This window comes from Mytilus galloprovincialis, chromosome 13, assembly GCF_965363235.1.
Source record: "Mytilus galloprovincialis chromosome 13, xbMytGall1.hap1.1, whole genome shotgun sequence".
NCBI lineage: Eukaryota > Metazoa > Mollusca > Bivalvia > Mytilida > Mytilidae > Mytilus > Mytilus galloprovincialis.
The window spans coordinates 48,888,815-49,177,172 of NC_134850.1; the positions used below are offsets into that span (position 1 = coordinate 48,888,815).

At 31.9% G+C, this 288,358-nt stretch overlaps 4 protein-coding genes and 2 long non-coding RNA genes across 11 annotated transcripts; 3 read left to right on the plus strand and 3 right to left on the minus strand.

Moving 5' to 3' along the window:
- Positions 1-61,117: 61,117 nt before the first annotated feature.
- Positions 61,118-70,701, minus strand: LOC143056138 (steroid 17-alpha-hydroxylase/17,20 lyase-like). The gene is given in 5 exon segments (XM_076229223.1): positions 61,118-61,674; positions 63,558-63,685; positions 64,772-64,951; positions 64,954-65,019; positions 70,579-70,701. Coding segments are annotated over 5 exon segments (708 nt in total). The 3' UTR covers positions 61,118-61,463.
- A 13,009-nt stretch (positions 70,702-83,710) lies between these two features.
- On the plus strand, positions 83,711-84,951 carry LOC143057583 (uncharacterized). Its single transcript, XR_012972741.1, has 2 exons — positions 83,711-84,010; positions 84,653-84,951. It is a non-coding gene; the product is annotated as an uncharacterized LOC143057583 (long non-coding RNA).
- Positions 84,952-87,042: 2,091 nt separating this feature from the next.
- Positions 87,043-93,651, minus strand: LOC143057582 (TAR DNA-binding protein 43-like). The gene is made up of 4 exons (XM_076230902.1): positions 93,293-93,651; positions 91,004-91,200; positions 90,347-90,487; positions 87,043-88,352 (listed from the first exon to the last, which is right to left on the minus strand). Exons 1-4 carry the CDS (start codon positions 93,528-93,530, stop codon positions 87,582-87,584), a joined length of 1,347 nt encoding a protein of 448 aa, XP_076087017.1. The 5' UTR covers positions 93,531-93,651; the 3' UTR covers positions 87,043-87,581.
- Positions 93,652-106,708: 13,057 nt separating this feature from the next.
- On the plus strand, positions 106,709-207,839 carry LOC143057584 (uncharacterized). 5 transcript variants are annotated; one of them, XM_076230905.1, is made up of 4 exons: positions 181,828-181,879; positions 187,394-187,526; positions 203,855-204,196; positions 204,789-207,839. In XM_076230905.1, exons 3-4 carry the CDS (start codon positions 203,879-203,881, stop codon positions 205,488-205,490), a joined length of 1,020 nt encoding a protein of 339 aa, XP_076087020.1. In that variant the 5' UTR covers positions 181,828-181,879; positions 187,394-187,526; positions 203,855-203,878; the 3' UTR covers positions 205,491-207,839. The 5 variants fall into 5 exon arrangements, with proteins under 5 accessions (XP_076087021.1, XP_076087022.1, XP_076087020.1 ...); XM_076230906.1 differs by lacking the exons at positions 181,828-181,879; positions 187,394-187,526 and adding an exon at positions 106,709-106,826; XM_076230907.1 differs by lacking the exon at positions 187,394-187,526 and having other exon boundaries at positions 181,801-181,879.
- LOC143057585 (uncharacterized) lies at positions 121,010-127,462 on the minus strand. The gene is made up of 2 exons (XR_012972742.1): positions 127,241-127,462; positions 121,010-126,540 (listed from the first exon to the last, which is right to left on the minus strand). It is a non-coding gene; the product is annotated as an uncharacterized LOC143057585 (long non-coding RNA).
- Positions 207,840-226,713: 18,874 nt separating the features above from the next.
- LOC143057399 (lysophospholipid acyltransferase 5-like) lies at positions 226,714-251,591 on the plus strand. 2 transcript variants are annotated; one of them, XM_076230703.1, is made up of 13 exons: positions 226,714-226,870; positions 228,958-229,065; positions 231,631-231,737; positions 233,276-233,401; positions 235,248-235,355; positions 236,120-236,193; positions 242,262-242,370; positions 243,029-243,115; positions 243,568-243,734; positions 244,217-244,364; positions 245,002-245,160; positions 246,111-246,226; positions 248,784-251,591. In XM_076230703.1, the coding sequence occupies exons 1-13, from the start codon at positions 226,780-226,782 to the stop codon at positions 248,812-248,814; spliced, it is 1,431 nt and encodes a 476-aa protein (XP_076086818.1). In that variant the 5' UTR covers positions 226,714-226,779; the 3' UTR covers positions 248,815-251,591. The 2 variants fall into 2 exon arrangements, with proteins under 2 accessions (XP_076086818.1, XP_076086820.1); XM_076230705.1 differs by having other exon boundaries at positions 248,787-251,591.
- The last annotated feature ends 36,767 nt before the right edge of the window (positions 251,592-288,358 follow it).

Below are 288,358 nucleotides of genomic sequence, written 5' to 3' on the forward strand. Positions count from 1 at the left end.
TTTCCGAATTAAGTAGTATATTTTTATTGAGAGTAATGACTTATTGCTCCGGATTCACAATAATATGTCCGAGTAGGACGTCATGTCTAATTACATAAAATTGAGATCGAAATAGGGAATATATGTAAAAGAGACAACACTCCAGCCAGAGAGCAGACAACAGACTGACACTTTGTGAACTAGCAAGACTTGAATCCTGGTCAACATTTAAGACTAGTAAAAAGCCGGGTTGATATGGTATTATCGTGATTTGTCGTAAGGAAGCTGTTTTTCTCCAATTTAAGTTTAGACGAGTAAATTCATATAAGATATATGACGTCCCATTGAATTGCTTTAAACTAATACAATAATATATTACATATATGAATGTTACTTCCTATTAAGTTTACAAAAATGTCGCGCTTACAAAATACTAAAACAATATAACCACTCTCTGTGAAAGATGGGCGACAGATTCCAGAGGGACAGTCAAACTTATAGATCGAAAATAAACTGACAAGGCTATGGCTAAAAAAGAAAAGACAAACATTCAAATAATAGAACCCAATACACAACACAGAAAGGTAAAAACTGAGCAACACGAACCCCAACGAAAACTGTGGATGATAGCAGGTGCTCCGGAAGGGTATACTGATCCTGATCCACATGTGGCATCCGTCGTGTTGCTCATGTTATTACAAACCCGGTAAATACTTTAATTCGGTATGTCATATACGTGAAAAGGAAAGGAGATTTTAGTTATGAAATAAGGAACATATCCGATATCATCTGTAAAACGGTTAATCCATAACTATCATTTATCATCTACAAAATACCTCATTTAATAAACATACTCTATCGACACCATTCAAACTCTCGTTAATGGTCATCTTTGAAAAACTAAAGCTAATGGTTGAAGAGTTTTGAAGAAGGCTTATTTTCTTTGGTAAAGTGCTAGTTACATTACACCATAACGAATATTATGGTACACCATAATTTAAGATATATTATGAAAATCAATAATATTATAAGATAGCATAATGTGCGGATTAATATTATGAAATCAAATAATTTTGGAAATGCTTATAATGCATCAAGATATTAAAAAATCGATCATATCGTGATAACGATTTTATTGGAATATGTTTTTGTTTCGGTAGACATGTCTAACATTTGGTGCTTTCATAAGATAAACACTGGCAATGTTTTGAATTTGACATAGGTAACAATTTATTTTAAAATAAACCATTTATCCGCTATTTCTTTTACTTTAAAAAAATCATAACTAAAAAACAGGCAAAGGATACCCAGAGGACATAAAAACCCACAAGTCGAAAATAAACTGACTAAGCCATGGCTAAAAAAGAAAACAAAAAAACACTCTGAAAACAGTAAACATTACAGAAGAATAAAAAAACGTAGACAATTTCATCTAACCTTTACAACATACCCAATTTAATAACCATACTCTATCGATGTACTCTTCGATTCTATTATATAAGTGCATTAATTTTAAAGCAATGTACTGATACTGATTCGTTCATTCAAATAAAGCAGTCAATATAAAAGTTTCGACACCATTCAAACTCTGGTTCATGGACAATTTTATAAAACTTAAGCTTATGATCGAAGAGATTTGCAGAAGGCTTATTCTCTTTGGTAAAGTGCTACCCAAAGTATTTTTTCGTGAAAGCAGCATACCATCCGTATATACATTGGACATCCGTCCTGTCCGGACATCTTTTTTTTCATCCGTTAGGCGTCCGTTCGTGCTATCCGGTAAGGTGTGACCGAAGCACGAACGGACGTCTAACGAATGAAAATAAAAGTTGTCCGTTGACAGAATTGTTATCCATTGGGAGTCCGTTGATGTACTGACCGAATACAGCGGACGTGTAACAGATGCCTTACGGACACATACCGGATATGCAAAGTACGAGAAACGGAAACGTACCGGACAGAACGGATGTCGAACGTACATCCAACGGAAGAGTACCGCATAAAACGCACACCTAACGGAAGCGTACCGGATAAAACGGATGAACAATATATACGGAAAAATAAAAGGCAACAATAATAATACATGTACATCGCATAAATATTCAAAATGTTTAGGTGTAACTGTTTTTGGTTTATTCTTCAAAATACCGCATAAGGTCAGCGTCTGAAATAAGAGCTGCTTGATTGTGAAGAATCGCCCTTACTTTAAGGTTGATTATGAATAATAAGAATTCATGAACCTTAAGAAATCTGACATACCAATAATTGGCATTTCTGACGAAAAATTTCAATTGGCATATATCCGTTTCAGATCCGTTGATCATCCGTTTTATCCGTTATACGTCCGGTAGAAGTCCGATCTCATTCGTTCAACATCCGTTTTATCCGTTATACGTCCGGTAGAAGTCCGTTGGTGAGTTTATCATCCAGACCACCAACAGATGTATAACGGACACGTAACGTATACAAAATGGAAACGAAACGGACGAGTACCGTGACGGCGTGCACAAAGCTGAGTCCACAAACGTAACGTCTTCAAATTACTAAAACCCTTTACGACGTCGGCATTTTCTCCCAGAAAACAAGCGCGTCACAAAAACACTGGACACCTAGTTTATCACATAGCTTTAAATATTTTCGTTCAACACATTTCTTTTTTCTTTCGAACAAAAAAGTGAAGCAAATGCACATTCTGGAAATATAAATAAATATATGCTAAGAGCAGTGAAATGGAAATAATTAGCGACTATGTCGTGGACCCTTTTCAGAAAACAGCGTTAAAACGTCATTTCTTTAGATTGTAACATAACAGCTGGACATTAAGAAAATTCTGGTGTTCAGTCTGGACTATCGAATCTTTCATATTTTGCAGATTATTTTGAACCTCTTGTTATGCACATTTGGAATACCAAGTTATTTTGAAAATAAAAAGATTGCAATTACATATTTTTTCTTGCCGATTCTTCCACTTCGATTATTAGTCCTTCCAAATTACTACTTCTTACACATAACGAATATTATTCCAAACTTATCTACCATGATCGTTTTTGATATTTTTTGCGATGATTTTCGTGATATGTCCGAGTCCGAATCCTAACAATTCTATTATACGAAAATGCAGGAAAATATGTTGAATTTGTAAAAGTTTTAGGTCAAAAAACTCTAACTTATGCTTTTTTAATGTTACAAGTTACAACGTATTTTTGCCGTTTTCCATATGTCCGTTTCATGCTTTATAGATTAAATTTTAATTTACCTTACTAGTAATGTGGATTTTAATGGCATGTATTCATCATTTTATCATAATAAAATTCTTATTCTTATTCTTATCCAAAAATATTTTAAACACGGTTGTATAAAACTATTTTAAAAGCGCATTTTACACTTGCCGTCAACTTTGTGCACGCCGTCCGTACAAAATGGACGCCTAACGGACGTTCAACGGACGTTCAACGGACATTTTATCCGTTGGACGTCCGTTCAACGTTTTGAATATGCTCAAAATTTTCCACCGGACAGAACGGACGTCGACGGATAAAACGTACGCTTAACGGACATGCAATGGATATGGACGGACGTCTTACGAATAAGAACGGACGTCTAACGGACATGAACGGATTGACAAAGGTTTTCCGTTAGGCGTGCGTTCGAGATATCCGGTAAGATGTGACCGAGGCTTTTCTTGCATCCTTATTTGCAACACACTATAAAATATGATTTTACATTTCTAGCGATAGTCTTTACATCTACAGCGCTTGAATTCACTTCTTCAGTGCTACACTTTATACGGATTTGGCTATACTTTTGGACCTTTTGTATTATAGCTCTTCATCTTTTTTTTATAAGCTTTGGATTTCAAATATTTTGGCCACGAGCATCACTGAAGAGACATGTATTGTCGAATTGCGCATCTGGTGCAAGAAAATTGATACCGTTAATTTTATTACTACCACTGGGTCGATGCCTCTGGTGATGGACTATTAGTCCCCGAGGGTATCACTAGCCCAATAGCCAGTACTTCGGTACTGGCATGAAAATACGGATTTTTTATGTGTTATTAAAATTTGCTATTACAAAATGATAGAAATTGTTATAAATTAAGGAATGTATCTCCCTCATGCAAAGCTCTGATTCCTTTCACAGATTTGGCTATAATTTTTGGACCTTTTGGGTTATAGCTCTTCGTCTTTTTTATAAGCTTTGGATTTCAAATATTTTGGCCACGAGCATCACTGAAGAGACATGTATTGTCGAAATGCGCATCTGGTGCAAGAAAATTGATACCGTTAATTTTATTATATCTTCAGCGCTAGACTTTACATTTTCAGCGCTGGACTTTACATTTCCAGCGCTTGACTTTACATCTCAAGCGCTAGACTTTATATCTCCAACGCTTGACTTTACATCTAGATCTCCAGCGCTTAACTTTACATCTCCAGCGCTTGATTTTACATCTTCACCGCCAGACTTTACATCTCCAGCGCTTGATTTTACATTTCCAGCGCTTAACTTTACATCTTGAGCGCTAGACTTTGCATATCTCTAGCGCTAGATATTACACATCTCCAGCGCTAGACTTTACATCCCCAACGCTAGACTTTACATCTACAGCGCTTGACTTTACATATCCAGCTCTAGACTTTAGATCTCCAGCGCTGGACTTTACATCTCCAGCGCTGGAGTCTACATTTCCAGCGCTTGACTTTACATCTCCAGCGCTATACTTTATATCTCCAGCGCTTGACTTTACATCTAGATCTCCAGCGCTTAACTTTACATCTCAAGCGCTTGATAGTACATCTTCAGCGCTAGACTTTACATCTCCAGCGCTTGGTTTTACATCTGCAGCGCTTGACTTTCCATCTCCAGCGCTAGACTTTGCATATCTCCAGCGCTAGATTTTACACATCTCCAGTGCTAGACTTTACATTCCCAGCGCTAGACTTTACATCTTCAGCGCTTGACTTTACATATTCAGCGCTAGACTTTAGATCTCCAGCGCTGGACTTTACATCTCCAGCGCTAGACATTACATCTTCAGCGCTGAACTTTACATATCCAGCGCTAGACTTTACATCTCTAGCGCTAGACTCTATATCTCCAGCGCTAGACTTTACACATCATCAGCGCAGGACTTTAAAAGACACTTTATAATCTGTGTGAGACCAACAGGGCTTCGTACTTTAGAGCCTCTAGTTATTTATTATAAAGAAATCGCATGTATAGCCTGTATTCTGGTTGATATTCGCATGTGTTACGGAGAATATATCTCCCAATTGAAACTATATTCCGCGCTTGTATGACAGTTATGAATTATTTTTTTTTCTCATAGTATTTGTTATATGATATATTTTATAACAATTGCATTAGGATTTTTTGTAATTTCACATTTAAATTTGCAAAAGTATCATCTCCTCTAAAGCAGTGACATCGAATGTTTTCTTATAACTAATTTTTTTATCCAATATTTACAACATTTATTATAATTTCACAACATTGTTTTCGCTGTAATAAAAGCAAACTGTTTACGTCTGCAACATTAGACAGAATATTTCACACTAAGTTAACCTGATTCCCAGAGATGATAAAAACAATGTAATTAAATATCCACCAGCTGCATTTGCAGACGACTATTATTTGAACTCTTAATGACTAGACTGACCTACTGAAGGTGTCATAACATTTAGGAATCCCGTAAAGATTAACGTTCAACTTTCTACACTGTAATAAACTATTTAAAAAAAACTGTTATTTTTAAAAGAAATTGTAACTTTGTTTCAACATAATTCATATTGTACTGAAAAATAACGATTAGATTAATTTAACTTGCAAAATTATAAGTAAAACTATAAAAACGAGTTCTATTCTACTTAAATTCAATCATACTCCTTAAAACTATTTAAAACTATTAACTATTGTTTTTCAATAATTTAAAACTATTTAAGTTCAGATATCTAATCGGGTCCTACTAAAAAGCGTCGGGAGCGCCCGGATGAAGAAAAAGCGCCCGTGGAAAAAAAATTAGCGCCCGGGGAAAATATATAGAGATGAATGTTTCAATTTTAACAATAATATATGAATACTATTTCGAAAAGCTAATAATGGATCACAGTTTATGCTGAAGATTTATAAATCGTTAAACACCGACAGATACGTTTCTCAAATTTCCCAGATAAATATTAATTTTATAAAATTAAAAGAGTTGCACATTATTTAAGAACGGTAAAAGTAATTGAACAAGTGTTCACCATGCAGTTGCGAATATTAGACCTCGGGAACTGAATTTTTTTAAACTAACTATATATACGTTTTGATCGAGGACAATATCGTTCATGATTCTTCTATATACTTATATTTCCCAACTTATATACAATTTTTAAATCTAAAATGTAAAAGTGCAACAACACTATCTAAACACTTTAGATTTAGCATCGTTAATATCCCCATTTATACGGATGAAACACGCAATGTTTTTTTTTTCATTCAGGAAATCACTTATTCTCCCGGGCCTTTTTTTCTTCCTCGGGCGCTTTTTCTTTTCTCGGGCGCTCTCGGGCGTTCCCAAGCGCTTTTTAGTAGGACAGATCTTATCGTATTATTTATTTATCGTATAGGACATGTAGAAAAAAATCCGTCCTTTCGGATAAGTAGTTTTATACATATCACCCCAAGGTTATCCTAGTAACGTGTCGAGTAACGAGTAGCAGCATGAAAACAAATAAATGGTGGTGTCAAACTGTCAAATCCAATGTATCTGTGTTTTCCCCCCAAAATGTTTTTATACGGAGCACTCAGGGGAGGACAAGATAACTTCTTTAACACCGAAAAATATATTAGAAAAAAAAATATGAATAAATGATATGTTTTAGAAATTGTAATCACAATGACTGACATGCTTGAAATCCTAAATTGGATGCGCAGTTGCTTATTATTTTCTTTTCTTCAATTTTACCCCACCCCCCTTTTTTTTAAGAAATGAATATATTTCATAGATTAGACTACATCCATTTTTTTGGGGTAAAATATGGTTCTTTAACTCCCAACATTGGTAGAGCCTTCAAACACCAAACCCTGGATCAGTGCATTTAGTCTGTTATGATTATGGCAGAAGACATGCAAAGAAATGACTAATGACCAGTGCATTATAGGATTTACATTTTTCCTTTTGGTCAATCATCTTGCAGGGTCCAAACGAGTTCACCTGTATGTGTGCCATTTGTTTTCTTAATTTCTTTATCAGCTATTGAAATGGTATCTTCTTATCAAATAATGTGTGTGAAATTTAAATCTCATTTAGATATACATGTTAGTTTCTTACCCTTTTTACTTAAAAAAAAGCCATTTGCCAATGTAATAAAAAGAATAACGAATCAAAGAATTCAAATAGGCTGCGCGCATTAGCAAATTCATGTGTTGTTCGGTCACTCGTTGAATATTTTTCTTTTTGGATTCTTCGATAATTTATTCTATAAATCTCATTTTAATTTCAATTGTACATACACGTACTTATGTATATATGTTTGTTAACTGGAAAATATTTCTCGGTCTTAAAATCAATTATACGTCGTATACTTTTCTATGTTAAACTTATATAGTTAGGCACTTTTGTTGTATGTTTATATCATTCGGTTTTTTTAGACATTTATTTCTTCCATTAGTTCACTGTTGTAGCCTAAACATATATTCAAAAGGCTAAGTCTAAGAAATCAAGTTGAACCCCATCATGAGTTGAAACATCAATATATATAGTCTTAGGTCTCTACTTTTTATATTTTGTTGTAAGAGATGTATAAATACTCTGTCGCGTCCGGTCTATGTTTTAGTTAGTTTTTTTCTGTTTGTATCGATCTGATGAGACAAGCCATTTTCAACTGGCTTCTATAGTTTGTTCATATGTTAGAAGGTTGAGCGCTCACAAACATGTTTAAACCCGCCACATTATGTATGCGCCTGTCTTTTGTATAGAACCTGCAATTTAGTGGTTGTAATGGTTCATGTCATTAATTTTTGTTTTTCCCAATTGATTTGTGAATTATGCCGTTATTTTTCTCAATTTATTTGTTTCACTTTTTATTTATGTTTTGGCCTTTCATAATCGACTTTAAGGTATCGGCTTTTGTCATTGTTGAAGGTCGTACCGTTACCTCTTATTGCTAACATCTACTTAATATGAACTTTGGTGGAAAGTTGTCTCATTGGCAATCATACAACATCGCCTTATATTTATAATCTTAGGAAAGGTATAGGAAATAGTAAGGAAATTGGAAATATATATGCACGCCATTTAATAAAATTCATGCTAGTGCTTTATTACAGAAAATAACATGCAAAACATTAAACGTTTGAAGTTGTAAATTGTGTTAAAGCTTGCGGAAGAATATCTCAAAAACGTTTTACGACACTCGCGATAAGGACCGGTAACTCTGTATTTTTTTGCGGGAAAATATGAACGGCTTCTCATATCTAATCTTTCAGAAAAATCGATTTCTTACAAAAGAGTGTCCACCATGCACTTACACTGCACTATTAAAAGCATAGTAGAATATATTGATATACAAATGGATGAAATATAAAAAAAGAAGATGTGCATGGTATGATTGCCAATGAGACAACTATCCACAAAAGACCAAAATGACACAAACATTAACAACTATAGGTCACCGTAAGGCCTTCAACAATGAGCAAAGCCCATACCGCGTAGTCAGCTATAAAAGGCCCCGATAAGACAATGCAAAACAATTCAAACGAGAAAACTAACGGCCTTATTTATGTTTAAAAAATGAACGAAAAACAAATTTGTAACACTTGAACAAACGACAACTACTGGATTACAGGCTCCTGACTTGGGACGGGCATATACATAAATAATGTGGAAATTATATATACAGCCCTTGGATGGTGTTAACTTTCCAAAAAATTGTATAGTGTACTGGTGTAATGATGTAATGGTCTAAGGTGTATGGTGCTGTGGTGTATGGTGTAAGGGGAATGGTGTAATGGTGTTTGAGGAATGGTGTGATTGTGTAACTAGCGATCGGGAATGGTGTGAATGATGGTGTACGACATCTCATTGGTTGAAACGAATTTCTTTTTATTTTATTTTTTCGAGTTGTAAACATACTCAATAATAATAATCTTAATATTTGAAATTTAATTGCATTATGGGTAATTTCGGATCGTGTAGATAGAATGGGGAATGGTGCATGGTGTAATGTGTAAGGTGTATGGTGCAAAGGTGTAACGTGTATGGTGTAATGGTACAAGGTGTATGGTGTAATGCTGTAAGGTGTATGGTGTAATGGTGTATGGTGTTAGTGGGAAGTTTACACCATCCAAGGACTGTACATGTAACTGTTATATTAATAATAAAATAACAACAAACCAGTACATACTCTGTGACGTTTATTATAATATGAGGCAGGCATTACCTGTAAATGGGGACGAAGTCTATGAATTATTATTTTGTAACTTAAATATTTGTTCAAAAAAAAAGAAACGGAAATACCGTAACGTTTCCGATTTTGGTTCTGTTGTTAGGGATTTTAGTTATGACGTTATTTAAATTATGACGTCATATACAATGTAAACAAAGAAACGCTATCATCAGGTAACGTTTTTTCATATCAAGGAATTATGTAAAATGAAATTGGTATTGCGCGTTCCTTCCTATTTTTATACTAGACTGATAAATATATATTTTACTCAAAGATTCATGCAAACGAGACCGGAAAAGGAAGTACATAGTACATTTCTGCGCAGGTCCGGGATTTCAAAACACGACAAAAAAAAATTTGAACGATTTTGAGTTCATTAGTACAATGAAAAATTCGGGAAATTTTCCCGTATTTTTTTTTTTATTGAATTTTCTACTGTTATTGGGGACTACGTCCCCATATTAGTATAATAGTCCCAAGTAAACTGATTTGTATCTCAACAATATCATAGTTAATATGAGGCAGGCATAACCTGTGAATGGGGACGAAGTCTGTATGTATTATATTTTTAATTCAAAATGTTGATAAAAGAGAAGGAAATACCGTGCGTAACGTTCCCGAATTTGGTTCTGTTGTTAGGGAATTAGCTGTGACGTTCTTTAAGTTATGACGTCATATTCGATGTAAACAAAAGAAACGCTTTCATCAGGAAACGTAACGTTTTTTTCATATCAAACAATTATTAAAATTGAATTTGTATTGAGATCCAATCTTATGTTTTACTAGACTGGTAAATATAAAAAAAAAATCAAAGTCTCATGCAAACAAGACAGATTTCTGCGCAAATGCGGGAAAACCGGAACAGGAACTAGATCTGAAAAAAAAAGTTAACGATTTTGAGTTCATTAGTACAATGAAAAATTCGGGAAATTTTCCCGATTTTTTTTTTTTTTTTTAATTTTTGAATTTTCTACCGTAATTGGGGACTTCGTCCCCATATTACGGTGCGGTTGAATTTCCTGTCATTTATTCATCATCCACGCAAGAACTTGTCTCAGAAAAAAATATACTCTGTACATTAAACTCAGTTTCAGGTATAGCAAATGTACAGAGGTGTGATCTTTTTCTGTGACATCTGCTTTTGACCATCCACAAGAACTTGAGTCATCCGATGTTCAGCACTTCAGTACTTTGATTAAGTTGGAAGTTTTCAGTTCAAAATCGATTCATGAATTTTTTTGGTGAAAATAAGATTTTTGAAATATCAATTATTGCAACAACAGAAATCGCGTATTTGTCTTCAATAGTTTTAATAAGATCATAACACTTTGTAAATATAGGACCAATTGGCCTATTATTTTCCTTATTACAGTGTATTCAATTTAATGATATACATTGCCTTGTATTGTTTCTTGTGTTCGTCCGGAACCATTCATGAACTATTTGCCACTGGAGTCCAATCAAATCGTTTCCTTTGTTGACTAGTATATATAAATCGATTGAAGCTTGTTTATATCAAGTGACTAATTACATGTAATATTTTTTTTATAAACTGTAGTATCAAAGCTCCTCTATGCACACAAGACGTAATTAATTATTAATCATGGACTTCTTCCAGTAGTTATTTTATATCTATGTTAATCTTTGGTACACCATTCTTACATGTCAGTCCTCTCCCACCATAACATCACTCGATTTTGGTTAATAAGTTGAAAAGTTAAATTTCGTTTATTGTAAGTGTAATGTATCAAGAAAACAAAGACGGGTTCAAACAGAAAGGTTTTGAAATCAAAGATAACTGTGCACCTTAAGATCAGCATGGGTTTATTAGTCGTCAATACGTGTACGTAAAGTCCAGTCTAAAAATAAGAATACTAGGTACTTTGATTCAAGGACGAAACCACGATGTCTAGTCTTACTAAAAAATATAATCAATATTCAAACTCTACTTATGAAGATTAGAACAGATTATACCCATGTCATATCTTTTACCAATTCAATTCAAATATTTATTGTCATATAAACTCTGAACAATAAGTTTGTGACAAATAATATAAACATACACAAAATACATTTAACAAACAAAACCATGAAAACAAAAAAAGCAAAAAAGCAAAACAATCTATCTATATGATATATAAATATATATTTTATAAATAAATCAAGAGTCCCCTGTCCTCAGTTCTAATGCCTGTTTAAAATAGGACCCTAAGCTTTCTACTTCTTTTGAGGTTGATGGACAAAGAAGATATGTATTTTTTTCATTTTCTTGCCAGGACATAAAATCTGGCATATGTTTAATTACATTTCCTATAAAGTTCTCTCTTAGTTTAGCAATTTTTTTGCAGTATAAAATAAAATGGGCTTCATCCTCCATTGTATTACAGGATGTGCATAGTCTTTTTTCTCTAGGTATTTTTAAATGTCTGCCTTTTTCTATCATTAAATTATGATCGCTAATTCTCATTTTTGTTATGTTACTTCTCTTTTCAAAAGATTTACAGTTTAAGTAGTTTTCCATTTCTAAATTTTGCTTTAAACTTTTATATAAATACAATTTACTTTTTTTATTTATTTTTTTCAAATTTTTGTTCAAATATATTTGTGTAGAAATTTAAGAATTGATGTTTTAAGGTTTTTTTTAACAACTTTACCACTTAATCATAAAAGAATCGCGTCTTGTCATTGCCAGTGGCGATCTATGATAGGGCGTGTGCAAGATGTTCACCCCTCCTTTCATCGAAATAGACAGAAAATAGTATGGTTCTCACAGTTATATGTATCTAAAGGATAAAGTAGTCCTTCACCTAGCTCCTCTCGCCAGTATGAATTGCCTTTTTGGGATTTACACTCCCTTTTCACATTTCATGGATTCTCCCTGATTGTACTAACTATTGTACAGAAATGAGTTAAATCAGTCTAGAAAATACTTAAGGTGGTATGGGAGTCTAAATAGAAATGATAGAATTTGTTCGTTACTTTGCCAAAACGTAGTATCTATTGATACATGTCGAAAAATATAATAAAAATGATAAGTCAACGCGCATTTTCTCAAGCTACAGGACGGGACAAACTGGGATTATACAGGAAAAAACACCATTTTGTGATTAGAAACTAAACAAAATGATAGAATTATTAAATACTTCAGGAACATATAGATTTCAGACACTGCTTTGAGAATATCAAAAGAAAAGATAGGGTCACCGTACTTTTTCCCGTCTAAAATACAAAATAGGAAAATTCCATGAATCCTTCAGAAAATGCACTGTTTTAGAGATACCTCCCCCTAAAATGCCAATTAAAAAAACCTAAAAACAAGCCAAAATAGTTAACATTTGCAATAATATTAATATTTATAAGTTCTATTCTTATAAATTGGCTCTTATAAGGGACGACATCAAAAGATCGATGTAGAATAAAAAAACTTAAATCAAATAGTTTGGGGGTGGGGGGGTCAACATTGCTGCAAGTTTTGTTAATCTAAAATCGATTTTATATATATCCCTATTGGTCAATCAATTTTTCCCAAATTAAGTTAAGAGGGGGGGGGGGGTGTGGGGGTCAGTGAAAAAACTATGTGAATTAAGTTTTTTATCCTTCATTGAACTTTTGATGTCGTCCCTAAATGAAAATTCACATTAAATATCTGCATTCCTGCATCAAATTTTGCTATCTTGATGGAAATTCTAGATCTTTGGTTCTCTGTTTTTTACAATCCAAGATGGAGGAAGACACTAATACCACCTTAAGACTAGATCATCTTTTATTTAAATTTTCTCAACTTGTAATTTTTTTAAGAAAAATATGTATTAGGTTTTCAATCAAATTAGTATTATCACAACTGCATGTGACCATGATGACTTTGTGTACTTTTGAAAATATTACAATTACTGTTACACAGTAGCATATCAGATTCCTAACCATTTATATAATTATCTATAGATGAAGGCTATTCATTGGGGAACCGTCGTGTAATGCATTAAATTTTTGCTCGCGTAATTAACATAATTTAAAGAAAGATGTGATATTGTAATCAATGAGTCAATTTTTCACAACAGACCAAGTGACACAAAAATTAACAACTTAAGGTCACCTTCACTAATAAAAAAAAATACCAAACTGCAAAATCAGTTACAAAGACTCGAAATGATAGGTAAAACAATACAAACAAGTTAACAAACAGCCTGACTTATGGTTTAATTGGTGAACGACAAAAAATGAATTATACTTCATATGAAAATGCAATATTTTGATGGCTGATACGAGGGTGTTAATTTACTCTATCACATGGCCGAGAGAGTGACAATTTTTTTTTAATGTTACCTTTTCGTCTAGAAAATCGATAGTTTAAAGGACAATGGGTTGACTATACATCAAGCAAATAAAAACACGGCTAAAGTTCCGCTACGTTTTGACTCAGATTTTATCATTTGACTGTCAATCCCCCCCCACCCACCCCCAAAAAAACAAACAAGACCGTTCCTGTTTGTATATGGTTTAACACTAGTAATTTTTAAGACACTTTATAGCTTGTTGTCCGGTGTTAGCTAAGGCTCCGTGTTGAAGGTCGTACCTTGACCTATAATGGTTTACTTTTATAAATTGATACTTGGATAGAGAGTTGTCTCATTGGCACTAGCACATGCCACATCTTCCTATATATATGTATACTATATAAATAGAAAAACTGATTACCAAAAACAAGATGAATAAAAAATATCAAACAAGAATTACAAATACATCATTTAGTGAAATATTCCATGTGGAACACCTAATAAAATTATTATTAAGCGAAACAATATTGGGAGGAACATATATAAATTTGCATATAGGAAAACACATCAACTTAACATTTGAATACAATGTTTCTTTGAGGATTTTATATTAAATGGTCTTCAAGTGAAATATGCCAATTTTCACCATTGAAGTGTTCTGTTAGGGGAACATAGAAATATTACACTAAGAACACATTTACATTGTACAAGTTACAGTTTGGTAAATAATTATCTAGGGAACCCACACACCTTTTAAAAGACACATATTTATGGTAAACACATACATGTATCACTTAAAAATGAAGCGATCCCACATAACCCGTTATTTCCTGAGAGACGGACAGAGATAAAGGAACATGGGAAGGGAAGCGGGGGTTAGCGGGCGGGCAGTTGGGGTCAAGGGATTAGGAACTGGATGAAGAGAAGAGGTAAAAGATGTGATATTCTTGTGAAAATGATTTGACGGATTTTCGTATAGGGGTTAAGAAAATTGAAAGTAGGAATCATCCCTCTTTTCTGTAACGCCAAACGTATTTTTTATAAATAATTTAACGACCGAAAATAGCAGATTTTATATAAACATGTACATACATGTATGTTATAAACATAAACATGGCCTTTGTTAGTCTTGTATTATTTTTAATTTTAGTTTCTTGTGTACAATTTGGAGTTTAGTATGGTGTTCATTATCAATGAACTAGTATATATTTATTTAATAGGGACCAGGACCAGGTGCGGGAATTTCTCGCTACTGCTGTTGTCTTTTCTATGGTCGGGTAGTTGTCTCTTTGACAAATTCCCCATTTCCTTTCTCAATTTTATGACTTCCTCAAGTTTTATAAACAAAACGGAAAACAATTTTCATGCAAGTAACTTTTGTAGATTTGTAAATTAAAATTTTACTACAGTTTGGGGATTCCGGAGTGGAGGTGGGTGAGGTTCTACGGGTTGAACCCCCCTTTTTTTTCTTAACTATTATTGCATTTGAATTGGGACATATGTTGGATCCGCCTCTCAAGTATACGTTATGTTAGGTTTCATTGCAAATTTATTGTGTAGCATTTTAAAACAACATATTTTATACAACCTTGAAAATATATATCAAAGTTCACCAATATTTACCGCAGATAGAAAAAGGCGCGTTGTTGAAACAATCAAATGTGATTATCAAACAAGATAGGAATGTTAAAGTTAGGCTTGTTGCTAATTAGAATAAACAGGCTGGGAGTTCCGATAATAAATCTCAGACAAACGCTCCAACTAAACTGTCAACAATTGAGATTTCCTGTCGAAATAATTATCCGCTATATAAAGAAGAAATGCATGTGTTGGACGTTATAAAATGCGAGTTTCATTTTAGTATTATAATACTAGTGTACCAGGTGTAGGGTGAGGCTGTATAAAGAACTAGCTTTATACATTTTTTTTCTAAAACATTATAATATTACTACATATTACTTTTAACTGATTCGCTGTAATTGATTGTTATTTTCTTTACGTCCAGTCACAAATATTTCGAACATGTTCAAGACAAGAACAGATAAATCATAAGTACAACATGTAGGTCCTTTATGCAACTGTATGGAGTTTAAACATCACGATTTTAATTGTTGTGAAATATTTCTGACTCTGACCATTTAGATATTGACAAATATAATGTATATCAATATTAGAATAGTATAAAGCATGACATTATTCTCATTGGAAACTTTAGAACTTAAAATTGGGAATGAAAATTGGGAATGTGTCAAAGAGACAGTAACCCGTCCAAAGAGCAGAAAAAAGCACAGGGCCACCAATTGTTCGACACAGTGAGGAAATCCCACAAGTGAGGTTTTGCTTGCATCTAAACAGTATGTTTGTATCCAAGTTCAGCAAATATGAAATTTAATAAAAAAAAAAATCTCCGAAACATATAAAGGAACCAAAATAAGTAGTAAAAAAAACCCATACTAAACTAACATAGGCCAGAGAATCCCGACTTAGAATAGCCGCACAAATGCGGCATGTATATATATAATGGCAGTCAGCAGGGTTAAAGAACATCAGTTGTTCGACCTGTTAGTCAAATGCGTTTTGTTTAAATATACTTTTTCACTATTTTGGTCTTTTGGAAAATGTTGTTTGTGCTGTTTTTAGACCCTTCTACAACGAAATTTGGTTTACATGCACGAGTATAATAATTGCGGTTTTTATCCAACGCAATCATAGGTTTGAACGTAGTTTTCAATTTAGACTCGTATAAATATATATAATTATATATATAAAACTCGTCTTAACATCAACCCAACAATGTTAGATCTGTAAACTTGCTTTCGCAAATTTTTTGTTCTTCCCTCGCCGGGACACCCAATCGCCTGCACTGTTGCCGTCCTGCTAAACCTCAATTTATATATAACTTGTTTAGTGAAATCTTAAACCCCCCCCCCCCCCACCCCCCCATGTATACATCTATCCTATGTGGAATCAACAAACACACAGCAATATGCAAAGTAAAAAGAAGTCCGGAACCGATCTTAGAATAGGTAACACAAGAATATTTTCAGACACGTTCGAAAGGCGGCTATTGTGATTGTGTCAGCTCGACAGGGACACATTCAAATGTCTGAATGTTGCAAAACTGCACGAAAAACGTATCGCATGTAACACACCCACGAAGAGGCTGCCCAACGGAAATAAACCCTAGTACTGAAATGTTGCAAAACTACAAAAAGACAAAGAGTACACAAAACAACATTAAATACTGAGTAACAAAACACCTACAAAACAAACAACAGAAAAGTAAACAGATGAATGCATCTCTTACAAAAAATTTATTGTTTAGCTCAACCATGATTTATTCTGAAAGTTATAGATTTTTTGGGGGGAAAAAGATCGTGGATTAAGACTTGTGCCTGATCAAACATATAAATTTAAAATCAGTATTTGCTGCTTGACAGGTGTAAAAGAAAATCTTGTCTGCCAGGAGTCAGAATAATGTATTCGAGTAGAAACTCTGCAATTTCGAACTTTATTCGATCGTCACTGATGAGCCTTTTGTAGACGAAACGCGCGTCTGGCTCAAATACAAAATTTAAATCCTTGTATCTACGATGAGTTTATTAGGCTTACTGTAAGTACTCTCATATTTGTACTTAGTGTCTATTTGGTTTTGTTTGGGATGTACAAGTACCAGGACACGTCCACGTGTAATTTCATGTAGTATTTGTATCTTTAATCATCTGTCGAGTTAAGACTTTCAACTGATTTTTATAGATCGTTCTTATGTTGTACTATTACACCACTGTTTCATGTAAGGGAATGGGTTGCGATCACGCAAACATGTTTGACCCCGCCACAGCCAGTATGTATGTGTCTCTCCCAAATCTGGAGCCTGTAATTCAGTGGCTGTCGTTTGTTTCTGTTACATATTTGTTTTTCGTTCATTTTTTGGTACATAAATTAGGCCGTTATTTTTCTCGTTTAAATTGTTTTATATTATCATTTTGGGGTCTTTTATAGCTGACTTTGCGGTATGTTGACCTATAGTTATTAATTTCTGTGCCATTTTTGGTCGTTTGTGAAGAGTTGATGCATTGGCAATCATACCATTTCTTCTTTTTTCTATATTTGCCTTGTGAACTAGCACGCTTAATAAACTGACCCAGTGCGTCATTGTAGTACAAAGTTTTGAAATTTTTCAAACCTCATATATCAATTTCCGTCATAAGACGGCATGCTGGACTCAGTCGTATCTTGGACTGTTCGCATTCGGGATGCAATCTGGACTCAATCGGCAAAAAAACAGCAATGGTAAATTTTTTCTAGATCATGCCCGTTCCACATGACACTGTCCAGAAAATAGTTATCAAAGACACAAGGATTATAGTTTTTTAAGGCAGACGCGCGTTTCGTCTACATAAGACTGATCAGTGACGTTAAGTTCCAAAATAGTTATTAAGCCAAACAAGTACAAAAAAGAAGAGCATTGAGGACCAACAATTCCAAAAAGTTGTGCCAAATACGGCTAAGGTGATCAATTCCTGGGATAATGAAATTCTTAGTCACATATCAATGTTACGATTTTGATCATCGCGATACTAGAGAATTTGTCACGACATAATAACGATTGTAATTCGACTAGACAAAATTGATTGAGACTTCCCGAATGTTAAGGGACGCACTTTACTGTCGGGGTGCTTGTCCAAACTCTCCGATCCGTAGGAGTCCGAGTGTTACGAACGTATACTACAGCGTTCAGGCAATAACAGGACATTCCATATCATTGAGGATAGTAATCCGACTTTTTAACTTTTCGAGTCTAAGCGCAGTCTGATCTCAAATGGGAGCAATAATCGCCCTGTGTAAACCCCGCTTTAAAGATCATAGAACGATTCTAGCACGCTCATGCCGTCCTAATCACGCACGCCTTGCGACCTTACTACGTTCATATTACGACCATTTTTACTTATAGCCATGCTCGGGCTCATTCTCATTGTCAAATAAAGCATGTAAAAGCTCTCCAGGTTTTATTCGTCTGTATATAATTTGGACCTAATGTCGCTAGTCTCCAACAGCTCAGCCATGCTTGACACATTTGTATCATCCCACTATTAATTGTTCAATAAAATATCTTCATTTGATCTTGATAGATCAGCAATATACGTTGTGATAGGTTAATCCGACATCTCATCTGGATCAGGATTCGTATCAGAGGCCCCACTGACTCTACCTCTATCCATATCATGCACAAATACAAAATATTGTAGATTTTGGTGGCCTGTCTGTGTTGTTATCGAGAATTTTACGTATAAATGAAAATAAGGAGGAATGAAACAGTATTTATATTGACTCCGACAACATGATATTGACGTTATTATATTACCGAGAGCGTAGTAAAATCGCCATATGAACATGGTAAGATCGTAGAATGATCGTGATAAAATCGTTCTTTAATCGCAGAAGAAACGTGCTAAGATCGTTTTTTAATCGGATAAAGTGTGATATAATCGTAGTAAGAACGTGATGAGCGTAGCAAGATCGTGATTATCGTAGTGAGGTCGCAGAACAAGCGTGGTGAAAACGGGGTATACTCTTGGCGGAATCGTTGTAGAAAAGTAATGAGGTCGTAGTAGCATCGTGAACTCATCCAAAATTTACATTTTCATGCCGCCCATACCGCGACCTCAACACGATCTGAATACTTTTTAGATCGTGCTGAGCGTGGTGCGATCGTGGTCTAGTGTGACTTGTTCATAAAATAACAGCGGGCAAGCTGAAGAGATGCCGTGCATTTGGGGCAATATGCGCAATTGGTAACGGGCGGTAATGGTAACGTTTTCTTCTGTTGCTCAGCCCATATCATAAACTTGTATATGTATGATGGCTTGTTTCGAAGCTGAGACATTTTTACACATATGGTTAAATTTTCGGGGTACGAAGTGTGATTCATTTTTCCGTAAATTAGCAAACCCCGAGTATCCTTTTGCGATGTGGCTCCTCATGGTAAAAAATCCCATTTTTGACACAATAAGTTCTTTAAAAATTTAATACTTTGAACACATTTAATGGCTTCATAGTTTTTACACATTTATTCTGTGTTCCCTTACTTTCTAAATTAACACAAATGGTTCAGCTCAGTCATTTGTTTATCATAGAAATGTGTCAAATATCACTACACAGAGATTTTTTGTTTACACGTGACTTTTGAGTTCCTCATTTCAAGGCGCATTAGGGATATTGTCCCATTTACATTGGTACATGTATACATTGTATATTTAGTATTGACCATATACTGAAATAACTATCTATTCTGTCTTTTTGGAACATTACCATTGAACTTTCATTGTAATTCTTTTGCACTATTGAGGAAGTTATATAATATAAAACATCGTAAAGCTTAACTTATAGCTGTTTTGATTTTAGCCAGTGGCTTTATCTCCGAAATCTAAAAATAACAGGAAAGACGAAAACACCTGTTATATTTACCTGAATGTGTGATCTTGGATTGGGTTTTAAATAAAAAGACACTTTTCTATTATTACTGTTACTATTACAAAATAGAAAAGAAATGAATTTCATCTTCAAATTGGTTGCAGTTAATCTTTCTTCTATATACATTTATATTGGCATTCTACATTTCTAAGCTATCTTCCTTTTTCTATTAATAAATTATGATCTCTTATTCTAGTTTTGTTATTAGTTTTCTAAATCAAAATTTTGAGTAAGTTAAATATTTTTCATTTGTATTATTTAGTCTTACAAGATTATAAATAGTGAGTTTGCTGTTATCCTTCATATCTTATCATTTACTCTCTTTTCATAAAAATCCTTCAATTTTAATTAGGGCCCCGCTGACGGCGGGTCGCCCTATAGTGATCAGTCTGTCCGTCCGTCCGTCCGTCCGTCCGTAACACTTTCGTGTCCGCTCCATATCTAGAGAACCGTTATGATTTCATACTTAATACTTAACATGATTATTAACCAACACCAGAGGGTGTGTCATGTTGTATGTACAACTTCCTAGGTCAAAGGTCAAGGTCAAAAACTTTGGTTTCAGTTGACAACCCCGTGTCCTGTGGTGAAGATCGTGTCCGCTCCATATCTAGATAACCATTATGATTTCAAAGTTTATACTTGACATCCATTTTAACAACCACCAGAGGGTGTGTCATGATGTATGTACAACTTCCTAGGTCAAAGGTCAAGGTCAAAAACTTTGGTTTCGAGTTGACAATCCTGTGTCCTGTGGTGAAGATCGTGTCCGCTCCATATCTAGATAATCGTTATGATTTCAAAGTATATACTTGTCATACATTTTAACCACCACCAGAGGGCGTGTCATGATGTATGTACAACTTCCTAGGTCAAAGGTCAACGTCAAAAAAACTTTGGTTTCAGTTGACAACCCTGTGTCCTGTGGTGAAGATTGTGTCCGCTCTATATCTTGAAAACCGTTATGATTTCAAATATTATACTTGACATCTATTTTAACCAACACCAGAGGGTGTGTCATGATATATGTACCACTTCCTAGGTCAAAGGTCTGTCTGTCTGTTGGTCTGTCCATCGCTAACAAATTTGATCCACATTATATTTTGAGAGGACAGCTGTTATTATTTCATACTTTATACCTGACAAACATTTTCAACTTAACATATATATTAACCAACACAAGAGAATGTGTCATAATGTATGCATCCTAGGTCTAAGATCAGTCTGTCGGTCTGTCCATCTGTTCGTTGTTCTTAACAAATTGTGTCCGCTCTACCTCTCGAGAACCATTAATATTTCATACTTTATACTTGGTGGGTCATAATATATTGAAGGCATAATTCTAAAAATATGTGACAAATATCAATTGGGCAGCACCTTTAAACATATTGTTCAAACATCAATCCATATATCCAGAAGTCACCTTAGAGTAGTAATCAATGAGTTCACATCATGCAGTCATATCACTATTATACTATGAAAGTAAGATGAGAATATTTATCAGTTTTAACTTAAAATCTTTGATCAAAATCACACATGAGACTATGTAATAACTTCAAATAATGCTTCATATCAGATTATCCATACAACTTATTTACCCCACGTTATTGACAGCGGGGCCCACAGAGATGGCTCCCATCTCAATGATATCTAGTTTTATTTGTTCTCTAATAGTTTTATTTATCTTATGAGAGGAATATTTCTTGAAAGTGTCTAAATCCATACCAGTTTCTTCTGATACATGTTTTACAAATGAGAACCAACTGAAGAATAAATTCGCACAGAGTCTAAGCTTTGAGACAAAAAAATAATTCCTTTACAAGAGGATAAATGGCATGAGAATATAAACGTATACCATACAATATAGATTGAAATTTAATATGTAGTTCCAGGGGAAGTCTCTCAAGACCAGCTCTTAGATATAGGAAGATGTGGTGTGCAGTGCCAATGAGACAACTCTCCATCCAAATAACAATTTAAAAAAAAGTAAACCATTATAGGTCAATGTACGGCCTTCAACACGGAGCCTTGGCTCACACCGATCAACAAGCTATAAAGAGCTCCAAAATTACTAGTGTAAAACAATTCAAACGGGAAAACCAACGGTATAAATTTGATGAAACTATGCTTAAGCCACGTGTATATTTACAAAATTGTAAGTGTGACTTTTTAAAAGGTGGTTTGACATGAAGTGAATCAAATTATCAAAGGGTATCAAATAGTTGCAGGGGCGGATCCAGCCATTTTAAAAAAGGGGGAGGGGGTTCTAACCCAGGACAAAGGGGGGGGGGTCCAATTACATGTCCCCATTCAAATGCATTGTTCGTCCAACAAACCCCCGGACCCCCTCCCCCCTCTGGATCCGCACCTGAGTTGCCACTGACACATTGAGTCTTTTTAGTTTCATGCTCTCTTAATCAACTCAAGATCCAGAAAACTAGTAAATGGTACATATAAGACTGTACTTTGACCTTCAATGGTTTATCTTTAAAAATTATGACTTTAATCGAGAGTTGTCTCATTGGCAATCATATGTTATCTCCTTATATCTATAAAGGTCATGATACGACTTTCAACTATGAGTAAAATTCGTGCAGCATAGTCTGCTATATGAAAGGCCCCGAAATTACAAATGATAAAACAATTCAAACGAGATGCATTATGATTAGTTTTTTTTTTTTTCAATCCAAGAAAATATGTATAACTGTGTATATAAAATTTACAAATTGCCAATATCTCCTTTTAAGCTCACCAGGCCAAAAGTGACAAAGTGCGATTATTTATTAAACTTTTCTCATCAATTGTCGTCCTTCGTCCGTCGTTGTCGTCTGATAGCTTTTACAAAGATATTCCACTCTGAATCTGCTGGGCCAAATAAAACCAATTTCGGCCTAAATCATTATTAGGGTATGTACATGTAGATAAAAAATTCATTCCGATGCATATGACCACGCTTGTGCACCGAGATGGCAGTCATCGCTAAAACAGAACATCGGGGTAAAATGCAGTTTTTGGCGTATAAATCTCTGAAACTAAAGCATTTATAGCAAATCTTATGTTCGTTCAGTCAAAAGTTATCTGCCAATGCAGTAGACAACCCGTTGTTGTGTTGTTTCCCCTTGAACTGTTAGTTGAAAGAAAATTTTGCAGTTTTTGGCTATCATCCTGAATATTACCATGCATGAAGAAAAACTGTTGACAGCAAACTTTTTCAGCAAAACAAGGTCTACAAAAAGTAGTTATTGCCTTTTACAGTTAATTTCCCACAATTTGTCTTACATTTCGGTAATCCTTTGCCAAAAAATTCTCCTCTGAAACTACTTGTCCAAATTAAAACAAACTTTGCATAAACAATCCCTAGGGTATCTAGTTCAAAAAAATGTATCCATTAACCAAACATCAACCAAGATGGCAGAATGGCTAAATAGTAAATAAGCGGGGATGCAGTGTTTGATTAATATCTCTGAAACTTAAGCATTTAGTCCTAAATAAGATATAAATGAGAGAAACTGAACAGACTTAAATGACCGCCAATATAAGATAAAAAAAAAAACATATCTGTTTTTGTCATTTAATAATACTTTTCTCGTCTACAATATTGAAGTGTGTCTTTGTCTAATATGATATAGACCAAGATGAGCAACACAGGCTATTTTGAGCCTCCTGTTATTATTAAACTGGCGTTTTTTTGTGTTGTTTTAACTCGCACAATATTCCGGGACAGTAGTGAAAATAGAGGTAATTCGAATCTTTCATTACAGTGCAGACAATGAATGAATAAATAAAATTGAAAGACTTTGTCTAGCTGCAATTGAAAGACTTTGTCTAGCTGCAATATTCCTTTTTTCCTCTTTCAGTATGCAATGCTAAAAACTCGACATGAAATATTAGTTAGGACTTCGATATGGGGAAAATATCACTCACCTCAAGTTCAAGAAAAACAATTTTCACTGTGTAAGTGATTCTTGATGTTGAAAGATTTCAGAAATCATGAACTAAACTTTATCTTATAAAAAGTATGTTGTATGATTGCCAATGAGACAACTCTCCACAAGAGACCAAATGACATAGAAACTAACAATTATAGGTCACCGTACGGTCTTCAACAATGAGCAAAACCCATACCACATAGTCAGCTATAATAGGTTCCGAAATGACAAATATAAAACAATGCAAACCTAAATTACGTACAAAAATGAACGAAAAACAAATATGTAATACATCAACAAACGACAACCACTGAATTACATGATCCTGACTTGGGACAGCTTGTTTGTAGTTCTTTTGTGTGATGAATGCAATAATATTGAAGGTCGACTTGTTACTCATTTTTTTCCTGCAGGAAATATTAATTCTTTACCGTATTATTAGAATGAAATTAAGCAAAAACTCCTAGAAAAGTTTAATAAATTAATTGAACATATGAACAATACTGCTTATGTTAAAAGAAAGATTACAATATATGTATTGCAATATAATTAAATGTGTCATGTCATGTTCAAACCGACCCGTCAGTTTCGTGCTGGCATAGACATCTTTCGTATGAGTGATATTTTTCGAGGCAATTAATAAGAACTATTACATTAGCGGATCCAGGGGGAGTGGGTCCGAGTGTTTGAACCCTCCTCTTTTTGGCCGATCAATGCATTTGAATGGGAACATATAGTTGGACCCCCCCCCTTTTGTCCTGAGTTGAGACCCCCCTTAAAGCTTTTAATATGGCTAGATCCGCCCCTGTATTATATGTCAGAGGAAAGACTGTGGTGCTCGCGGAGTCATATTAAGTTTTGTTGACTATTTAAATCTACATGTACATTAGCACGTAAACAAAATACAGCGCTGCTTCCCAGTTTAGTTGAATATTAGCATTGATTATAAATTTAATTTAAATTCCAGCAACCTTTCACGTTGAAGTCCGTGAAAGTTAGAACATACGAGAAAAAAAAATCAAACGAATTTAACATTCAAACAAACTCATAAATTTGTTGCGAGTGTTTTTCTATTATATAGACTTTTTCAAATGATTAATTTAGTTTTATTTTATTTTGTGCCGTCGATTAGTTTGTTTTCCTTCAGAAGCATATTAACAATTAAAGTTAAAACAAAAATAATAATTTATAACTAATATCTACGCTGCGTTGTCTGTTTTCAAAGTTGGCGATTATAAATCTCTAAACTTTTATCACAAAATATTATATATTAAAGTGGCAAGTGCAATTTGAGGGATCAGCGTACCAATGTGACCTCTAGCTTAAGAGAAATGTCTAATCGTTGAACTATCATTAGTTATAATGAGGTTTCCTGATGCACTTGAGCCATTAAAAATCAAATGCCTTGTTACTGTAGCTTACAGTACACAGATGTATTAGTATCGTATTTCACTTCATTGATAAAACACAATATTTTGTAGCTTAGACGATTTATAATTACACAGTTTATATATCTCTGCAGATTGTAATGTATTTATAGCACACATATGGAAACAGATACGCATACGTCAATGTGATTGCATCAACAATTTGTCAATAGTTGTATTTATGTCCTGCAATTATACTATCTAATATTTTTCGATAATTAAAATACGAATCGAATATTTCCGCTTAGCTCTCATTTAAAATTCTCCCAAACAGAGGTATGCCATGAACAAGATCATTTTTCAAAATCTTACACTTTAAGCTAATCTAAGTCATTCCCTCTCCATTTATACCGTCAGAGCATATATTTTCATCAGCAGGACTGTTAGTTACAAATAAAGTTGAGAATTAGCCTCATCCCAGGCACAGTTGTCAAGATACTACTTTTAGATCAGACAAATTCAATGCACCTTATGTCGATCCTCAGAAAATTATTAAAGTCATCAGTGATCATCAGTTAGTTCAAACATCACCCCTTTGTTGATTATTTTAAAAATGTGTTTTTTACGGTCCCTTAATACTGTTGTTTGAGTAATAATTTTTCCATAGATATCACTTTATTACTGGATTAGATAATTGTCAGTTTACATAATAAAATAAGAACATGTATGTCATGTATTAAATAAGCTTTTAATTATGATTTATATGGTATATAATTCATATTATCTAGTCCATTGTTATAATGTTGAGGGTTTTACGTTTATAAGTCCTTAAATTCTTTATTGAAAAGCACTTTACGCCCATATGACACAAAAAATGTATGAGCCCTCAGTATGAGCTTAAAACATTATACATAATATACAGTTTACATATATATAAAACAATGAAAAGACAACGACCCACAATACATGTACATAAAATGGATATAATTTTGTGTTTCCATTTTGTAAATGTTTTACCGAGCGAGTACTCTTCACCGAGGTAACATCCCTTCATGTTATTATATATTTTTTTCCATTGTAGTTAAGAAAACAATAAATAGATTTCATTTGTCTCCCTTGTTTTTTTTTAGAGAATCAGTTTCAAAATATAGTTATCTCCCATCTTAAATTTAGCCTGTTAGTCAAAGGGAGACAACTTTAATTTTCCACAAAAATTACGGAATTCCATAATATTATGGAGTTCGCTAAGTGCCCCGACTGTTCTATCGAATGGTAAAAAAACAAAGATTCCGAATATCTAACACAAATTCCAAACCTCACCTAAGTACATCCTTAAAATACAAAAGATGATAGATAACGCATTTAACGTTACCAAATTTTACTGCAACACATGATGATTATCAAAACCAATGTCTTCTTAATAATGATCAAGGCAACGTTATGGTTAATCCTAAATATGATACAAACGTTAATAAGCTGTAAGAACCGAATAGGATTAAAAGTATAGTTAAACAAGAAACAAATGTTTCCAGCTGTTTATAAACGTCTACATTCCTTTAGAACAAATATAAATAAATTATCTGTTTGGTATTGTAACATTCAATGCTGTAAACATATCCATTGCATTATATTTAGACTTATCTCCTTTAACAGTGTGTTATGTGAGTAACATATTAGTTACTTGACTTTGATACAAATAATTCATGAGAAAGAAGTCAAATTCTAACTTACCTTTCAAAATATAATTGAGATCAATACATAATTGAAATTAAAGTATTCAAGTTAGAGGTGGCGTGAATCAGATGTAGGTACTAAAAAAATTCAAAGATCTTCTAGAGTACATATTATCTCTTTAATTTTGCAATAGTATTAAGGCATTTCACTTTTCTACACAAGTATTCCCCATTCTAAACTAATAGACAAATTTAAAAAGTGTAGCATGCTATATTTCATAAAAAAAGAACGTACATACAAGATTCTTGTCTAAGGGAGGGATATATCGTATTTTGTAAAAATTAAATTTAATTAAAAAAAAACCCAATTCTCTGAAACTGAAATTATCAAGATGCTTTATTTCTTGATTGACAACATATTTGTTACGTGAGGAGGATTTTTTTTCAACGAAAACTCGGCATGCCATGGGAATCAATTGTTCTCATCTTCTTGCCGTCTTGTTCCTCTTTTTTTTATGAGGCTGGCTTTATACAGGGACTTCTTAGAAGGAAAATAAGTCAGTAGTATCCCTCAATGACACTTTCCGCTATAAAGATTATGTTCTTTCACTAAATAATTCGAAATAAAGTGAATATGTTCAACGCATCAGTCCCATCAAACTTGACATAAATAAACTCATCATAGATACCAGGACTAAATTTTATATATACGCCAGACGCGCGTTTCGTCTTCAAAAGACTCATCAGTGACGCTCGAATCCAACAAAGTTAAAAAGGCCAAATAAAGTACGAAGTTGAAGACCATTGAGGACCAAAATTCCTAAAAGTTTTGCCAAATACAGCTAAGGTAATATATGCCTGAGGTAGAAAAGCCTTAGTATTTCAAAAAATTCAAAAATTTGTCAACAGTTAATTTATAAATATAACAATATCAATGATAATTCATGTCAGCACAAACAGTGCTGACTACTGGGCTTGTAATACCGTCGGGGAAATAAATCTCCACTAGCGATGGCATCGACCCAGTGGTTGTAAATAAGCTCATCATAAATACCAGGGCTAAATTTTATATATACGCCAGACGCGCGTTTCGTCTACAAAAGACTCATCAGTGACGCTCGAATCCAAAAAAGTTAAAAAGGCCAAATAAAGTACGAAGTTGAAGAGCATTGAGGACCAAAATTCCTAAAAGTTTTGCCAAATACAGCTAAGGTAATCTATGCCTGAGGTAGAAAAGCCTTAGTATTTCAAAAAATTCAAATTTTGTAAACAGTTAATTTATAAATATAACAATATCAATGATAATTCATGTCAGCACAAACAGTGCTGACTATTGGGCTTGTGATACCCTCGGGGAAATAAATCTTCACCAGCAGTGGCATCGACCCAGTGGTTGTAAATAAACTCATCATAGATACCAGGACTAAATTTAATATATACGCCAGACGCGCGTTTCGTCTACAAAAGACTCATCAAGGATACAACAGATACAGTTAAGGCTGCCTCCTATCTTGAGTTACATCTTGAAATTGACAATGATGGTTGGTTTAATACAAAACTTTACAACAAAAGAGATGATTTCTGCTTCCATATTGTTAACTTTCCATTTCTGTGTAGAAACATTAAAGCAGAACCTGCATCCGAAGTTCTTATCTCACATTTGATACAATAATCCTGGGCTCGTAATTCCCATCATGATTTCCTTGATAGCGGGTCACTGCTCACAAGCAAGTTATTAAACCAAAAATTCCATGTTTGAATTTAAAATCGTCCCTTCTTAAATTGTACGGACGCAATTACGAGTTTGTTGACTGCTATGAATGTCCGTTTCACAGATGACAAAGGATATGTTTCAATCGTCGTAACTACAATCCCGTCCCCTTTCCCCAGAATGTGACCTACCAAATAAGACTTATCACCCGGTTTGAACTAACAAGAGTAAAACGACGGGTGCCACATGTGGGGCAGGATCAGCTTAACCTTCCGGAGCAACTAGTCTTTAATGTTTTATGTTGCGTTTTTGTACTGTTGTTGGTCTATTTGTCTTATATTGCTGTCTGATGTTTCAAACAAACTCATTCCAAATCAGTAAAATCTTTTTATCTTACACTTCTATACAAACAGTCAACTGTCCATACCAGTTACAGTCATATTACGATATTTGTCAAAGTTGTAACAGTTGTTAAATTTCACTATCGCAGTTATTTTGTAACTGTTTCAACTCTAAAAGTGTTTGTCTCTAACCTAAGTTGACTGCAACAATGCGCAAATAGTTGTCACAGTAGCAGAGATGGGTATGCTTAATTTCAATCTAATTGATTAGATTACAATTATGTTGTCAATTGTACGATTAAGTTAAAGTAATGATTACATCATTTCACAAAGAAGCTGATTAGACTAATGATTACATTGACAAGTTATGATGATTACACCTGATTACAATGAATGATGTAAATGAATAAAGGTTTAATATAACTGTAGCACTTTTTTAGAAAGGATTTTATTTGATATGTTATTAAATAATAACATCGAACTTCATCATTTCAATAAACCACATAGATTTACAACATATATACATGAACATTGTGACACCCATTACATTTTATCATCATTAATCTCATAATTATTTTGACTTCAATTGAATAAAGGTTTGTAAAGAGGTTTGGTTTTTGTCTTTCTGGAATCTTCCAGACTTTATATGTATTTCAGGGTTCGGTCCAAGTTAAAATATGGATTAAATAAAGTTAGTAGTAAAAACATTTCTAACATTGTAATAGAATTGTTTAAAAAATCCTAAACAAAATAAAAGAAAAAAATCATTGCATGTTACATGTCCATATACATAGCAACATTTGTTTTTTAAACAACATATTTGTCTGTGCTATAAATTAGATAAATTTTTACATGTCTGATTTATCTCTTATCATTTATATTTTGTATGTTATAAAGAACAATAGAATGATATAGTTATTTCATTTGCTCAAGATGTCGTATGCAAATTGAACAGTTTATAAACAGGGATACCAGTTATCCAATTGTGGTAATAGATTGTTATACATGAAACATATTCGATATTTGAAATTCCATTGCTTTCTAATGTTACAAAAAAAAATCAGTTAAACAAGCAAATTCAAAATTCTTTTCCATATTCTGTGATACTTACACCGTCTGCAACTCTTTGTTGTTTTTAAACGCATCATCAGAAATGTTGGTTAACATATTCCATGGCAGTCACCTAAAATAAACAAAACACCTACACGAATATAATCTACATGTTTCTTACAAAAGGTCTTTCCACATAAGATATCTTAATAATTGCTAAAAAGATACCTACGGTTTACACAAAATGACTTTTGGTGTCCAATATTACAAAAAATGTAAGTTTTTATATACAGATAAAACAAAATATGTCTATATGCTTTTGTTTGAAATAAGGGAGATAATTTGCTACTTCCGGTTTTCAAAATGCCAATCCCAGTCTCATTTAGCTTTAGTCACACTAATTTCAAAAATATATGGTGGTTTCTATATACTTTTGCTTGCAATAAGGAATATAAATTACAACTACTGGTTTAAAAAAAAATCACTTCCTGTGCAATCACTTCACACTGATTAAAAAAAATATATGGTTCTAGGTGCTTTTTAATGAAATTAGTGCAGGGAATGACTAATTTCGGTTTTCAAATGGCATCCCGCTGACCTTTTCAACGTCATCTGTCTACCAGTCTAATGCAAAATACCCTATCCATTTATCAGGTATAAATATGAATTTAAACCAAAGGTCAATATCTAGAACGTCAAATTAACTTTTGACCTTGAGTCCTACATTTCAAGGTCATAAAGCAAGGACCTAAAATCAAAAGACCCTAGGTCTCTCCTCTATATGGTTTAAGAGTTAATATCACCATACAGCTCATTTTAAATTTAGAGGGGAGAAAAATCCTTTTAAATGTCAACGTACCCTTTCAACCAACATTTATGTGTTACGACATGTCGCATCTAACAATTCCTTAAAATATTTTGTCGATATCTTATAAGGTTTTTGAGAAGAAACCCAAATAATCTAAAAACTTGAACTTTGACCTTGACCTCATTTTCATTTTAGTGGACCAAGTACCTCATATTAAAAGACATTAGGTTCCTTACACTTACGGTTCATGAGTTACATTTACCTATCACTCATGTCAAATCCCAAAGGGGAAATAACTCTCATGTGGAGTCTTAGTATCGGTTCGGTTAAAATTGACCGAAGCATCCTAAAGATTCAACAAGGCAATCGGAAAAATAAATTTGAGGATTTCTTTTACGGTTGCGAAGGAGATTTGTACACAAGAAAAACAGTGTTTGGGGAGATAACTCTTATAATAAAAAGTGTCCGGTAAAACAGGATGAGATTCCAAAGTGCAATAACTGTTTGATATCATATGTAAAAAATTTAAGCGACATTTTGCGAAACCACTATAAACCGCAAGGAAACGGTTTGGCGGAAGAAAAAAAATAATAATCAGAACAAAAACAAAGTTAACAAGTTGACATATTAATAATCATTTGGAGAAAATATTGAGGTAGTTATATAGCCACACAATTCAATTCTTAAAGAATGCAGATGTTGGAAGTGTAAAAGAATATGTGTATTTTTATTACATTAATGGTGCCAGTTGTACAGCATGTGATAGGCATTTCGACTATAGATGTTTCATCAACGGAGTTTATAGTCAAATCATTCATAAAAACACAACCATTGATCTGTTACTATTGTCGAAACCACATTTCCGTCCTCTTGTTCCCGAATCTGACATCACCGTAAAGACTTATCGCCGGATTAGTACTTGCATTAGTAACACAGTGTGTGTCACATGTGGGTCTATAATCGATTACGCTTCCGGGGCACCTAAGTGCATACCTGTTTCTTGCGGGATTGTAGTTGATCAATTTTCAGTTTTTACGATTATATTATTTAAAGGACTTCTTTTTTCTAACGACTTTTCCGTTTTTTCCATGCCTTAGTTGATTCGTTTCGACTAATTATGAGTTGTTATTGTTAAAATCATAAGATAACACATAGATTATGTAAATAACTCTTAAAATTAAACATAAAAGTGATGCAATTATAACATTAACCCTTAATGAATGGCTCATAAATTGAAGCATAACTTTAAGGTATTTTAGAACTAAAAAAAAAAATGGTATACTTAATTCTAACTACAATAAAAGTTCATATAATTTATGGAGTTCACGAGAATGATTATTACTACGATAACATGGTTCTGATACTAAGTATTTCAATATTTCTCGGTATAAAAATTTTTGACTAACAGTCGTTGGTTTAATATGCAATCATTTTCTTCTATAAAGCGTTTCGCAGTCAAAAAAAGGGTAAGTCACGCCATATTTAAAAAATACGAAACATATACACAAACGGATAAGAAAATATCCACAGGAGATTCAAAATCTTTGAACCAAGACGAGTAAAACTACGGCAGCAATAACTACACGACACACATCAGGTCTATAAGATAAATAAACATTTCTTATAAAGTCATTTAAACAACTTTAACTTCAAATGCCTTATTAATTGTAGTTGTTGCATTTTATAACGTAAAAAGCTACAAAAAGAAATATGACAAAATCATAAATTCTTGTTGTTAAACAATTGTAATTTCTTATCAATTTCTAGATTTGACACTCATAAACCATGTTGATTTCCATAAAATGTATGTGAAGTAGATATATTTCTTTGGAAAATTGTAAGGTTATACTATTAACAAACATGAAATAAATATCGAAAAGTAAAATAAACAGCTTTGGCATTAAGTATTTTCCATCAAAAGATTTTAAAAGTAGACAAATAGACAACATCTGTTGAAGTGACACTAATGACATTGCATAGGTTTGTCACACGTTAGCAACTTTTACTGCTAGAAAAACTATAGGTGTAACTTTAAGAATAAAAAATATAATGTCATATTTAGACCTTAAACTTTATAGCTATCAACATTAATAAATTCTAAAATAAACACTGTTTAAATATCAAACCATACAACATGCTGAACTAAACAACTATCAACTTGCACGTCAATCGGCAGTTCAAACATTATAAAATAGTGAACTCAACCAATTTAGAATGCAAAATGTTGACTCTAATTGATAAATAGATTTAAAAAAAATACTCATCTGTAGTTTCCTAAGATTGCAACACATACTAAAAATCGAAAGGCGAAATACAATATTTCTCGACAGTGCCATGCTATATTGTCTATAAAATTACAAAATGCCACTCGCCGTCTAAATTGATAATATCACCTTTCTTTTAAAGCAAAGTTACTAAATGATTTCATCAGTTGTCATCTTATCAATGAATAACACCAGTTGAAAATTTATTGAATAAACTTGAAAATACTATTTTTATTAGCTAACGATAAAAACTAATATAGGAAAAGTCGATATATTCATTAGGCGTGGCCTGGTACTGATGCATCCCGCAAAAGCAGGAAGGTTAATGCACATTAAACAAATTAGGCATTGATTTTCGATGATTGTATCGGAATATAAATCTGACGTCATTTTCTAAACTATGCAACACATGTTTGGCTAGACCGTTTCGTCGACGTCAAGTTTGAGCTTGTCACAAACAGCTGATCGGGCACTCTGTTATGATAGAAGTCAGTGTCAACCGTCCAACAAAAAAAAACACGTTAATATAGAAGAATATTGCCTATTTTTTTTAGGTAAGTTTGATTTAAACTATTGTTGCCGAGGTTCGTCCATATTCATTTCATTGATGATTGAGTCTCGATGGAATGTAAAAAAGGGTGAAAATAATGTATGTCCAATATGGTCATTTTATGTGGCATATACATATATATTTTACGTAAAACAATAACTTTCAAAAACAATCAGCTCGTATACGTGGCTTATACGGGCGAATGTCTTCTACATGAAACTGCTCAGTGGGTGAAAAAAACACTCGAGAAATGTACCTCCTTCGAAAAATTGCCTGGGTTAACATCAGATTTTTTTTCAAATATTTTGCTATAAATTCGTAAAATGAATGAATTATTATAATCAGACGCAAGGATGTAAGCCAAAAAAAAAATACATGTATATCACTAAGGATGACTTTTACTTCTGAACATGATGGTGATATTGTTTTATATAATGCATATGTATATTCCATTTCAAAAGGAAAAACAGTGGCCTAACAATACCTTATGCAATATCTCTTATGTAATAACAGTTAATGTCTCTGAAATAAGATAAACAAACTTATACAGTCCATTATGATCATTTTGGGTGACATATATGAAGCGCTCCAAGACACATCCATTTAATCAGGAATCACAGCCAGGCTTCAAAGTTATTGTGAAACTACATAATCTAGAGGTGGCGTGAACCAGATGTGGATACTTACAAATTTCGAATATTTGTTTGAGTACATACAATCTAAGACTTTTTCAACTTGCAAAAGTGTGAACACACTTGACTTTTTTTCCCTTTACAAATGTATTCCCAATTTAAATCAAAAAGATTAATTGCTAGAATTTGTTCTCTTTTGTGTCATAAAAAATATGAACAACGTAGATACAAGTATCTTGTCTAAGATGGGAATACATCTTCCTTTGTAACAATATCACGCTGTTTCAAAACAACAAAACCTCTGACATTATCAAGATGCTTTTTTTCTCGATTGAAAACATACTATTACATTTGAAGGATGTGTTTTTCAACAAACAATCGGCATTCCCATGAGAACCAACTGTTCTCCTCTTCTTGCTGGTTTACTCATTAATTCATATGAGACGGACTTCATACAGGAGCATATTGGGAAAAAGGAAAAGAAGCTAGCATTAATATCTTAACTTCATTTACAGCTATATAGATCATGTACTCTTATGAAACAATTAAATTATGGGGACAATGTTCATCGCATCTATCCCATCGAACTTGAGAAAAGGATAAACGCATACAGTTAAGTCTGCCTCATATTTTGACGAACATCTAAAAATTGAAGGTCGATTGAGATCGAAAAATTATGACAAAAGATATGATTTCCACTTTCCAAGTGCGAACTTTCTATTTTCTATAGCAACATTTCAGAAGCATTTGCAAATGAAATATATTGACACGTTATTCCAAGGCTTGCATTAGCTATCGCGATTTCCTTGATAGAGGATTGCTGATTTAAACAGAGAGGTCAAAGTGGTGAAAACGAAAAATCTCATCGAAACTTTAAACGACGCCATTACGAGTTGGTGTATTCTTATGCAAACTTATATGTTCCGATTATCATAACCAAAATCACGTCGTCTTTTCCCCGAATGTGACTCACCGATTTAGACTGATCATCGGGTTTGTACTTATATGAGCAACATGTCATTGCTGTGTTGTGTTTTGTGAACTTGCGTTGTTAGTTTATTTTCGACTTATGAGTTTGAATGTCCATATCGTATCTTTCCCCTCTTTTTTATTATACTTGGGACTCTGATGTTCGTTCAGCTATTAAAATTTTAAAAAGGTTCTAGACAACGTAATCTATCGTTATTTGTCTGCAACAATGAGGACCAAAACATTTGGGGGAAGAACTACAGATAAATTTATTTAATGATTAATTTGACAAATTTGAAACCTTGTTGGAAGGAATGTCCTGTCTAGCCTACGCACGAAAAAACATCCAACTTGTTTGGGACAAGCACGGGAAACTAACCAATGTAAAGTAAAAGCTAATGTTTCAAGGATCATCGATACAAATATGTATCATAAATGCATTTTTTTTACTCAAAAGTTTGAAAAAATGAAACATTCAGGAGACGAAAAAATATCTATAGACACAGAAATTAAAAAAATAATTCATTAACTTGTTGTTCTAAAAAGTAAATACACATGTATTATTGTGCCCGAATACGTTGTTAGAAATACTTACAGATGTTGTAAAATCAAGTTGTTAGCGAAAATATTCCTTGGTAAACTATCTATATTGTTGAATCCGAGTTCTCTATAAAACGGAAAGTATAACAAGTTTTAGATATCTGTGCTCAGTTGTACATGAAAATGTACAAAAAAAGATAATGTCAAAGTACAAATGAATGTTGTTATTGCACATCTAATACACAAACCAAGGATCAAAGGAGTTCAACGAATAATCAGACAACACTGTCTTTAAATCAGTACAATGACACAGAAAACAAATAATTCTGTTTTTGATCACGATTGGCAAATTTTGTGTTATATTTCAATTTTAGGATGTGCTACTCCTTTTATGACATTGGACGTAAACGTAAATAAATCAGAAAAAGCTACAAATAATATGGTCACCCACGAGTTCTTATTTCATTATAATGCACCTCCTTCATTATATCTTGACAAAACATACCACTGTATGAGGTAAGGGTAGTATAATTAAATGATTTTTCAAATGTAAAATGTTTAAGTTTCAATTCACTGTATTTATGAGCAACCGTTGTAATCATTGTGTTATCCTTCCAACATTTACTTTTTAATAGAACCTTAAGATAGGAAGGTCAGCCAAAATATGAAGTATAGAGAAAGTGCATACAATAACATTATTATTGTGTTTTTGTTTTAAATAACATAATTATGAAAGACCCCAAAAAAGGAAATGCACTGGTGCCAAAATTGATGGAATGGGTCAAGCGGTTCAAAAGTTCAAAACATTTAGATTTCCAAAATTTGGTCGTTATTCTTATTATATATAAGACAAAAAACAATGCAGTCCTTAATTCTATCTGAACAGTTTTGGAAACATGCATTTGTATACATGTTTTAAATGATAATTAAACCATTCATCATTTGATTAAATTTGTTTAATGTTCTAAAGCTTCCATTTTCAGGTCGGAGCGGTTTCTTTATCAGCATTTGCCATATCTACAAAAGAGAATATTCATGTTAGACAAAATAAATATTTTGTATTTGTTCCATTAACTTGGAGGTTCCGCAGTTTCTTACAATTCATATGATATCTGGTTTACATGCAATCTGAAAAAAGGACTACTTTATGTCATATCGGCTGCTCACAAAGTGGTTTTCTGGATTAACCGTCATCTGACACGCTTGATGATGAGATAAGCATGGCCAAATTTTAAAATAAAACTCATCTCGAGTGCTTCCTGAGGTTGCTGGCGAATATCTGCTAAACTCTCTACATACATCTGGCATTGTTCCCTGGCAATGCGGAGAACCTTGAGTTAATCAAAACAATCCTACACTGTTAAAAGCAAGTTTTTTTTAAATGAATTATTTTTTTAAAACTCATATACATGTGTGCTAGTGATAACCTTTTTTTAAGAGATAGTGTTGCTCATTTTTACACTGTATCTGTTTCATATGTTTTCTGTATTATACTGTATTTCAGATTTGATTTGCTATGTTTTGTCTTTATTTGTTGTATAATGCAGTTTGGAAGTAGCTTTTACTATGATTAGGGAACACTTGATTTAACTTCAATTAACTGCTTCAAGTTGTGGTATTATAGTATTAACTTTTGTATAATTTTTTTTTTATAAAAATACAGTGCAGAGGAATTTCATTTAGTTGAGCTGTAGTATTTTATAATATTAAAATATAAATCATATATACACACCTGTTCACGATGTGCTTTATCCAAACTTCCTAACCAGTTCGCTGTATGGTTCTGTGCCTACATGGTAATCCCCTCCATGGCATGACCAACCTGTGGCAATTGTGTAAGGTTTCAAAAATATTGGTCAATCCTTTAGTGAACAGACACAATCCAGACAGACAAATGAATGCAATAGATGTCACGGAGAAACAAACATATTGATGGACAGACAGGGTGATTCCTATATACAGCAGCTTCCGTGTACCAACATATAAATTCCAAGGCAACATCAATAACGCAGGTTTATGACATCATGCACATTCCCTTTTTTCTTCTTGTTTTCGGTGTATTTTTCTCTTCTTTTTTTTCGGTGCATTTTGTCTAGTAAACTTTATTGATTATTTCAATCTATGGAAATTAGCAACTGAAAGAACAGAAAAACTGTGAGCAGTTTTAAAAGAATAATGAGCAAATATTAGGAAATTGGAGAAAGATACAAAGTCATATAATAAAACAATTGTAGACTTTTGATTTCAGTTGATACTATGATTTATCAACCCCAGAAAAAGGACGTGCACCCACGGCCGTTGGCCTCGTTGAATATCATAACTCTTGGGTTGATAAATCATTGTATCAACCTCATCAAAAATCTCTATTTGTATAATAATGTTATTTAAACACCATATTGTAAAAAAATGAAAATATAAATATAATATGTGCAAATTCTCCCAAACTATCGTATACATTTTTGAAAGTAAGCATCTTTGAAGATAAAATCTAATGTTTATTATGCCTGATCCACAAGTTTAGAAAAAGGTTTGGTACAATATTATCCTGTGGCTAAAACAACATGTATCCGTCTTGAAAGATAAATAATAATTTACTGTGTTTAAAGTCTTCCAACTATCATAGAAAGCAATGTAAATCACCAAAAAATCCGAGAGATATCCCGAATGTATAGCATACAGACGTTAGGAATATTTACCTCATTACATCTTCATAGTTTAATAAAAAGGCCATAGGGAGTGTTTTAAAAAAATGCTTATAGAATGTCCCTTTCATTTTATAACTTAAAGGTAAATAAAACAAACAAGGAAAAAAGCATCTTGCAATCTTGCAAACACGTTAAAGTTAATTTTGCAGACTTTAATCGACAAAGTTTCGAACAAGAAATCCCCCTACTGAAATCGTACGAATTTGCGCTTATATAAGATATAATATAGGTACTTACCATATGTGATTTACCTCCGCGGACTATTTCTAAAGTTGTATTCACCCTCAGTCAGCAGTCCGTACAAAAAAGAGTCGGTTAAAGACATTTAGTTTCAAAGTTAACACTTCATGTCAGACACTATGGCGGATAAGTGATTTCCGGTAGGCATGAACGATAACTTTTCTCGCAGATGTTTTGGTGTAAACCACGTCCTGGTCATACAAATATCCAATCGATTCCGCAAGCATGGATACGGGTGGCAGGAGAAAGGCCATTTTGTTTTGAAATCCGAGTGTCAGTGATGTTTGGGAAGGTTGAAACGATTTTGTTTTCACATCTTTTTCAAGGATTGTTATATCTACATTGAAAATCGGACCATATGTGTACCTGACAACTGGATCTTAAAACTTGAAGATATTTCAAAAATACTAAGCCATCAACGAAGAGCATCGAATGAGTAACCGTTTGCGGAATGATTTTCAAAACCAGTATTACCTTTAGTTTTTCTGGCGTTCATTTTTTCAAAACAGCTCCACTTCAAACTTTTTTTTATCGTACCAAATCACCCTAATACCCATAAAACTTATATATTTAGAAAGATAAATGTATTGACTTTTATTTCTTTTAAACTAGTAGACAAATTGAAAGAGTTGGTCATGCTTTTTTTCATTAAACATGTTAAAATGAATGGCTTACGTACATACAATTTTCGTGTCTTATGAATGGATAAATCGTACTTTGTAAAAAATCACTCTGATTCAAGCTAAAATTTCTCTGAGACTGACATTATAAAGATGCTTTATTTCTTGATTGCCAACATATTTGTTACGTTGGGAGGACGTGTTTTTCAATATAAAAAAAATAGCATTAAATTGGGAATCAAATGTTCTCATCTTCTTGCCGACTTGTTTCTTTATTTTTTAAGAGGCTGATTTCATAGAAGAACTTCTGAGGAGGAAAGAAAACAGTATCCTTTAAATTTTAATTCCGCTATATAGATGATGTTCTTTCTCCAGATAAATAAAAATTTAGTGACTATGTTCAACGCATCTACCCCATCAAACATCACATAAGATATACAACAGATACAGTTAAGTCTGCCTTATATCTGACTTACATCTAGAAATTGACAATGAGGGTCGGTTTAAAACAAAACTTTACGACAAAAGAGATGAATTCCGATTCCCAGTTGTAAACCTGCCATGTCTATGTAGAAACATTCCAGCCGTGCATGCATACGGAATAGTTATCTTCCAGTTGATACGATATATAGGGCTTGCAAAATTGTGTTTCCATAATGATTTTCTTGATAGAGGGTTGCTGCTCACAATGTAGCTATAAAACTAAGAGTCCCAAGTAGTGAAATTGAAGTCATCCCTTCGTAATGCTAAAAGGACACCATCACGACTTGATTGGCCGTTATGGAGTATATGTTTCACAGAAGACGAGGGGTATGTTCCAATTGTCGTAACTGCAATGTCGTCCCGTTCCCCAGAATATTACCTACCAAATAAGACATATGACCGGGTTTGTATTTTTATGAGCAACACGACGGGTGCCATGTGTGAGGTAGCAATAAACAGTTAGGAAAAAATATTTAAATTTGCCCTTATAAATTTTACCATCCCCTTTTCATTGCTTTCTTGCAATATCAAGCTTACTGTTTGTGTCATATATGGGCATATGTATGTAATCAGAATCTTCCATAGATTTTATATCCAGTATATAAAATGGTAAAATATAATTTCTTTTGGGTGTATCCATGGCAACAATCTGCATTTATTTGTTATAAAATATTGAAAAAAGGGGGGGAAAGATGTCACATATTTTCCCAAAATTTGGCTAAAAGTAGAATTTCAATTGCTTGAAGTAATACCTTTTCTGAAACTATGTACATATATCATTCAGCAAATCCAATGAAAATCATATGTCTTTCATCTCATTTTTTTGTAAAATTGCGTCAAAAACTTCGTGTAGAAAAAAATTGTTTGTAAACATTACATTAATTTCTGGACGGATGCCCGGTCTTGCTATGAAAATACGGATTGTCAAACAGAAAACAGCCCATAAAACATGTAAAAAATAATCTTGATGCTCTTATAAACCATCTTTGAAGGCTAAATTAGCACTCAGCTGTCTAAAAATGAATTTTATTACACAATAACTTTCCTATTTGAAAAATCCACAGGGGCCAAAATGCGAAACTAAACTCCTAACTGTGATTTGCTACCTTAGGCAGGATCTGACTACCATTCCGGAGCACCTTAGATCAACCCCGGTTTTTAGTGATTTGATGATGCTCAGTCTTTGGTTTTTTATATTGTTTTGTGTACTCGTGATTGCTTGTCTTTTTCTTTCCAAGTCATGGCGTTGTTACAAGTATAGTTCCACACAGAGAAAAAATGATTACATATTTTAAATTGTTAACTGGATACATTTAAATTATACAAGTACACACCCGTGATATCGCGGGTCCGTGACTGACTTAAAGTATATAACTACGCCTAAGCCTTATTTTAGTAATTGGTATTGTCATCTGATAAAGTCATGTCGATTATAAGATACACATTTTTTTTTGCTTTCAAATCTTTCTGTTTGAACCCGTCGACCTGGAACTTATCAATTATTGGTAATATTAATTATTTGGAAAATAAAAGGTCCTGGCTATCCAGGAATGGAGTATTTTTTAATCAACAGCATTGTCCTATATTAGTTATCTTAGAAAGTCTTGCTGATTGCTGAATAAAACTACAATAGGGAACAATTTGACAATGATAGAATTTAGTAGTGTCAGCCCTTTAATTTTGACCCGTGTATATAGCAAAATCCTAAATACACCGTTTGGTGGTGCGCCTGTCAAATGCGGAACGTACAGATAAGGTAATAGCTAACAGGTGAATATACTATTGGTATCGGTATCGGATTCGACCTGGAACTTGTTAATTATTGGCAATATTAATTATGTGGAAAACAAAAGGGTCTGGAGTGGTGTAACTTTTAATCTACACCATTGTCCTATATTACTTCTATATAGAGTTGAATTCTTTGATTTGTCGTTTTTACCCGATGACGGCTGACAAATTGGACCTCGTAATTTTAGTATTATAGATACCAAACTTTACAATAAACTACATCATCCTTTTTGTTGGCGTCTTTGGTTAACTTATGTGTAGGTTTGTTTGAATGTTTTAGTCAGTTGTGTAGTATGTGATGTATAATATTATAGTTCTTGGCTGCTGAATCCAAATTAAAATCACATTGAGCTATTATGTTTGTTTGAGTCGCATTTAAAATGTATACCTTATTCATCTTGGTTATATTGTGATCTGTCAGTGAATTTGAGAGGAGGCATACATGAGGTTGTTCATTCAGTAAAACTATCGATTTATTTGTGTTAAGAATTGCTTATTATCCAAATTGGAAATAATGTTTTTACAAATAGGATAATTAATAAAATGGTAAAAAAGTTTACAATAGCCTCAGTTTAGCTGCATATATTTCCTTTGGTAAAGATACGTCGCCATATATTTAGTTTACTTGTTTTGCACATAATACCAATTGCATTTAAGAAAAATATAAAAAAGTAAAATAAAAACATACAACAAAACGGAAAGTCCATCAATCAAATGGCAAAATCAAAACCTCAAATAAACAAAACAAAACGGAAAACATCTGTCAAATCCCTGACTTGGTACAAACTAGTATTTTATTGCATTCCTCTACTTAAATCAGACCGATTCAACTGCAACGATAAGAAGTCTGGTGGTTCTTATCATTCTTTTTTTTTCATTTCAGACATTCGGTTTTACTATAATAAGCCTTTCTCGCAGTAGGACATGCTCTGTATTATAAACCACAGATTATATGAAAAAAAATATAAATAATGTATACCCAAACAACCCTGATAATGTTATAGCTGTTCAAAAGCTTTGCGGGTGTTCGTGTTATTTTTCACATATGTAAAGTGTTGTTCTATTAGTTGATTAAAAAAAACCAGCTATGCTCTGCGTTATCATGTCATGAACAATTTGAAACGTATGTGGTATCTTTTTCTACAAAGATCATTTGTTCGGCTGAATTATTTGTCTACACGATTTTGTAGCATCATGTTCGATTATTACGATTTTGTATCAGTAACGTTGCACAAATTTTTAGACTTTTGCAATTGTTTTCCTAATCTGCGCAGTACCGTCTATTTTAGACGTTCCGGTACATATGAACGTTGCTGGTTGGTCCTTTGTATAGACATCTATATGTATATAATACATTTGCGTTTGCAAATTTTTTTATTCCCTCAGTGGAATTCAAACCCTTGCTTCTGTGACATCGTAGCAACACCGCCTGCACCGTGTCTAGCGCCCTAGACCACTCAACCACTTAGGCTACATAAAAATATAGCTTTTGGCGGTAATGTCTAAAATTCATGAGAGATGTCCGTTGTTGTGCTGCGTTTACATGTTGTAATGTAATTTTATATAATTCAATTATGTGTTTCTCTTGGCTGAGTGTTCTTGTGTTTGTTTGTACTGCATTTCTGTCACATAGTGATGATATTTTAGCGGTATTGTTAACATTACCATATCAACGGGAAATTTGGTAAGCCAAAATACCAGGGTCAACCCACATTTTTTTTCTTAAAATGTCCTGTACCAAGTCAGAACTATGGAAGTTGTTATTAAATAGTCTGTTTCTATGAATGTTGGCGTTTGTTTTTTGTGGTAGTCCAGTGTTTCCATTGTTCTGTTGTTTTCCTTTTAATTTTGATGTGTTTCCCTCAGTTTTAGTTTGTAACCCGGGTTTGTTTTTGCTTTATTGCTTTATGACTATTGAACAGCGGTATACTACTGTTGTCTTTATACTAATGTTAATTACCATGCCGCTAGATCAGATTTGATTTTGATCTGGAGTGAATTGAAATATTATGACACATATATTACAGAATTTGTTTTAGAAATAAACAGTAGTATTAAAGATAAGATTGTCGTAATTATGGTTAACGCATAAATAATATTATAAGGTCGGTCGACAAAAGTATATCATGAATCATAATTGAACTGTGCATTAAATATTTCCTCGCAAAAATTGAAGCTTTTAACTAGCATGGCATTTGATAGTTTTTGGTAGTAGTTATTGATAATCGATACTTACAGGTATTGCAAAGCAACGTTAGAGGACAACATATCACGTGGCAAAATCGTCAAAGTATTCTTTTCAATGCTTCTTTAAAAAAAGAATAAAGAATTATTTGTTTAAGACATAATCAAAAGTAAATACAAAAATGAAAAGATAAAAGTTAACGTCTTATTGACGCCAAAACCAGAGAGAGTATTTATGCATACATGGGATCCCGCTAACATGTTTAACCCCGCCACATTATTTATGTATGTGCCTGTCCCAAGTCAGGAGCCTGTAATTCAGTGGTTGTCGTTTGTTTATGTGTTACATATTTGTTTTTCGTTATTTTTGATATAAATAAGGCCGTTAGTTTTCTCCTTTGAATTGTTTTACATTGTCATATCTGGGCCTTTTATAGCTGACTATGCGGTATGGGCTTTGCTAATTTTTGAAGGCGAGCGAACAACCAACATCAACAGTCAATTCACCAGATATTTCTACTAACAAACCACCAATATCAACAGTCAATTCACCAGATATTTCATCTAGCGAACTACCAATATCAGCTGTTCCTTAACCAGATATTTCTACAAGCAAACAACCAACATCAACCGTCAATTCACCGAATATTTCTAAAACAGATCAATTAACATCAACACCCAATTCACCCGATATGTCTTAAAGCGAACAACCAACATCAAAAGCCAATTCACCAGATATGTCTAGAAGTGAACAACCTACATCAACAGCTAATTCACCAGATGTTCTTACAAGTGAAAAACCAAAATCCACACCTAAGCAAATATAATGACACCTGTAGAATCTACAACAGAATAATCACAGAAAAACAACAGTACACAACACACAATAGAATATTAAAGACTGAGCAACAATTTTGTTTGCTTCGTTATGACTGTTAGTTTGTTTACAATAGGTATCAAAAGTACCAGGATTATAATTTAGTACGCCAGACAAAATGAAGCCAGTGGAAAACTGACAATCTTGGTTAATTAATTTTAAAACCACAAATTGATACATAAATTGTCATTTTAATTATGTCAATTGATTACATGGTTACCTTTTATGTTGCAGTTGTATTAACTAGTATGCTGCACAAATGATATTTATGATAATAACCACTTAATGACGTGCATTCATTTCAACTTGTGAAATGTGCAATTTTGTCTCAAAATTTTGTGATTCGAGATTCACTGATGAGTCTTTTGTAGACGAAACGCAAGTCTGGCGTAAATATTGAATTTAAATCCTGGTATCTATGATGAGTTTATTTACTGTGACAAGGAAGCCAGACACAATATCATTAAATTATGTTATTGAATATATCGATTGAATGTATGTATCAATAGCATATATTTCATTCACGACAAGTCTGTGAATTATAAATTGGTGATTTGATGATTTAGTAAAAAAAAAGAAAGCTTTAAAGTGTTATTCAACGGTTGTATGTGTTCTCTAGACACACGATTACCGTTTTTTAAAGAATTAAATCAATAATAAAAAAAAGAAAACATTATTTGTTCGTTTTAGGGTTCTACCATATTACACAGGTTTTTGCTCAACACTGGTGATCTCTTAAGCGGATTACTGTTTGCTGAAACAGTACGTCACATTGTAACACATTATACCTGTATCTATTGTAGCTGACACAAGTCATTATTATTTACTTAAAGCTTGTATGGCTTGTCCGAATTTTGCATCAATATCACTGATGAAACATTGAATGTCAAAAACGTCTGGCTCATCAAAATTAATACCAGTTATGTGATTATATATAATGGTTAACATGGAACAATGTTGAATTTGACTTTATATTTTATGAGGGTGTGAATAGGATTAACTGAATGAAGGATGATCAATAAAATGTGCAGCAGCAAGAGGAAAACAAAGACAAAAGACTAAGACATAACAATAGAGAATAATAATGTGCAAAGCAGATAAAAAATTGAGAAAAATTGGCTTATAAGGTTAACATAAAGAAATGGCGGTTCCCAATCCATAACCTCTTGTATTTGAATGCAGGGACAAATATAAAGAAAAAAAAACAACAAAACAATCAGATCCGGCAGTATGCGTCCTTTAATTGGTAAAATTCAAATGTTGAAGATAGACTACAAGGTTAAGAAAATATAAATTTCAAATTACGGACGAAATCACACAAATTAATTTTGATTTTACTTTACATTTAACATTTAACAAGTGTGACCTTGTTAGTAGTTTTGTAACTTAATAGTACCTGTAAATTCAGTTATACAACATTCGTTTTCAATGAAACAAACTAAGAGTCGGTTACCATGACGATAAATTCGACAAAAATTAAAACGCTATAAAAATATGATAAGAAAAACACCCAAAGACAACCAGCAGAATGAAAAATCATAATAGAAACATACAGCCGCAGGAACATAACGAGTTATGGAAGAACAAACTAGGTTATGAGTCTAAATCAGTGTTGTCACATTTGAGAAAAGAGGACAAAATCGTTGTTTTGACAATTGAAACATATCTGTTGTCATCATTTATATACTAGATATCATGTAATGTTCAACCTACTCCTGATGTCGTCCGAAAAATGTTCGAACCTAAAACCTATGAAAAAAGAGGGACAGCAAATGTTGTTTCTTTTAATTTTATTCACGAAAAGGTATTTTTCAGTGCGAAACAAAACATATTCATGTTATATATATGTTAGTTAAAATGTTTGTCACACAAATGATCACATTAGGTAATAAAACATAACCTAAAGTAGTTTTGAATAAATCATTAACACGTATCTGATTTTCTGTTGTACACTATTAGCTACAGGTTATTGAATCCATCAGTTAAAGCATAAATAAGATTTTGTACCAATAATGCTTAGTAAATCACGTCTTAAGTAAAGCATTTCTAGGCTAAGAAGAAAATTACAAGCAATTAACACCAAGTTGCACAACAATAATCGAGTAAACTAGGATTTTAAATACTTTATCACTTATTGTTCTTTTACTAAGGAATGAATTAACTCATGATTGAATTAAGTAACTTATCCTTGTACGTATATACTGTAGTTATATTTTATTATGTGTCAACTATTAACTTATTATTGAGGCTTCTAGATGTTATCAATTTTATTCAGTAATACAAATCTGTTGGTAAAGTAACTCAGTTTAATTTACATTAAAGAGAATTGTAGTACATGTAGTAAGGCCTATTTTTCATTTCAAACAGCGGTATACTACTGTTGGATTTATTTATGGTTTGGACTGACAAACTTGCCATATTTCAGTGATACATTATTCATTATAATACACACATAAATTAATTTCTACAGGTTATATTTGACGTGCGGCTTGACTAGTTTGTATTCATTATATCAACATTAAAACATATGTGACAATTTATTTGCAAATCCTGCGAAATGCTTGCAACTCGATACTCTGCAAATTTGTACTTTATTTGGTCTTTTTAACGTTTTTCATTCGAGTGGCACGGATGAGTAATTTGAAGATAGGCTACGGGTTCGACCCACACATTTTTAGTCTGGTATTAAGAGGAACCTCAACCATAAACCTGAACAATTGTATTGTCATTCGAAAACACATGATTACACGTAATGTCACTATGAACATGATAAACATCGCATCACAATATTAGAGTGTTTGCGTTATTCACGTACCAAATTGTACTTGCATGGATCGACATACAAGTATCGGGAATATTTGTATAAAATATTATTTTAGCCCCGACCTCAATTATAACTAAATTAAATTTAAATGCTTTATGAAAATTCTACACCAGGACCAACTTTATATAATTCATGCTTTCCACATAAACTGACGTGTTATACGATTCGTCGATACGAATATGTCAGCAAATACTTGACTATTGCATGCTCTAATATTTGCTATTTCAATTAAGAAATATATACTTATATTCATATGTTTGAAATCGAAGTTCTTATTCCACTTCACCTTATACAATTAAAACAATTTTTTAGACACAAATAGTAAAACCCTTTTAAAATGCGTATGTCACAATAATTATCCAAGTGCGATATGTTCTTGCACAATCATGTATATTATTGCAAATATAATTATTGAAATGGAAAATTTTGTTGTACAAAGGAATGCCTAAAATACTGATGAAATTATGTTCATTACGCATAGTAGCGTACCATACAAACAATAAAAGTTTATAATATGAGATGTCAAAATAAAAAAAAAACGGGATTTGATTGCCAATAGAAAACTCTGCATCAGGGACCAACTGGCATAGAAGTTAACATATTTTCATCACCATGCGGTCTTCAAAAATTAGCAAATTCCATTATCTACAGTACACACATTACGCGAAAAACGGCTCGAAATTATAAATGTTAGCAAAAAATAACGGCTTTATGACTTGATGAAATGTATATGTTTTGTTAAAAAAAAAATATTAAACGAAAAACAAATATGACAAACAGCAACACATGACAATGTGTCTACTAACAAATGATTTTAGCATATGCAGTCAGCGGAAATTACAATACATGAAGGATAAACAGAGAGCAAAAATCGCAAAATAAAATAAAATTGAAATCAGTATGGAATAAATGTAATAAAATGGATGAATCAAAATCTCAAACACAATGAACGAATGGATAACAACTGTCATATTCCTGAATAGGTACAGGAATTTTCTTTATTTCGAAACAAGTGATTTTAACCGGATTTTATAGCTAGTAAAACGTCTCACTTGTATGACTGTCGTATAAAATTACATTATATTGACAACTATGTGTAAATAAGACAAACATATATAATAGGTATAAAGGTCAGAAATAAGGTCACAGTGGTACAACCTTACACTTATGCATGTGACATTTATAGCAGAGCATTAATTGTGGATTCCTTGGGATAGCCGGTATAGGGAAACCCCGAATTCCAATGTGTAACGAACTACAAAATTACTATAGATTTGTATGCAGATTATATCAAAACAACGACATCAAGTATTAACAAAACTACATTTTTCCACAATTAACGGAAATTGGTATCCACGAAATTAAATGAATCCACAGTTATTGATATCATTTTGTAAACAATCTATCTCGCAGAATGTGCACCCTTGGCTTCTTTCTCATGTCTAAATAGATACTTATACAAATATTATAAAACTATTGTTTAATTTAAATGAGAAAAAATAGTAAATGTTGTTAATCATGTTAATGACAGAGAACATTGTGAGGCTTTATTTGAGTACAATACTAAGACACATTCATCCTTTCATCTTTTATTCAACTTGATGACACGGTTGAAGTTGTTGAAATAAGTTCTCCAAAAAATACGATTGATAGTAATATCAAAATGTAAATTAATTTTTCTTATACCTTTTTCTGAAATTGAAATATGTAAGTTTAAGTATATTTCTTTAAAATCACAAAGGTCAGTTAATATTGAAAACATATATATTTTTCTTCAATATTCTTATTTAAAATTTGTAATGTTTTAAATGTGTCCATTTTATTATAACATGTGGAACATTACGTTTGCATATTTTAAGATATGATTCAAACAAAGAATAGCTTTAGAAGTATAGTAGGACTAGCATAATTTATTGATATGCATTTTTCCGTTTAGAATTTGAGGTTCATGTCAAACATGTCATAGATGTTTCAAGTTCTTACTGCTTCATTCAAAATTTTATGTTTTATTCAAAAGTATTCAACAAAAAATACCGAACTCTAATAAATATACTGAAAAAGCAGCGAGAAATCCTTAAACTCTGAAGGAATGAAAACATTAAACTATACATATCAGCCAAAGGAACCATTCTTGTGTGTTGTTTTCCATTGAAGTAGAGTTACCAAAACTTACTCTTTTAGTACTCGCATTTACTAAACAATTGAAAAGGGTTTTGGTTTCAAATAATTACGAAAGATTGCAATCGGATGTGTCATACTGACTAAAATAAAAACTATACTATACTAGTCAACAATAAAAACGATAACATGCACTAATTTTACCCTGTACAATGAAATTGGTTACACTGTTTCAATATAATTAATTTCCAAATTTGTATAATGATTACATATTGTTTTTTTTCCAATTGTTGTCGTGTAAAAAATCGCAATTTTAACCAAAAATTCAAAACTCGATATTTCAACAATAGTTGTATACCCGCTGTTTGGAATTTCTAAATCGATAAAGAAAAATACCCAATCCGGGTTACAAACTAAAACTGAAGGAAACGCATCAAATATAAGAGGAAAACTACGACACAACAGAAACGCAACATTAAAATGTAACACACATAGAAACAAACTTTAATATAACAATGGCAATTTTCCTGACTTGGTACAGGACATTTTGAACCTGGTTTTGTGGCATGCCAAACCTCCTGCTTTAATGGCAATGTTAAATATGATATTAAAATGACAACATTACATGACAGCATTACACTACAAATAAATGGGAGAAAATATAGGACAGAGAAACACACGATTAATAGCTGACAAAACATTAAAGTGAAACATGGTCTGCTCAACATTTTGAATGCCTTTGAAGATATTTGAATACTTTATTCTCAACTTCGTAATTCAGTGACGATTTTGTCATCATTTTCCGAAAAATTATTTGACCCTTATGTTCAATAACACGGAAATGTCTCATTTTCCAATTTTGTCATATTCTTTCAATCATATGCATTTGCTTTGCTCATGAATGTTTTGCTTGGATATTTTAGCATTTTTCCTATTCAGCATATTTTGTAATAAAATGGAATTCAAACCTAATTTCTGCCGGTGCTTAATCTATCATAGTAGGTTTGTGTACTATTTAGGTTTTTTTCTTTCTAGTTAGCAAGATATTTTTAAACATTGCTGTCGTCAGGTGTAAGTCGATTTTATATCGGACGCTTATTGTTGAAGAATTTCCTTTTTATAACTTTCAAACGAATGCAAACGTTGTTTAATGTAAAAAAAATTGTAACCCGGATTTGGTAAATGAAATAAATTCTAAAAAAGTAACGTTATATATAGACTGAAAATGACATCATTTATAAATTGTCATCGCACTTACAATTGATCTCTGTCGAACGAATCTACAATGACCGTATGAATCAATTAAAAGAAAATAATGCAGCTTTTATAAAAAAAAAAAAATGATTTAAAAATGCAAAATTTGTCTTCCCTCAGATATTATATCGCTTTCAACGCTAAAACGACTGTTACTTTGTTTTACCAATGATGATGATGATGATGATGATGACGAGGAGGAGGAGGAGGAGGAGGTAGAGCAGGAGAAGTATACTTACTTCATGACCATGTAAAGTATAATCATCCCAATGAATTGTATCATTTGCTTGAATTCCTTAAAATAAACAGATTTAGGAATTGTTTCAAGCGTATTCTATAATATCCACAATTTCGTAGTTACTGGTATTTAATGAAGTAAAATGGAAAAAGTATACAGTCAATTAATTTGACGTGTATTGCTCATTGTATTTAAATGTTTTGCAGGACTGAACGCTACATTTCTAATCAGTTTCACCGTTCACACTCCAAACCGTTCTAAACTGAAGGATCAACTGTGTAACTTTCAATACCTGACATCTAGTGTATGAAGTTGACAGTAGTTAAAATCAAATCGTAATTCGATTGAAAAGAAAGAAACAAGGTGAGACACTTCTACATAAGCTTACATTAGCTAATAAAACAGAAAAGTCCAACATTTTGCACTACCAGATACCTCTCGTTCCTGTTAATTGCTATCCTGCTAAAAGAAAATTCTAACGTGCTATGCTTGTAAACAATTGTTATACTAAACACTATATTTTATTTAACTTTATCGAAAACAAATTGAATGAAAAGTCCTATACAATCCTTTCTCATTTATCATGAATTTTCAATAAGCGAAGGGAACTGTTTTAGCCTTTGATTCTTGAAGGATAACAAACAGACGAAGCAACCACAGAAAAGAAGCATTACAAACTTTTTTTTTTTTTTTGGAACAATTATATTTTTCTAGCATAAAAGGCAAAAAAACAATATACATACAATAGAAACATTATATATGAATACACACTTTACAATACATACCAACAACTTTGAAGTATTCATAAATTTTCAATGTTTCACCAGAGAAAATCACTAGGATACCCTTATGCATCGATATGCCTAATTTTTTGACGATTCCATAATTTCAAATCGATTATTCTTTGAAAAGGTATTATGTCTATCTGTCGCACTTTTCTACTCTCAATATGCCTCATCCATACTAATTTCGGCATATGTCTTTCAACTAAAAATAAGGCAAAATATTGCAAAAATTTTGTTATGACATACAAATTCAAATTGTTTGTTTAATTGAATGGTTAGGATGGTATGATATATCCAATATATAAATAGCATGCATCTACGGTTTTGGAACTAATGTTGAGATTATGATTTGTGATACGACTTCCCTTTATGTACTGTAGAGTTCATCAATGGATCAACTATGTTGATATTGTATATCAAATTGCCCGTTGATATCAGTCTTTGTTTATAATCTTTCTACATGTTGTTTATATCACTTTTGTTGTAAGTACCTACGTTTTATTATATTTTATAATATAAGTTACCAATGACGACGTAGTAAACTCCATATCAATGAATATCAAGGGAACTGGTAGAAAATAATGGAAACAATTTAATATCATAATAGATAAATGCAAAATGTGGGTATTTATATTGGATATAGATAATAAGTGCATTTTCAGCCTTACTATGTTTCATGTTTTGTACACAGCATAGAAAATTTTTATAACTTTTCAATACATATTTTTTTTGGCTCTTTGATTGGATTTGTGTCTCTTTGGCAAATTCCCGTTTCTATTCTCCATTATATAATTAGATATCGATGAATATAGATATATTTATAAGATTTCATCTGGACATACCTTGTCTTGCTTCGTTACCACTTTCTACACTGATACCTCCATAAATATTGTATTGAAGCCTATATTGAAGTCTAGAACTCCAACTGAATGTGTAATGCAGCTTGTAAATAAAGGCAACAGTAGTATACCGATGTTCAAAACTCATAAATCGATAGAAAAAAACCAAATCAAGGTCACAAACCAAAACCGAGGGAAACGCATTAAATATAACATTAAAATATAACACACACAGACAAACATTTGTATTTAAAGCAACAGACTTTTCATTCACGGGTTAACACTATCCAAAATTATTGGATTAGCAATGGAAACAAATACTGCCCCACTAATTGTTTTTTTAAGATATGAGAACATTAAATTCTCAATTCATCTCTTTCAAACTCTCTTGTTTTCTATCCATCGGAGATATTGAAATGAAGTGAGATAATACCGAGGAAGAACTAAATGTGTTCTTTCAATATACCAACAACTCCTATCCCGCAATAAGATTGATTTGGGAAATCTCTGCCACATAGATCGCATTTTTTACTCTGCTACTCAAGTGAAGGAATGAATGGAAGTGTAATTGGTCATAACCAGTGATGAAATGTTAACATCATTCAAAACAAATTATTTGAAAAGGCATTTTAATCAGATACAATCATGAATCCTTGGCAATGTAAGCATTAATTTGATTAGTAACTTTGATAATTGATATAATCTAAATTTTATTTAATCGTACAATAGAATAATGATTCTTATTGAATCAACTACATTGAAATGATCGCGATAATATCTTATGAATTAATATACAATACACATATCGTATATGTTTATTGTCTGAAAATATAAAATGTATTGCAAGGGCTTTAGAAACAGGACAAAAAGCGAAACACTGTACATATACTGTGTTTATCCTGCGATTTTCATTCGGTACTTGAAGCTTCCTTGTTTAGTTCCGAATCAAGGTCTCTGGCATTTTTTTAAAGAAATTAAACACGGATAATGAATTTAACCATCTGCTTGAACGCTTGCTTGGAATTGAAGCGATTTAACATGAATCACATGAGTAACAATTATAAATCATCCAAATGTTTGTGTACCTATATAGTGTTAAGGTGGGCTGATTTCAAGATGAAATTATTAGTATTGAAGAACGTTAACACCAACAACACTTTTTGATATAATTGCTTTTTTTAAGAAACATCATTTTATACTGTTGTTAAGAATTTATCGTTGCCTGAAATTTATCCACTTTATGAATCTATTAATAATTTAAATGCCAACGATGGCATGGTTCATCGAATTAATTATAGGTAGCACAAATTCGATAACGAACAGCCCGAAGTATTATCGTTTACTTGGTAAAGGGTAACTTCATTTAAGGTAATAAAACACTAGTGAAAAATTCTTTGGAAAATAGAATATCATAAAGATTATGTAAATACGCAACCGTGTAACATTTTTTTCAACAGCATTAACATAAATTACAAATGATAAAAATAATTTACAACTCTCAATCAATAAACGACTCTGCTATATCAAAGTAAAATGCTGCAAGTTTTGAAAGTATTTTTATGATTATTGCAAAGTAGAAATAATCGAACAAATTCAAGCGAAAAAAATATAAAAAAAAACGGAAACGAAAAAAGTTAAATAATGTAAAATAGAATAATAAAAAGAAAATGTTTAGTTATGATAGAACAAATAATCTCTTTTCTTGGATTTATAAACTTAACATGATCATGATGAATATATTTACGCTTTTTAGTAGCTGTTCCTAAATTGCTATTCAGTATTAGTTGAGTTTGAAGGCAATGTGTATTTATTATCACCATTTAATTCCTCCTTGAATTCATATCATGGTACACCAATTTTAAAAAGCATGTGACAAAATCTAATTATTAGAAATATGCCTCTAACTATTACAATGTATTAACGCTGAAACAAACAATTCTTCTCTTTCTTCTTCTTTTTATCTAATCTAACCAACCGTTCGACAATTTTGATAATAATAAACTTCTAAAGGTTAAAATTAGGTTTCTCTCTTTTTTGCGCTATTTTCACATTGCTTGATTAGTGTAAGAAAAATATTTCTCCTCAATTATGAAATATCTGTTCACGGCAAATGATTGGTCGAAACTCAATATGTTTAATTATGTCGTCAAATTTTATTGGTTTTATCTGAATTTCATTTTGTGACGTCAAGAAAAAAAAGGCGACAATGTCTATCATCTTTAAAGAACATATTTTTCTGCAAACTTTTGAAAAGGAAGGATATTTCTCCACTCTGACCTGTTAAATCTTAACTTTTTCAAAAGCTCGGCAAGGCTCGCGCTTTAAAATGTAACTATCTCGAGTTCAGAAATATCGTAATACACTTCTTGCAGTGTTGGAATCTATAATTCCATAACTTTGACATGCATGAACTACTTTTAGCAATTGGTATGAATAATCGAGAGCTTCAATAATTGTAAACTTTTGACGTTTTTCAATGGTAGTATGATGAGCGCATATGTTATTAAAATTTGTAGGCAAATCATATTAAGAATACTGAGATGTACAATTATTTTTGATAGAAATATATTTATAACGAATGGCAGTAATTTATTTTTAATTTATTGAACCATAAAATTAATTTTTGACTCTCCACATTTTACATAATCTGCTTCGCGGATTATTCAATGTGAACATTAAAAAATAATTTTATGGTTCAATAAATTCAAAATTAATAATAACCATTCATTAAATGTTCATTTTGTGTTACATTTTCGATTATTAATAATGTCATGTTGTACAATTTTGAACATACTGGATTGAATATTTTATTAACTGTAACGACGGAACAATTGAATGGATCAATGCATATTTCATTTAGTGTTTTCATAAATTTCCTTTTTTTGTTTAATAAATGATTCAAATTTCTTGTCGGTTTTTTTCATGACAGTTTGAAGCAACGCCATGTAACATGTTTACCAACAATATAACAAATATTGTATAGTTTAATATATTTCCGCACGGAGAGATATTTCTTGCAACAAACTCAATGGAATGTTATATGGATAATTGATTTTTTTAAATGCGTTCATTTGGTTGGCATATGCTAAAATATGAAACAAATATTTTTGTTTTTTAAGGGCAAAGGAAACATGCCGCTCCCATTGTGATTTGTTGACGACTATTTTTGCACCTGATCAATTCAAATTCAAAATTAATGAAATCCTTCATACGCTAAATGCTGATATAAATAAGGTTCAAATTTGAGATATTTCCCCAAATTACAGTTTCAATCCTATTGATTGGCGATAAAAACAAATCTATGTTTAAAACATTCAAGTGCACATTTTGAAAAAAAAATTGGAATATCTTCCTGTGAAAAGTATGTCCGTAATATGTGTATCTTTTTGTTGGAAATGACTCATTTTCATTAAATTTTCAAGATTTTAGAAAAGAAACGGAATTTGGAGCTGTATACATGTAAATATATATATATTTACAATGACTTTTAACGGATATTAACAAGGTACTTGAATAAATGATGATTAATTCCCTACATACTTTAATATACTACACATTTAGTAATTGACACTGTAAATATTTACTTGACTGTGTTAATAAGAAACCTGAAATTCCCATCATATTATATTAAATAGAGTTGTTAATATTTGATTTATACCTTGTAATTGAAATATAGAGAGAGCTGTGATAGGCTGTGCTCAATCTTTTTCATATATTAATCAATAAAATATATATTTAAAATGAGAATACAATTCCATTTTTATGTATTGACAATAAGGTGTAAGCAAAACAGACAGACATATTATGAAACACTGTTTAACATGTCCAGATTGTGTTAAAATATTAATCACTATAAAAAAATAACGGTGTCAACAAGGAAAACAGAATGGCACGAAGACACTCTATCATGACAAAGTACGCAAACTTATATGAAAGACAAGAGTACAAACAATTGACCATAGCATCAATATCACACATGATGGGATGTAAAAATACCGGTAACGGTTTTCCCTTCGCTATTGCTCTGTACAATTGGCAAATTTCTAGCAAATGGTATCATGGTTAAGTTCACTGCATACGAGAAAGCTTTCGCTGAATAAGATTTAAGGAAGACAATAATTCAAAAGCAGTTTATTTCTATGGTTTTGCTAAGATATAGGACTTTATTTGGGCTAACACCGAACAGCAAGCTATAACGGGTACCAACATTAACTAGTGTTAAACCATTTAAACAAGAAAACCAACAGTCTAATCTATATCAAAAACGAGAAACGAGAAACAATCATGAAATCACATCAACATAAGACAATCACAGAAGGTCTCTGACTTAGGACAGGTTCAAACAAATGTAGCGGCTTCAAACGTGTTAAAAGGTGCCAAACTTTACTCGAGTCTGAAACAATAGTATGACATTACAAGATAGAAAGACACATTATAAAATAACAATCGATATGACTAACTCGGTCAACAAGAAATATTAACAAAACAAATAAACATACACTGAATGAATGAATTTGATCTATGCCACACTATAAATACAACATGTAATACATTGTCAAACTTGAACCAAAGACAAAATGGCGTTAAATAAAATAACGTACAGGTGGCCCGGTAGTATATCCTGACCCATAGGGATATTGATAGCCTTTTTTAGAATTTTCACCGCTTTCCAAAATTCTAGATACTCTGATCTTTACAAATGACTGTATCTAAAAAAAAAATTATCGATATTTCATAAAGTATACTTTGATAAAGGGCGATGAAAACATTGCTATTTTATTGAACTCCTCAATTTCTTCTCGTAATGAATGAGCCGTTTTACACGCATTATCTCTATACCTTTCGTTAAAAACATCTCATCTTCTTCCTTGCAAGGATTTCATTGACTACTTTGAATGTTTTAATATCCCATATATTCTTGGCGGCATTTATGTCCTATACTTGCGCCTATTATTTGTGCAAAGTGACTGGAATTAAAATAATTGTTCTTCAACACTGTGGCTACTAAAGATTTAATTGTTTCACTTTTATGTAATTGTATCGGATAATCACCTTTTACTTGGTATACATACTGGTGCAGTCAAATGAGATTAAAAAGAAATACCGCTCAAACATTATAAGTTATCATGCTTTGACCCAACTAACATGGTTATTTAGAAAAATTGTTGAATGATGAGGGCGAAAGACCGAACCGTTCAACAATTTTCGACTCCGTCTAAATAATCATGCTAGTTCACTACGCAATATTAACATGTGAACTCCGCCCACTGACCTCACTCTTAATGTGTATCTTGTAACCTGATGATCTATTGATTTTCCATGTAGTGCATAGTTCATGTGTTTTTTTGCCAACTAAAGATGGAGTCTGGTAAAAGACGATTTGTTGATACTAGTGATGAAGAAATTGAACAAAAACGTTTTAAAATAAGTGCTGACAAAACAATAAAGCAGAATATAGCAGCAGCCACTATTTTCAGGGAGTATTTAAAAGTAAAGAAAATGGATCCTGGATTTGAACAGTATGACACCTTAAAACTAGATGAAGTGTTGGGTCATTTTTATATAGATGTGCGTAAAGCTGATGGAAATCGTTATAAAACAAATTCACTGCAATGCTTGAGATACTCATTGAATAGATATTTAAAGGCTACACCGTACAATAAAAAAATTGACATTGTGAATGATGAAAGTTTTAGCGCTTCCAGAGAAAATTTTAAAGCGGCAATGGCAGAACTTAAACGCATGGGATTAGGAGACGTCGAGCATTATCCGTCTATTGACGAAGCTGACAGAAGAAAAATGTATACCTCAATATTTATCACCAAATACTCCATTTGAACTTCAAAATAAAGTTCAGTTTGATATTCGCCTGTATTTTTGTCGACGGGGAATGGAAAATATGCCACAAATGACAAAATCCACGTTTTCTGTAAAAAAAATTAAAGATCCGAAGACGGGCTTAAATATGTTGTTAAAACTTTAGATGAGTTGACAAAAAACCATCGCAGCAGTGACAAAGAAAAAACTTTAGGGATAATGCCAGAAAATTCCGGATCTGAATATTGCCCCGTGTCCTACTTTGAAAAGTATGTAAATAAATTAAATCCAGAGTGTGACAAACTATGGCAGAGACCAAAAGATCAGTTTTGGGAAAAGGACCCTTCATGGTATAATAACATTCCTGTGGGCGAAAAAACGCTTGGCAATTTCATGTCATACCTTAGCAAGAAGTGCAACTTGTCTAAAATTTACACTAACCATTGAATCCGTGATACCGGGGCTACTGTTCTAGCTAAAAACTCATATTGCAATGCACAGATCATGGCCGTAACTGGACATAAGTCAGTAGCATCCCTTTCTTTGTATCAGTGGGTTGATAATGATGATAAAAGAGGGACGAAAGATACCAAAGGGACAGTCAAACTCATAAATCTAAAACAAACTGACAACGCCATGGCTAAAAATGAAAAAGACAAACAGAAAAACAATAGTACACACGACACAACATAGAAAACTAAAGAATAAACAACACGAACCCCACCAAAAACTAGGGGTGATCTCAGGTGCTCCGGAAGGGTAAGCAGATCCTGCTCCACATGTGGCACCCGTAGTGTTGCTTATGTGATTACAAATCCGGTAAATAGTCTAATTCGGTAGGTCATGTTCATGAAAGGGAAGAGGATTGTAGTTACGATGTAAGGAACATATCCGATATCATTTGTGAAACGGTTTATGATAAGATACGTATGGGACAGACGTTAACGGAAAGCCTCACTGAACCTTCTAAAGCATTAGCTTTAACTGCTGGTGAAACATCATCAAATATTCGTGCTTTACCAAGCTTAAGTTGTACAGTGCCTCCTAAAACTTTAGCAATTGGTCCTTCTTCTACATTTCTTCCTCTACCGAATATTACACAAGCCAGCTCCACACTTATGAGCACAGAACGTAGTTCCGTTACTTATAACGTTGGACAAAAGACTCTGTATAATCTGCTAAGGAACACAAAGCGCCGCCGTTGCCATTTAGTGGACCTTTGCCATGCTTACAACTGCATAACCGCACAATATTGTTTATAAAAAAGAATGACTTCATTTTTAGAAGAAGAACAGATCTGATAGTTTATGAACATATTTTTATTTACCGTTTGGTTTAATGTCCACAAGCGGACAGGATAACAGGTCAACTGGCCTTATGTAGGGCAATACACGAAGATTATCACAAGACAGCGTGTACCTTACTTTGTTCTTTTTTAGCACACATGATTTCAGGTCAATAGTTTAAGCACATTGGTTAAAGGTCAACATATTACAACGCGATTTCTGATAGGCTACAGGCACATGTTTTGTAAAAAGGTTTCTTCTATTGGGACAATTTGATTGGGTTGTGTACGGCGAACATGGTTATTTAGCAGATGGCAAGGCAACCAGTAGAATTCAAGTTTACAACTGCATAACCGCACAATAAATTTTAGTTCAGAAGAAACCAAATATTCATTCAAATTCATTAGTCAAAAAATATAGACAACGCAACGGAACAAAAAAGAAGAAGAAAAAGACAAACAGGCAAACACCAGGACGTAAAATGGGTAAACATCATCATTAACGGGGTAAGTCATCAATTTAGTTGATCTGACTTAATTTTAGTATTGAGAATGAAGTTGTTAATTGTTGCCGTTAATAGTTTTCACTTCTCTCTTTTTTTTTTGAATTACAACGAAATTACAAAAATGAATAAAAACATGATCGATGAACAATAACTCCTATGATGCTGCAATTACAATTTCGCCCTTTATGCTGTTAAACGTAAGGGAAATATTTATTTTTTTTTTACCTTCAATTGCAAAATACATGTATCTTACAAGGATTCGATTGAAAAGTTCGGCTAATCGGCATATTCAAGATCTTGTCAAAGCGGTTTCTTGCAATAGTTTTAGTTCAGTTTTCATGGCAAATGGGATTCAAGTTTTTATGTATTCATTTTGTTTTATTGATGAAGGCAAAGAACACCAAATATTTCAAAACAGAACGAAATCCGATTGTAAAGTGATATTTGTGTTGCTTACCATGTCATTCTTTTATTTATGTAAAACCCCAAGGACATTGCTTCCATTTCAGAAGTATTCACCCTTTTGTCGTATTTGGACAGTTAAAATATCTTCTAAATTTATTTGTACAATACATTTATTATTTCAGAATACATTACGCTTTGATGTTTAAATGAATGTCCAATAATAAGATTAATTAAAAGGTAAATACTTTAAACTATTACTTTTTGGTCAATACAAAAATGGGACAGGCATATCATAATAAACATGATTACTAAGTTTTAACTTAAATTGAACATGACTTCACAAGGAATACCTTAAATTGAAACTTTACCACGAATATATATAAAAAAAAATGTATCGTATACGTGGTGACCAGACACATCATTATGTCCTACATGCCAAATATTCTCCGGTATTATGATTACTTTTGCTTCAATTTAGCTGTAGTGTTATTGTTTTGTAATCACTGTCGCATAACGAATTTGACCTTATAGGGCTTCAGTTGCATCACCAGACCGGGATTCAGGTCATCTAACCCAAACTCAGCAATAATTTCATTATCTGGTTTTTCGATTGAAGCCGTTTGCAACAAAGTTGCAAGAAAGAGGAACATTCTTGATCGTGCAAATACCTCACCAATACAGGATCTTTTCCCCACACCAAACGGCATCAAACTACAAAACATAAACAATTGTCTAAAGGTTTTCTAACCAAGATTGAATATAACAGAAGGAACGAATTCGTTACTTTTAATGCGTGTCTCTGTAAGGAATGTTCGTGCATGTGTTTGTGCTGTATTTCTGTCACGTAGTGGTGTCATTTTAGTAATAATTGTTTTACATTGTGAAAAAGCGGGAGATTTGGCTAGTCATTAAATAACGTTCAAAACACTATTTTTCTTAAAATGTCCTGTACCAAATTAGGAATATGGCAGATGTTATCAAATATGTCGTGTATATGTATGTTGGCGTTTGTTTTTGTTTCACTTCAGTGTTCCTATTGTTCCTTTGTTTCCTCTTATAGTTTTCCCTATGTTTTAGTTTGTAACCCGGATGTGTTTTCTCTCAATTGATTTATAAATAAATTTGGTGTATTTACTGTCTTCTGATTGGCTAAAAGAATTGGCTTTATTTTCAATGTTATCAATTTTTATGGTGACACGCCCACTCTAACGTTGTGTATTCATACGCAAACATCTGTGTACGTTGTTATTGGTATTAATATATATCTTTGAGCATTATTTTTGATAGAAATTTATTTATAATGAATGGCAATAATTTATTTTGAATTTATTGAGCCATAAAATTAATTTTTGACTGTTCACATTTAACATAATCCGCTTGGCGGATTATTCAATGTGAAGAGTCAAAAATTAATTTTATGGTTCAATAAATTCAAAATAAATAAAAGCCATTCATTAAATGACTTTTGAACACCGGTATACTACTGTTGCCTTATTTAACATTCAAAGAATAGTTTGGTAAGAAATGTTCCATGTCTGTAATTATTTAAAATTGCGAAGAATTGTTTAAAAAATGCAAAACATTTTCTTCAAACTTCTCGTAAAATTCTTGCAGCGATTCAATCTTACCATTAGAATGAATTACGTATAATAGATTGCACTCTATCTAAAACTAATTCAATATTATCGTTAAAAAGCTGTTTTGCATATCAGACGAATACCAATGTATATATTTTACTTTAGGTGTACGGTTGTATTTTGCACTTTAACCACGTTTAAAAAACAAGTTTTATCCGCCATTGTCTACATAAGTAATGCCTGTAATAAGTCAGGAATATGACAGTTGGTTTTTTATTCATTTAATGTGTTTGAGCTTCGTATGTAGGACTTTCCATTTTGAGTGTTTCCTGGAGTTTGGTATTTTAAGTTTTTATTGTTTGCATTTAGAACGGTGATATTCTCATTTCTTTCAAATAGAATTGTTGAAATCAATAAAAAAAAATCAAACTAAGTTATTGAGGAAAATCGTTATTAAATATTAAAAAAGTATATTTGTGCCGCTTTTGACGTATATTCTTTACAGTAGCAGACACGTTTTTGTACATTCTTAATTGATTGTCTGTCTGGCAGTTTAAATGCTTCACATTTAAAAACATGCAAACTTAATTCAAATATTTCCCAAATTAAGTATACTTTGCCTTTCGTTGTAATCTTAATATACATCTTTTATGAGCTGTCAAAATAATAATTATTATTCTATACATGATAAAGCAAAGTTTAGTTGGAAAAAACGTTACTAAGTTGTAAACCATTTGTCTTTTTGAATAATAAAATATGATAACACTAAAATTTATTTTTACAAAATACTGATGATGAATTCATGGTCACCCAGTTGCGAATATCAGTAACAGACGATATTCAGAAGAGCATCAGAACTCATTGTACATTGTGTCATTCTTCATATGTTCAATTTGCTTGTTCGTTGATTTTTACGGTATTTCAATACTTTCTGTTTTTATTTCCCAAACACGTCTATTAACATATTTGATTTTAAAAGATCTTGAAATAATGTGTACGTTTGATTACAAACTTTACCTTTTCCGGAGCGGGTCTGTTGCTGGAACCAAGTTACCAGATTTGGCTAGAAATCGATCAGGAATAAACGTATATGGATGTTCAAAATCTTTTTCATTACGATGGGCATTCCAAAGGTTTGGGATTATCTGATTATAGATATAAAACAACAAAATTTATGGATGAACACTCTGCAAACTGAAAAAATGTCTATTAAATAGTTTTTAAATTTGTTTTCATACAATATATCTTTATTTTGATTACAGGTGTCGTACCTATACAATGACTTGTTGTTCATCCTATATAATCAGATTATACAGGTTATACAGACGTTTGGGTTTTGTTTGGAATATGATTACCGAACTTATGAGTCGATTATAAGCAAGAGTACATTATAACATATGTTTTTATCTGCATGGTGTACATAAATGCCCCATAATTTTTAAACGCAAATAACATTTTATAAAAATTTGTACGTTTAAATGTTAAAAACCGAAAATGTCAACACAATAGTAAAACTTTCTGTGGTAAATTTTGGCTGATGCAGTTGTTTCAAAATAAAAACGTTTGGTTTGTCAACGCAGAGTTTAAGGGAAGCATTTTATGAATAAATTCAGTACATATACTTTGAATAATAGTGCATTAGAAGTGGCATCGACAAAATTATAAATAGTGATAAATTATCTTCTAAAAACTTTTTCAGACTTCTTATGTTGTATGAGAGATAAGACAACCTCCTTAGTTAGACGTAAATAGGTAGAGCCCAATTTCCTTAATTTTATTATGGACTGTGACCTTTTTTAAAATTAGTTTTATCGTTGCTATAATCTTAGTATCACTGCTTCACAATGTGTCATTTCAGGTTGAAACAACATTTTGTCACATTTCTAAATATCAAACCAAATTTTAAGTATCCAAAATATTAATAATGGACATTCTTTACCAAAACCAAAACCAAAACCAAAATGTCATCATTTTGCAGTTAAGTTATGTATGGTCTAGTTCATGTTTAAATTCAACAACAACATGTTTATTGTGCAAGCTTCTATTACAAAGAGCAATGAGTAGCGTTGAATAACATCTTGATTTTATGGATGTATTTATTTTTTTATTAATCTTTTAAATATATATAATGGATATTCTTAAGCATTCAAATCCTATTTTGTTTTACTTGAATTTTTAACACCGTTAGTATATCAAATTAAAGGGAAATAACTCTTTACAATTTTGCTAACAGTTGTTCCTTTCTGTATATTGTAACCATTTATTTCACAATCATCTGCAGTAAAATGAAATACTGATAATGGAACGTGTGATATATATCGCAAGGTTTCCAATAGAACAGACTCGATTAACGGACAATTTTCTCTGTCACGAAGAGTTAGTTTTCTGTCAGATCCTATGACATTGTCAATTTGTCAATTTCTGTCTGTAGTAACTTTTGAAGTTCCGGTCGTGTTACAAAGAATAAGTGTATATCAATCTAGAATATATTTGTTTTTAAATAAAACGAGTTATTTGAGATATATGGTTAAAATAAAACACTTGTCATTCGCTTGCATCCATTTCCGGTGTCAATTTTGACCCAGGATCTACAAATGTTTTCGTTCAGATTCACGAACGGCGTCTAGCACCCCTTTAGGTCCGACGAGTGCAACACATGGATAATTTTATTCACACTAATGATACCAAATTTTATTTAGATAAGTAATGTATTGTCAGAGAAAATTATCATAATTTTGATTTCAAGTGGAGTTCAGTTTGAACATATGTATGAGACACCATTGTCGTTATTGACACCATCTAACCAAAACAAATATTGAAAAGGATCACCAAAACATCATACTACAAAAATCAAAAAGGTTTACTCATAAGTGCTGGGGAAAAGTTACAATGGCCAGTCACTTCAATTTTGGGTACGGCTTTTGTTCTGTAAGAACAAAAAAGAAGATTTGAAACACGAGAGAAATCAAATCAAACAGAAGAGCATGAATTCTTGTCCATTTTTGTTCAGATCAAACATGCTTTATCAGATATGATGATGAAAATAGTATTTTCAATAACTTTCACTTGTCTTATGCATGATTTGCCATCCGATTTACATTATGCAAATCCTACATAGACATTTACTTTAGAAAGTTTCAAAACCACTGTTACAAACCCTCATTCAAACCAATACAAACTTACAGCTATCATTTCGGATATTGCAAGTCACAGACTTATCAAACCAGTTCGCATTGAAAAAGAGGAAAAGAGGAAAGATCTTTTCTTAAACTTATCTTTGACAACAAAGGTATCGATGGCGTCAACTAAGGCAATATCCTTCATCATAAATTAGTTCATTCGAAAATACCTCCTTGTTTTTTAAGATCAGTCTGTACCAATAATTTCTTATACCTATACCAAACCAATTGCAACTAAAATTTTCAATTACAAACACGTTTTGCAGGATCTCATTTTGACGACTTTAAGTCTAAACCTCCGGATTGCACCTGTGCTAGTTCCCAATTCACATATAATCTGGTTGGCCACGTTATTACCCAAGACCTCAACATTGTTGATAACACTTCCCTGCGAAATTTGTTATCCAAAAGTCCGAAATCTTCAGCCTAAATCCATCAATTGGAAATACAACTTCTAATTACTGATGGATTCAGTCGCGGATTATGACAGGCCATAGGCTAATCGCGAGAAAGAGGACGTAGATACTCTTTCCGAATGGATTAAGGCTGTGAGGTCGTTGATACAAATCCGAAAAAAGAAACTGAATGGGTGTATCAATACCCACGCTACGTCAATTTTAACAGACCCAAATGTTGCAAAACACTTATCCTACCTCCATGACAATTATGTTGTTGTCCCCGCAGATAAAGCCTCAAACAACATCGTTTTTGTGTGTAAATATCATTACATAAACTGCTTGAGAAATGAATTAGGGATGAATCCTACTTTGTAAATAATCACTCCGATTCAAATAAAACATTCTCTGAAACTGACATTATCAAGATGCTTGATTTCATGATTGACAACATATTTATTACGTTTGGAAGACGTGTTTTCAACAGACTGTCGGAATTCCAATGGGCCCCATTGTGCCCCTCTTCTTGCCGACTTGTTTCTTTATTATTATGAGGCTGACTTCATATGGAACTTCTTAGGAAGAAAGATAAGCAGTGAGCAATATCCTTTAGCTTTGCGTTCTGCTATATAGATGATGTTCTCTCAATAAATAATACGAAATTTGGTGACTATGTTAAAGAAATCTATCCCATCGAACTGGAGATTAAGGATACTACATATACAGTTAAGTCTGTCTCATATCGTGACTAACATCTAACAATTGACAATGAGGGTCGGTTGAAAACAAAACTTTACGACAAAAGAGATGATTTCAGCTTCCCAATTGTGAACTTTCTGTTTCTATGAAGCAACATTTCAGCAGCGCTTGCATACGAATTTTATATCTTCCAATTGATACGATATTCCCGTGCTTGTATTTCCTATCATGATTTCCTTGACCGTTACGCAAAAACCTCACAGATGATATCGGATATGTTCCTTATGTCGTAACTACAATACCCTCTCCTTTTCATGAATGTGACCTACCGAATTAGACTATTTATCGGATTTGTAATAACATAAGCTACACAGGATCTGCTTACCCTTCCGGAGCACCTGAGATCACCCTCTGTTTTTGGTGGGGTTCGTGCTGCTTAGTCTTTAGTTTTCTATGTTGTGTCTTCTGTACTATTGTTTGTCTGTTTGTCTTTTTATTTTTAGCCATGGCGTTAGATCTATGAGTTTGACTGTCCCTCTGGTATCTTTCTTCCCTCTGTGAATAGTTATCACGAAGTTTATACCTTAATACTTGGTTCGTCTACTTAAGACTTATCAGTGACTCAGATCAAAATAGTTATAAAGCTGAACAATTACAAAGTTGGAAAGTATTGAGGACCATATTTTCCATTTGTAGTGTTAGTGAAGTAAATATGAAAACTAAACGTTATAAATGTCAGGCGTCTGACGAAATTTTTAAATAGACAAATCAGAATCAACACGGGCTTCTTGTGGTCATGCAAATGTCTATCGTTCATTTAAATGAAATTTTATCTCTTGTATTTTTATATGAGTTGACGATAAGAAGTGTAAATTGACGTTGTACGGAGTGCATAAATATGTTAAAAAAGGCAATGAAAATTATATTATCTAATAATTATCACAAAACTAAACAACAATAATAACATTTCATGTATGTTTTATTAGAATTCATAATTTGTATTTGCTGACAACAATCTTCATGCAATGCAGTGTCATATTCTATTCCGGCATAAATAGAGCAGATATAATTGTACTTGCTATCTGTGACAATGTTAAAATAATGCACTGAGAGAAAAACGAAGTTGGTAATATAACTCTTAGTGTCATGGTTGAAGGATAGAAATTTTATTTTAAGAATTGAATGCTTCTTTTTATAGTTGTTATAGGGTTGATAAATCGTTGATCGTGCACATATTTCATATATGAAGTGCTTCTGAAGATACAAAGGTATTTCTGTCAATGCTTTTATATCCTAATAAAATCATAAAAAGAAGCATTCAATTCTTAAATAGATATGACTATATGAATAATCAATGAAGTTGTTAATTTGCCTGATATAGACAAGTAAAATGATTTCAGTTGGAAAGCAAGTCCTTTGAAACGTCCGTTGTCGTCAAGTTCTACCAGCAGCAATAGCAAGGGGAATTAACTAGGTGGCGCTACAGTCGTCCGTAACGTCAAAAAATCAATCGGTTAAAGGATTGAAGTTTAAAGTATGTTTTGCAACTTGTCCTGCTATTATTACAATTGAATTTTAAAATGTAAAGGTTTTTCTACCAATTTGTAAAATTCATGCCTGTGTTTTCCCTAATCTACAGATGGCTTGTTTTGGTGGGAAAATATAATTCAATAAATACCTGCTGATACTACATTCAACATAGTTGCTTTTACATTCACTACTTTCAGTCGTGGCCTTCCTTCTTTATCTGTCTTTGTAACTTCCTCCATCATGTTCTGATACACCCCCTTATGTTCTGGATTTTCTTTCTAAAGGTAAAACGTTCTTAGCATAAATATTACTTCATTTTTATAAGATGAAGGTATATGTTTGATCAACTTCTATTATTATATTTTTAGTTGTGACACTAATATATACGAATAACTTCTATGCAAATGCTTGTGTCAAATTCGCATGTTTACAAACCTGACAACGGATAGTTTTCTTGCTTATTTGTACATGCTTTGTGAGAACTGAACGCAATGTTATACAGTGCTATAATCACCACAGAGTCGTCTGTGTCGATGTTAAGTGAGCTATCAATCCAAGAAGGTACCAAAATCTCAGAAAGAAAACAATTGGTAGCGATTATTCAAATGATAATGATTTGTAGATTTCATTTTCCATGAATCGTGTTATTGTCCTTAATTGAATGTGAATTTATAAGAGTTTGATAGTTGTGTTTATTTTTTGTTCCTTTCATATTTGTAAAACAAAGGGTACTTGTGTATTAATTTGATCAAAGACATCACATGCACAGACAAAACCAATATTTTGTTAAGCTTTTACCTGTTGCAATGCAATGATGTATAGATTATGGAAAAGCTTAAATAACTATAAAGAATAAAGTAAGATCACAAAAATACTGAACTCCGCGGAAAACTCAAGACGGAAAACTTCTAATCTAATGGAAAAATCAACACATCAAACGAATTGATAACAACTGTCTTTTCCTGATATGGTTCAGGTTCTGGTTTTATAGCTAGCCAAACCTCTCACTTGTATGACAGTTGCACCAAATTTGATTTTATATTTAATATATTTACCGCTATCTTTGCAAGTAAATTCATCATCTCGTTCTTCTGATCTTCGAATTCTTTTAACATTTTTGAATGCTTCAACGGAAAAAATCGAAGGAATGGAAACAATCCAAACAATAAATCCATGCCTAAATTACTGAGCATATTGAAATTGTAGTCCACCTCTCGTAGGATTTTCTTCAGTTTACTGTTTTATTATTGTTTTCATATAAGCTGTACATAAACTAAATAATTGTGAAATTTAAGCGATTTCTGTAATTAGGTTATTTATTTCGATATTACCTCTATTTCTCCTATTAGTTCAACAGAAAAAAAGGACATTAACAAAAATGTATGCTTCTTCCGGAGGCAGATTGTGAGCTTAAATTGACGGTGACCCCATTTTTTTATATCATTTTTCTTTTAAGTATATGATAAATTTCATTTATAAAAAAATATAGCGAAATCCTATATTAGAAAAAAAAATTGATTTATACCCAGGAGCCCCCTTAAAACCAGAAGATTCCGAAAATCTTACCAAAATTCCAAAACATGACAAGCGAGCTTCCTTAAAATACATATCGTTTTATGTTGAGGAGATCCAAAATTCAGCTTCCCAGCTTTAAATGTGGAACTAATTGATTAATGTATTAGTATTTGTTCAGATATAATATTTTATAACTATTTCAACTGGACTGAATCATTATTGTCCTCAAAATCATAACAACAAAAATCAAAAGGCCTGACATAATAGAATAATAAACTTTAGATTTGGACCTCAAAAAAATTATAGATTGCAATACATTGCTTTTTGAATGCCCTTTTATGTAATTAAAATTATATTTGAACACCCATTTGATGTATCTGATTAGTGATAATTATTCGAAAGCATACAAAAAAAACCTAATGTACTAGTATTGAATCATTGCTTTAAAATCCATTAGAACCACTGTTTATCATTACCAACGGATGTACAAACCCTTGACCTAGTTCTCTGTTCATTGTCTAAGACAAACTACATTACTGTATATATTCCAACATATTGGTATACAGGTATTTGTACAGTAATTGTACAATAATGCATGCATTATTTCTAAATCTATTTAAAACTTTAGACAAAATGTCATTGAAATTACGGAATTGATATTTCTTTTATTATATTCGATTTTAAAGGTGCCTCATTATTTAATCTGCTAATATGACTTACCAACTGTTCCACTGTGCCCATTATGAATTCTTCAATAATAATAGCCGGGTCCACAGACTTCCCAGCTTCTTCAGATAGTTTCAATTTCATATCTTCCAAGCTATTTTTGATCTGACTTTCCATATTAGCAATGCCCTCACCATATGTATGCATCAATTTATAAACTAGTTTTCTACGATTTGTCCAGTCTTTACTTGGGGAAGCGAAAGCTGTGTCAGAAAAATTATCCAAGGCATACTTTCCGAAAAAGGTTGGAGGTCTTGCAGAAGTTGCAGTACCAGCAGGTTCATGCAAAAATGCATTTCGAATTGCCTCGGAGGTATTGGGGCTTACTAACTTTTGTCCAAGAATATTTATCTCCAAGACATCTCCATAAATCTTGCTCCATTTGTTTATTGTACGATGCATATTTTCGTAATCCATTTGGAAAAGTATACCAACTAAAACATGACCTTTAACAAGTGGAGGATTCCTTTTCGTCCTTTTCTTTGATTTCAATATCATAACAAGGATCAGAAGAAAGGCAAAAACAGAGAATATTATTTCCAAGATCATTTTGAAAATAATATTTTCCACCAAAATCTAGTCTAACCGCAGGTGAACTGTTCCTGTGAGGTTACACTTTGTAGGTGATAGGATAAATATCCAGGTCAAATAAATGCTTGTTTTTGGAATGCATTCATAAAAAAACTATTTTCGTATTGAGTCACAGTTTCTTGACATTTGGTATCAAGTTTGTCATCTAGTTTTTGTGCTTCCCATTATTCTACTATGTTTATTTATATGTTTGTTTACCGGTTTGCTATATATACAGTCACGGTTATACAAATCAAAACAGTCTCGATTTTATATAATTTGGTTGACTATCTCATGTTTTGTCATTTACATGCATTTAACTTAGTTTGACATTCAAAACCCATATCATCAAAGGCTGTTATCACAGTTTTCGTAATATTAATAGCAAATTAATTCGAATTATGTGTTATTACACTAAAGTACACTATTAATGTCAAATTAATTCGCATTATGTGTTATTACACTAAAGTACACAGATGTCTGTAAACTGTAAAACCTGCATTTTTAAACTATTTTTTAAGAAGAAATATTTAAAATTTCGTGAGAAAACGAAGATTTATGTAATCAAATACAGTTGCATTTCATCCTTGATGATACATTTATTATCTGTATAGATTATTGTATGCATACCAATCAAATAGTTATCAAAGGTACCAGGATTATGATTTAGTACGCCAGACGCTCGTTTCGTCTACATAAGACTCATCAGTGACGCTCATATCAAAATAGTTATAAACCAAACAAATACAAAGTTGAAGAGCATTGAGGGTCCAAAATTCCAAAAAGTTGTGCCAAATACGGCTAAGGTTATCAATGCCTGGGATAAGAAAATCCTTAGTTTTTTGAAAAATTCAGTTTTGTAAACAGAAAATTTATAAAAATGACCACATAATTGATATTCATGTCAACACCGAAGTGCTGACTACTGGGCTGGTGATACCCTCGGGGACGAAACGTCCACCAGCAGAGGCATCGACCCAGTGGTGTAAACACACGATGTTTCTTCAACTTCTTATTTTGTTCAATGGTTACCAGTTAATTTATTAATACAAGCGGATTTTCTTTGAACTTTGACATTATGCACATTGATCATGTTGATACATATAGAATAATAGGTAGTTTCGTTTTTGATACTGACTATATCATGTGGAATATCTAGACGAGCCCGTTAGGGGGAGTTGAGATATTCCAATTGATATAGTCAGTATCAAAAACGAAACTACCTATTATTCTGTTTATCGATAATTATGACGTCACACAATGTATTGCCTAATATTTTCAATGATATAGCCAGTAAAATCAAAGGGAAAATATTACCGATAAATATGTGTTTTATACATCAGGTAGCGATACGATGGCAATTATTTTTTCAATATCAGCTTATCAATTTTTTTTATTAAAACAAAAAAAAGATACTGTCATAAATGTGTAAAAAAAAACACTCGTCATAGATACCAGGCTTAAAATTTTGTACCGCTGACTTATAAAAATTAAAAAAAAAAGTTAATGTAAAAATAAGGAGATATGGTATGAGTGCCAATGAAACTATCTACGAGTGTGCAAAGTCAAACTAAGCAATTATAAGCAGTCGTACGGCTTTCAACTACGAAAAATACAACCGTATAGTCGGCTTTCAAATGTCCCGACAAGAAATTTTTCTAACAATTCAAGCGAGAAAAAAAACTAACGAACTTATTTATAACTAAACAGTTTAAAAAAAAACAAATATAACAGATATGAACTAACGACAACCAAGTACATAAAGAGTAATTTCAGTCGTTATAATTAAGAAGCTTGTGGAGGTGTCAAACATAAACTGATGCATATTTAGAGATCGAATATTTTTCGTTTTTCCTCTTGATATTTCCTAACAAGAGGCTGGGAAGTATTTTACGAATTTTAGAATTAATTAGAATGGCTACTAGGAGTGAATATACTGATATAGAGGTTGTCTTTGTATGGCGTGAACGTATTTCCTTATTCAAAATATCGCGTTATTGTTAAGGTGTTTTAATGAAACATTTCAAGTTCGTATATACCATTTCAACTGTGAACGTCTGTCTTTGTGGGACAATGCACATTTCGTATTGATTATTTGATGTGGTCATTTGCGATTATTCTTGATTACTCGTTGGATGGTTTTGTTAATCCTGAGTTGAACGGCAGGAAGACGTTTATTTATTGTTACCCATATGACATGCCACGTTATTTACAGGTTTTAATGATGTTTTCATGTCTATATTATAGCGTGTTGATTTGCGGACGGATGCTAAAAAGATTATCTTTAGAGTAGTTGTGGTATTATATCTTTTTTCTGTCTTCCAAAAGAGGATTGTTATCTCATGGTATATTGGCAGAGTTATAGAGTCTATTCTTGAATTTCTTCTTTAAACACTAGGTGAAGCTTTTCTTTTGGAGCCATTTTATTTTCTTACTAGTAGGACAAGATTACAAATAATTCCGCATGGATGAATTTGTATTACTACCACTTATAGGGGTTATTGATTTTCAATGACAATTTATGGTAACAGTTGTCATTTAGTATGAACATATCTTATTAAATTACAACAAATAGATAAGAAATATATCAAAGTTATTTAATAATTAGGATAAGGAAACCAGAGCAGATATGTTAACTGAATCCGTCTCGTATAGTAGTCAATTAAAGTAAAACGCCTATGTGGAGTCAAAAGCCACTTTTGGCCGTGTTGGTTTAAAAGTTTAGTTGGTAATTGTCCTATTACAATGTAACTCGTCCATCTATACAAAATAATTTTCAATACAAATAACTTTGAATTGCTATGTTACTTTCTATTCATTTATTGAAGTTCAAGATTAAAACCAAACAAGTAAAACATAAAAGAGGGGCGAAAGATACCAGCGGGACATGTAAATAAAGTGACAGCGCCATGGCTAAAAAAGAAAAAGACAAACAGACAAATAATAGTTCACAAGACACAACATAGAAAACTAAAGACTAAGCAACATGAACCCCACCAAAGACTGGCTCAAAGGAAGCTGTGTTATGATTGAACAGGTACTTTTACGTACAATTGATACAATAAAATTGGAGTAATATGTCAAGCAAAAATACAAACTATCTTATCATCGTTCTGTCGTGTTCCCTTTTTCATATTATAGTATATTTATGTTGCTTCAAATGTTATTTATCTATATATCATTAGAAAGTTCTATTTTGGTAGTAAGCCACACATTTCAAAGGACAATAGTTTAGCAAACGCTCACAGATGGACGATAACCGATAAGAAAAGTTCAATGTGCTATGTAGGCCAGGCTATGCTAGCAAAAAAAGTAGATATCGTCTTTAAAAGAGGGTCGAAAGATACCAAAGGGACAGTTAAACTCATAAGTCGAAAATAAACTGACAACGCCATGCCTAAAAATGAAAAAGACAAACAGACAAACAATAGGACACATGACACAACATATAAAACTAAAGAATCAGCAACACGAACCCCACCAAAAACTATGGGTTATCTCAGGTGCCCCGGAAGGGTAAGCAAGTATATATTGTAGATAAGCTATGTGCCTTTTACAATGTTTGACAATTTTATCTATCATGTCTGTTTGTTTTGTTCACACCTTGTTGATCATATACTAACGTATATATTGTAAATAAACTATGTGCCTTTTACAATGTTTGACAATTTTACCTATTATGTCTGTTTGTTTTGTTCACACTTCGTTTATAATATACCAACGTGTATATTGTAACTAAGCTATGTACCTTTTACAATTGTGACTGTTTTGCTGAGAGTGAATACGCATTACCATAAGACGTGTTACGGTACTTATCTATCCCAAATTCATGTATTTAGTTTAAATGTTTAATGTTATATTTGTAATTCTCATCGGATTTTGTCTAATGTGTTTACGGATTTTCTATTATATTCATGTGTTATGGTAAAGAAAATTAATCACCGCCTTCATTTATTAGATTTGATTTTGTTCAACGTAATCTGTACAATGTTTTACTTACGTTTGAAGTTAGATTCAAAACAAACGGGACATTGCTATATAATACAGTTAATTGCTACCTTAGTTTGCTATTAATAAGTACTGAAATATGCATTGTTGTTAAATGTAATATCAGTATTTAGTTCAAATATAATCTTAAATCAATCCTAATTCTATCTTATTCATTCAAATGTGCCGTCATTTTTCATTTTTTGATGATCCGTTTTCTAATTCAAATGTGACTTCATTTTTTACAATTTCATATATGACGTCACTTGGCGTTGAGGTTTAAAGTTATTTGGATGTGTTGCATTTTGTCGGGTTATGTACTGTATTTCGGTTGTTTCCTGTAAATAGCTATTACTTCAGTGTTATCATTTACATCTTTTGTATAGGCATTTTATAAAATTTACTGTTTGCAAAAGTATAAATTGTTCTAAATGATACGGATGTTCTGGTACCTAACAGAAAACCCTGGCCGTTTTTTGGCACGGCTTTTTTTAACTTTTGGTCCTCGATGCTGTTCAACTTTGTACTTGTTTCGGCTTTCAAACTTTTGTTTCTGGGCGTCACTGGTGACTCTTGTGTGGACTAAATGCACTTCTGACGTATTAAAAAGTTTAAACTTGTTGCCTTTTGTTAGCTATTATTCGTGTGTTTCTTTGTCAATTGTGTTCTCCTATTTATTTATATTGTAGTCCTGTAATGTTGTGTTGTCATTTTAATGTTATATTTCACATAGCCATAAAACAGGGAGGTTTGGCATGCCACAAAACCAGGTTCAACCCACCATTTTTTCCTTTAAAAATGTCCTGTACCAAGTCAGGAATATGGCCATTGTTATATTATAGTTTGTTTCTGTGTTTGTTACATTTTAACGTTGTGTTTCCGTTGTGTCGTTTGTTTTCTCTTATTTTTGAGTGTGAATTCACATTACTATAAGACGTGTCACGGTACTTATCTATCCCAAATTCATGTATCTGGTTTTGATGTTATATTTGTTATTCTCAAAGGATTTTGTCTAATGCTTAGTCCGGTTCTGTGTTTGTATGTGTGTGTGTTACATTTTAATGTTTTGTCGTTCTCTTATATTTAATGCGTTTCCCTCAGTTTTAGTTTGGTACCCCGATTTTGTTTTTTTGTCCATGGATTTATGAGTTTTGAACAGCGGTATACTACTATTGCCTTTATTTGACAATTTTACCTATTATGTCTGTTTGTTTTGTTCACACTTCGTTGATAATATACCAACGTATATATTGTAAATAAGCTATGTGCCTTTTACAATGTTTGACATTTTACCTATTATGTCTGTTTGTTTTGTTCACTTTCGTTGGTGATATAATGGAAATGCGTGCGACTGTCATATAGGCGAGAGGTTAAGCTAGCTATAAAAACCAGGTTTAAGCCACCATTTTCTACATAAGTAAATGTATGTACCAAGTCAAGAATATGGCAGTTGTTATCTATGCGTTTGATGTGTTTGAGTGTTTGATTTTGCCATTTGATTAGGAACTTTCCGTTTTGAATTTTCCTTGGCGTTCTGCTCTTTTTTGTGATTTTTTTCTTTGTACAGGGCTAGGTATCTCTGTGATTTCCTTTTTGTATTTAGGATTGCAATGTTTCCAAAGAGAAGAATGGATTCCTATTTTGTTGTTTATTTCGTTAATTTGGTGATTTATGATGTCAATTTGATTATAAAGTATGTTGGGAAACCCAATAGAAAGTGTGTAATTTCTTGAAACTCCTAATTGTTAATGTTTGAAGTTTACCTTATATAAAAAGTATCTATATATTTGGTTGTCAAGTCACGAGTACTAAGTCAGTTGCATATCTAAACATTACATAAATGCCTAAATGCTTTATAGGGAGAGACATTTAAGGCAATCTGCTGTAGTACCACCATTGAATTTTCTTCCGTGCTACTTCATTTGTATACTGGATTTGTTATCACATAAGCAACACGACGGGTGCCACGTGTGGAGCAGGATCTGCTGACCCTTCCAGAACACCTGGGATCACCACTAGTTTTGGTGAGGTTCGTGTTGCTTATTCTTTAGTTTTCTATGTTGTGTGATGTGAACTATTGTTTGTCTTTTTCATTTTTAGCCATGGCGTTGTCAGTTTATTTTCGATTTATGAGTTTGACTGTCCCTCTGGTATCTCTCGTCCCTCTTTTATACATTACTAGATCACACCCGCGAAATCGCGGGCATACACACTTGTAAACTGTTGTAGGATGAATTTTTGTAAAAGATATTATGTCTGGAGAATTTCATAAAGGTGTTGCTTGTTCTTTAGTTTTCTATGTTGTGTGATGTGAACTATTGTTTGTCTTTTTCATTTTTAGCCATGACGTTGTCAGTTTATTTTCGATTTATGAGTTTGGCTGTCCTTCTGGTATCTCTCGTCCCTCTTTTATACATTACTAGATCACACCCGCGAAATCGCGGGCATACACACTTGTAAACTGTTGTAGGATGAATTTTTGTAAAAGATATTATGTCTGGAGAATTTCATAAAAGGTATCAAAAGCCCCCTCACTTTTGTTCCTAAGTCCGCTATCTGTTTCCTTTCTGTTAAATTCAATTATGTTCAGGTCTCTGGCCTCAAACCACAATTATTCTACCCCTTTGCTACAATGCATTTTCTTTGTAAAAGTCAAATCAAATTATCAAATTAAAAATTTGCACCGCTTCAAACATAAAATAAATGTAACTGCTTATAGACCATTATTATTCTAACAAAAATAAATATGCTTCTAGGACAATCCATCAGTGCTTTTTCTTTTGAGAGCCCTATTAACATGCCAATGGTAGGTTATTTGAATCTTGTATAAATGACGAAAGCTAATTTGAGGGGTCACGGGTCGAAGGGGTCCTCATCCCGAAATCCCGAGGTGCCGAATTTAAAGACATTCATATCCCGACATCTCGAAATTCGAAAAAAAATGTTCCTGGATCACGAAAGGATCAATCCCGAAATCCCGAGCTTAAAAACACCCGATTCTGACGTCCCGAAAAGTCCTGCCTCCCTCAAGTCTCCACCATACTTTCATTTTGGCCAAATCACTACTTTCACTTTTAACAATAATTTTTTATGCTCCATTTAAGGGCATTATGTTTCCTAGTCTGTGCGACCGTTCGTTCGTTCGTTCGTACCGCCCGTCCGTCTGTCCGGATTAGGTTTAACTTTTTGGTCGAGGTAGTTTTTGATGAGGTTGAAGTTCAATCAACTCGAAACTTAGTAAATAATTATGTTCCCTATGATATAATCTTTCTAATTTTGAATGACAAATAAGAGATGTTACTCAATTTCACGGTCCACTGAACATAGAAAATGATAGTGCCGATGTGGCATCTGTGTGCTATGGACACATTCTTTTTTCCACATGTTTTACTTATTTCAATATATATGCAACTGGTATGATCCCTTAAATAGTCATTTCAAAGAAAACAGTAGACAGAATTATACAGAAAGTCTCTATATATCATAGTATTGTAATCGTAGCTTACATGTAGATATACGCGAAAAATAATTGTCCTCTATAAGGAGGTATAATAGTTGTGGTTCTTGCGATCCAAAAAACATAATATGGAGAACGCTCTGATTGGCTAATTTATTTTTCATTTTTGTTATCCATCATACGATTGTTCCATAAACCATAATATTGAGAACGCTCTGATTAGCTTGTTTATTTCTTATTTTTGTTATCCATCATACGATTGGTTGTAGTTGTGCATGTTTAAAGCCGGAAAACCTATCTATGACCAAAAGTCAGTCTGCTGACGGAATCAATATCCGGACACCCTTTTTGTCGTTTTTCTCCCAAAATAACTCAATCTGAATAATCATAAGAATGGATGACAAATGCGACTATGCATGTTACCTATAGGACACAGAGGCATGATGATTAATTTATTGAGGAAGGAAGAGAAGCGACACACAAAATGAGGTCTTCTCGTTTAATAGTATAGATATTGGAGTGTATTTTCTCAATATACAAATGTACTATTTAAAGTTTGGCGAGTGATTTGTGAATAATTCTCAACATAATACTGCAGGGCACTAACTTTAATGATTTTGGACAATGGACTTCAGTGTTTAGAATTAAACCAAGAATGTGTTCAGCATTCACAAGCCTATTGGAAATTTATTTTAAAACAATTTGGTTAAAAATTTTGGTCTTGAGCCTACCTTTTGAGTAATTTCATTACGATGCAAAGTGGCATATGACATAATATTTGATTGCAGCAGTAATTATTGTATGATTATTCAGGTCAATAATATCTTACTGTGTAAAGAAACATCATCCTCAGTATTACCAATGTTATTTCAACTGATCGGGCGGAGCTTACGTTCTTATTTGCATAAGAACAGTCTATTTGAAGATGTGTGCAACAAGGATGATTGCCGTTATAAATGTTATAGATTTCTTATCATCTATCAGTGTTACCAAACGGCTATAGAAAAGAACTGAGTGTATCTATGGGACGAATAACTGGACAATTCATTTATGAGTTTGTCCAAAACTCCTTGTCTATAGATGGACTGGTCTTTAATAATGATCTGGTTAAAATCCGTTCAGTCAAGTGAATTAAATCAAGTAATACCTAACCACATACTGATCCCAATTTAAAATATAGCCAGTTTAAAGGTAAAATTCTGAACAACCTGTCATCCTACATTGACACACTAGTCTACCACTGAACCATACTGTCTTTGTTTGCGATCTTTAATGCTAAATTATTGACATACAAGTAGCAAAGTCAATTTAAGTCTTTAACTGGGTCTAAAACTAAAACCACAAACTCCTCCTCTAGAGCAGGCAATTTCAACATAATTGAAACTTGGCGCATGTACTGAAATCTGTACAAAAGGATGACTGTCTCAGCATCACCATCGATTGTACAAATCAGGCATGTAAAAAGCATAGAAACCTTACAAAGTGTAAGGAATTTTACCAAGATCTGTCAGAAGGCATAGTAAATATTAAATAAGACAAACAGATAGCACAAGCTTCATTTATTTTGTTGTTTAAATTAACATAGCTGCTTTCTGACAACACACTTCACACAGATGTAAATAAAAACAAATGTATCATTTAACATGGTGGTCAAATTCTACCCAATCATACACTGGACAGGGTTTTTTTCTGTGATAAAAAATTTAATTCAAATTTAAATTCATGTAAACTACAAATATTTCAAATGCTATCTTTCCCCCTTTGTTAATTTTTTTTTTGAAAAAAAAACACTAATAGAAATTTCTTTTCCTCTTCTTCTCTTTATACATTAAATATGTAAATAAAAAAATTATAATGAACCTAAAAAAGGTAAACAGTCAAATCAACTACACATCAAATTAGCCAAATGTGTCTCTTTTCTTACATTTTTTTACTTGACATTGGAAATTGACAGTTATAATTTAAACAGCTGCTGAATAACAGTTTGATCATGATTTGATCATTTCAAATACCAAATATAGTTACATGATTAATTTATTAAACCAAATACATCTGAAAATTCTTAACTGAATACAAATTGAAAATTTATAATAAAGTTTCTTTTGCAAATATATAGGTCAAATATCAACATTATTTTCCATCTTAATTTCATGATTACAGTATTTTAAGGAAAAAATATAACATAATCACTTTTTTTTAAAAACAAACTGTTGGTAACTGTAATATTTTGTAAGATAACATAAAATATCTGTTTTATTTAAGAGGAGAAAATATAAAAAATAAATCAATGATAAAAATGTTCAGTATTCGGGGCAAAACCAGAGATTTTTTTCCAGATTTAAACCCTTCACATGTACCTTTTAAAAAAGTTAATAATAACAAACTCATTCAAAACAAACAAAACCATACTATTTATAGCATTGTTAACAAGTAGTCACATACATAACACACTTCTTTATGTCCATCCAGCAGCTATGTTTTTATCTATAAAAACCATTTTAATTATGTAAAAAACAAAGAAGACGTACAATTATAAATAATCTGAATCTATGATACATAAAGTTAACAATTCATTCACTCCGTTAAAAGCATACACACAAATAACAACAATTTAACAATTTCTCCGTTCATTATTCTTAAGTTAAGTTTAACAATTTTAAAAATCTAATGTTCTTAAATTTTTTTTATTTTATTTTCAGTTCTGTTGCATATCTTCATAAAGAATTAATGACTTGTAAACTTTCTGCATTCAAATTCATATATTTTCCAAATTTCACTTCAACCAAAATATTTTGGGATTGTTCAAATATACATTTCCCTTTATGAAAACACTACTTTATGTTTATTTGCATTTAAGTATGCTGAATTACATGAAATGCTTATGTGGCTGGTACTTCTCAACATGTGTAAAAATTAAACAGAAAATGAGGTCATGGCAATATAATTGCAGTTCTTCAAATGACAGCAAAATACCAGAATATTTTCTCATATGTTGGGCCCCTTCTAATTTCCTTCTTGAACCTTAATGGAACAATATAGCTTGTTAAAATTGCAACATATGCATGTCCATTTTTTTTTTATTAATGTGGACATATTACACATACAGAAACAGAAGTTTACAGTTTATCAAATAAGCCATGCATATCTAGGAAGATAAACAAAATTAAGTTTTTCAACTCATTAATTTCACATTTTAAGATTCATATCATAAACAGTTTGACCACTGGTTAGTTACTTTCAAAATTCAACACTCAGCAGATTTTAATAACAAACAATGTTGAATAAACCTGGAGTTCAAACTTTAACATTCTTTCTAAACTTTAGACTAAAGCCTGTTGCTTACATTTTTATGAATTTTATGAATTATGGTCTATTTTTAGCGCAATATTTAACTAACCTGATATTCCTGATATTCAACTAAGTATTAATTGTATCCTGTTGTCATTTCCTTAACAATATACCAGTAGAACTTTGCTAACTAAGGAGTGCTGTACAAAAACACAGTTGTTATATAGGAAGTGCTTGTGCTTTGTGCATGAAAAAAAAACCTGAAAAATTTTGATAAGTTAACTAACACTTTTTATGGTCTAAATTTGTTTCGACTTGTCAAAATACTTCCATATAATGTAAAATCTCTGAAAGTTTTTTCAATCACCTTAATAATAAATAAGTTTATTCCTCTGGATTCATTTTAAAAGATATTCTTAAATTAAGAAAGGCCACATACAGTATTTACATATTTTTTTACAAAATTCATTAAAACTCAGTTATTTATGAATATTCGAAAAAATGTAACAGTTCATTTATATCCCTTCACATTTAAAGCTCAAATTCACCTTTAATTTTCATTGCATGATGAAATTATATTATTCCTTATACCAACATTTAGCTTATACCTTTTCAGTTAATACATTTAATTTTAGATTCACTATGCAATCATTCTTATGAAAGCTTTAACAAATGTGCAGACACACTAAAAACAACAGCCCTATGTTTCCATATAAAATATACTCTCAATGACTTTAAATGACGGAGGTAAATTGCTCAATGATTTATATTACAATTCTCAGGTTTGTTTGTGTGATCATGATATTAATGGTCACAACATATGAACAAAACATTCTTGAACACATTCCCTAAGGACCTGCTTTCATTCGGTATAAATAATCATCAGACATAACTGCCCATTCAATATGTGCATGTATTCCTGTTCATTTATTATGTTGGTTATCAATGTACAAACTTTTATAAACCTTTTAACTGTTATCTATTTTGCCCTTGTCTAAATTTATCTCAGACATTTTATCCACAATGCAAACCACACTTAAAACAAATTACATGTTTGATTGCAATTTTCTGGCCATTTTAGGTCTTTTGTTATGATATTCATTTAACTTGCTTACATATTTTTTTCCTATAAATTTCTTTTTCAAAGTTACAATTGCCTCTCACATAGATTCATAGAATTTCCTACTATAAACATCATCATTAGGAAAAAGGTTAAGAAAAGTACCTCAACCAAACTTTGTGTATATAGTTACCAACTCTTATAAAATGTGCTTCCCATAATATGTATTTAAGTCTTTTTCAGTTTAAAAATCTTGAAAAATAAAAATGTTAACAGCTTGAAATATACAAGAATTATTATATAGATGTTTCTACCAATTAAATATTCTCCTTTAATAAATTACATTTATATATTATTGATCCTAACATACAAATCTTTCAATAAATATTGAGAACTCACTTCACTTCTCCTCTTCTAAAATCCTGCATTCTATTCAATAGTGCTATCAGTTTAAATATATAACATGTTCGATTTTAAACACTTTTTCATACCTAATTTAATATTAAGGCTACTTTTTAAATTCAAAGTAAATAGATACTGTCAATTTACATATACACACTATTAAAGTTGCTAATATTTTTTGATATTTTGCTTACATATTTGATTTTAAATGTTTTGAAAAATTTCAAAATTGAGAATTTAATTATTTTTCTTTGTAACATATCACTGTTTAAAACATTTTATTCTTCAAGCAATTATTGATAAATTATAATTAGAACGTATAATTGAACAGAAAAGGTGAATTGTGTCAAAGAAGGGGAGATAAAAAAAAATCCATTATTTCTGCAAACAATCTTGTTTTTTAGAATTTCTAAAACTTAAAAAGACACATATAAAGTTATTCCCACAATACCTTTTTTCAAGAAAATAATATTAAATGTTAGAAAATCACCCCAAAAAGAATTTTTATACATAAAATGCATATTTATTCACCAAAGAATTAATTTCTAGAATCTTAGTATTAAATGGGACACGTTAAAGATCTACCACTTAATTAATACCAATATCATATCCTTCGAGCTAATTTATGTTATCTTAATAAGATTAACTTTAGAGGAATAAAGGTTTTCTGGGTTATCCCTCGAGCTAAGGAGTAGGGGCATTAAGGCCTGATTTTGGCCCAAGAAAATAAAATGTTTGATAACTTTTTCAAATTGGCACATAATCTTTAGAAATGGATTGGGCCAAGAAATATAAATGAAAAACATTAAGATCCTTATGTGATGACGTCACAATTACGTCATAAAAGGTACTGTTTTCACTAAAACGACGAAAATTCAGAATTTATGCAGTTTTCTATCTTTATTTCTGTTGTGGAAACATCGTGCGCAGCCAAGAAACAACAAAATAATTTAACTGAAGCTTTATTATTACTATTGACAAAATCTTACCAAATATAAAGTTGTTTCTTGGGTGCGCACATACATTTCCAATCGAAAATATACTTAAAAATTTGATGAAAAACAAGGAAAATCACAAAATTTTACAAAATATGCAAATAAAGGCATGATTTGTTGCCATGGTAACTTGTTCAATGTCCGAAATTATTTTGTTTTTCTGAATACCTTTTACCTGAGATACTTTTCAGTAATTTTAAAATATGTATGATAACTTTTAAATTTGCAGTAATTTTTGGGCCAAATAAGGGCCTTATTGCCCCTACTCCTTTATGTCATCTTAATAAGATTAACTTTAGATGAATAAAGGTTTTCTGGGAGGAATGACTAACTTTTTATAATATTGAGGTATGCATAATGTTAGTTGCTTTCTGTTTCAGTGGATATTTGTAAAAAAAACTTAGACATCATGCAACTTTATATTCCAAATTCAATTTTTGCCTTTTAAAAACAAAGATCATCTATTTTACATGCAAAGTTTTCAGGGTAACATGTTGAGTTTTGTAGGCATTGTTCAATTTTGAAAAATATACAAATGTAATTCATTCAAACTTCTTAATCAAGGCTCTTCTATGCTAACTGATATCTAATCACTTTCTGTTACTCCATTTCTACACAAAAATACCTTACTACTAATAACATGTGATATAATGATAGAATGATAAATAATTAAAATGACTATTTAAGTCTGGTGGTTACATCTTTTTTAACAATTAAAACATCTATCACAATTCCATGAATTTGAAATTTTTACATAATGAACATGAACAAACATTCTATTCTAGATATATTCCTCAATAATTTTTTTTCTAATTGCAAACACCACATCTATATAGTTTTATTTTACAAATATTCAATAATACACATCTAAATAGTTTTATTCAACACCAAAAATATATATATATGTATAAGTTAGACAAAAATGGTACAGGGATATTCCAGGATTAATAGTATTGAGGATTCAACAGGCACTTCTTACGTAACAAAATATCAAAATAATTTAATAAAAAACTGAAGTGCATTTTTACAGAATTTCCTTTCCTTATTTCTTAAGCAAACTATCATTATTTCTAAAGTTACCTTACCACTAAATAAAATGTTCCTGAAATAAACCTCAGCCCTTTACTTAAGTATGAATCTGACATGTCTGAAGTCAAATTTACAATTCTAATTTCAAAACGAATAAAATCAAATAATCAGCAAAGAAATCGTAAAAAAATAAAAACATTAATTTTGCAAAGTGTATACCTTATTTTTCAAAGATAGAATTTTCTGTCCAATCTTTATTTCTTGCATTAAAGAAAAAGTCAAAACTTTAAATGACAGACTTCTAAAAAAATATTATGATTTAAAGGTATAATTTCAGCTTCTTTTGTATTGTTCCCTTCATTTTCTACATTTTCTCTGTGCTATTCATACATTCAGCTAATATTCTAGTTAACTTACCGATTTATTCTAAAAACATACAATTGTTTTAAATTTAACTGCAAACTAAAAATAAATTTAATGTTTAATGAATTTTGGGCAAAAAAAATTTAACATTGTACATGTAGTTACATTTGTGGATGCATATATATATCCATATATCTGTTATTTCCCTCATGAAAAAAACATGTAGTTCTAAACACATTTGTAAATCTTAAAATGCTGTATATTACATAATTGCATTAGTTATTTGTTTTCCCAATAAGCAATGAAATCATATAAACTCAATAAAATCACCACCTAGGCATACCAGATGTTTATTTTTGAATAAATTTAATGCTGACCAAACTGTATGAAGCAATGTTCAGTTATGAAAGTTATATATAAATAAGTATGTTTATTCAGTGTAAGCTTACAAAAACAAAAATAAAACAAATAAATCCACTTTCAAACAATCAGACAGCAAACCAATCAATACTTGTTAATATATACCTCTGAATATAAATCATCTAAATGTCTCATGTATATCATTCTGACATGGATGTATTTAATTGACATCTGTGAGTTCATTATTATTCTTTGGAAACCAATTTTCGTGGGTTTTGTCAGTACAGGTGCACCAAAAATTCAAATGTTCTACAAATGGCATACTTTCCGAGGGATTGTACACAGACCTCGGCAAAAACCACGAAATTAAAGATCCGTGGACATTGACATTTTCCTTTATCCACGAAAATTGGTAACCACGAAATTAAATGAATTTAAAGTACATAATACTTCAATGATTTTACTAACAGCAACATAATATTCCCTGTTAGCCTAAATCAATATTTGAGTCCCCAGGGTAAAAATAAGATGGTCTTCTTTTTTTGCATAAATTTAAAAATCCTTTAATTTAAATTCTTGATCAGTTGGTTAACAGTCAAAATGTCTATCAATTCAATTTGCTTTTTATTACCTATATCTGCTATTTGTTATCTCGTATACACAAACATGGTATATACAATGTATGTCATCTCTAACATTAATAACATGTATTCTACCTTCTTGAATTTTCTTTAACAAAAAAAACCATTTTTTACTGACACTTTATGAAATTACTACATCATAGCAAGATTTCAATAGTCATGAATACAGAGAAGAGCAGAAAAATCATTATTACAGACGATCCATGTATTAATGAATACTACTTCCCAGACATTTAGATGACTTATTTTCAAAGGGGGATAACTCAATTTACAATAAACAATGATTAAAAAGCACTATTTTTGTGAAAAGCAGAAGTCATACTGTCGTGACTTAAAATCAGACAAAAATCATCCAGTACCTAGATCCAGGGCTAACAATCGTACTTAAAAAATATACATAATTCATAATAAAATCCTTGTATCCAACATACTAACCACATATAAATTGACAAACATTTACCCTACCATTTATTTTTATGACAAATTTAATTTTTTCACTAGTTAATGAACTGTACACATGTTTCTATTTATACTTGATTATCAGAATATATAAGTTTTGAATTTTTCAAGTCTAGATGTTTTATCCTAACAACAACTGACTGTCTTGAATCTTTTAGTTATTTTTTTTCTCTAAAATCAAACATTACAGAATTGATGGCACCGTTACTTAAACCATAGAGGCAAAGCAAAAGATAAGAAAAATAAGAAATGATATAAGGGATGATTTGGTCAGTTTTGGCAGTGTTCTTCAGCAGGGTTAATGTATTTGTCAATAGATTTTGGTTATCTAAATTAACTTTCATGATAAAAATTTTCTCAATCACACCACATATCTGTACATACAATCAGTTCCATGCGCCTCCTGGCTTACTTTGGGGTGTGCCCCACCCTCCCACACCTGGACTGCTGCCTGGTTCACTCCCCTGAGAGCTGCCCCAACCAAGAAAGCTGTTTGCACTAACAGGAACACCGGTTGCTGCTGTACCTTGACTGTTACTTCCTATACTCCCAAAGCTCTGTACACTGGTCTGACTGGAAGAATCACCACCACCTGGTTGTGTTGTGCCGATTGGTGTTCCTCCCACAGCAGGCGTGGCACCAGTTTGACTGACAAGTCCTACCGGTCCCCATCCACCTTGCCCACTTAACATGGCCTGGGCAGCTGCTAGCATTGCAGGGTTCAATTGGAAAGCTCCTAAACTGAGGTTACTTAGTCCTAGATTGTTTGGTATATTCCCTGCAGGTATGGGACTAGGCTGAGTGGCAATAGCCTGGGTTGCTCCCCGTCCTCCTTGACTCCAGTGATTTGGGTTGTATCCATGGCTGTAAGCTGGCTGGTTGATTACTTTCTTGTCATTTTGACGATCATAGTTCTTCGGTGCAGCGCTACTTATGTGTACACTTGCCCCTTTTATGATGTGATCTTCTCCACAAAGGCTTTGTGAGACTTCAGGGTCAGCAAATGTTACAAAGGCAAATGCTCTGAATGGCTTAGGTATAAATACGTCAACTACTTCTCCATATTTAGAAAAATAGTGACGTAAATCTTCGGCTGTCATATCGTCTGTACATCTTCCCACAAAAACCTTTCTGTTCATCATTTGTTGGGCATTTTCCTGCAATTACATAAAAAAACGTTAAAAGTTTGTTGTCATATCCAGTTTATTGTTTCATCTATATTTCAATCAACTCCTTATACATACAGAAGAAAGATCATAAGTTATGTGGCCCCAAAAATAGTAAAGTGTGTTTTAAATTGCCTGTTCCCAAAATTTAGGACTTTTCTTTTTCTTCAATAGTTCTCATCATGATGTTCTTAGAACTGTTGTTTTGAATGTAAAACTGATCATTAGCTTTTTGTAGCAGGTTTATGGTTGTATGTCATCAGCAAATTTGCAAACACAAAAGTTTTAACAAGTCATAGCTGTTTTTTCTATCATCATCCATGGTCACAAAAACACTTTATATAAATAGTGCACATTAGACTTCTTACTTTAGAAATAAAACACAACAACTTTCACAAAGTGAACAGCAAACAGACAAATCAAAATTGTATCATAACAACAACAGTTTGCCCTATATGAACCCTTAAAAAAATCATCTACATTTTAAATACCAATATTTAAAAAAAAAATATGACCTCCCCTTCCGAGAAGATTTGTTGCATTTTATTGTCATTATATTATAAATTGATTTAAAATCACTAGCTTGAAAACAACATTTTTCATTAAATTTTAAATGTAGCTATCCCAGTTCAGCAACTGTCATATACATGTAAAAGATGAATCCTGTGTTATTTGCATGCTACTATATAGCTAGTGTTGGCCATTCTTTCTTAATAATATCATGAATATCAATTTATCTAATCAGGCTTATATGTATGCATTTAATTATCAGAGTACTCTGCAATAAAATATTTTTCACAAAACCTATCAGGAATCAGATTCTCTAATTGTTTTGGTTCTACATTGTACCTTGGACTTTAAAATTCATAAAAAAGTGCTCAAAATTTGCTGTCTGCCAAATAGTATTTGCAGATGAAATAAGTAAGATAACTTTTCGCAAGAAGACTTCTGATGTGCAATGTAAGCACAGTCCTTTAATTTTTCAAATTTCAGATGAAAATCTACATTGAATAAATTTTATCTGATAGTAGCATTTTTTTCTAACATGTTGTTGAAGGGAGATAATAAAGATTTTCCAAATTAATACAAAGTAGGAAATTTCTTAACGCATTTTTTTTCCTTTTTTCATATGAACAGGCCTATGCTCAACCATTGTTCTTTTTCAAATGAAGCAAAAATCTAATTTCTTTCATATTGATTGCATTTATCATACGTGTATGGCAGAGAAAAATGGCTTTTAAGGTTACAACAGTTAAAAATCAAATTTTTTTTTTTTTCAGTTTTTGGTGATTGTCAAAATCACAAGTAAACCAATGAAATTCTAAATGCTTTATTTATACATCATTTATTTTGAATTCTTAGTTTGGATTTTGTTACAGATGGTTACTTAGACATAGTTATCAAGTGATCAAACAAAACCAATTCAAATAGACTTGACCAATTTCAATAGATTTCAACTTGCATGTATATCTGTTGATGAAATATATCTTGATTAAAACACCAGTATTTAGATATATTTTCACATATCTAACTCACAGCCATTATTATACTTTATCATTCCTAGAAATAAGCACAGGACCAACAGGACATGTCCTGTAAAAATATATTCTTTCCTGTCAATTTTTGTGAATTTTGTAATACATGTACACGTACCTTTCTAAGAAAAATTTGAATGATCTGAATTTGTATGACTGCTTTAGGGAGCTACCATTTGATTTTTATGGGGGGGGCTAGGATGAAAAATTTTGTCCTGCATTTTTTTTAGTTGTAATCTCTGTCCTGCCTTTTTATTTTTCACTCTATTCGGTCCTACCTTTTTTTTTATTAGTTTATCCTGACTTTTTTTACCTAAATTGTCATCCTGCCTTTTTTTTTTTGCAAAGTGTCTCATCCTGCCTATTTTTTTCAAATTTCATCCTAGCCCCCCCATAAAAATCAATTGGTAGCTCCCTTATTTATACAGTGTCAGTGTATGTATGTGTTACCTTAGAGTTGGGAATTCTAACATCACACCATCTTCCATCAATCATGTGTCTCTGTGTCATACATTTAACTTGTGATTCATAGTCGCCAAACCGAATGAAACCAAAACCTTTAGATAGTCCACTTTTAGGATCTTTCTTCACCTGAAATAAAAAAAAAATATAGATAGATTTATACACTAAAATGTAAAATTTATAATGAATTTATATTTCTGTTTTGGGGGGAAGCTTACACATTATTTGCATTTGTTGTGTTCTACATGTATATATATATGTCTATATTTGGAAAGTTTAGTAAATTCAACATTTGTGTACATGTTTTTTTGCTGTCTGCAGCCTGAAGCGGAATATAGATGTAGATTTCTAATGTCTTTCAAAACACATAAAAATCAAGAGTTATCTCCCTTTAGTTGTTCCAAGACGCTTTATCAATGTGCAAATGAACTCAACTGCATCAAATATTTATATCTGTATATCATGTATATAATATTATCCGCTACGGCAGGAGCATAAAAATTCTTTCATCACATCATCCATTCACATGCCAGATACAGAAAGCTGTTGTCATACATGTACATGTAAAATACATTAAGATAATTGTTTGTAATTGACAGGAAAACCTAACTAATATTCTGTTCTGAACATAAGTTTTAAACAAACCTGGACCATTAACAGTTCCCCAAAATTTGAAAAATATTTTCTCAGGTCTTCTTCTGTACTTTTCCATGGTAATCCCAGGACAATAAGGTCACTGCATCTCTTTTTGTCATACATTTTCTTCCTGTTAATGACTGCATTGTCTGCATTGATTGGTTCCTGGTCTATAGCTGTTGCATGAGGTTTCTTTTTGTTTTCAGCTGAAAATACATGAAAATATTTACTTGCAATTTTTCCTTGAAACATTACCCCTGCAGACAATGACAGATATTTATGAAAAGTGTTGCAGTTACTATTTCCATACATTGTACATAGAGCATAATAATCCCATGTCACAGGGAATTAACATCCCAGAAACATACAGTAACCTCTAAGTCCCTGCATTGATCTCAGTCATGTCAAACACTACAAAATTTCAATTTTTTTAAAGCTTTATACATGTTATATGTCGTTTCAGTTGGCCTGTAGTCAGAGATCATTTCTAAAGACCCAAATACAACTTAACATGCCTAGGCTGCTGGGCCAGTAGTTAGTAGTAAAGACTGTGGAGACATCTTAGTTTTTCAGGAAAATGCAAAATTTGAACAGTGATTAGATTTTAAACAACAGGACTTTTGTATAATAATAAAACGAGGATCAATGCTTTATCACCTTACACATGTTAAAATATGACAAAACTATAAGCTACATTGTTTTTGTAACATATTTGAAACATACATGTGTATACACTTAAATGTTGTTTATATTAATCATGTTACGGTAATATACATGTGTATCATATTCTTTAAATCTTTTTCTACTACAGTCTTCATGCTGAGTGGCAGCCCTGGCAGCCCAGGCTTGTAAAATTGCTCTCGGGCCTGTAAATATCATATCTACAGGCCAACAGAATCTAACTAAAAAATTTCAAAAATTGAGCTCCGGGCCTGTAGATTTAACAGTTCATCGTGAAGACTGCTACTATAATCATCTCTAATTATCTGGTAATAACATGTATATAGGTACTTCGAGATTCCGCCAGTGTAGACGCACCCCTTGATTGACTACATGGGTACAGCAGATCCATGTACATTCCCTAAGGATTTATGGAGATGTGTCCTTAACATTATTAACCCACCACCAGAACAATCCCCACCCCAACACCACCCAAGGGAGCTTGTAGGTCACCTGAAAGTCTGTTATTATGGTGGAGGAAGCTGAAGTACTTGGAGAGAACCACCGGGCTTCTCGGAGGGAACAGACAACCTGAAGAGATTTCAGAAGATTGATCTCCAGGTCAAGCTGGGAACAACTTTGACCTACCGAGGCCCCCAGAAGTATCCAATCTAGTTTAAACTCCAGTCTGGATACCAGAGATGTGTGTGGGAGGGTGAAAATCACCCTTCTGATGTACTGAAAATTCGACATCTCGAACCCACACAACATTATTAAAATTTATTATACATTTGTTATGTACATGTAGTTTATAATAATATTTAAATTTTATAAAATATAATCTATAATAACTAGTGGCAGTCAACATGGTCAAGACACATTTCTGATATAATAATCTGCAGTCTAATATCCACCTTCATACTTGAATATAAATTATTAAAATGTAAATGTATATACGGTATGCACCAGTGATCTTGTGTGTATTGAAAGCAAGTTTTGCAGTGTTCAAATAATGATGAATAAACTGTCAAGAAATTATGATGTAAAACTGTACACTTTTAAGAAGCAGCTACATGTACATGTTAACACTAAAATATCTGCCTTTAACCTAAATTAAATACAGATATTTTAACATTTACATGAATGTGTAACTTTTTATTTCTTAAATTACTTTTTTAAGTGTCTTCAATATTTTCATGATGTTATGGGTGTCATGTTATGATTTTAAAGCTTAAGTAAAATAAGGGATTCTGGAGTCACCTTTATACTAAGTTAGATCAGGAAGTATTCATATCAAAATATTGAATAAATAAATGGACCAGAAACAAAAATCCGACAGAGATATAGACTGAAATATTTAAAAGCAAAACGTCAACAATACAGTTATCTCCCTTAGCTGTCAAACAGAAAGTTTTCAACGACCTTCAATATTTCATTAAAAGTAGCATATCAATTGATACTGTAGCAAAAACTACCTATGCAGTTATGTGCAATAATGATTACTGCATCATACTGCATAATTAATTAATCAAAATTCTGTTAAAAATTCGAAAAATTAAATGATTTTGTCGAAGCGTCTGCTTGATGTTCGGAGGCCAACTGGGTTCCAGTTTGTAAACAATATTTGAAAACACTTACATTTTGGAAACACAGCAACATAAATCCTGTTCGCCCATTCCGTATCAGGTGGATATAATCTCCCGTCTGAAAGTCTTATGCCTCGCATAGCACCGGTATCGGGATTTCTGTATTTCAAACCACAGGCACCAGGAAACTGAGCTGACAGGGTAGACAGCAAGAGAGTTCCGTCGTCTTCGCTCGGGACTTCCATAGGCTCTTCGCCCTCCTCCTCTGCGACTTGAATATACTGACTCATTTCCCTTATAAATTAGACACACTTTCGGGGCATTGAGAATCAAAAATGTCTCTAATTTTGGGGTAACCCACTGTGGTCCCGAACTGAAGGTGCGCGGCGTACCAAGATGGCGTCTTCTGTTGACAATTTAAGCGATACTAGCGCCATCTTTTAGTGACCTAAAAAATTTAATTTTCATTTTAGAGTTGTCGTTCTTTTATTTGTATCGGTTATCGCTGGAATCTTTTAGAAAATTATCTATACTTTCAGATCTTTTAATGAATACTTGATTAGTGAAGATGTTAACAATTTGTGGTTAACATTTCGAATAACAAAAAAGATATTGACAGTAATGATTGTTCTTGCAAATCGGTGAAAAGGGGGAGGGTTTTACAGAAACATGCACATATCCAATACAAATTCTTTTGTGTTGCGTCCAGTTTTGATTTCTTATTAGTCGATTTTAATTTTTTTGCATATAAGTCTTTTATTGAGATATAAGTTATTTGCTATTTTAATAGTACTTAATTGATTTTATTGATTTAAATGTAAAACATCATTGAACTCTTAATTGACACAATATAAGATCACAGTAGGGTACTTAAATTGCACCTTATTTTGACATTTTTGCACCTACATTTTATAGTCCACACAAAAGTTTCTAATCTGATTTTTTTTTACCGGTAGACATAATTTTAATAACTTTACAGTTACTCCAACCATCACTTTAATTTTGAATCTGTATATGATATATCGATGAACTCGAGATATTGAATCGTAGTAAAACTGGTTTGAATCGACCTATAAGCAATCAATGATTCTGTGACGAAGAGTACCTTAATCGCATCCATGCTTAAATTCACCTCATTTAAAATCGAATCATAAAGATATTTTGTCATTTTTCTTCAAATACTTAGAACAATTTGACAATTTCGTTAACAAAACCTTTAAATGAGGCCCCTCATGGGGGGGTCCTAGTAATCACATAATCACCATTTTTTTGCCAATATAATCACATAATCATTAAATATTTGCTTATCTTTAGTAATCAAATAATCATAAACTAAAAATACAGTCCTAGGTAATCAAATAATCATGAAATATTTGGCTTAATAATCAAATAATCATTAAAAAAACGGCCAAGTAATCACATAATCAAAAACCCCATGAGGGCCCTCTTAAATAGACTTATAAGAAGAGATATAGTTACGATACTGTTGTCAGGTCATTAAAAAGTTATCAAAGGTACCAGGATTATAATTTAGTACGCCAGACGCGCGTTTTGTCTACATAAGACTCATCAGTGACGCTCATATCAAAATATTTATAAAGCCAGGCAAGTACAAAGTTGAAGAGCATTGAGGATCCAAAATTCCAAAAAGTTGTGCCAAATACGACTAAGGTAATCTATGCCTGGGATAAGAAAATCCTAAGTTTTTCGAAAAATTCAAAGTTTTGTTAACAGGAAATTTATAAAAATGACCACATTATTGATATTCATGTCAACACCGACTGTGTTGACTACTGGGCTGGTCATTAAAGATTGCATATTTTGGCGTTAATATTGATTAACTGATAGGGTCTTTGCATCGGAACTAAACACATTTATTCAAAAACCAGTTGTTGGAATGACACGGGTTATGTTCTTCTCATATATGTTATGATGGTATGATACTAAACCCCTAACGGGAAGGATTGTGCCTGATATTCATATGTTGAAATCATAATCTTTCAATCAGTTTTATAAATTGAAATCTGTAGCTGGCATGTCAGTTAACAGCTGCTAGTAGTCTGTTGTTATTTATGTATTATTGTCATTTTGTTTATTTTCTTTGGTTACATCTTCTGACATCAGACTCGGACTTTGAATTTTAAATGTGCGTATTGTTATGCGTTTACTTTTCTACATTGGCTAGAGGTATAGGGGAAGGGTTGAGATCTCATAAACATGTTTAACCCCGCCGCATTTTTGCGCCTGTCCCAAGTCAGGAGCCTCTGGTCTTTGTTAGTCTTGTATTATTTTAATGTTAGTTTCTTGTGTACAATTTGGAAATTAGTATGGCGTTCATTATCACTGAAATAGTATATATTTGTTTAGGGGCCAGCTGAAGGACGCCTCCAGGTGCTGGAATTTCTCGCTGCATTGAAGACCTGTTGGTAACCTTCTGCTGTTGTTTTTTCTATGGATGGGTTGTTGTCTCTTTGACACCGTGATTCCCCGTTTCCATTCTCAATTTTATTAATATTCATTTTACTAGAAATAAATGCTTACTTGATACTGTAGTGTACATGTATACTGTGAACATTTTGTGTATATTTACATATATTTACCTTTGGTGAAAGACGTGTACATGCATAATGTCAAATCATAAAAAATAAAAACTGTTTCTCTCAAAGAAACTTGTTAGACAAATGTTAGATTTCCCCAGCTATTATTTGTTGAATAGGTGCAATTAGTGTACTCGATGCACTTGGGTAATTTGACGTTAGTCCGGTAATGTCATATAGATATACATTTGTAAATATAAAAAAAGAAGATGTGGTATGCGGATTGCCAATGAGACAACTCTCCACAAGAGACTAAAATGACACAGAAATTAACAACTATATATAAAGGTCACCGTACGGCCTTCAACAATGAACAAAGCCCATACCGCATAGTTAGCTATAAAATACCCCGAAATGACAATGTAAAACAATTCAAACGAGAAAACTAACGGCCTTATTTATATATAAAAAAAAAATGACAAACAAATTTGTACACATAAACAAACGACAACCACTGAATTTCAGGCTCCTGAAAAGTCCATTTGTGCCGGTCCTCTATAGATGTGTAATGAAAATTGTTGAGGTAGTCTATTGTACTAGTCTGTTGTTTGACATATTTAAATTAATGTATTTATAGAAAGTCCTATTGTGGGTGAGAGTGCTGCCTTGTGGCGGCATTAGCTTATACCCTTTTTCGAAATCTACAAGGGTTTCTTTTACGTGCAAGAGATATTCAAAATAAGCTATTTCTAAATGTTAACGCGTATTTTGATATTTAAGTCCACTCTTGATAAGCTTTCGAATGAGGTAGAAGGTATATCTGTAATTAGGGACTGAAACGTCCTAGAAGTCCATTCCATTATTCAAAATATCCATTTCATTATTCAAAATTGGCTATTTCTTATAATTTTCACGCGTATTTTGGCATTCAGGACCTCTGTAACCCCTCTAATGGTCATTGCGGCTCATTTTGTTTAAACTCAGTTTATTCCTCTACCAATAAGCTTTGATTTGGTGTATATTTTTTTCCTTAATTAGGAGCTGACGGGTAGCAGCGGTCCATTCAGCTATTTCTCAATGTTTACGCGTATTTCGATATTTAAGTCCTTCGTTACTCCTCTAATATGCGTTCGGAACATATTGACTATATACCTTTTTTCCTCTCTTGATAAGCTTTCGAATAAGGTATAAGGTAAATCTGTAGTTAGGGGCTGAAGGGTCCTAGCAGTCCATTCCATTATTCAAAATATCCATTTCATTATTCAAAATTGGCTATTTCTTAATTTTCTCGCGTATTTAGGCATTTAGGTCCTCCGTAACCCCTCTAATGGTCACTGCGGCTCATTTTGTTTAAACTCAGTTTATTCCTCTATCAATAAGCTTTGATTTGGTGTATAGTTTTTCCTTAATTAGGAGCTGAAGGGTTGCAGCAGTCCATTCCATTATTCAAAATATCCATTTCATAATTCAAAATTGGCTATTTCTTCATTTTTACGCGTATTTTTGGCATTTAGGTCATCCGTAGCCCATCTAATGGTCATTGCGGCTCATATTGTTAATACTCAGTTTATTCCTCTATCAATAAGCTTTAATTTGGTGTATGAATTTTTCCTTAATTAGGAGCTGACGGGTTGTAGAAGTCCATTCCATTATTGAAAATAAGGTATTTCTCAATGTTAACGCGTATTTCGATATGTTTAAAGTCCTTCGTTATTCCTCTAATATCCGTTGCGGAACAAATAAGATTTAAGGTAAATCTGTAAATAGGGCCTGAAGGGTCCTGGCAGTCCATTCCATTATTCAAAATATCCATTTCATTATTCAAAATTGGCTATTTCTTCATTTTTACGCGTATTTTGGTATTTAGGTCATCCGTAACCCATCTAATGGTCATTGCGGATCATATTGCTTATACTCAGTTTATTCCTCTATCAATGAGCTTTAGTTCGGTGTATGCATTGCCTTGATTGAGGGCTGTCGGCTTGCAGCAGTCCATTCAATTATTCAAAATTAGCTTATTTCTTAATGTTCACGCGTATTTCGATGTTTAGGTCCTTCGTTACTCCTCTAATGTTCGTTGTGGAACATATCGACTATATATCTTTTGTTCCTCTCTTAATGAGCTTTCGAATGATGTTTAAGTTATACTAGAACACACCCTCGAAATCGCGGGCATATACAGCTTGTGAACTGTTGTAGGATGATGTTTGTAAAAGATAATTATGTATCATGGAGAATTTCAAAAAAGGTATCAAAAGCCCTCTCCCTTTTTCCAAAGTTCGATATTTGTTTCCTTTCTGTTAAATTCAACTATTTTCGTGGTTCTGGCCTCAGACCACAATTATTCTTCTCCTTTGCTACAATGCATCTTTTGGTAAAAGTCAAAAATTAAAAATTTGCACCGCCTCAAACATGAAATAAATGTAACTACTTATATATAGGTCTTAAAAACATGAAATCCCGAGATGCAGAATTTAAAGAAATTCATATCCCGAAATACCAAAATCGAAAAATATATTCCCGGATCCCGTATTGATCAATCTCCAGATCCCGAGCTTAAAAACACCCGATCCCGAAGTCCCGAAAAAGAAAAAGGTCTTGTCTCCTTCTAGTCTCTACTCTACTTTCATTTTTGCCAAATCACTACTTTCACTTTCAACAATAAATTTTTATGCCCCATTTATGTGCATTATGTTTTCTAGTCTGTTTACATGTAGATAAAACGCGTTAAATAATTGTCCTCTCTAAGGAGGTATAATAGTTGTGGTTCTTGCGATCTAAACACCATGATATGGAGACCGGTCTAATTGGCTTAGGGGACGACCATTTGATATTCTGGGTGGGGGGGGGGGCAGGAGGATTTGTTTTTGATCGGTTATTTATTTTTGTAAACTAAGAGGACAGATTATTCATTTTCTGCACTATTGAAGCAAGATTTTTCATTTTCATTAAAGCAAGGGACTGATTATTCATTTTCACAACCATATTTTTGATATTCGAAAACATACAATTTTTTAAATGATTTGTTTATTATAAACAAGTGTGGACACATATGAATGTGGATAGTATGTTTGGATGTTTGACAGTGTCTTATGACAAAAGGAGTTCTATGTTTTTCCTATATGGTGTTATTAGTTGTGTTGCACGATGACAAACAATCTGAGCATTAGGAGTGTTGTTTATTTATTATTTAGTTTTTATGTTCAAGACGGGCATGGAAGAGACATTAATTGCATTAGTTACCAAATGATTATGATAGAATATGTTCCACATCTTTGATTTTGGATACATTTTGTAGCTAGGAGAGCAACACACAATACATTTTTCTAGGTTCATTTTTTCATGTGCTTTTTTTTTTCTAAATGGGAATATCTAGATTTGAGAACATGATATAAGGAGCCTGCAATTCAGTGGTTGTCGTTTGTTTATGTGTTACATATTCGTTTTCATTTATTTTTTGTACATAAATAAGGCCGTTAGTCTTCCCGTTTAAATTGTTTTACATTGTCATTTCAGGGCCTTTTATAGATGATTATGCGGAATTGGCTTTGCTCATTGTTGATGGCCTTACGGTGACCTGTAGTTGTTAATTTTTGTGTCATATTGGTCTCTTGTGGAGAATTATCTCATTGGCAATCATACCACATCTTTTTTTATATGTATTTGCTTACTATTTGTATGGTTCTATTTATATTACTTTGTGGAGGATCATCAGTATCATTAGTAAAAAAATTGTTAGAAGGTCGAATTGTTCCTCAGATTAGAATACATTTATTGGTTTTTAGTAATGACAATGCCTGACAAGATGCTAGGGGCTAGATGAGCTAGGAAGTAAACTTCTGTGCTGATTTTTATCAATTCTTTGATAATATTTCCTCCGAAGCTGGTCGAAGCAAAAAAACAATTGACAAATATGAAAATGATTTCACCAAAAGAACTTTTTTGAGCATGCTTCAAAGACTCAAAACTGCTCCAAAAGTAATCTAATAGAATTTTTTATTATAAATAATACATATAGTATAGTCAAGTCATTATGTACCATTTAATTAGATTAACCATCCCCCTCTGCAGAAATGAATCTTTTAAATTCCCAACTGCATATACATGTATTGCATACATACATAGTATTGAAGTTTAGTTATAAGTAGGAACTTTTAAATGTATTGGCAAACATACTACGCCGAGCGGAGCGAGGCAAAATTTTTTTTGAAGGGTTTTGGAGCCACTGAAGGCCCAAGAAGCTATAGAACAAATGATGCAAAATCATGCTTTCTGGGTGTTCCGAAGACCCTTTCATAATCTGAAAATGAAGTTTTGTTTTAATAATTTTTTGACAATATTTTAGTCTCAAAGCAAAATGTATAAATTCAGTGCAAGACTGAAGTTTCTAGGGACAACATCAAAAGATCAATGTGCATGATAAAGCAAAAATGGAATTCACATAGTTAGGCCTGTGGCTGCTGTTTTTTTTTTTTTTTAAAGTCATGATCAAGTTCATAACAAAATTACTAGATTACAAAAGGAATGCAACACTAACAGAATACAGAAGGGCAATCAATGAACAAAAGACAAATAAATAAGAAACATTGATCCCGAAAAATCAGGGCTATAAGTCTGAGGGAAAACAGAACTTTCTTCTTGCAAGGCCGTGAACACAATTTGATATAGAGACAAGCGTTTGGTTTTAAAATTTCCTACATGTAGTTACGGCCCTGTTAAAATAAAGGTGAGGTAAGGTTTCCTGAGACAATATACCTCAAGTTAAATGAAACCAATTTTCAGACATTTCAAGTATATTTAAATAATATTTATACTTTTGTTATTAAAAAATTTGGGATGTGTTTCCCGATTTTTTTTGGGGAAAAAGATGAATTTATGAAGAATCTGGTGCCATCTCATACTTTCGATTAGACCTGCTGAGTTATTTATTTTCTATACAATTCAAGTCAGGTAATTTATTTTCAAACTACCACAGAACAAACCATTTATTTTTGTGATTATCAAGGCGGATTATTCAATGTGAAGAGTCAAAAATTAATTTTATGGTTCAATAAATTCAAAATAAATAATAGCCATTCATTAAATGAACACATTAGCCTAGAGGAACTTATTCGAGCTATCCGTTCTCTTAAAAACAACAAAGCTTCAGGAATCGACGAAATACCTGGAGAAGTATTGAAAAATCCCAAATTGGTGAAGTTTTTATTAACTCTATTCAATGAATGTTTTGAGACTGGGATGGTTCCAGACATATGGAGTAAAACTATTATTAACCAAATTCCAAAGTCTTCTACGGCTGACAGCCGCGATCCATCGAATTACCGTGGAATAGCCTTGGTACCAGTTATATACAAAATTTACTGCAACATTCTAAATAATCGACTTGTATTTTGGGAAGAAGAACATAGCGTTTTGAATGACGAACAGAACGGTTTTCGTAAGGGCCGAAGCACGAGTGACCATATTTCAACACTGACTTCAACCATCGAGTGCAGAAAATTAAAACGAATGTCTACGTACGCCGCGTTTATAGACTTTAAGAAAGCGTATGATTCTATCAACAGGCAACTTTTATTCACTAAATTAAAAGACCTTGGTATAAACGGGACTATCTTAAACGCTCTACGATGTTTATACAGTGATGTTAGAAGCTGTGTGCGTGTAAATGGATTTTCTACAGACTGGTTTTCAGTAAATTGCGGATTAAAACAAGGATGTTTATTATCTCCCTTGATGTTCAATTTCTATATTAACGATTTCGTAATTTAGTCAAAACTCTTGATGTTGGTATCACTATAGATGGAGAAACAATTGGAATTCTGTTATATGCAGATGATATGGTTCTTCTAGCTAGTTCCCCTGAGGACCTTCAGCTACTCTTACACATTCTTTCTTCTTGGTGTGCTAATAATCATATGATTGTAAACGCTGAAAAGTCTAAAGTCATACATTTCAGGCCGTTATCCACTGAAAGAACTGAGTTTTGTTTTAAATGTGGTGAACTTTCAATTTCAACAGTAGAAACATATACGTATCTAGGATTAGTTTTTACGGAACATTTAGATTACAACCGCATGGCCAGTAATGTTGCGAAATCTGCGAGTAGAGCACTTGGACTAGTAATAGCAAAGTTTAAAACGTTTGGTGAACTCCCGTATAACTGTTACACAAAACTATATGATACAATGGTTTGGAGTGTTATTAACTATGGTGTTTCAATCTGGGGTACAAAACATTTCCCGTGTATTGCTGCCGTACAAAATCGAGCAGCTCGTTTCTTTATGTGTGTAGTACGATATACGCCCAATACAGCCGTACATGGGGATATTGGTTGGACTCCGGTTATTGTAAAACAATGGAAATCTGTGCTAAATCAGTGGAATAGACTTCGAAATTTTGATTGTGGACGGTTGAATAAAAGGGTCTTTGTATGGGCTAGCTGACAATCAAGCCTTTTCAAACTCCAAAAACTGGAATTTTAAAATAAGAGACAAATTTAAAACGTGTGGAATTTTAGAACGTTATAATATTTATGATGAAAACCTACAATTTTGCGAAATAAAAGACACTATTTGTCATTCTGTTTTAAATGAACATATTTCCAAATGGCATGAAGATTTAAACAGAATTGGCGCGGTTAGAGGAAACGGACAAAACAAGCAACGAATCTACAGACAGTTTAAAAACACTTTTGAGACTGAGTCATACCTTAAAGTGAACATGTCAACTTCGTACAGAAGTGCTTACGCCAAGTTTAGGTGTGGAGTAGCACCAATCCGCGTCGATACCGGGAGATACGAGAATCTACGATGGCTAGAACGAACTTGCTTTTGCTGTCCTGACTCCATTGAAAACGAAGAACATGTACTTTTATTTTGCCCACTGTATGATGATATTAGGGACAGTTGTTTTAATACTTTAAATATTAATGGTTTTGATAATTTTTCTAGTCAAGATAAGCTATCTGTGATTCTAGGTGGTGTAAACAATATACGTTTGTGTGCCAAAACCTGCAGAGACATTTTAGATAGGAGACGTAGATTTTTATATACATGTAGATAGTTTTGTGCTTGTTTTTCTTTTTTTTTTTTTTAATATATATATATTTTAATGTTTTAAGCGATGTGAAATTTGTTTCTAATGTGTAAATAATCGTCTCTCATAATTCTATATGAATGGCTTTTACATATGTGTAATTTGTTTTAATCTATGTGTTATGTATTGCTTTGTAAAAGGTGAGACGTTAATAAAATATTGTATTGTAATTGTATTTATATTTTTGCAATCAAGAAAGAATCCACATTTCAATAAGATAAGTTTTTTAATTGGTTTAGGTTGAAAAAGTACATTTTCAATGCAATTTCAGCCATAGTGCTTTATAAATGTTCATTTTCCCCCACCATACCTTAATATGAAATAATTCAAACTACTCTTCTAATCTTTCCATGAGTGATTTCCATCACTTTGATTTGATTATTTCACTATTCACCGCTTCAAGTTGAATAATGAAACATAAACTATTTCATATTCATTATTAATTTTTTTAACATTGAATAGTGAATAGTGAACTATTTCATTATTCATTATCGAATTTTGAATAATGAACTATGAATAATGGACGTACTCCAGGACGCGTTTTTGGCTCAAACGGATCTCTCCAATTATTGTGTAAGAGATGTTACCTTCAATAATCTGGAGTATCGTTCATGCGTTCATCGTATGGCAATATTGGCTAATTTATATATTATTTATAGATAAAGCTACACGATCTTTCACGATAAAAAAATCAGTCTTTTAAAATAATTCCATTGTTTGCAAAATTTCTTATTATATAAACAAAAATAATTGTATGATCCGATTTGAATGAATCATTGAAATAAAATGACATTTTTCAAAGAAAATTTGTTTCGTCATTCGAATTATGATAAAAAAAAATCGTGTGACTTACGCGCGATGTTCGTACCTCATTGGAAAATCGATGTAGTTGGCAAGATGCAAGTCCAAAATATAAAATTTTCTGGTATCATATTCATTGCTATTTTACGTATTTTAAAAAATAATGTTTTTTAAAATAAAAACGAAAAAAAAAATAATTGTTAAAACTATGTTTTATGCTGCATGCGACAAGCTTCATTTAAAAAAAACGGCCATTTTTAGGCCGTCCCGCGTAACATATTTCATTTATTGTAACCACTAAACTATGATTTTCGTCTAAACTATTTAATATTTTGAAATACATTTTTTTTTCATTATTTAACAGGAACGTTCCTTCAGTCTTTAATGCATATTTTTATGTCGTTATAATGACATCATAGAAATAAAAGCGTTCCATACTACAAAGACAAATCTGTCCCACGGGAAAAAAAATTGGGATTTCAGATTTAAAAATAAAAAAAACATGTATCTAAAATGGAAATAGGTCAGTATTTGTATTTACTACATCAATGTTAATTTGCTTAATTTTATGAATTTAAAGACAAATATCCTGGAAAATGATATATGGTAATTTATGGACGATTTTTCTAAGGCTTACAGGGTTGTCGCACCGCCATTTTTTGACGTAAAAACGAACTCAACTCAAATTTACGCCAATTGTTTGCTTATCAGTGCTCTTATAATGATAGAGTTTTACGATTTTTTAAAATGTTAATTTTCTTAATTTTTCAAAAATCTAAAATACATCAATTTTTAATAAGTAGTTAAAACGCATCGTCGATTTTGTGGAGTCTTACAAGAATGTCGTACTTGCTTAAAAACAACGTTTCAGTCGAAGTTTTGGTTTGAACGTTACGAAATATTCCGTAATATTCGCGACGTTGTGTTACGCTTATATGTATGAACATCGCGCGTAACGTCTGTCAACATGTATTTACATCATATTTTATGACATTGATCAGTGGCGGATCCAGAGGGGGCGTAGAGGGCGTACGCCCCCCCCCCTTTTGCTTGGACTTTTTTTTATTATTTTTTTTGTAAAAGTTATTAATCAGACTAAGACTTCGTGAAATTTTCCATTTCCGTTTATTTTGTTTTTATGCGACATTTCTTTACTTATAACGATAATTTTTGCTCGTATTTACTGTAATATATTATTGGTTATGGCAACGTCATGTGATTCGCTACGTATTAATCAGTGCGTCGAAAAAAAACCGTCATTCAGTCATTTTGAAATTCAGATTACGGTAACACTTGCTTATGATGAAGGTGACAAGCATGACACCTTCAAAGCAACAAAGGATTGAGCAAGAACGTACTGAATTCTGTTTCATAATTCCACCAAACAGAAAGAAATACTCTATTTTTACACTCTCGTGAAAGTTCCATAGCAATATTATGTATCTCCAAAAACATGTTTAATCCGAAAGGCCCCAGCCTATTAATAACATAGCTGAATAATGATCCCCTGTCAGTAAGCTCTAGATAGATTTTATGTCTTTTAAAGGTATGGACTATTTGATTTGAGGGTGCAATGATCTGAGAAGTTTGAGAGAAAAAATCTTACCCTGATTTTTGTCTTAATCAAAAATTCTGGTCGTATATATTTGGATTGAAAACAATAATTTTATCCACTTATTTGCTATTTTGAAAACAAAAATTTCAAAAACATAATTATTTAGCATAAAATGAACATGATGAATAATAAACGGGTGTTATTTTTTGTTGCCTTGGTTTGCATGTAAATCCTATATCTGACCGGAATATTTGTTTCGCCGAACTAATATATTGAATACTTTTTTCAAGGACCGACTGCAACCTGTCTGCTTGGTGTGGCCATTATGTCTCCATTTGTCGACCGTCATTCATAAATTCGATGTCCTTTCAGACTCATTCGTAGACTTTGGTTAATTTGGAACCCTAACTTTCCTTGTTGGCTGAAAGTTACATTTCAACCAAACATTTGGACAAAAATTATTTGTTTGTTTCTTATCTCGTGCCAGTCTATTGTAAATTTCATCGATAGCCCGGCGTCTATCTTGTTTACAACAAATAAATTGTGAGGTTTTACTAAATAAACAAACGAGAAATTTCCATGTCCATTTTTACTGCCAACTCCCACATTAATTGTATTAGTACATAGCTTTCGATCTATCCAATCATTTTATAATGGGAGAATACGGCATCATAAATGTCAGACCCTTACACTTTACAGCCACTATAAAATATGCATGCCCAACTTCAGGAACCGTGTAAAAAGTTCATTGTACACTTATTAAATATGTTTTTAGCCTAAAAAGGTCAAAAAAAAATTTTGCCTTGCTCCGCTCGCCGAAATTCAATTTACTTCGCCCACCCTTTCCAAAATACTGGATCCGCCCTTGTTGATATGTCGAGGAGCAACCTGCCTTTTGAAGTTTTGCAAGAACGGTTTTATTTTAAACCTTGATTTTTCTCAGATACTGATTATATTATGTTGAACCATTTTGACAGACAATTTTATTTTTTTGTAAATTTGTCCTCATTGTTCATTATATTAGATTATTAATTGACCTTGCATATATGTTTTCTCGATTAGATTGAATTCACGATCCAATACAAGAGATTTCACGTTGTAATCGTAATACCTGACTACCGCAAGGTATTTTCTTTCAGGATATTTTTCCCGACAAACCGAACTTCATCTTATTGTTATGGTTTTGCCTGTATGATTTGTATGCTTATACATGTACTACAAATGATGATGTACCTAGTAATCAGTTTATATCAGATACGGTCGTCTCATTATGTTACATGTATTGGAGTTTTACCTGTATTTGCATGAAACGTGCTAATTATGAATTGACCAATACTTTTAGATAGATAAATAGATATGACGACACAATTTTGTCATGGAAACTGAAGGTGTGATTTCGAATTTTTATTAATGCTAACAATGAAGTGTTGAAGCAGATGTTACTTAACCAATGATAGTTGTCTATTGTAAATGATTTAAACTATATGTAACCAATATCCGTTGAGATTTGTTACTGATGTTACTATATCAACCAATGACCTTTCTATGAAATAATTGATGTAACTATATTAACCACTGGTCGCTACATCACGTGTGAGGTAAGCATAGTATTTTTATATTATTTGCGAATTGCTATAGTTGCTTCTAGTAGCTTTATTGTGTTCTTTAGTATCTTTTTACGTATCTCTATCCGGTGTTGTAGGATGTTACTGACTGTCAAAATGTAAATACCTTTTAATCATTCATTCGTAAATTTTACGGACACCATCACGAGTTAGTTGACCGGATTATCCGTTTCACAGATGATATCAGATATGTTCATAATGCCGTAAATACAATCCCATTTCCTTTTCACTAATATGACCTACCGAATTAGACAATTTACCGGCTTTTTAATAACATGAGCAACACGACGGATGTCACATGGGGAGTAGGATCTGTTTACCCTTTCGGAGCACCTGAGATCAGTCATCCCCAGTTTTAGTTGGGGTTTGTGTTGCTTAGTCTTAAAATTTTCTATGTTGTGTCTTGTGTACTCTCTTTTTCTGTTTGTCTTTTTCTATTTTAGCCATGGCGTTGTCTCTTTATTGTTCATCTTTGAATTTGTATGTATCTTTCGTCTCTAGTTTTTAATATAAAACAGTTTGCATTTCATTTTCAGACACAAAGACAACATTAAGCTGTCTCGGTGTCCTTCAATGCATATATGTATCATTCCGATTGTTCAAAAGATACATATAGTCTCTGTGTTCTACATCATCGGCCTGCTTTGTGATACATAAATGATAGTAAGCTTTCAAAAATTCTGCATGTGAATGTATTAGCCTGTTAAGCTACTTAAATGATAGTAATTTAGTTATTTATTTATTCCAAAAAAATGTTTGTTCATAGTTTCATTGGGTTATCTTTCTTGTACTTCAGAACGTCATTCAGCTGTTCTTTCAGTATCCACCAAAACATAGTAGATAAATTCGTTTTACACATTTCTAGTAGATCGAAACGAAAAATATAATCACACAATCTGCAAGACTGTATTGTATATCCCCCCCCCCTTTTTGCCGATATCATTAATTATAATCTATTCATTCATATTAACATATGTACATCTATTGGTAAAGGATTAAAACAATTCTGATGTTGCATTACATACAGATTTCATAGGAATCGTCACAGCATTACTTAACATACTTATAGCATGTATTTGCGATCTCAGTATCTGTTACGCATATAATAAGAGAGATCGACTCCTACTTACCGTTGTTCATATCACGTAGATCGATAAGAAGAGACAAAATCATTGCAATAGATAACAAACAGCTGCGCTACGAGCGCATGATACACCCGTCGTCATGTGTTTTATGCAATAATTATAGTTTCTGAGATACGGCGCGACATGTGACCCCCCCCTTTTTTACAGTCTAACAAAAGAACATTTTGAACCATCAACAAAAGTATACAGATCTTCAGATTAATATAACTAAGAAATGTGTAAAGTTTTTAGCAATAATCATAAACTGTTTTTGAGATACCGCGCGACATGTGACCCCCCTCCCCCCAACCCCCGTTTTTACAAAAAACTCACCAAATTCAAAATAAAATTTTGAATCATCTATAAAAAGTATACAGATCTTTAGCTTAATATAACTAAGAAGTGAGTAAAGTTTTAAGCAATCATCATAAACAGTTTTTGAGATACGGCGCGACATGTGACCCCCCTTTTTTTTTACAAAAAATCTCAAAAACTCTAAAGTAAAATTTTGAATCAACACCAAAAATATACAGATCTTTTAAAATAAATAAGAAGTGTGTGATGTCTTAAGCAATAAGCATTAATCATTTGTGAGATACGGCGCAACATGTGACACCTCCTTTTTTTTTTAAACAAAAAACTCCATAATACTAAAATAATATTTTGAATCATCATCAAAAAGTATACAGATCTTTTAATATAACTAAAAAGTCTGTAAAGTTTTAAGCAATACTCATAAATCGTTTTTGAGATATGGCGCGGTTCCGTAACTCAAAACGTTTTAAGCTTGTTCTCACAAAAAAGTATACAGATCGTTTGACCATCATAAGAAACAACTATGTTAAGTTTCATAAAATTTAGATAAGTTGTTCTCAAGTCACGGTGCGACATGTTTACACCGGACAGACGGACGCCTGACATTTGTGTATACAATAATACGTCCCGTCAAAATTTCGACATATGTATACAAATTGAGGGATTCCGAATGACATGACCTCCGAATGGAACGAGCCAATTGGGTAATCATATCCTGCTATATACACATTTTAGTGGAAAACCGTTGCCTTTTGTTGATGTGGTTCATAAGTGTTTTTCGTTTCTCGTTTTTTGCATAGATCAGACTGTTGTTTTTCCTATTTGCATTGGTCATTTTTGGAAACTTTTATAGCTTGCTGTTTGGTGTGAGCCAAGGCTTCATGTTGAACACCGTACTGTGACCTATAATGGTTTACTTTTACAAAATGTAACTTGGATTCCATTGGCAAGCATACCTCATTGTCTTATATCTTGTAATATATAATTGTATTGAAATATAGCTAATTATCTCTATACCTTTGCAATTTAGTTTGTGAGAATAAAGAAATATATAATGATATTATCATCCACTTATTAATTATTGAAGAAGACAAAAAATCGAATAAAACCAACATCACGAGACAGAGATGCACCTTGCGAACGTTTGTCTCGAATGGTTGGCTGTATTAATTATATTTTCATACTTATGATAATGATAGTGTGTACTGTGTAACCAAAATCAAACCATGATGGTTAGAATAATGATATTGTGTACTGTGTCACCAAAACATGGTTAGAATAATGATATTGTGTACTGTGTCATCAAAACATGGTTAGAATAATGATATTGACTGTGTACTGTGTCACCGAAACATGGTTAGAATAATGATATTGACTGTGTACTGTGTCACCGAATCATGGTTAGAATAATGATATTGTGTACTGTGTCACCAAAACATGGCCATACAACGAACACTGAAATAATAGAATATGTGTGCGTGTTTTCTTCTAGCTCTTATTAAGGGGGAAATTTATATATAAAAAAGATGTGGTATTATTGCTACTAATGAGACAATTATCCACAAAATATAAATGAAGTGGATGTAAGCAATTAAAAGCAACCGTACGGCTTTGATCATTGGAACTCTCTTTCTTTTGTATTAAATGACATGATCGTCATATTTATTTGCCCATGTGATCTTCTTCAATATATTGATCAAACTTCATTATGCCTATAAATATTACATATATAAAGCTTTTTTGTATTAAATTGTATTACTATAAGCATGGAAGTAATATTTACTTCCACGATAGAAGAAAGTCTAGCTTACTGTGTCAAGTGGAATTTGACTGTTAATCTTATAAAAACAAAACTACTATATAATATTTTTTTCAATAAATCAATAAATCAGTTAGGATTCTAAAAAGAATACAACTTTCAATTCTATGATGACTCAGTTGATTGGTGTGTTCACGTTTCCCAAAATATTTGATATTTTTGTATGCGGATTATAATTAATTCTTGAAGAAATGTGATTTTTATGCAATACGATTTAGTGAAATTGAGTTGTAACTTTAATAATATTAACATCGAATCAGCTAATTGACGGATTGATAGTTGAGAAAAAAAGTCACAGTTAGAAGAAGAAACAACCTTCATCAAGTAGACAATAACAATCAAAACCAAAGGACATTAACATCAACAGTTATAATTAATAATTAAGAAACAACACGAACTCAACTAAAAACCGGGAGTGAAAGCAGGTGCTCCGGAAGAGTTTAGCATTTCCTGCACTGTATACGGCACCCGTCGTGTTATATCAGTTCGGTTATTATGAGCATTTCCTGCACTGAGGAAGAATATCAGATATGATTTCTGACACACTTTTGTCATAATGGCCAATCAGTTCATGATGGCGACCGTAAAATTTCTTGAGTGGTGACCTTAATTTGATTGATTCATAGCCCTGTCTTAAGTAGCTACGATTTAAAACGAAGCAATTTTTGCATTATTTTAGAATTATATAAAAAGTCAAACTTGTTAGACAAAAACACTACATTACCTTGAAATAATGCACAGAAACAGGCTTTGGGGTCATTCACAAGTATCATATTATAATAAATTCTGCATAGAATCTTTGAAGTGAAGTATAAATTGTATAATACAAATAAACGACAAGCATTGAACTGACCAAACAAATATGCACAGGACCAACAGACACTTTTATTATATGATAAAACACATTCAGCACTTAGTAATCTAAAAAAGCAAACACATCGATCATAATTCTTAAAATGACAAGTAATGCTATGAATTTTTATCAGAAAAATATTAAAAGCAATACATGACAAATACCCACTACAGTCGAATTTGCATTTGGAGGAGGAAGGTAGCTTTGGTCGGTACGTTCACCTTAAAGTTTCATTCCTTCGATTTTGACTGTCGCTTTTTTTTATTTATGGATGTTGATCGTTGTGTTCATCCGGCTGCTTCTGGTGTCCAGTTGATTTCTGTGATGGATTGAGTAAGATTTCTACAGGTCGTAGCTGTTTGGTTGCGCATGCATGGGTAACGTGCTTCTTAAATTTGATGTGCCATCTCTCTACGTGATTGTCGATATGTTGCTCAAGTTGGTCTATTGCTGACAGCTGTTTCCTTCTATCCAGTATTCGGTGATATTGTCGTCGAATTTCGAAGATGTCGTGTCGATGGTAAGCTCTATGGCGTCTTCAAGTGAATAAATTACACTAGGTCAGGTATGGCAAGGGGGAGAAGAGTCCCCAATTTCTATTTATTTCTACAAATGCATTGAGATCATACTAATACACAAGCAGCCTCTCAATATGATATTGGCGAATGCTTGTTGTGCGTAATTGCGGGTTCAAAAGTAGGTGAGGGATAGTTGCGGTTCTGGTTAAGTTCATGTCATAGACAACTAGGAAATTGAATAAACGGTTTCAAAAAGGATCTGCAATTTAATAAACTATTTCATGAATAATGTGAATTTATAAATTTGTATTAAAATAGTATTGATCAAGCGACACGCTTTGTCATCATTATTAATCAAAATCTTCATCATCATCATATACTTTAATTCTTCCAGTGGGAGATCGACAAAAGACAGCATGCATATATCATGTACAATTATAAAGTTTTAAAATAATAAAATTAGAAATGTAACTTAATATTATGGATGGAGAAGTATTCGAACTTTACAGTATTTCAGATAAAAAAATTCTTCGTTTAAGACTTTCAAATAATTTGCTGGTTTGAAATGTCCCAGAGGTATTTCTAATTGCCAAGCAAAAAGCCAGACATGCTCTCGTCTGATTTTCAAACCAGTGTGTTTACGAAATTGTCATTTTTCAATTATGTTAATCTTTCATAAAGCAAAGGCTCTGTGTTTGATGTTCTGTGTAGACTTTATGAATAGTTCGGTGGATCTTGAACAAATTTTCAACTCAACTTGCAGTTTCCGCTAGTCGGGAAGTAGCCCAAAGTTTGGCTAAATGATTTGCCGTTTAAAATCTGTCAGTAACTTTAACATATTTGCCACATGAAATCAGGACCATTTTTCACAGACAATCTTGGGAATCTTTTAAAATCGTTGTCCTTACGCATTCACTCTTCTTTTTGAAGTTTGTCATTCATGTTAATATAGCACTATTGACACTGTTTTCCAATGACATTTGGTTAGGAATCTGCCCATCAACATGAGGTTATTCAAAAAATCAAAAGTGAATATTTTGATAAAATGTTAATTATATGTGTTATGAAACCATAGTGTTATATCTACAGGTATCTCTAAAAAAAAAATGGTAAAGTGTATGAATGAATTGTTTTCGGTTAGTGACTCGGCCTTCATTTCGCAAATTTTTATAGGAACAAAATCCTTTGCGTAAGTTTAACGCCATCTTGTCGGCGCCGTCGACGGCGATGTCAGTGTCGAAGGCGGCCACAGACACATTTGATAATAACTTAAGTTTAAGTAAATGGATCTCTATAACATTTCACCAGGTTTAATACCCCAAAAGGAAGGTTGCGATTGATTTTGGAGGTTATGGTACCAATAGGTTAGGTATAAGGGGGCAAAAAAAACATGCATTTTTGTAGTTTCTGGACAATAACTTGTGAATTAGTGTATAGATCTCTCTGAAATTGTACCACAAGGTTCCATATCACAAAGGGACGGCTGCTATTGAGTTTTGGGGTAACTACTCAAGAAGAGCAAGACATCTTCAATTGAACAGTATTACGCATAAGCACAGTATAGCGTTATAGATAAAGAAAATACTAGTATACCGGTGTTCAAATGGTATAAATAGATTGAGAGAAAACAAATCCGGAATACAAACCAAAAACAAGGTAAACACATCAGACATTGTCAAATGCACAATTTTATAAAACTAATATCATACATATGTTTTTAATAGCACAGTATTGCGCAATAACAAGTAATATTCAATTGAAAATGAATACAAATCTTTTATCAATTTCAATGGGATTAATTTAGAGTATTTTATTTTGGGGGGTTCTTACCTTGTATTACTATTTTGGATACTGCATGGGCCCCAATTTGAAATTGTTCTACAATGAGGTCAAAAGGGTCCAACATTAAACTTTCTTTGATTTCAAAAAAAATTAGATTAATACGACTTATGTTATTGTGCGTTTAGATATTTTCATTTTGGTCCCGTTTTCAATTTTGTTGTTAGATTTCGGATATCAGATCGTTCTAGGTAAATTAAAATGTCTAATTACAAATTTCAAGGTCTTTGACCACATTTATTTTGTGTCAAAAAGCTGCTTTATGTCATAAATTTGACCCCATTCCAAATTCAGACAGTATCAAGCTTAAATATTGTGTACAAACTTGTCCCTACTGTTCAGTGTTCGACCTCTACGGTCGTATAAAGGTCATTATATCTATGGTTTAGGGAAGCTTTTAATATATTTGACAATAAATTCTGAAAGTTTCAAGACACCTTATGTCTTTTGGTGTTATCCTAATCCAAAGCCCACATCTGTAAAATACAATTAATCTTAGAATTTTTCTATTGTCATTCTATATAAGAATCATAGAAAACTTATATTATACATCATATGCATGTTCCATTATACGGTTCCTAGTACATGCAACACGTACTATGTGAACATCTTTTGTTTAGAACTTTTATTGACTGTCTGAGGAAATTGATATTGCAGTAAAATATGGGCGCTTTGTATGATAAGTCAGACAATTTCAGTGCTGAATTATATTGTTTTTTAATCACTACCGGTTAAGTTCAATATTAAATTACAAATCATCTTGTTTCTGTAAAAAAAAAAGCTACAGATAACTCTCCAGTTTTAGTAGGAAAAGGAATGTTTCTTATTACTATTCATGCTTTAAAAGCTACAGTTGGATTTTGGTGGTATATGTAAAATTATTTTGTTTTTCTGTGTTTATATACATTTTAGATTATTTTTAAAAGTGATTAGGATTATAACGCAATACTGACTGCTGTTGTTTTATTCGTTTGATGTGTTTGAGCTAATGATTTTGCCATTTGATAAGGGTTTTCCGAATTGAATTTTTCCTTGAAGTTTTTTTTACATTTTTCTTGTACTACAAAACCTATCATATATCAATGATTATACAGCTGTACTTTCAGTATCCACTTTTGAAAGAATTGTTCAACAAATTCCTGGTGGATTCAAAAGTACACAAGAACATCTTTAGGTATAATTGTTTGTTTAATATTCATAGATTATCGTTGATTATCTCAACGAGATTGATTTTTCTCGCTTGAGCCGGTACGGCGAAAGCGAGAAAAGCAACCGAGTTGAGATGACCAATGATAATCTGTTTATCGCTATTTTACCTATGATGACGTTGACAATTTCATGTCAATTTCATACGCAGCGCAACGTGCCTTCTTAGTTTCCAGCGATAATTTTCATCTCAAGCGAGTAGCATGATATGAAAAATTGTCACAACAAAAAACAAAAGGTCAAAGAAAAAAATGCACAAAATAGCGATAATACAAGTTATAAAAATATCCTATACTATTTTATGGTGTGCTCATAAGGCACCTGCTATTGAGAGGATACAATTAGATAAAATCATCACAGATACCAGGATTACCAGCGTTTTGTAAATACAAATTTTAATCTTGGTATCTGTGATGAGTTAATTTACAACCACTGGGTCGATGCCTCTGCTGGTGGAGTTTTAATTCTCCGAGGGTATCACCAGCCCAGTAGTCAGCACTTATGCACTGACATGAATTATCATTGATATGGCCATATTTATAAGTTAAATGTTTACAAAACTTTTTAATTTTTGAAATACCAAGGCTTTCTTCTCAGGAATAGATTACCTTAGCGTATTTGGCAAAACTTTTCGTCTTGATATTTGTCTTATTTTATCATTGTGAAACATGTGCGATGTATATTATAATATCTGTATAAAAACCTGTAGACAAGTATGTGAAATTTTAATAAAATAAATTATTTTTATATAAAAGATAAAAATGATGATATACAAACTGATTTCCTTCCTTATATACGTACAATTTGTATTCACCCACTTAATAAGTACAGAAAGTACACACTTATTTCGCATTAATATAATAGATTTCTTACTGCGATGTGTGCACAATCAAAGTCGACTAAAATAAAACGGGAGAACATTAGAAGATTCTATAAAGGTAAAATAACTTTTGATAATCATATTTTGAACTTGTGCATCTGTAGTGCATCATTTCTATCCACAAACTAATCTAACAGACTTTCTGAGTTTACAAAATGTTCAGGTGTATGAATAAATACTTTTAAATAAAGTGTTTAAAAATTCAGTAAAAATTTATAAAAAAATCGTTATAAAACTAGTATATATGTTCCGGACCATATAAGTATTTGGACCATACGCGTATGGTCATGACCATATGAGTATATACTCAAATGGTCCTACCATACGCTTATGGTCCGATCGTACGCGTATGGTCGGGGTAATTAACACTCTGTTACAGTTTACTTTTAATACTTCTAAACTCTTCATATGGTATGACCGTTCATTAAAAAGACGCTATCATATAGGTAATTTTATTTTTTATTATATTATAATAAAAATATTAGCTAAATAAAAATTAGAAGTTTCACATAGTTAATTTTACTTACTTGTCAAAACTATAATAAACACATTTAATACCGATTGTCATTACCGATTTGTTATTACGAGTGAATGGCAATATGTCGACTTAAAAAAATAAATTTCAAAAATTTCATACTGAATTGTTACACAAAAAGTCACTCGAAAGTAACATAGTTATATATGGCCACGAGCATCACTGAAGAGACATGTATTGTCGAAATGCGCATCTGGTGCAAGAAAATTGGTACCGTTAATTTTATTACTTCCACTGGGTCGATGCCTCTGCTGGTGGACTATTAGTCCCCGAGGGTATCACCAGCCCAGTAGCCAGTACTTCGGTACTGGCATGAAAATACGGATTTTTTGTGTTATTAAAATTTGCTGTTACAAAATATTAGAAATTATTTTAAAGTAAGGAATGTATCTCCCTCATGCAAAGCTCTGATTCCTTTCACGGATTTGGCTATACTTTTTGGACCTTTTGGATTATAGCTCTTCATCTTTTATATAAGTTTTGGATTTCAAATATTTTGGCCACGAGCATCACTGAAGAGACATGTATTGTCGAAAGGCGCATCTGGTGCAAGAAAATTGGTACCGTTAATTTTATTATTCAAGGTGAATTTGGTGTATTGCAGTCATGTTACGATTTTTGAGATCTAGAGCTTCTTAAAAACACCGTTCACATATGATCACATATCGGAATGGCCCAAGACCTCGGTATCACTGTACACAGCTACAAAAAGGCTAGCTTTTCACTCGCAAAAAAAAGGTGTAAATGAAAAGGATCGTGCACAACCAAGACTTGCAAATGCAAAAAATCTATGATACCGTGTAGAAGTAAATGTCACCCCAAGGCTACATGTAAGAATGTAATTAGAAATGAAAACTAATATGGCATCAATATTCAATTTTAACGTAGTATTTGAAATATACAAATAATACATTGTCATGTAACCAACATTGTTTTTTTAGATTATTTATTATTGAAACTTTTATAATGTAATTTAAAAAAATACCTATATGGTCCAAATACTCATATGGTCCGGCACGTTAATAACCTAACGATTATTACGGTCTGACCATACGCGTATGGTAGGACCATATGAGTATACGCATATGGTCATGACCATACGCGTATCGTCCAAATACTCCTTTTAACAAAGAGAAAACCCATAATGCATATTCAGCTATAAAAAGACACAAAAAACAGTTCAAACTAGAATACTTACGGCCTAATAAATGTACATTAAAGGAACGAAAAACAAATATTGAACATAGCAACAAACGAAAACCACTCAATTACAGGCTCTTGACTTGGGACAGGCACATACATACAGAATGTGGCGGGATTAAACATGTTAGTGGGACCCCACCCTCCCCAAACATAGGACAGTGGTACTCATCCACTAAAAAGTAGTACCTTAACCTATTAATATTAACAAATTTCAAAAGAAATAAACAAAGTGGTATAACACTTCAATAATGATCATAATATTTTAAGTGATTGAAGACTTCGTGTTTTTGAAGCTTCTCCTATGCTTTACAAAGAAGCTTTTATATTTTATTCCACGGACAAACTAAGTTTAAAGGAGGAAATTAAGAGACCATGATGGGAAATGTGAAAATAAGAACAGAAATCGAAACAGCTTAGTTTGATTAAAATGTTTTGTGCAACACCATCGGATAAAACTGAGAGAAAATATTATAACAGAAAACGAGTTTGATAATAAAGTTTTTTTTAAATCTATTTTACAGGACAAAAAAGTTTAATCATGAAGAATTAAAAAAAACATAAATGTATATACTTTAAAACCCAACAGATATATTGATCAAGAATTTTTCGAATACTTTAAAAACTATAAATTCTTATTTATTAAATCTTTGACCAATCTAGCTCTAATAAAGTTCATAATAACAAAACATATGAGGATCTGTTAAGTACCAAAGGTGCTAATAGTGTTACAAATCTATGTTCATTTATAGCAATGCATTTAAACTTGTTTAACCAAAATTTATCGAAATACACTTTTTGTTCGCAAACTATGTTTTATAAAACAATTCGCGGCTCATTTCATCACGTTCCAAAACGTATATAGAGGTCTCTTTTATTTGGAATTAAACAAAGGGCTAACAGAATCGGGTTGCAGTAAAACATGTTATGCCATTTCTTGTTATATCAGTATATACATAAGGCCGTTAGTTTTCTCGTTTCAATTGTTTTGCATTGTCATTTCGGGGCCTTTTATAGCTGACTATGCGGTATGGGCTTTGCTCATTGTTGAAGGCCGTAAGGTGACCTATAGTTGTTAATATCTGTGTCATTTTGGTCTCTTGTGAAGAGTTGTCTCATTGGCAATCATACTACATCTTCTTTTTTATATATTAGTAATCATATCAATTTTGGTAGCTCATGTGATGCTTCTAACCTCAATGACAAACATATATCATATGCCAACTATATATTCAGATGGCTTATGATAATACATATATGGCTCAGTGTGTAAAATGAAATTTGACTTTTATTCTACACAAAAATACTGTAAGTCGGGAATGATTTTAAAAAATAAAAACATTAATTCAATAAATAGATTGTTAATTTGACGAAAGAAAATAAGCATTTTGGAACTTAATTTAAGTCTCAGAGAATTTTTTTCTAACAGTTAATCATCTGTGTAGAAAGTATTAAAGTCGATGTTTTGCGTTAGAATATCTTTAATTATTCTGCGATAAACAGAAAGGGTATCCACATTTGGGACTGTTTAAAAGTGGTCAAACCTGGTACTTGCTATGATGAGGTTGAGAAACAATTTAAATCTTGTATATTGATTGCTAATGTCAAGTTCCAAATTTGAAATTGTGCCAATTGTCGTGTTATGTTATAAAAGCTACATTTTACATTGCAGTTTTAGAAAATTTGAAACTGATATGTTTCCAATGGCTATATGTACTCAGTCAGATTTTTTTTTAATCTGTATTCTAATATTTAACATTTATACATAAAATATATACATACTACACATAATATATATACATACTACATATAATTATTTAACTATTTAATTTTATACATGCAACACGTACTATGTGAACATCTTTTGTTTAGAACTTGTTGAATAAACTAAATTTTTTTAAATGTAGAAAAAACTTTGAAACAATTGATTTACATGTTTGGAAATTGTTTCAGTATACGGGTATTTATTTACAAAGTTAATCATCTGCGTATAAAGGCAATATTTTACATTAGAAAACTTTTATTGACTGTCTGAGGAAATTGATATTGCAGTAAAATATGGGCGCTTTGTATGATAAGTCAGACAATTTCAGTGCTGATTTATATGGTTTTTTTATCACTACCGGCTAAGTTCAATATTAAATTACAAATCATCTTGTATCTGTAAAGAAAAAAAGCTACAGATAACTCTCCAGTTTTAGTAGGAAAAGGAATGTTTCCTATTACTATTCATGCTTTAAAAGCTACAGTTGGATTTTGGTGGTATATGTAAAATTATTTTGTTTTTCTGTGTTTATATACATTTTAGATTATTTTTAAAAGTTATTAAGATTATAACGCAATACTGACTGCTGTTGCTTTATTCGTTTGATGTGTTTGAGCTAATGATTTTGCCATTTGATAAGGGTTTTCCGAATTGAATTTTTCCTTGAAGTTTTTTTTACATTTTTCTTGTACTACAAAACCTATCATATTATCAATGATTATACAGCTGTACATTCAGTATCCACTTTTGAAAGAATTGTTCAACAAATTCCTGGTGGATTCAAAAGTACACAAGAACATCTTTAGGTATAATTGTTTGTTTAATATTCATAGATTATCGTTGATTATCTCAACGAGAAAAGCAACCGAGTTGAGATGACCAATGATAATCTGTTTATCGCTATTTTACCTATGATGACGTTGACAATTTCATGTCAATTTCATACGCAGCGCAACGTGCCTCCTTAGTTTCTAGCGATAATTTTCATCTCAAGCGAGTAGCATGATATGAAAAATTATCACAACAAAAAACAAAAGGTCAAAGGAAAAAATGCACAAAATAGCGATAATACAAGTTATGAAAATATCCTATACTATCTTATGGTGTGCCCATAAGGCACCTGCTATTGAGAGGATACAATTAGATAAAATCATCACAGATACCAGTATTACCAGCGTTTTGTAAATACAAATTTTAATCCTGGTATCTGTGATGAGTTAATTTACAGCCACTGGGTCGATGCCTCTGCTGGTGGAGTTTTAATTCTCCGAGGGTATCACCAGCCCAGTAGTCAGCACTTATGCACTGACATGAATTATCATTGAAATGGCCATATTTATAAGTTAAATGTTTACAAAACTTTTTAATTTTTGAAATACCAAGGCTTTCTACTTAGGAATAGATTATCTTAGCGAATTTTGCAAAACTTTTCGTCTTGATATTTGTCTTATTTTATCATTGTGAAACATGTGCAATGTATATTTTAACATTTGTATAAAAACCTGTAGACAAGTTTGTGAAATTTTAATAAAATAAATTATTTTTATATCTAAGATAAAAATGATGATATACAAACTGATGTCCTTCCTTATATACGTACAATATGTATTCAGTCACTTAATAAGTACAGAAAGTACACACGCATTAATATAATAGATTTCTTACTGCGATGTGTGCACAATCAAAGTCGACCAAAATAAAACGGGAGAACATTAGAAGCTTCTATAAAGGTAAAATAACTTTTGATAATCATATTTTGAACTTATGCATCTGTAGTGCACCATTTCTACCCACAAACTAATTTAACAGACTTTTTGAGTTTACAAAATGTTCAGGTGTATGAATAAATACTTTTAAATAAAGTGTTTAAAAATTCAGTAAAAATTTATAAAAAATCGTTACAAAACTAGTATAAATGTTCCGGCCCATAAAATAATTTGGACCATACGCGTATGGTCATGACCATATGAGTGTATACTCAAATGGTCCTACCATACGCTTATGGTCCGACCGTACGCGTATGGTCGGGGTAATTAACACTCTGTTACAGTTTACTTTTAATACTTATTATCCTCGAGGCCCAAAACATAACAAATAGATAATAAGGTTTTGGCAGTATTTGGCCACAGCTTTATCTTGAATAAAATATAACATATATGATATATAATATGTATTTAAATTGGCAATCTTGCTCTGAAATATATTTATCAATGTCTGTATTTAATATATATGTAAATTATAATGTGGCTACCGCAAATTATGGCAAACCACTAATATAAATATATTTAAGTAATATGTCTGGTACGAGAAGTTGACTGATGAGCCCTGGTAATCAGAGGCTATCATTACTGTTCACTGAATATATGAATGTTAAATCCAGCGCAGCGAAATGTGCCAAATGTGCTCTGCCAATGTCCACTTTTACATCTACATTGTGTTCACTAGTTGTCTCCTACTCTCCCATCTCAGTACCATTAGCAGAATTAAGCTGAAATATAAACTTAAAAGCAGTATCTGGTTTCTTACTTCCATTCAGAACAAATACACATGTAACACAAAATTAATTTACATTGGGAGGGTGGTGGGTTTTTTAAGAAGATTATTTTCTCGTCCAATTTTCGTCTGCTGCAATCTTGCCGACGTATTTCGAAAAGACCAAAGCGAGGTTGCGATCAAACTAATAAACACAAATGTTAAATACCCAACAGTGAACCACCACCTGCCCAAATTAAAATCTTCGAGTTTGTACCCAATGGATAACGGGCTTTAAAATTGTAGATTTTAAATCCTTTTATCCTCGAGGCCCAAAACATAACAAATAGATAATAAGGTTTTGGCAGTATTTGGCCACAGCTTTATCTTGAATAAAATATAACATATATGATATATAATATGTATTTAAATTGGCAATCTTGCTCTGAAATATATTTATCAATGTCTGTATTTAATATATATGTAAATTATAATGTGGCTACCGCAAATTATGGCAAACCACTAATATAAATATATTTAAGTAATATGTCTGGTACGAGAAGTTGACTGATGAGCCCTGGTAATCAGAGGCTATCATTACTGTTCACTGAATATATGAATGTTAAATCCAGCGCAGCGAAATGTGCCAAATTGTCCGATAAGATCAGGGTATCAACTTGATCTGATTGGACAACCGCCACTGAAAAGAGGGGGTGTAGCTGCGCGAAGCTGTGCCAAATACAATTTAATATATTAACTTTCAAGTTACTTCCTAGTAACTTACTTGAAACGTCAGATATAAAATGTTAACATAACAGTTGTATCTATTTACAGTCGGGGAAGGTTAAATTAATGCCAAGATTCCTGATGATCATTTCTAATCCTCCCTGGAGGGTATTCAAAAAAATGTTATTTCCCAAAGACGTCAAATGCACTCCATCTTTCATTAAGAATAATTCATTAGCCTTTATATCAGGGTAACGGAGGTAACAACCATCTGTTTTGGTTAAAAATGATGCTATAGAGGTATTAACCCTCATTCTACATTTTTCCATGGCATTAATATTGTCAGAGTAACGCCAACTTGATCTCGGAATAATTTGAGACCAGACAAAAACTGTGTCCAACATCAGTTGACGCATCCAACTGAACTGTTTCCTTATTAGTTCACAAAGAGTTTTTGAACTTTTTTCCCCTATATCATTGCCTCCAATATGTAAAACTAATATAGTTGGCGGATCTTCATATTTTAACATGGTTCTTATTTGTTTTTTCATGTCCAGCACTTTACCTCCACATTTTCCCTGCCACCAAATATTTACTCCCATCCTCTGCAGCCCCAAGTTTACCCCTCCCGGTCTTCCTCTGGCTTCCCCAAAGGCATGCTTAATAATCGAGGATCCAACGATCCAAACTGTAGCATGTCCTGCAATTCTTAGAAAGCAATTATTACTTGCTTATATTGATGCAGGACATACCATTTATTTACATAATACAATATTATTTAAATGCCAGCTCAAGACTGCATTACAAAATAAGCAAATATAGAAACATATTTACACAAATAAATGTACATATATGATGTTCAGGCATTTAAATCCTAATGTAACGCAAAAAGGCCTGTGACTTCCAACGTCCCATTTCTTTAATTTGTTCATCAGAAATACCTTCTAATGCACATGTAGTTGCCATGCCAATTCTAAAGGAATGGGACTTAAATCCATTGTTTTCTATACCAATTACTGACAGAGACCTTTTTAATAATGCTGAAAACTGGTATCTTGTAAGGGGGGATCCATCAAAATGACAAAATAAAGGTCCCAGATAAGGTGGGCGAACTTTAATAAAATTAGCCATTATTTGTACTGGACATACATTTTTGTTTTTCTGCTTAGAAATAACGATTGTTGTTCCAGAACCAAACTGATCAGTTTTAGATGACGTCAATAAAACCTCTAATCTTGCATCACAAAGCTTTATATTTTCAAATTTTACAGTATTCATCTGCTTATTTTTACAATCAACTGTTATTTCACCTACTCTCATAAAACCATGAAAGGCTAGTGAAAATGAAGCCATAAACAGTTTTGTCTCATACCCGTTTTGCAAATCACCGCCAGTGACCTCAATAATTTTTCCAATATATCTCTCGTTATGGGTAATCTAGTGTCCTTTTGATTTGGGCCCCCCAACCTTTTTATTCCTTCAATCAATTTTCTGACAACAAATTTCTGTGTATTGTCTTCTAAATTGTTGATTCTATTAAAGTAACTTAAGCCTGAAATATAGCCAGATACTGTTGAGTGGGACAATTTCTTTCTAAACATATAAACAATGAATGATGTCAAGTCATCAAGCGGAATAGGCCAGACATCAGAAAAACCATGATTTTCTCTGAATTTAACAAATATGTCCATGCTATGCAAATATGCTTTCTGTGTACTGGGTGCTAATGAATTTATAAGTAAATGATTCATTTCAGTTCTGAAATCATCGACAGGAATTCTTGTGGGATTGCTGCTGGAGAACTGTCTGCATTCGGGACCAAGTCCATAAAACGTTGTTCCTGAAATCGAGAAAGAGCATCTGCGATTGCATTATGCTCACCCTCAATATGTTGTGCCCTAAATTGTATGTTATTGTTCATAGTGAGAAAAACTAGTTGTCTTATCAATATCATAACTCTCTTTGATTTTGATGTTCTTTTGTTCACAATGCTTACTAATGCCTGATTATCTATTCTCAACAGAATCTTTTTATTTCTAAATGAACGACCCCATATCATGAACGACAGCACGATGGGAATAAGCTCCAAACATGTTATATCCAATAAAATGCTAGTATCAGCCCAACTACTTGGCCACTGGTATTGTACCCAGTGACCTTGAAAATAAGCTCCACAACCTAATAAAACATTACCTGCACTATCAGTGAATAATTCCAGACTTTCATTAGTCGACCAAAATCTATCAGGAAAATAACACTGACCATTGAATTGATCTAGAAAATTTAGCCAAACTCTAGCATCTGCTTTGACCTCTGAATTCAATCTGACAGTATAATAAGGCTTTCCATTCTTAACTGAAGCTATCAAATCGTAAAAACGACGAATAAAAGCACGGGCTGATATAATAGCCCTTGAACAAAATGCCATTAAACCAGTAATTGATTCAAGTTCCTTCAGTGCCATTTTCTTTTTCGACAAGACCTGATCAAGCATAAATTTAAGTTTATCCAGTTTTTCAGGGGGGATTCTAACCAACATAAGTACTGTGTCAATTTCAAGGCCTAAAAATGTGATACATGTTGTAGGACCTACTGTTTTATTCTCTGCTAGTGGAACACCTAGCTGCCTACATACTTCATTAAAAGTGTCCATCAAAATGGTACAATTATCCGTTGAACTTTCACCAGCAAAGAAAAAGTCATCCAAATAGTGGTCTAAAGTCTCAATGCCAGCTTTCAATGCAACTGTTTTATGCAAAAAAGTGGCAAATTTTTCAAAGAGGGCACATGATATAGAACAGCCTTCAGGCAGACATTTATTAATATAATATTTCCCATCAAAGAAAATTCCCAGAAGGTCAAAATCAGCTGGGTGAACCAATAAAATTCTAAAGGCCTGACTAATGTCCATTTTTGCGCAAAGCACGTTATTTCCTAATTCAGAGATCATCCCAACCACTTTATCAAAAGAAGAATACTTTACTTTACAAATTTCTGGATCAATGAAATCATTCACACTCCAGTTTAGAGGATATGACAAGTGAGTTATAAGACGCCATCCACCGTCATTTTTTGAAACTACCCCAATAGGAGATATTCTTAAAGTTGAAATTGGTATTTTTGAAAAGGGGCCCAACATTCTACCAAGATGCACTTCTTTTTGTAATTTTAAATTCGTTTCAGTTTTATGAACTTCTGCCGAAATGAGATTGCTTGCAAAACTCGAGATCCTTGGACCAGTATAGTTTAATCTAAACCCCTCTATAAATCCCAATAATAACATTGCTGCATCAGTTTTGTTTTTATAATTTGACAGTAATTCTCTTAAAGATTTAATTTTGACTGGGGTTTTGCCTTTGTCCCATAAATGCTCCAGGAGAACGGAATCTTGTGTTATTTTGCATTTGCCTAGGTGCAAAGGGTTGAAAATTAGATGCTGTTTTTGTGGTGCTTGAGGCCGGGCTGATCTGAATCTCTGAACAATCCCAGGTGACTGAGGATTATTAGAGTTAGTCACTTTGCTATTAGTGCAATATATAACCGGATGTACCCCACTGCATTTTAAACAAGCATGTTTGTATGTGCAATATTGTTGGGTGCACGTCCCATTATAATTATATGCATAGCATTTAAGAAAATTGTTTGTTGGTTTTTGTGCAATATTGAACTCTGGCCCATTAATTGGACCTGCTGGTTGCATATACAATAACCATAGCTCAGTGTCTATGACAGACCAGGATCCAGCAGGCTCCTGTGATCTACGTAGTCTAAACTGTTCATCATACAATTTCCATCCTAAACCTGCATAGCGTTTAGCCCCTAACCTGACAGTTTGCATATACTTCAACAGTTCTTGGAACTGAGATGTATGTATAGTACAATAAATACTGATATATATTAAAAAGGCATCCGTCCATATACCTATTGTGTTAATTCTTGTATCCTGTTGCTTAGGTTGTAATATAATCTGTCCCTGATTAAATGTAAGTGTTTGATTCACTCCTGTTATGTTTTGTGAATTATTTAACAAACTGCCCATATCTACATATTCCCCATTTATTACTTTTTGTTTGACATTTTGCGATACGTTTCGCGCTATGTCATCTGACGCCTTAACCGTTTCAATGGGTAAGGCATAACCTGTGTTAATTAGGGGTTGGTGTAATGTTGTATTACCTGGAGCAGGGTAAATTGTTTCTGCTGGCAGTGTTGCTGGGATCATTATTGGACTGTGTGGTAGTACATTAGTTGTCACTGTGTTTGAGCCGAGCTGTACAGGTGGTGTTCCACTTGTTCTAGGTAATCTATCTGCAATATTAGCAGTCGCCTCTTCCTGTTGCTGTTTCGACTTCTTTGCAGCAGCCGCTGCGCCTCCATTATTTGCCCTGCTTGTCGGCACCCTTTTTCTGCCGGACCTCCTATACATGATCTGAAACTTAAAGTGTATGTGTTATCTTCATTCAAATACATGTGCTTTACCTTATATATATATATATAAAATATTAAAAGTGAATATCCAAAAACATACGTATTTCACAAATCTCTCTCCGATTATATGCCTATAGTTTGCTCTTTCGTGTTATTCTCAGGATATATAAACTAAGAATCAATTACTACTTACTAAAATGATTGTTTTGCCATTTGTGCAAATCCGAAACATACGAGTTTATCAAAGCCGGTTCCGGTTTTTATGCCCACCGTTAACCGGAAGTTTGTCATTACAAGTTTGTCAATAAATAGAGTCGAAACACTCAACTTTTTGCTCATTTTTGTCCTGTATTTAGATGAACTAAGTTATCGACTGCATCAATTTATATGCTGACAATAAGCTATTTCAAAATTTCATTGTGAAAATATTTGGTTGATTTGAAAACCCCTTATATCACTAAAGTACGGCAATAACAGTTATAAATTCCTTCACATTTTCAAATTGCATAAAAATATAATGTCTAACACAATCTTGTTTGATTTATTTTGGCTGTGACCGTTTACTTAAATTCGACATTCATTTGCACATTAAATTTTTGTATGTTTTTAAATGTCGTTTTTAACTAAAATTTCAAGACATCGGGATTAAATCGATATCAATCCGTCTTTATCGTATATCAAAATAAACTTATAGCCCTTTATCAAACCTATTTCAGGTGTTATTTCAACTTTTTTAAGAAGATTATTTTCTCGTCCAATTTTCGTCTGCTGCAATCTTGCCGACGTATTTCGAAAAGACCAAAGCGAGGTTGCGATCAAACTAATAAACACAAATGTTAAATACCCAACAGTGAACCACCACCTGCCCAAATTAAAATCTTCGAGTTTGTACCCAATGGATAACGGGCTTTAAAATTGTAGATTTTAAATCCTTTAGTATGACCGTTCATTAAAAAGACGCTATCATATAGGTAATTTTATTATTATATTATAATAAAAATATTAGCTAAATAAAAATTAGAAGTTGTTCAGGTGTATGAATAAATACTTTTAAATAAAGTGTTTAAAAATTCAGTAAAAATTTATAAAAAATCGTTACAAAACTAGTATAAATGTTCCGGCCCATAAAATAATTTGGACCATACGCGTATGGTCATGACCATATGAGTGTATACTCAAATGGTCCTACCATACGCTTATGGTCCGACCGTACGCGTATGGTCGGGGTAATTAACACTCTGTTACAGTTTACTTTTAATACTTATAGTATGACCGTTCATTAAAAAGACGCTATCATATAGGTAATTTTATTATTATATTATAATAAAAATATTAGCTAAATAAAAATTAGAAGTTTCACATACTAGTAGTTAATTTTACTTACTTGTCAAAACTATAATAAACACATTTTATACCGATTGTCATTACCAATTTGTTATTACGAGTGAATGGCAATATGTCGACTTAAAAAAATAAATTCCAAAAATTTCATACTGAATTGTTACACAAGAAGTCACTCGAAAATAACATAGTTTATTCAAGGTTAATTTGGTGTATTGCAGTCATGTTACGATTTTTGAGATCTAGAGCTTCTTGAAAACACCGTTGACATATCGGAATGGCCCAAGACCTCGGTATCACTGCACACAGCTACAAAAAGGCTAGCTTTTCACTCGCAAACAAAAGGTGTAAATGAAAAGGATCGTGCACAACCAACACTTGCAAATGCAAAAAGCTATGATACCGTGTAGAAGTAAATGTCACCCCAAGGCTACATGTAAGAATGTAATTAGAAATGAAAACTAATATGGCATCAATATTCAATTTTTACGTAGTATTTGAAATATAACCAACATTTTGTTTTAGATAAAGTTTTTGTATTATTGAAACTTTTATAATGTAATTAAAAAAAATACCTATATGGTCCAAATACTCATATGGTCCGGCACTTTAATAAACTAACGATTATTACGGTCTGACCATACGCGTATGGTCGGACCATATGAATATACGCATATGGTCATGACCATACGCGTATCGTCCAAATACTCATATGGTCCGGAACATATAAAAATATATAAAAAAAAAGAGGATGGGAAATTATCGCAAATTAGACAACTCTCCAAAAGAGACTAAACGACACAGAAATTAACAACTGTACGCTTTTAACAATGACAAAACCCATAATGCATATTCAGCTATAAAAAGACACAAACAACAGTTCAAACTAGAATACTTACGGCCTAAGAAATGTACATTAAAGGAACGAAAAACAAATATTGAACATAGCAACAAACGAAAACCACTGAATTACAGACTCCTGACTTGGGACAGGCACATACATACAGAATGTGGCGGGATTAAACATGTTAGCGGGACCCCACCCTCCCCAAACATAGGACAATGGTACTCATCCACTAAAACGTAGTACCTTAACCTATTTATATTAACAAATTTCAAAAGAAATAAACAAAGTGGTATAACACTTCAATTATGATCATAATATTTTAAGTGATTGAAGACTTCGTGTTTTTGAAACTTCTCCTATGCTTTACAAAGAAGCTTTTATATTTTATTCCACGGACAAACTAAGTTTAAAGGAGGAAATTAAGAAACCATGATTGAAATGTGAAAATAAGAACAGAAATCGAAACAGCTTAGTTTGATTAAAATGTTTTGTGCAACACCTTCGGATCAAACTGAGAGAAAATATAACAGAAAACGAGTTTGATAATAAAGTTTTTTTTAAAATCTATTTTACAGGGCAAAAAAAGTTAAATCATGAAGAATTAAAAAAAAAACATAAATGTATATACTTTAAAACCCAACAGATATATTGATCAAGAACTTTTCGAATAGTTTCAACACTATAAATTATTATTTATTAAATCTTTGACCAATCTAACTCTAATTAAGTTCATAATAACAAAACATCTGAGGATCTGTTAAGTACCAAAGGTGCTAATGGTGTTACAAATCTATGTTCATTTATAGCAATGCATTTAAACTTGTTTAACCAAAATTTATCGAAAAACACTTTTTGTTCGCAAACTATGTTTTATAAAACAATTCACGGCTCATTTCCTCACGTTCCAAAACGTATATAGAGGTCTCTTTTATGTTGAATTAAGCCAAGGGCTAACAGAATCGGGTTGCAGTAAAACATGTTATGCCATTTCTTGTTATATCAGTATATACATAAGGCCGTTAGTTTTCTCGTTGTCAATTGTTTTACATTGTCATTTTGGGGCCTTTTATAGCTGACTATGCGGTATGGGCTTTGCTCATTGTTGAAGGCCGTACGGTGACCTATAGTTGTTAAAATCTGTGTCATTTTGGTCTCTTGTGAAGAGTTGTCTCATTGGCAATCATACTACATCTTCTTTTTTATATATTAGTAATCATATTAATTTTGGTAGCTAATGTGATGCTTCTAACCTCAATGACAAACATATCATATGCCAACTATATATTCAGATGGCTTATGATAATACATATATGGCTCAGTGTGTTAAATGGATTTGACTTTTATTCTACACAAAAATACTGTCGGGAAGGATTTCAAAAAATAAAAACATTAATTCAATAAATAGATTGTTAATTTGACGAAAGAAAATAAACATTTTGGAACTTAATTTAAGTTTCAGAGAATTTTTTTCTAACAGTTAATCATCTGTGTAGAAAGTATTAAAGTCGATGTTTTGCGTTAGAATATCTTTAATTATTCTGCGATAAACAGAAAGGCTATCCACATTTGGAACTGTTTAAAAGTTGTCAAACCTGGTACTTGTTATGATAAGGTTGAGAAACAATTCGAATCTTGTATTTGATTGCTAATGTCAAGTTCCAAATTTAAAATTGTGTCAATTGTCGTGCTGTGTTATTAAAGCTACAGTTTACATTGCAGTTTTAGAAAATTTGAAACTGATATGTTTCCAATGGCTATTGGTTCTCAGTTTGCCCGTATATTATCTGTATTCTAATATTTAACATTTATACATAATATATATATTACATACTACACAAGAAATATCATAAAACAATGGTAGAATAATGTATTATGTTATATATCGTCTACACAATATTTAAATATTGAATGCAATGACACGTTGAGTCTCTTGCGCAAGTAAATAGTCCTTTTAAATAGTGTTTTTTCAAAAACATTTATATTTATCTAAGATAACACACATTAAATAGTTCTACAGGTAAGTTATATACTGTTTTAAAGAAATAAGTTTGATAATATTATCAATTTTACTAACTGTTCATATGTTTTAGTTAATTACTTCTTCTGAGGGGTCTTCTGTAGTTACAATGTCTTGCTTTAGGTCAAATAAAATTAATAAAACTAACATTTCCACCTTTGAATGATCTAATTGAACCAAACATAAATATCACTTCATTCATTTTATCAAAATCAACAATATCAAATAAAATCAATAACTTCTGCTACACAGACGTATCAAATTGATTCAAATAAACTTAAAAAGAGGCTCTTGATTTACTTATCTAATGATAATACTTCCGTAAAAAATATAGCTTATTGGATTTACACAATATAAATATCCAATAGATAATATTTTATTTAATACACAAATTATACAAATCAATGAAAGAATTAAGCGGAGTATACATATGAACATAAAAATAAAAACAGAAAGCATTTGAATAATTAATCATTACGTGCTTTTTCTGCAGAAAATAAATAATTTCCCAGGTTGTTTAGCTCTTTGACATTTCTTACAGATAATAGTTGCAAGTAACAGTAAATGAACGCCGTCTAGCGGATTCAGCGAAATATTGCGACGTTTTGTACGAATTACGTCCCTTTGACCAGATTTTGCAATGTTAAAATTTCAATCGGCGACTTTTCAATGGGACAACGGTAAACCTGACGGAAAGTATGTATCTTCTAGGAGAATGAACTTGTTTGCTAAAATTGAAGAAATGCTACAGGATTTTGAAAATGAATATGAAAACAGTCATGAAGACGACCTTCAAAACGAAAATCAGGTGTTTGAGTTTGGATATCTGCCGACCAGTTAAAACAAGTGTGAAAACTGTTGATCACTGTTGCTCACCACTATTTTTACATAATTGTGATGAGTAAAAACAGTGCGGTCTCGACAGTATATTGAACTCTGAATCAAAATAGTACTTTTGATGTCATTGTTTACTTAAACTAACCAACAAATATGCAGAAATGAAACTTCTGGTGAAAGGGAAATATATTTAGACCATTTTGAGTCAAAATTCACTTGTCTATGAGTTTGCGTTAAAAATTCAGGATAAATGCGCTACATAGTACACTAATTTAAGATTTCCAGAAAACAGAGAGCTATTTTGGTAGTACCTGTGATTTCAAGATCAGAAATTTCATATAAGACTTTAAACATTGGTTGAAAATTGGCATGTAGAAAGGTGATACATGTACAATTCAGGATATACCTGGTTTCCTTGAAGTTAAAATATTTAGATAGCTGTGAAAATTGCAAGATTCGGTTGAACAGATAGGGATTTTTAATTGGTGGTCTGACACCTTTATTTTCGTTTTCCTCCCAAAATAACACAAACTGAATAATCTCAAGAAAAGATGACAAATGCGACTATACCTATATACATGTAGAACACAGAGGCATGATGATTAATTCATTGTAGAAGGAAGAGAAGCGACACATAAAATTAGGTCTTCTCGTTTATTAGTATAGATACTCTAACTTTTCTTTTACAGTACTTTGTATATCCGCATCCCTGTTTCACTTGAATTATTGTCAGCTTATTCGAATATGAGCATGTTTTCTCGCACGTTTGAAATAAATGCAATTCATCTAATGTTTGAATGTAAATTTACACAATCATGTAATTATAAACATTTAGCATGTTTTAAAAACAGGAAGAAATGTTTATAAGTGCAACACACGGTATTTTTGGACAAGAAATCAATTTTGTTTACACTTTTAAAATTCAAATGAAGTAAAACAAGAAATCAATCTAGTTGACGTCACAATGACAATCTGTTACACAGAATAATAGTGGTGCATTTCTTTCCAGTAGGTCTCAATCAACACTGATTTACAGAAATCTTGGTAAGAATTTAGTCTTAGATGCTTGATTTTTTTATTAGTTGTTATTGGCTTTGAACAAGCTGTCAGTAACTGCGTGTAGTGGCGGATACAGAGGGGGGCATGAGGGCGTACGCCCCCCTTTTTTGCTTGGACTTAGACTAAAACTTTGCCATTTCCCGTGTATTTAATTTTTATGAGACAATTCTTTTCATATACAGATTTTTTTTCGCCAGTATTTACTGATTAATTCAAAAGTAAAACTACAAAATACTGAACTCCGAGGAAAGTTCAAAACGGAAAGTCCCTAATCAAATGGCAAATTCAAATGATAAAACACATCAAACGAATGGACAACAACTGTCATATTCCTGACTTGGTACAGGCATTTTCAAATGTAGAAAATGATGGATTAAACCTGGTTTTATAGCGCTAAACCTCTCACATATATGGCAGTCGCATCACAGTAGAGTGGTTCGGTATGGTTGAGTTGACCAGTTCGTCGAAAAAACGTCACTCAGTCATTTTGAAATTCAAATTACAGGAACACATTTGCAATTCTGAGCATGAAAAATCATGACACCTTCAAAGTGACAAAGGAGTGAGCAAGAACGTATTGACTTCTATTTCATAATTCAACCAAAAAAGTTATACTCTATTATAATCTCATGAAAAAAGTTCCACATTAATATCATTTACCTACGAAATTATGTTTAACCCCAAACGCCCGCGCCTATCTTAAAATAACATAGCTGAATAATTATCCCAAGTCAGTATAAGCTCTGGATAGATTTAAAGTGCAAGGTTCGAGCCATTGTTTGAGGAGGCAGTCTGAGATCTGAGAGTCTGGCCGTATTTAGATTGAAAACAATAACCTTGTCCACTTTTTGGCTAATAAAAACGAAAATTTCCAACAGAATAATATAGCATTAAATGAACATAATGAAAAAACGGGCGTATTTTTTTTTTCGGGACGGGGGTTTGCATGAACTGATATATCGAATATTTTTATTAAGATCAGACTGCAACCTGCCTGCTGGTGTGGCCTTTATGTCTCCATTTGTCGACCGTCATTCATAAATTCGTTGTCATTTCAGACTCATTCGTAGCCTTTGGTTAATTTTCAATTGTGTTGGGTAAAACATATCAACCAAACATTTGTATAAAAATTGCTTGTTTGTCTTTTTTAACTCGTGTCGCTCGTATTGTAAAATTCATCGAATAGCGTGGCGTGTATCTTGTTTACAACAAGAAATCTGTGAGTTTATGCTAACTTAACATACAACAAGCGAGAATTTTCCATGTCTATTTTTTACTGACAAGTCCCACATCAAATTTATCAGTTCATAGCTTTTGACCCATACTATAATTTTATGATAGACAATTTATGGGGAGAATACAACATCAAAAATGTCCAACTCTTACACTTAACAGCAACTATTAAATATACATGCCCCACGTCAAGAACCGTTTAAAAAGTGCATTTTACACTTATTTTATGTTTTTTAGCCAAAAAAAAAGGTCCAAAATTTGGCATTTTAAAAAACTTCGCCCCACTTTGCAAAATCCTGGATCTGCCCCTGTATTCTATATGTAGTATGTCAAAACTGTCCATCCAAAACCCTATATTCACTGGGAAAAGACATCGTGTAGCAGGAAATAAGCAGAATGGGGTGCCATTTTGGGACATTAATACTAAACTTAGTCTTGTACGGTAAGACTAGATATCCCCTATTTTGAAAATTATCACACCATTCGGAACAATTAAAAATATTTTCAAAGTAGCGAAAAGGAAATGAACCACATAAATTAATACTGGTCATAAATTCTCCGCTGCTGTCAGTCAGTCATATAGATGACACCAAACTATTATACATTTAAATTTTTAACCTTCTTTACGGTCGGAACAATAATTTAATATTCATACAACAGTTTTTAGACTATAACAAATGAAAAATAAACAAAAATGATGTTTCACGATCATTAATCCATCGCTACATTTTGTATTCTGACGTGTTTGTTTTTTTCTAATGGTGTTTTCTTTCACGTCCGCAATTTTGTTGAAAGTTTCGATGTTAAAAATAGAACACAAATCATTTTAATAGATAGTACACGTATAAATAGTTTATGGTTTAAAGAGTTATACATGGAATATTATCCTAATAAAAGAACATTCAGTGGATCCTTAAAAAAATTTTCTTACTAGTATTGATTCGTATGGTTGTCTCCTCAAAGGAAATTGTTCTATATATATATATGGGTAAAAATTAACCGAATAAAAAATAAAAATGTACCCTGAAAGTAGCATCTCAAATATAGAATAGAACTGTGTTCAATTCTATTTCATCCATAAAACTTGAAGGTCGAGAACGAGATTATACCGATCATCTCTATATCATACTACTACTATATACCTACTAAAAAAATAGGAGGGGTCCTGATTCCGAAATCCCGGACTTTAAAAAATGAAATCCAGAGGTCCCGAATTTAAAGTAATTTAAAATAAATCCCACCATCCCGAAATTCGAAAAAAGAATTCCCGGATCCCGAAAAGATTAATTCCGAAATCCCGTATTTAAAAATACCCGATCCCGGAGTTCCGATCCCGGTCCTCCCCCCCCCTTCCCTCATTTGTGTGGATGAACTAAATAACAAAACAAACATTTACGAGTCATGTCTCAGTCTGTGTGCGATTGTATTTTTTTTTTTTTATTTTGTTGTGTTTTCTTTTTTTTTTTTTTTTGAGGGGGGGGGGGGGATTATTTTGGTAGGCATATTAAACATTAATTTGTACATCTGTTTTTAAGTTATATCTCAATCTCCGTATGTTTGGTTTCCTTGTAAATATTTTACACGATGTATCTTCTGGAAAATACACCGTGCTTCAAAGACCGTGCAATGTCTTGAGAGAAAGCGAAAATCAGAGAGAGAAGGACATTAATTTATTGTCACATATAATAAGATCTCAAAGGGAGTTGCAGAATAACGGATACTGGCGAATGTAAAAATTGAACAAAAAAGTTTGCAAAATTATAAAGAATAACAACAGAAAATAAAATAATAATTTAATACAACAGTGTAGACACAGACAAGAACCATGTACAGAATTAAGAAATCATTTAATGATAGAAGAATTTTACAAAATTGTTTATTGAGGATTTTACAGAATAAGCGTTATATTTAAAGATAAAGAACATTTAGGTTCACACTTCATATGAACCCTTAAAAACTCGTTGGATTATCTCGTTGTGGCTGGTCAGTAATAAATAAAAAAGTCACTGGTCAATTCAAAGGTTGTACTAAGTGATGCAATATATTCTTATTTTCCTGTTCCCCTTGTGTAACTTCCAGTTTTATTGAAGTTTACATCGATCAAAGCCTTAGTTTAATTTAGTTTCCTGTTATTACTACCCCCTTTTTTGTCGCATGTTGTGTATCATGTACTGATTCTATATATACTTCGAGCATACACATGTACACTTATGGAAAAATAACTATTTACTAAACTTTTTAAAACGTTTTTGTAGATTTGTATACAATAAATTTTATGCAGAACAAAAAAAAAATATTTACAAAGATGTCAGTTTGTCTGCGTGTTTTAATTGTTAACTTGCAGATGTATAAATAACCGCACGACACTCTTTCAATAATTTGTAGAATCGTTGATATAATGTTTGTTTATATATGCGATGTTAAGCAGTAGTATATGGACAGAACTCGATCTGTCGTGATATAGTACCAAAAAACGAGCTATTACATGTTCCGCTGCTAAAGTAACCGTTGTTTTCAAAAATTTGCCAAATCATATATCGGAAAGGAGAAAAAATGCAAACAGATGATCTACACGATAGTCTAAGAGATTTACGAATTGGTTACCCAAAAAAGTGACAAAATTCAACAATCTCCCATTAGAGCAAATATTAATAAAGATCACAACCCTGACCACATGCACACCTTCAATATATGTTCAAACAGACAACAAAGTGAAAACGTTCTAGGATTCAAACTGTAGATGTTATGCGGATCAACTATAATAGGGGAAGGACGGCGGACAGAGGGACAGGGGTAACCCCCCCCCCAACTTTCAGTTGCGGGGGCATAATAAATTATAGTTTGAATTACATCTTTTATTGCGTCAACTTGTAGATTGTAGACAGTAAACCTGATGATTCCTTTTTTTATGTTTTTACTATTTTTGCGTTCATGTACTTACACTGTATTTTTGTTTGAATTAGTAATTGTTTTAGACATGTGTATTGATAATGAACATACATGTATCATATTTTTATAACGTATAATTTCTTTTTAAAATGTTCCATAAAAGAGGGTCTGATTGAGGTTAACGGAATACAGAATAATGGGCAAAAATTGCAGAATAAAAGGCAAAAGAAAAAAGAAAAAAGAAAGAGCATAATGGGGTGCCTAAATATAAAGAATAAAGAATATCGGAAATACAAAATAAAAATAAATGATAATTATCCAGATAAAAAGAATCTATCAATACGAAACACATATTAATCGTGCATAATCAACACGAAGAACGTTGGAAATAATTAGCATGATAACTTGACGTTATGTAATAAAAATAACGACGTCACGAATTTTGATGGTTTTTATGCCAAAATGTTGAGTTTGCGTCGCTTCTACAGGGAAAACGAAGTCGGTGACCATATTTTTTTTAACATCATCTAATTCGTAAGACAAAGAGGAAGAAAATGTTAATTTAAAAAAAAATTCTATGGAGCGGTTTACGTGATTTATACCGGAAACAGAAAATTGTAGAAGAAAAATACAGATTCCCCCTATATATTTAATGTAATTTAGTACCCTATCGGACCATTTTAAAAATGATTTTTTCTCGAAAACGAAGTCGGTGACATATACTTTTTTTTACATTTTCTGATGTATATTTTCAATATCTAATAGAGTTCTAAATTTAAAAAAAATCTATGGACTAGTTCATTTACTGATCCTTGACCTTAACGCCATCTTGTCGGCGCCGTCGACGGCGATGTCAGTGTCGAAGGCGGCCACAGACACATTTGATAATAACTTAAGTTTAAGTAAATGGATCTCTATAACATTTCACCAGGTTTAATACCCCAAAAGGAAGGTTGCGATTGATTTTGGAGGTTATGGTACCAATAGGTTAGGTATAAGGGGGCAAAACAAAACATGCATTTTTGTAGTTTCTGGACAATAACTTGTGAATTAGTGTATAGATCTCTCTGAAATTGTACCACAAGGTTCCATATCACAAAGGGACGGCTGCTATTGAGTTTTGGGGTAACTACTCAAGAAGAGCAAGACATCTTCAATTGAACAGTATTACGCATAAGCACAGTATAGCGTTATAGATAAAGAAAATAGTAGTATACCGGTGTTCAAATGGTATAAATAGATTGAGAGAAAACAAATCCGGAATACAAACCAAAAACAAGGTAAACACATCAGACATTGTCAAATGCACAATTTTATAAAACTAATATCATACATATGTTTTTAATAGCACAGTATTGCGCAATAACAAGTAATATTCAATTGAAAATGAATACAAATCTTTTATCAATTTCAATGGGATTAATTTAGAGTATTTTATTTTGGGGGGTTCTTACCTTGTATTACTATTTTGGATACTGCATGGGCCCCAATTTGAAATTGTTCTACAATGAGGTCAAAAGGGTCCAACATTAAACTTTCTTTGATTTCAAAAAAAATTAGATTAATACGACTTATGTTATTGTGCGTTTAGATATTTTCATTTTGGTCCCGTTTTCAATTTTGTTGTTAGATTTCGGATATCAGATCGTTCTAGGTAAATTAAAATGTCTAATTACAAATTTCAAGGTCTTTGACCACATTTATTTTGTGTCAAAAAGCTGCTTTATGTCATAAATTTGACCCCATTCCAAATTCAGACAGTATCAAGCTTAAATATTGTGTACAAACTTGTCCCTACTGTTCAGTGTTCGACCTCTACGGTCGTATAAAGGTCATTATATCTATGGTTTAGGGAAGCTTTTAATATATTTGACAATAAATTCTGAAAGTTTCAAGACACCTTATGTCTTTTGGTGTTATCCTAATCCAAAGCCCACATCTGTAAAATACAATTAATCTTAGAATTTTTCTATTGTCATTCTATATAAGAATCATAGAAAACTTATATTATACATCATATGCATGTTCCATTACACGGTTCCTAGTACATGGAACACGTACTATGTGAACATCTTTTGTTTAGAACTTTTATTGACTGTCTGAGGAAATTGATATTGCAGTAAAATATGGGCGCTTTGTATGATAAGTCAGACAATTTCAGTGCTGAATTATATTGTTTTTTAATCACTACCGGTTAAGTTCAATATTAAATTACAAATCATCTTGTTTCTGTAAAAAAAAAAAGCTACAGATAACTCTCCAGTTTTAGTAGGAAAAGGAATGTTTCTTATTACTATTCATGCTTTAAAAGCTACAGTTGGATTTTGGTGGTATATGTAAAATTATTTTGTTTTTCTGTGTTTATATACATTTTAGATTATTTTTAAAAGTGATTAGGATTATAACGCAATACTGACTGCTGTTGTTTTATTCGTTTGATGTGTTTGAGCTAATGATTTTGCCATTTGATAAGGGTTTTCCGAATTGAATTTTTCCTTGAAGTTTTTTTTACATTTTTCTTGTACTACAAAACCTATCATATATCAATGATTATACAGCTGTACTTTCAGTATCCACTTTTGAAAGAATTGTTCAACAAATTCCTGGTGGATTCAAAAGTACACAAGAACATCTTTAGGTATAATTGTTTGTTTAATATTCATAGATTATCGTTGATTATCTCAACGAGATTGATTTTTCTCGCTTGAGCCGGTACGGCGAAAGCGAGAAAAGCAACCGAGTTGAGATGACCAATGATAATCTGTTTATCGCTATTTTACCTATGATGACGTTGACAATTTCATGTCAATTTCATACGCAGCGCAACGTGCCTTCTTAGTTTCTAGCGATAATTTTCATCTCAAGCGAGTAGCATGATATGAAAAATTGTCACAACAAAAAACAAAAGGTCAAAGAAAAAAATATCCTATACTATTTTATGGTGTGCTCATAAGGCACCTGCTATTGAGAGGATACAATTAGATAAAATCATCACAGATACCAGGATTACCAGCGTTTTGTAAATACAAATTTTAATCCTGGTATCTGTGATGAGTTAATTTACAACCACTGGGTCGATGCCTCTGCTGGTGGAGTTTTAATTCTCCGAGGGTATCACTAGCCCAGTAGTCAGCACTTATGCACTGACATGAATTATCATTGATATGGCCATATTTATAAGTTAAATGTTTACAAAACTTTTTAATTTTTGAAATACCAAGGCTTTCTTCTCAGGAATAGATTACCTTAGCGTATTTGGCAAAACTTTTCGTCTTGATATTTGTCTTATTTTATCATTGTGAAACATGTGCGATGTATATTATAATATCTGTATAAAAACCTGTAGACAAGTATGTGAAATTTTAATAAAATAAATTATTTTTATATAAAAGATAAAAATGATGATATACAAACTGATTTCCTTCCTTATATACGTACAATTTGTATTCACCCACTTAATAAGTACAGAAAGTACACACTTATTTCGCATTAATATAATAGATTTCTTACTGCGATGTGTGCACAATCAAAGTCGACTAAAATAAAACGGGAGAACATTAGAAGATTCTATAAAGGTAAAATAACTTTTGATAATCATATTTTGAACTTGTGCATCTGTAGTGCATCATTTCTATACACAAACTAATCTAACAGACTTTCTGAGTTTACAAAATGTTCAGGTGTATGAATAAATACTTTTAAATAAAGTGTTTAAAAATTCAGTAAAAATTTATAAAAAAATCGTTATAAAACTAGTATATATGTTCCAGACCATATAAGTATTTGGACCATACGCGTATGGTTATGACCATATGAGTATATACTCAAATGGTCCTACCATACGCTTATGGTCCGATCGTACGCGTATGGTCGGGGTAATTAACACTCTGTTACAGTTTACTTTTAATACTTCTAAACTCTTCATATGGTATGACCGTTCATTAAAAAGACGCTATCATATAGGTAATTTTATTTTTTATTATATTATAATAAAAATATTAGCTAAATAAAAATTAGAAGTTTCACATAGTTAATTTTACTTACTTGTCAAAACTATAATAAACACATTTAATACCGATTGTCATTACCGATTTGTTATTACGAGTGAATGGCAATATGTCGACTTAAAAAAATAAATTAAAAAAATTTCATACTGAATTGTTACACAAAAAGTCACTCGAAAGTAACATAGTTATATATGGCCACGAGCATCACTGAAGAGACATGTATTGTCGAAATGCGCATCTGGTGCAAGAAAATTGGTACCGTTAATTTTATTACTACCACTGGGTCGATGCCTCTGCTGGTGGACTATTAGTCCCCGAGGGTATAACCAGCCCAGTAGCCAGTACTTCGGTACTGGCATGAAAATACGGATTTTTTGTGTTATTAAAATTTGCTGTTACAAAATATTAGAAATTATTTTAAAGTAAGGAATGTATCTCCCTCATGCAAAGCTCTGATTCCTTTCACGGATTTGGCTATACTTTTTGGACCTTTTGGATTATAGCTCTTCATCTTTTATATAAGCTTTGGATTTCAAATATTTTGGCCACGAGCATCACTGAAGAGACATGTATTGTCGAAAGGCGCATCTGGTGCAAGAAAATTGGTACCGTTAATTTTATTATTCAAGGTGAATTTGGTGTATTGCAGTCATGTTACGATTTTTGAGATCTAGAGCTTCTTAAAAACACCGTTCACATATCGGAATGGCCCAAGACCTCGGTATCACTGTACACAGCTACAAAAAGGCTAGCTTTTCACTCGCAAAAAAAAGGTGTAAATGAAAAGGATCGGGCACAACCAAGACTTGCAAATGCAAAAAATCTATGATACCGTGTAGAAGTAAATGTCACCCCAAGGCTACATGTAAGAATGTAATTAGAAATGAAAACTAATACGGCATCAATATTCAATTTTAACGTAGTATTTGAAATATACAAATAATACATTGTCATGTAACCAACATTGTTTTTTTAGATTATTTATTATTGAAACTTTTATAATGTAATTTAAAAAAATACCTATATGGTCCAAATACTCATATGGTCCGGCACGTTAATAACCTAACGATTATTACGGTCTGACCATACGCGTATGGTAGGACCATATGAGTATACGCATATGGTCATGACCATACGCGTATCGTCCAAATACTCCTTTTAACAAAGAGAAAACCCATAATGCATATTCAGCTATAAAAAGACACAAAAAACAGTTCAAACTAGAATACTTACGGCCTAATAAATGTACATTAAAGGAACGAAAAACAAATATTGAACATAGCAACAAACGAAAACCACTCAATTACAGGCTCTTGACTTGGGACAGGCACATACATACAGAATGTGGCGGGATTAAACATGTTAGTGGGACCCCTAAATCTAATTAAAATCTTTAAGATCTTTAAATCTATTTTACAGGACAAAAAGTTTAATCATGAAGAATTAAAAAAAACATAAATGTATATACTTTAAAACCCAACAGATATATTGATCAAGAATTTTTCGAATACTTTAAAAACTATAAATTCTTATTTATTAAATCTTTGACCAATCTAGCTCTAATAAAGTTCATAATAACAAAACATATGAGGATCTGTTAAGTACCAAAGGTGCTAATAGTGTTTACAAATCTATGTTCATTTATAGCAATGCATTTAAACTTGTTTAACCAAAATTTATCGAAATACACTTTTTGTTCGCAAACTATGTTTTATAAAACAATTCGCGGCTCATTTCATCACGTTCCAAAACGTATATAGAGGTCTCTTTTATTTGGAATTAAACAAAGGGCTAACAGAATCGGGTTGCAGTAAAACATGTTATGCCATTCCTTGTTATATCAGTATATACATAAGGCCGTTAGTTTTCTCGTTTCAATTGTTTTGCATTGTCATTTCGGGGCCTTTTATAGCTGACTATGCGGTATGGGCTTTGCTCATTGTTGAAGGCCGTAAGGTGACCTATAGTTGTTAATATCTGTGTCATTTTGGTCTCTTGTGAAGAGTTGTCTCATTGGCAATCATACTACATCTTCTTTTTTATATATTAGTAATCATATTAATTTTGGTAGCTAATGTGATGCTTCAAACCTCAATGACAAACATATCATATGCCAACTATATATTCAGATGGCTTATGATAATACATATATGGCTCAGTGTGTTAAATGGATTTGACTTTTATTCTACACAAAAATACTGTCGGGAAGGATTTCAAAAAATAAAAACATTAATTCAATAAATAGATTGTTAATTTGACGAAAGAAAATAAACATTTTGGAACTTAATTTAAGTTTCAGAGAATGTTTTTCTAACAGTTAATCATCTGTGTAGAAAGTATTAAAGTCGATGTTTTGCGTTAGAATATCTTTAATTATTCTGCGATAAACAGAAAGGCTATCCACATTTGGAACTGTTTAAAAGTTGTCAAACCTGGTACTTGTTATGATAAGGTTGAGAAACAATTCGAATCTTGTATTTGATTGCTAATGTCAAGTTCCAAATTTAAAATTGTGTCAATTGTCGTGCTGTGTTATTAAAGCTACAGTTTACATTGCAGTTTTAGAAAATTTGAAACTGATATGTTTCCAATGGCTATTGGTTCTCAGTTTGCCCGTATTTTATCTGTATTCTAATATTTAACATTTATACATAATATATATATTACATACTACACAAGAAATATCATAAAACAATGGTAGAATCATGTATTATGTTATATATCGTCTACACAATATTTAAATATTGAATGCAATGACACGTTGAGTCTCTTGCGCAAGTAAATAGTCCTTTTAAATAGTGTTTTTTTCAAAAACATTTATATTTATCTAAGATAACACACATTAAATAGTTCTACAGGTAAGTTATATACTGTTTTAAAGAAATAAGTTTGATAATATTATCAATTTTACTAACTGTTCATATGTTTTAGTTAATTACTTCTTCTGAGGGGTCTTCTGTAGTTACAATGTCTTGCTTTAGGTCAAATAAAATTAATAAAACTAACATTTCCACCTTTGAATGATCTAATTGAACCAAACATAAATATCACTTCATTCATTTTATCAAAATCAACAATATCAAATAAAATCAATAACTTCTGCTACACAGACGTATCAAATTGATTCAAATAAACTTAAAAAGAGGCTCTTGATTTACTTATCTAATGATAATACTTCCGTAAAAAATATAGCTTATTGGATTTACACAATATAAATATCCAATAGATAATATTTTATTTAATACACAAATTATACAAATCAATGAAAGAATTAAGCGGAGTATACATATGAACATAAAAAATAAAAACAGAAAGCATTTGAATAATTAACCATTACGTGCTTTTTCTGCAGAAAATAAATAATTTCCCAGGTTGTTTAGCTCTTTGACATTTCTTACAGATAATAGTTGCAAGTAACAGTAAATGAACGCCGTCTAGCGGATTCAGCGAAATATTGCGACGTTTTGTACGAATTACGTCCCTTTGACCAGATTTTGCAATGTTAAAATTTCAATCGGCGACTTTTCAATGGGACAACGGTAAACCTGACGGAAAGTATGTATCTTCTAGGAGAATGAACTTGTTTGCTAAAATTGAAGAAATGCTACAGGATTTTGAAAATGAATATGAAAACAGTCATGAAGACGACCTTCAAAACGAAAATCAGGTGTTTGAGTTTGGATATCTGCCGACCAGTTAAAACAAGTGTGAAAACTGTTGATCACTGTTGCTCACCACTATTTCTACATAATTGTGATGAGGAAAAACAGTGCGGTCTCGACAGTATATTGAACTCTGACACAAAATAGTACTTTTGATGTCATTGTTTACTTAAACTAACCAACAAATATGCAGAAATGAAACTTCTGGTGAAAGGGAAATATATTTAGACCATTTTGAGTCAAAATTCACTTGTCTATGAGTTTGCGTTAAAAATTCAGGATAAATGCGCTACATAGTACACTAATTTAAGATTTCCAGAAAACAGAGAGCTATTTTGGTAGTACCTGTGATTTCAAGATCAGAAATTTCATATAAGACTTTAAACATTGGTTGAAAATTGGCATGTAGAAAGGTGATACATGTACAATTCAGGATATATCTGGTTTCCTTGAAGTTAAAATATTTAGATAGCTGTGAAAATTGCAAGATTCGGTTGAACAGATAGGGATTTTTAATTGGTGGTCTGACACCTTTATTTTCGTTTTCCTCCCAAAATAACACAAACTGAATAATCTCAAGAAAAGATGACAAATGCGACTATACCTATATACATGTAGAACACAGAGGCATGATGATTAATTCATTGTAGAAGGAAGAGAAGCGACACATAAAATTAGGTCTTCTCGTTTATTAGTATAGATACTCTAACTTTTCTTTTACAGTACTTTGTATATCCCCATCCCTGTTTCACTTGAATTATTGTCAGCTTATTCGAATATGAGCATGTTTTCTGGCACGTTTGAAATAAATGCAATTCATCTAATGTTTGAATGTAAATTTACACAATCATGTAATTATAAACATTTAGCATGTTTTAAAAACAGGAAGAAATGTTTATAAGTGCAACACACGGTATTTTTGGACAAGAAATCAATTTTGTTTACACTTTTAAAATTCAAATGAAGTAAAACAAGAAATCAATCTAGTTGACGTCACAATGACAATCTGTTACACAGAATAATAGTGGTGCATTTCTTTCCAGTGGGTCTCAATCAACACTGATTTACAGAAATCTTGGTAAGAATTTAGTCTTAGATGCTTGATTTTTTTATTAGTTGTTATTGGCTTTGAACAAGCTGTCAGTAACTGCGTGTAGTGGCGGATACAGAGGGGGGCATGAGGGCGTACGCCCCCCTTTTTTGCTTGGACTTAGACTAAAACTTTGCCATTTCCCGTGTATTTAATTTTTATGAGACAATTCTTTTCATATACAGATTTTTTTTCGCCAGTATTTACTGATTATTTCAAAAGTAAAACTACAAAATACTGAACTCCGAGGAAAGTTCAAAACGGAAAGTCCCTAATCAAATGGCAAATTCAAATGATAAAACACATCAAACGAATGGACAACAACTGTCATATTCCTGACTTGGTACAGGCATTTTCAAATGTAGAAAATGATGGATTAAACCTGGTTTTATAGCGCTAAACCTCTCACATATATGGCAGTCGCATCACAGTAGAGTGATTCGGTATGTTTGAGTTGACCAGTTCGTCGAAAAAACGTCACTCAGTCATTTTGAAATTCAAATTACAGGAACACATTTGCAATTCTGAGCATGAAAAATCATGACACCTTCAAAGTGACAAAGGAGTGAGCAAGAACGTATTGACTTCTATTTCATAATTCAACCAAAAAAGTTATACTCTATTATAATCTCATGAAAAAAGTTCCACATTAATATCATTTACCTACGAAATTATGTTTAACCCCAAACGCCCGCGCCTATCTTAAAATAACATAGCTGAATAATTATCCCAAGTCAGTATAAGCTCTGGATAGATTTAAAGTGCAAGGTTCGAGCCATTGTTTGAGGAGGCAGTCTGAGATCTGAGAGTCTGGCCGTATTTAGATTGAAAACAATAACCTTGTCCACTTTTTGGCTAATAAAAACGAAAATTTCCAACAGAATAATATAGCATTAAATGAACATAATGAAAAAACGGGCGTATTTTTTTTCGGGACGGGGGTTTGCATGAACTGATATATCGAATATTTTTATCAAGATCAGACTGCAACCTGCCTGCTGGTGTGGCCTTTATGTCTCCATTTGTCGACCGTCATTCATAAATTCGTTGTCATTTCAGACTCATTCGTAGCCTTTGGTTAATTTTCAATTGTGTTGGGTAAAACATATCAACCAAACATTTGTATAAAAATTGCTTGTTTGTCTTTTTTAACTCGTGTCGCTCGTATTGTAAAATTCATCGAATAGCGTGGCGTGTATCTTGTTTACAACAAGAAATCTGTGAGTTTATGATAACTTAACATACAACAAGCGAGAATTTTCCATGTCTATTTTTTACTGACAAGTCCCACATCAAATTTATCAGTTCATAGCTTTTGACCCATACTATAATTTTATGATAGACAATTTATGGGGAGAATACAACATCAAAAATGTCCAACTCTTACACTTAACAGCAACTATTAAATATACATGCCCCACGTCAAGAACCGTTTAAAAAGTGCATTTTACACTTATTTTATGTTTTTTAGCCAAAAAAAAAGGTCCAAAATTTGGCATTTTAAAAAACTTCGCCCCACTTTGCAAAATCCTGGATCTGCCCCTGTATTCTATATGTAGTATGTCAAAACTGTCCATCCAAAACCCTATATTCACTGGGAAAAGACATCGTGTAGCAGGAAATAAGCAGAATGGGGTGCAAGTTTGGGACATTAATACTAAACTTAGTCTTGTACGGTAAGACTAGATATCCCCTATTTTGAAAATTATCACACCATTCGGAACAATTAAAAATATTTTCAAAGTAGCGAAAAGGAAATGAATCACATAAATTAATACTGGTCATAAATTCTCCGCTGCTGTCAGTCAGTCATATAGATGACACCAAACTATTATACATTTAAATTTTTAACCTTCTTTACGGTCGGAACAATAATTTAATATTCATACAACAGTTTTTAGACTATAACAAATGAAAAATAAACAAAAATGATGTTTCACGATCATTAATCCATCGCTACATTTTGTATTCTGACGTGTTTGTTTTTTTCTAATGGTGTTTTCTTTCACGTCCGCAATTTTGTTGAAAGTTTCGATGTTAAAAATAGAACACAAATCATTTTAATAGATAGTACACGTATAAATAGTTTATGGTTTAAAGAGTTATACATGGAATATTATCCTAATAAAAGAACATTCAGTGGATCCTTAAAAAAATTTTCTTACTAGTATTGATTCGTATGGTTGTCTCCTCAAAGGAAATTGTTCTATATATATATATATATATATATATATATATATGGGTAAAAATTAACCGAATAAAAAATAAAAATGTACCCTGAAAGTAGCATCTCAAATATAGAATAGAACTGTGTTCAATTCTATTTCATCCATAAAACTTGAAGGTCGAGAACGAGATTATACCGATCATCTCTATATCATACTACTACTATATACCTACTAAAAAAATAGGAGGGGTCCTGATTCCGAAATCCCGGACTTTAAAAAATGAAATCCAGAGGTCCCGAATTTAAAGTAATTTAAAATAAATCCCGCCATCCCGAAATTCGAAAAAAGAATTCCCGGATCCCGAAAAGATTAATTCCGAAATCCCGTATTTAAAAATACCCGATCCCGGAGTTCCGATCCCGGTCCCCCCCCCCCCCCTTCCCTCATTTGTGTGGATGAACTAAATAACAAAACAAACATTTACGAGTCATGTCTCAGTCTGTGTGCGATTGTATTTTTTTTTTTTTTTTTTTTTGTTGTGTTTTCTTTTTTTTTTTTTTTTTGAGGGGGGGGGGATTATTTTGGTAGGCATATTAAACATTAATTTGTACATCTGTTTTTAAGTTATATCTCAATCTCCGTATGTTTGGTTTCCTTGTAAATATTTTACACGATGTATCTTCTGGAAAATACACCGTGCTTCAAAGACCGTGCAATGTCTTGAGAGAAAGCGAAAATCAGAGAGAGAAGGACATTAATTTATTGTCACATATAATAAGATCTCAAAGGGAGTTGCAGAATAACGGATACTGGCGAATGTAAAAATTGAACAAAAAAGTTTGCAAAATTATAAAGAATAACAACAGAAAATAAAATAATAATTTAATACAACAGTGTAGACACAGACAAGAACCATGTACAGAATTAAGAAATCATTTAATGATAGAAGAATTTTACAAAATTGTTTATTGAGGATTTTACAGAATAAGCGTTATATTTAAAGATAAAGAACATTTAGGTCCACACTTCATATGAACCCTTAAAAACTCGTTGGATTATCTCGTTGTGGCTGGTCAGTAATAAATAAAAAAAGTCACTGGTCAATTCAAAGGTTGTCGTAAGTGATGCAATATATTCTTATTTTCCTGTTCCCCTTGTGTAACTTCCAGTTTTATTGAAGTTTACATCGATCAAAGCCTTAGTTTAATTTAGTTTCCTGTTATTACTACCCCCTTTTTTGTCGCATGTTGTGTATAATGTACTGATTCTATATATACTTCGAGCATACACATGTACACTTATGGAAAAATAACTATTTACTAAACTTTTTAAAACGTTTTTGTAGACTTGTATACAATAAATTTTATGCAGAACAAAAAAAAAATATTTACAAAGATGTCAGTTTGTCTGCGTGTTTTAATTGTTAACTTGCAGATGTATAAATAACCGCACGACACTCTTTCAATAATTTGTAGAATCGTTGATATAATGTTTGTTTATATATGCGATGTTAAGCAGTAGTATATGGACAGAACTCGATCTGTCGTGATATAGTACCAAAAAACGAGCTATTACATGTTCCGCTGCTAAAGTAACCGTTGTTTTCAAAAATTTGCCAAATCATATATCGGAAAGGAGAAAAAATGCAAACAGATGATCTACACGATAGTCTAAGAGATTTACGAATTGGTTACCCAAAAAAGTGACAAAATTCAACAATCTCCCATTAGAGCAAATATTAATAAAGATCACAACCCTGACCACATGCACACCTTCAATATATGTTCAAACAGACAACAAAGTGAAAACGTTCTAGGATTCAAACTGTAGATGTTATGCGGATCAACTATAATAGGGGAAGGACGGCGGACAGAGGGACAGGGGTAACCCCCCCCCCCCAACTTTCAGTTGCGGGGGCATAATAAATTATAGTTTGAATTACATCTTTTATTGCGTCAACTTGTAGATTGTAAACAGTAAACCTGATGATTCTTTTTTTTATGTTTTTACTATTTTTGCGTTCATGTACTTACACTGTATTTTTGTTTGAATTAGTAATTGTTTTAGACATGTGTATTGATAATGAACATACATGTATCATATTTTTATAACGTATAATTTCTTTTTAAAATGTTCCATAAAAGAGGGTCTGATTGAGGTTAACGGAATACAGAATAATGGGCAAAAATTGCAGAATAAAAGGCAAAAGAAAAAAGAAAAAAGAAAGAGCATAATGGGGTGCCTAAATATAAAGAATAAAGAATATCGGAAATACAAAATAAAAATAAATGATAATTATCCAGATAAAAAGAATCTATCAATACGAAACACATATTAATCGTGCATAATCAACACGAAGAACGTTGGAAATAATTAGCATGATAACTTGACGTTATGTAATAAAAATAACGACGTCACGAATTTTGATGGTTTTTTTGCCAAAATGTTGAGTTTGCGTCGCTTCTACAGGGAAAACGAAGTCGGTGACCATATTTTTTTTTAACATCATCTAATTCGTAAGACAAAGAGGAAGAAAATGTTAATTTAAAAAAAAATTTTATGGAGCGGTTTACGTGATTTATACCGGAAACAGAAAATTGTAGAAGAAAAATACAGATTCCCCCTATATATTTAATGTAATTTAGTACCCTATCGGACCATTTTAAAAATGATTTTTTCTCGAAAACGAAGTCGGTGACATATACTTTTTTTTACATTTTCTGATGTATATTTTCAATATCTAATAGAGTTCTAAATTTAAAAAAAATCTATGGACTAGTTCATTTACTGATCCTTGACCTTAACGCCATCTTGTCGGCGCCGTCGACGGCGATGTCAGTGTCGAAGGCGGCCACAGACACATTTGATAATAACTTAAGTTTAAGTAAATGGATCTCTATAACATTTCACCAGGTTTAATACCCCAAAAGGAAGGTTGCGATTGATTTTGGAGGTTATGGTACCAATAGGTTAGGTATAAGGGGGCAAAACAAAACATGCATTTTTGTAGTTTCTGGACAATAACTTGTGAATTAGTGTATAGATCTCTCTGAAATTGTACCACAAGGTTCCATATCACAAAGGGACGGCTGCTATTGAGTTTTGGGGTAACTACTCAAGAAGAGCAAGACATCTTCAATTGAACAGTATTACGCATAAGCACAGTATAGCGTTATAGATAAAGAAAATAGTAGTATACCGGTGTTCAAATGGTATAAATAGATTGAGAGAAAACAAATCCGGAATACAAACCAAAAACAAGGTAAACACATCAGACATTGTCAAATGCACAATTTTATAAAACTAATATCATACATATGTTTTTAATAGCACAGTATTGCGCAATAACAAGTAATATTCAATTGAAAATGAATACAAATCTTTTATCAATTTCAATGGGATTAATTTAGAGTATTTTATTTTGGGGGGTTCTTACCTTGTATTACTATTTTGGATACTGCATGGGCCCCAATTTGAAATTGTTCTACAATGAGGTCAAAAGGGTCCAACATTAAACTTTCTTTGATTTCAAAAAAAATTAGATTAATACGACTTATGTTATTGTGCGTTTAGATATTTTCATTTTGGTCCCGTTTTCAATTTTGTTGTTAGATTTCGGATATCAGATCGTTCTAGGTAAATTAAAATGTCTAATTACAAATTTCAAGGTCTTTGACCACATTTATTTTGTGTCAAAAAGCTGCTTTATGTCATAAATTTGACCCCATTCCAAATTCAGACAGTATCAAGCTTAAATATTGTGTACAAACTTGTCCCTACTGTTCAGTGTTCGACCTCTACGGTCGTATAAAGGTCATTATATCTATGGTTTAGGGAAGCTTTTAATATATTTGACAATAAATTCTGAAAGTTTCAAGACACCTTATGTCTTTTGGTGTTATCCTAATCCAAAGCCCACATCTGTAAAATACAATTAATCTTAGAATTTTTCTATTGTCATTCTATATAAGAATCATAGAAAACTTATATTATACATCATATGCATGTTCCATTATACGGTTCCTAGTACATGGAACACGTACTATGTGAACATCTTTTGATTAGAACTTTTATTGACTGTCTGAGGAAATTGATATTGCAGTAAAATATGGGCGCTTTGTATGATAAGTCAGACAATTTCAGTGCTGAATTATATTGTTTTTTAATCACTACCGGTTAAGTTCAATATTAAATTACAAATCATCTTGTTTCTGTAAAAAAAAAAGCTACAGATAACTCTCCAGTTTTAGGAGGAAAAGGAATGTTTCTTATTACTATTCCAGTCGGGGCACTTAGCGAACTCCATAATATTATGGAATTCCGTAATTTTTGTGGAAAATTAAAGTTGTCTCCCTTTGACTAACAGGCTAAATTTAAGATGGGAGATAACTATATTTTGAAACTGATTCTCTAAAAAAAAACAAGGGAGACAAATGAAATCTATTTATTGTTTTCTTAACTACAATGGAAAAAAATATATAATAACATGAAGGGATGTTACCTCGGTGAAGAGTACTCGCTCGGTAAAACATTTACAAAATGGAAACACAAAATTATATCCATTTTATGTACATGTATTGTGGGTCGTTGTCTTTTCATTGTTTTATATATATGTAAACTGTATATTATGTATAATGTTTTAAGCTCATACTGAGGGCTCATACATTTTTTGTGTCATATGGGCGTAAAGTGCTTTTCAATAAAGAATTTAAGGACTTATAAACGTAAAACCCTCAACATTATAACAATGGACTAGATAATATGAATTATATACCATATAAATCATAATTAAAAGCTTATTTAATACATGACATACATGTTCTTATTTTATTATGTAAACTGACAATTATCTAATCCAGTAATAAAGTGATATCTATGGAAAAATTATTACTCAAACAACAGTATTAAGGGACCGTAAAAAACACATTTTTAAAATAATCAACAAAGGGGTGATGTTTGAACTAACTGATGATCACTGATGACTTTAATAATTTTCTGAGGATCGACATAAGGTGCATTGAATTTGTCTGATCTAAAAGTAGTATCTTGACAACTGTGCCTGGGATGAGGCTAATTCTCAACTTTATTTGTAACTAACAGTCCTGCTGATGAAAATATATGCTCTGACGGTATAAATGGAGAGGGAATGACTTAGATTAGCTTAAAGTGTAAGATTTTGAAAACTGATCTTGTTCATGGCATACCTCTGTTTGGGAGAATTTTAAATGAGAGCTAAGCGGAAATATTCGATTCGTATTTTAATTATCGAAAAATATTAGATAGTATAATTGCAGGACATAAATACAACTATTGACAAATTGTTGATGCAATCACATTGACGTATGCGTATCTGTTTCCATATGTGTGCTATAAATACATTACAATCTGCAGAGATATATAAACTGTGTAATTATAAATCGTCTAAGCTACAAAATATTGTGTTTTATCAATGAAGTGAAATACGATACTAATACATCTGTGTACTGTAAGCTACAGTAACAAGGCATTTGATTTTTAATGGCTCAAGTGCATCAGGAAACCTCATTATAACTAATGATAGTTCAACGATTAGACATTTCTCTTAAGCTAGAGGTCACATTGGTACGCTGATCCCTCAAATTGCACTTGCCACTTTAATATATAATATTTTGTGATAAAAGTTTAGAGATTTATAATCGCCAACTTTGAAAACAGACAACGCAGCGTAGATATTAGTTATAAATTATTATTTTTGTTTTAACTTTAATTGTTAATATGCTTCTGAAGGAAAACAAACTAATCGACGGCACAAAATAAAATAAAACTAAATTAATCATTTGAAAAAGTCTATATAATAGAAAAACACTCGCAACAAATTTATGAGTTTGTTTGAATGTTAAATTCGTTTGATTTTTTTTTCTCGTATGTTCTAACTTTCACGGACTTCAACGTGAAAGGTTGCTGGAATTTAAATTAAATTTATAATCAATGCTAATATTCAACTAAACTGGGAAGCAGCGCTGTATTTTGTTTACGTGCTAATGTACATGTAGATTTAAATAGTCAACAAAACTTAATATGACTCCGCGAGCACCACAGTCTTTCCTCTGACATATAATACAGGGGCGGATCTAGCCATATTAAAAGCTTTAAGGGGGGTCTCAACTCAGGACAAAAGGGGGGGGGTCCAACTATATGTTCCCATTCAAATGCATTGATCGGCCAAAAAGAGGAGGGTTCAAACACTCGGACCCACTCCCCCTGGATCCGCTAATGTAATAGTTCTTATTAATTGCCTCGAAAAATATCACTCATACGAAAGATGTCTATGCCAGCACGAAACTGACGGGTCGGTTTGAACATGACATGACACATTTAATTATATTGCAATACATATATTGTAATCTTTCTTTTAACATAAGCAGTATTGTTCATATGTTCAATTAATTTATTAAACTTTTCTAGGAGTTTTTGCTTAATTTCATTCTAATAATACGGTAAAGAATTAATATTTCCTGCAGGAAAAAAATGAGTAACAAGTCGACCTTCAATATTATTGCATTCATCACACAAAAGAACTACAAACAAGCTGTCCCAAGTCAGGATCATGTAATTCAGTGGTTGTCGTTTGTTGATGTATTACATATTTGTTTTTCGTTCATTTTTGTACGTAATTTAGGTTTGCATTGTTTTATATTTGTCATTTCGGAACCTATTATAGCTGACTATGTGGTATGGGTTTTGCTCATTGTTGAAGACCGTACGGTGACCTATAATTGTTAGTTTCTATGTCATTTGGTCTCTTGTGGAGAGTTGTCTCATTGGCAATCATACAACATACTTTTTATAAGATAAAGTTTAGTTCATGATTTCTGAAATCTTTCAACATCAAGAATCACTTACACAGTGAAAATTGTTTTTCTTGAACTTGAGGTGAGTGATATTTTCCCCATATCGAAGTCCTAACTAATATTTCATGTCGAGTTTTTAGCATTGCATACTGAAAGAGGAAAAAAGGAATATTGCAGCTAGACAAAGTCTTTCAATTGCAGCTAGACAAAGTCTTTCAATTTTATTTATTCATTCATTGTCTGCACTGTAATGAAAGATTCGAATTACCTCTATTTTCACTACTGTCCCGGAATATTGTGCGAGTTAAAACAACACAAAAAAACGCCAGTTTAATAATAACAGGAGGCTCAAAATAGCCTGTGTTGCTCATCTTGGTCTATATCATATTAGACAAAGACACACTTCAATATTGTAGACGAGAAAAGTATTATTAAATGACAAAAACAGATATGTTTTTTTTTTTATCTTATATTGGCGGTCATTTAAGTCTGTTCAGTTTCTCTCATTTATATCTTATTTAGGACTAAATGCTTAAGTTTCAGAGATATTAATCAAACACTGCATCCCCGCTTATTTACTATTTAGCCATTCTGCCATCTTGGTTGATGTTTGGTTAATGGATACATTTTTTTGAACTAGATACCCTAGGGATTGTTTATGCAAAGTTTGTTTTAATTTGGACAAGTAGTTTCAGAGGAGAATTTTTTGGCAAAGGATTACCGAAATGTAAGACAAATTGTGGGAAATTAACTGTAAAAGGCAATAACTACTTTTTGTAGACCTTGTTTTGCTGAAAAAGTTTGCTGTCAACAGTTTTTCTTCATGCATGGTAATATTCAGGATGATAGCCAAAAACTGCAAAATTTTCTTTCAACTAACAGTTCAAGGGGAAACAACACAACAACGGGTTGTCTACTGCATTGGCAGATAACTTTTGACTGAACGAACATAAGATTTGCTATAAATGCTTTAGTTTCAGAGATTTATACGCCAAAAACTGCATTTTACCCCGATGTTCTGTTTTAGCGATGACTGCCATCTCGGTGCACAAGCGTGGTCATATGCATCGGAATGAATTTTTTATCTACATGTACATACCCTAATAATGATTTAGGCCGAAATTGGTTTTATTTGGCCCAGCAGATTCAGAGTGGAATATCTTTGTAAAAGCTATCAGACGACAACGACGGACGAAGGACGACAATTGATGAGAAAAGTTTAATAAATAATCGCACTTTGTCACTTTTGGCCTGGTGAGCTTAAAAGGAGATATTGGCAATTTGTAAATTTTATATACACAGTTATACATATTTTCTTGGATTGAAAAAAAAAAAAACTAATCATAATGCATCTCGTTTGAATTGTTTTATCATTTGTAATTTCGGGGCCTTTCATATAGCAGACTATGCTGCACGAATTTTACTCATAGTTGAAAGTCGTATCATGACCTTTATAGATATAAGGAGATAACATATGATTGCCAATGAGACAACTCTCGATTAAAGTCATAATTTTTAAAGATAAACCATTGAAGGTCAAAGTACAGTCTTATATGTACCATTTACTAGTTTTCTGGATCTTGAGTTGATTAAGAGAGCATGAAACTAAAAAGACTCAATGTGTCAGTGGCAACTCAGGTGCGGATCCAGAGGGGGGAGGGGGTCCGGGGGTTTGTTGGACGAACAATGCATTTGAATGGGGACATGTAATTGGACCCCCCCCCCCCCTTTGTCCTGGGTTAGAACCCCCTCCCCCTTTTTTAAAATGGCTGGATCCGCCCCTGCAACTATTTGATACCCTTTGATAATTTGATTCACTTCATGTCAAACCACCTTTTAAAAAGTCACACTTACAATTTTGTAAATATACACGTGGCTTAAGCATAGTTTCATCAAATTTATACCGTTGGTTTTCCCGTTTGAATTGTTTTACACTAGTAATTTTGGAGCTCTTTATAGCTTGTTGATCGGTGTGAGCCAAGGCTCCGTGTTGAAGGCCGTACATTGACCTATAATGGTTTACTTTTTTTTAAATTGTTATTTGGATGGAGAGTTGTCTCATTGGCACTGCACACCACATCTTCCTATATCTAAGAGCTGGTCTTGAGAGACTTCCCCTGGAACTACATATTAAATTTCAATCTATATTGTATGGTATACGTTTATATTCTCATGCCATTTATCCTCTTGTAAAGGAATTATTTTTTTGTCTCAAAGCTTAGACTCTGTGCGAATTTATTCTTCAGTTGGTTCTCATTTGTAAAACATGTATCAGAAGAAACTGGTATGGATTTAGACACTTTCAAGAAATATTCCTCTCATAAGATAAATAAAACTATTAGAGAACAAATAAAACTAGATATCATTGAGATGGGAGCCATCTCTGTGGGCCCCGCTGTCAATAACGTGGGGTAAATAAGTTGTATGGATAATCTGATATGAAGCATTATTTGAAGTTATTACATAGTCTCATGTGTGATTTTGATCAAAGATTTTAAGTTAAAACTGATAAATATTCTCATCTTACTTTCATAGTATAATAGTGATATGACTGCATGATGTGAACTCATTGATTACTACTCTAAGGTGACTTCTGGATATATGGATTGATGTTTGAACAATATGTTTAAAGGTGCTGCCCAATTGATATTTGTCACATATTTTTAGAATTATGCCTTCAATATATTATGACCCACCAAGTATAAAGTATGAAATATTAATGGTTCTCGAGAGGTAGAGCGGACACAATTTGTTAAGAACAACGAACAGATGGACAGACCGACAGACTGATCTTAGACCTAGGATGCATACATTATGACACATTCTCTTGTGTTGGTTAATATATATGTTAAGTTGAAAATGTTTGTCAGGTATAAAGTATGAAATAATAACAGCTGTCCTCTCAAAATATAATGTGGATCAAATTTGTTAGCGATGGACAGACCAACAGACAGACAGACCTTTGACCTAGGAAGTGGTACATATATCATGACACACCCTCTGGTGTTGGTTAAAATAGATGTCAAGTATAATATTTGAAATCATAACGGTTTTCAAGATATAGAGCGGACACAATCTTCACCACAGGACACAGGGTTGTCAACTGAAACCAAAGTTTTTTTGACGTTGACCTTTGACCTAGGAAGTTGTACATACATCATGACACGCCCTCTGGTGGTGGTTAAAATGTATGACAAGTATATACTTTGAAATCATAACGATTATCTAGATATGGAGCGGACACGATCTTCACCACAGGACACAGGATTGTCAACTCGAAACCAAAGTTTTTGACCTTGACCTTTGACCTAGGAAGTTGTACATACATCATGACACACCCTCTGGTGGTTGTTAAAATGGATGTCAAGTATAAACTTTGAAATCATAATGGTTATCTAGATATGGAGCGGACACGATCTTCACCACAGGACACGGGGTTGTCAACTGAAACCAAAGTTTTTGACCTTGACCTTTGACCTAGGAAGTTGTACATACAACATGACACACCCTCTGGTGTTGGTTAATAATCATGTTAAGTATTAAGTATGAAATCATAACGGTTCTCTAGATATGGAGCGGACACGAAAGTGTTACGGACGGACGGACGGACGGACGGACAGACTGATCACTATAGGGCGACCCGCCGTCAGCGGGGCCCTAATTAAAATTGAAGGATTTTTATGAAAAGAGAGTAAATGATAAGATATGAAGGATAACAGCAAACTCACTATTTATAATCTTGTAAGACTAAATAATACAAATGAAAAATATTTAACTTACTCAAAATTTTGATTTAGAAAACTAATAACAAAACTAGAATAAGAGATCATAATTTATTAATAGAAAAAGGAAGATAGCTTAGAAATGTAGAATGCCAATATAAATGTATATAGAAGAAAGATTAACTGCAACCAATTTGAAGATGAAATTCATTTCTTTTCTATTTTGTAATAGTAACAGTAATAATAGAAAAGTGTCTTTTTATTTAAAACCCAATCCAAGATCACACATTCAGGTAAATATAACAGGTGTTTTCGTCTTTCCTGTTATTTTTAGATTTCGGAGATAAAGCCACTGGCTAAAATCAAAACAGCTATAAGTTAAGCTTTACGATGTTTTATATTATATAACTTCCTCAATAGTGCAAAAGAATTACAATGAAAGTTCAATGGTAATGTTCCAAAAAGACAGAATAGATAGTTATTTCAGTATATGGTCAATACTAAATATACAATGTATACATGTACCAATGTAAATGGGACAATATCCCTAATGCGCCTTGAAATGAGGAACTCAAAAGTCACGTGTAAACAAAAAATCTCTGTGTAGTGATATTTGACACATTTCTATGATAAACAAATGACTGAGCTGAACCATTTGTGTTAATTTAGAAAGTAAGGGAACACAGAATAAATGTGTAAAAACTATGAAGCCATTAAATGTGTTCAAAGTATTAAATTTTTAAAGAACTTATTGTGTCAAAAATGGGATTTTTTACCATGAGGAGCCACATCGCAAAAGGATACTCGGGGTTTGCTAATTTACGGAAAAATGAATCACACTTCGTACCCCGAAAATTTAACCATATGTGTAAAAATGTCTCAGCTTCGAAACAAGCCATCATACATATACAAGTTTATGATATGGGCTGAGCAACAGAAGAAAACGTTACCATTACCGCCCGTTACCAATTGCGCATATTGCCCCAAATGCACGGCATCTCTTCAGCTTGCCCGCTGTTATTTTATGAACAAGTCACACTAGACCACGATCGCACCACGCTCAGCACGATCTAAAAAGTATTCAGATCGTGTTGAGGTCGCGGTATGGGCGGCATGAAAATGTAAATTTTGGATGAGTTCACGATGCTACTACGACCTCATTACTTTTCTACAACGATTCCGCCAAGAGTATACCCCGTTTTCACCACGCTTGTTCTGCGACCTCACTACGATAATCACGATCTTGCTACGCTCATCACGTTCTTACTACGATTATATCACACTTTATCCGATTAAAAAACGATCTTAGCACGTTTCTTCTGCGATTAAAGAACGATTTTATCACGATCATTCTACGATCTTACCATGTTCATATGGCGATTTTACTACGCTCTCGGTAATATAATAACGTCAATATCATGTTGTCGGAGTCAATATAAATACTGTTTCATTCCTCCTTATTTTCATTTATACGTAAAATTCTCGATAACAACACAGACAGGCCACCAAAATCTACAATATTTTGTATTTGTGCATGATATGGATAGAGGTAGAGTCAGTGGGGCCTCTGATACGAATCCTGATCCAGATGAGATGTCGGATTAACCTATCACAACGTATATTGCTGATCTATCAAGATCAAATGAAGATATTTTATTGAACAATTAATAGTGGGATGATACAAATGTGTCAAGCATGGCTGAGCTGTTGGAGACTAGCGACATTAGGTCCAAATTATATACAGACGAATAAAACCTGGAGAGCTTTTACATGCTTTATTTGACAATGAGAATGAGCCCGAGCATGGCTATAAGTAAAAATGGTCGTAATATGAACGTAGTAAGGTCGCAAGGCGTGCGTGATTAGGACGGCATGAGCGTGCTAGAATCGTTCTATGATCTTTAAAGCGGGGTTTACACAGGGCGATTATTGCTCCCATTTGAGATCAGACTGCGCTTAGACTCGAAAAGTTAAAAAGTCGGATTACTATCCTCAATGATATGGAATGTCCTGTTATTGCCTGAACGCTGTAGTATACGTTCGTAACACTCGGACTCCTACGGATCGGAGAGTTTGGACAAGCACCCCGACAGTAAAGTGCGTCCCTTAACATTCGGGAAGTCTCAATCAATTTTGTCTAGTCGAATTACAATCGTTATTATGTCGTGACAAATTCTCTAGTATCGCGATGATCAAAATCGTAACATTGATATGTGACTAAGAATTTCATTATCCCAGGAATTGATCACCTTAGCCGTATTTGGCACAACTTTTTGGAATTGTTGGTCCTCAATGCTCTTCTTTTTTGTACTTGTTTGGCTTAATAACTATTTTGGAACTTAACGTCACTGATCAGTCTTATGTAGACGAAACGCGCGTCTGCCTTAAAAAACTATAATCCTTGTGTCTTTGATAACTATTTTCTGGACAGTGTCATGTGGAACGGGCATGATCTAGAAAAAATTTACCATTGCTGTTTTTTTGCCGATTGAGTCCAGATTGCATCCCGAATGCGAACAGTCCAAGATACGACTGAGTCCAGCATGCCGTCTTATGACGGAAATTGATATATGAGGTTTGAAAAATTTCAAAACTTTGTACTACAATGACGCACTGGGTCAGTTTATTAAGCGTGCTAGTTCACAAGGCAAATATAGAAAAAAGAAGAAATGGTATGATTGCCAATGCATCAACTCTTCACAAACGACCAAAAATGGCACAGAAATTAATAACTATAGGTCAACATACCGCAAAGTCAGCTATAAAAGACCCCAAAATGATAATATAAAACAATTTAAACGAGAAAAATAACGGCCTAATTTATGTACCAAAAAATGAACGAAAAACAAATATGTAACAGAAACAAACGACAGCCACTGAATTACAGGCTCCAGATTTGGGAGAGACACATACATACTGGCTGTGGCGGGGTCAAACATGTTTGCGTGATCGCAACCCATTCCCTTACATGAAACAGTGGTGTAATAGTACAACATAAGAACGATCTATAAAAATCAGTTGAAAGTCTTAACTCGACAGATGATTAAAGATACAAATACTACATGAAATTACACGTGGACGTGTCCTGGTACTTGTACATCCCAAACAAAACCAAATAGACACTAAGTACAAATATGAGAGTACTTACAGTAAGCCTAATAAACTCATCGTAGATACAAGGATTTAAATTTTGTATTTGAGCCAGACGCGCGTTTCGTCTACAAAAGGCTCATCAGTGACGATCGAATAAAGTTCGAAATTGCAGAGTTTCTACTCGAATACATTATTCTGACTCCTGGCAGACAAGATTTTCTTTTACACCTGTCAAGCAGCAAATACTGATTTTAAATTTATATGTTTGATCAGGCACAAGTCTTAATCCACGATCTTTTTCCCCCCAAAAAATCTATAACTTTCAGAATAAATCATGGTTGAGCTAAACAATAAATTTTTTGTAAGAGATGCATTCATCTGTTTACTTTTCTGTTGTTTGTTTTGTAGGTGTTTTGTTACTCAGTATTTAATGTTGTTTTGTGTACTCTTTGTCTTTTTGTAGTTTTGCAACATTTCAGTACTAGGGTTTATTTCCGTTGGGCAGCCTCTTCGTGGGTGTGTTACATGCGATACGTTTTTCGTGCAGTTTTGCAACATTCAGACATTTGAATGTGTCCCTGTCGAGCTGACACAATCACAATAGCCGCCTTTCGAACGTGTCTGAAAATATTCTTGTGTTACCTATTCTAAGATCGGTTCCGGACTTCTTTTTACTTTGCATATTGCTGTGTGTTTGTTGATTCCACATAGGATAGATGTATACATGGGGGGGTGGGGGGGGGGGGGGGTTTAAGATTTCACTAAACAAGTTATATATAAATTGAGGTTTAGCAGGACGGCAACAGTGCAGGCGATTGGGTGTCCCGGCGAGGGAAGAACAAAAAATTTGCGAAAGCAAGTTTACAGATCTAACATTGTTGGGTTGATGTTAAGACGAGTTTTATATATATAATTATATATATTTATACGAGTCTAAATTGAAAACTACGTTCAAACCTATGATTGCGTTGGATAAAAACCGCAATTATTATACTCGTGCATGTAAACCAAATTTCGTTGTAGAAGGGTCTAAAAACAGCACAAACAACATTTTCCAAAAGACCAAAATAGTGAAAAAGTATATTTAAACAAAACGCATTTGACTAACAGGTCGAACAACTGATGTTCTTTAACCCTGCTGACTGCCATTATATATATACATGCCGCATTTGTGCGGCTATTCTAAGTCGGGATTCTCTGGCCTATGTTAGTTTAGTATGGGTTTTTTTTACTACTTATTTTGGTTCCTTTATATGTTTCGGAGATTTTTTTTTTTATTAAATTTCATATTTGCTGAACTTGGATACAAACATACTGTTTAGATGCAAGCAAAACCTCACTTGTGGGATTTCCTCACTGTGTCGAACAATTGGTGGCCCTGTGCTTTTTTCTGCTCTTTGGACGGGTTACTGTCTCTTTGACACATTCCCAATTTTCATTCCCAATTTTAAGTTCTAAAGTTTCCAATGAGAATAATGTCATGCTTTATACTATTCTAATATTGATATACATTATATTTGTCAATATCTAAATGGTCAGAGTCAGAAATATTTCACAACAATTAAAATCGTGATGTTTAAACTCCATACAGTTGCATAAAGGACCTACATGTTGTACTTATGATTTATCTGTTCTTGTCTTGAACATGTTCGAAATATTTGTGACTGGACGTAAAGAAAATAACAATCAATTACAGCGAATCAGTTAAAAGTAATATGTAGTAATATTATAATGTTTTAGAAAAAAAATGTATAAAGCTAGTTCTTTATACAGCCTCACCCTACACCTGGTACACTAGTATTATAATACTAAAATGAAACTCGCATTTTATAACGTCCAACACATGCATTTCTTCTTTATATAGCGGATAATTATTTCGACAGGAAATCTCAATTGTTGACAGTTTAGTTGGAGCGTTTGTCTGAGATTTATTATCGGAACTCCCAGCCTGTTTATTCTAATTAGCAACAAGCCTAACTTTAACATTCCTATCTTGTTTGATAATCACATTTGATTGTTTCAACAACGCGCCTTTTTCTATCTGCGGTAAATATTGGTGAACTTTGATATATATTTTCAAGGTTGTATAAAATATGTTGTTTTAAAATGCTACACAATAAATTTGCAATGAAACCTAACATAACGTATACTTGAGAGGCGGATCCAACATATGTCCCAATTCAAATGCAATAATAGTTAAGAAAAAAAAGGGGGGTTCAACCCGTAGAACCTCACCCACCTCCACTCCGGAATCCCCAAACTGTAGTAAAATTTTAATTTACAAATCTACAAAAGTTACTTGCATGAAAATTGTTTTCCGTTTTGTTTATAAAACTTGAGGAAGTCATAAAATTGAGAAAGGAAATGGGGAATTTGTCAAAGAGACAACTACCCGACCATAGAAAAGACAACAGCAGTAGCGAGAAATTCCCGCACCTGGTCCTGGTCCCTATTAAATAAATATATACTAGTTCATTGATAATGAACACCATACTAAACTCCAAATTGTACACAAGAAACTAAAATTAAAAATAATACAAGACTAACAAAGGCCATGTTTATGTTTATAACATACATGTATGTACATGTTTATATAAAATCTGCTATTTTCGGTCGTTAAATTATTTATAAAAAATACGTTTGGCGTTACAGAAAAGAGGGATGATTCCTACTTTCAATTTTCTTAACCCCTATACGAAAATCCGTCAAATCATTTTCACAAGAATATCACATCTTTTACCTCTTCTCTTCATCCAGTTCCTAATCCCTTGACCCCAACTGCCCGCCCGCTAACCCCCGCTTCCCTTCCCATGTTCCTTTATCTCTGTCCGTCTCTCAGGAAATAACGGGTTATGTGGGATCGCTTCATTTTAAAGTGATACATGTATGTGTTTACCATAAATATGTGTCTTTTAAAAGGTGTGTGGGTTCCCTAGATAATTATTTACCAAACTGTAACTTGTACAATGTAAATGTGTTCTTAGTGTAATATTTCTATGTTCCCCTAACAGAACACTTCAATGGTGAAAATTGGCATATTTCACTTGAAGACCATTTAATATAAAATCCTCAAAGAAACATTGTATTCAAATGTTAAGTTGATGTGTTTTCCTATATGCAAATTTATATATGTTCCTCCCAATATTGTTTCGCTTAATAATAATTTTATTAGGTGTTCCACATGGAATATTTCACTAAATGATGTATTTGTAATTCTTGTTTGATATTTTTTATTCATCTTGTTTTTGGTAATCAGTTTTTCTATTTATATAGTATACATATATATAGGAAGATGTGGCATGTGCTAGTGCCAATGAGACAACTCTCTATCCAAGTATCAATTTATAAAAGTAAACCATTATAGGTCAAGGTACGACCTTCAACACGGAGCCTTAGCTAACACCGGACAACAAGCTATAAAGTGTCTTAAAAATTACTAGTGTTAAACCATATACAAACAGGAACGGTCTTGTTTGTTTTTTTGGGGGTGGGTGGGGGGGGATTGACAGTCAAATGATAAAATCTGAGTCAAAACGTAGCGGAACTTTAGCCGTGTTTTTATTTGCTTGATGTATAGTCAACCCATTGTCCTTTAAACTATCGATTTTCTAGACGAAAAGGTAACATTAAAAAAAAATTGTCACTCTCTCGGCCATGTGATAGAGTAAATTAACACCCTCGTATCAGCCATCAAAATATTGCATTTTCATATGAAGTATAATTCATTTTTTGTCGTTCACCAATTAAACCATAAGTCAGGCTGTTTGTTAACTTGTTTGTATTGTTTTACCTATCATTTCGAGTCTTTGTAACTGATTTTGCAGTTTGGTATTTTTTTTTATTAGTGAAGGTGACCTTAAGTTGTTAATTTTTGTGTCACTTGGTCTGTTGTGAAAAATTGACTCATTGATTACAATATCACATCTTTCTTTAAATTATGTTAATTACGCGAGCAAAAATTTAATGCATTACACGACGGTTCCCCAATGAATAGCCTTCATCTATAGATAATTATATAAATGGTTAGGAATCTGATATGCTACTGTGTAACAGTAATTGTAATATTTTCAAAAGTACACAAAGTCATCATGGTCACATGCAGTTGTGATAATACTAATTTGATTGAAAACCTAATACATATTTTTCTTAAAAAAATTACAAGTTGAGAAAATTTAAATAAAAGATGATCTAGTCTTAAGGTGGTATTAGTGTCTTCCTCCATCTTGGATTGTAAAAAACAGAGAACCAAAGATCTAGAATTTCCATCAAGATAGCAAAATTTGATGCAGGAATGCAGATATTTAATGTGAATTTTCATTTAGGGACGACATCAAAAGTTCAATGAAGGATAAAAAACTTAATTCACATAGTTTTTTCACTGACCCCCACACCCCCCCCCCCCTCTTAACTTAATTTGGGAAAAATTGATTGACCAATAGGGATATATATAAAATCGATTTTAGATTAACAAAACTTGCAGCAATGTTGACCCCCCCACCCCCAAACTATTTGATTTAAGTTTTTTTATTCTACATCGATCTTTTGATGTCGTCCCTTATAAGAGCCAATTTATAAGAATAGAACTTATAAATATTAATATTATTGCAAATGTTAACTATTTTGGCTTGTTTTTAGGTTTTTTTAATTGGCATTTTAGGGGGAGGTATCTCTAAAACAGTGCATTTTCTGAAGGATTCATGGAATTTTCCTATTTTGTATTTTAGACGGGAAAAAGTACGGTGACCCTATCTTTTCTTTTGATATTCTCAAAGCAGTGTCTGAAATCTATATGTTCCTGAAGTATTTAATAATTCTATCATTTTGTTTAGTTTCTAATCACAAAATGGTGTTTTTTCCTGTATAATCCCAGTTTGTCCCGTCCTGTAGCTTGAGAAAATGCGCGTTGACTTATCATTTTTATTATATTTTTCGACATGTATCAATAGATACTACGTTTTGGCAAAGTAACGAACAAATTCTATCATTTCTATTTAGACTCCCATACCACCTTAAGTATTTTCTAGACTGATTTAACTCATTTCTGTACAATAGTTAGTACAATCAGGGAGAATCCATGAAATGTGAAAAGGGAGTGTAAATCCCAAAAAGGCAATTCATACTGGCGAGAGGAGCTAGGTGAAGGACTACTTTATCCTTTAGATACATATAACTGTGAGAACCATACTATTTTCTGTCTATTTCGATGAAAGGAGGGGTGAACATCTTGCACACGCCCTATCATAGATCGCCACTGGCAATGACAAGACGCGATTCTTTTATGATTAAGTGGTAAAGTTGTTAAAAAAAACCTTAAAACATCAATTCTTAAATTTCTACACAAATATATTTGAACAAAAATTTGAAAAAAATAAATAAAAAAAGTAAATTGTATTTATATAAAAGTTTAAAGCAAAATTTAGAAATGGAAAACTACTTAAACTGTAAATCTTTTGAAAAGAGAAGTAACATAACAAAAATGAGAATTAGCGATCATAATTTAATGATAGAAAAAGGCAGACATTTAAAAATACCTAGAGAAAAAAGACTATGCACATCCTGTAATACAATGGAGGATGAAGCCCATTTTATTTTATACTGCAAAAAAATTGCTAAACTAAGAGAGAACTTTATAGGAAATGTAATTAAACATATGCCAGATTTTATGTCCTGGCAAGAAAATGAAAAAAATACATATCTTCTTTGTCCATCAACCTCAAAAGAAGTAGAAAGCTTAGGGTCCTATTTTAAACAGGCATTAGAACTGAGGACAGGGGACTCTTGATTTATTTATAAAATATATATTTATATATCATATAGATAGATTGTTTTGCTTTTTTGCTTTTTTTGTTTTCATGGTTTTGTTTGTTAAATGTATTTTGTGTATGTTTATATTATTTGTCACAAACTTATTGTTCAGAGTTTATATGACAATAAATATTTGAATTGAATTGGTAAAAGATATGACATGGGTATAATCTGTTCTAATCTTCATAAGTAGAGTTTGAATATTGATTATATTTTTTAGTAAGACTAGACATCGTGGTTTCGTCCTTGAATCAAAGTACCTAGTATTCTTATTTTTAGACTGGACTTTACGTACACGTATTGACGACTAATAAACCCATGCTGATCTTAAGGTGCACAGTTATCTTTGATTTCAAAACCTTTCTGTTTGAACCCGTCTTTGTTTTCTTGATACATTACACTTACAATAAACGAAATTTAACTTTTCAACTTATTAACCAAAATCGAGTGATGTTATGGTGGGAGAGGACTGACATGTAAGAATGGTGTACCAAAGATTAACATAGATATAAAATAACTACTGGAAGAAGTCCATGATTAATAATTAATTACGTCTTGTGTGCATAGAGGAGCTTTGATACTACAGTTTATAAAAAAAATATTACATGTAATTAGTCACTTGATATAAACAAGCTTCAATCGATTTATATATACTAGTCAACAAAGGAAACGATTTGATTGGACTCCAGTGGCAAATAGTTCATGAATGGTTCCGGACGAACACAAGAAACAATACAAGGCAATGTATATCATTAAATTGAATACACTGTAATAAGGAAAATAATAGGCCAATTGGTCCTATATTTACAAAGTGTTATGATCTTATTAAAACTATTGAAGACAAATACGCGATTTCTGTTGTTGCAATAATTGATATTTCAAAAATCTTATTTTCACCAAAAAAATTCATGAATCGATTTTGAACTGAAAACTTCCAACTTAATCAAAGTACTGAAGTGCTGAACATCGGATGACTCAAGTTCTTGTGGATGGTCAAAAGCAGATGTCACAGAAAAAGATCACACCTCTGTACATTTGCTATACCTGAAACTGAGTTTAATGTACAGAGTATATTTTTTTCTGAGACAAGTTCTTGCGTGGATGATGAATAAATGACAGGAAATTCAACCGCACCGTAATATGGGGACGAAGTCCCCAATTACGGTAGAAAATTCAAAAATTAAAAAAAAAAAAAAAAATCGGGAAAATTTCCCGAATTTTTCATTGTACTAATGAACTCAAAATCGTTAACTTTTTTTTTCAGATCTAGTTCCTGTTCCGGTTTTCCCGCATTTGCGCAGAAATCTGTCTTGTTTGCATGAGACTTTGATTTTTTTTTTATATTTACCAGTCTAGTAAAACATAAGATTGGATCTCAATACAAATTCAATTTTAATAATTGTTTGATATGAAAAAAACGTTACGTTTCCTGATGAAAGCGTTTCTTTTGTTTACATCGAATATGACGTCATAACTTAAAGAACGTCACAGCTAATTCCCTAACAACAGAACCAAATTCGGGAACGTTACGCACGGTATTTCCTTCTCTTTTATCAACATTTTGAATTAAAAATATAATACATACAGACTTCGTCCCCATTCACAGGTTATGCCTGCCTCATATTAACTATGATATTGTTGAGATACAAATCAGTTTACTTGGGACTATTATACTAATATGGGGACGTAGTCCCCAATAACAGTAGAAAATTCAATAAAAAAAAAAATACGGGAAAATTTCCCGAATTTTTCATTGTACTAATGAACTCAAAATCGTTCAAATTTTTTTTTGTCGTGTTTTGAAATCCCGGACCTGCGCAGAAATGTACTATGTACTTCCTTTTCCGGTCTCGTTTGCATGAATCTTTGAGTAAAATATATATTTATCAGTCTAGTATAAAAATAGGAAGGAACGCGCAATACCAATTTCATTTTACATAATTCCTTGATATGAAAAAACGTTACCTGATGATAGCGTTTCTTTGTTTACATTGTATATGACGTCATAATTTAAATAACGTCATAACTAAAATCCCTAACAACAGAACCAAAATCGGAAACGTTACGGTATTTCCGTTTCTTTTTTTTTGAACAAATATTTAAGTTACAAAATAATAATTCATAGACTTCGTCCCCATTTACAGGTAATGCCTGCCTCATATTATAATAAACGTCACAGAGTATGTACTGGTTTGTTGTTATTTTATTATTAATATAACAGTTACATGTACAGTCCTTGGATGGTGTAAACTTCCCACTAACACCATACACCATTACACCATACACCTTACAGCATTACACCATACACCTTGTACCATTACACCATACACGTTACACCTTTGCACCATACACCTTACACATTACACCATGCACCATTCCCCATTCTATCTACACGATCCGAAATTACCCATAATGCAATTAAATTTCAAATATTAAGATTATTATTATTGAGTATGTTTACAACTCGAAAAAATAAAATAAAAAGAAATTCGTTTCAACCAATGAGATGTCGTACACCATCATTCACACCATTCCCGATCGCTAGTTACACAATCACACCATTCCTCAAACACCATTACACCATTCCCCTTACACCATACACCACAGCACCATACACCTTAGACCATTACATCATTACACCAGTACACTATACAATTTTTTGGAAAGTTAACACCATCCAAGGGCTGTATATATAATTTCCACATTATTTATGTATATGCCCGTCCCAAGTCAGGAGCCTGTAATCCAGTAGTTGTCGTTTGTTCAAGTGTTACAAATTTGTTTTTCGTTCATTTTTTAAACATAAATAAGGCCGTTAGTTTTCTCGTTTGAATTGTTTTGCATTGTCTTATCGGGGCCTTTTATAGCTGACTACGCGGTATGGGCTTTGCTCATTGTTGAAGGCCTTACGGTGACCTATAGTTGTTAATGTTTGTGTCATTTTGGTCTTTTGTGGATAGTTGTCTCATTGGCAATCATACCATGCACATCTTCTTTTTTTATATTTCATCCATTTGTATATCAATATATTCTACTATGCTTTTAATAGTGCAGTGTAAGTGCATGGTGGACACTCTTTTGTAAGAAATCGATTTTTCTGAAAGATTAGATATGAGAAGCCGTTCATATTTTCCCGCAAAAAAATACAGAGTTACCGGTCCTTATCGCGAGTGTCGTAAAACGTTTTTGAGATATTCTTCCGCAAGCTTTAACACAATTTACAACTTCAAACGTTTAATGTTTTGCATGTTATTTTCTGTAATAAAGCACTAGCATGAATTTTATTAAATGGCGTGCATATATATTTCCAATTTCCTTACTATTTCCTATACCTTTCCTAAGATTATAAATATAAGGCGATGTTGTATGATTGCCAATGAGACAACTTTCCACCAAAGTTCATATTAAGTAGATGTTAGCAATAAGAGGTAACGGTACGACCTTCAACAATGACAAAAGCCGATACCTTAAAGTCGATTATGAAAGGCCAAAACATAAATAAAAAGTGAAACAAATAAATTGAGAAAAATAACGGCATAATTCACAAATCAATTGGGAAAAACAAAAATTAATGACATGAACCATTACAACCACTAAATTGCAGGTTCTATACAAAAGACAGGCGCATACATAATGTGGCGGGTTTAAACATGTTTGTGAGCGCTCAACCTTCTAACATATGAACAAACTATAGAAGCCAGTTGAAAATGGCTTGTCTCATCAGATCGATACAAACAGAAAAAAACTAACTAAAACATAGACCGGACGCGACAGAGTATTTATACATCTCTTACAACAAAATATAAAAAGTAGAGACCTAAGACTATATATATTGATGTTTCAACTCATGATGGGGTTCAACTTGATTTCTTAGACTTAGCCTTTTGAATATATGTTTAGGCTACAACAGTGAACTAATGGAAGAAATAAATGTCTAAAAAAACCGAATGATATAAACATACAACAAAAGTGCCTAACTATATAAGTTTAACATAGAAAAGTATACGACGTATAATTGATTTTAAGACCGAGAAATATTTTCCAGTTAACAAACATATATACATAAGTACGTGTATGTACAATTGAAATTAAAATGAGATTTATAGAATAAATTATCGAAGAATCCAAAAAGAAAAATATTCAACGAGTGACCGAACAACACATGAATTTGCTAATGCGCGCAGCCTATTTGAATTCTTTGATTCGTTATTCTTTTTATTACATTGGCAAATGGCTTTTTTTTAAGTAAAAAGGGTAAGAAACTAACATGTATATCTAAATGAGATTTAAATTTCACACACATTATTTGATAAGAAGATACCATTTCAATAGCTGATAAAGAAATTAAGAAAACAAATGGCACACATACAGGTGAACTCGTTTGGACCCTGCAAGATGATTGACCAAAAGGAAAAATGTAAATCCTATAATGCACTGGTCATTAGTCATTTCTTTGCATGTCTTCTGCCATAATCATAACAGACTAAATGCACTGATCCAGGGTTTGGTGTTTGAAGGCTCTACCAATGTTGGGAGTTAAAGAACCATATTTTACCCCAAAAAAATGGATGTAGTCTAATCTATGAAATATATTCATTTCTTAAAAAAAAGGGGGGTGGGGTAAAATTGAAGAAAAGAAAATAATAAGCAACTGCGCATCCAATTTAGGATTTCAAGCATGTCAGTCATTGTGATTACAATTTCTAAAACATATCATTTATTCATATTTTTTTTTCTAATATATTTTTCGGTGTTAAAGAAGTTATCTTGTCCTCCCCTGAGTGCTCCGTATAAAAACATTTTGGGGGGAAAACACAGATACATTGGATTTGACAGTTTGACACCACCATTTATTTGTTTTCATGCTGCTACTCGTTACTCGACACGTTACTAGGATAACCTTGGGGTGATATGTATAAAACTACTTATCCGAAAGGACGGATTTTTTTCTACATGTCCTATACGATAAATAAATAATACGATAAGATCTGTCCTACTAAAAAGCGCTTGGGAACGCCCGAGAGCGCCCGAGAAAAGAAAAAGCGCCCGAGGAAGAAAAAAAGGCCCGGGAGAATAAGTGATTTCCTGAATGAAAAAAAAAACATTGCGTGTTTCATCCGTATAAATGGGGATATTAACGATGCTAAATCTAAAGTGTTTAGATAGTGTTGTTGCACTTTTACATTTTAGATTTAAAAATTGTATATAAGTTGGGAAATATAAGTATATAGAAGAATCATGAACGATATTGTCCTCGATCAAAACGTATATATAGTTAGTTTAAAAAAATTCAGTTCCCGAGGTCTAATATTCGCAACTGCATGGTGAACACTTGTTCAATTACTTTTACCGTTCTTAAATAATGTGCAACTCTTTTAATTTTATAAAATTAATATTTATCTGGGAAATTTGAGAAACGTATCTGTCGGTGTTTAACGATTTATAAATCTTCAGCATAAACTGTGATCCATTATTAGCTTTTCGAAATAGTATTCATATATTATTGTTAAAATTGAAACATTCATCTCTATATATTTTCCCCGGGCGCTAATTTTTTTTCCACGGGCGCTTTTTCTTCATCCGGGCGCTCCCGACGCTTTTTAGTAGGACCCGATTAGATATCTGAACTTAAATAGTTTTAAATTATTGAAAAACAATAGTTAATAGTTTTAAATAGTTTTAAGGAGTATGATTGAATTTAAGTAGAATAGAACTCGTTTTTATAGTTTTACTTATAATTTTGCAAGTTAAATTAATCTAATCGTTATTTTTCAGTACAATATGAATTATGTTGAAACAAAGTTACAATTTCTTTTAAAAATAACAGTTTTTTTTAAATAGTTTATTACAGTGTAGAAAGTTGAACGTTAATCTTTACGGGATTCCTAAATGTTATGACACCTTCAGTAGGTCAGTCTAGTCATTAAGAGTTCAAATAATAGTCGTCTGCAAATGCAGCTGGTGGATATTTAATTACATTGTTTTTATCATCTCTGGGAATCAGGTTAACTTAGTGTGAAATATTCTGTCTAATGTTGCAGACGTAAACAGTTTGCTTTTATTACAGCGAAAACAATGTTGTGAAATTATAATAAATGTTGTAAATATTGGATAAAAAAATTAGTTATAAGAAAACATTCGATGTCACTGCTTTAGAGGAGATGATACTTTTGCAAATTTAAATGTGAAATTACAAAAAATCCTAATGCAATTGTTATAAAATATATCATATAACAAATACTATGAGAAAAAAAAATAATTCATAACTGTCATACAAGCGCGGAATATAGTTTCAATTGGGAGATATATTCTCCGTAACACATGCGAATATCAACCAGAATACAGGCTATACATGCGATTTCTTTATAATAAATAACTAGAGGCTCTAAAGTACGAAGCCCTGTTGGTCTCACACAGATTATAAAGTGTCTTTTAAAGTCCTGCGCTGATGATGTGTAAAGTCTAGCGCTGGAGATATAGAGTCTAGCGCTAGAGATGTAAAGTCTAGCGCTGGATATGTAAAGTTCAGCGCTGAAGATGTAATGTCTAGCGCTGGAGATGTAAAGTCCAGCGCTGGAGATCTAAAGTCTAGCGCTGAATATGTAAAGTCAAGCGCTGAAGATGTAAAGTCTAGCGCTGGGAATGTAAAGTCTAGCACTGGAGATGTGTAAAATCTAGCGCTGGAGATATGCAAAGTCTAGCGCTGGAGATGGAAAGTCAAGCGCTGCAGATGTAAAACCAAGCGCTGGAGATGTAAAGTCTAGCGCTGAAGATGTACTATCAAGCGCTTGAGATGTAAAGTTAAGCGCTGGAGATCTAGATGTAAAGTCAAGCGCTGGAGATATAAAGTATAGCGCTGGAGATGTAAAGTCAAGCGCTGGAAATGTAGACTCCAGCGCTGGAGATGTAAAGTCCAGCGCTGGAGATCTAAAGTCTAGAGCTGGATATGTAAAGTCAAGCGCTGTAGATGTAAAGTCTAGCGTTGGGGATGTAAAGTCTAGCGCTGGAGATGTGTAATATCTAGCGCTAGAGATATGCAAAGTCTAGCGCTCAAGATGTAAAGTTAAGCGCTGGAAATGTAAAATCAAGCGCTGGAGATGTAAAGTCTGGCGGTGAAGATGTAAAATCAAGCGCTGGAGATGTAAAGTTAAGCGCTGGAGATCTAGATGTAAAGTCAAGCGTTGGAGATATAAAGTCTAGCGCTTGAGATGTAAAGTCAAGCGCTGGAAATGTAAAGTCCAGCGCTGAAAATGTAAAGTCTAGCGCTGAAGATATAATAAAATTAACGGTATCAATTTTCTTGCACCAGATGCGCATTTCGACAATACATGTCTCTTCAGTGATGCTCGTGGCCAAAATATTTGAAATCCAAAGCTTATAAAAAAGACGAAGAGCTATAACCCAAAAGGTCCAAAAATTATAGCCAAATCTGTGAAAGGAATCAGAGCTTTGCATGAGGGAGATACATTCCTTAATTTATAACAATTTCTATCATTTTGTAATAGCAAATTTTAATAACACATAAAAAATCCGTATTTTCATGCCAGTACCGAAGTACTGGCTATTGGGCTAGTGATACCCTCGGGGACTAATAGTCCATCACCAGAGGCATCGACCCAGTGGTAGTAATAAAATTAACGGTATCAATTTTCTTGCACCAGATGCGCAATTCGACAATACATGTCTCTTCAGTGATGCTCGTGGCCAAAATATTTGAAATCCAAAGCTTATAAAAAAAAGATGAAGAGCTATAATACAAAAGGTCCAAAAGTATAGCCAAATCCGTATAAAGTGTAGCACTGAAGAAGTGAATTCAAGCGCTGTAGATGTAAAGACTATCGCTAGAAATGTAAAATCATATTTTATAGTGTGTTGCAAATAAGGATGCAAGAAAAGCCTCGGTCACATCTTACCGGATATCTCGAACGCACGCCTAACGGAAAACCTTTGTCAATCCGTTCATGTCCGTTAGACGTCCGTTCTTATTCGTAAGACGTCCGTCCATATCCATTGCATGTCCGTTAAGCGTACGTTTTATCCGTCGACGTCCGTTCTGTCCGGTGGAAAATTTTGAGCATATTCAAAACGTTGAACGGACGTCCAACGGATAAAATGTCCGTTGAACGTCCGTTGAACGTCCGTTAGGCGTCCATTTTGTACGGACGGCGTGCACAAAGTTGACGGCAAGTGTAAAATGCGCTTTTAAAATAGTTTTATACAACCGTGTTTAAAATATTTTTGGATAAGAATAAGAATAAGAATTTTATTATGATAAAATGATGAATACATGCCATTAAAATCCACATTACTAGTAAGGTAAATTAAAATTTAATCTATAAAGCATGAAACGGACATATGGAAAACGGCAAAAATACGTTGTAACTTGTAACATTAAAAAAGCATAAGTTAGAGTTTTTTGACCTAAAACTTTTACAAATTCAACATATTTTCCTGCATTTTCGTATAATAGAATTGTTAGGATTCGGACTCGGACATATCACGAAAATCATCGCAAAAAATATCAAAAACGATCATGGTAGATAAGTTTGGAATAATATTCGTTATGTGTAAGAAGTAGTAATTTGGAAGGACTAATAATCGAAGTAGAAGAATCGGCAAGAAAAAATATGTAATTGCAATCTTTTTATTTTCAAAATAACTTGGTATTCCAAATGTGCATAACAAGAGGTTCAAAATAATCTGCAAAATATGAAAGATTCGATAGTCCAGACTGAACACCAGAATTTTCTTAATGTCCAGCTGTTATGTTACAATCTAAAGAAATGACGTTTTAACGCTGTTTTCTGAAAAGGGTCCACGACATAGTCGCTAATTATTTCCATTTCACTGCTCTTAGCATATATTTATTTATATTTCCAGAATGTGCATTTGCTTCACTTTTTTGTTCGAAAGAAAAAAGAAATGTGTTGAACGAAAATATTTAAAGCTATGTGATAAACTAGGTGTCCAGTGTTTTTGTGACGCGCTTGTTTTCTGGGAGAAAATGCCGACGTCGTAAAGGGTTTTAGTAATTTGAAGACGTTACGTTTGTGGACTCAGCTTTGTGCACGCCGTCACGGTACTCGTCCGTTTCGTTTCCATTTTGTATACGTTACGTGTCCGTTATACATCTGTTGGTGGTCTGGATGATAAACTCACCAACGGACTTCTACCGGACGTATAACGGATAAAACGGATGTTGAACGAATGAGATCGGACTTCTACCGGACGTATAACGGATAAAACGGATGATCAACGGATCTGAAACGGATATATGCCAATTGAAATTTTTCGTCAGAAATGCCAATTATTGGTATGTCAGATTTCTTAAGGTTCATGAATTCTTATTATTCATAATCAACCTTAAAGTAAGGGCGATTCTTCACAATCAAGCAGCTCTTATTTCAGACGCTGACCTTATGCGGTATTTTGAAGAATAAACCAAAAACAGTTACACCTAAACATTTTGAATATTTATGCGATGTACATGTATTATTATTGTTGCCTTTTATTTTTCCGTATATATTGTTCATCCGTTTTATCCGGTACGCTTCCGTTAGGTGTGCGTTTTATGCGGTACTCTTCCGTTGGATGTACGTTCGACATCCGTTCTGTCCGGTACGTTTCCGTTTCTCGTACTTTGCATATCCGGTATGTGTCCGTAAGGCATCTGTTACACGTCCGCTGTATTCGGTCAGTACATCAACGGACTCCCAATGGATAACAATTCTGTCAACGGACAACTTTTATTTTCATTCGTTAGACGTCCGTTCGTGCTTCGGTCACACCTTACCGGATAGCACGAACGGACGCCTAACGGATGAAAAAAAAGATGTCCGGACAGGACGGATGTCCAATGTATATACGGATGGTATGCTGCTTTCACGAAAAAATACTTTGGGTAGCACTTTACCAAAGAGAATAAGCCTTCTGCAAATCTCTTCGATCATAAGCTTAAGTTTTATAAAATTGTCCATGAACCAGAGTTTGAATGGTGTCGAAACTTTTATATTGACTGCTTTATTTGAATGAACGAATCAGTATCAGTACATTGCTTTAAAATTAATGCACTTATATAATAGAATCGAAGAGTACATCGATAGAGTATGGTTATTAAATTGGGTATGTTGTAAAGGTTAGATGAAATTGTCTACGTTTTTTTATTCTTCTGTAATGTTTACTGTTTTCAGAGTGTTTTTTTGTTTTCTTTTTTAGCCATGGCTTAGTCAGTTTATTTTCGACTTGTGGGTTTTTATGTCCTCTGGGTATCCTTTGCCTGTTTTTTAGTTATGATTTTTTTAAAGTAAAAGAAATAGCGGATAAATGGTTTATTTTAAAATAAATTGTTACCTATGTCAAATTCAAAACATTGCCAGTGTTTATCTTATGAAAGCACCAAATGTTAGACATGTCTACCGAAACAAAAACATATTCCAATAAAATCGTTATCACGATATGATCGATTTTTTAATATCTTGATGCATTATAAGCATTTCCAAAATTATTTGATTTCATAATATTAATCCGCACATTATGCTATCTTATAATATTATTGATTTTCATAATATATCTTAAATTATGGTGTACCATAATATTCGTTATGGTGTAATGTAACTAGCACTTTACCAAAGAAAATAAGCCTTCTTCAAAACTCTTCAACCATTAGCTTTAGTTTTTCAAAGATGACCATTAACGAGAGTTTGAATGGTGTCGATAGAGTATGTTTATTAAATGAGGTATTTTGTAGATGATAAATGATAGTTATGGATTAACCGTTTTACAGATGATATCGGATATGTTCCTTATTTCATAACTAAAATCTCCTTTCCTTTTCACGTATATGACATACCGAATTAAAGTATTTACCGGGTTTGTAATAACATGAGCAACACGACGGATGCCACATGTGGATCAGGATCAGTATACCCTTCCGGAGCACCTGCTATCATCCACAGTTTTCGTTGGGGTTCGTGTTGCTCAGTTTTTACCTTTCTGTGTTGTGTATTGGGTTCTATTATTTGAATGTTTGTCTTTTCTTTTTTAGCCATAGCCTTGTCAGTTTATTTTCGATCTATAAGTTTGACTGTCCCTCTGGAATCTGTCGCCCATCTTTCACAGAGAGTGGTTATATTGTTTTAGTATTTTGTAAGCGCGACATTTTTGTAAACTTAATAGGAAGTAACATTCATATATGTAATATATTATTGTATTAGTTTAAAGCAATTCAATGGGACGTCATATATCTTATATGAATTTACTCGTCTAAACTTAAATTGGAGAAAAACAGCTTCCTTACGACAAATCACGATAATACCATATCAACCCGGCTTTTTACTAGTCTTAAATGTTGACCAGGATTCAAGTCTTGCTAGTTCACAAAGTGTCAGTCTGTTGTCTGCTCTCTGGCTGGAGTGTTGTCTCTTTTACATATATTCCCTATTTCGATCTCAATTTTATGTAATTAGACATGACGTCCTACTCGGACATATTATTGTGAATCCGGAGCAATAAGTCATTACTCTCAATAAAAATATACTACTTAATTCGGAAATTAAGGAATACAGGTGTTATAGTTTTAGAATATTAGCCGAGATAATAGAACAATTTTTAAACCTTTATACAACATTTCTCGTAGCTTTTATATTATATTTTATTGTTTGAATCAACTGATTTACCATTCAATGAATTGCGATTAACACGTAGTGATTGATATTTGTTTGGAGTGTTCAAATCTCTATATTATAAATATTTAATATATTTATTTATATTATTCTATATTATATTTTGACTAACAAACTTCGTGTTTTGACTAGTATGATGTGCAAAGAAGTCAACGAATAAATTTGGATAAATAGAAATAGAATTTTTTTTTTTCGATTTTAATATTATATATTAACAAACAAAAATAAAAGTCTATTATAAATGTCGTCATGCATAAGTCATCATCCACATTTCATACCGTACTTATATATTTATTTCCAAAAGATTATTTTGACAGGTTGCACTCCCATTAGTATGTTGTGATATAATTTCAACTAGGCATTAATATTATGAGTTCATTCTGCAATGTGTATAAATTTTCATATCAAACGTAAATTATGTCATCTGTTTCTTACCAATTAATCATACTGCTGAACTAAATAATATTGTATTACATGACCTTGCTTCGCTTTGAAATAGTTTAATATTTACAATTTATTTCTTCTGCTGTTTTTATACTTGTATATAAATTAATTTTGTGGTTCTCAAGAACCAATATGTTATCTTAATTTTTTAAGAATTTTTTTCTGCAGATATATAGAAGTCAAATGAACAATAACTGAATTTTGATATGCAACGTGTTATGTAGGAAAATAATAATCATACATGTCATAGTGCTGTTTTAAATACTCAGGTGTATCTATCATCAAATATTGACCAACGTCGAAATAAATATGTATTGGTAATACATCAAAATGAATATCTAATTTCTACCTGCCTATGTTTATAGATTATGATTTTTTTTTAAATTCTGTCTTGATGTCTCGATTTTTATTCTAAGATGTAATTTTTATTTACATGTAAGACAACACAAGAGACTTTTCTTTTACAGACACAATTTTAATTTTAAAGGATTTGAAAAGAAACATTTCAAATTTGATGGTGACAGAAAAAATACGTTGTATGCATGTGTATTCGAATTAATGTTCCCACCTTACCCAATATACACAAATACACATAAGCAACATTAAAACGGTCTGCAACATAAACTGAATTTGAAACAATAACAATTGCATGTAATGAGTTTTTGTGGATCAGACCATTAATTAAATTTCGTCAAATCAAGACATATAAACACGTGAAAGTAATGTGTTTCTATACCTATTGTGTACATAGTCATTTATAATTTATAAAGACGTCTGAAGGATGTGTACTATTTTTTTGTAACATTTCCCCTCGATAAAACTAATGTATTGAAAACGAGGTCAACTGACACACTTATTTTCTACATTTATTTTCTAAAACACGATTTATTCATTGCTTAAGGAACGATAATACATTTAAGAAAAATATGGCTTATAAGACGACACGATTTGTCTCCCTTGTACAAAATACTGTCCTAGATAAAAGACATTGAAGACGAAAGCATTTTAAATATGACGCGAGAAAGGCGACGATTGTCGGATGAATATAATCAATAGATGATCATAAAAATAGCATTTTAAGATTAATAAATTACGGAACTTGTTAGCAGTACCCAAAACATTGTTTTTCGGACACATCAAATTTAATTTTTTCATGCATAATTATGAAATTCAATAATATTCAAAATTATGGATACGCATAATATAACTGGAAATATTATTTAATCTCATAATATTATGGATTTTCATAAAGCAGTCAAATTTAGCCAATTCCATAATATTATGGAGTTCGCTAAGTGCCCCGACTGTATTCATGCTTTAAAAGCTACAGTTGGATTTTGGTGGTATATGTAAAATTATTTTGTTTTTCTGTGTTTATATACATTTTAGATTATTTTTAAAAGTGATTAGGATTATAACGCAATACTGACTGCTGTTGTTTTATTCGTTTGATGTGTTTGAGCTAATGATTTTGCCATTTGATAAGGGTTTTCCGAATTGAATTTTTCCTTGAAGTTTTTTTTACATTTTTCTTGTACTACAAAACCTATCATATATCAATGATTATACAGCTGTACTTTCAGTATCCACTTTTGAAAGAATTGTTCAACAAATTCCTGGTGGATTCAAAAGTACACAAGAACATCTTTAGGTATAATTGTTTGTTTAATATTCATAGATTATCGTTGATTATCTCAACGAGATTGATTTTTCTCGCTTGAGCCGGTACGGCGAAAGCAAGAAAAGCAACCGAGTTGAGATGACCAATGATAATCTGTTTATCGCTATTTTACCTATGATGACGTTGACAATTTCATGTCAATTTCATACGCAGCGCAACGTGCCTTCTTAGTTTCTAGCGATAATTTTCATCTCAAGCGAGTAGCATGATATGAAAAATTGTCACAACAAAAAACAAAAGGTCAAAGAAAAAAATGCACAAAATAGCGATAATACAAGTTATAAAAATATCCTATACTATTTTATGGTGTGCTCATAAGGCACCTGCTATTGAGAGGATACAATTAGATAAAATCATCACAGATACCAGGATTACCAGCGTTTTGTAAATACAAATTTTAATCCTGGTATCTGTGATGAGTTAATTTACAACCACTGGGTCGATGCCTCTGCTGGTGGAGTTTTAATTCTCCGAGGGTATCACCAGCCCAGTAGTCAGCACTTATGCACTGACATGAATTATCATTGATATGGCCATATTTATAAGTTAAATGTTTACAAAACTTTTTAATTTTTGAAATACCAAGGCTTTCTTCTCAGGAATAGATTACCTTAGCGTATTTGGCAAAACTTTTCGTCTTGATATTTGTCTTATTTTATCATTGTGAAACATGTGCGATGTATATTATAATATCTGTATAAAAACCTGTAGACAAGTATGTGAAATTTTAATAAAATAAATTATTTTTATATAAAAGATAAAAATGATGATATACAAACTGATTTCCTTCCTTATATACGTACAATTTGTATTCACCCACTTAATAAGTACAGAAAGTACACACTTATTTCGCATTAATATAATAGATTTCTTACTGCGATGTGTGCACAATCAAAGTCGACTAAAATAAAACGGGAGAACATTAGAAGATTCTATAAAGGTAAAATAACTTTTGATAATCATATTTTGAACTTGTGCATCTGTAGTGCATCATTTCTATACACAAACTAATCTAACAGACTTTCTGAGTTTACAAAATGTTCAGGTGTATGAATAAATACTTTTAAATAAAGTGTTTAAAAATTCAGTAAAAATTTATAAAAAAATCGTTATAAAACTAGTATATATGTTCCGGACCATATAAGTATTTGGACCATACGCGTATGGTTATGACCATATGAGTATATACTCAAATGGTCCTACCATACGCTTATGGTCCGATCGTACGCGTATGGTCGGGGTAATTAACACTCTGTTACAGTTTACTTTTAATACTTCTAAACTCTTCATATGGTATGACCGTTCATTAAAAAGACGCTATCATATAGGTAATTTTATTTTTTATTATATTATAATAAAAATATTAGCTAAATAAAAATTAGAAGTTTCACATAGTTAATTTTACTTACTTGTCAAAACTATAATAAACACATTTAATACCGATTGTCATTACCGATTTGTTATTACGAGTGAATGGCAATATGTCGACTTAAAAAAATAAATTTAAAAAATTTCATACTGAATTGTTACACAAAAAGTCACTCGAAAGTAACATAGTTATATATGGCCACGAGCATCACTGAAGAGACATGTATTGTCGAAATGCGCATCTGGTGCAAGAAAATTGGTACCGTTAATTTTATTACTACCACTGGGTCGATGCCTCTGCTGGTGGACTATTAGTCCCCGAGGGTATAACCAGCCCAGTAGCCAGTACTTCGGTACTGGCATGAAAATACGGATTTTTTGTGTTATTAAAATTTGCTGTTACAAAATATTAGAAATTATTTTAAAGTAAGGAATGTATCTCCCTCATGCAAAGCTCTGATTCCTTTCACGGATTTGGCTATACTTTTTGGACCTTTTGGATTATAGCTCTTCATCTTTTATATAAGCTTTGGATTTCAAATATTTTGGCCACGAGCATCACTGAAGAGACATGTATTGTCGAAAGGCGCATCTGGTGCAAGAAAATTGGTACCGTTAATTTTATTATTCAAGGTGAATTTGGTGTATTGCAGTCATGTTACGATTTTTGAGATCTAGAGCTTCTTAAAAACACCGTTCACATATCGGAATGGCCCAAGACCTCGGTATCACTGTACACAGCTACAAAAAGGCTAGCTTTTCACTCGCAAAAAAAAAGGTGTAAATGAAAAGGATCGTGCACAACCAAGACTTGCAAATGCAAAAAATCTATGATACCGTGTAGAAGTAAATGTCACCCCAAGGCTACATGTAAGAATGTAATTAGAAATGAAAACTAATACGGCATCAATATTCAATTTTAACGTAGTATTTGAAATATACAAATAATACATTGTCATGTAACCAACATTGTTTTTTTAGATTATTTATTATTGAAACTTTTATAATGTAATTTAAAAAAATACCTATATGGTCCAAATACTCATATGGTCCGGCACGTTAATAACCTAACGATTATTACGGTCTGACCATACGCGTATGGTAGGACCATATGAGTATACGCATATGGTCATGACCATACGCGTATCGTCCAAATACTCCTTTTAACAAAGAGAAAACCCATAATGCATATTCAGCTATAAAAAGACACAAAAAACAGTTCAAACTAGAATACTTACGGCCTAATAAATGTACATTAAAGGAACGAAAAACAAATATTGAACATAGCAACAAACGAAAACCACTCAATTACAGGCTCTTGACTTGGGACAGGCACATACATACAGAATGTGGCGGGATTAAACATGTTAGTGGGACCCCACCCTCCCCAAACATAGGACAGTGGTACTCATCCACTAAAAAGTAGTACCTTAACCTATTAATATTAACAAATTTCAAAAGAAATAAACAAAGTGGTATAACACTTCAATAATGATCATAATATTTTAAGTGATTGAAGACTTCGTGTTTTTGAAGCTTCTCCTATGCTTTACAAAGAAGCTTTTATATTTTATTCCACGGACAAACTAAGTTTAAAGGAGGAAATTAAGAGACCATGATATGAAATGTGAAAATAAGAACAGAAATCGAAACAGCTTAGTTTGATTAAAATGTTTTGTGCAACACCATCGGATAAAACTGAGAGAAAATATTATAACAGAAAACGAGTTTGATAATAAAGTTTTTTTTAAATCTATTTTACAGGACAAAAAGTTTATTAAAAATTAAAAAAATTTGTAAGGGTTCCGCGGAACCCAGTGTCTCGCCTATTTTTGCTGTAAATTGCAGACTCAACAACAATGAGGGAAAAAATCAATAAAAATATTCCTCTTGTTACATGTACTATTTTATGATTGCAAGAAAATCTAAGTCCATTTAAAAGTAAATTACAGAAAAAACTGAGTAATCTTTTTACAAACTTTACTTCTGGATACAATATTATGATCATAAATAAGCTTCTGTCCAAGTTTGGTACAAACCCAGGATAGTTTAAGAAAGTTATTAAAATTTTTAAAACTTTAACCACAGAGTGAATGTAATGGTTCCCTGGAGAAAAACTAAGTCCATTTAAAAGTAAAATATGGAAAAAATGGATTTATTTATTTACAAAATTTACTTCTGGATACTATCTTATGATCATAAACAAGCTTCTGTCCAAATTTGGTACAAACCCAGGATAGTTTAAGAAAGTTCTAAAAACTTTAACCACAGAGTGAATGTAATGTTTCTCCGCAGAAAAAACTAAGTCCATTTATAAGTAAAATATGGAAAAAATGGAATTTTATTTTTTCAAAATTTACTTCTAGATATTATCTTATGATCATAAACAAGCTTCTGTGCAAGTTTAGTACAAACCCAGGATAGTTTGAGAAAGTTATTAAAATTCTAAAAACTTTAACTACAGAGTGAATGTTTTGTTTCCTCGCAGAAAAAACTAAGTCCATTTATAGTAAAATACGGAAAAAATGGAATTTTATTTTTACAAAATTTACTTTTGGATACTACCTTATGATCATAAACAAGCTTCTGTCAAAGTTTGGTAGAAATCCAGTATAGTTTAAGAAAGTTATTAAAATTTCAAAAACTTTAACCACAGAGTGAATATTTGTTGACGCCGCCGACGACGCCGACGACGACGGAATGTAGGATCGCTTAGTCTCGCTTTTTCGACTAAAGTCGAAGGCTCGACAAAAAACATAAATGTATATACTTTAAAACCCAACAGATATATTGATCAAGATTTTTTCGAATACTTTAAAAACTATAAATTCTTATTTATTAAATCTTTGACCAATCTAGCTCTAATAAAGTTCATAATAACAAAACATATGAGGATCTGTTAAGTACCAAAGGTGCTAATAGTGTTACAAATCTATGTTCATTTATAGCAATGCATTTAAACTTGTTTAACCAAAATTTATCGAAATACACCTTTTGTTCGCAAACTATGTTTTATAAAACAATTCGCGGCTCATTTCATCACGTTCCAAAACGTATATAGAGGTCTCTTTTATTTGGAATTAAACAAAGGGCTAACAGAATCGGGTTGCAGTAAAACATGTTATGCCATTCCTTGTTATATCAGTATATACATAAGGCCGTTAGTTTTCTCGTTTCAATTGTTTTGCATTGTCATTTCGGGGCCTTTTATAGCTGACTATGCGGTATGGGCTTTGCTCATTGTTGAAGGCCGTAAGGTGACCTATAGTTGTTAATATCTGTGTCATTTTGGTCTCTTGTGAAGAGTTGTCTCATTGGCAATCATACTACATCTTCTTTTTTATATATTAGTAATCATATTAATTTTGGTAGCTAATGTGATGCTTCTAACCTCAATGACAAACATATCATATGCCAACTATATATTCAGATGGCTTATGATAATACATATATGGCTCAGTGTGTTAAATGGATTTGACTTTTATTCTACACAAAAATACTGTCGGGAAGGATTTCAAAAAATAAAAACATTAATTCAATAAATAGATTGTTAATTTGACGAAAGAAAATAAACATTTTGGAACTTAATTTAAGTTTCAGAGAATTTTTTTCTAACAGTTAATCATCTGTGTAGAAAGTATTAAAGTCGATGTTTTGCGTTAGAATATCTTTAATTATTCTGCGATAAACAGAAAGGCTATCCACATTTGGAACTGTTTAAAAGTTGTCAAACCTGGTACTTGTTATGATAAGGTTGAGAAACAATTCGAATCTTGTATTTGATTGCTAATGTCAAGTTCCAAATTTAAAATTGTGCCAATTGTCGTGCTGTGTTATTAAAGCTACAGTTTACATTGCAGTTTTAGAAAATTTGAAACTGATATGTTTCCAATGGCTATTGGTTCTCAGTTTGCCCGTATTTTATCTGTATTCTAATATTTAACATTTATACATAATATATATATTACATACTACACAAGAAATATCATAAAACAATGGTAGAATAATGTATTATGTTATATATCGTCTACACAATATTTAAATATTGAATGCAATGACACGTTGAGTCTCTTGCGCAAGTAAATAGTCCTTTTAAATAGTGTTTTTTTCAAAAAACATTTATATTTATCTAATAACACACATTAAATAGTTCTACAGGTAAGTTATATACTGTTTTAAAGAAATAAGTTTGATAATATTATCAATTTTACTAACTGTTCATATGTTTTAGTTAATTACTTCTTCTGAGGGGTCTTCTGTAGTTACAATGTCTTGCTTTAGGTCAAATAAAATTAATAAAACTAACATTTCCACCTTTGAATGATCTAATTGAACCAAACATAAATATCACTTCATTCATTTTATCAAAATCAACAATATCAAATAAAATCAATAACTTCTGCTACACAGACGTATCAAATTGATTCAAATAAACTTAAAAAGAGGCTCTTGATTTACTTATCTAATGATAATACTTCCGTAAAAAATATAGCTTATTGGATTTACACAATATAAATATCCAATAGATAATATTTTATTTAATACACAAATTATACAAATCAATGAAAGAATTAAGCGGAGTATACATATGAGCATAAAAAATAAAAACAGAAAGCATTTGAATAATTAACCATTACGTGCTTTTTCTGCAGAAAATAAATAATTTCCCAGGTTGTTTAGCTCTTTGACATTTCTTACAGATAATAGTTGCACTCATCTAATACAAAACGTTAACTTAATTTGAACTTATTTAACTTGAAAACGAGTTCATGGACCCCTCTCTTTTAAAATGCCATTTGGTTTGATTACGTAAGAAGAATAAGTGTGCCAATTTTCATGAGAACGTAAATAGTGCTTTTTATTTAATTTGATAAATATCCAGCAAAAAATTAAGTTTTTGTTCTACATTCGTGAAAATTTGATAAATAAGAGTTATTTGAAAAAAAAAACAATTGCACAAATTTAAAGAATATTCATATAAAACATAATTTACAAATTATTTAACAAAAACAGTTTGTATTTATCTTTTAAAACCAAAATGTTGTGTATTTCTTATGTTATGTATAGCCTTTATGCAAATTTTCAGCAAAATTACAATATGGGATCGAAACTGTATCGTATGCCCTTAACAGACCAATGCACTTACATTTGAATGGGATTTGGTTTACAAGGAAAATTGATGAGCAAACTAAACAAAAAGTCAGAAATAAAAAGATTATGTAAGTTTATAAAGTGTATAGATAAACATGTTGGTCCTCCTGACTAAAATGTGTATTTTTTAAACTACTGTATTGTATATATGTTTTGCAAATAGATGCATATTCATGTACATTTTTTGCACTATCACTGTACCTATGTATCTGAAATGGTTGTGAGAATAAAGATATTGTTGTTGATAACTGGTTTTAACTGTTACATATATATTTATTTATTCTCAATTCACCATGTACATAGGTATAAAGACAATTATGTACAATATTTACAACAAGACAGAACAAACAAAACAGTTATAAGACAATACATATATATCTTTTTAGCAAGGAGCACATCAGGGGTCGAAATGTGCTCAGCACATACACCTGTGTGAATAATCTTTATGAATTTACATAGTTTAATCAATTCTGATTTCTTTTTTGAAGACATGTTTGTTTTTGACAATATTTGCATTGTTTTAAATAATAGTGTTCCATCTACCCTGTTCAATAGGGAGCTTGTGATTTGTGGTCCTAAATCTGAACAAATCAATAGACATTTTGTTCTCAAGAATTTCATAATAACCTTCTTTTCCAAAAAAATCTTTAAAAAGTTTGTAATTAAGATTTGTACTAACTGATCTTTGAGTCTAAGTTTAATGAATGAAACAAACCATTTGCAATATATAAATAAACACATCATAGATACTAAATTTTGTATATACAAAAGATTGCGCTTCCCACACATTTGGGATACAACATTCGTTTAGAATAGTCTTTATTCTGTTTAACCATGACATGAAAAATTCACATTGTCATTAACAGACATGTGATACTAGTAGCACAATTTACATAAAGTATATGATAGTTTTGTCTCTTAACCAAAGTTTAATTTCACCCAAAATGAAATCAATCTAGTTCTATAGGATATCTCCCAAGCTCCCCATAAATCATGTAATAATAATAATAATCTTTTATTCGTAAGCAATACAGCTTATAGAATATAAATATTACAAATATTCAATTACAAATATTCAATTACATCAGTGAAATATATCTACATTTAAACAATTAGTCAGATAATCATATAAGTAAGTATACCCATATAACATGTTGAGATTTACATATATGTAAGAGGGTGTAGATGTTTTCAGACTTAATAACAATTTACAAAAAGTATATTTTTTGATAACTGGTTTTAACTGATGAAAGATTTCGCCCATCTTAAATTGTAATAACTTTGTTTGAATCAACTTCAAACACTTGGAAAAAGTCGAAATTGATATAAATTAAAAGTCAAAATTTAATCATTCGAAAATTTGAGATTTTTTTAAGTCGAAATTGAATACAAGTTAAAATTAAAATTTCGAGATTTTAAAGGTTTGAAAATTTGATTTAAAGTCGAAATTTCGACTTCTAATGAAGTCAAAATTTGAAGTAAGGGTAAAAATTTCGAGATGAGAAAAGTCAAAATCTTGAGTTAAAGTCAATACTTTAAGATTTGAAAAAAATTTAACAGCCAATTGTATGTTTACTATGTCCTTAATATGCTTCCGTACATATCGTTAGTGACGCTGGCTTTGCATGTCCCCCCTCCCCCAATCTACATGACAACGTCACTACCATAGATAAAATGTATGCACGTAGTCATTAAGCATTAAAAAGATATTTCTTCTGTTTTTTCTACAGTTGAAAAAAAAGATCCAACTTCGTCAACCCAAACATGAATCCTTTACAGTTTTGTATAAAACTTATTATAGTTTTGTTTTGAGAAATTGGTATCGACTCAGTTTTGTATAGGAAATTGGTATGGACTCAGATTTGTATGAGAAATTGGTATGAAATTACAAAATTTTCCATGAGGAGGGGTTATTCCATTTACGAGTCTATTTATAGTAATCAGGACACAATGTATTTTAAAAAATCGGCATATTCAAGTAAAATCGCAAAGGCAGTATTTTTTTTAAGCGCAAATGAAATCAAACCTTTTGACGCAAATTTAATGAGAAATATGCGCAAACTCCATGTATGTGCGCATTTCCTGTTGTGTTATTGGAAATCAGGTCAATAGAATAATACTAGCTATAATAAATGATAATCCTATTCAGAAATCAATCGAAAAGATACATAGAGCTAATAGGAGAACATCGGGGGTCACATTTTTATCCTGGAATTGGAAACCCCCTTTTTTAAAATTGCTGGATCTGCCCCTGGACAACAGACGCCCAAGTGGAAGACGCAGAACACAAATCAACGCTTATTACGACGTATCACTGCAATACTTGATCACGTAGAATAATGCTATACAGTGTATATATTTAATTTTCATTGTAAAAATTTTGAAAAGTTAAGCACAAGTGCCAAATTTAATAGACAATTTTCGAGTTCGATGCATTTCCGTCAAAAACTCTGGTTTTAGTGAACGTCATTTGTGCGTTTAGGGGCGTCGTCACTTCCGTTCCCACGTTGAGCGAGTGGTTGGAAAACTATAATTCTTTATTGTACGAATTATTCGGCAAATTGAATTCTCAAAATTGACAATCAGCATTGCTGTCATTAGGGAATTGTCATTAAGTACCTACAGAACAACCATTATTTCTTGTCTATCCTGCACAATTACGATCACTAAGACGCTTGATGAACGTAAATAGTGCAGGGATACGTGAGGGATACAGGCGGCCCCCTCTATCTGGTAAATGACGTCATAAAGGCGCGTATAATTGACGAGTTTTTTCCGGTGACGGATGAACTCGAAAGTGGTCTATAGGCTTTTTATTCAAGAAAACATAGAGGTATTGATAGTATTTCAATTTATATTAATAAATGTTTTGAACTGAGAAAACTATCAATATAGTTTTATTTAAGACGTTTAGAATATTTGCCTGTTAATAATAGATACAATTGTTATGCATTTTTTCCCCTAATATGTGTGTGGCTCTGATCTGGCTGTGGTTTAACATCTAAGAATTGAGATGGTTATATTCATATTTATATATGATTTATATTAACATTATTGTGTCAATTATTAAAATCATTGTAATAAATTACTTTGCTCTTCTGGGGACGAAAAATATCTTATCTTATTAAGAATAATTGTACTTATTAAACTGTGAAAACGTATCACCTCCCCCGATATTCCATATAAACTTTTATTCAAACATAAATATGTTGTTTATGTAGTGATATTAAGATGATAACACAATATTGACTGTTGTACCCCTATTTTTGACATTTTTACTCTTTGAGTATGTTTGTTTTGTTCATGCATCGTTGACAATGTAATGGAATTTGATGCGACTGTCATAAAAGTGAGAGGTTTAGCTAGCTATAAAACCAGGTTCAATCCACCATTTTCTACATTAGAAAATGCCTGTACCAAGTCAGGAATATGACAGTTGTTATCCATTCGTTTGATGTGTTTGGACTTTTGATTTTGCCTTTTGATTTTTGATTTTCCTTTTTGAATTTTCCTCGGAGTTCAGTATTTTTGTGTTTTTACTTTTTACATAACATAAATAATTGTATTTTCGTATGTAGATATTAAATATCATCTTTGTTGAATCTTTTTTAGCTTACAATTTTTTCTTATAGTTGTTAGTATTGTCTTGTGTATATCTTTGTTACAATCCAATATTAATATTTAAAGCTAAGTAAATGATTGGTTTCATTTGATTTAAAAATCGACGAATGTTAATATAAAGCTTGAACGACTGTTAGAAAATGGACCTTATTTGAAATGAATTAAATGGAAATTGGCAATACCTTTGTGTACAAGTAAGAAAAAAAACCTTTTAAAACGTATCACCTAGCTGCTATTTAACAAACTGTATGATGAACGAAAAGATAACTGAATTTGGCCGTTTCAGAATCTAATGCATTCTGGGTTATATTTTCAAAAGCGTACACCAAAACGTTGTGATTGGTTAAAAACGTTCCAAACAATTAAAATTCAACCAATGTGGTAACGTTATTTTCATTTTGGTGTACGAACAATGAGATTACCCATAGTCCTTCAAATTCTGAAAAGGCGAATTAATCAGTTTTATATTAAAAGTATAACAAGCGACTAAATCAATATCAATTAATTTACTCGGCAAAGCTCCCTAAATACTAACAATCATAACTGCAGTTATAACACCTGACTTTGACATAACCGGAAGATCAGATTTATTAAATTAAATGCAAGTGTCCTTAACTAATCACAATGCAATTATATACATAGATATGATAGTAAATGTAGTTTCCGTTATCAAGGGTCAAACGATAAAGCTAAATATTAGCCAACGGTAATCCTCTTAAACATTGACCTTTTATGTAGATAGGGCATTTTATTTTTTAGACTCGTGTTTAGGACGTTACGAACTTACGGATACATGTAAACAATGAGGTTTGTGTTCGTTTAGCTCTTATATTGCATTACATGAATTCAGTAGGGGCTATGTATATGTATTTCCATTGTACAAGATGTATTTGGGTCGTTATAAAAAAAAACATGCAAAACTATGTTATTTTAGTCTTAAACGAAAATCCCAGACATGAAAATATATCAAAATAACACTTGTATATGTTAGATATCAATGTTTTGTCCACTTTTATTCCCCTTTAAAAGTGTCCTGTACCAAGTCAGGAAGATGGCCATTGTTATATTATTGTTCGTTTCTGTGTGTGTTGCATTTTAACGTTGAATCGTTTGTGTTTTCTCTCATTTTTGAGAAATTGAGATAAGACGTGGCACGGTACTTGTCTATTCCAAATTCATGTATTTGGTTTTCATGTTATATTTGTTATTCTCGTGGTGTTTTGTCTGATGCTTGGTCCGTTTCTGTGTGTGTTACGTTTCGGTGTTATGTCGTTGTTCTCCTCTTATATTTAATGCGTTTCCCTCGGTTTTAGTTTGTTACCCCGATTTTGTTTTTTGTCCATGGATTTATGAGTTTTGAACAGCGGTATACTACTGCTGCCTCTATTTATTAGGATTTATCATTTTTTCTTGCATTTTGATACATACAAACAGTTTTTAATGACTCATTTTCTAAGTCACTGGTGTAACTTAAAGACAATTGGTTGGGTAAGTGTTATCTTTCTCAAGATTTCAGCATTTAACCCCTTGCAATATTACCTGTAAGCATGTTATGCAAAAGACAATAATAAATCTATGTTGAAAACTTAGTGCAAAATCTTAAAAGTAAGTACAAACTACATCGTAAATGGAAATAGTGTCTATGGTGTGCCCTTATAAAAATCATTTTCCGAAAGATTTCCTGAACTTTGATTTATGAAAAGATATTGATCACAGAAACATGCATCAGGAACAACATATGAAATAGGGGAATTGAACACTTATTTTGTAACTAAATCAAAAAATACACCTGAAAATCAATGGTGTTACTGTCAATGGCGAGACCACTTTAATAAAATAACACCACTGACCAGTTTAGTAACACCACTGAATATAATATGACAATCTGTATTTTTTATGTTTCTTTCACGTTTAACAAGCGAAACATGATATTATTTATGAAATATTATACTTATTAAACAATGTTTGAACAATATAATGTATTACATATACAAAGTTTTCACAAATTGGTGTATGCTGGTAACACCAATGACACTATTTAGTAACACTATTGACAATTTTAGTTATTGATGTTATGTTATATAATTTGGGATTTTTTAGCATAAGAATCATTTTTTTCTTCTTTTTCTTTTGCTCAGTGTTCTTTGTTTTGTGCTCCTTACTTAAGAAAAGAAATTTGAAATGTGATGTCAATGGTGATACTTTTGTGTCACTGAAGGGTCAGTGGTGTTACTATATAAAAATTCAATTTTTTTTAATTTTTTTTTTTAATAAATGAAAGTGTGTTTTAGGTCGTATACGAAAGGATTAGGCATTATCTAATCATTCAATCTTACACAATTTACATATATTCAATTTAGGTGTATTTTCAAATAATTACAACGGCCATAATTATAACAGCCAACTTTTTACGACAATTTATTCTGAAATTTAAATAAAATGCACACCTATAAAAATAATGTCAATAAGTAGTAATTTCAACCGTAACAACAAATTGGAACAGTTGTTTGATATTCAACAATATTTATCATTAACTAAATTCATGATTAATATTGGTAACACCATTGACATGATTCTATCAGAGGATGACCTTAATTTGTTAAAATTAAAGGAACTCTTCATTTTTTCCATTGCATATTTCTAAAAATAGTTGCCACCATATTATAGAATAGAAGGACATATTTAAATTTTTAAAACAATGCCATCATTTATCCTATTCGAAATTTGCATGTTTTTTTGGTTTTTTTTTTTTTTATAATAACCCATTTACGAGTGATACTTATATAAACTAGATATCATTGAGATGGGAGCCATCTCTGTGGGCCCCGCTGTCAATAACGTGGGGTAAATAAGTTGTATGGATAATCTGATATGAAGCATTATTTGAAGTTATTACATAGTCTCATGTGTGATTTTGATCTAAGATTTTAAGTTAAAACTGATAAATATTCTCATCTTACTTTCATAGTATAATAGTGATATGACTGCATGATGTGAACTCATTGTTTACTACTCTAAGGTGACTTCTGGATATATGGATTGATGTTTGAACAATATGTTTAAAGGTGCTGCCCAATTGATATTTGTCACATATTTTTAGAATTATGCCTTCAATATATTATGACCCACCAAGTATAAAGTATGAAATATTAATGGTTCTCGAGAGGTAGAGCGGACACAATTTGTTAAGAACAACGAACGGATGGACAGACCGACAGACTGATCTTAGACCTAGGATGCATACATTATGACACATTCTCTTGTGTTGGTTAATATATATGTTAAGTTGAAAATGTTTGTCAGGTATAAAGTATGAAATAATAACAGCTGTCCTCTCAAAATATAATGTGGATCAAATTTGTTAGCGATGGACAGACCAACAGACAGACAGACCTTTGACCTAGGAAGTGGTACATACATCATGACACACCCTCTGGTGTTGGTTAAAATGGATGTCAAGTATAATATTTGAAATCATAACGGTTCTCAAGATATAGAGCGGACACAATCTTCACCACAGGACACAGGGTTGTCAACTGAAACCAAAGTTTTTTTGACGTTGACCTTTGACCTAGGAAGTTGTACATACATCATGACACGCCCTCTGGTGGTGGTTAAAATGTATGACAAGTATATACTTTGAAATCATAACGATTATCTAGATATGGAGCGGACACGATCTTCACCACAGGACACAGGATTGTCAACTCGAAACCAAAGTTTTTGACCTTGACCTTTGACCTAGGAAGTTGTACATACATCATGACACACCCTCTGGTGGTTGTTAAAATGGATGTCAAGTATAAACTTTGAAATCATAATGGTTATCTAGATATGGAGCGGACACGATCATCACCACAGGACACGGGGTTGTCAACTGAAACCAAAGTTTTTGACCTTGACCTTTGACCTAGGAAGTTGTACATACAACATGACACACCCTCTGGTGTTGGTTAATAATCATGTTAAGTATTAAGTATGAAATCATAACGGTTCTCTAGATATGGAGCGGACACGAAAGTGTTACGGACGGACGGACGGACGGACGGACGGACAGACTGATCACTATAGGGCGACCCGCCGTCGGCGGGGCCCTAATTAAAAACACATATCAACAACTTGTTTAAATATTTGAGTATAGAACAATACAAATTCTGCATATATATGTGAATAGACATTTTCTTTGCAAAAATGTATAATATTTTCAACGAACAAAATCTTCCTTTCATTATATATTCAGTATTACTTTAAAACTTTTTTACGTGTTAATTCTTTGATAACTGGTGTTGATTGATGAAAGGTTAGCATTACAGCGGTGCTTTGATTTTGAGCCAATGATCATTTCATTTGTTCCAACCACCATCAGCTAAACTTTGACATGTTAATTACGTTAATAAAACAGATGTACATAACAAAGGTATGCATAAAAGTAACTTTGAAACACCGTTTTTATTTCCAGAAATAGACAAATTAATCCTAAATCCTTACAACATGAACATCCGGTCTCTTTATCAGTAAAGCAGGGTAATCTTTGATTCGACTTCCGACTTGTCTACACCTTGGATGTGTTTATAATTTAATTTTATAATGGGATTTCTGTCAATCTCAGTTTAGTGGCGGATCCAGGGGAGGGTTCCAGGGGTTGGAACCCCCCCTTTTTATCCTGAGTTGGGACCCCCCCCTCTTCAAACTGGCTTGATCTGCCTCTGCAGTTTGATATTGGCTTAGTAAGGTGGTTTTATGTTTGTACATGTACTCAATTCCAAAGACCAATATTGCAAAGAAAAGGGAGCTTATTTTAATAGATATAAACTATTTACTTAGTTTCATGAAAACTTTACAAAGCATTTTTGAGTTGTTAACAAACTGGAAAATATCGCCTTTTTATGTTAAGATCCCGTAACTCGGAAACGTACAATCTAAGATTTATAAATGTCGGGAGGGAGCTTATACCAATTCACCAAAGTTGCATGAACATTAATAAAAGTGATTTAGTTTATTGTCAGACATTTTGACGACGGACAGACGGACAACAGTATTTCATAATACATCACATGAAGCGGCGTAAACAAAACTTATTTCTTCTTTTTGTCTCCTTTTGGATAGAAATCCATCTTGTCAACTTGAACATAAACTTTGAAACTTTTTATTTTTCAAGGTCCCATCAGGGGTATGTGAATGCAAACAGTAATAACAAACAATAACATATATACAAATATACAAAATAATGATATAAAAGAATGACATGGTTACATATCCAATGGTATAAATAAAGAAAATGATCTAAGGAATTTACAGTGGAAGGCGAATCTAATTTATAACAAACAGGACAATTTTACAAAATTTGGCAATTAAATTGTAGTCATCAGAACAAAAAAGTTCACAATACTTTATAGCATTTGGCTTTTTATATATATACACATTACAGGGCAAAAGCCTTTGTTTCCTTTAAATAGATAATGAAATTCATCACCAAACATAAATCACAAATGTGATCATCACGTTCGACACCCTAAAAACGACTTTGTTCTATTGGCATTTTGTGGTTCATACATCTAGATTAAAATATGCCTTTGGAAGATCAATTGGTTAATCAACAATATATCTTTCAAAATTATTAACTGTTTTGAAAATTTTATAATTTAATAAAGGCAACAGTATAGTATACCGCTGTTCGAAATTCATAAATCGATTGAGAGAGCAAAACAAATCCAGGTTACAAACTAAAACTGAGGGAAACGCATCAAATATATGAGACTATAACATAACATTGGCCATTTTTCTGACTTGGTACAGGACATTTTAAGAAAAAAAAAAACTGGTTGGGTGAACCTGGTTTTGTGGTATGCCAAACCTCCCGCTTTTATGGCAATGTTAAATGTACAATTGAAATGACAAACTTACATGACAGGACTACACTACAAATTTAACAGAATCTTAAACAGAAGTATCACATGTTTATTTGAACTGATCACAAAGACATTGTTTGATCAGATTTGATATGACTCGTTTTTTGGTACACTCCGTGACAGCCAGTTCCGTTTGAAAGACCACAATAATTAAGGTTTTTTGATATGCATATTATATAATAACTTGTACAAAGTAGCAGCAATTTCATTTTGCTTATTACAAATAATTCTTTTCCAGAATGCAGCCATTCTACTATTGATAAAAAATATCAATATGAAAGCTTCCTAGTTTACCATACATATTACAATTTGGTGTACATTTTTCAGACTTAGTATATATTTATAAAATTGCATACAAAATGATTCTAGTATACTGTTATTAGTAAAACTCCAAATCTCACAACCATACATTAATAAAGGTAAAACCATTACATCAAACATCTCAAGCTGTATATCAATAGGTAAATTTAGTTTTCTATTTTTTTCATTATATACTAAACATAGTCTTTCTAGCTTGACAAACTAATCTTTCTTTATTTTTAAAAAATGATCTATTTGAAGCGAAAATTATTCCAAGATATGTAAAATCATCAACAATATCGATAATATGACCATCATAAGTGAATGCAAGGTTATCATTCAGTTTAAAAGTACGTTTTCTAAAAATTACAATCTTAGTCTTAGCAACATTTACTTCTAATTTCCAACATTTGCAATACAAATACATGGCATTCAAGGCAGCTTGCAATTCAGATTAGGACTCTGCTAGAATTACAGTGTCATCAGCGTAAAGTGAAAGATACAATCTAAAATATACACCAAGTTCATCATTATCAAGGAAAATATGAGCAGCATGGTAAACATTTGACAAACCTTCATAAGAATGTGACAAAAAATTCAACTAGATCATTTGAAAACAATGAAAATATTACAGGAGACAAATTTTCTCCTTGGCGTATGCCTACATTGCTAAAAAGGTAACTTGAGATGTTACAACCTAATCGTACACAAGATTTGGCATTTTTAACATACTGTGAATTACTTTAATCATTTTACCATCAATACATTGTTGTTGTAACTTGTGCCATAATGCACATAATGCACATCTATCCACCGAGTCAAAGACTTTCTGGAAGTCAACAAAAGCACAAAATAAAGATTTGTTACATCTCAAGTAAAGATCAAAATTATCTAAATAACAATTAAGCCCTTTGATTCAGCACACATGTGAATAATTTACCAAAACAGGTAAGCACCGTAATGTCCCTGTAATTATCAGGGGCCATGTCAATGAAAGTATCCTAGGATATGTTCTAAGATAGGTCTTATGACATTATTTAGGATAGTCATAGGACGTGTCTGAGACATGTCTTAGGATGTAAAACAAAGCTATCTTAGGACTGTCCTAACTACGATGGTATGGACCTAGGACCATCCTAACACATTTATTTAATTGATTATTTTGCTTATTACAAATAATTCTTTTCCAGAATGCAGCCATTCTACTATTGATAAAAAATATCAATATGAAAGCTTCCTAGTTTACCATACATATTACAATTTGGTGTACATTTTTCAGACTTAGTATATATTTATAAAATTGCATACAAAATGATTCTAGTATACTGTTATTAGTAAAACTCCAAATCTCACAACCATACATTAATAAAGGTAAAACCATTACATCAAACATCTCAAGCTGTATATCAATAGGTAAATTTAGTTTTCTATTTTTTTCATTATATACTAAACATAGTCTTTCTAGCTTGACAAACTAATCTTTCTTTATTTTAAAAAAATGATCTATTTGAAGCGAAAATTATTCCAAGATATGTAAAATCATCAACAATATCGATAATATGACCATCATAAGTGAATGCAAGGTTATCATTCAGTTTAAAAGTACGTTTTCTAAAAATTACAATCTTAGTCTTAGCAACATTTACTTCTAATTTCCAACATTTGCAATACAAATACATGGCATTCAAGGCAGCTTGCAATTCAGATTAGGACTCTGCTAGAATTACAGTGTCATCAGCGTAAAGTGAAAGATACAATCTAAAATATACACCAAGTTCATCATTATCAAGGAAAATATGAGCAGCATGGTAAACATTTGACAAACCTTCATAAGAATGTGACAAAAAATTCAACTAGATCATTTGAAAACAATGAAAATATTACAGGAGACAAATTTTCTCCTTGGCGTATGCCTACATTGCTAAAAAGGTAACTTGAGATGTTACAACCTAATCGTACACAAGATTTGGCATTTTTAACATACTGTGAATTACTTTAATCATTTTACCATCAATACATTGTTGTTGTAACTTGTGCCATAATGCACATAATGCACATCTATCCACCGAGTCAAAGGCTTTCCGGAAGTCAACAAAAGCACAAAATAAAGATTTGTCACATCTCAAGTAAAGATCAAAATTATCTAAATAACAATTAAGCTCTTTGATTCAGCACACATGTGAATAATTTACCAAAACAGGTAAGCACCGTAATGTCCCTGTAATTATCAGGGGCCATGTCAATGAAAGTATCCTAGGATATGTTCTAAGATAGGTCTTATGACATTATTTAGGATAGTCATAGGACGTGTCTGAGACATGTCTTAGGATGTAAAACAAAGCTATCTTAGGACTGTCCTAACTACGATGGTATGGACCTAGGACCATCCTAACACATTTATTTAATTGAAAAATATATGTAGAGAATCGAATGACATATATGCTATTGTATTTCACTGTACATGTATAAAGGAAGGGAGAAGGGCTCAATCATTGAAAACAATTTACGCAAAATAAAAGTTTTAACGCAATACTATTAGCTACTTTATTATACATGTTAAAACAATATAAAATGAATTTCATACGACAAGAAAACTAAATAGTCACACCACTTTGTTAAATACGATATTCGTCCTGCAGTTTAGTTAAATTAGTTTTGTCTTGGGTCTAGTCGATTTCATTACATGTATTGAATAAGGATTAATAAAAAGGAAGTAATTGTTTTCAACATTTCAATTAACATTCATTTGCACAGTTTGGTTAAGTGGAAAAAAAGTCACTCATGATGATAGTATGTTTAAGCAAAAAGGGCAGCATCATTTATTCTATATAAATATGACATCGTCAAACATACTTTTTGGATATTGATGTCCATTTCATATAAATTTGTTTACAGAAAAGCAATTTAAGTTTATAATAAAGCCCTTCACCAAATGACTTGCAATATCTTAATGAATTTAGGCATGTGCATCAATTTAGTTCTAGCAGACCCACACAAAGTTCATTTTTTCAAAAAATCAAACTGAATATTGTAAACTCTTTTTGTTGATATCTGGAAGTATTTTAAATATAAAATTTGTTTACAAATTGAAAATAATGTAACACAATTAAATCTTTAACAAATATTTGAAAAAAAAATTGTTTCATTATTTGATTTTTTTATAACATTTTAATAGTTTAATATTGTATTAGTATTTTCATCATTGAGTTTATGCCATATTTGTTGTTTTTACTTCGTTTTAGGATATGGTAAGCCTTTAGGACTATCCTAAGACATATATGTCCTAACTTTGGGACCAAATTTAGGACATGTCTTACTTTAGGAGACTTTCGTTAACCGAATTTAGGACTAAGACGTGTCCTAAGACCATCCTAAGACATGTCCTAGTCCTAGGACAGCTTCGTTGACACGGCCCCAGGATTTACAGGGTCTCCTTTACATTTGTTAAAGAATTGAATGCTTTTTTTTTTGTAACTTCATTGGGGTGTAAAAGCGTTAAACCGAAGTACATTTTGTATGAAGCGCGGAAGCGCTTTATTCTAAAGATGTGCGCACGGTCAACGCTTTTACAACCCTATGAAAGTACAAAAAGAAGCATTCAATACTTATAACTTCTTAATGAAATTTTTATTATACAATCTTTATTGAGTACATACAACTTTTGTGTACTCTTTACTGCACATTGTTAAATTCAACAGTTTTAACTCTCCAGTTATAACTTTGTGCTCTATGATACAATTTACGTTTCTCAAAACATTTTCTATTGAACTATGGTTTCCTAACCTTTCTTGTTTTTAAAGAATTATCTCCCTTTCTAGTGACTTTTTTCCCCCAATACCAAATCACATTTTGAGGCAGCTTGTAAAATTAAAGAACTATTGAATTAACAACAATATTATCTATCAGATCAGTATCCATTTTTCAAGTTTAACAACTGTTACAATTTAATGACTAACAGCTTCATCAATGCAATCATTAAACTTCTGATATTTGTCATTGTCCCATTGACATTTGAAACGTCAATATCAACATATCTTTACATGACATTTCAATATAAATTGCATTGTGCACATCACTAAGCATTGGATCATAAGGAATAATTTAAAAATCTAAAATATTTGTAAACAATTCAGGAGACATAATACAATAGTCAACAACAGTGGATTCTTTACAAGTAAGTGCCCCAATATTTTTATCATTGAAAAATTTGCCATTTGCAATCAATAAATTTAAGTCTTTGCATAACAGACGACATCAAAAGTTCAATGATGGATAAAAAAACCCCACTTAATTCACATAGTTTTTTCACTGACCCCCCTCCTCTTAATTCGGGGGAAAATGATTGACCAATAAGGATATATGTAAAATCGATTTTGGATAAACAAAACTTGCAGCAATTTTAACACCCCACCCCACCCCAACCCCACCCAAACTATTTGAATTAAGATTTTTTTTATCCATCATTGATCTTTTGATCGGTTATGTGCATTCTTGATATCAAGACATTGTATTTTCATTGTTGACAAATCACAATAATCCGTCAATCTATAAAGATTAAGTTATATAAGCAGGAAAAGGAGAATATATAATTATATAATATCAAGATAAATAGCAAAATTAATATAAAAATGAGTATAGTTTATATAAATAAACTTATGATTATCATAAGACCATCATAAGACACCTCTCGTGTAGTCCTAACTTTATGACCAACTTTAAGAGATGTCCTAATTTAGGACCACGTTGTGAAACCCACTAAGGACTAAGATATGTCATAAGACAATCCTAAGACATGTCTTAGTCCTAAGACAGCTTCGTGAAACTGGGCCCAGGCTTATAATTAAAATACGCCAGACGCACGTTTTGTCTTCATAAGACTCATCAGTAACGCTCATATCAAAATAGTTGCTGGCCAAATAAGTACAAGTGACTCGGGTTTGTAAGAGGAATTGCTATGAACTCACTAAATTTTCCATGGGAGGTGTTATTTCTTCTGCATGCAAGTCTAGTAATCATGATGTATACAATGTATATTTAACATTTTTCTTCATGTTTCCTGTAAAATGGCGCAAAGGTAGTATTATTTTTTTTTTAGCGCGAATGAAACATAAGCTTGCGGCGCAAATTAAATACTGTATTTAAATATTTTTTTTACCGAAATGCAATGTATGTGCCTATTTCCTGTTATTGTTGATAAGAACAATAGGATAATAATAATTATAAGTAAAGGATTATCGCATTAAGAAAGAAGCTTGTAAATTGCTTCTAGTCAATGAAGAAAGGGAATTATGAATTTTAAATGTTGTAATTATACTAAGTCCTCAAGTGTTAACTTATCTCCTTTTGATCAATAGTTTATTTCCTGGTTAGTGTATGACTTCATTTCGGTCATTATAGTGAAGACTAGTTAGTCTAATGGATATGAGGAACAATTACTTCTTATATGTCTGGGAAAATTATAGTACAAATTGAAAACGTTAATAATTGTGAGTATGACTGAAAAATAAAAAAAATAATTTAGTTTATTTATTCATTTATGAACCCAAATGATTTACACCTTTATATAACTCAATTGTTAATACACATGCAAATGATGTTATCAACTAAAATTGAATTTTTCAAATAAGTAAAAAAAATAGTATCTGCCTTATATAAATTTCTTATATATTAATTAATGGAGCGGAATGCTTGAAAAAAGTATTAAAGCATAAAGCAAAGAGGAAAAAACTAACCAGAGTTGAGAAAAGCTATAAGCTAAATGTTTATGATAGATATCAATCATCAGTTTCTGGAGTAAGGGTCTTATCTATATTCTTAGTCCTTTGTTATTCTTAAAGTTGCATGCCCATATATTATTCATATAAATTATATAAAAGTCTGAAAATTGTACCCAACATTAATTTTGTCCCTCAACGGGATTCGAACTCGCACCTTTGATACACTACAGCACACATATATATATTTTAGCACCCTATAATAAATAATTATATTTATGTTAATATAATGTGTTTATAGATAACATACGTACACAACATTTATATGTTTGAATGTGCTTCAGGGCTGTGCTAACTAATTCATGTATAGAGAAATCCTTTGTTCAGAACAGGATAATCCATACTAAAAAATGTTTCATATTCTTCACAATTATGAAACCAATAATTTCATTATTCTAAACAAAACGAAATTAAAAAGTATAAATTAATGTTGATAAGATATTAATGAAGAAAGTCAAATATAATGCAGAAAACGTCTTTTGATACGGTAGATTTTGTCATGTTATGGAGTGGTATTTGCCTTAAAAAATACCAATGAAGGGACTGTGTTTCCCGAGCCGCAAGTCGAGGTAAATTTGGTTATAAATTATTATGTCAGACATTTTTTTTATAAATCTTCATTGATACGCAATACCCATCAGCCCTCATCTTGTCTATGCAACAAACAACCACCAATTGAGTAACGAGAACTGAAATAGCATGAACAATCTCGGATGACGGGTTAATTAGTATTTGAATACATAATTGTTTTATTTGATGCTGACCAAAATATGCTTGTTTTTCCTATTTCAGATAGGTTTCTAAGCCCACTTCAACATGAGGAGGATGAAATTGACGATAGTGTCCATGCTAGTTACAATTGTGATCCTCTTAGTATATCTGTCTCTGTTTACCCAGAACTATATTACTACTGGAGATGACAACCTAATATTCATATCAGAACACACTATTAAAAGTAGTAAATCATCATCAATTAAAATACCAAAGGACTACACAAGCAAGTTTCCAGAGATCATAGATCTGATCAGAAAAATTAATGTATCTCCTCTACTGGTTACCCTTATAAACAGAGCATACCTACCTTTTGCTTTCAGTTGGTTATGTAATACAGAGCAAATGGGTATTCATAAACAGGTATTATTATTATCTAGATTTAAACTCTAAAAGAAAGATTGTTAGCATGGTTAGTGTGGTCGTTTTAAAGAAGTAATTTTGAAAACTATTCGCGCGCTCTCTCTCTCTGTATGTGAACTGTAAATATAAAAGTCAGAATATGTGGTATGATTGCCTATGAGACAACTCTCCAATAGTGATCAAATTACTCAGAAGTTAACAACTATATAGGTCACCCGACGGCTTTCAATAACGAGCAATGAAAAAATTGTCTGCAACATTGTTATTTTTTTTTTTTCGAAAGCTAAACATTAAGCATTATGATTTATGAACCCGTTTTCCAAATTCAATAAAGGATCGTAAAGGACCTTTGAAACGCGTATGTAGATTTTAGTTTTCATAAAACTGATATTCAACAGAAAACATAAAAACTTTTCAATATGAAAATAAGAAGATGTGGTTTAATTGCCAATGAAACAACTCTCCACCAGAGACCAAATAACATAGAAGGTAATAACTATTATGTAGGTCTCCGTACGGCACTTAACAATAAATCATTAACCTATACTAGTACCTAAACCTTAATGAATAGTATTGCAAATTTACATTTCAGGTTTTATTCATTACAACAGATGAAGAATCCAAAGACCAGCTAAATAAATTATGGCCAAAAATAAACGTGGTAGCCATTTCTGGAATGTCAGCAGTGTCGACCGACCAATCTTATAGTCATGCTGGATATATACGTCTTATGATACGTAGGACACAAATATTACTAGATATTTTACAGAATAATATACCGATATTTTTGTTTGAGGTAGATTGTTTATGGATAAGAAACCCTGTTCCGTCATTGGTCAAAAATGAAGGATATGATATTTTAGTAAATCCGGTTTCAAATCGACCAGGTGTGGTTGCTGGTGGTTTCATATATATGTTTCCTACTAATTCAACAAAATTCTTATGGACGGAGTTAAATGCCAAGTTGCTTACATTGGAGAAAAAAATATCAAATTTATCCCCTGAAAAGGGCATACCTGAAAGTGAGAATGATCAAATGTATTTATCAGATCTTGTAAAAAGACGAGTTAGTGGGTTGAAACCTAAATACTTACCGTTAGATCAATATGCAGATGGCAAATGGTATTCATTTCCAGAAAACACAACAGCAACATTAGATCCTTATGTGATCAACAATAACTGGGTTATTGGTAATACAAATAAGATTTCAAGAGCAAAATCATGGGGTCATTGGTTTATTTTATCGGATAATACTTGTGATGGTGAACAGGTTAAAAAGATTGTAAAACTTTGATAAATGCTCTTAAGTACTTATATGAAACAGGAAGTTGTTTAATCAATATGTCTCTCACTTATGGAAATCGGATATCTTACTTAAGAAACCGGAAGTTGTTTAATCAAATATACTAATCGTTGGTGAATTGCTTAGATTCAAGAAGGTGAATAACTCGATAAACTACAATCAAAATTAATTAAAAAAAAAACACAATAAAACAACCATCCATTTGAGATTAACGTGAGGTCGGTCTTTAATGTAGCCTGGCATCCCGTCCCAATCTAGCTGCGCGTCGCAAGGGCCAGGTGGGGAACAAATACCACGTGATCGATTCAGTGCCAGTTGACTCTGAATCTAAAGTGAGGCTGAATAAATATTTGCATAAATTTTGATGTTTGATGGAAACCAGCAATTTCAAACCAATGATTAAGAAACATTGCTTCTGATTCAATTAATTTTGCTCTCAGATTGACCAGTCCCCATTGTCAGTAATATAATAAAATAAATATATATTTAACAGTATAAATAAAAAGGACCCCAGGCTATATTTAATTTTACAAAAGATCAATATCAGCTGTAAAGCTCTAAATTTACCCTAGTGTTTTTAGCAAAGAAATACAATACCAAAGGTAGATAAGAAAACAGATTTACTAATAAGTCAAGGAAAGATGGATAGTGCATTCTCAATAGAAATTAAAAAAAAAAAAAAAAAAAAAAAATTCACAAAGTATTAAACAGAAATCTATGAGTTAAGCAACATGAACCATACTACGGCTTGCGCTTAACACAGAATCGCATTTATGTATACGACACTTCTCTTTGAATGGCTTAAACCTTGAAGAAGAAGGGGAAACAAGAATGTGTCCTAAGTACACGGATGCCCCATCCGCATTATCATGTTCTATGTTCAGTGGACCGTGAAAATGGGGTAAAATCTCTAATTTGGCATTACAATTAGAATGATCATATCATAAGGAACATGTTTAATAAGTTTCAAGTTGATTGGACTTCAACTTCATCAAAACTACCTCGACCAAAAACTTAAACCTGAAGCGGGACAGACGGACGAACGGAAGAACGGACGAACGGACGAACTAACGAACGAACAGACGGACCCACAAACCAGAAAACATAATGTCCATAAATGGGGCATAATAAATGGATTAATATCAAAACTTATCCCGCATGCAGCTGTGGCTATCCAGCCGAAGATTGTATTAATTTTTTTTTCGAATTTCCTCCTTTTGGCCTTTTCAATACCCTTTAACTTCCCTCACCGCATAGAGTTATAAAGACAGAGGTTGCGTATTTAATCTTAAAATCCCAAATAAGTAACAGTTTGATAATGATAAAAAAATAATAATAAATTTTGATGAGGTTAAATAATTGAACGTGACAGCGTACTTGTACATCCCTATCAAATGAAAAGAATCATCATTTAAACTAGTATAATTCAAAAACTACCTTAAAACTGTAAGAGTCAAGTAAGGAAGCCGGAGTTACTGGAAACAAGTGATGTCAGGAAAATGAGTGATGGCAGGAAAATGATTGATGGCAGGAAAATGAGTGATGGTAGGAAAAATGAGTGATGGTAGGGAAAATGAAGGACTCATTCTATAGTTTTTTCATTGATGCCCTCTGGGGAAACTGTCCTTAGCTTTCTTATACAAAATCTTTCCCGAGCAAGTATTTTTGGCCTTTGATCAACCCTCGTTGTGGTCTATGAGTGTGTAGGTAAGGTTTTTGAGATCAGCTTTGGCGTGCTTAGGTTATCACAAATGACGACTTACGGGGAGGTCGGACTTGCCGGTGTAGTCTTTGTTGTATACCTTCTTCAGTGTCGATATGGCATGCAGTATGTTGGCGAGACAGAGCAGCCATTCAACAAACACATGAATGGTCATCGAAGAGACTACGCCTGCAAGCCCGATCCCACTTTTATGAAACTCGTACACAATCCATTAAACCCCAAAACGCGCACCGAGTTCAAATTTGAGAACTGTTTCAATTTTCTTTCTAGAGTTATGCTCCTTTTTAATTGGAAAATTGCAAATTTTTTATTTAGCGGGGGCATTTGTTTTCTCGTTCACATTCTGCATGATATTATTTTGTTTTCTCTCGTAATTTTTTGTTTGTGTGTTGTACATACATTTCTGTACAGACAGTTAACAAAAACAAGGAAGCAAGTTGCTTTCTTCAAATAAAGAAAAGCAATATCGCTGACTGGTAACCAAACAATTGTTGCTTATTTTTGAAATAATTGAATGTAAATAGAATAAGGTAATGGTGATGTTTAAACACCTTTTTTGAAAATATGTAATTGTATGTATATTCTTGACCAAGTCAATAAAAAGCACTATTTGACTTCAGTTGTTAATAGATGATTGTGTACAGCTACCATTTGAATTAACCTTTTAAGGGTTGATTTTTATATATATTACTTGGGGTGAAGATAATTGGTATTTTTTCGTGTTTGATATACATTAGTCTAAATCCTATTGCAATTCCTAGTTTCTGCAACCCGGACGTCTAAAGAGAATTGCACAGCCAAATCACAATATAAATTTCAGCACTCAGTTTGCGCTATAATCTAAATGTATTTATTTTTATCTTTTCATATCTTCATATTTTGTTTGTTGGATGCCTTCAATTACTCGTATACTCATTTCTCTGAACTCATGGTCGAGGTGGCATAGATAAATTGAAGTTCCAAATGCCAGGTTAAGTGTAACTCTGTGGTATGCAACATATACGATGTTTTCGTATTTTGTTCGTGTGCTTAACACACCAGCCTGTTGGGACATCTTATATACTGACAAAGATTTCGGTCTCATATAAAGCATCTCAAAGCTTAAGGATTTCTTTGAGTTACTCTAATCCACCAACATTTTCTACAGGACATTCATATATAGTTTTGAAGATTTTGCTAATTCAGAAGTTTTATAAATACCTGATCATGAACTTGCTCTCAAAAGACAAGTGCGACAAGACAAGACAAAATAATTTTATTCTTTAAAACCACTGTGTATACATTGGTACAAAGAATAAAATAATAATACATAGCATACAAAATAAATAAAAAGTGTGAAGCTTTTCTCAAAAGAACCAATATACATAAAAAGATATGTTTGGTAAAGGTAAATAAATATACACAATATATACTATTATGCTGAAATGTATTAGTCTAGTCTACAAAAGACTCATCAGTGCATGACACTTGAACAAAAAAGTAAAAAAAAAGGCCAAAGAAAGTACGAAGTTTGAGAGATTTGAGGGCCCAAAAATCTGAAGGGTTTTTCCATATATGGTAATATAGTCTTGGGGGTAGGCTGGTTATCTCCCATACAACATTATATTATCAGAGCCAAACAGATACAGGACAGGGAACCGGTCTATCCCAGGAAAAGGGGTGTAGAAAATCCCTAGTTTTTCAAAAATTTGGAAGTTTTTATAATAGCAAAGTCACTCAATCATATATATATATAAAAAAAGAGAAACAATTAAAATTAGAGGTCAAAAACATTAATGGTGAGACTGCTTCAAAACCACATTTCAGGCGCTTTATTTTTGGAGAAATCTGAATTTGTTGTTCAGAAATGCGAACAATCACATTCCAATATTGAAATTAATACTTATGCAGCACGTGCAGTATTTTCTTTTTCAAAAAAAATATATATTGAAAACAAACACTGAAATTCTGGATAAGAACATGCATTTGCGTCATCAAGTTTATTTTTCTATCCTAAAATCCTATTCTGCATTCGGATTTCTAACTTGCTACCTCGAGAAGTTTGGCTTCGGGTCCATCATTTCATTTAATCCGGAATCCATTATTCATTTTTCAATATTCAAATTTCCCCTGATTCTAGACATGTCGATCGTGCCGCAATGACCATTAGAGGGATTATGGTTGCCAAAATACGCGTGAAAATTAAGAAATTACCAATTTTGAATAATGGAATGGACTGCTGCAACCCTTTAGCCCCTAATTACAGATATGCCTTATACCTTGTTCGAAAGCTTATCAATAAAGGAACAAAGGGCACATAATCAATATGTTCCAACGCCTATTAGAGGAGTATAAATGAAGGACTAAAAAACGAAATACGCGTGAACATTAAGATATAGCTTATTTTGAATAATGGAATGGACTGCTGCAACCCTTCCGCCCATAATTAACAGATATATATATTATACCTCATTCGAAAGCGTACCAAAAGAGAGGAACCAAAGGTTTATAGTCAATATGTTCCGCAACGCCTATTAGAGGAGTAACGGAAGACCAAAATGTCAAAATACGCGTGAACATTGAGAAATAGCTCATTTTGAATAATGAAATGGACTGCTGCAACCCGTCAGCCCCTAATTACAGAAAACTTTATACACCATTTGAAAGCGTATAGATAAAGAAATAAAATGGTTATAAACAATATGTGCCGCAATGACCATTAGAGTGCGTTGTTTGCATGTTTGATAAAATCGTCCAGATTTTGTTGGGATTCAATCCATTTCATGTCAACATCATCGATGGAACGGAACCAAGACTGAAGGTTAGATAAAGAAATTATTTGTTTTTCTAACTTGCTCATGAAAATATTGGCATAAGACGGTTCCAGTTTCATATTGTATCTTTAGATCCGTACATTAATATTGTACAAAAGTAGCTGTGTAAGAATTTCATTTTGTGACTTCCCAGCCTTGTGTTTTTTTTAATTAAAAAAATAACTGTAAGGGATACCTCTATACACGTAGAGGCGATTTTTATAAATTTCTTTTGAATAATTCCAAGTATCTAGAAACACAAAAACCTTAAAGCAGATAAATAGGTCACATTGTATAATGGAAATAATGTCGTCGTTTCCGACCTTACTTAGCGACATCGCCACAAAGTAATATAAGAAGAAACATGCCTTTTTGGTGCAGGACCTGTATTATCGCTATTATCGCGTCAAAATAAATATTCCAAAAATATTTGTCAATCAATGTTCAATTATTTCTTCCGCTTTTATATTTATAAAGGCATTTCTCTGTGAAGTTATCATGCTTAAAATACTTGTCCCTAGACCTCACGGATTCAATAACCACGAAATCAATCGATCTATTCCCTGGTGTTTGGAAAGGTAGAATACATTTCAAACTTAAACATTTTTTCCTGCAAATGTAATGATTATGCGCATAAATGTAATGATAATGCGCGCAAATGAAAAGATAATGCGCGCAAATGTAATGCACCGTTCGTAATTGGTTTTTAAAACATATTTCCTTCTGATCACGTTCATCTCCCCAAAACTACACATTTGTATTTTGAAACAGGTGTATTGGTACATTGTATATGTTCCGGACCATCTGAATATTTGGACCATACGCGTATGGTCATGACCATATGCGTATACTCATATGGTCCGACCATACGCGTATGGTCGGACCATATGAGTATAATACTCGTTTGGTTATTAACGGGCCGGACCATATGAGTATTTAGACCATTTAGGTATTTTTTCAAATTACATTATAAACGTTTCAATAATACAAAAACTTTATCTAAAAAAACAATGATGGTTTCATGACAGTTTGTTAATTTTATAATTCAAAAATTACGTAAAAATTAAATATTGATGCCATAGTTAGTTTTCATCGCTAGTTACATTCTTGCATGTAGGCTTGGTGTGACATTTACTGCCACACGATATCATGGCTTTTTTGCATTTGCGAGTCTTGGTAGTGCACGATCCTTTTCAGTTGCACCTTTTGTTTGCGAGTGAAAAGCTAGCCTTTTTGCAGCTGCGTACAGTGATACCGAGGTCTTTGGCCATTCTGATCTCTACGGTGTTTTTTAGAAGCTCTTACTATAGATCTCAAATATCGCAAAATGACTGCAATACACCATATTAAAATTATGTTACTTTCCACTGACTTCTTGTGTAACAGTTCATAAAGAAATTTTTGGAATTTGATTATTTAAGTCGACATATCGCCATTCATCCGTAATAACAAATCGGCAATGGTCATCGGTAATGGTCATCTGTAATGACCATCGGTATAAAATGTGTTTATTATAGTTTTGACAAGTCAGTAAAATAAACTTTGTGAAGCTTGTAATCTTTTTTTAGCTAATATTTTTATCATAATATTATAATAAAATTACCTATATGATAGCGTCTTTTTAATGAACGGTCATACCATATGAAGAGTTTAGAGGTATTAAAAGTAAGCTGTAACAGAATGTTAATTACCACGACCATACGAGTACGGTCGGACCATACGCGTATGGTAGGACCATATGAGTATATATCCATATGGTCATGACCATACGCGTATGATCCAAATACTCATATGGTCCGGAACATATATATGTTCATCGAATACGATTTTGCATCTATTCCCTCAATAATTCACTTTTAATATAAACATAAATCTCTATCGGGTCTGTAAACTACCAGGAAAATCTCACCGCATGAATCTGAAAATCCTACTCAATAGTTGTTTTGTCCACTATTTGATTGGCATATTCAATTCATATAAAAGACCGTTGACTTTCATTGGTCGGCATTTAACTTTTATTAATTATGTATATTACAAATCATATACATAGCTTCGCTTTTCGTGCATTGAATACGTTTAACTCGTGAAAGAAGGCGATATGTCCTTGTGGTTTCCATATAGATAATATCGGTGATATTTTATCGATATCAATATGAACCTTGTTGCACCGTTAAAGTCCACAATTCCTCTAAAGTCCACACCACCGCTAAAGTCCACAACAAATGTCCGCTAAAGTCCACAACGCCGCTAAAGTCCACAAACTTTCCGCTATAGTCCACAATATGACCTCCGCTAAAGTCCACAAAAAAGCACCGTTAAAGTCCACACATTTTTTTTTTTATTATTTAAATCATCAATTCGATTTTTTTTATCCCGTTAGTTAAGATAATTGATGCAAGCTATACTTTATTGTAGTTTTAACATGGGTAGGCATTATATTCGTGATTATTTTGCCCGAGCGATAGTGAGATGTTACTGCATTCTTCAAGTACTGTTTTTTTTATGCCCCATTTAGTATGCCCCATTTAGTATGCCCCATTCATGGGCATTATGTTTTCTGTTCTGTGCATCCGTCTGTTCGTCCGTTCGTCCGTCCGTCTGTCCCGCTTCAGGTTAAAGTTTTTGGTCGAGGTAGTTTTTGATGAAGTTGAAGTCCAATCAACTTCAAACTTAGTACACATGTTCCCTATGATATGATCTTTATAATTTGGATGCCAAATTAGAGATTTATCCCCATGTTCATGGTCCACTGAACATAGAAAATGATAGTGCGGATGGGGCATCCGTGTACTGGGGACACATTCTTGAATCTTTTCGTATTCTTTGCATATAATCCCTTTTTGACGTAACTGATGTACAAAGCAAATGTGCCTCCTAATCTATAACATTTGAACGGCATTCATTCGGACAACAATCTTGATAATATTATTAAACAAAACAAAACTAAGTATATGAATCCCCAAAAGTTTCCTGTCACAAAACTTTTAACCAACGTTTTACGTTATTAATTTCGGTGTTCGTTATAGAAAACAACGAAAAACAATGTGTTATGATTTTCAGAACGGAAATATGAAGCCAGTATGATAAATTTTAAATAAAAAAAGAAAACATTCTATAAAGCTTTAAGTTATATTTGTATCGATAAGTATCGGATATCGATGCGTTGAATGGGTGTCTCCCAAATTGTCACAATAAAACTTGATTTGAATACATTTCAATGAGACAGCAACTCAACAATAAAAAAGATCAAATTTATGGGGATCAACATCATTATCAAAAATATAATTCAAGTTGATAAGAAATACTTTCCAAGAACAAAAATCTATGCTTTTTATTAGATTTATACTATCGGGAGTAAAAAAGCAACGAATGGATCTTTTGATAATAAAACAAAATTGTTTGGACTTTAACGGTGCTTTTTTGTGGACTTTAGCGGAACTTGTTATTGTGGACTTTAACGGTGTTTTTTGTCGACTCTAGCGGAGGTCATTTTGTGGACTTTAGCGGAAAGTTTGTGGACTTTAGCGGAAAATTGTTGTGGACTTTAGTGGTGTTGTGGACTTTAGAGGAATTGTGGACTTTAACGGAGCCACACACCTTCTATATTTGTCATAGCAAACACGGCATCAGCCATCAATATCGATTGGATGTTTTAAGTCAAATTTACTGCCTTGCACGTTTCTTCTGGTTAAACTTAAAGTGCATCTAATCGACAATGAACAAAAACGGAATCTTTAAATAAGGAATGGAATAATAAGTTCAAGTCCAAATTTTCGGACTCCTTTGTAAGTTTCTCTATTTGTAGAAGTTTTTGTCCTATATTTGTTGGAATTGATTTGTAGACGCCATTTACGATCAAATCGTATGGTTTTATTTTCGGGAATATATATAAATCAGCGTAAGAGTCTGGATAGAATTCTTCATTTCTGTATTCTTTAATTTTGTTTATTTTATTTCTCTCTGCTCTTTGATGATGTTGTGGTTTTGTGTTGTTTTCCCGTCGTTTTTTTGTTGTTGCTATTTCTCTATTTGTTTTGTTTTTTTTTTTTTGTTTTTTTTTGGAAAGTGGTAATTTTGCTATGTTATCTTATATTTCATTCCCTTGAAATTTGAAAGCTTATGAGGGAAAAAAGTTCCGTAATACTGTGTTATGGTTTATTGTTGTTTTGTCCTTGTTTTTCCCCAGTTTATCTGTTGGTTTGTTTTGTGTGTTTTTTAAGGGAAGGATAATTTTCTGATCTAATCTTATTAAAATTCTTTGTTCTTTGTTTTTTTCATAAATTAGGGGTTTTTTTTTAAGGGTTGAACCTTTTTTTGTGTATTCGTTGTTCATTTGTGTTTTGATATTTGTGTTTATTGTTTTGTTTATTTGTGTATTGTTTGTTTATTGTTTTGTGTTTCGTTTTTAATGTTTATTTTGCGTTTTGTTTACTTTGTTTATTGATTTCTTTTTGGTTTATTATTGCTTTTTTAATTATTATGTTTTTTTATTCATTGATTTGTTTATTTGTTTATTGTTTTGTTGTTTATTTACTGTTTGTTTATTGTTTTGTTGTTTATTTACTGTTTGTTTATTGTTTTGTTGTTGTTTATTTTGTGTTTACTTTACTTTGTTTATTGTTTTCTTTTTGCTTTATTGTTGTTTTGATTTTATTGTTTGTGTTTGTTTTGATTTTATTGTTTGTGTTTGTTTTTCATTGTTTTGTTTATTTGTTTATTGTTTTTTTGTTTCCGATTTTTGTTTTTAATGTTTATTTTGTGTTTTGTTTACTTTGTTTATTGTTTTATTTTTGGTTTATTGGTGGTTTGTTTTTGTTTTTGTTTTTGTTTAGCGTTTTATTGTTTTGTTTTTATTGTTTATTGTTTATATTTCTTGATTCATTGTATTGTTTTTGGTTTTTTATTTTAAGATTTAATTACTTTTCATTGTTTTTTATTTATCATTTGTAATTTTATTTTTTATTTTGTATGTGTTTTTTTGTTGTTATTCTTAGGTTTAAAGGGGGAGGGGTTTTGGGGTTTACATTTTATTTGAAAAGATAAGACAACAGTGCACAATAAAATCTTTATTCAAAAACGTACATCGCAATTTGGGACTGGTCAGTTGGTTAGGTACTATATTTTTTTACGTGCAACGTATTCCATGTCTCAATTGGTTAGGTACTATGCTTTGAATCACGCGCAACGTCTTGTCTTAAGGTTGTCGATGGCGGGAATGACTCTCACAAGCAGCCGTTGCTACATTTTATTTTCAAGACGCGGACGTGATAGAGAGCGCCCTGGAGACATAAAAACAAACATGGCTGATAAGGACATTGTGTTTTCTGTCTTTTTCTTTCATGTTTAAAAGAGCAATGAACAAGAACGGAATCTTTGAATAAGGAATCGAATAATAAGTTCAAGTCCGAATTTTCGGACTCCTTTGTAATTTTCTGGATTTGTAGAAGTTTTTGTCCTATATTTGTTGGAATTAATTTGTAGACGCCCTTTACGATCAAATCGTAAGTTTTTTCTTTTCGGGAATATATATAAATCAGTGTAAGGGTCTGGATGGAGTTCTTCATATCTGTATTTTTTAATTTTGTATATTTTATTTCTCTCTGCTCTTTGATGATGTTGTGGTATTGTGTTGTTTCCCGTCGTTTTTGTTGTTGCTATTTCTCTATTTGTTTGTTTTGTTGATGTTTTTAGAGAAAGGGGTAATTTTGCTAGGTTATCTTATATTTCATTCCCTTGAAATTTGAAAGCTTATGAGGGAAAAAAGTTCCGTAATACTGTGTTATGGTTTATTGTTGTTTTGTCCTTGTTTTTCCCCAGTTTATCTGTTGGTTTGTTTTGTGTGTTTTTTAAGGGAAGGATAATTTTCTGATCTAATCTTATTAAAATTCTTTGTTCTTTGTTTTTTTCATAAATTAGGGGTTTTTTTTTAAGGGTTGAACCTTTTTTTGTGTATTCGTTGTTCATTTGTGTTTTGATATTTGTGTTTATTGTTTTGTTTATTTGTGTATTGTTTGTTTATTGTTTTGTGTTTCGTTTTTAATGTTTATTTTGCGTTTTGTTTACTTTGTTTATTGATTTCTTTTTGGTTTATTATTGCTTTTTTAATTATTATGTTTTTTTATTCATTGTTTTGTTTATTTGTTTATTGTTTTGTTGTTTATTTACTGTTTGTTTATTGTTTTGTTGTTGTTTTGTTGTTGTTTATTTTGTTTATTGTTTTCTTTTTGCTTTATTGTTGTTTTGATTTGATTGTTTGTGTTTGTTTTGGTTTTATTGTTTGTGTTTGTTTTTCATTGTTTTGTTTATTTGTTTATTGTTTTTTTGTTTTCGATTTTTGTTTTTAATGTTTATTTTGTGTTTTGTTTACTTTGTTTATTGTTTTATTTTTGGTTTATTGGTGTTTTGTTTTTGTTTTATTGTTTTATTGTTTTGTTTTTATTGTTTATTGTTTATATTTTTTAATTCATTGTATTGTTATTTGTTTTTTATTTTAAGATTTAATTACTTTTCATTGTTTTTTATTTATCATTTGTAATTTTATTTGTTATTTTGTATGTGTTTTTTTGTTGTTATTCTTAGGTTTAAAGGGGGAGGGGTTTTGGGGTTTACATTTTATTTGAAAAGATAAGACAACAGTGCACAATAAAATCTTTATTTAAAAACGTACATCGCAATTTAGGACTGGTCAGTTGGTTAGTACTATATTTTTTTACGTGCAACGTATTCCATGTCTCAATTGGTTAGGTACTATGCTTTGAATCACGTGCAACGTCTTGTCCTAAGGCTGTCGATGGCGGGAATGACTCTCACAAGCAGCCGTTGATACGGTTTTTTTTCAAGACGCGGACGTGATAGAGAGCGCCCTGGTGACATAAAAACAAACATGGCTGACAAAGGACATTGTGTTTTCTGTCTTTTTCTTTCATGTTTAAAAGAACAATGAACAAGAACGGAATTTTTAAATAAGGAATCGAATAATAAGTTCAAGTCCGAATTTTCGGACTCCTTTGTAATTTTCTGGATTTGTAGAAGTTTTTGTCCTATATTTGTTGAAATTGATTTGTAGACGCCCTTTACGATCAAATCGTAAATATTTTTTTTCGGGAATATATATAAATCAGTGTAAGGGTCTGGATGGAGTTCTTCTTATCTGTATTCTTTAATTTTGTATATTTTATTTCTCTCTGCTCTTTGATGATGTTGTGGTATTGTGTTGTTTCCCGTCGTTTTTGTTGTTGCTATTTCTCTATTTTTTTGTTTTGTTGCTGTTTTTAGGGAAAGGGGTAATTTTGCTAGGTTATCTTATATTTCATTCCCTTGAAATTTGAAAGCTTATGAAGGAAAAAAAGTTCCGTAAGATTGTGTTATGGTTTATTGTTGTTTTGTCCTTGTTTTTCCCCAGTTTATCTGTTGGTTTGTTTTGTGTTTTTTTTAAGGGAAGGATAATTTTCTGATCTAATCTTATTAAAATTCTTTGTTCTTTGTTTTTACATGAACTAGGTTTTTTTAAGGGTTGAACCTTTTTTTGTGTATTCGTTGTTCATTTGTGTTTTGATATTTGTGTTTATTTTTTTGTTTATTTGTTTCTTATTGTTTGTTTATTGTTTATTGTTTTGTTTATTTGTGTATTGTTTGTTTCTTGTTTTGTTTTGTGTTTTGTTTTTAATGTTTATTTTGCGTTTTGTTTTCTTTGTTTATTGTTTTCTTTTTGGTTTATTATTGCTTTTTTAATTATTATGTTTTTTTATTCATTGTTTTGTTGTTTATTTACTGTTTGTTTATTGTTTTGTTGTTTATTTACTGTTTGTTTATTGTTTTGTTGTTTATTTACTGTTCGTTTATTGTTTTGTTGTTTATTTACTGTTTGTTTATTGTTTTGTTGTTGTTTATTTTGTGTTTACTTTACTTAGTTTATTGTTTTCTTTTTGCTTTATTGTTGTTTTGATTTTATTGTTTGTGTTTGTGTTTGTTTATTTGTTTATTGTTTTTTTTTTTTTTCGATTTTTGTTTTTAATGTTTATTTTGTGTTTTGTTTACTTTGTTTATTGTTTTATTTTTGGTTTATTGGTGTTTTGTTTTTGTTTTTGTTTTATTGTTTTATTGTTTTATTGTTTTGTTTTTATTGATTATTGTTTATATTTTTTTATTCATTGTATTGTTATTTGTTTTTTATTTTAAGATTTAATTACTTTTCATTGTTTTTTATTTATCATTTGTAATTTTATTTGTTATTTTGTATGTGTTTTTTTGTTGTTATTCTTAGGTTTAAAGGGGGAGGGGTTTTGGGGTTTACATTTTATTTGAAAAGATAAGACAACAGTGCACAATAAAATCTTTATTCAAAATCGCACATCGCAATTTGGGACTGGTCAGTTGGTTAGGTACTATATTTTTTTACGTGCAACGTATTTCATGTCTCAATTGGTTAGGTACTATGCTTTGAATCACGTGCAACGTCTTGTCTTAAGGCTGTCAATGGCGGGAATGACTCTCACAAGCAGCCGTTGCTACGTTTTATTTTCAAGACGCGGACATGATAGAGAGCGCCCTGGAGACATAAAAACAAACATGGCTGACAAAGGACATTGTGTTTTCTGTCTTTTTCTTTCGTGTTTAAAAGAACAATGAACAAGAACGGAATCTTTAAATAAGGAATCGAATAATAAGTTCAAGTCCGAATTTTCGGACTCCTTTGTAATTTTCTGTATTTGTATATATTTGTTGGAATTGATTTGTAGACGCCCTTTACGATCAAATCGTAAGTTTTTTTTCGGGAATATATATAAATCAGTGTAAGGGTCTGGATGGAGTTCTTCATATCTGTATTCTTTAATTTTGTATATTTTATTTCTCTCTGCTCTTTGATTATGTTGTGGTATTGTGTTGTTTTCCCGTCGTTTTTGTTGTTGCTATTTCTCTATTTGTTTGTTTTGTTGATGTTTTTAGGGAAAGGGGTAATTTTGCTATGTTATCTTATATTTCATTCCCTTGAAATTTGAAAGCTTATGAGGGAAAAAAAGTTCCGTAAGATTGTGTTATGGTTTATTGTTGTTTTGTCCTTATTTTTCCCCAGTTTATCTGTTGGTTTGTTTTGTGTTTTTTTTAAGGGAAGGATAATTTCCTGATGTAATCTTATTAAAATTCTTTTTTTTTGGTTTTACATGAACTAGGTTTTTTTAAGGGTTGAACCTTTTTTTGTGTATTCGTTGTTCATCTGTGTTTTGATATTTGTGTTTATTGTTTTGTTTATTTGTGTATTGTTTGTTTATTGTTTTGTGTTTTGTTTTTAATGTTTATTTTGCGTTTTGTTTACTTTGTTTATTGTTTTCTTTTTGGTTTATTATTGCTTTTTTAATTATTATGTTTTTTTATTCATTGTTTTGTTTATTTGTTTATTGTTTTGTTGTTTATTTACTGTTTGTTTATTGTTTTGTTGTTTATTTACTGTTTGTTCATTGTTTTGTTTATTTGTTTATTGTTTTCTTATTTATTTACTGTTTGTTTATTGTTTTGTTGTTTATTTACTGTTTGTTTATTGTTTTGTTGTTGTTTATTTTGTGTTTACTTTACTTTGTTCATTGTTTTCTTTTTGCTTTATTGTTGTTTTGATTATAATGTTTGTGTTTGTTTTTCATTGTTTGTTTATTTGTTTAATGTTTTTTTGTTTTCGATTTTTGTTTTTAATGTTTATTTTGTGTTTTGTTTACTTTGTTTATTGATTTATTTTTGGTTTATTGGTGTTTTGTTTTTGTTTTTGTTTTATTGTTTTATTGTTTTGTTTTTATTGTTTATTGTTTATATTTTTTTATTCATTGTATTGTTTTTGGTTTTTTATTTTAAGATTTAATTACTTTTCATTGTTTTTTATTTATCATTTGTAATTTTATTTGTTATTTTGTATGTGTTTTTTTGTTGTTATTCTTAGGTTTAAAGGGGGAGGGGTTTTTGGGTTTACATTTTATTTGAAAAGATAAGACAACAGTGCACAATAAAATCTTTATTCAAAAACGCACATCGCAATTTGGGACTGGTCAGTTGGTTAGGTACTATATTTTTTTACGTGCAACGTATTTCATGTCTCAATTGGTTAGGTACTATGCTTTGAATCACGTGCAACGTCTTGTCTTAAGGCTGCCGATGGCGGGAATGACTCTCACAAGCAGCCGTTGCTACGTTTTATTTTCAAGACGCGGACGTGATAGAGAGCGCCTTAGAGACATAAAAACAAACATGGCTGACAAAGGACATTGTGTTTTCTGTCTTTTTCTTTCATGGTTAAAAGAACAATGAACAAGAACGGAATCTTTAAATAAGGAATCGAATAATAAGTTCAAGTCCGAATTTTCGGACTCCTTTGTAATTTTCTGGATTTGTAGAAGTTTTTGTCCTATATTTGTTGGAATTGATTTGTAGACGCCCTTTACGATCAAATCGTAAGTTTTTTTTTCGGGAATATATATAAATCAGTGTAAGGGTCTGGATGGAGTTCTTCATATCTGTATTCTTTAATTTTGTATATTTTATTTCTCTCTGCTCTTTGATGATGTTGTGGTATTGTGTTGTTTTCCCTTCGTTTTTGTTGTTGCTATTTATCTATTTGTTTGTTTTGTTCGTTTTTTAGAGAAAGGGGTAACTTTGCTAGGTTATCTTATATTTCATTCCCTTGAAATTTGAAAGCTAATGAAGGAAAATAAGTTCCGTAATACTGTGTTATGGTTTATTGTTGTTTTGTCCTTGTTTTTCCCCAGTTTATCTGTTGGTTTGTTTTGTGTGTTTTTTAAGGGAAGGATAATTTTCTGATCTAATCTTATTAAAATTCTTTGTTCTTTGTTTTTACATGAACTAGGTTTTTTTAAGGGTTGAACCTTTTTTTGTGTATTCGTTGTTCATTTGTGTTTTGATATTTGTGTTTATTGTTTTGTTTATTTGTGTATTGTTTGTTTATTGTTTTGTGTTTCGTTTTTAATGTTTATTTTGCGTTTTGTTTACTTTGTTTATTGATTTCTTTTTGGTTTATTATTGCTTTTTTAATTATTATGTTTTTTTATTCATTGTTTTGTTTATTTGTTTATTGTTTTGTTGTTTATTTACTGTTTGTTTATTGTTTTGTTGTTGTTTTGTTGTTGTTTATTTTGTGTTTACTTTACTTTGTTTATTGTTTTCTTTTTGCTTTATTGTTGTTTTGATTTTATTGTTTGTGTTTGTTTTTCATTGTTTTGTTTATTTGTTTATTGTTTTTTTGTTTCCGATTTTTGTTCTTAATGTTTATTTTGTGTTTTGTTTACTTTGTTTATTGTTTTATTTTTGGTTTATTGGTGGTTTGTTTTTGTTTTTGTTTTTGTTTTGTTGTTTTATTGTTTTGTTTTTATTGTTTATTGTTTATACTAGTATTTTTTTATTCATTGTATTGTTTTTGGTTTTTTATTTTAAGATTTAATTACTTTTCATTGTTTTTTATTTATCATTTGTAATTTTATTTTTTATTTTGTATGTGTTTTTTTGTTGTTATTCTTAGGTTTAAAGGGGGAGGGGTTTTGGGGTTTACATTTTATTTGAAAAGATAAGACAACAGTGCACAATAAAATCTTTATTCAAAAACGCACATCGCAATTTGGGACTGGTCAGTTGGTTAGGTACTATATTTTTTTACGTGCAACGTATTCCATGTCTCAATTGGTTAGGTACTATGCTTTGAATCACGTGCAACGTCTTGTCTTAAGGCTGTCAATGGCGGGAATGACTCTCACAAGCAGCCGTTGCTACGTTTTATTTTCAAGACGCGGACGTGATAGAGAGCGCCCTGGAGACATAAAAACAAACATGGCTGACAAAGGACATTGTGTTTTCTGTCTTTTTTTTTTCGTGTTTAAAAGAACAATGAACAAGAACGGAATCTTTAAATAAGGAATCGAATAATAAGTTCAAGTCCGAATTTTCGGACTCCTTTGTAATTTTCTGGATTTGTAGAAGTTTTTGTCCTATATTTGTTGGAATTGATTTGTAGACGCCCTTTACGATCAAATCGTAAGTTTTTTTTCGGGAATATATATAAATCAGTGTAAGGGTCTGAATGGAGTTCTTCATATCTGTATTCTTTAATTTTGTTTATTTATTTCTCTCTGCTCTTTGATGATGTTGTGGTATTGTGTTGTTTTTCCGTCGTTTTTGTTGTTGCTATTTCTCTATTTGTTTGTTTTGTTGTTTTTTAGAGAAAGGGGTAATTTTACTAGGTTATCTTATATTTCATTCCCTTGAAATTTGAAAGCTTATGAGGGAAAAAAGTTCCGTAAGATTGTGTTATGGTTTATTGTTGTTTTGTCCTTGTTTTTCCCCAGTTTATCTGTTGGTTTGTTTTGTGTTTTTTTTAAGGGAAGGATAATTTTTTGATCTAATCTTATTAAAATTCTTTGTTCTTTGTTTTTACATGAACTAGGTTTTTTTAAGGGTTGAACCTTTTTTTGTGTATTCGTTGTTCATTTGTGTTTTGATATTTGTGTTTATTGTTTTGTTTATTGTTTTGTGTTTCGTTTTTAATGTTTATTTTGCGTTTTGTTTACTTTGTTTATTGTTTTCGTTTTGGTTTATTATTGCTTTTTTAATTATTATGTATTTTTATTCATTGTTTTGTTTATTTGTTTATTGTTTTGTTGTTTATTTACTGTTTGTTTATTGTTTTGTTGTTGTTTTGTTGTTGTTTATTTTGTGTTTACTTTACTTTGTTTATTGTTTTCTTTTTGCTTTATTGTTGTTTTGATTTTATTGTTTGTGTTTGTTTTGATTTTATTGTTTGTGTTTGTTTTTCATTGTTTTGTTTATTTGTTTATTGTTTTTTTGTTTTCGATTTTTAATGTTTATTTTGTGTTTTGTTTACTTTGTTTATTGTTTTATTTTTGGTTTATTGGTGTTTTGTTTTTGTTTTATTGTTTTATTGTTTTGTTTTTATTGTTTATTGTTTATATTTTTTTATTCATTGTATTGTTATTTGTTTTTTATTTTAAGATTTAATTACTTTTCATTGTTTTTTATTTATCATTTGTAATTTTATTTGTTATTTTGTATGTGTTTTTTTTGTTGTTATTCTTAGGTTTAAAGGGGGAGGGGTTTTGGGGTTTACATTTTATTTGAAAAGATAAGACAACAGCGCACATCGCAATTTAGGACTGGTCAGTTGGTTAGTACTATATTTTTTTACGTGCAACGTATTCCATGTCTCAATTGGTTAGGTACTATGCTTTGAATCACGTGCAACGTCTTGTCCTAAGGCTGTCGATGGCGGGAATGACTCTCACAAGCAGCCGTTGCTACGGTTTTTTTTTCAAGACGCGGACGTGATAGAGAGCGCCCTGGTGACATAAAAACAAAAATGGCTGACAAAGGACATTGTGTTTTCTGTCTTTTTCTTTCATGTTTAAAAGAACAATGAACAAGAACGGAATCTTTAAATAAGGAATCGAATAATAAGTTCAAGTCCGAATTTTCGGACTCCTTTGTAATTTTCTGGATTTGTAGAAGTTTTTGTCCTATATTTGTTGGAATTGATTTGTAGACGCCCTTTACGATCAAATCGTAAGTTGTTTTTTTTCGGGAATATATATAAATCAGTGTAAGGGTCTGGATGGAGTTCTTCATATCTGTATTCTTTAATTTTGTATATTTTATTTCTCTCTGCTCTTTGATGATGTTGTGGTATTGTGTTGTTTTCCCGTCGTTTTTGTTGTTGCTATTTCTCTATTTGTTTGTTTTGTTGTTTTTTAGAGAAAGGGGTAATTTTACTAGGTTATCTTATATTTCATTCCCTTGAAATTTGAAAGCTTATGAGGGAAAAAAGTTCCGTAAGATTGTGTTATGGTTTATTGTTGTTTTGTCCTTGTTTTTCCCCAGTTTATCTGTTGGTTTGTTTTGTGTTTTTTTTAAGGGAAGGATAATTTTCCGATCTAATCTTATTAAAATTCTTTGTTCTTTGTTTTTACATGAACTAGGTTCTTTTAAGGGTTGAACCTTTTTTGTGTATTCGTTGTTCATTTGTGTTTTGTTATTTGTGTTTATTTTTTTGTTTATTTGTTTCTTATTGTTTGTTTATTGTTTATTGTTTTGTGTTTTGTTTTTAATGTGTATTTTGCGTTTTGTTTACCTTGTTTACTGTTTTCTTGTTGGTTTATTATTACTTTTTTTAATTGTATGTTTTTTTATTCATTGTTTTGTTTATTGTTTACTGTTTGTTTAGTGTGTTGTTGTTTGTTTACTGTTTGTTTATTTTGTGTTTTGTTTACTTTGAAATGGCCGCATCTGTCCACCATACAATTTAGTTTCTCCTTGTTTGTCTGTTTAAGCTTAGATACCGACGTTTAATTAGATATAGTCTCTACGTCAACGTTCACATTTTTTGGTCAAGATATTCTCTTTCATATTATAACGTATATGGTGTTCATAAAATTTAGCAATTTAGCAATTTGAAAAAAAGATATGTTGTACAGTTTCCAATATTAAAGACTTTCGAAAATTTCCTCAACTGATTTGTTTTTTCAATGAGTTAACACTATATTCAACTATTACACAGTTGTCGATATCATCGATTTCGACGAAATCGACTCTAAATCGACGTATTATGTTCTAAATGTCTAGTTACTACAGTTATCTTTTATACAATTTAGTTTCTCTTTGTTCGTATGTTTAAGTTATCGATATCGACGATATCAACGATATTCTCTAGTCGATATCGACAAATTATGTTCCAAATGTCTATCTTCTACATCCTCATATGTTCATGTATAAATGATAAACGAAAAGCAAATATGGCAGAGAACAACTGACTACAAACACCGAAACAGAGAGATTTAGCGTATGGTCAGGCACTTTGAGGATGTTGCAGGGTTTAACATACTTATGAGCGTTCATCCTTGATTTAAATGTAGGACGCGGTGGTGTAGCATAATTAAATACATACAAGACGGATAAAACAGATGGAAAATGTTTGAATTATCAGATAGTCAACTTCAAGATTAACAACAAAAAGACAAAATAGAGAAAATTACGTTGTCAAATACGTGCTGTCATTTGTCAACGTATAAAGTTTCAGGATAAAAACGAATCATTGATACATGTACATGAAACAATGAAAATACTTGAATTACTCGTGGATTGAGATTAATGGTCTTTGACCCACGAAGACAGCAGTACTTTATTGTATTATAGACTAGATCTTTATTATAAGTTTTGTTTGGTGCTCTTTTTTTTCAAATATTGTTTAAGTCTTGAATCACGTTTCCACTCGCACAGTTGCAAATAGATATCCTCCAAAATCTGCCTCAGCTCTTCATTTTTTGAGCCGTCAAAAAAGTAAAATCACAAAAATACCGTGAACTCCGAGAACCAGACAAAACTTAAAACGGAAAGACATTAATCAAATAGACATTAATCAAATGGCAAAATTAAAGGCTCAAACACATCAAACGAATGGATAACAACTGTGTCTTTCCTCGAACATAGCGTGTATTTCAAGTTTTTTTTTTTTTTTTTTTTTTTTTTTTTTTTTGTTTTTTTTTATATAACCTGTCTTAAGTCAGGAACCTGGTGTTCAGTGGTTGTCGTTTGTTGATGCAGTTCATAAGTCATAAGTGTTTCTTCTTTTCTCGTTTCTCATTTTTATATAGTTTTTGGTTGTGATGCAAATATGTGAGAATCTAGGTTTCACTAAAAAGAACATATCGCAATACATTCTGCGCAAGAAAATTATTGGGTCTTTTCAATCTGATAAATTAATGAAACAGTAGTTAACTGTGTTTAAATTTTGTAAATCGAACGACGAAGAGACAAATAACGCCGCATTGACATGGTAAGAGTCTACTTCTGTAGATGCATCACCCGTCATGGGCAGATCTGCTTCAGTCTGTTAAAAGCTCAGTAGAAGCCAAATGATACAAACTAATCATGATAATGAGCTTTGAATCATATGGGAACTTATGAAAAAGAAGATATGCATGTGGGACGTGTGTGCTTATTGCGAAACCCAATGTGGTTCAAAAAATAAGTATTAAAGAGCTAAATGTGACTGGCATGATCCAGGTGTCTCCAAATGTGTTCCAAGTGCTAAAATCAGTTTTCAATTGTTTTTTAACATTTCATTCCATAAAACAATTTCAGGCAGTTGCCTTTCATTTTTTTCCAGTCAAAACACAGTCAATTATGGACATTTAAAATTTCTACGTAAATTTGAATCTTTAATTCAATAAACGTAGTATTTTTTGTTTCAGGGTCATCTTCTGCATTTCTGAAGCCACTAGGTATTGGTAGTTTACAGCACAAAACTTTTTTTATTATTATTGTTACATTTTCATGTAACCGTAGCTAGTGCCTTTGTAAAATGCCTTGAAAAAATTAGTAATTATGTAAAATTTAAAGAAAGATGCCTATAACATATATAATTTTAAAATATATTTTTCACTCTTTTGGTCTTTTGGAAAAGTTGTTTGTGCTGTATTTAGAGCCTTCTACAATGAAATTTGTTACATACTCACGTATAAAAATTGCGGTTTTTATCGAACGCAATCATAGGTTTGAACGTTGTTTTCAAATTTAGACTTGTTTATATTTATATAAATATACACTAACACATAGGCAGACATACATATCTTATTGTTTCAATCCCGGATCTATCACGTGTCCGGATTTAGCAAGTGTTTTACAATTAGTTTTTGCTGGTATATGGGAGTCCATTGAGCGATATTAATAAAAGGAAACAAATTTAGAAAACCAGTCAATATTCAGCATGGCGGTCGTCGAAAAGTTCATCCAGGATATTGCAGACAATTTAGGGGCTTCTGAAATGGCAATAAGGTTTCTGTTGTCTTTGTTTGCAGGTAACATTCAAAACAACAATATGGAGTGCTTTGTTTGTAAAGTTCACTTTGTAATGTTATAATTACTATTTAAGAGATAAGATATCTAAAATAGATTTTTGGACCTGTCCAGAAGACTTTGTAACAGCCTGACATCTGCGTAATAAGAACACCTTACTGCTTAGGACAATTTTATTCCACCTGGAATACATGCCATTGACCCTTTTTATGACACTTGATGGATAATTTGGCCGATAATTTAATATTAATCCTGATCCTGATTCTAAGGTCAATATATATGTTGATTTGTGTTTGGTTGTTTCTCTGAGTCATGTCACACTGACACTGTACATAGGTTAATTTTTAGGTGCAGAGTCATTTTAGTATGTATGCTATGCTTATCAAGTCTCCTTTCATTAGGAGCACCACCATGAGTTATGGTACATACATGTATGATTTATAATTAAAGGAGTACATTAAACACACTGTTAGATTGTAATTGGAATCATAGAATATACTTTGAATGTTATGGCATCCATAGAATTTACTTATGACTTGTTGTTACATGCATCTATATTTTATTTATATGTTGTTTTAATATTATTATTGTCTGTATTTGGATCAAGGCGCCTCTATTATGCTCTTTCCAATAAAATATTGACTAGACTATTATCAAATTACCAACTTTTGACTCCGGTTTATATTATTTTTCGACAGGTTACCTACAACATCCTGGTACTCAGTCAATTAAGAGCAATGTAAAGAAGAAACATCAAACATTTAATCGGTGTGATTTGAGGGGAGATTTTACTATTTTCCAATGAGTTTGTTGTGTAAAGAAAATATGAAGCCGTATATTTTCCCCAAGAATTGTACCGATTAAATGTTTGATGTTACTTCTTTACGTTGCTCTTAATTGACCGAGTACCTGCAAGATGTCGTAGGTAACCTGTCGAGAAATAATAAAAACCGGAGTCAAAAGTCCGTAATTTGAAAATAGTCTATTGGATTGAAAAGGCACACATATTATAATGTATGCCTACCTAGTCCTGAGCCTGGCCATGACAGGATTTACTACCAGAATGTTACATTCAACTTCCCCAAACCATGATGATGAATAAATACTGTACATTGCAATATAACTTCACACATTCATGCCATGGTAGAGGAAAGACAAAAATACTATGACAAAGGATCTCAGAAAGAAATTTCTATCTTTCCTTCATAGAAGTTTGATATTCGATACATGTAGATCCCCTAACATACAACATACATGTATATATATTAACTGCCACTTGCATGTTATATTTTTTTTCAGGTTATCCACTATTTTCTGTTATATGGTTAGAGAAGTATTATCAGATTATTACATGTCATTTTTCATATCGCATGTATTATCAGCCCTAGGTTCAATATTAGCCCAAGAGCCGCATGGTTCGAGGGCTGATATTGACCGAGGGCTGATAATGAATGAGATATGAAAATTGACATGTTCTGATCTTTTTATCATATGCTTCAACAATGGAGAAAAATAACAATGATCCTTTAACGTGATTCCAAAATAGAAGTTCAAAAATTGAAAAGTTCACTGACGTCGGACCCCAGATTTAGTACATTCGATATGAAATCTTTCTATCCTAAGTCTCAACAGAGAAGAAAAAAACATTTATATTAATATGCCTGGCTAATGGACAAAATAAATAATTCAACAATTTACATAATGAACACTGTTTGGGAAAGTCAACTTTTTTTAAAGAAACTTTCAAAAAATGCGTTTATTTAATTAATTTCTTTTATTATTCATTTTTTTACACAATATACTTTCCAGTATCCAAATAATTGTTTTGTACACTATTTGTTATGTTTTTCACTAAAAACGTAGCATTGAAGTGTATTTTCCGGAATTTGATGAGTATCACCAGATATCAGCCCGCTAAGCACCAATTCGAAAAATACGGAATTTACGTTAATTCAATGTTAGTATCATGCAGTAAAAATCACATGTTATTTAATAGTCTAAGTATATGATAATATAATATATTCCATGGTTGGATCACCAAACATACAACATATATATTTTATTGTCACATGTTTGTTTATTTTTTTAGGTTATCCGCTAGCTTTCCTTTATAGAAGTTTCATATTTGGTAGATCACCAAACATACAACATATATATTTTACTATCTGTGGAATTTCTCTTTGTTACTTTAACTATGGTATGTATATAAAAAGTATGTTAAGTATGAAATAGATAACAAATCTATACAATTAATTTTTGGTCATTTCATATGTTTTAAAATGCAAGCATTTACTTAAAGCTCAAATGTTACACAATCGGATGGAGGCGATTATGTAGGGACAGATAAAAACACATCTGCTTCCATTTTCTATATTTTAATCAGACAAAGATGACGTCACAAACAAAAATACAAATTACTGGCAAAAGGGGAACAACTCTATCTTATGACAGAAACATAATCGGACCAAACATACTGGTATATACATTTGTAACAGGGCTTCCAAAAAATATTTGAGCCAGCCGGACATTTTATATCTGATCCCGATTTAAATCCCTAAGACTAAGTCACAAAAAAATTATAGTATTCAAATGGGCATCCCAATGATTGACATTAGATTAAAAAAAAACGATATTAAACTTTACTTTGATATGAATTTGATGTTCTGATGTAAACTATTAAGTTGACAGTGCATCATTCAAAGTGTGCACATCAGCGTGCTCATATCTGCCTTAGACTCTTTATTTGTGCAAAATGATGTTGTCAAAAAATTTACTTTCGTTTTTAAACCGGATGTTGCTAAAACTATACTCTTTGGGTAGTGCTCCACAATTAATGGAGGAATATACAAGAAACTGAACTGAACTGTTGACTTGACAATGGTAAAACATGGACCATATACGGATAAGTAAAATCCGTGTACGTTTACAAAACACGACGGAGTGAAGAAGCTCTTTCCACGCTATTTCTTCAACAAAATACTTCAAATGAACTTTAGATACAGGTTTTGAATGACAATTTCAGCATTTTTGAAGAAATATAGGATGCATAATTAAATTTCCCACCTGTGCACATGCGCACACGTGTTCTAGTTCATACAACGTAGTTCTGACGATTTTTCATTTAAAACCTTTTTAAATTTTTCATCAAATCTTGTTTACAAACATATTTCTTATAATTTTAATCTTTTGGACTAAATCAATTAGAACTGCTGAAATGTAAAAAAAATAATTGTGAATAGACCGATCAATTTATACGATGTCCGGTACTGAAAATAGTTTACCTGTCACCTGAACAGGTTGATTGCAGGGTTCACCGATTTCAGCTGACCAACAACTAATTAGCCTTGATTAAAATTAGAAAGTATTGAAGTAGGGGTTGTTTTGATAATAATTTTAATCATCATGTCACTTTTATGACCGGAAATGTGTGGAGGTTAAAGGCAACAGATTGGGTCAAAAAGGTCGTGAATTATGTAAAATTAAAAATGACCGAAAAGGTCTTGATAACTAAAAAGTAGAAGACCGTTTCATGCTTTTCCCAGCCGGACTTTTACCGGACATTTATTCATTATACAATCATGACAATTGTCCGGAATATATGACCGTTTTGGAAGCCTTGGTATACATGGTATATAAGTTAACACAAAATCACCTTTTAAGAACTAAAGGACAATAAGTAAAAGGGAACAATATAAACTACATGGTCATACGCAGGTGAATAACATAAGATAGCACATTATTGTTTAAAGTGGCGTTAAATACCAACCTCTAAACCAATCAACATGGACTGACAAGTGTCCAATATTTCAAATTTTTTTTCATGAATTTGATATCTTTGTGTATTACCAGATTACAGGCCTTGTTGCTATTCTTATAGTTATTGTTAGAATGTAGACAATCATAACAAAAAATATTACATGTACCATTTTGCTGTTTCGTGTTTACTATTGATACATGAACATTGAACTTTATATTTAAGAAATATTTCTCAGCACTTGAATTTATATTTATTATACCCCCGCTTTGAAAAAAAGGGGGTATACTGTTTTACCTCTGTCTGTCCTTCCGTCAGTCCATCAGTCCGTCTGTCAGTCAGTCCGTCCGTCCCATGAATATATTTCATCACATTTTTCTCAGGAACTACACTACCAGGATTTCTGAAATTTGGTTTCAGAGTTTATATATGTCAGCTATACCGTGTGATGCGTTTTCAGATTCATCACTCGACAACTTCCTGTTTACCGAACACTTGTATCATTTTACACATGATAGCCAAGTTGAAAATTTCCGTCACATTTTTCTCAGGAACTATACTAAAAGGATTTCTAAAATTTGGTTTCAGGCTTGATATAAGTCCGCTATACCGTGTGATGCCTTTTCAGATTCATCACTCGACAACTTCCTTTTTACCGAACACTTGCATATTTTTACACTATTAATATTATCCACTTGCGGCGGGGTATCATCAGTGAGCAGTAGCTCGCAGTTTCACTTGTTTATCTTGTTATTGCCCTTAACTTTAATGCTGAGTTTTTTTACCTCAAGCAATAGTAATCATGCAATACAGTCCTTGGTAATATGTTTTTCTGCAGATGCCTTTGATTTATGAAACACTGCATATATGCCTCCAAGTGCAGGATTTCTTGCTGTGTTGAAGACCCATTGGTGGCCAGTTTCGGCTGTCTTTTTCTGCCCTTTTGTATGATTGTGGTCTCTTTTACATATTCCCCATTTCAACTGTCAATTTTATTGTCTATTTCAGGAACAGATGTAGTACATTCCATGATCAATATAGCTGTCACATACATTTTACTGCTTGTATGTCCTGGTTCAAAGTTTTCAATATTATTTGGATTTATATTTAATTCAGTAAGTATCACAAACATAGACTTATCCCTAATAATATACGTTGTATAAGTATTACGTAAGATAGGGAGGGAGGTTAATATTTTCTCAGTAAATAATGGAAGATCTTTTTATCGATCATATTTTGAAATTGTTATTCAGAAGTACATTTATAACTACATGCATACACATGATACATGACATACATGACATATATTATTTATCTTCTTTTAATTTTAATTTTTTTTAATCTTTATTTGTTTTAGTGTACTCATCAGGCTCATGATGATCCCATTATTTCAAAATAAACAGGTTGAACATAAATTAATACTTTATTTATGAAAGTTGTTTATAGGTTAGTAATTGGTATTTCTATTTAACATGATTTAATATATGGATATTTTTTTGGTATGATATTGATATTTAATGTTTCACTTTAGATATTATTTGCCTAATAGCAATGTTTTCATCATCTCATTATACATGTACTAAGATGCTGTTCAAAGTGTACTGAAAACAGTACCAATATTTACTTTCTGAATTTAACAGTAATGTACTGCAAGTCTTATATACTTATTAATTATATCCTACACTGTATGAATATAGTAAATTCAGAAATTATTGTGAGGTTTTTATTATTGCGAAAAAAGCAACAAAGTTTCAAACGCGATAATTTAAGATCGCATTTTGAAATATTTTATATGACTTTAACAGGGTTTTTCTCAAAATCATAAAAATTAAAATTGCATTTAAGTCTTAACCATGTTAACTGACAAAATCACAGTAATAAATGCACGCAATAATTTCTGAATTTACATTACTTAGCATATTACTATACAACAATTAGTTATGAACATGAGTAAACCAGATCTCTCATTAAGGTATAAATATATTTTTCTTGTCATTTCCAGTAATAATTTAAAGTTAAAATAATGTGAAACTTGTCAAGTCTTTTTGTCATACCATAATTATGGGACTTTAACCGTAAGAAATTTAAAGCTGTTTTGTTACATGCCTCATACTAGCTCTAGTATGTTTGATCAGACACTTTTATGCCTTAGGATATCCTCATGCAAGAGCCATTTTAGTAGTTTTATTCTCACAATAATATATACAAATTTACATGTACAATATGGTTGTATCATGCTCTTTTAGCACAGCTGTTTATTAACTATCTTGAAAATGTAATATCTTAGTTATACATGTTCTTTTCTTACATGCCAGTATAGATTTTGTCATACTGTAGTGTTTATATAAATAGAACAAACAATGTATGGTTGAGTTTGGTCATCCATATCTGTCCAAATATTTTCAGTAAATTATTTTGAGACAACCATTACTGCTGAGAACCTTAATGAAGTTAATGTACAGGTATCGTTTTTGTTAGCTTATCTCAAAGTGTGCAATTTTATGTTTTCATTAAATTAACTTTTGATAAAAATAGATTATGTCTGTACTACTTAGTTATATTTACTCTATTATGAGATTAAGAAAGCACTGATTATCATTTAACCTTTAGTTCTATTATTTGTAGTTATGACACATTTCATTTTAATTTGTAGTTGTATTTAGTGATAGCATATTATAAATGTACGGATCAGACATTGACCTGGACTACACCACAATGTGTTATTTGTCTACGATTGACCGCTGTTGTTTTTGATGTCTACGATGGTCAAAAGAGTAAGGTAAGAACAATCAACAGTTATGCTGTAAAATAACTGTATCCTTGTGGCTTCAGACACTCCCCCCCCCCTGAAAAAATAAATAAAATTGAATTTAAAATTTTTAATTTAAGTGGGATCCAAATTCGACTATTGTTTTTAAAAAAAAACAGGCTTATACTATTGTAGAATTATAATTTGATATGAAAATTGATCAGGATGAACGTTCTAAAACATTTAAATCTTTTACCATTAATATTCTTCAACAATGTGTGCAACAATTCTATTTGTGTCAAATTAAATTATGTGATAAAGAATTTTCAGTTTTATTACAAATATATTATAAAAATTAAAAAAATATTATAGCTGACTATGCGGTATGGGCTTTTCTATTTGTTGAAGGCTATATGGTGACCTACAGTTGTTAATTTCTGTGTCATTTTGGTCTTGTGTAAAAATGTCTCATTGGCAATCATACCACATCTTCTTTTTTTTTATAGATAAAAGAAATATTTGAAATTAAAGTTGAGTTCAGTATTTTTGTGATTTTACTTTTTGATAATAAGGCTAGGATTCATGGTTTGATTGTTTATGTGATAATATAGTCATACTGGTAATTTATATAAAATGTCGGCAAAGTTGTCTTATATATATTTGACTTACCATATATATAGAGCACAAATTTTGAATGCACCATAATCCATAATATAATATCTTCAGACTGCCATTTAGTATGTATGTCCTACCAATACTACATTGTTAACTACTTTATCAGCTGGACTAAACACAATACGCTTCTTATAGCTTAGTAGAATTTCTAGTCAATGATACTTTTTTTTTAATTTGAAAAATCTTCACTGCTCATACATTCAGATATTTTTTTAAGTAAGTTTTTGTTTTTGTTTGTAGATTTCTTCTATTTACACCAATTTTTACTACAATTAGATGATTATAATTACTTTGTGACACTCCATTTTTTTTTTAATGAAGACAATATAATTGTCCTTTTTTCATGACAGATTAGTGTTCTTATTTTAAATCTTTTAAATTTTTTTGGTGAATATTTAACATAGAAAAATGTGTCAATATTTTCATGGGAAGAAGTATTTTTTGTCTTTAACTGATTTAGAATCCCATAATTCAAATATAGAAAAAAAACCAAGTGACCAAACACTTTAATTGACAAGTTATCAGTGTTGTTCGATTGCCATCAACTATTTTCAATATTTGAATACATGGATTTGTTATCCTTTAAATAACATTGACCAGGGACTTGTATTAATTCAAATAAAGTAGAAAATAAAAGGAATTATATTTTTTTCTACACATTCTAAATTAGTTTTGATGCAACATCATCAACAGCGTCTTTCATACACCCAATACTGTATGGTGTCAGAGGAGAGAAATAATCTGATTTATTTCACGTTAGTTTCATCAAGGGAAATTGGTCGACACTATTGATAAGTCAAATAGTTTAATCGAATGATTGCAATTTAAAAAAAATAATTAAAGTACTATGTACTTATTTTATATTGAAAAGGATAACTGAAGTATAATAAAATGTGAGCAGCATCGAATAGTAATGGACCTTATGCAAATAAATATCAATACCTCTATTTACTTATTTCAAGTTGGAAAAAAATATCCATGCAAAGTCTGTAACTGTTTTGAAAACTTATCCAATATAATGAACCTAGAAAGCAGGTCCAAATTCCTCTTTAATTTCGTATCAGATTGTTACACAGTTAATCAAAGACATGTATAATCACACTAACATACATGTATATGCACACTAACATTAGGCCGATTTCTATCCGACACATCTCATGTATTCAGTAACCTATCATTTAGTGTTTTGTTAACATTACAGGAAAAACTGTCCGAAGATCAGAAAGAATCAGCCATATCTGAAGTGCCTTCGTTACTGGCTATCTGTGGACAGACATACTACTTTGGTACATTTTTAGCTGGACCACAGGTAAATACTTTAGCACCCAATGTACTGTATATTCAGAAAGTATTGTGATGTTTTAAACATTGCCAAAAATGCAACAGGATTATAATGGCAATAATTGAACTCCAATTTGATTTTTTTTTAAATGAATAAAACAGGATTTTTCTCAATATTTCAAAAATTCAAATCACATTTCAGTCTTATATGACAAAAATTATAAGAATAAATGCAAGCAATAATTTCTGAATTTACAATATTTTCAAAATTAGGTGTATATAAACTATACTTCTATACTTGTCTAGAAATTGAATCTAGTATCTGTTCTAAAACATGAATGGTTTCATTGTTTGATCAGTTTATACAATTAGAAGTTATCTTCCTTTGTACATTGTTGTACATAAATGGAGTCAAAATTACAATCATTGATAAAGTTCCAACACTAATAACACAAAGTAAAGTTTGATTTTTAGTTCTCATTAAGGCCATAAACAAAGAATAGGTTTGTTTGCCCAAATCCAACCTACCCAGAAAAAAGCTGCCTACTCAAATTCTTTTATTGTCCTGATTTGAAGAAGTTTTTTTTTAATCAGATAGTCTTGAAGACTAATAAACATCCAATACTTCAATTTCTTTAAAAAAAAAAAAAAAGAAAATGCCTACCTTCCTACCCACTGTCTCAACCTTGAGTAGGGTTAAGGCAAACCAAAATATTTTTGATTGTGGCCTAAAGTGAGCTGTACATATAAATGTAAAGTGAACTGTTTTATATGTTCTTTATTGTTTTTTAGTTTAACATAAAGAGATACCTCCAGTTTGTAAATGGAGAATTTGATGATCCACTACACAAAGGACCTTCCAGGAGGTAAGTTAATGGCAAGATAAATTTATATTCAGGATGAGAACATGATACTGTAAATTCAGAAATTATTGCATGCATTTATTATTGTGATTTTGTCATTTTAGGCTTAAATGTTGTTTTAATTTTTGCGATTGTGAGAAAAATCCTGTTTAATTCACATGATTCATTTAAAGGATTTCAAAATGTGAGTTTGAATTAATGTGATTATAACCCTGTTGCATTTTTCACAATAATAAAAACATTGCAATAAATATTGAATTTACAGTAATGTGATATGAATATGGACACTCTATTGTACCACCATGACACATTGCATTAACTGGAAGTAAAATGTCATAACATTTTATGATGTGAATAGTATATGTTTGTCAATAAGACATTAACAGACCTAGACAATAGACAACTTATATAAAACTAAGGAAATGTATTATGATTGCCAATGAGACAACTATCTACCAGATACCATGCAAATAAACTCATCATAGATACCAGGACTAAATTTTATATATACGCCAGACGCTCGTTTCGTCTACAAAAGACTCATCAGTGACGCTCGAATCCAAAAAAGTTAAAAAAAAAAAAGGGCCAAATAAAGTATGAAGTTAAAGAGCATTGAGATCCAAAATTCCTAAAAGTTTTCCAAATCCAGCTAAGGTAATCTATGCCTGAGGTAGAAAAGCCTTAGTATTTCAAAAAATTAAAAATTTTGTAAACAGTTAATTTATAAATATAACAAATGACATTGAAATTAACAACCAAAAGTTACCTTACAGTCTCTAAGAATGAGATAAAGCCAATGTAAAGTTGGCTATGAAAGGCACAAATTGTTTTACCATGATAAAATGTAAAATAATTCAAATAAGAAAACAAATTGCTGAATTTATTACAAAACATTTTATGAAAAACAAATATGACAGACTTTTTTTAAATATAGATTATTATTGGCTGTAATCCCCGGGTCATTCTGAGTCTGAAATTATAAAAAAACCCAGCCAAAATTGAGAAAAAAAACTATGAAAAATTACTCGCATAGTTATCATGGTTATGACTTGATATTGATACATGTACAGATTTATTTCGGTACTTAAGGTGGTACCTAACACTACAGGAAGATAACTCTGTAAAGTCAGCTAAACGTTTTAATTACGTTGTGTTGTAAAAGGAATATTAAGCTTCTCAATGATCAAAATTGGTGTTTGTCAAACTGCTATATAACCAGTGTAATTTTTCTGACAAACGGTTGGTTCAAAATTTTTTTAATTTTTATATTTTTGTTAAAGGGTCAAAGTAAATAATTTCACAAAATTTAATGAAAATTAAACGAGCCAAATTAGTTTTAGTGAAAGTGTTGGGTACCACCTTAAAAGAAATATAAAGCTTTAAAATTCACAAAATCTCATTATATATTAAACAAGTCATAAATTAAATAAACTCACCTTCAAAATGCCAAAATCATGACTATAGATATTGTTGGATCAAAACTAGTGTTTAAGGATTTTGTCCTTTGTTTTCTATTATCATGATTATCAGAAGTAGAAGAATGAATGATAAAATGAGAACAATAGTGTTAGAAATATAGAATATTAACATGAGGACATGAGCATCAATGCTAGGTAAAACTATAACAAATAAAACCAGATACTGAAAGGATGTTTAAAATATTCAATCCACAGTCAAACCTGCTATTAAGGTGACATCTTTTAAGCTGAAACCTGTTAGGACAACCTTGAGCATTCACATTTGGTTTTTAGGCAGTTAAGCTGCCTTACGCGAGCACCCTAGATTTGTGTTCTTAGTACCCAATAAATGATGAAATACGTGCCATCGTTATTATCTAGCTGGATATTATGTTATTTATAACTAATTGGATATTTTTTTCATACTTTTAATTCTGGATTACAAAACATATGACCAGAAAAACTTTAAATGATCGTCGAATCACCCAAAAGTTTTGAAGTTGCACATAGGAAGTAGAGCACTTTATTTAAATTATATTTATTTGAATTTTCATTGTAAATAGAAGTATAACTTCAAAGGCCAAGCCTTCATGCCCCCCACTTTAGTCGAGAATTACCAAAAGCTGTCATGAAGGTCCACATGTAGTTTTCTTGCTATTTTGGTAATTGTTATGGGGGTTAAAAATCATGTAGAGCTTATTTTTGGACACTTAATTCAGAAGTCATGAACCCATTATCGCATTACCGGTATGGCTGATTTGCAGCAACAACAAAACGATTCGTACGGGTTATGTAAAATGTTAAAGAGATTTGTAAAGCAAACGTTGACAAATGAAAAGGTTTTTAATGATTTTATCCATGTTATCTAGCAAATTGATGCTATGCAACATGCATCTTTCGAGTCTGAATAGAAACCGGAAATGCGGATGTATCAATTTTATTGTAAACTACGAAATGAATTCGGAATTACAACATTTCTTTACCGGAAATAAAAGTTTTTATTTTTTAACTTTTTAAGTTATTCTATATTATCGTTCCAATACAGCAGTACTCGAGTTATTTGCGATGAAATTATAATAACTGTTTTACGTCTTATTTTGTACATCTCAAAAAAGGGGGATGTCGATTGCGTAAGTCAAAATAAAAGCACGTGTTCGACTTTTTAAACTGTTTTCTTTGTAACTGGGATTATTAATTTATTTATTCAATCTAAATTATCATAGATTTTGCGGAAACTTAGTTGAATAATTCGACAAATGAATCGTTTATCTTCAGATTGTATTCTCCTGTCTGGTTTGTTGATTCACCTGTACAAGCTCAGGTACAAGTGATTAGCGATCTTAATCCGGATATCCCTCAGGTGTTAGAACTGTATTGGATTATAATATAAAAAAGCCTGAGGGTTATGCAATTACATGCATTTGATTATAATTGCTAAAAAAAAATGGCGTCGGGCTACTAAAACGATAACAGTTTTGAACGATGGCGGAAGACAATTTAACGATGGCGCAGGTCATTTGACAATGGCGCAAGAATTTTGAACAATGGCGCAGGTCATTTGACGATGGCGCAAGACATTTGAACGATGGCGGGGCGCCATCGTTAAACAGGCCATGGAGATCACTGGTTTATTATCCCCTGAGCTTTTGGCTAAGATGTCAAAGAACAGATGTATGAAATATGTAATCGCCGAAAATCTGTAAAGACAAGTAGTTTAGATTTCCCAAATGGCAAAAGTCGTAGGAATATTGTTTGTCGTTAATACATAGTCAAGTTCAACTATGTCAGAAATAAGTTAAACTGTTCATGCTGTTGGCGGCAATTTTAAATTAGAAGACGAAATTTTTTGTATCTTTTCAATTTGGAGGCAGGGGTTCAAATTAACGGTGGCCAGAGGTCTGCAAACTTTCACTTGTGCAGTTGGACTTTCGACTTGGTCACTAGCTACACCCTACATGCCCGATTTGAAAGAAAATAAGAAAATAACTTTGCGAACCTTTTTACCAAAGTCTCCTAATAAACGATCTCAAAACTTATTTTCATCATTATTATTCATGACAGCGATGTTCATTTTGTTCAATCACTAGCTTTATACAAAAAATCGCCGACAAATAATGTGTAAATTCGAGTCAAATCGCATCTGACAAAAACAACATTGAAAACAAAATGGATGACAATTACAATATCGGATCAGATTCTGGATGCAGATAAGGGTAATTCCGGGTTTTGGCGATTATCTAAAAAAAACTCCCAAACAGGTGACAAAATACATCCATGCATTGTAAATAAATATAAACACTAGAATTGAAAGCCAAAAGAGATATGTAAAAGCATGAAAAAGCAGAAAATATTTTGTACAGAAACTCAAAATTACTTTTTGACAAATTTTAATATCAAAATCCAATACAATGTGACAGCTGGGAACAGTATATCTAACAATATATATGTTCCTGGTGACAGTATAAATTTTCTTTACTAGTGATAAATGTTGGTAATGCATGTAAGATGTCTTTAAAGTGTAAACATATTACTGCAATTTCAATGCATATTTTTTTTTCTAAATTTTGATGGGTCAGTTAAAATAGCTGGAAGTTTCTTTACTTTATTTTCACAAAAAGTGCAACAAGATTAATTGATACCTGAATGTAAGCAAATCATATGATATATAGGTGGAGTCCTCTGGGCCACTCAACCCCCTCCTGTTTGATAACTTTGAAACGGATGAGATCCCCAACCTCACCCATATACATTCATATATGGGACTATATAACTAATCAAATGAAATATAGGGGAAGTCCCTAGGGTCAACCCACCCCCTCCTGTTTTAGAACTTGGAAACAGTTGAGATCTCCATCCCGAAACCATATTTATTCATGTATGGGACAATATAACTAATCACATGAAATATAGTATATATGGTTTAGGGGTGGGGTCATCCCACCCCTCCTGTTTGGGAACTTTGAAACAGTCGAGATCCCCACCCCTAAACCATATATTCATGTGTGGTACCATTAAATAAATTAAATGAAATATAGGGGGAATCCCTGCTGTCACCCACCCCTCCTGTTTGAGAACTTGGAAACAGTTGAGATCCCCACCTTTGAATTAAACCATATACATTCATGTATGGGACAAAAGAACTAATCAAGTGAAATATAGGGAGAGTCCTTAGGGTCACCCTAGCCCATCCTACTTAATAACTTGGAAACAGATGAGATCCCCACCCCTCAACCATATATATTCATGTATTGGACAATATAACAAATCAAATGAAATATAGGGGGACACTGGTCACCCAACCCCCTCCTGTTTGAAAACTTTATAACTGTCGAGATCCCCACCCCTAAACCATATATATTCATGTATGGGACAATATAAAAAATCAATTGAAATATAGGGGTAGTCCCTAGGGTCACCAATGTGTACTAGACTTTGCCCAATGTCAGGCAACTATGGGAATGAATAATTATGGGAGCTATGTTTGGAAGACTTATTAACAGCATTATGTTACAATTATTTCTTGTTTATTATAAAATTTCATTGATGGAAAAAAATGAGTAGGTTTAAAGAATTTACCTTAATTATATTTTGAATTATTTCTGGTTCTATAAAAAATTTTCATTTTTAATATGGCTCATTTTAAAGAATAACATATCTTTCAAGCCCAAGAATATTTGACCAACTGTTTTATAATTACATGTCATTGTATTGCAAACTTAGACATCATGGACTTGGGATGAAGGTGGGGTCATTTACATTTACTATGGGCAGGTCAGTCAGACCTCACCTTTGATCCCTGTAGTAGTAAACATTTGTCTGATTTGTGTTTCATAACTTTTGAACTGTAGAACACAAACTCAGTTTTCTTTCCAGGGAAGCAAGTTCATTCATACTTTTACAAGCTCGTACTAAACATGCTAAAGTCAACTTGAACTACTAACAGTCAATTAATACCAACGTTAACTATCAACTATATATATAGCTAGAAGAACTGAAATTAGTGCGAACTTGTATCACTGCAGACTCATGACTATGAAAAAAATATACTTGATATATGTGTTGCTTTTGAAAACCTTGATAAAATACGAATTATTTGCCTTAATGATTAATTCATTAAATGAACTTAAATGTACAATATATGAATGTTTAATGTTTGTTCTTTTAAATCTTTAAAAAAAATAATTGAAGCAACATTGCCACAGTTTTCATAGTTATGTTTGCCTTGGTTTTTGATTAACTGCCTACAGCGCTTACAGTGCTTTGATTGATTATGTGATTACGTGTCTGTTTTATAGTGATTATTTGATTACCAGACCAAATATTTCATGATAATCTACGACTATTTTTGATTATTTAATTATCTTAATTAAACAAAATAATTAAGGATAATGTGATTATATTGGCAAAAAACCTGAAATTATGTGATTACATGGACACACCCATGAGGAGCCTCACCTTCCAGTCTCTTTGTAGTAACTTCTCATTTTAAACCTCAATTTAAAGGTCACATCACTTAGTAGGTTAGTTTCTTAGGTGTCTACCTTTATATACAAATGTGACTGTATTTACAATAAAATTCCACCTCGTAATATTCTAATGTATGTGTATTTCCAGTGTTGGACCAGGACTTACACGGATGAGTATTGGTATACTATACATAGCTATGTACCAGATTGGTGGACTGCTGTTTAATGAGGATCATATGTTATCTGACGATTTCATGGTAATTACAATCTATTTTTATTTTCTTGGTGACATATCAATTACTATTGTAGATTTTTATATCTCATTAGAAAATGATTTACTGAAAACAATTTAGCCTTAGAGCTGTTTGTGGTGAAATTACTCATAAATGCTGCATGCTTAACAGAGAAACAGAAATTTCCAAATTTGAGCTCTTTGGTTTGACCTGGTATCAACCTCTTGCACTAGAGTAGAGCATGAGACAAGCATGGTGCATGAAAAAAACTGTCATTTTGAAGTAGTTTGAGCCGTTCATAAAAGAAATAAATTGTGGTTTGAAAAATTAAGTAGTTGCCAAGAAATGACACACATAAATATTTTTAGAAATTTACACAAGTCTACTGGCATGACTGAAGTTTTCAAAATGAGACAATAAAAAGTGCTTGTTGTGCTTCTTGACACATTCGTCAGAATTTTTTTTATGATGGAAGAATTATATACAAATAGAAAGAAAACTGAACATTGATTTGTGTCTTTTGCTGTTATTAATATTACAACACAATATTATTTGACAGCAGAAGTTATGTTTATTTTAGTGATTAATATTTATAAAAATGTTGTTACTAAAAGACCCAATAAAAATTATGAAAGAGTACATTTATGCTTATTTTAAATGTTCTTGTTTTATTTAATTTCAGAACCATTATTTTCTAACCAGATGTGCTTATGTGTTGTTTTATGGAAGAATCTTGTTTTGTCAGTACATAGGATGCTGGCTGATAGCAGTAAGTAAAATTAAATACTAATTAAAAAAATATCTAAACAGGCAGTTCAAGAATCCTAATTAGATAGCAATTCTGCTATAAATACCAGATAAAAAAACAAAGTTCGTCTTTAACTTGTATACATGGTATAAGAAGAAATCCTTCAAGAATACATATGTACCAGCATTACAATTTAAAATACAAGGTTTACATTAATCTTCAATAAGATTTATTATTGGCTCTCAAATTAAAACAGTTGGACACACAAGCAAAACTATAGCATTTCGTCAATTCTCCAGTGTTTCACCACCAATAGTATTTAAAGCATTGTTACAGAGAATTGCATTTTTGATCTTTGATCTTTGTGAAGAAGACTAATTATGAGCATTAAGCTACTAATTCATCTTTCTACAGTCATATTGTTTTCACGAAAGATATTCTGCACTGAATACTGACTACTATTCTATATACAGGAAGGAGTATGCATTCTTAATGGTCTGTCTTACAATGGAAAAGATGAAAATGGAAACATATTATGGGATGGAATACAGAATGTGAAACCGTACCCATTAGAAACAGCCACTTCATTCCATGGTTTAATATCTGCCTTTAACATTAACACCAATCTTTGGATGGCAAAGTAAGTCTATATGTATAAGGGCTATTCCAGAAAAAAAAGTTAGTAGGGGGAAGAAAGCCATTGATTAATTTGTAGGTTGGCCGAGGGTAAAAAATAAAAATTATCAATGTTAAACAGATGTTGGTCCTTATTTTTGATGTGTTGGTGGTACCCATGTATTTCATATATATGTGTGTTCTGCCACTAAGGGACACTTTTTTCTAGAACAGCCCTATTGTTATAAAAAACTCAGAAGCTGTGTTTTGTTTGAGTACATTTAACAGTCACAATTTGATCAAATGAACATTTTCTTATACATTATATCTAATTTTACTTAAAATTAGGAAATTGGTGCACAGAATTTTTTTTGTCACATAAATATTTAATAAGAACAGGAGTATGCAATAAGCATGATAAGTTAGTTTTAAAAAAATGCATCACTTATAAGTATATAGACATTACTATATAGTGTAAAGTTAACATGTTTTGTTGTATATATTTAGATATCTTTTCAAACGACTGAGATTTATGGGCAGCAAACTATTATCCCAGTCAGTAACCTTATTTTATCTGGCATTATGGCATGGTCTAAAAACAGGATATTACATGAACTTTTTCCTGGAGTTTTTTATGGTCAACACTGAGAATCAGGTGAGTGACATTTATAAGGCTCTTTTAACCATTCTGAGATTCCTTTAAGGGGTGGAAGGAGCTTTTGCAGGATGTAGTGATTAGGCCTTTATTTGTGTAGGAATTCCAGGTTGGTCCTTTATTATCTTGGGATTTACCCATGTCAGGTCTTAAATATTAATTGGTGATTATTTTGGGGGAATTCAGGATGACACCCCTTCCCACTGCCCTCTCCATTTGCTCTCCCTTATTAAATAGTCTTTTTTTATATACAAATGTATACACTGGATCTCTAGTACTAGATCAAGTTTATTATAAATATTATGTATCTCTCCTAGAAAGTGTCACAAACTCTGATGTGATCAAGTACATAAATTAGGAAGTTCCAATGCCTTATTGAATGTTTAAAACCCTATTAGTTAATATTACAAGTTATTAATCATAGATTGTATGTATTTGTGATTTCTACAATAGGGGAAGTAATTTCTATCTTGAGTTCCATGTGAGGTGAAAGCAAATATCAATTGATTCATGTTTGAATTAATGCTACTGATGAAAATTGACATATACCAAATGACTCGTAAGATTTTAAAAAAGATGTTCTTTAGTTTTTTGTCAATGTTTATATCTATATGTACAAAGTTTGTTTTCATTACAGATGACTGCCTTATCTAAGAAAGTGCCGGCCATACAGAAATTGTCTTCCATGCCAAGCTTGCAGCCATTTGTTTGGGTTGTGAAGAAGACATTTATTACTTTCTCATTAAGTTATGCCTTAGTTAGTTTTGGATTGTTAGAATGGAACAAATATTTTAAGGTAAAGTTTATCCTAGACACCTTACTTTAAATACTTTGATGACTTGATATATCATTCGTGAATGGGGAATAAACAGAAATCAGTATATAACTACTGTGGATTCATTAATATTCGTTGGATACCAATTTTTGTGGATTTCGTGGGTACAGGGGAACAACGAATTTAAATGTTCAACGAAATACTGATTTTCTACAGGAATGTATGCAGAATTTGTTAAAACAACGAATTTACATATCCACGAATATGCAAGTTTTCATCAATCCACGAAAATTGGTACGCACGGAAATAAATGAATCCACAGTATTTATTAGCAACACATTCATCTATTCATCCCGGGTATCAATTTTCATTGATTAAGGTAACATTGCATTTTAATGGATATTTGATTTCTTGGTTTTTGCCAAAGTCTGTGTACTATATATATATATAGCTAGCTTTTTGGACATTTGTTTTTTGTTGAACATTTGATTTAGTGGTCAGTTTACAGTCTCCATCAATAGATAACTGTCTATACAATATTTGAAGCTCTGAACTGTATCAGTAGCCTGCCAACACTAAGGTTGTGAGCTCGTACACCTTATGTGTAAGATGCATTGGACTCTATCGTAATTGAGTAGAATTGTCAGTTTTCTTGCAGAAGGCCGTTGTTATCTCCTGGCTCTAGAGCTTTCGTCACATAAAAATTGGAGACAAATAAATAAGCAATTATCAGCCAATCAGCCAGAGTATTATAAGAAGTCATTTCAGTGGATATTCTATGAGGAGTAAATATAAACAAATACCATGCAATAACCATTTTAATGTATGATTAAATGGTTCAGAAACAAGATCACTATGGTTTTCCACGTCAAATTACCTCAAGGGATATCACATTTTATTTATTTTGTAAATATGAAATATTTCACAAAATATATATTATTAATCTCATGTTTGATAATTTTTTCTTACAGGTTTATGGCTCCATATATTACATAGGTCATGTGATATTTATGTTAGTACCATTAGTGGTTTATTTGTTTGCTAAAGTTCCTATTTCAGTCTACACATCACATAGAAGAAACCAGAGGTATGTTAAGAATATAAGCTAATTCAAAATCAAAAATGGAAACATGTATAATTCAAATGATTACTGTAACGCCATAGAAATTGCATTCATTTGTTAATGTGGTTGTTGCTCAAAGGGATAAATGTAAGATAAGATGTGATTTCTATGAAATAAATGCTGCATTTATATGATGAGTTGGAAATTTAAGGGGGAGGGGGCACTGAAGAAAAACAAACAATGTTTTAATATTTTGATTTTTTGTCTTAAAGGGGCACTAGCTGTCAAATTCATGGTCATCGATCTGACTCAAATTCTCATATTTGATTTATAACAGTGTAAAACATTTATCCAAACTATCAAAAGTCTAAAATAAACAGTTTACAGAGCATGGGGTAGATAATATATAGGTTCGTTTCGTGTGTATTTTAGTCCAAACGCCATCTAATTAACTATCGATTTGACCTCAGATGACCATATGCTATGTAAACATAAATAAAGATATGAATAGATTAAACCAACACGTGCAATTGGATTTTTATAGGTCTGTTTGATTTTATTTTTTAGATTAAAAATAGATGTTTCTCATTGCTTTTAACTGTATAAGAATGATTTTATGTGCATCAAATGATTTGCCGTAGTTTCACTTTCATTGTTGACATTCTTTTTCTTTAAATAACCAGTACATGTACAATGCATGCGTTGTCAATCTCTAGCTAGGGGTTAAATTGAAGTTCACATGAATACGGATTTAAAGACGTCGTCTCATTCACTTGCAAGTGAATTAACTAATTATCAATGTTTCTTCGCGTAATTTGACAAAATTGAACCTTTTTGGCTGCAAAAAGCGAATTGTTATTTCACTATTTCACTTTCATTATTGATTGAACAAAAAAAATCAAACTTCAGATTTTTTTTTAGATCTCGTAGTTTTTGCCCCTTTAAGGGAGTCTAAAATAAAAATGATAGAACTTGTTAATACTTAGCCAAAACGTAGTATCTATTGATATATGTTAAAAAATATACTAGAATATCAATAGAAAAGATAGGGTCACCATACATTTTTTCCAGCTAAAATACAAAATAGGAAAATTCCATGTAGATTCCTTAAGAAAATGAATTAAGAAAATGATCTGATTTAGAGTTACCTTCCTTTGAAGTGCCAATTTAAAAACATTGAAAAACAACCAAAAAAAAATATACTCTTGTAAAAATATTAATTTTAATAAAGTTATATTCCTATAAATTGGTTCTTTTAAATGAAAATTCACATTAAACATCTGCATTCCTGAATCAAATTTTACTAATTTGATAGAAAATCTGGACCTTAGGTTCTCTGTTTTTTTTACAATCCAAGATGGCGAAAGACACCCATACCACCTTAAATGGTTATAGCTAGACTCCAAAAGTTGGGTCAGTAATGTGTTCCAGTTGTTAGTGAACATAAAAATGGCTTCGTATTTAGTCAGCATGTACAAAGAGTAGAGTTGTAATGTACAAGACATTTTCCTTCAGATGTCTTATTTCTGTTTGTCAATACTGTGAATTATTAGTTGGTTTATTGCTTAATAGCAAAACAAAGCATGTACTTTTGGTTTTTTTCCGATTTCCACAGCTAACGAAAGAATTATAAAAACAGCAAAAAAAGCTAAACTATAAACATTTGTACAGAGACATTTTAAATGTCTAAGATCATATTATAGAAAAGCATTTATACTATCATTTGCATTTTATAGTTATTTTTAAATTCAGATATTTTTGAGTGAATTTATTATTGTGATTATTGTCCAAAAACGAAGTGCATAACTCTTCATAGTGCTTTTACAATATACTGCAAATAAATAATGCAATGAAAATACTCGAAATAATAGTTATATACAGGTATCAATGAATATTTTAACTTTTTTGAAGAAATGTAGGATGCATAATTAATTTTTCCACCTGTGCATATGCGCACACATGTTCTAGTTCATACAACGTAGTCCTGATGATTTTTCATGTAAAACCTTTTTAAATTTTGCATCAAATCATGTTGATAAACTAATTTCTTATAATTTTAATCTTTTGGACTAAATCTATCAGAAAGAAACCGCTGAAATGAAAGAAAATAATTGTGAATAGACCGATCAATTAATACGATGTCGGTACTGAAAATAGTTTACCTGTCACCTGAACAGGTAGATTTCAGCTGTCCAACAACTAATTAGCCTTGATTAAAATAAGAAAGTATTAAAGAAAGGGTTGTTTTGATAGTGATTAATCATCATGTCACTTTTATGACCGGAAATGTGTGGATGTTATAGGCAAAAGGTTGGGTCAAAAAGATCGTGAATTATGTTAAAATGACCGAAAAAGCCTTGAAAACTAAAAAGTAGATAACCGTTTCATGCTTTGCCCAGCCAGACTTTTACCGGACATGATACAAATGACCGGAATATATGACCGTTTTGGAAGCCCTGCTATATATGCCAAAACCCTTTTGTTTATTCCATTGCTTTATATTAAATGGTTTTTATTATCTATCAGATTCAGATTTAATTGACATATGTAAAAAAAAAAATTGTTCTTTTTCTTTTTTTAGCAGAGAATTAAAAGAAGAGAAAGTGGACTGATTGATACCTTCAACTTTGCTAAATTGAATTTTCAAGTCTCGATAATTGAAATCAAGTAACCCACCATATCACTTCAGTTTGTGGTAAAGTTTATGTTGCAATATGTATTTTATGAGTTACTAGTTGTTACTGCTTATACTAAGTTCACATTTTCCAATATTCTGAATTCTTTTGATTTTGTTGTCAGTAAGAATAACCCTGAATAACTTTAATTTGAAGCATATTTTTGTGTTCTATCCTATATATTGATTTTATCATGTGATTTTTATGTTTTATGTATATTTATTAAATTTTTGAATTTAATTTAATTTGAATTAGATTTATTTATTACCATAATATGTTTATAGAAGAGAAAACATTATTTACAGTGGACAGAGATTTTTCTATGGATTAATTGTAACACCAATTTTTTGTTTTGTGTCTTTTAAACAATAAGGTTATTTTTCTTACAAACATTTTGAATTTAACTCTTATTGTTTATTAGATTTCTTCCCCTTTTCTCTATGCTGATATTGAAAGCTTGTGATATGGAAGAAAGGTAGCCTTCTTATGTGCCAGATATTAATGATAACTAGAATAGAGATGTTTAACCTTTAATCAGTTAATATATTAATTCATAAATGAAGGTTGTAGGTTTATAAATTTAACTTTAAAAATGTATGGTAGATAACTAGTCCACTTTTATCATCTGGAACTCAGATGATCAAAAGTCACATTTACTGGGTCCGAAACACAAAAACTATAAATTTTTACACAATTTTAGGTTAAATTGGAATAGGGCAGTTCTAACTTGATCATAGTAGGGGTATGCAAGCAATCAAATTAATTAATAGTAAGTAGTTGCTTTTTTTTTAACAATGCTTTATGAATCAAAAGTAAAATAAAATTTTATTGAATGGGTGGCCTGAGATTGTATTATGAATAAAAAGTACAATAAAATTTTATTGAATGGGTTGCCTGTGATTTAAACTAGTGCCTCTGCTGTCCTTTCATGTATTCTGGAACTGGCTTTAATGGAAATTTTCATGGTCTGAAACAAGATTAATAGTCTCAAGGCTAATACAACATTGTATTTTTGTATGATACCTCAATTACTTTATCTCATGGATGAATTCATTATCAATTGTATTTTTAATCAATTTATCTAAGACAAGTAGTTTGGTACTAAGATAAAAAGATTTGAAATCTTAATTTAATAGTTGAGTCAAAGAGATGATCAACCAAAAAGGACCTTAAGTACACCCACATTTGGACAAGGGAACCTTTGTATGAGGGAGATAGTTAATGTATATAATTTGGATACATATGAAACATGATTGGTTTGTAGTGCTATAGAAATGCACTCGACTTCAATTTTTCAGAAAATTAAAAAATATAAAGATTATTTTGGCATTAATGTATAGTAAGGTTTTGCATTTCTTAAGGCATATATAAAATTTTGAATAAAATATGAAGGCATTAATTTGAATAAATGTCAAATGTTTCTGATAAAACATTTATATACATTGAGTGAAAGTGTGAAATGATGGAGTACTGAAATCAATAAATTGTTGACATTATTATTGTGCCTTCCAACGTGTGCCTGCTAAGGAGATTGTTAAAGTGATATGTGTATGCAAGTTAAATGTGTAAAAGTAATGCTGCTTTTCCCCATAGGCATTGCATTTTATTTAAGACTGAGGAAGATGGTTGAAAATAAATCAACTTACATGTATGTTAAATTGTCACACACAACAAACGTTTTCCCATTTCAGAATTTAATTCATTAATATATTCAAAAGAGTACATCAAAACTTTGTGATTGGCTAACAAGATCCTCATCAAAACTTTGTGATTGGCTAACAAGATCCTCATCAAAACTTTGTGATTGGCTAACAAGATCCTCATCAAAACTTTGTGATTGGCTAACAAGATTCTCATCAAAACTTTGTGATTGGCTAACAAGATTCTTATCAATGAAAAATCAACAAATGACTTGACAAATCCTACCCAAAAAAAGGGGTTGGGTAGAGTTCATATTGAAAATAAAAAAAAATAATACCCTGAGGGGAGAAAAATTATACTTCACTTGCAACATGAGGAAAATCTGTATGTATTATATTGTGATTGAATATGCAATGTTTTGTATCCGAAATGTCTTGTGTATATAAAGTTTTATTGTTGAAATTTTGCAGTTAAACTATTTATTTGCTGTTCACCTTGTATGGACAGCATTGATGTTTTGTGGGTTATTATTGTTGCATTGTTGAAAAGTGCTGTGGTATTTTATATTTGTTATATAATGATTAGACTTGAAGACCAAACATTCTCATAAGTTATACCCAAAACTTTTAAATTCAATTTTATATATATATTTTTATTAATTGAGACTTGGATTGAGGGTTGTCTCATTGTCATTGGTACATGTATTCCATATAGAACATGTTGCATTTGTTGACTAAGATCTAAAATTTTCACTTAGCAGAAAAGGAGACAACAATGTTTGGAATATGAAATGTACAAAATGGTACACAATAATTTGTGCAGAAAAAACACCTTTTATAGATTTTATATATATATCATGATGTGCTTCAACAAAGGGGTGTTTGGTCTTTGATTTAATTCAGTCTTTTAAAATTTCAGGTAATGTTATTGTTTGATTAAAAGCTATATTTGCTTTTGGTTTACTGTGGATTAATTTTTTGTGTGTGCATCAAATCTCTTTGATTGTGAATTAAAACATAAAAGTAGAACTTCATCTTTTAGCTTTAATCTGTGGTATAAACAATTTCTGCAAGTGTTTTCTTAAAAAAATAAATGAGTGCAGAAAAAAAAAATACTGAATCCATAGCATAAGTTAGTGACTTGTACTGTTCTGTATGTTTTTTTAAAAAAGGTGGTACCTAACACTACAGGGAGATACCTCTGTAAAGTCAGCTAAACGCTTTATTACTTTGTGTTATAAAAGGACTATTAAGCTTCTCAATGATCAAAATTGGTGTTTGTCAAATTGCTATATAACCAGTGTTATTTTTCTGACAAAACGGTTAGTTCAAAATTTTTAATATTTTTATATTTTTGTCACAGGGTCAAAGTAAATACTTTGTCAAAATTTTATGAAAATTAAACCAGCCAAATTAATTTTAGTGAAAGTGTTGGGTACCACCTTAAAGGACCAGACAGGGTATAACTATTATCATCATAATTCTCTATCAAAATTGATTATGTTTCTTTTAAACTTTATTTAAAATATATAAAAGACTCACATTTTATATATATCTTCAAATGTTGAATTGAAAAATAGATGAACTGTAATAATGATAACAATTTGTAATGATAAGTTTTGTATCATCCATTTTAACCTAAATGTTGTTGGGACTTGTAATTGAGTTTCTCAGGACACTGTCTTAATTAACATTCGTTTCTTCCATTGATCTCACAATAATATAAAATTAATGCTTTTCATATTGGCATACCTATTTATTAAAAGAATAGTTAACGACCTATGTTACTAATATATGTGAAGCACCAAATGAAAACATTATATGAAATTATCATGATTATACCTTTATATCGAACAAGTGCAAAATGTGCAGCATCTGGAAAAAATAGAATTAGACCAAAACCAAAGTGAATTATTAACTAGATTTCATTGGACCCTTTTAGAAATTCTTGGGCATTATTTCCCTTTAAATTTTATGACACGGTTGGACTAATATGACAAAAAATATTTCTTAGTGCTGACAACAGGAAAATTATACTCGATACCTGTTATGTCATATTAATCTTTGTAAAAGTTATTTTAACTAATTAATCCAACTATGTAAATACATAGACTAATTTATTGCATTCCAGATTTCTGTATTTTACATATATTGTAATATACTAGCATATAACATTGCAGGTGCTTGAAAAAACATGTAAAACTTTTAATTGTATCATTATGTGGTAACTGCTCAAAACTTATTTTGATTGTACCATTATTGTTTTAATTTTATAGTTGATTAAATTCACTTACTATCAATAAAAAGTTTGTTTTATTATTAACGAGGGCATCATCAGCTTACTAATTGCCAAGTGAGTCTTGGGTATTCGGTTGTTGTAGACTGTTAACTTTAAGAAATTTTTTCTCTTTTGAAACTTGTGGCCACAATCATCATTTGCTACATAGTTATAAAAACTAATGGCAAAACATGGGCAAAAATTGAAAAAAGAATTACCATAGCTACATGAGCACAACATAATTGCTGAATTTTACGTAGCCACACCAAAAGGATATAACCCAAAAAAGACTAAACAGTAAAGGTTAATTACAAGACAAATAAAAAGAACATTAAGAACGTCTTTACTGAGAATCTGCATTTCAAGACCATGTATTATTGTGATGTTGATGCGGAATATTTATCAACAAGGTCTTGGTATCTTCAGATGAACTTTTTAAGATAAGGAAAGAGACGTTATTTGTCACCAACTTTCTGCCCATACACGGGTGATATATTTCTTAATTTTGAGTACAAGCAGCAAGCTTTGAGTACCTAACGAGTCGGGAAATGTATATCCCGTATGCAGGCAAATTTGGTATATTAGTGCTGAGATGGGGAAATTGATCAATTCAAATTAACTGAATATATTCTAGTCTATAATGTTGAAAAGACACACCAAGGTGTGGGACACATGCTGTTAAGAGCAAATTGTTAAATATTTTCCCTGTATTTTAATGAAAAATGAAAAAAGATTTGTTAATGTAAGTCAACATTACACATATACACTGACCGTAGTAGTTGCAGGCGAGTCGCAGTGTTTACTGTTTCCTGTAATACCACTGTCTTATGTTGGGGGCAAGGTTGAGAGTCACTCAGATATTTTGCCCCTTAGCATTTTTATATAAATAAACACGTAAATAAATGTGTCTAGGAAAAAGGTAATAACAAATATCAATATAATGACATTTTTAGTTAAGTGACAATTTAATGCTTTACTAGAAATTACAAGTTTCTGTCTCACAGAGCTGATTATCCTAATAACTTATCATCAAGATAAAAAATATATCCATCCGTCTTTGGAAATGGTCTTAAAAACTCATCTATAAAAGAAGGTATTACATTCTTATATGTTAAGTGTTATAACAACATTTACTAAGAAAATTAATGACAGTATAACAAAAATAAGGTAATTATTCTTTCTAAGTGTTAACAAATTAGTCTAGAACAATAACTACATGAATGACAAATTATACCTATAAATTTGTACAAATATAGTATCATGAGTTGATGGTTAAAGATTCTGTATAGGTTTGTTGTTTTATGCTCCCATTGAATTAAATGGTTTGCAATAACTAAGTGTTATTTTTTACATGTTGCTTTTTTCGATGAAATCAAAGTAATTGAAAAGGTTTCTTCGAAGTAGTTTTTTCACTTGTTAGAATTATGTCTGTGGCTTTAACGGCTTACAGTTTAGAGGTTTCGGACACACATCACGGTCCTATAAAATACCAATTTTTCTGATAAGCTCGTAAATGTGCTCAAACAGACAATGGTTTACAAGTACATTTTCCAATTAAAAATTCATCATTAAATTTTTATTGAGTTTTTTTTTAGCCAGAGGTTTGGCTAGCCAGAAAACCAGATTCAATCCACCACTGTTTTTTTTTCAAATGTCCTGTACCAAGTCAACACTATGGCAGTTAATAAATATTCCGTTTCTATGTATGGTGGGGCTTGTTTTTGTTGCAGTTCCGTTTTTGCAAACCCAAACCACAAAATAACGACAATCGCATTACACGACCAAATCAAACCGAAAAATAACGAGAATATCTTTACTCGACCAATTCTAACCACAAAATGATGACAGCATCATTACCCGACTAAATCAAACCACAAATAAGACAAGGACAGCAATTACAGTAAAAGCTATCCTTATATAACAACTCATCAGTTGTTCCCAGATATTTTTTTCCTCTTATCATTATGGCCGAATACCCAAAAAATGGTATAACAAAGAAATTGTGTGGAATTGTTTAAGATATCCGAAGAAAATTCCATATCGCATTACTTATTAGTATATAGTATTCGTTTGTATGTTTACCTAGGGTCTTTTCATTCCAGTATTTCGTAGGCATGACCCGGAAACGTCATAGAGCATATGCAGTACGTGGGAATTTGTAGGTTCTTCAAGAATAAAAGCTAATGGATAGAAACGATATAAGTGTGAAAGCAAAGCTTAATACAGACTAAATGCTTTAATAGCATCAACACTGGTATGATTTAACGTTGAATATGTCATAATTACCGGAGGCAAATAATTGCTGTGGATGAAATATGCCGAGTGTCACAAAAATTATCATGTTTGTAAAGAAGCCAGAATGTTATGCTTGGGTACATAAATCTCCAAAAATACCCTTTTAACTAGATATATGATTATCTTTTGACATTTGCACACCTTTAGTGACATATAATCCAACACCATCTAAATCATATATAAAAGAAATAAAAACTTTGCGTTATCATTTTACTGTTAACATTGCTTTGAAAGGAACCATATTTAATAATCAAATTATGCAAAATTCCGGCTATTACATTCTGTCACTGTTAGTATTTGGAATAGTTTTGCAGTATATTCAAGGTAATTATAATTATGACACATTGTGTTCAACGAAAGCATTTCATTAATTTAATTATTTTAAAATAAATTATATATTTTAAGTGATAGATATCACATTTGCTGTTGCATGACATTATTTTATGCCGAAACATGCTTCAATATGGCGTCATGTAGACACTGGTTGAAAGTTGCTCGACTTAATGAAAACATTATAGAATACTAACACGTGTTGTAAATATATATAAAAAAATAAGTAAATAATTCTGTTGAGTCACGAAATTAAACTTATTAGGATTACAGCCATCAAAAGCTAAAACGGTTCATAGTTTTAGAGTGTCTGATACAATCTCTATATATGCCGAAGAAGGCATTATCCGTTTTTTTTAATATACACAATTCTATGATAAAAAATAAATCGAATTAGTGAGATTTTGTATGCAACAAGAGCATTCATTTTATGACGGAAGCCATAAATGGATAAGTAAAAATAAAATTAATTATCCTTGTTTCTCAATCAGTGATCTCAGATTATCGCTAGTGTTTTTATTTTAAATCTTTTAATGTGTCTGTTTAATTGCTCGCGTATATCATCCCATTTTGTGTCAAGACCTCATGCTTTCCGACGATTTCAAAGCAAAAAAATATTCAAATATTATTCAATAAACATTGTGCGTCGATCGTCCCAGACACACTTTTAAATTACTTCAACTAAACTTGAAAATGACTTGAAAATACATCAGCTTAGATTCAAAATTGGTCAAACATGTGTGATAACTGTTTTGTAACCACAAATGTGAAGACTTAAAAGTTGGTATCGATCTTTGGTGATCTATGCATAAATCATTCAAAAATGTGTCAAACCTAAAAAAAAAAATAAAAAAAGATTTAGATGTGTAATTAATTTCATACATTTATAAGTAAACACGGTGTCAAACTTTTACTTGATAAATCAATAAAAAAAAATCCTATGGTAAATTGGGAATTTTTGTCTTTCGTTATTTGCTAATGTGCTATGTCTTTTGATTGTGCCATTTTTGAATGGAGACTCCGTGTTGAATTCTTCCTTGGATTTTCGTTATTTTACTTTTTGCAATGTCAAATGAAATACCTTTCTTATAAAAGTTTTTTAAGTCATTAATTCAAAATGCAGCTTCACATGTTCTAGTTAAATGTTAAGTGTTATCAAAACACAAGAACTTCGTATTTTTTTTTTACCTTTCATCTTTACAGATCAAAATCATTTTCTAAATCAAATATCCGTACAGAGGGGGGAAGCATTAAACCATGAAACATGTGACCTTCATCTGTTCATTCTAAGCTACTGCCACTACTTTGTTTACACGAAACTTTGCTATATTGTAGTATTACTATTATATCTTATACAGAATAACTAACTTATCAAGATCGACTTGTAGATAGATCAAAGGGACAATAAGTAATTATAAATGCATTTATATGGCAACACATTAAACACTGTAGTGCGTACTTCTTGACATTGTCATAAAGGTGCGAGGTTTTGCTAGCCACAAAACCAAGTTCATCCCACCATTATTTTCTTAAAATGTCCTGTACCAAGTCAGGAAAATGACCATTGTTATATTATAGTTCGTTTCTGTGTGTTTTATATTTCAGTGTTGTGTTTCCGTTATGTCGTTGTTCTCTTACCCTCAGTTTTAGTTTGTAACCCGGATTTTTTTTTCTCAATCGATTTATTAATTTTGAACAGCGGTGTACTACTGTTGCCTTTATTTATAACTAAGCATGATTAATGGTAAAAAGTTACTTAAATTCGAAGATAGTGAGTAATATTGCTGTTAAAAGTTTAACTACTTGAGGAAGAAAATAATTACAAACATGAACAAAATTCAAGTGGACTAAGATGCCAAATTTGCACCCAAACAATTTTCAAACAAAAAATGTATTGCATGTCCAGGAATTCAAAATGATAAATTTTTTGTTCAATTTCAGTTGATGCATTTTTCATGTACCCAACGCAGACATCAAGAAGCAGCGCAACAGGTTCACAATGTCAGATGGCTACAAGTTTCGCATGTAAATGCATGATAAACTGTGATGAAATGATTCCTATTGGGGTGTGCAGGATTGGATATGGCTTCAGATCTAAACGAGGATACCGATGCTGCCCTATGGCTGTGTTGTTCATGTTCTGTTTATAGACTTGATTTTATTATTGACCACATGACAAAATAAGTACATTAAAAGTCTTACACATGAAATACATCTACCTCACAATTTGCACATTTTATTAAAGATCTAGACAAACTGTTATCTGCTACTTCAAAATCCAAGACGGAGGATGACACTAGAGTAACCTTAAGTTCTGCTGACTTTTATCGTGATTTTGCCAATGTTTTTAATTTTATAGTTGTTGTTCTTGTTATGTTACCGATACTTTCATGTCACAGATTTAAAAAGATACACTGTTATTATTGTGGATGTCAGTTTAGAGCAAGTAAACCAAGGACCAAATGAAATACAATTTTCTAAAAGCTATTATGATTAGATTGGATAAGCATGTTCCAACATATCTTAGTCACAAAAACAAAAAAAGGGGCTATTATATAACTATCATATTTATTTTTAAAATAAACCAATACTTTCGATAAAACATTGTATATATCAAAGAGTTTACATTGATTTTGTGTTTATTGTAATATTGTGCATTGAAGAATAAAACATATCTTAAGTAAACTTAAATTATAGATTGTATATACTATAATGCCTAATTGACAAACAAGTCCGGATTAATTTAAGATAAACATCTCTTTACTGAAGCACCTGAGATCAATCACCCAAGTTTTTAGTGGGGTTCGTGTTGTTTTGTGTTTTATAGTTTGTCTGTTTGTCGTTTTCATTTTTAGCCATGGGGTTGTCAGTTTATTTTCTATCTTTGAGTTTGACTGTCCCTTTGATATCTTTCGCCCCTCCTTTGTAATATTCATATTTTATCAGAAGTGACCGGTTATCAGACATCATAATCATAAGATTGGATAAGGTCCTTTATGCATTTATGTGACATTTAAAAGTGTGTTCACCAAGTTAAATTTCTAAACATCATACATGACAGAAAATGGTATATATCCTTAGGGAAAAATCTTGTATTGGTTATCCAAGTCATATGTTTCGATGTAATTTACAGTTGTTTTGCCGTGAATTTCACAGCACCATTTGAATATTGGTGCATATGAATGTGCATATATATGTAGACTTCTAGAACTCGATGATTCTCCATACGCTGCTGAACGATGGATTTGCGCTAAATTGCGTTATTGGTCACGATAAAGTGCAATTTTGGCATTGTCACGTTATCTTATAAATAGCCACGCCGACGTGCGATGGAGTAAACGCTAATGCACGATTGCATAAATAATATTTCAAATGTCAATGAAGAACTCAATTAGTTTTATTTGATTTGTTTTTTGGTGTTCTAATACCACTTTTAAACACCGCATTTGAGCTAATTCGTGGCGGCCAGTTTTTATTGACCACTGACATTTCGTGGCGGTCAGTTTTTATTGATAACTGACAATCCTGGTCAATTAAGATTGGAGTCGAGTGCACTCGAACGGAACCTCAGTGTTTACTGGCTAGTGATTACAATAGTTACTACTTAGAATGTTAGAACACTCGGCCAGAGACGGCCCTCTCAATTTGTCACCAGTACCTTTTCGGTATTTAAAAAAAACCCTAAAGGGTGTAAACTGTTTTATGTATTTTATTCATGTTGAATTGTAGTCGAATGTTCAGTCCCAAATATAAGGTTGTTCTGCACAAAGTAAATATCTAAACAATAAAAGAAGTCGTTCATACGATCATTCAAAATACTAAACATACAAAAGTTGATGTGGTATATAAGATTACCAATGATACAACAACTTTCCACATGACACCAAATGAAACAGAAATGAACAGCTATAGATGTACGTTATTTTACTTTAAAACAAGTACTACATTGCAATGACTGAAATACGTGGAAGTGTAAACAAAACAAAACAAAAAATAAGTGAAATAAATATATACGATATCTATGAATGAGAACAAAAAACAAAATATTTAATGTTTGGTATATGTAAACCTACTTATACAATAAAAACATTGTTCTTTTTGTATGTGGACATTTGTAGACATTTAAACTAGCCATCACGCGTCTTCTAAGACTTTTGCACATCAACGATAGAACCATCACATTTCGGCGTAGAACAAAGCACATCATCATGACCATCGCACTTCAGTGTTCCCATCGCACCTCCGAGTCCTACATATATATCTGTAGAATATGGCTAAGTACGTCTAAAAAAGTGAAACCTCTACAACAGATCCATCTACTAGATCACCAGTGAAGGTGATGCACGGTTGATTACACATATTATATTCATAATTCCTCTTCATATCAGCACAACAAACCTGCAAATATATCATGTACTGTTTTTACTAGAATCTACTGACGGGGAAAGGTAACACTAGGTCAACGAAAACGAAATACTTTAGTTAAGTCTAGGTGGCCAAGTGGCGCTGATATTTAGAGTAATTGTATAGAGATAGATATGTACTACGTTTATAAGATAACAAAGTTAATTCTATGTGTCTTACCGAATTTCCGGCTTCTTTCATAATTTTGTTTTTGCGAAGATTTTATACAACTTTTCATACACAATGAGTATGAGTAATCAGAGCTGGATCTGCTTACCCTTCCGGAGCACCTGAGATCACCCCTAGTTTTTGGTGGGGTTCGTGTTGTTTGTTCTTTAGTTTTCTATGTTGTGTCATGTGTACTATTGTTTTTCTGTTTGTCTTTTTCATTTTTAGCCATGGCGTTGTCAGTTTGTTTTAGATTTATGAGTTTGACTGTCCCTTTGGTATCTTTCGTCCCTCTTCTATTAGAATTTATTCGGTCGGAAGAAAAACATGAATTATTCATCATCATTTGGTTTAATGGTTACGTAAATCACAATTCAGTCATAACAACATTATATGGTTTCATTTTTCATACTTAATATTTCAGGTAAATTTGCTAAAGCATTAAATTTGTCACTTTGCTTAAAACATTGATGAGAACGTGTAATCTAAGTTTTCGAATTCAAGTACAAACTGCAAGTACTTTCAATAGGAATTTAGATATAGTGTGAATATTTGCATATTTTAAAATGAAAACGTAGTATTGAAGGGTGCTTTTATACACTTTTATTCGATATAATAAAGGCAACAGTTTAATATTTTCAAATTATACAATTTCATATTAAGGGATATTGACAGCAGTTATTCCTTCATCTTAAAAGTTATTGACATTTCTATTGTAAGTTCCTTTTAGTGAATGGAATAAATTTGAAAATCAAACACAATTCATTAAAATGACAATTTACAGACGACATATAAGTTTATCACAGGTGCAGTAATCTAAATTTGTATATTCTATGTTTTATTGCAGTTAAGGCATATTTCAAGTATTAAACTCAGAAATAGATTTACTGGTGCAAAATGTCACGTGGGTACAATGATTAATCGGAGTTGTATAATGATATGTACAGGGATGACAAAATGCAATTAGAACATGCATTTTCCTTTGTTATTGTTCAAGCAGATGAACTCTTCGGTCGGAAATCTCTATTTTCAAATGTTTTGTTAACAAAAACTCAGATGAAGCTGACTTCATCGAGACCTTCTCACAGAAAAAGGCGGAACCAATCTTGCCAAATCATTCTATTCCACTTTAAGCTATATTGAGGATGTCCTGTCATTCAATAATTAAGATTATCGTATGGCATTAATGTATCTCAATTCGTGTTCGTTCAAACAATACGTACTTCATGATCAGGAGTGTATTCTTTACCCTTAAAATTCAAAACAGGGGTTCGTGTTGCTTATTCTTAAGTTATCTAAGTTGTATGTACTATAGTTTGTCTGTTTGTCTTTTTCATTTTTTGCCTTGGCGTTGTTAGTTTATTTTCGATTATGAGTTTGACTGTCCCTTTGGTATCTTTCGTCCCTCTTTTATGAGCGAAAACGACTGAAATTTTCACCCTCACAAATTGGTTGATCAATATATATGTTGACTCCCTTGCTACATGTTTTCGATATCACATAAATGTGTTACCGATGTTGTGTAACATTCCTGATAGTTAGATTTTAAATGAGTGGATTCACATCGAGGTTGTTGTATGCATATGAGAAGACGTGTTCCCTGTTAACACATGAGCTCTTTCAAAGTTCATTCGATTCACCCAGTGTTTGTTTGAAACTTTTGTTCTTTGGAAAATGAATGTACCAAGTCAGAAATATGATAAATGTTTTTATTCGTTCCGTTAGTTTAATGTTTGATCTTGTCAGTTGATATGGACCCTCCTGTTTTTTAGTTTACCTTTTTTCGGTATTTTTCGTTTATACTTTTTCAAATGTGATTACTCCATAGTTCGATAGAGATATATTTTTGTCTACGGGTTCGCCGGCTTCCTCCAAAATAAAATACCGCCCCGAAAAATCGCAATAGTGTTAAGAAAAGAGGGATGAAATATACTAGAGGTACATCCAAAGCGGCGTTAAACACCAAATAAATCAATAAAATCCACAGTCAATAAAAATCATTTAAATAAAGGTTATGGCATACGTATTTTCAGAAAGTGATAGTAATAACTCACCGTGTTTCTTTCTCATAGTAGAGTTGATAAAAGTTTAGAAGGGTTTATAACATCATAAATAATCAGATGTTTATAAGGCATTGCAGTAAGTTAAACTTAAATCAAAACTCGAAAAAAACCATGAATTCATCTCTGTCATTCTCAGGAGACTATTGAATAGACCCTTTTACAATAAACAAACATTTGTAAAAGAAGCAACCATCTTAGAGGAATCCTTAAACCTCCAAACCAAGGCATATGTCTTTCTTAAAACTCGGCTAGTTGTTAAGTGTTAATAACCTTAAGAGCATTGCACAGGGTTGATTGAATTGTTTAACAATTTGACTATGCCTTTGGGTTTTGTGTAATGTCTTCATACATTGATTTATAAACAACATAAATTTGCTTATGCCTGGAACAAGTAAAAGACTGTCGTGGCAACAGACTAATGGCTAGAACATAAAAAGGCAGTTAAGCGACTAAAACATTACAAAAAAATGTCAGTGACCGATCGTGCGCCGGCTTTAGTATTGTCCAAGTGACGTTACTATATCATTTTGTTTTATGAAGTAGTGGTTAATAATTTGGATGCAGTCTTAAACAGCGATATAGACCATTTGCCATTCTGAGTGTAGATCTACCGTGATGCAGGTGTGAAAATGAGCGTAAAAAAGTAAAATAACAAAAATAATGAACTCCAAGGAAAAATAATTCAATTCGAAAGTCAAATGGTAAAATCAAAAGCTCAAGCACATCACACGAATGGACGATAACTGTCATATTCCTGACTTGGTACATGCATAGACAATAATAGTACATTGACTTGACATATCAACGATATAAGGATTAGGCTTAGAAGCGGGGACATGCGAGGCTCTGACGAGCATTTTCCCCGTTTCGGGCCGAATTTTCAAAATGTTGTTTAATGTGTTAATGTTATGATTTGATTTAAAAATTGGGAAACTTCCCCTTTTTATAAAAGAGCCTCATATCATGCAGGCGGAAAAATATATAATACTATGAAACGTAAATTACCTGTTGAAATTCGCAATCAATGGTAAACGAATTTGTTTGAGAATAAACTTAATTATAAACAATAAGCATGAAACATAATGATTTATAGTTTGCAAACCAAAGATATTAACAAGTCAAATATGGTTTTCTTCTGAAAATTGCAAAAGAAATAAGTTTGAGTCGTTGTTTACATCGGAAACAAGAACAGGATGAATAGATCGTATGAATAATTAATTATATTTCGGCAATTTCTATTTAAATATTCATGAGAAAAAGTGATATTAGGTCAGTGACTGTATATGACATAGAAATATACGGTCAACGCATTTTGACTGCTCAAACAGAACGAGTGCAGTATAAATTATTTCATGTAGAAAAGGGTATATTAAATACGAGTTCATAGCTAGCTAAACATCTCACTTAAATGCCAGTCGCACACAATTTCATTATATTGACAACAACGTGTGAGCAAAACAAACAGACATAAAAGGCACAAATGCTAAAAATAGAGGTACAACAGTCAACATTGTGTTTTGCAAGTTTGATTGAAGCATTTTGCCTTTCGCAACAGATTGAACTGTTTGTATATAATTTAGTTAGTTTTCTTTAGAACGTATTTCATTGTGGTCTGCTATGTTCCTTAATTTATTTAACAGATAAAGATTACAGAGGGAAACTACAATTGTTTTCATAACTCCAATCTATTGCACCTTCACAACCATAAGTGGCGGTTTAGAGTTAAACGTATGTGTAGCTGCACTTATTAGTTATTTCAAACTTTCTCCTGTGACCCGAAATAGTATGTGCGATTTAAAACCAAATGACACAAGAACTGAATTATTAGAATGAATAATTTTGCATATCTTTTTCATCAAGTGTGGTAGAGTGTTTAGCATTAATATTTATTTTCTTTTAGAATAATTAATATTAATTAGTAGTTTTATTATATGTTTATTAAGAGTTCATCAATTCTTCTATTCTCTTATTTCTTCTTAATACAGTTCTACTCTATTTTTCTGGTTCATTAGTCAGTCAGTCATGTGTCAGATTATCTTGTCTACTATTGGTCACAGTCATTGAGTTCATAGTTTTTGCCACTCTTTTTGATATACCTTGAGAGAAAGCTTTACATGTAGCAGCCATATTTAAAATTGTTATATAGTTAAATATTCTGGACACTTATTCCATATTAATCAGGGTTAATTTATTTATGTCGTATGAATAAAGCATCTTAAACTTGACGAATCCTTTTATTCTGTCCAAGAACCCTATTACACAAGCAAATTAAGCATGTTTCATTGTGAGTTGTATAGTCATAGTATAAGTGAAAATCTAAATTTACCTTTAAACAATTTATCGGACACTATATGTATGAGAAAAAGTTCGTCTAGAATTCATTCGGTCGGAAGGAAAATATAACTCAGTCATCTTCAAATGAAATACTGACGTTTAGTATCTTCTCTTACTTCAGACATCACAAGAAAAAAACATATTATTTCATTTGTCATAATTATTTAATAACTCTTGCTAATTTGCGAAAACATCAGATTGTCACTTCGTTTATACGGCGATAAAAGTAGTAGAAATTATGTTATTAATCGTTTAACGTGTTGTGTTTAGTAGAAGGATAAATATAAAATACAGATGGGTAAACAAACGAATGATATGAAGATGATGATGATACAAAATCCCTATTTTATACTAAAATGTGGTATTTTACCAATCAAATTGGTCTCCCGCATATTCAAATGTGATATACAGTCACTGACTATTCCAAATTTGATTTTTATCACTAAACGTTTTATTTTGAACAGTTATAAGATATACAGTGTGAAGAAAACAACTGTTCTTTGTCTCATCCTAAATCCCCTCCCCTTTGGTACGAAACCAGATAGAAATGCTCGGCAGAGACTCGCAATCTATCTGGTTCTAAGCTTTGTTCAAATAAATTTTGATATTTGAAAACAAAAATAAACAACGAAAGGAGAGATCTGAGCTTCCCGATTTTGAACGTTCTATTTCTATATAGTAACATTCCAGCAGTGTCTGCATACGGAGTATATATCTTCCATTTGATATTTCAGGGCTTGTATTTCTTATCATAATTTCCTTAAAAGAGGGTTTTGCCCACAAGGAAGCGATTCAACCAAGAGTTCCAACCGGTCAATTTGAAGCCATCCCTTTATAGGTTTTAAAGACTTCATCACGAGTTGGTTGACCCTCATAGCCGTTTTACAGATGATAACGAATATGTTCCTAATGTCGTCACTACAATCCCGTATTTTTTTTCTAGTCAATCAATTACTTATTGTTTAACACAGAGGTATATAAAGAAAATAAACTATTCCAAAAAAGAAAATAAAACAATATATATATTAATTGACTTCACATCAGCCTCATAACTCATTTTCCTGTCCAAACTGCATGACAATCTTCAATGATTACTATTTTCGCACTTAGTATCAAATCTTTCCGACGTCATATTTTATTATTTGACCTCAACTACGACAAAAAAACTAAATTAGCTTATGCTTTTAAAATTAAACATGTTAATACAACATATGTCGTTCTGATAAAACATTTTAAGGTATGTTATGATATATGAATATATTGTTATGGCTCTAACCGATTTGAACATTTAATTTTAATTTTAAACTGTTTATTTCTGAAAGCAAACACAGCAAAAGATAAATCAAGAAATTAATAATTAATCGTTTAATTTGTACGTGCAATAGCTTTTTTGAAAAACAATCTTGATGCTGCAAGTGAGGCATGGGTAATACCCGAAATAACAAGTAATTGTTTTCGTCTTGTCTCCTTGTAAATACGTTATCCTTTTTGGTTTAGAGCTCTTTATCGGTCTATTTGATAAACGTGGGTGATATTTTGGCATCACCGGAGAGACATTGAAATTCGAAATATGCATCTGGTGTAACAAAGGTTATACAGTTTATTAGATCAGGTAACACAATTATCATATGATTATACCAAAGATCCAATTTACAGCCTGTAACTGAAGTTAACGTTTTACGTAATGCCATGTGTTATATCATGTCTATGATGTCTTGATCAGCTGTACTGTCCCTTGACACATCGAGTCTCGTCCAATACAGCTAACCATGAATCAATAAATAAAGGCAACAGTAGTATACCGCTGTTTAAAACTCGTAAATCAATGGACAAAAAAACAAAATCGGGGTAACAAACTAAAACTGAGAGAAACGCATTAAATATAAGAAGAACAACGACACAACATTAAAATGTAACACACACAGAAACGGACTTAGCATTAGACAAAATCCGATGAGAATAACAAATATAACATCAAAACAAATACATGAATTTTGCATAGAAAAGTACCGTGACACGTCTTATAGTAAGGTGAATTAACACTCAAATATAAGAGAAAACAAACGACATAACGTTACAATGTAACACACACAGAAACGAACTATAATATAACAACGGCCATATTCCTGACTTGGTACATGACATTTTTTTTTAAAAGAAAAAAATAACAGGGCCAATATAGATACAGCATGTTCATAACACTATAATATAGACGGATTAATATAAAAGAGGGACGAAAGATACCAGAGGGACAGTCAAACTCAAAAATCGAAGATAAACTGACAACGCCTGGCTTAAACCTATAGATGGGTGAATGAAACAGAAATGTTGTGAGTATGATTATAGGCACGGGATCAGAACACTATTTAAATCAGTTGATTAAAAGAATTCACCATTCTTACTCCCCTATTCCTCTAGAGAAAAATATACCTCTAAATGATGATTTTGATAGGTAAGAAATGCGTTTGACCTGAGTGCGTTAGATAATTGTACTAAACCGCCTAGTTCGATCTAAACGCAATCAAAAATGTTTGAAAAAAGGTTTATTATCAAAAATGTCAAGGTATATTCTAATTTTGATCGTACTGATCACATATTTTGACTTGAGTACTGTTCAATATTTTTCAAGAATCATGTTATCATTGTTGTGCACATGTATTCACAGATCAATGACCTTTTATCATTGTGTGGTCAACAATATATGTCATGAAGATACGGATGCAGTAAAGTTTACCAATAATTAGAAAAAACTGTAATCGGCCGAATATATCTTGCATATTCACGATGAGTTAATAAAACGAAATATATTACAATCCACGTCTTATTTTTCCCTGCTCAAACTGCATTACAATTTACATGATATAAACTATTTTCACACTCGGTATCAAATCTTTCAGACGTCATTTTTCGTAACCTGACCTGCTCAACAACATGAAAATAGAATTAGCAAAAGCTTTAAAAATAAAACATGTTTATAAAACACATGTTTTCTCATAAAAAAAGTAATGATATATTATGATATATGAATTAACTGTTGGGGTTTAAACAGGTTTAATTATTAAAGGTTTTTTGTTTGACTGTTTATTTGTAAAAACCACAACGAAAGATAAATAATGAAATTATGCAATCGCTCAATTTGCAGTATAATAATAGTTCTTTTGTTTTTTTGGAGGCTTCGGTTATAAATGGCATGTGCAGTGCATGAAATAACAGATGAAGAAAGTATTGTCCATGTTTTGCTGGGAAAAAAAATAATGTATACTAATGATATCAACATCACGAACATAGTTGAAAGGTGAATAGCTGCCACATATCTTTACATCATTCAAAGAAACTACCATTATGATTTAACGTAAGATGTATCAAAATTACCACAGGCAAATAATAACAAGGATGAAAAATACTGTCTGTCACTGAAATTAACATTATACGTAATGACAGTTGTGGTATCATGTTTGGGTATATTAATCTTTGATGTTTAAATTCTATTTTTATTAGATTCATGTCTAAATTTGTATATTAAAAAAACCTTTCGTGACATCTAACCCATTTTCCTCGGGAAAAAAAATCCATTATAAAACTCACTGCATCTTGTCCAAATATCATACTTCTAAGCATCACTTTGAACATTGATTATCTCTCAACTAGATCTATTTCTCAAAGATATGGAAAATCATGCATTTGTGATATGTTTAATTTTGATATTTGGAATAGGGCTTCAAAATTTTCGAGGTAAATATTATACTCTATGTTAGTTATATCGATTTACCTATTTCATCATAGACTAATATCAATTTATTAATGTGAAATTCAGAAACAAAATGTGCATGATGTACGCTCTATACCAAACATTTGGAAAGACACACATACAAAAACATTTGAAAGCAGAAAATCTAGACGGACATAGATAAAGCCCCAAAATTACCGTCTTATAACTATTTTATCTGAAGAAGTGAACATTGCAACTGTAGCTTAAATGGAAACGTCTTGGATGTATTATCTTTTGGAATCTGGGTCTTTTATATGTTAAGTGCATTCTTTTTGCTTTTAAAATTATTGTATGTTGAATAATGTTAAACATTCTACCTATTCGAATTAATTTAAATGAAAAAGAAGTGTGGCCTTTGACTGAATCCTGTACTCTAGTCGTGTTGTTATCTCTTAGAGTGACACATTCACCATTTCCATTCTCCATTCCAATTAATTGACCACATCATTTGTTTTACTGAATTTTCTTTTCGCTCTTCGTCGAATTTATAAGACCCATTTCCGTTTGCTTAAACAGCATGGAAATTCTACTTTTTATTTTACATGTCTTGAGATGAACCATCTAGTTGACAAAATAACCAATACTTTTTTAGTTCGTGAATTCGAATATCATTCACAGATTTATCTTTCTCAGTTACGAGTAAACCTTTACATTCGAAGCCATGTATGTATTAATACGTAAAGCTGTCAGACATCATATGAAACTAAGGAACCTAAGACCAACATTCAATTTTATCTAAGATCAAAATTCATTCAATGAGGTAGTGTTTTATAAAACAAATGAAATTTTATCAACGGGAAAAATGTCATAAATCAAGTTGCTACTGCAGGATTGATTACTGAGCTGTTGACAACCTTGTTGACTCAACAGAAGCCGTATCGAGCCAGTTCTAGAAAATGCAAATAAAACCCACACAAAATTGATTTCGTGCGTCTTCATCTTTTTCCCTGATTAACCTTCATTAGGATTTCTCAAACCTAAACATTTGAAAGTCAGTGATGTTTGAAAAGTAGAAATTTGAGTAGCTTCACTTTTATAAATTTCATCAATTTAGGGACAATTTCAATGAAAACTGTGCACGATTGCAAAAAAAAACCTTCACATATCTGTCATATTTGTATATCGCAAATTGGATTGTTATCAATTAGGCTGTTGGTTTTGCCAATTGCATTGTTTCATGCTTGTTATGTTTGTGCATTTTATATCCGACTATACGGTATGGTTTGTTTTTCATTGTTGTAGGCCGCACGGTTGCTTAAATTTCACATCATTTTAACTTAATGGGACAGTTGTCTAATTGGCAATCTCAGCACTTATCCTTATTTTCATATTAGGACATATCGTATCGTTTATGTTTATTTGTACATACACTTCGTTTTCAAATAAATGTGTGCAGGTCTTTATGTAACATTATAAAAATGCATTAGTCACAGTGAAACAGAGGCCATTGGAAATGACAAAAAAGAAGAGAAGACAAGCAAGTCAACACAACACAACACTACAAAGAAAATTGGAGGCAAATCAACAAGAAAATAACAAGGGTGTTCAGGAAGGGTATTCAGAAAATGCATTGTAATATAGCCACAACATATTAGACAATCACTATGGTGCGTGTTGTTCAATCGTGTTTATTTTAGTGTATTTGTAGAGTAAAATGTTGACAACCTCTTTGACTCATGTTTTTCGCTATTTTTAACATTGACTAATGAGTTTTCAATGTCCAATTGGTATCTTCGTGGTATTTTGTTTTTTAATATATGTTGTTGGATTCATTGATACTGACAATATTGTCAACAAAAACACGTTGAAAATTGACAGGTTCACACGAAATTGCTGTCCAAATCAATATCAAATGAAAAACAACGAAAATGTTTAATCATGATATGCAGTGTCAAGCCGTACTGCAATGCATGCATTTTCTAATTAGTTAGAATGTAACCCTAAAGGCATAGACATAAAATATGTAGTCAATCTCATTAGCTTGTTAATGTGTTACTATGTATGTAATTGTCAATCTATATTAAGATGACTGGCATGTTTAGTGGTAACCAGTGGCAAGTACTTGGAGCAATGCAAATATAGATGCACTTGATAACAAATTTTATGATTTATCTTACCATTCGTTAAGTACAAAAAAATATGCAGTATTGTATAACATTATATTCTGAATTTTCGATTGACTTTCACAATCTCACAAAGACATTGGACAATAACAACATAGTATTGATTTGTAGGTTCACAATGGTAACTGAGAGGTTTTGTTCACAGTGTTTGTCTCATTCTTTTTACTCTAAGCTGACTTTGACCTATAATGGTTTACTTTCACAAATTGGCACTTGGATGGAGAGTTGCCTCATCGGCACTCATATCACATCTTCTTTTATATATTTGATCGCGCACATAAAGTTTCCTTTAATTCACCGTTTTAGAATCTAAAGAACTATGGGTAATCTCATTGTTTGTACACAAAAATTAAAATAACGTTACGTCATTGGCTCAATTTCCATCGTTTAAAACGTTTTCAACCAATTTCAACGTTTTGGTGTACGCTTTTGGAAATATTACCCACAATGCATTAGATTCTGAAACGGCGAATTATAATGCAAAAGAAAGTATCAATTATCATTTGAAGACAACGGGTATTCAATTTATGTAATTCTTTTAAAATGATCTTCTGAAATCTATATCACATATTATTCATATCTTATTCAGCTGATGCACAGTACACATCAACAAGGTATATGATGGGAAACAGAAAGACAAGTCAGGAGTGCATGATTGCAAAACAAATAATGTGTAAATGTATGAGAGACTGTGATGAAATGATGCCTATTGGAACGTGTAAAACCGGATTTTTCTTCATGTCTCGACCGGGATTCCGATGCTGCCCGACATCTATATTATTTATATGTAACATTATCTAAAAGTGGACATATTCCAAGTTACAGATAAAAGTGCCAATCTATGGAGCATGACAAAAACCTCAAAACACACATTGTTCTATTTATTGATGCACAAATGATGCTTTGGCGATTTTATGTACAACATAAACATACATGTTTGATTAAATAACATTTTAAGCATCCTCATCTCAAAACTCATATCATGTAACGTTAATGTTTTTACTGTATGTCGTTCTTGTAATTGGTTTTTATGTTATATTTTTCTGACAGCCTATTTAATTTTCTATTGTTTAGTTAAGTAAAAGAAAATATGTTTTTCATAATTTTATTTTAGTTATAAAATATCTTGCATTTGATCTTGAAAATGAATAATTAAAAAAAATGTCAATTTTTCAGTTCTTTTATGAAAATCAAGGAAAACCAATGAATTTTGTTCGTCAGTGACAAATACAAGAAACAGTTCTATTGTGTTGTATCAACTTGAAAAGCCATTACATATTTAAATATCTTTAAAACAAATTTAAGCGCGACATGACACGAATGGTTTTTTTTCACACTTGAAGCAAACCTATAAAGTGATATATGTTATTTTAATTTGAGGAAGCAAATTTTTCGTCTAATTTGTGGTTGTATGCTGTACAAAATAATAACAATTGAAAGTCTCTCCCTCGCGTTGCTAGTAGCACCGGTACCGGTATTATAGAATAAGATTTACATAAAATAATTAGTTAGTCCAAATGAGTTGCTCATTTTAGACAAAATCAACAATAATATTGAAAATGCTCATTAAAATGAGTAAGCTGTTGTTATTTATATATAGATTCTACCACTGCATCGTGGGTGATACGATATTTATCCACTCGAGACAGTTAATTTTCAAATTTAAAACGCAAGGCTCGCCAAGCGTTTTAAATATTTAAAATTTAACTGTCGAGAGTTGATAAATATCGTATTACACGAGATTTGGTGGTGAAATCTGTTTCTCTAATGATTTTCAAACAATACGCAGGCAAACTTATTCCTTCTTTGCGACTGATCTTCAAAAAGATGTGTACTTTCTATGTGACGTCATCAGGCATGGTCGCCTTTTTTCATGCCGTCAGAGGAAAACAAGAAAATTCGACGTCATAATCGGATTTTAACCAATAAAGAACTGATATCAAACGAACCACACGTTGATTAAATTTGTTTATACAATGGGTGCAGAAAGGGATAAATTGACGAAGTATTAGAGAAATACTAAATAAAGGTTATTAGTTTTGTTTTAGCACATAACCTTTGATACTATTCGTTTGATCGCAAGGTAAAAAAGATAGAGCAAACAATATTCTGCTTCAAAAATTTGAATGCAAAACACACACGTTACTGAAACTTTGCTAAATATTCCAAATCGTATGTTTCTTTTACTGTAAATCTAGACTGTTTGTCTGATCCTGTAGAACACACTTTTGTGACCACAAGCAGAAAAAATATAGATATGAAAGAAAAAGACAAACATATTTTTACAGTTTACGTATGCTGTTTCTATGAAATGATTTCTACTTCATTTTGTCTCTGGTAGAGAGTTATCCTTATTGACAATCATAACAGATCTTCTTTGTTTTTTATTGAAAGGGTTATAGCTGAAATTTATATTATAAAGATGCAGCGTTGCGGATGTTATGATCCTCAAAGATGTTACATGATATTGTTGTATAAGAATTGAACCATTTCTTTGTTGACAAGTCGAAATAAAAACGTCATATAAGGATAGAATTGCAAACATCATTATGACTTCCTTTGCTCTTCACATTTATCTTAATAATAAAATAGAGCGAATAACACCTCAGTGTACCAAACCTTAAAATCATCTTATATCTTCAGAAGAAAAAAATAATATCACTTACGTATCTCAAAATATTTCTTTTTTACCCCAGTTATATAAAATTGAGAATGGAAATGGGGAATGTGTCAAAGAGACAACAACCCGACCAAATAAAAAACAACAGCAGAGGGTCACCAACAAGTGTTCAATGTAGCGAGAAATTCCCGCACCCGGGGGCGTCCTTCAGCTGGCCCCTAAACAAATATATACTAGTCCAGTGATAATGAACGCCATACTAATTTCCAAATTGTACACAAGAAACTAATATTAAAATAATACAAGACTAACAAAGGCCAGAGGCTCCTGACTAGGGACAGGCGCAAAAATGCGGCGGGGTTAAACATGTTTGTGAGATCTCAACCCTCCCCCTATACCTCTAACCAATGTAGAAAAGTAAACGCATAACAATACGCACATTAAAATTCAGTTCAAGAGAAGTCCGAGTCTGATGTCAGAAGATGTAACTAAAGAAAATAAACAAAATGACAATAATACATAAGTAACAACAGACTACTAGCAGTTAACTGACATGCCAGCTCCAGACTTCAATTAAACTGGCTGAAAGATTATGATTTCATCATATGAACATCAGGCACAATCCTTCCCGTTAGGGGTTTAGTATCATACCATCATAACATGTATGAGAAGAACATAACCCGTGTCATGCCAACAACTGTTTTTAGAATAAATGTGTTTAGTTCCGATGCAAAGACCTTATCGGTGACTCAATATTAACGCCAAAATATGCAATCTTTAATGACTTGACAACAGTATCGTAATTATATCCCTTCTTAATAAGTCTATTCAAAGGTTTTGTAAGTTTCTGAGGTGAATACCGACACCTTTGTGCTTTATAAAGATTATTTCCATAAAAAATTGGATGTGAAATACCTGAACGTATTAGAAGTCAGCATGTTGAGCTATATTTACGAATGATGTCTTTATACCGATGATAAAACTTAGTAAATGTTTTGACTAGTTTGTGATATCGAAAACCCTGGTGTAATAATTTTTCAGTAATACATAAATTTCTCTCGTTAAAATCTAAAACATTGTTTCATACACGAGCGAATCGTACAAGTTGAGATATATAAACACCGTAAGATGGTGACAAGGGAACGTCACCATCTAAAAACGGATAATTAACGATAGGAAATGAAAAATCATCCCTTTTATCATAAATTTTAGTATTCAGCTTTCCATTAGTGATATAGGTATCAAGATCGAGAAAAGGGCAGTGGTAATTGTTAGTATTAGCTTTATTTAAAGTAAGTTCAACAGAATAAATTACATTAATATACATACTGAAGTCGTCATTATTGAGAGCCAAAATATCATCCAAATATCTAAAAGTATTATTAAATTTGTTTATCAGATGTTGTTTCGATGGGTCTTTGCTTATTTTTGTCATAAATTGTAACTCATAACAATACAAAAACAGGTCCGCAATAAGTGGTGCACAGTTAGTCCCCATTGGAATTCCGATAATCTGACGATATACGGAATCCCCAAAGCGAACAAAAATGTTATCTAGTAAAAATTCAAGGGCATATATAGTATCAAAGCATGTCCAATTAACATAGTTTTTTTGTTTATTGCTACTAAAAAATTACCTAAAAGAGTTTGAACATATATATTCACATTCTGATTTTTTGAATGTCCATTTAATTAGGTGTGTGAAATTTTTCTTAATGAGAATGTGAGGCAATGTGGTATACAGGGTAGAAAAATCAAAACTTTGAACAGATTCAAAATTACCAATATAAGCATGCAATTTATCAAGTACTTCCCGTTCTTGACACTTCAAAAGTAATTTATTCCACTATATGTTTCGCTTACCGCTCAAAAGGAAAAAAGCTGATGAGACAGACATTTGAATTTTTGTTATTTTTATTTCATCCTTCGGAAAAATTTGATAAATGCTGAACACACTTTTATAAATACAAGCAGACTATATATTGTTCTTGTAATTCAAAGAGTGGCGGACGATACTAGAACAATAAGTCAATTCATAAGTCGAAAACAACACCATTGAATAAATAAAAAACCCACGATAAGACTAATACAACACAACAAAGAAAACTTAAGATAAGCAATGTGAATACCAACATCCAATCAAATATTTGCTCATGCACCCGTCATGCTGCTCACGTAGGTTCACATACGATGATAACCCTAACAAATGCTGTCAAGTTAGAAGAAATCAGGTTTGTGGTTATAATACTAATAGTTGGAATAAACCCATGGTCATCTGTAACACAGATATTCCATATAGTATAAGTTATATGGTTCGCTTAAAGTGGTCATTTTTATAAATTTTCAGTTTACAAGACTTTGAATTTATCGAAAAACTAAGGATTGTCTTATCCCAGGCAAAGATTACCGTAGCCGTATTTGGCACAACTTTTTTTGGAATTTTGGATCCTCACTGCTCTTCAACTTTGTACTTGTTTTGCTTTATAAATTTTTTGATATGAGCGTCACTGATGAGTCTTATATGAAGACGAAACGCGCGTTTGACGTACTAAATTATAATTCTGGTACCTTTGATAACTGGCCCCCTACGGATCAATAGAGGGTTAGTAAAATCCATAGGTGGTGAAACCGGATGCCGAATTCCCTATGGATTTTATTCACCCTTTATGGTCCGTAGGGTGTCAGTAGTTAACCGTATAACGAATTTATCGCACGCTGGACTTTTTCTACTGCGTTTTGTTGAAACATAAATTCAATTCAAATCTTTATAGCCATAAAACTACATATTTATAATGTGTGACACAACATAACAAAATGAAAATAAAAAAATAACAACAAGATCAATAATATACACAATAAAAGTAAATATTTTAAGAGTCCCCTGTCCTCAGTTCAATAGACTGCTTTAAAAAGGATCCTAGCTTATTTACCTGAATGTGTGAATTTGGGTTGAGTATATATTTTATTTTATCTATGTCATTTAGATTTATAAAGTGGATATTCTCATTTATCAAAAAATCAAAATAATCTTTTTTAATATTATGGTTTCTATTACAATATAAAAAGAAATGAATTTCATCTTCAATTTGTTTACAGTTTTTGCATAATCTTTCTTCTCTTGGTATTTTAAGGTATCTTCCCTCTTCTATTAATAAATTATCGCACTTAATCTAAATTTTGTTATCAGTTTTCTGAATTCAAGTTTTGAGCAAGTTAGATATTTTTCTTCTGTGTTATTTAGTTTTACATGTTTATAAATAGTGAGTATGCTGTTATCCTTTATATCTGATAGTTTATCATTTACTAGTTTTTCATAAAAATGCTTCAATTTTAATTTTATTTGTTCTCTTATATTTTTAGTTATCTTTTGTGAGGAATATGTTTTCAAAGTGTCCAAATCCATACCAGTTTCTTCTACTATATGTTTTACATATGGGAACCAAGAATAAATTCCTGCAGAGTCTAAGTTTTGAGACAAAATAAAGGATTCTTTTAAAAGAGAAAAATAAACAATGTAACACAACAACAGTAATAGATTACGTCACCATTAACAGAAGACGTGACGTCATGAACCCCTTATGAAATTTACTACCAACCTATGGTTCCTTAAGGGGTCACCACGTGACAGCGTTAAACCACACGACTTGATAAATTACTTGCATTGCGATAACTGGTGATGGCTTCTGTAAACCTTTGAAATGAATTACTGCAACTTTGCAACTAGGAAACCTTGGCTTCGTCTCAAGCAGAGAACCTCAAAAAATTATAATATGAAACTCAAGAGCTGAAATATCGTATCAACTTGGTGATATAGATTCAATACGTATTTTCTAAATACCGTGAATGTAGTTTGGTATTTTCTTTAGGTAGAATGATAAAGTTTGTATTCTTATTTGTTTTCAATATGTTTCACTTAAGCGTCGGAGCGAGTTCTAAAAGCAGAGAGACTATATATACAAATAGGGGCAATACAAAATCTTAACATCAATAAAACCAGACAACACCATGTCAAAATGAAAAACTGTAAAAGGACAAATAACAAAAACAAAAAACAAAAACACAGACACATACAGATTTAGAAAAAAAAATTCAAATTGGATCGGAACTCTTGTGCTATGTAAGGGTAACTGATTATGCTCCACAGTTGACACTCGTCTATCTTGATAATCATGCAAATATAAATCTACTGAAAGATAACAGTTAGTACAAATGTCAAAGGTGTGTTTCAAGGGGGTTCATTGATGTGTAACTTTGATTCAACGCAGTGTTGACAGAGCCTAACGACAATTGCTGTTTATGTTAACCACAATACCTGCATTCAGTTTAGGCCTTGAAGTAATAAAATTTTAGAGTCAGTTTTTTTGTGCTCATGCTCCAAAATCAACCAATCAAAAAGCTGTTTTTTTGTGCTCCGAGCACTGAGCAAAGTTATATGACCTCAACCCCTGGACTTACTGGCACAAGGCTTAAATTGTTCTTTTTTTCTTTTTCGTTTGTGCGTGACGGTCAAATAATAATTCATGACAACACAAAAGTGCTGATAACCTCCGAGAGGAAACCTCCAAAGATAGTGGCATCGACCAAGAGGTTGTAAATATATTTATTATATATATCAGTATTAACATTTTGTACAACTTGTTCCTTGAATTCTAAGTTGTATAATTGTCTATGGTCTGCACAATACCAGTGTTTTACACCAGTGTTTAATCAAGATTATCTCTCTTTATCAAAAAACAAATCTGAACAAAGTCTTGTGCTTGTTTAGTTACTGGTATAGTAACCGCTATAATATTTAGCAGAAAGACGCATGGCAGTCAGTTCCGCTGTAGATTTAATCGAAATAAGAATAATATTAATAGCAAAAGTATTACTAAGGGTCTAGATTCATCTAACAACCAAACGAAAAACCCGAACTTTCGAAAAATAAATACTGATTTTCGAAAGATAAACAATCGAGTCGTTTCAAGAAGCTTTCGTCATTTTCAATGTATAATCGGAATTGATCTTCATATAAACATTATTTTGCAATAATTACGAGATAAATGATGTAGATGCTTTGGCTTAAACACAAAATTCGGGAATTAAAGACGATAAAAACCCGTTTGAATACGTATGTTTATGCAGAGTATTTTCTAATAAAGTCACTCTGCACCAAATCAAATTTCACTCGACGTAGAACATCGTAAAAACATTATCGCAGTGGTATATTTATTTTAAAAACATTTAACAAAAAATATAGATTCAAACACATTAAATTTGAAACTCTTATATACTTTTTATTTCGCACACATACACACAAGGATCATTGTTAATGCACTGAATATCGAACCATTCGTCATTTATGTAAATCTCTAAACACTTTTGGTCTAAGTGGTCTGGTTCAATATAGTACCAATTGAAATATGTCAATGGCGTCCCATCATCTAATGTCCAGATATTGTAAACTTTCTCTTCACCAGCAATGCAAATTCGGGAACAAGGTCGTTCAGCTGAAAAATAATAAAATAATCTATATTATGATTTGCCTTACAATACTCATGCTATAACTTGGTAATAATATTGTTGATGTTTTAGTGAACATATGCATGTATTTTGTATCCAAATAGCTCTAGGACTGCGATAAAAGGCTGTTGCCCAAGACGCATTTTCTGAACGCAAGTGTAGTCTATGTCAAATATTTGAACCAAAAGTTCAATGGCTGAAGAAAGCTTATATCGACCACCTTGTTAGTCTTCTATTAAATACAACTGGTTTTACAATCTAGCCATATCTAAAAAAAAAAAAGTCTTTTGCGAATCTTTAAAAACCAATCATTTCAATCGCATTCCTTTTGATTTTATTTTTGATTTTAAGGGACTGTGCAATATTTATCTGAAGGTGGGACCGGTGCAAACATGGACGGGGCACATACTTTTTTCATGCAATTAATGAGCGGGGCGCAAAGTTTTTTGTAACAAACCTTTGGCGGGGCGCACACTTTTTTAAAAACCCTTCGTGTGTGCATAAAAAATTAAATCAGAGTATAACAGATTAAAACTATTTGTGATTTCTGTGGAAAAAAGTAACTTGATAGAAAAAGAACAATTGAATCTAAAACAAAATAACCTAATACAGTGCTTCAATATATTTTTGTGTGTTTATGCTTTTAATAATCATTTATAAAAAAAAAATGAAATTCTGATCAAAATTCTGGAAAACTATAAACAATGTTTTGAAAATTAAACATATGACATAACATATGGTAATAAATGCTTAAACATAAAACAACTTCAATTGTATTTTAAATAAATCTTTAACATGACAAAATTAAATTCTTAAACATTAAAAGAATTACAACTTAATCTATGAAAAAGCTGAATTATGTCCCTTGGGAGTATTAATTTCCAACAAAAGTCCTTGCAAACAGTAGAAAATGAAAAATTATGTATGCCTGATATAATTAAAGATATAAACTACAAAATCAAGCACTATTGAAATATTTTCTGCATGAATTGCCAAGAATGTGAACAAATTCTTTACACAGGAGAATATAAATTCTATCTAAATTTGGCCTCAAGTGGGCCTCTTTTTTTCTTAGATGGACAATTTTAACGCTGAAAATGCTTCTAGTATGATTAAATATTGCCTTACTCCATAAACAGTACAAACTTAACCAGAACATTTCCAATTTTAATAGCTAGAGAAATACCCAAGTGATACATTAGGGAATTACACAGCAAAGAAGGCAAATATCTCAGTTAAAAACATTTGTCGCGTCTTGAATTCTGGTGTTTCCAATTGAACTATTTATTGCGAAAGGTGAAAAGAAATACAAAAGAACTATAGTTTGGTGCATGTTATACAATATAGTTAATATTGAACTCCCAGAATAAAGTTTTATATCAGTACCCATCAATTTGACTTATTATGATGAATCAGCACTTTTCTCAACACAGTATTGTTCTCAGTGAATAATTTTTATTCTTTGTGATAAAAATCAAATGTACTTATAAAAAGCTTCAAAATAGTATAAAATAACTGAAGTCTGATGCCCACTATCATTTTACACCAAATTTATGAAATTTTGGAAGTCTTTTCAAATAATTGTCTAGAAAATATTTCAATAGGTTATCAAATTTATTTTGTAAATATACACACTGCAATTATTCATAGATAAATACAAAAAAATATATTGTACCCTTACATTCAATCACAGCTGACTTCCTTCAAAAATAAAATCTTTATAATATTGAATTAAATGCATTTGAGTTGAAATATCAACTCTGATATACATGTATTATTGAATGTTGTGCATTTTAGTTAAAAAATATTATGTTTCCATATATGTGTTTCATTTTTTTCCAGCGGGGCAAGGACTTTTTTTTTCATTAATTGAAGCGGGGCAAGAACTTTTTTTATAATAAATATTGGCGGGGCATACATTTTTTTTTTTAATATTTGCTGTACACCGGCCCCACCCTCAGATAAATATTGCACAGTCCCTAACCGTGATTGTTGAAAATATACCACATTGGAATAGAGTAAATAAACTTATCATAGATACCAGGATGACATTTTGTATTTACGCCCGACGCGCGTTTCATATACAAAAGACTCACCAGTGTCGCTCGAATCCAAAATTGTTAAAAAGGCCAAATAAAGTACGAAGTTGAATTTCATTGAGGATCAAAATTCCTAAAAGTTTTGCTAATTACAGCTAAGGTAATATATTCCTGCGGTAGAAAAGCCTTAATATTTCAAAAAATCAAAAGTTTTGTAAACAGTTAATTTTTAAATATGACCACATCAATGATAATTCATGTCAGCTCAGAAGTGCTGACTACAGGGTTGGTAATACCCTCGGGGAATTAAATCTTAGTGACATCGACCCAGTGGTTGTAATTATTCAATCAATTCATATTCACTAACAGGACACAGCGTGTTGGGAATCTACAATCGACTATTGCAGGAGTACAGATAATATGTGGTTTGATTTGGTTTACGACACCATTATTAGGATAACCTTTACATAAACATGCATAATATGACTGTCATAAATAAAAGTTCTAAAAGAAAGAAATCTTTTATTTGGAACAAATGTTACAGTCTTTACAGAACAAATTAGTATGACATGACGTAACAATGTAATATACAAACTCGAAAAGTCGAAAACAAATTAAAAATTTAATGGCAAAAAAACCCACCAAAAAACCAAAAAGGACACAAAGTACATAAAACACAACATAGAAAAACTATAGACCGAGCAACATGAACCCCGCTGAAAAACGCAGGTGGTCTCGGTTGCTCCTGAGGTGAAAACATTTCTTACTCCACATATGACACCCGTCGCTCAGCTTAAAACCGACGATAAGTTTTATATATTCGGTAGTTACATGCGCGAAAAAGAGGACGGAATCGGTAATATCTTCAATTTCAGATTCGATTTGATAGATGCGTTCAACATAATCACCAGAAAAGGAATTAGTTAGTGAGAGGATTTAGATGTTCGTTGCTAGTATAGGGTTTAAAGGTTGAAAGACACTAGTATAGTATGTAATTAAGTATTTATCTATCCTGAGTGTTTTTGCATTTATTTAAACTGTATGAATTTTTGCAGTATTGTTAATATTGTCATATAAACGCTGGGTGGGATATCCATAAAACCAGGTTCAAAACATTATTGTATTTCCTTAAACTCTCCTGTAAGGAATATGGCAGTTGTTGTAAAATAATTGGTTTCTATGTATGTAGGCGTATTTGTAGCAGTTCAGTGTTGCCGTTGTTCCATCGTTTTCATCATCGGTTTTGGTTTGTGACCAGTATTTGTTTAAATAGAGTTATAGCTATTGAACCGCTGTATACTACTATATCCTTTATTCACGGCAACTGTAGCTTAGGGATAAGGTTAGCTCCTTTTAATTTTTCATAGGAAGAACCTGTTTAAAGCATTATAGAGATAAGACAAAGAGACGAACACATGTGTTTCTTTCGTGCCGATTTTTTTTTGGTTAAAAAACACATCCCCAAACGATTTACTCCCCCTGAAAACAAGATACGCGTATATTCGTTGGCTGATCTTAGTATTAAAAATGAAAATAGAAAGTAGTGCTTGACGTTATTGATGTATGTTCATACCAAGAAATAGTTCAAAATACGATTGCTTTTGTTGAGATTCCACGGCAGCCAATGACGCTCCTTTGTTTTTACAGTCCTGTTTTATGATTCCGTATCTCGCTCTTCTTATCGTGTTTAAAGTGTAGCAAAAGTCTAATGGTCTGTATAGCAATGCGCCAATTGGACAGCGTCCATCCCCTGCAATAGACAAAATCAGTTTGAAATAGATATGTAAGTACATCAAAGGTTAATGTATAATCAGTCTAATCTGTAATATCTCTTTCTGGCATACATGATTAAATGATAGCAATATTAGTATATCACTTATCATATGCGACAATATCTGTAAAAGTAAAATAACAAATATATTGAACACCAATGGAAATTCAAAACGGAAAGTCCTTTATTAAATTGCATAATCAAGAACCAAACAAAGCAAACACCATATTCCGGACTTGGTACGGGCATTTCTTTATGTAGGGAAATGGTGGATTAAACCTGTTTTATAAAATAAAAAATAAAAAATTAACGATACATATGTTTTTATCTAAAGATATATTTTAGATACAATACATTTATATGACAAACAGCTGGTTCCATATTTACACATAACAATGCTTTATTTAATATCGATGATTAAAACTCGTAAATTCTATATAAAACAAAAACAAAGACAAAAACAAAAAATGACGGAAATCAACTCATCTTACATACCCGGATTTGATTGAAATTTGTAATTTACGCCAGACGCACGTTTCGTCTACAAAAGACTCATCAGTGACTCTCGAATCAAAAAATGTTAAAAGGCCAAATAAAGTACGAAGTTGACGAGCAATGAGGACCAAAAATTCCTAAAAATTTGCCAAATACAGCTTAGGTAATCTATTCCTGAGGTAGAAAAGCCATGGTATTTACAAAATATTGTTAACAGTTTTATTATAATATGAACAAAACAATGATAACTCCAGTCAACACTTGAATTCGCATGAATACGATTTTAAGCGTCCAGAGGATAAATGTCTCCTCATATACCGCATAGCCCGCTATGCAAATCAACACCCAGTAAAATTGTCACAATCTAGAATAGGACACAACCGATAAATTTACGGTTTAGACGACTATTCTGGTACCTGAAGATCTAAGACCTGCAAAACATGCCTCTTGTTAGCGGCGAAACAGACACATTGTATTGGTCTACTTATTTAAAATGGTGATCGTAAAGATAAAACTAAGGCACTGTACCTTATCCTTACTATGTGTAGGAACATTTTTTTTTACATGAGAAGTCCGTATAATGTTATGCGTGTAATTTATGGGTCAAATCAATTATTGAAATGGTTTTTCCTTGCCAGTGACTCCCTACTTTCACATCCAATTGTTGACATTTTTATCTATTTTAATAACTGAACATTACAGCACATCATACGACTCTAGGATACAGAAAGTCCTCTTACCAATGGCAAAATCAAAAGCTGTAACCAATCAAACGAATGGATAATAAACTGCCATTTACCTGACTTGGTACAAGCATTTTCTGATGAAAAAAAATTATAATTAGATATAGGAAGATGTGGTGTGAGTGCCAATGAGACAACTCTCCATCCAAATAACAATTTTAAAAAAAGTAAACCATTATAGGTCAATGTACGGCCTTCAACACGGAGCCTTGGCTCACACCGAACAACAAGCTATAAAGGGCCCCAAAATTACTAGCGTAAAACCATTCAAACGGGAAAACCAACGGTCTAATCTATATAAAATAAAAAACGAGAAACGAGATACAAGTATAAATTACATAAACAAACGACAACTACTGTACATCAGATTCTTGACTTAGGACAGGTGCAAATATTTGCAGCGGGATTAAATATTTTAATAGATCCAAACCTTCTCCCTTTTTCTGAAACAATAGCATAACATCACAACATAGAAAAACACACGATAAAATATCAATTGGCAGGCTTAACTCAATCAAAAAACGTACATTAATACACTATAAACGAATAAATTTTATCTGCGATATCTGAATGCAAATGAAAACCTGGTTTTATAGCTAGTTAATCCTCTCACTTGTATGCCAGTCGCAAAAAAAAATCCATTGTATTGACACTGATGTGTGAACAAAACAGACTGATATGATAGGTAAAAATGTCAAAAATAGGGACACAGCAGTGAAGATTGTGCCACAATCTTAATCAGTATATATAAACAAACATGTATGTAACAAAAACGCACAAAAATACAAATAGAAAAATACTGACTTAATTAGCTTATTATTATTTCAAAATTCCGATTGTAAAAATGTTTGACTGCAGTAACAATATATTGTATTTTATTTTTGCTAAATTGTAGCACATTTCTCATTAATTCTTTTTTAAAATTCAAAAATAATTATTTACCATCATTGATGACATAATGAGTCCATCCAATACCAGATTGTGTAGATGTGTATTTAAAATCCTTTAAATGCAATAAACAATGTTTTGTAAAATCGTTATAGAAAAAGGTTACACAATGGTTGTTTAGTATACAAATGGCAAAACATCCTATTTTTGAAGACACATAATCGGTCTGAACTGCTCCAGTTAACTGAAATCTTCCACTTTGCTCTGGCTTAATCAGAGCTTGAAATCTTTTGCTTTGCTGTAATGATAGGCAAATGTCTACCAAGTAAATGTAAAAAACTGCCGAAACATGTAAGCATTTAGACATTAAAATCATTGTAATAAGCATTCAGACCCAGGTTGACATTGAAAATTTATCTCAGTACTTCTATTTATAGAGAAAATGAAATATAATTATAATAAGATACAACTACGTAGGTGGGATTATATCACTAATTAAATATAATGTATGATAGACGGTTAAAAGGTTGTTTTTCCGAATGCGCATACGCTAATTCTTACTTGAGATCGAAACTGGAAATATACGATCCTTAAAAGACAACAATAATCAATCTTCTTTTAAACTACTTTTTCAAATGAATCGAGTTTAAAAGAATGGAGTGAATGGAGTTAAAAAGATTAACAGCTTTAGATTAAGCACTTTCATCAAGTGTTTAAGTCACTTTAATGCAGTATTATTCATTGTTTTACTTTCTTTTCAAAAGCAGAATATGAGGTATGATTGCCAATGAGAAAACTATGCATCCAAATTCATAAAGTGGATGTTAAAAGTAAGTTAACAAAAAAAAACGAGCTTCAAGGAGAATTCAAACCGTAAAGTTCCTTGTCAATGACAAAATTTAAAGCTATAACACATCAAACGAACGAAAAACAACTGTCATATTCTTGACTTTGTACAGGAGTTATATTATATATCACTAGAACACACCCGCGAAATCGCGGGGAAAGAGAGCGTATGTAAACTGTAAAAAAATCTACAGTAGAAATTCAGGAGAGGTATTAAAAGTCAAAGGTACTTGGGGATTGGGCACATTTTTTTGCACTCCCCTTTTTTTCCAAAATACCGATTTTTATTCCTTCTGTTTTCTGTTTACTATGAACATACATATATATACTATACCCCCTCCCCCGTTAACAATTGGAATGTATAGTAAATTATAGCAAACACAATTTATTCATAGTATATGTATCTAGTATACATTATATCAGTGACCGCCGTGGATATTAAACTATTGGAATTCATAGTAAATAGCAAATACACTTTGTTCCTAGTATATATATATGATATAGTATACAGAAAACGCGTAAATAATTGTCCTGTCCCAAGTACTTATGCAAATAATGTTTAATTTTAAAACAGGCCTAAAGGCAGCGGAATTCTTTTATATTTCTCAAAAAGTTAGTCCGATGACAAAAACAAAATCTGAACGCTTTTATTTTCGTTTTCCTCCCAAAATAACCGAAACTGAAATACTTTAAGCAAGGATAATAAATGCTAGAACACACCCGCGAAATTGCGGGCATTCAGAGCGTAGTTGAAAGTATGTAAAGTGTTGTAGGATGATTTTTGTAAAAGATTAAATGACTGGAGAATTTCATGAAAGGTTCAAAAGTAATGGGTACTTGGGGACAGGATAATTGTTTTTTAACCCCTCCAACTTTTTCCGAAAAATTTCCACAATTTGGTTTCTTTTTATTTCAATATGAACTGTCGAGATTATCGCGGGATTACGACGTTCCTAAGTTTGTACATTACCATTGGCGACGTTGGCGACTTCAGTGACGTCGCCGTGGGCTCTTTGAGTTGTTATTAAAAGTTATGGCTGAACAGACGTGTTTGTTTATATTAGAGAAAATATCATACTTTTAACCTCCACATGAACATACGTTTAGTATATTATGACCAGACTATTTGCACTTTGCAATGAAATAGTTTTTAAACAACATTTTAGTTATTCAATTGTTTTAATGTATATTTAGGTTTTGCATTTATTTAATTATTCTAGACTTTGTCGTAAATTTAGGCATAAGTGTTTCATAAAGATTCTTATAAAGAGGCAAGAACAGTTTACAAATGTTTATATTTTATAAATCATCAAGAAGGTACTAATCTTGGCAAAATGTTGAAACTCAAATGAACAAAGAACGTGTGTATATAAGCGTCTTATGATATGTATGCGTCCCCTCCAGGCAATCCAGTATCAGTAAAATTAGCAAAATTGTCACAATTGGGTATAGGATGCAATCAGTAAATATACAGATCAGATGACTATTCTTTAACAGATCAAGGCAGTATAAATATTTAATAAATAGATAAGATGAGTTAAGGCAATGCAAGTCTTCTATACAGATAATGCTTTAATGTTATATAAGCTTTGGATTTCAAATATTTTGGCCACGAGGATCACTGAAGAGACATGTATTGTCGAAATGCGCATCTGGTGCAGGAAAACTGGTACCGTTAATATCATTAACTAATTACATTTTAAAATATAACCTTATTGTGATAGTTGTTTTCCATTCGTTTGATGTATTTTAGCTTTTGAAATTTCTATTTGGTAAAGAACTTTTCCGTTTGAATTTTCCTTGTAGTCTTTTTGATATTTTTGTTATTAGCTTGTTAGCAAGATTGTATTTCACAATGTTAATAAGCTAATTGTAAAGTGATATAAAGCCAGGAAATGTATAAAGCTAGAAATGATAATCTTCTTACAAACTGTTTTTTTTTACAGATTAATATACGGAAGTCGAAAGAAATTGAATAGTGTGAAAGGATAGATGAGATCCATGCAGTACAATAGTTAATATATGATAAAAGTCCTATAACACGAATAAGACATATCCAATCAGAACGATGTTTTGATGCGGTCAACAATATATGATGAATGGATCAAATAGATTGTTTGTCAGACGGTGCCAAACAAGTGGGATTCACAAAGTTTCATTCTGGTACTAGGTTGGTACACAAGGTGTTATTGTCCGAATACTCCAAATAATAATTTGAGTAACTTCAGTAGAAAACAACAATGCGTTATACATGGCAAGCAACCTACGCTTAAAAATTATAGGGGGAGGGTTGAGATCTCATAAACATGTTTAACCCCGCAGCATTTTTGCGCCTGTCCCAAGTCAGGAGCCTCTGGCCTTTGTTAGTCTTGTATTTTTTTAATTTTAGTTTCTTGTGTACAATTCGGAAATTAGTATGGCGTTCATTATCACTGAACTAGTATATATTTGTTTAGGTGCCAGCTGAAGGACGCCTACGGGTGCGGGAGTGTCTCGCTACATTGAAGACCTGTTAGTGACCTTCTGCTGTTGTTTTTTCTATGGTCGGGTTGTTGTCTCTTTGACACATTCCCCATTTCTATTCTCAATTTTATATCTACCCACAATTTCACAAAACACGCACTTTCGAAAACTGAGACGACTTTTGATAGGCATTTAATCAATAAGCTTCTAAGCATGACGTTGTCAGTTGATTTTTCGACTTATGAGTTTGAATTTCCCTTTTGATATCTAAAGTCGCTCTTTTCTGTTAAACTAAAATGTATAATCTTTATCAATTTTCCCCTGAACATAACATTAATTGGCAATGTATTTGTGATAAACGATGTAGATAGATTCTCTGGATAATGTAATATTATCTGTACATTTCTAAGGTTCTAATGAATGAAAATTTAACAAAAATCATGTGCCTTCCAAACGGGCATTCACTTGTTCAATTTTTTTCGTGGTCAAAAGGTCAGAGAAATGAAAGTCGATAAAAGTAATCAAACGCGCGTCTGGCGTACTAAATTATAATCCTGGTACCTTTGATAACTATTTACACCACTGGGTCGATGCCACTGCTGGTGGACGTTTCGTCCCCGAAGGGTATCACCAGCCCAGTAGTCAACACTTCGGTGTTGACATGAATATCAATACATGCAATAATAAGGTCATTTTTACAAATTTCCTGT

Coding starts and splice junctions, on each gene's coding strand:
- LOC143057582 (XM_076230902.1), bottom strand. CDS start 93,530: ATGAGTCAGTATATTCAAGTCGCAGAGGAGGAGGGCGAAGAGCCTATG. Junction 91,201..93,292: donor TGTTGCTGTGTTTCCAAAAT/GTAAGTGTTTTC, acceptor ATGTATTTTCAG/CTGAAAACAAAAAGAAACCT. Junction 88,353..90,346: donor TTAGAATTCCCAACTCTAAG/GTAACACATACA, acceptor ATGTAATTGCAG/GAAAATGCCCAACAAATGAT.
- LOC143057584 (XM_076230906.1), top strand. CDS start 203,879: ATGAGGAGGATGAAATTGACGATAGTGTCCATGCTAGTTACAATTGTG. Junction 204,197..204,788: donor AAATGGGTATTCATAAACAG/GTATTATTATTA, acceptor TTTACATTTCAG/GTTTTATTCATTACAACAGA.
- LOC143057399 (XM_076230703.1), top strand. CDS start 226,780: ATGGCGGTCGTCGAAAAGTTCATCCAGGATATTGCAGACAATTTAGGG. Junction 235,356..236,119: donor CATTTTTAGCTGGACCACAG/GTAAATACTTTA, acceptor ATTGTTTTTTAG/TTTAACATAAAGAGATACCT. Junction 245,161..246,110: donor AATGGAACAAATATTTTAAG/GTAAAGTTTATC, acceptor TTTTTCTTACAG/GTTTATGGCTCCATATATTA.